The sequence below is a fragment of the Mus caroli genome, unplaced genomic scaffold (genome assembly GCF_978045245.1).
Source record: "Mus caroli unplaced genomic scaffold, Mus_caroli_1 scaffold_8, whole genome shotgun sequence".
NCBI lineage: Eukaryota > Metazoa > Chordata > Mammalia > Rodentia > Muridae > Mus > Mus caroli.
In genome coordinates, this window is record NW_028227263.1 from 141,962,365 (window position 1) to 142,250,722 (window position 288,358).

Consider the following 288,358-nt stretch of genomic DNA (forward strand, 5'->3'; position numbering starts at 1 on the left):
AACAAGTAGAAGCCCTTAAAGAGGAAACACAGAAATCCCTTAAGGAAATATAGGACAATGTAATCAAACAGGTGAAGGAATTGAAAAAAACTGCCCAGGATCTAAAAATGGAAGTAGAATCATTAAAGAAAACTCAAAGAAAAACAGCTCTGGATCTGGAAAACCTAGGAAAGAAAACAGAAGTTAGAGATGCTGTGGGAAGCCACATGTGCCCTTGCAGGGTGGCGCTGGCTTCTGCTGGCCACCATGCATACATAGGCAGTATAGTTTTTTTTGCCAAGATGAGGTTTTGAGAATTAACCAAAATTAACCAATCAGATGAGAGACAAGTTAACCAATCAGATGAGAGACAAGTTAACAAATCAGATGAGAGACAAGTTAACCAATCAGATGAGAGACAAGTTAACCAATCAGATGAGAGACAAGTTAACCAATCAGATGTAGGCATGCAAATGAGGTGGTAAGCATAACCCAAGCACAACCAATCCGGGTGTGAGACACACCTCTCCTAGGCCTATATAAGCAGCACCAGTACTGGGCTTGGGGTCTCTTCGCCTCTGCAATCAAGCTTTCCCAATAAATGTGTGCAGAAGGATCCTGTTGCAGCATTGTTCTTGCTGGCGAGCCAGGGCACACGCAAGAAGTGGTGCCGAAATCCGGGAAAAGAAACATCTTCAGGCACGAGCGAAGACCCCCTGCTACAGGGAAGATTCAGAACTGCATTGCGGGGAAGGAGCAGTTAATAAAGTGTTCCCGTAAAACAGACTGCTGAGAAGGATCCGGCGTGGATTCAGAACTCTTCAGCTGAGGAACTGTGGTACCAGTAAGTCTCCCAAATTGATCCCCGGGTTAAAGGGGGATAAAAAGGAAAAGAAAAGGGAGGAAAAATAAAAGGAATCAGTGATAAAGGAAAGGAAATAGTAAAGAAAAGGAAAGGGGAAAGGAAAGAAAAAAAAAGGAAAGGAAAGGAAACGAAAAAGGAAAGGAAGGAAAGGATTGAGATAATAAGGTTCCCGGCTTTGGGACAAGTTAAGGTTCATGAGTTATGCTTTTTTCTCCCATTGACCCTTTGTGGGTAGGTCTGATAGTTTTGGTCTTGTTTGTTCTGATATATGGACTCTGTTACTGTTTGAAACTGTGTGTAGAGGCAGTCAAGACAGGTCAGAAAATCCTTACAGAGCAACAAGAAAGTATGTCAGAAGAGGAGAAGGGCTGAAAGAGAAAAAAGCAAAAGAAAGGAGACACAGTGTTATCAGGTGGACAGAAAGGACAAAAAAAAAGAGCTGAGGCAGCAGAGGAAGGCGAATTAGCTTCTGTGCCCCCTCCCTATGCCTCCTCGGTAGCCACCTATAGGCGGACCTTCTGTCCAGAGGTTTGGAGAGAGGTTAGATTCTCCTTGCTGGGATGTTCTATTTTCACCGACCAAGCAGGGCTGGCTGCTGCAGTTTTGATGGTGCAAAGAAAAGAAATAACTTGCTATAATTGTGGACAAACAGGTCATATGCAAAAGCAGTGTACAAAGGGTAGAAAGAGTAGGTTTGAAAAGACAGTACCAGGTATTTGCCCAAAATGTGGGAAAGGAAGACACTGGGCAAATGAATGTAGATCAGAGATATAAAAGGAAGGCCAATACCTCAGTTTAAAGTACAACATCCAAAAAACGGAGTGAGGAGCCCCCGTCCCCAGGGCCCCCAAATGTATGGGGCATTTCAGACCACAGTGTCCATGAGGCCACCCAGAGAGCCATTCCAGGTTCAGCAGGATTGGACATCTGTGCCACCTCCAGAGTAATTCTTACACCTCAAATGGGGTGCCAACCTATTTCATCAGATTTTAGAGGTCCCTTACCAAAGGATACAGTGGGCCTACTGTTGGGTAGGTCCTCTTCTGCTTTGAAAGGATTGATGATACATCCCAGAGTTATAGACTCAGATTATGAGGGACAAGTTAAGATTATGTGTCCTGCACCCTGAGGTATCGTAGCCATTTCTCCTGGAGATCGCATTGCTCAATTGTTGATTCTTCCTAGTTTGCATAACATGTTCCCTAGTAGCCAGGATTCCCGAGAAGATAAGGGACTTGGTTCTACAGGAACTAATGTGGCATACATGTCTTTAGATTTGGATAATTGTCCCACTTTACAATTACAAATAGGAGGAAAAACCTTTCAAAGTATAATGGATACAGGAGCAGATAAAAGCATTATAACCAGTAATTGGTGGCCTGCTTCTTGGCCTGTTAATCAATCGTCACATAGCTTACAAGGATTAGGATATGAGGCTACCCCAACTATAAGTGCAAAATCCTTACAATGGAAAGTTAAATAAGGAAGGACAGGGCTTTTTCAACCTTATGTACTCCTTTTACATGTAAACTTATGGGGAAGAGATGTGTTTTCAGCCATGAACTTTATATTTACTAACGATTACTCTCAGAAAAGCAAGGAAATGATGAAAGGAATGGGATATATACCTGGACTAGGTCTTGGAAAAAACTTACAAGGTAGAATTTCACCAGTTAAAGCCACAGAAAAAGCAGATAAGAAAGGGCTGGGTTTTTTCTAGGGGCCGCTGAGGAGCCTTTGCCCATTCCGTGGCGTACGGAGGACGCGGTGTGGGTGCCTCAGTGGCCTTTACCCTCTGAGAAGTTAAAAGCAGCTAAAGAATTAGTACAAGAACAATTAGACCTGAGACATGTAGAACCCACACAATCGCCCTGGAATACCCCAATTTTTGTTGTAAAGAAGAAGTCAGGTAAATGGAGATTGTTACATGACCTAAGAGCCATTAATGCACAAATGCAAGTTATGGGTCCTGTACAAAGAGGACTCCCCCTACTCTCAGCTCTAGCTAAGGTTTGGAGAATTATAGTAGTAGATATTAAAGATTGTTTCCTTTCCATTCCATTGAATAAGAAAGATCAACCTAGATTTGCATTTACCCTGCCTTCTATTAATCATATGGAGCCTGATAAAAGGTATCAATGACGGGTATTGCCCGAAGGAATGGCAAATAGCCCTACCATATGTCAGTTATACATAGGAAAAGCTTTGCAACCAGTTAGAGATGGTTTCCCCTCCTTAAAAATTTGTCACTATATGGACAATATTGTGATTTGTGGACCTGAAGAAGAAAGTATACAGCAAGCTTATGGCTTGCTTAATGAAACTTTAAAAAATAATGACTTGATTATTGCACCAGAAAAAGTACAGCAATCTAATGTTAGTCATTTTTTAGGAGCCACTATTACTTTACGGTGTGTCACCCCACAAAAGATTAGTATAAGAAAAGATCATCTAAAGACATTAAATGATTTTCAAAAATTATTAGGAGATATAAATTGGATTAGACCTTATTTAAGGATCCCTACTTCAGAATTAAAACCTTTATTTCAAATTTTAGAAGGAGAATCACATATTACCTCATTGAGACAATTAAAACCTGAGGCTTCTGATGTTCTTAGGAAGGGGGAGAGCTATCCAAAAAGCACAGTTAAATCGTATAAATAAGCAAGAACTTTTGTACCTATGCATATTAAGAACCATAAATGTGCCAACTTCTCTGTTATGGCAAGATGGTCCTTTAGTATGGATACATCTACATATATCCCCTAAGAAGACTATAGATCATTATCCCACCATGGTGGCAAATATGGCTCATAAAGGTATAAAAAGTTCAATTACTCACTTTGGAAAAATGCCTGATAGCATAATTGTTCCCTATACTGCCACACAAATGCAAATGTTGTGTGCGACTATAGATGAACGGGCCATTCTTAGATGCAGTTATTCTGGTTTAATTGATAATCATTATCCTAATCATCCTTTATTACATTTTATGCTATTGCATCCAGTGATATTTCCAAAGGTATCGGCTAATACTCCTATAAAGAGAGCCGTTGATATTTATACCGATGGATCCAAAACAGGAAATGGAAGTTATGTGATAAATGAAAAGGCTGTAAGGTTGCAATTTACACCAGGAGCCCCTCAATTAGTAGATTGTTTGGTGGTTTTAGAAGTCTTTAAAAGATTTCTTATGCCCATAAATATTATCTCTGATTCTGTTTATGTGGTTAATGCTGTACTAGCATTAGAGACTGCCGGAAATTTTAAGCAGTCTAGTCCAGTATCTGAAAATTTGATGAAAATACAAAATTGTATTTTGATGTGTGAGCATCCCTTTTATATTCAACATATTAGAGCACATACATCATTACCTGGACCTATGGTTAAGGGAAATGCAATTGCTGATTCAGCCACCAGAGACACGGTTTTCCTATCATAAAGTTCTATAGAAAGTGCAAAGACCTTTAATCCCAGCACTTGGGAGGCAGAGGCAGGCGGATTTCTGAGTTCGAGGCCAGCCTGGTCTACAGAGTGAGTTCCAGGACAGCCAGGGCTACACAGAAAAACCCTGTCTCGAAAAACCAAAAAAAAAAAAAAGTGCAAAGAATTTTCATCAACTTTGTCATGTACCTGCTTCTACATTACAACAAAAGTTTAAGCTCACATGAACAGAAGCTTGACATATTGTCCTACAGTGTGGTAAATGTGTAGAATTTATTAATGCACCTTCCGTGGGCATTAATCCTCGGGTATTGCGACCCCTAGATGTTTGGCAAGTGGACGTTACACATATCCCAGCTTTTGGGAAATTACAATATGTACATGTATCCATCGATACCAGTTTTGGTGTCCTACATGCCTCTCCATTGACAGGGGAAAAAGCAGTTCATATCATATCTCACTAATTGGAGGCTTGTGCTGCATGGGGCAAGCCCCTAGTGTTAAAGACAGATAATGGTCCTGCATATACTTCTTCTAAATTTAGCCAATTTTGCAAACAAATGCAAGTGAAACATATTACTGGGTTGCCCTATAATCCACAGGGCCAAGACATCATTGAGAGAGCCCATCGTACTTTGAAACAATATTTGCAAAAACAAAAATGGGGGATAGAGGCTATGACGCCAAAGATGGTTCTATCCCTTACAATATTTACCCTTAATTTTTCAAAATTGGATGATGCTGGAAGATCACCAGCCGAAAGGCACGGACAATGGCCTCAATCACCCAATGAAATGGTCAAACGGAAAAACATCCTTGATAATAAATGGTATGGCCTGGATCCTATATTAATCAGATCCCGGGGAGCTATTTGTGTTTTTCCACAGGGAGAAGAAAATCCACTTTGGGCTCCAAGGCGACTGACAAAGACCGTGAAAGATCTAGATGAATCCCAAGATGATCCTGCTATTCTTACTCCTGATGATTGAGACTGGGATAAGTATACCTTTGTGGGCCATAGTAAGATCATGGCCAGTACCTTTACCGGTACATTCCAATTCTTCTACCTAGCCTTTGTTTTTTGCAAAGGAATGTTTTTTGGATGTGCCTTGTGCACAACAAACTCCTCAAACGCCACGGGTGTATAAGAGTACGAGTTTTCATTGAAATTATACACTATGCTTTGTACATAATGTGGATAAACCTTTTACACCCTGTATATTTCTTAAAGAAAAAGATTATCTCTAATTGGGCACATCAAATTAATACTGCTGACACTATAAGTCAGATAGCAGAAAAATCGTCTGAGGCATTGCTTACCCTGCAAAGGGCAGATTCTCATATCGCCTCAGGGTTAATGTTAGTGAATCAGAGAGTGGATATTTTACAAAATAACATGGAACAGATGATGGATGTCATACAAATGAGTTGTGTGGCATCCACTCCGCATGTGTGCATTACTCCCATTAGGTATATTAATGATTCCTTTATTAGAAGTACAGACCTATCAAATTATCTGAAGGGGAACTGGTTGCAGGAGCTGGAAAGGTTGCAGAAAAGGCTGCAGATACAGATCCTGAACCTTAATGGACTTTACCTCTTGGCTTACCTCTGCTTTTTCTTACTTTAAGGAATGGGTGGAAGTGATTTTGTTTGGTGCTGCCATATGCTGTGGACTGGTGTTCATGCTCTGGTTGGTATGCAAATTCAGAACCCAACAAAAACGTGACAAGGTGATTATAACTCAGGTACTTTTAGTTATCGAAAATGGCGCCTCCCCTGAAGTTTGGTTATCTATGCTCAAGAATTAGTCGGCATCTGAGTTCTCTGCTCCTGCACCCCATGGATTTATGAATCCATTGCACTGGCATGAGAGAGACTCAACGATCATTGATCAGCCCTTGCACATTGCTGAGGTTTCCTCATTGCACGTGATAGGGTGATCATGATTTCCCCACTAATTCATTTTTGGCTGGCCTCTTTTGTAGAGTTCGCCCTAGGTCATTTAGCAGTTACTGTCACATGGCACTGCGGTATCCAGAGACGGGCAACTTTCCTCATGCACAGACCAACCTAAGACATGGGGCCCGGTGGCGATAGGGTTACCCTATGACGGGTAAGGCTGTGACATTAGAGGAACGACCTAAAACAGGAGCCACAGCAGATGGATATAATTGCACAGGTCTAGACCAGCCTCATTTTATTAAAACAAAAAGGGGGAGATGTGGGAAGCCACATGTGCCATTGCAGGGTGGCGCTGGCTTCTGCTGGCCACCACACATACATAGGCATAAAGTTTTTTTTGCCAAGATGAGGTTTTGAGAATTAACCAAAATTAGCCAATCAGATGAGAGACAAGTTAACCAATCAGATGAGAGACAAGTTAACCAATCAGATGAGAGACAAGTTAACCAATCAGATGTAGGCATGCAAATGAGGTGGTAAGCATAACCTAAGCACAACCAATCCGGGTGTGAGACATGCCACTCCTAGGCCTATATAAGCAGCACCAGTTCTGGGCTTGGGGTCTCTTCACCTCTGCAATCAAGCTCTCCCAATAAACGTGTGCAGAAGGATCCTGTTTCAGCGTCGCTCTTGCTGGCGAGCCAGGGCATGCGCAAGAAGATGCAAGCATCACCAACAGAATACAAGAGATAAATACAAGATCAGCGGGAGAAGTTGTAATACAAGACATAAGCAAAATAGTCAAGGAAAATACAAACAGCAAAAAGCTCCTATCTCAAAACACTCAAAAAATCCAGGACACAATGATAAGACCCAACCTGAGAATAATAGATATAGAAGCAAGTGAAGATGCCCAACTCAATGGACCAGCAATAATCTTCAACAAAATTATAGAAGAAAATGTTCCCAATCTAAAGAAAGAAACTAAGGATGGAAGCCTAAGGAAGCCTACAGAACACCAAACAGATGGGACCAAAAAAGAACCTCCTCTTGTCATAAAATAATTAAAACACAAATGCACAAAACAGAGAATATTGAAAGGAGTAAGGGGAAAAGGTCAACATATAAAGGCAGACCTATCAGAAATATACCAGAATTCTTACCAGAGACTATGAAAGTCATAAGATCCTGGGCAGATGTCATACAGACGCTAAAAGACCAAAAAATTGCCAGCTCAGGCTACTATACCCAGCAAAACTTGCAATTACCAGAGATGGAGAAACCAAAGTTTTCCAAAACAAAACCAAATTTAAACTATCTTTTTACTCATCCAGACCTACAGAGAAAAATAGAAGTAAAAGTCCAACACAAGAAGGAATACTACACCCAAGAAAAAGCAAGAAATTAATCTTTTCACATCAAACCCAAGCCGGGCATGGTGGCACACGCCTTTAATCCCAGCACTCGGGAGGCAGAGGCAGGCGGACTTCTGAGTTCGAGGCCAGCCTGGTCTACAAAGTGAGTTCCAGGACAGCCAGGGCTATATAGAGAAACCCTGTCTTGAAAAACTAAAAAAAAAAAAAAAAAAAAAAAAAAATCAAACCCAAAAGAGAAACAGGCAAATGTAATTCCAACTTTAACAACAAAAATAACAGGAAGCAATAATCATTGGTCCCTAATATCTCTCCACATCAGTGGATTCAATTCCCCAATAAAAAGACATAGGCTAAAAGACTGGATACATAAACAGGATCCAGCATTTTGCTGCATACAGAGGACACACCTTAGAGTCAAAGACAGACATTCCCTCAAAGAAAAGTGATAGGAAAAAAATTCCAAGCAAATGGTCCCAAGAAACAAGCTGGTGTAGCCATTCTAATATTCAACAAAATAGACTTCCAAACAGAAGTTATCAAAAAAAAAAAAAAAAAAAAAAGATGGTGAAGGTCACTACATACTTATCAAAGCAAAAATCACCAGGATGAACTCTCAATTCTGGATATCTATTACCCAAATGCAAGGCCACCCACATATGTAAAAGAAATGCTACTAAAGCTCAAAAGACACATTGAACCTCACACAATAATAGGAGGAGATTTCAACACCCCATTCTCACCAATGGACAGATCATGGAAACATAAACTAAACAGAGACAGAGTGAAACTAAAAGAAGTTATGAACCAAATGGATTTAACAGATATATACAGAACATTTCACCCTAAAACAAAAGAATATACCTTCTTCTCAGTACCTCATGGTACCTTCTCCAAAACTGACAATATACTCAGACACAAAACAAACCTCAACAGATATAAGAAGGTTGAATTAATCCCATGTATTCTATTGGACCACCATGGAATAAGGTGGATCTTCAATACCAACCAAAACAACAGAAAGCTCACATACACGTGGAAGCTGAACAACTATCTACTCAATAACTTGGTAAGGAAAAAAATAGAGAAAGAAATTAAAGACTTCTTAGAATTCAATGAAAATGAAGGCATAACATAACCAAATTTATAAGACCCAATAAAAGCAGTGTTAAGAGGAAAATTCATAGCTCTGAGTGCCTCCCAAAAGAAACTGGGGAGAGCATACACTAGCAGCTTAACAACTCATCTGAAAGCTCTAGAAGAAAAAGAAGCAAATACACCCATATTGTGGATAAGTCTGGTACTGTTTGTATGTTTATGCTAATTTCACTCTCCTAGGAGGGGCTGCAGACAAGGAGTGAATCTTACTCAGGTGAATTCTTGTGAACCAATCCCCTAATGAATAAAAGAGCCAATTCCTGGACAAGTTGGCAGGGATTCCAGATTGGAGAGCAGAAGTCAGGAAGCAGGAGAGAGTTAGGACCTATTTTGGATGAGGATAGCATGAGGACAAGATGTAGCTACTAGTGTCTCCCAGTTTCAGTGGCAGATCCATCAGAATTCTCCACCAAAGGATTTAGATTTAATAAGGCATACTGTATTAGGATTTTAGTTGTTGAGCCCAGCAATTGAGTTAGTATTGTTTCAGAACAAAGTTTGTGTTGTGTTTTCCATCCTGCAATGGCTCATCTGGGTTCAGGAGAGAAAGAAATCGAGGAAGACCTCAGAAGATGGAAAGATCTCCTATGCTCATGGATTGGCAGGGTTAATATAATAAAATTACCATCTTACCCGCCACAGCCCCTCTGGGCCCCGTTGTCTGCGTGGAATGGGTCTCTAGTCATGGGTGGGCAAAGTGTCAGATGAATTTACAGACAGATACACACAGGAGAGGTTGTGTAGAATCTGAATGTAATTTGTCAAATCGAGCATCAAACTTTTTATACAGAAGACAATAAGGAAGTTGGGTGACATACCCACAAGGTACAAAGAGGTTACTGGATTCTTACATAAAACAGAGGAATGCAAACACAGAAGGTCTAACAGGAACCACCTGGGATAGAATTTATTGTTAACAACTGGGATCAACAAGGGCTCCACCTAAGATTTGCTTAATCTTAGAAGCCAGGGTCAATCTTAGAAGCTTCGTGCCCTTGCCATAGTTCCTATTTTAGTCTATTGTATAGTCCACCTTCCCCTTAGGCCATTGTAAATACGTGTTAATGGGTGTAACTCAGCTATAGTTCTAAGTATCTATTCTGGTTTCTCCTTCGGTCTGAAACTTCCTTCTTCCTAGGTGATGGTAAATTCCTGTGTAGGGGAGTAACTTAGCTTTTATTCAAAAATGATAGTGTAGTACCAGAGGCTATTCTGAATGTCACCGAATAACAACATTCTTAACTGAATTTCAAGCCCATGGTCTTGCTCAAGGACTTTCTAGGACTGTTGAAACACTGGTGAAGACTTTAGCTATGTCAGAATTCAATCTTAAAAGGCACTTATAATAAGATAATACTAAAAGAGAGCACGTGGATCCATACACTAGACTAACGCGGGAATGGAAAATTAATGTATGGGTTAGAGAGAATGCCAGACTCCAGGAGTGAGTTTCCGTGAAACTCTTTTGCCTCGTGAGTAGCTTCCAAGCCTCAGCCTGTCAAGCTGACTCGACCAGAGAGCGTGGCACTTACCAAAAGCTATCTACAGATTCAATGCAACTCCCATCAAAATTCCAACTCAATTCTTCGTAGAATTAGTAAGAGCAATTCTCAAACTCATTTGGAACAACAAAAAACCTAGGTTAGGAAAAACTTTTCTCAACTATTCTGGGGGAATCACCATGCATGACCTCAAGCTATACTATAGAGCAATAGTGATAAAGACTGCATGGATACAGAAACAGGAAAATATATCAATGGAATAGAATTGAAGACCCGGAAAAGAACCCATACACCTATTGTCACTTGATCTTTGACAAAGAAGCTAAAACTATTCAGTGGGGAAAAGACAGTATTTTCAACAAATTGTGCTTGTTCAACTGTCAGTCTGCATGTAGAAGAATGCAAATTCACCCGTTCTTACCTCCTTGCACAAAAATGAAGTTCAGTGAATCAAGGACCTCCACATAAAACCAGATATCAAGCAGGGTGGTGGTGGCACACTCCTTTAATCCCAGCACTTGGGAGGAAGAGGCAGACAGATTTCTGAGTTCGAGGCCAGCCTGGTCTACAAAATGAGTTCCAGGACAGCCACGGCTACACAGAGAAACCCTGTCTTGAACCCCCCCCCAAAAACAAAAAACAAAAAAACCTTACATATCTCACCCCTAGCAACTTTTCCCTTCTTATATAAGTCTCTGGAAGTGATGGAACCCCATGATCTTCATGAAATCAAAGCTGCTATATTTCTATCCAACAGTTATTCCCAACCTGTAGGAAACAGCTACATTACAAGCTGACAAAAGCATGGTATGTTAGAAATATTCTCATTGTTCCTGAAGTGTACACTCACAGACAGAGAGAAGATGTACTGTCTAGATTAATCCAAGTCCACAGCTTCCCTGTTAGCTCTTCTCACTTGGCCTGGAGCAAGGGCGATGGTGTGGGGAGAAGATACTGTTTGCACAGAGCAATATTTCATGATCTATTTGGATCTTACCCTTGTCGTTAGCTCTGTCACCTCCTGCTAAATTCTGAGTCCTTCCCTGGATAGGCCCTATGTCTTGATGCTTCTTCCCCTTGTGGATGCAGCCTCAAAAGAGTGGCTTTCCTGGTTGCTGTCCACAGTGCTGATTGCGATGTTGGCATTCTGCTCTGGGTTCAGCACCATGGTCAGAATCTACAGGCTCATGCTGCTGCTTCCAAGTTCTTTCATCTCAGTTGGAAAGTGCACATAGGCTAAACCAGGTACTTCTCACTACTTTTAGGTCTTCCTAAAGGACTTTCATAAGAAATATGCAGTTGGGTTGAAAATAAAGCTCAGTTGTCATAGTGCCTACCTACTGTGCATGGATTCTGGGGTTCTAGCCTCAGCATCACAGAAATTGGTCATGGTAGTAATCTCAGCACTCAAAAAGTAGAAGTGAGAGAATTAGAAGTTCATGATCACCTTAAACAACTACATAGTTACTTGAATGTCAGTCTGGGTTAAATAAGACCTTAAAAGGAAGGAGAGAGGGGGGGAGAAAGAGAAAGAGGAAGAAAGAGAGAGCAAGATCATGAGTGTGTGTGTGTGTCATATATATATTTATTTTTATGTATGCATATATACAAAACAAATAAATGTGATCAAAAAGTTTAAATGAATAAAGGGAGAGAAGAGACAGGAAAATAAGTCAATTCCAGAGGTACTCATGCTAAATCTGTTTGTAAGGTCTGAGATCCAAGAATCAGAAGAAACTTAGGCAAATGAATATTACCTTCCACTGTGGATGTGGTAAGCAAAAGGTTCCTGCACAAAATTCTCCAAGGTACAAAAAGTATTTGGAATGGACAAGATAAAGCTCAATAAAGGGAGAATGGGTACAAAAGAGTGAATCCAAACATATCTGGAATCACTGCTCTCATACTTTTTCTCTTTTCTTTTCTTTTCTTTTCTTTTCTTTTCTTTTCTTTTCTTTTCTTTTTTTCTTTTCCTTTCCTTTATTTCTTTTTTTCTTTTTTCCTTTTTCTCTTCCATCTCTTTCCTTTCTTTCTTTCTTTCTTTCTTTCTTTCTTTCTTTCTTTCTTCCTTCCTTCCTTTCTTTCTTTCTTTCTTTCTTCCTTCCTTCCTTTATTTTGTTTTTTTGAAGCTGACCAAAAACCTTTATTCTAGTCTTCCATGATTATTAAACCACCTATGCATAATGATCCTTTTATCTCTGCCCAAACATCATCAGCTACGTCCAGGCTTGAATTGGAAGACAGACTCAAGTAATGGAAGAGTTTGTGGAAAATGTTATCCAAGAGAGCTCTGCTTCTTCCATCTTGGGTAAAAGAACTCATTGACTTTGAGGGCAAAAAAAGACGTGGCTCAAATTTTCAACAATATTCTCAGAAGACAAATTGGTACAAGAACTCCTACTGTTGAATACATCTGCACCCAACAGAATATTTGTTCATGTTATTGAAAGGGTATGAATCTCTAGAAATTGCTCTTAATTGTGGGATAATGTTAAGAGAATGCATCAGATATGAACCGCTTGCAAAAATCATTTTGTGGTCGGAACAGTTTTATGAGTTCTTCAGATATGGTGATATTTGATATAGCTCCAGATGCATTTGCTAATTTCAAGAATTTCCTTACAAGACATAAATTGCTCAGTGCAGAATGTTTGGAACAACATTATGAAAGACTTTTCAGTGAATATGAAAAGCTATTTCATTCAGAAAATTATGTGACAAAGAGACAGTCACTGAACCTTCTGGGTGAGCTGCTGTCAGACAGACACAACTTCACTATTATGGCAAAATACATCAGTAAGCCTGAGAACCTCAAGCTAACAATGAACCTCCTCCGAGACAAGAGCCACAACATCCAGTTTGAGGCCTTTCACATGTTCAAGGTGTTTGTAAGCAACCCCAATAAGACACAACCCATCCTAGACATTCTCTGCAAGAACCAGACCAAACTCAAGTTCCTCAGCCAGGTTCAGAATGACAGGAGCGAGGATGAGCAGTTCGATGATGAGAAGACCTACTTATTCAAGCAGATCAGGGATATGAAGAGAGCCGCCCAGCAAGAAGCCTAGTGTCTAGTCAACCCCGGTCCCATCCAAGCTCAGCATTTGCGGTTAGCTCCTCTGCATCAGGCACTTCCATCGATTCATGGGGAGCACTACTGCTAATCTGCTGTTAAGTGAACGGCTTTTCATTTTACCTTTTTGTTTTTCAGTCCAGACTGGAAAACCATAGCTGCTGCTGCTTGCACATTGGAGTGCACATGGTCCTTCTTTCCCTTGATCTCTCTGTCATTTCAGAACTCACAGACACCATTTGCTACAGGAGTTCTGAACATGGCTGGGTTCACGAAAGCAAATGTACAGTGAGTGTGGTCTAGGGAAAAGACGGTGATAATATCACTGACCCCTGCCTGTCTGTTGGCACTTCTCTCTGCCAATCTGTGCAGTATAGCACGGGTATACCCACCCATCTCTGCTGAAGGAAGATGATGCATACAGGGATTGTTGGAGATCAGAAGGGAGAACTGTATCCAGTGTGAGCTTTGGGGAGTATCAATAAATTGATACTGAAGCTTAGCAACTTGTCAAGTGTGGAGCTTCATAAGGTCATAAGAAAGTGTACATATGCTTTTTCACAGCTTTCTAGAACTTTTTGACATTTGATTTTCTTGAAACTTATAAACCTGGATATGCTAAAGGGTGTTTGTTCATTTTACTTTTGAAGATGTTTTAAAACAGTAGAGCTAGGGGCTGGTGAGATGGCGCAGAGGTTAAGAGCGCCGATTGCTCTTCCAAAGGTCCTGAGTTCAAATCCCAGCAACCACATGGTGGCTCACAACCATCTGTAACGAAATCTGATGCCATCTTCTGGAGTGTCTGAAGACAGTTACAGTGTACTTACCTATAATAAATAAATAAATATTTTTTTTAAAAAGTAGAGCTAGCAGCAATACCTTATGTTTCATTTCAACACTGTTTATAGGTTTCTTTTGTATATAATTCTTAGAATGCTCATTTCTTTTAAATCGTTTAATTTGTCCAGCAAAGGGATGTTATTGTAGTAGTATGTAACTATTACCTGAGTTTTGCAAAAGAAAAAAAGAAAGAAAGAAAGAAAGAAAGAAAGAAAGAAAGAAAGAAAGAAAGAAAGCTCATATGTAATTGAAATACTTGAGATTACATAAAAATGCTGATTTTATTTTTTTAAGATTTATTTATTATTATATCTAAGTACACTGTAGCTGTCTTCAGACACACCAGAAGAGGGCATCAGATCTATTAAGGATGGTTGTGAGCCACCATTTGGTTGCTGGGATTTGAACTCCTGACCTTTGGAAAAGCAGTCAGTGCTCTCACCCGCTGAGCCATCTCTCCAGCCGAAAATGCTGATTTTAACATTTAAGGATCACAGCATTAAAAGAAAAAGAACCAATCCCTTGTATTCAGTTACCCAATGGGGCACTGGTGGCAGACAGAACTACATATGTGGAACTCGGTCTGCTACATATTCTTGCCATAGCCTTATTCATTTAAAAATGAGTCCCAGGATTACAATATCTATGAATGGTACAGATTGTGCTAAATAATGCTGGGGTTTTTTTTGAGGGAACCTCCTGGAGAGCACCCTTTCTTCTTAGAGTAAGTAATATCCAGTACAATAACCATGAAACTGAGTAATTAAAACTTTGGTTTCTCCGGGCTGGTGAGATGGCTCAGTGGGTAAGAGCACCCGACTGCTCTTCCAAAGGTCCAGAGTTCAAATCCCAGCAACCACATGGTGGCTAACAACCATCCGTAGCGAGATCTGGCGCCCTCTTCTGGAGTGTCTGAGGACAGCTACAGTGTACTTGCATATAATAAATAAATAAATCTTTAAAAAAAAAAAAAAAGAAAAAACTTTGGTTTCTCTAGGGAAAAAAGAGCTAGCCAGGCGGTGGTGGCACAAGCCTTTAATCCCAGCACTTGGGAGGCAGAGACAGGCAAATTTCTGAGTTCGAGGCCAGCCTGGTCTAAAAAGTGAGTTCCAGGACAGCCAGGGCTACACAGAGAAACCCTGTCTCGAAAAGCCAAAAAAAAAAAAAAAAAAAAAAAGAGCCCTGGTTCTGATGTCCTCAGGGAGATGGATGGATTTAATGTCCTTTTCCTTAATGCTGCAAATTATCATTAATTATAAGTAATGATTTTACAGCATTTTCTGTAACTGTGACCACAGCAGAACAATGTCTCCTAGACTGTATCTAAATAAAGTTACTGGAATGGTGTCTGTCTTGTCTTAGTGACACATGGATCACAACTAACAACTTCAAATTAGAGTTTGCCCGATCCAGTTAAACCCAGCTGTAGTTGACTAAAAAATAAATTACATAATTATTTGCTAGTCTCTCTTACTGACTGAATTATTCATTGGCCAGTAAAAGGAGTCTCCTAACTGATATTTTAGCAGATCTTAAGGTCTCCTTTGTGGAACTAGAAAATATCATCCTGAGTGAGATAACCCAGTCACAAAAGAACACACATGGTTTGTACTAATAGGTAGATATTATGCAAAAAGCTCGGGATACCCATGATACAACTCACAGACCATATGAAGCTCAAGAAGAAGGAAGACCAAAATGTGGATGCTTCAGTCCTTATAATGGGAAATAAAGTACTCATAGGAGGTAGAGGGTGGGAAGGACTTGGGAAGAAGAAAGGAGGGGGAGAAGAAAAAAAATGGGGGCAGGATCAGGTATGGGAGGGATGATATACAGAGGGTCAGAAAATTGAACGGAGGATGAAGACTGGAGGCAGCCACCAGAATGTCCCAGATGCCAGTAAAGCAAGAGGCTCCCAGGACCCAACGGGGATGAGATTAGCTGAAATGCCCAAAAAAGGGGAGGGAGAACCTGTGAGACCATATCCAAAGGTTAAGCAATGCCCTCAGTTGAGAGATTGGGCCACTCACTCATCTCCAAATTTTTAACCCAGATTTGCTCCTGTCTAAAGGAAATACCGGGGCAAAGTGTGGAGCAGAGACTGAAGGAAAGGCCATCCAGAGACTGCCCCACCTGGGAATCCATCCCATATACAGACACCAAATCCAAACACTATTGCTGATGCCAAGAAGTGCTTACTGACAGGAGCCTGATATAGCTGTCTCTGGAGACGCTCTGCCAGAGCATGACAAATGCAGATGTGGATGCTGGCAGCCAACCATTGGACTGAGCATGGGGTCCCCAATGGAGGAGTTAGGGAAAGGACTGAAGGAGCTGAAGGGGTTTGTAACCCCATAGGAAGAACAACCATATCAGCCAACCAGAGCCCCCAGAGCTCCCAGGAACTAAACCACCAACCAAAGAGTACACATGGAGGAACCCATGGCTCCAGCTGCATATGTAGCAGAGGATGGCCTTATCTGGCACCAGATAAGGAGGGGCCCTTGGCCCTGTAAAGGCTTGCTACCCCAGTGCAGGGGAATGCCAGGGTGGTGAGGTGGGAGTAGGTGGGTGGGTGGGTTGGTGGGTGTTGTATTCTGGCCCGCAGCTTACAAGGACTGGGTACTGATCAAGGGCTGCGATTTTACTCAGAAACTGTGCTTATAAAGGGGGAAGGCCTATCCCCCCCCCCAGTCCACTCTTGGTGCCTGAAGCCATTCCATCAGAACTCGGTTGCCAGGCTTCTTGATGTATTGTTGCCAAGTTGTTAGCACTAGTCTGCCAGTTCCACAGATAGTCAGCTATTTCAGGAACATCTGGGGAAGACAGGTTCAGCCTCTCAGCAGGTAGCAGAAGAGCAGGGCAGTTGTCACTTCAAAGAGGAGCCAGTCAGAAGAACCCAGCCAAGTCAGAAAGCTGCACCAAGCAGGTAGCCCCACCTCAGTGGTGGACTGGTCTATACCAGCCCTCTTCAGGCCAGGGGAGCCTACAGGTGGAGGAGCACCCTCATAGAAGCAGGGGGAGGGAGGATAGAATGGGGGGTTGTGAAGGGGAAACCGGGAAAGGGAGTAACATTTGAAATGTAAATAAATAAAAATGTCCAATATCTATAGTGGAATATTAGTTCCTAAGAAGATGCTGAGCTGGGCAGTGCTGGTGTACACCTTTAATCCAAGCACTGGAAAAGCAGAGGCAGATGGATCTCTGTGAGTTTGGGGTCAACCTGGTCTACAGAGTGAGTTCCAGTACAGCCAGGGCTACCCAGAAAGATCCTGTCTTGAAAAACAAAACAAGATGAAAAAGAAGAAAATCCTGTTATGCATTATAATGCACAAACCTCAAGGACTTTGTGCTAAGAGAAAACAAGCCATCTCTATCCCCTCCCCTTAACAGAGCAAATACCATTTACATGAGTTAAAACTGAGAGATAGCCAGATTATAATCCCCAGGTGCTCAGACCACTGAAGCCGGGGTATTACCAAGAGTTCAAGGCCAGCTTAGAGTAAATAGTGAGTTCAGAGGCAGCCTGGGCTATGTAGGGAGATGTCTCAAGAAGAAGAAGAAGAAAAAAAAAAAAAAAAACCACTGATGTAGAAAGTAGAGGTTGGGCCTAGCAAACACAGAAGTGGATGCTCACAGTCAGCTATTGGATGGATCACAGGGCCCCCAATGGAGGAGCTAGAGAAAGTACCCAAGGTGCTAAAGGGATCTGCAACCCTATAGGTGGAACAACATTATGAACTAACCAGTACCCCAGAGCTCTTGACTCTAGCTGCATATGTATCAAAAGATGGCCTAGTCAGCCATCACTGGAAAGAGAGGCCCACTGGACTTGCAAACTTTATATGCCCCAGTACAGGGGAACGCCAGGGCCAAAAAATGGGAGTGGGCGGGTAGGGGAGTGGGGGGGGGAGTGTACTGGGGACTTTTTGGATAGCATTGGAAATGCAAATGAGGAAAATACCTAATAAAAAATTAATTCAAAAAAAAAAAAGAGAGAGAAAGTAGAGGTTATTGTCAAGGATCAAGGAGATGAAAGGATTAGGGTTAGTAAAAGTGGCTTAAATTGTCAATACTGCCTTTAACCACAAATTTTTTTAAAGTTTTTTTTTTTTTTTTTCTGTTTAAGAAACACAGATACTTCTGTGGGGTGGAGCCAGGAGTCAACAACCCAGCCACTCTACACACAGGCATGCAGGGCTCTTGCCATAATTCTATCCACTTGGATTTAGAGTCAGGCAAGAAAATCCTAGGAGAATGGCAAACCTCACAAAACCCTCTGTCAAGGAATGTAGTCATCAACTCTGGATCCTTCTCTACTTCCTCAGATTTCCCACTTACTACCAACGCATCCAGTTTTCTTCTCAGGCTGTCAGTGGGCTTATGGGAAATCTTCCTGGTGTAGAAGGTGGAGAGGGAGGAACTTCAAGAATGTAGGCTGGCCACATGTTAGCACAGGGGTAGTGACAGAAACCTCAGTTGGAGTGGGAAAGCACCTCCCCTAAAATAAAACTAACTCTCTCTCTCTCTCTCTCTCTCTCTCTCTCTCTCTCTCTCTCTCTCTCTCCTTTTTTCCCCTTCTTTCCTACCTACTCTCTCCCTCCTTCCTCTCTGAACCTAGATAGTGTGCCCATAAAGTTTGTTTGTTGTTGGGCACCCCAATCCTGAGCTACTCTGGCTGTGGGCAGGTGCTGTTGGAGTTCACCAAAAGACCCTCACTCACAAATACCACAGAGACCACCATCGCTGCAAACCATAAGAGGATTTTTATTGATCTAACATGTTGGGTTGTGCTCTCAGCATGCAGGCCAGAGGAGAGACCCAGAACAAACAAAGAACAAAATTTTTATACCTTTGTAAGGGGGAAGTTTAGGCAACAGGGTAGCTGGCTTATTTTAATTGGGGTAGCAAGTAACCTTTTCAGGCATTGGTTGGTTTGTATAGTATGACTAAGTAACCCTTTGGCCTAGTGACTCACTTTGCTTGCCCCCATGGTGGGTTATTATGATTTGGTCAGCAAAGCAGTAGCACATTTTGAACTTATGGGTCAGCTATTAATGTCACAGCTATCGACAAGGTCAGGGCAGTTTCTGTTTGGTTTTTGTTGTTGTTGTTGTTGTTTTTTCTCAGAATTCAGTGTGGGGTGGGGTAGGGGACTTTCTCTGGGAACTGCTATCTTGTTATGGTTATTTTTCTGAGAACGGTTCATTTTGTTTTGACAGCTGTAGACAGTCATTTTGACTGCTATGTTTCCTAAAGTTCCCTTCAGAGGGGAAGGGGCTAAGTGGTCTTAAACTTATTTTGGATTCTACAGTACCTGTCACTGCAGACTATGGCCTCTGGTTTTATGGACTTGGGTTCAGACTCTACCTAGATGACTCAGTTTGGCTGATACGATTGAAAGAGATAACATACCATGTGTGGAACACACCTTAGGAACATATTTCCTTGTTCATTTGCTTGTTTTTTGAGTCAGAGTCTTGCTGTATAACCTGGGCTGGTCTCAGACTTGCTATCGTCCTGCTTCCTGCCCAGAGGACTTGAATCTAGGATAGGGCCTATCATTCAGCAAAAGCTCAATAGATGCTGCCCCTCTGTCCTCCTGGGCTAGGGTGGGCCAGCTTCTGTTTCTTCCCTCCAACCAAGGCAGAATTCCTGTCCTTACCCTTCTCCTTCCTCCCTCTTTACCGGCAGGGGAGGGGGGCGGAGTGGGGAGGGGGCTGCTCCCTGTACCTAGACAAACAGTCTGTAAATTTTCTGGGCCTGAGCCAGTTACTGTGGGATGAGCCCCAAGCAGCAGTGACCATTTCAATTTGAGTAAATTAAAATAATTAGATCAATCTAAAATTCCATTTTCTCAGACCCACTAGCCACTGGTGAGCATCATCTTAGACAGTGTTAAAAGACAATCTCATCATTCCAGAAAATTCTATCAGAAAAATCTATTTCTTAATTCCTGCTAGGTGACCTCTCTGTACAGACCATCAGCCTGCCTAAGTAGAAATCTTGCTCATACAAATTTACTTTGCTAAGATGTAAAACTTTGCAGGGCGGTGGTGGCACACACCTTTAATCCTTTGGAAGGCAGACACAGGCAGATTTCTGAGTTTGAGGCCAGCCTGGTTTACAGAGTGAGTTCCAGGACAGCCAGGGCTACACAGAGAAATCCTGTTTCAACCCCCCCCCCCAAAAAAAAAAAAACCCGAAAACAAACAAACAAAAAAACCAAATAAGCCTGTTTTTACATATGGTGAGTGATGCAAAAATAATTAAATATAAGAAAGAAGTATAGTGAGCAATTGTCTTATACACCCACCCCACCCACCCCACCCACCCTACACACACACACACACACACACACACATATCTCAGCTGGATTCTGAGCTGAAGCCAACTCTGAACTCCTGATTCTCTTGCCACCTGTGTGCTGGGATTCTAGGCTTGTGCTATCACACATAGAGTTTTCAAAAATCATTTCATAGGCTCTCTGAGTATTTAAAGAACACTGCAGGTTCTTTTGAACACAATCTATATAGGTGTTGAATATCCGAAAGATGATTTTCCTACTCAGGAATATTTAGCAACAGAATCTGTGTTGTGATCTGAGTGTCTCTAACCTCCCCACACTGAAATGCTCACCTCCAAGGTTATGGAGAGGGTAGGTGACAAAATGCTTGGAATGTGTGTCCTTGTGAAAGAGACCATTGCCCCTCACATTTTTTGAGGACCCAGCCCCAGATTTGTTCTGATCTTGGACTTCATGACTCCAAGATTAGATTGCAAGACCTAAAATACTCAGGTACTAGGCATACATCTAGTTCCATCTTCTCTGGGCAAATCTTCTGTGTCTGGTTCTATCCCAGAATCCTTTCTGCCTCCTGGATGTCCCACCTTCTAATCTATCCTTTCGTATAGGCCATAGGTCTTTTTAATGGTCAGGTGATGCATCCATACAATATACAAGATATTCTCTCTGCAGAAATGTAGAGTATACCTGGAAACACTTTTGCCTTTCAAATGAGAAGTGTGGGAGATATCTGGAAGAATCTCATAATCAGAGCCTCGGGACTACTGCTGAGCTTCCACAGAACACAGGGTGACCTTCAGGACAAAAATGTATCCAGCCCCATAGAAATGTGGATTTAAAGAACCAACTATATAGACTTATCCTCTGACCTCCATAGACATGCCCTCCCACTCCCCCATAAACACACAAATGAATGTTAAGGTGTACTTTTATTCTTATTTTTTTAATTTTTATTTTTTATTTTTTGGTTTTTCGAGACAGGGTTTCTCTGTATAGCCCTGGCTGTCCTGGAACTCACTTTGTAGACCAGGCTGGCCTCAAACTCAGAAATCTGCCTGCCTCTGCCTCCCATGTTAGGAACTGCATCCCGGAAACTAACTTCAAGACACGAATAAGGTTGACACCTTATGCAAGAAGCAAGAGAAATACTACAGGGAAGAATCCCCCACTCACCCCCCACCCCATGCTCCCAACCCTCCCCCACTCCCCCACCCACCCAGCCAAATTGGTTACCCAATACCAAATGGTTATCCCTACGATCATACACATACAGGTAACCTGACACAAGCTGAACAGCTTGTATTTCTGTTTTTAGGAATATATACTTATGCATATGTAAGTATGTAGCAACAACTGAAGAAAAAAAAGAGGCCATGAGTTTGAGAGAAAAGGTGGTGCATAAAAGAGGTTTAAGGAGGAAAGTAAAGGAGAGAAACAATGTAATTATATTATACTTCCAAAAATTATTATAAATAATAATAAGATAGGAACTAGATTGGCAGTCATTAAAGCCTTACTAAAGATTCCTCCGCAAGAGAATGATTTATTTGTGTATTGTCAATGTCACTGAAAATTCCTTTGAAAAAGAATAAGAAACAAAACCAGGCAGTGGTTGTACTTGGGATCTCTGAGTTCTAGGCCAGCCTGGTCTACAGAGTGAGTTCTAAGACAGCCAGGGCTACACAGAAATCCTGTCTTGAAAAATATAAAGAGAAAAGAAAATAAGAGGAAAGAAAAAGAAAAGGAATAAAACTAAAATTATTTATTTTTTACTCATTCATTTTATATCCTGCTCCCTCCCTCCCTCCCTCCCTCCCTCCCTCCCTCCCTCCCTCCCTCCCTCCCTCCCTCCCTCCCTCTCTCCCAGTCACCCTTTCCCCTCCCCCATTCCCTTCTCTGAGCAAGTGCTCCCCCATCAAGTCTCTTTGAGACTAGGTGCTTCCTCTCCTACTGAGGGCAGACAAGGCCAAAATAGTAGTGAATGTGTCAAAACCAACAAAGAAAGGAAGCCTTCTGCGACCCTAATCCTCCCTAGATATCCTATCTCACTGCCCTGGCCTGACCTGGCCTCCTCAGAGCCTCCCTTCTTTTCCTTTCCTGATTCCAGCCTGTTTTCCCTCACTGGCCCACTTCAGCCAGCAGCTACCCACACCTCCAGCCTGGGTTGTTATTAAATCCCACAACCCTGTTGGTTTTGTTTTGCTTTATTATTTTATTGTCCTTGGCTTGCTTCTGAAACTCAAGGCCTCCTCTTAATCCACTCCCCTCCCTCTTTCTCCCGGAACTGCAATGGCCTTGTCCCAGGGGTTCCCTCCCTCTTATCAGTCAAACTTTGCACTTTAGGGAGATTTTGCTCTAGGCTTGAACTTCTTTTTCCATTCCATGAGAAATCAGCCTCACAATCTATGGGTTTTAGTGTTTAATTCAAGAGTAAAGGAGCCTGTTCTCTAAAATGATGAATTGCAAGGTGTGTGTGTGGGGGGGCACTGGGCATTAAAACAAGCTCCATTTCTGAGAATGCTCTTGAAGGTGGCCCTGCTCAAGCCTACAACATCCTGTAAGAGCAGTGGTTCTCAACCTTCCTAATGCTGCCACCCTTTAATACAGTTCCTCATGTTGTGGTGACCCCAACCATAAAATCATTTTTTTGTTGTTGTTGCTACTCCATAACTGTAATTTCACTACTGTTATAAGTTGTAATGTAAATACCAGATAAGGAGGATATCTGATAACTGATGCCTATGGGAGGGTTTTTTTTTTTGACCTCCCCAAAGGGGTCTTGACCCACAAATTGAACACCACTGCTCTTGGATGATCTCTGAGGGTCATTGTAGTTGGCAGAATGAATTGAATCAATGATATCCTTACACTAGCCTCTGAGCCCCTGCGTGGGTTCCTCACCACACAGACAGGAGTTGTGTGTGCTCATTGCCCCCTTGACCTGTCACATATGTCATATTTGTCACATGTTACAAACAGAATAATTACATTATATATCTTAATTATATATTTATTGCAATGTTGGTGACGTGTAAAACATGCACACCCAGAATAGGTAACTCAATAAAAGCTAATAAAAGTCATAAACAGCGAGGCGTGATGACACATCTTTAACCCTGGCACTCTGGAGAATAGAGGCAATCAGATGTCTGTGACTTTGAGAATGATCGACATAGCAAGTTCCAGGCCAGCCAGATCTACATAGTGAGACACTGTCACCTCAGCTGTCCAGGATACTGAAGTGAAAGGAAGTGAAATTCAAGTTCAGCCTGAGTTACTTAATGAGAGACCCTGTCTGAAAAGCAGGGTACCAGGTAGAGGATAATCTTTACACTGTGCACAAAAACAGTATGCCTACAGGAGGGAGTGGTTTATAGCTCAGTTGTCCAGGGCTTAACTAGCATGCAGGTGGCCCTAGGTTCAAACCCTGCTATCACCAACAAAACAATTCATCGACAGCAACAAGTATGTGTGTGTGCGTGTGTCGTGTGTGTGTGTGGGGGGGTGTGTGTCACAAATGAGACATAGTAGTTGTCTTTATCAGTATGGGTTATTTAATTTAACCTCCAGTTCTATCCATTTTCTCAAAAATGACATAATTATGTTTTTCTTCAAGGCTGTCCAAAACCCCTTTGGGAACATACACCACAATTTCTTTATCCAATCATCTATCCGTTGATGGGTGTCTAGACTAATCCAGTAACCTGGCTCCTCTGTAAAAGCTGCAAACGCATGGGCCAGCAGGTATGTGTCATTCTGACTTAGATTTCTCCTAGGGGCTTTCAAGCTGACCTCTTAGTGTCTACCAAAGTCATTTCTTTTCTACTTGCTTCCCTGTGTGTTTGTGTTCCACGTGGTCTCTGTTCAGAGTCCCTGACTCCAGTGCTTTCTGCAGACCTCCCAGACAAAATATCTCTATTAAACACTGTGGAATTCTCCCTGTACTAAAGGTCTATGACCAGCCTCTGCTGTTCTCTGATGGTGCTCCCTCCTCCCTGGTTCTACAGGCTCCCAGTTCTCCAGTTCTCCAGTTCTCCAGGCTCCTCAGTGTGTAACCCAAAGGCGCTTGCTTATTAGATCTGTAACTGGGTCTCCCTCTGAGCCTTCCACCTTTCTGTGCATTTGCCCTAAGCCACAGGACACCTGGGAACAGCACACATACCTCACACCCCCCAAACACCCTCACTCCAGCAGTGCTCCATCAGCTTCAGAAGGATGTTTTGAACACCAGTGTGTAGTCTTCACCACAGACAGGGAATCAGAGTGAAGACCCTTCTCTGGCAGATGGCTGCAAATAGGGGCATCCTGGGGAACGCTCCAGGGCAATTGCACAGCACTTCTTTCTCCAACTGGGACTTTAATTCTCTTCTATCTTCTTTCCTCTCTCCCCATATCTCTCTAACACACACTCACACACACTTCACCCCACATTTTCTCTGTCTGTCTCTGTCTCTGTCTGTCTCTGTCTGTCTCTCTGTCTCTGTCTCTGTCTCTGTCTCTCTCTCTCTCTCTCTGTCTCTCTCTCTCTCTCTCTCTCTCACACACACACACACACACACACACACACACACACCACCCCACACTCTCCTTCTTTCCTCTCTTCCTATCTGTCTTAGTCAGGGTTTCTATTCCTGCACAAACATCATGACCAAGAAGCAAGTTGGGGAGGAAAGGGTTTATTCGGCTTACACTTCCATACTGCTGTTCATCACCAAAGGAAGTCAGGACTGGAACTCAAGCAGGTCAGAAAGCAGGAGCTGATGCAGAGATCATGGAGGGATGTTCTTTACTGGCTTGCCTTCCCTGGCTTGCTCAGCCTACTCTCTTATAGAACCCAAGACTACCAGCCCAGGGATGGTCCCACCCACAAGGCGACCTCCCCCCTTGATCACTAATTGAGAGAATGCCTTACAGTTGGATCTCATGGAGGCATTTCCTCAACTGAAGCTCCTTTCTCTGTGTTAACTCCAGCTGTGTCAAGTTGACACAAAAATAGCCAGTTTTTTCTCAACTCGCCCTCCCTTCCCGCCCCCCTAGCCCCCACCCCATGCCACTCCCCTAACATCTCTTCTAAACAGCCAGACTTCCCTGGTTTCAGGACATTCCAGGCTGGGCCAGGTAGGGGTTGGGCTGGGGGCGCGCCCGTCCATCCCCCTAGCTCTACCCCCGCTTCCACTACGCTCCGTCCTGGTTTCCTCCTGTCCCTACAATTCCTTCAAAGGGCCTTCAGCTTTTCTACCATCAAGGCTTTCTAGTCCTTTAAATCCTAGAGGCAAACTTTTAGGGACTAAGGAAGGCTGGGAGGGGCCTATGGCTTAACCCTCTCAACCCGGGACAAGAGACCAGCTTGGCTGACTGGGCGTTGACTCGGTGCTTGGTCGGTAGGCTGCCTTGGCCCCGAGAGGGGCTGAAGCTTATTCCTGGTGCAAGTAAGAAGGAACTTCCGGGGGTTGCCAGATTCTGGGGGCTAGTCTCTTGGTTCTGAGGGAGGAGGGCAAATGATAGAGAATTCCTGGACCCCTGGAATGTGAGAGAGGAAAGCAGGGGAACTCCCAGCCCGTGAAACCAGAGATCTAGGAGGTGGGGCTGCTGAGACCCAAGGGTGCAGGACCCAGCCTGAGGCGGTGGCACTCAGACCCCATGCCTAGGTCCTGGAGCCCCTACCAGGTAGGACGTGACACTTACTTTATTTGCCAGGTGAGAGCTCTCCTGCAGAAAGAAGGAAAAAGGAGCCAGAGAGGCCAGGAGGGACCCCAGCTTAAGTCGGATCTCAATTAAGTCTGGACCACGAGGTGAGAAGGTTGTAGTGGGCAGGGGTCTTCAACCGGGGGCGTGGGAGGAAGACAGACTAGTTAGCAAACAGACCAGGGACTTCGAAGTACCCGATGCTGCCCGGTGACTTTAGGAAAAGGATTGCCAATCCTGAGATCCCAGGGGTCTCCAGGTGGGGTCCCTTGCCAGGTCTGGGCTCCACCCTCCTCCAGCCTGAGAACCAGTCCAGCCAGCTCTGGAGCGGGTTATTATTTTCTTGCTGGCAGGGCTGGGGGTGAGAGAGGACAGAGGTGAGCCAGCTGTGCCCCACCCCCACCCCCATCCCTGCAGCTGGAGCCACGTGGTATTTAGGCAGGAAAAAGAGGGTGGAAGAGGCCAGAGAGGATGTGCTTATCTGAGCATGTGTCTGTCAGGGCGGGCTGGGTTGCCTGCTTTCTTCCAGTCTACTTTGCATTGATCCCTAACAACAGCCCCTCTGTAAGAGCCTAGGCTGATGAAGAACTTTTTCCAAGAATGACCACATTGCCTTGTGTTTAACAGGCCTGCAGCACGCATATTTGAGCTTAGAGCTGGGTGTGCAAAAGGACACCTAGGTTGCAGGGGGATGTGACTCGCTGAAGGTCTCAGAGCTAGCCAAGGCTACAGGGCCATTAAAATCTCCATGTTGCATGTGTGAGAGCAGGCATGTAGTGTGTTGCATTCGAGTATGTTAGGGTAACCCCCTAGATTATTCTCCACTTTATTATTGAAATGAGAGAGGTCTCTTATTCAAAGGAATAAGCCCCAGCTGTCTTCTTGCCCCTGCCCTCTTCAGTGCTGGGCTTAGAGGGTTTTTGAATGGGTGCTGGGGATTTGAACTCAGGTTCTTGTGATTGTGCAGCGAGTACCCTCGTCCCCCTCTAAACAGTTAACCATCATTCCAGTCCCAAGAGCTTTTTCCCCACAAGAGACGGAATTCACTATGTAGTCCTGGCTGGCCTGAAACTCTCTATGTAGACCAGGCTGGCCTTAGACTTATAAAGATCCACTTACCTCTGCCTTCTGTAATGAGATTAAAGGCATGTGCCATCACATCCACCTCCAAAAGCTCGTTTTTGGTTGTGAGCCTAACCTTTAGCAGCTGAGCCTTCTCTCTAGCCCCACACAAGCTCTTTTAATTCACTTCCTCCCCCCATAGACAATGGAAGAGAAAACAAAGTCAGGTAAGAGCTCTGGCTTTTATATCAAATTAAAGCTTTTTTGTTCCTCCTGTGGGTGACTGTCAACTGCAATAGCTTCTTTACATTTCAGTCTTTACCAGCCTGGTCTAAATCCTGTCTCCAGAATATATTCCCGTGTGACCCAGGGCCAGTTATTGAATCTTTCTGTTTTTCATCATTGAAAAAAAAAGTTATCACCTTCTGCTCCGAGGATTGTTTTGAGGATTAAATGAGTTACCAAGGCCAGTGCTCATCTGTGAGAATGTGCTTGGGAAATAAAGAGGGTCATGTGTGTGTTCAATATCCTTTAATATACAGGGGTCTGGCTCTTGTTTTTCAGAGGATAAATTTAGCAAAAGATTAAGGGAACCCCCATAAGAAAAAAAGGGCAAATTTCTAGCACCAGTATATGTGATGTTACAAATTGTGATCTTAGCTGAAACTATGGGTATAGGCCTATAATCCCAGTTACTAGGGAGTAGAGGCTGAGGCAGGAGGATCACAAGTTCAAAATTCAGGTTATGGAGTAAATATAAATATAAAATACAACATCAATTTGGACCCGGGCAGTGGTGGCGCACACCTTTAATCCCAGCACTTGGGAGGCAGAGGCGGGTGGATTTCTGAGTTCAAGGCCAGCCTGTTCTACAGAGTGAGTTCCAGGACAGCCAGGGCTACACAGAGAAACCCTGTCTTGAAAAACCAAAAAAAAAACAAAAACAAAAACAAAAAACAATCAATCAAACAAACAAAACCAAAACAACAACAACAAAAATCAAAAATCAAAAAAAAAAAAAAAAAAAAAACATCAATTTGGGCAACCAAATGAGATCCCATCTGAAAATGTTAAAAAAAAAAAAATTCTTTTTCTCCTCCTTCCTCCCCCTCCTCCTCCTCCTCCTTCTCTCTTTTGCTGTTTTTTTTCTTTCTTTTCTCTTTAGTTCTTTCTTCCTTCCTTTCTTTCTTTCTTTCTTTCTTTCTTTCTTTCTTTCTTTCTTTCTTTCTTTCTTTCTTTCTGTGTGTAATCCTGGCTGATCTGGAATTTACTGTGTAGACCAGGCTAGCTTTAAACTCAGTTTTCTGCCTGCCTCTGATTCCCAAATGCTGGGATTAAAAGTATGTACTACCATACCCCACTAACATTTTTTGTTTGTTTGTTTGTTTTAAAGGTTAATGGTATAGCTTAAATGGCAGGGCATTTGCTTAGAATTGCCCAAGGAAGGGGACAGGGATGTGGCTCAGTTCTAGAGTGTCTGCCTGGAATTAACCAATGAGGTACTAGGGGCATGGCTCAATGGTAGAGTGCTTGCTTAACACCACCAGTGTTAGCTAGCCCTAGGTTTTATCCTCAGCACTCCAACAAAAAGGGAGTAGAATTCTAGGTAGCATTTATTTGTTGACCATTTACTGTGTGCTTTGCTGAGATGGAGCATTCTACTGATATTCCACTCGACAGATGAGAAAACCAGGCCAGATGGTGCCCATGCTTATCCAAAGCCACACAGCAGCCACAGTGGCCAGATCTCAACCTGAGCATCTGATTTTCTGTTGTTTTTTTGTTTTTGTTTTTGATTTTTGGGTTTTTGTTTTGTTTTGGTTTGTTTTTTTTTTGGAGGGGGGGTTCCTGAGACAGGGTTTCTCTGTATAGCCCTGGCTGTCCTGGAACTCACTTTGTAGACCAGGCTGGCCTCAAACTCAGAAATCCACCTGCCTCTGCCTCCCAAGTGCTGGAATCAAAGGTGTGCGCCATTACCACCCAGCGCATCTGATTTTCTGACTTCTATCCATTTTTCCTTCTCACCGTAGTGTACTGAGGTGAAGGGCATTGCTGGCTCCTCTAGGATCCTCTCTAGAGGATCTTTATGGTTAACTGTGGCTCGGTGTTTATTTGTTTTGTTTTGTTTGTTTGTTTGTTTTTGAGACAGGGTTTCTCTGTGTAGCCCTGGCTGTCCTGGAATTCACTCTGTAGTCCAGGCTGGCCTCGAACTCAGAAATCTGCCTGCCTCTGCCTCTGCCTCCCAAGTGCTGGGATTAAAGGCATGTGTCAACACTGCCCAGCCGGCTCGGTGTTTATGAGTGACTCAAATACAGCATTTAAAAATAGGAAAAATCAGTGTACCTGCTAAGTTGTTAAGGGCCAGTCTCCCAGCCCATCAAAACTTTTGTTTACATTATGGTGGAAGAAGGGAGAGGTGATTGTGTGTCAAGTTACAATATGTCTGCTTATCTACTTTTTAAAATTTTTATTTATTTATTTTATTTTTTTAAGATTTATTTATTTATTATATCTAAGTACACTGTAGCTGCCTTCAGACATTCCAGAAGAGGGCACCAGATCTCATTATGGATGGTTGTGAGCCATGTGGTTGCTGGGATTTGAACTCAGGGCCTTCAGAAAAGCAGTCAGTGCTCTTAACTGCTGAGCCATCTCTCCAGCCCCCCTGTCTGCTTATCTAGGTTAAGGGTAGAGTAGGAGTGGTATAGCAAGAGCTGTTTGAGAGATGGACAAGAGGGTGCAGTTTTGTAAGCTCAGCACTTGGGAAGGCTGAGGCAAGAGGACTGCCATGAGCTGCCTGAAAGATGCTATCTCCAAAATAAAATTAACAATGATAAACACCAATACTGGTGGTAGGCCTGAAATCTCAGCTACTCAGGATGCTGAGGAAGGAGAATAACGAAGTTTAAGGCCTACGCTACAAAGTGAGTTCAAAGACAGCCTGGACAACTTAGTAAATCTTGTCCAGTAATGAAAATCAAAAAGGTTTGAGAGAGGGTCATGGAAGTGTTGGAGCTATGACTCAAGACATTAGAAGCACTGGCTGCTCTTCCAGACAACCTGGGTTTGATTCCCACATCTGTCATATATAATGTAGTAAAAGGTCTCCTAGTGGGCCCATGCCAATGTGTCCTCCTGTGTAATTAAGCTAGTATACAGGGGGTTTATTTGGGGGAGGGAGGGGAGGGAGGGTCTGGGAAAATGGTCAAGGCAGATGATAGACATGTAGTCAGGCAGACAGTTGGGAACAAAGCCATGAGGGCAGAGTGTAGCTGTCCAGAGGGCATATGAGTATGCACTCTGCATTTCTTCATAGGGATGAATAACTGCCATGGTGAATAAACTGAGCTTTGCTGAAGGTGATCCTGCGTGTAGGCAACTAATCTGCTTAACATGCAAAAGTTAAAAACAGCAGGATTAAGGGTCTCTGTGGGGCTGCCTCAGGTATTCAATTCAGCTGCAAATTAGCAATGACCAGACCCAAGGTCTGGCCAAGGGCTGAGCAGGAGGTGGCTTTGAGAATTAACAGAAAACTGTTGCTTCTCTGGTAAGAGTGGAAACTACATTCCAAGTTCTAAGTCAGTTTCCACAGTCTCCATGTTCTCTGTCCCACAAGGTCTAAAAGCCTAAAGCAAGGCAGCTTGTCCAATCTGGGATATAGACAAGGAAAGGTGGCTCAAGAACACATGTCCAATACAGCATTCCTATCACCATTGTCAGGGCACTCGGCAGCTCACGGGTCAGCATCATCCTTTGTCCCAGTATCAGCATGTCATACCAATCACTCTGGCAGCTAGCATGCTCCTTCAGCATTCTACGGAAAAAACCACCAACATGTCCTCTTCCCCATATTAAATACTTGATCAGGATCATGCCATGTGCCAATAAGTAGATCCTTCCATTTCACCTAGACATAAGTATGCCTGGTTGTAGAGTGCCTTAGACACTCAGCAGAGAGTTCCTTGGCATCCAAATTTTAAAAATTTAAAAATAAAAGCATGATTTAAATAATGTGTACAGGGATATAATTCCCTCCTATTATTTAAAAAAGAAGAAGATATTGTTTAAAGTCACAATAGCTTGTCCCTGAGGTTTATAAGGAATCCCAGTAATGTGGGTAACATTAAATTGTTGACAAAACGCCTCAAAGGCTTCACAGTAGTAGCCAGTTCCATTATCTGTTTTAGTCTGATTTGGAGCACCAAGCAGAGAAAGACAATGCAGGCAAGGGCCAATTACAGTTTTAGTTGCGTCTCCTGTTAACGCAGTTGCAACTAGAAAGCCTAAAAAGGTATCAATAGTCACATGTGCATATTTTATTTTTCTGAAATCAGAAATATGAGTATCCACTTGCAATAATTAAGTATAAGTCCTTGAGAATTAACACCATAATGTGGAACAGGTTGAAATTGAGGATACTGAGAACAAGTCTTTACAATTTGACATGCACATTCTCTAAAAATATCAAATTATTGTCTCAAGCCATTACTATTTTGATGATGTAAAGAATGAGATTATGCTGGGCAGTGGTGCCACATGCTTTTAATCTCAGCACTTGGGAGGCAGAGGCAAGTGGATTTCTGAGTTCAAGGCCAGCCTGTTCTACAGAGCGAGTTCCGGACAGCCAGTGCTACACAGAGAAACTCTGTCTCAAAAAAATAAAAAAAAAGAAAAGAAAAGGAAAAGGAAAAAGAAGAGAGAGGGGGGAGGGAGGGAGGGAAGGAGAGAGAGAGAGAGAGAGAGAGAGAGAGAGAGAGAGAGAGAGAGAGATTATTTGGCCAATTGTTCCTGTATAAGATCTATAATCTGTCTGGGATACAAGTCTGCTGTGGCATTGCCTTAAGGGGTCTTGTCCAGGCAGTCCAGGATGAGTTCTTAAATGTCCAAGGACAGTCCTTTAAAGGAACAGTACTTTCTCTTAACTTGAGTTGTATATGCCTAAACAATTGCAAAATTTGAGATATATATATATATATATATATATATATATATATATATGCTATCAGTATACAAATTAAAGCTTGATTTTAACACTTTAAAACCAGTGGCTATAGCACATAGTTCAATTATTTGTGCTGAAGTAGAGGGAAACTCATGAGAATAAACATGTGATCCGATATACTTCTCTTCCATAGCAGGGATGTTTATAAATACAGTAGATGTATTCTCTAGGGGATGCATGCATAAATTTTCAGGAAATACAAAAGTATGCATAGAAGCAAACTTTAACAACTTGTCTTTTGGATGATGATTATCAAAGTTTGCCATGCAATAGGCCAAATATCAGTATTCTTATTTTATTTTATTTTATTTTATTTTATTTTATTTTATTTTATTTTATTTTGAGACATGGTTTCTCTGCATAGCACTAGCTGTTCTGGAACTCATTCTGTAGACCAGGCTGGCCTTGAACTCAGAAATCCACCTGCCTCTGCCTCCCAAGTGCTGGGATTAAAGGAGTGCACCACCTCTGCCCAGCTTCAGTATTCATTAATAACCAATTCAGTTGCGTTTTGAAACAAGGAATGGATGTCTCATTAGGCTTTTAAGACATTCTTTTCAAAATACTTTCATGATTCTATCCTACAATTCTTTATTAACACCACAACAGCTTTTTAATAGGATGTTAAAACTTTATTTGGAGATGAAGAAGGATGAATCCACAGTAATGGTCCTTTTGCCAAAGAATTGCCGTGGGCACATTGAGTAACAATAACTAACATTTGATTACACTGATAACAATTGATTACTGCAGCTTTCTCTACTTTTTGCAAAGCTATTCATACCTCACCAGTTATTTTGCATCCCTCTTGAGAACATCCAACAAAGGTTTAAGTCCTCCTGTGGTGAGCTTAAGGTGAGGTCTTATCCAATTAACATCTCCTGGAAGCTTTGAAAATAATTTGAAGTAAGCAAATCATCTTTTCTTTCTTGAATTTTCTGTGCCATATTTTTTCTAGGATATAACTGAGACCCGAAATATTGAAAAGGATACTGCCTCTGAATCTTCTGGAGCAACAACTACTCCAACTTTTTTTTTTTTTAATGGTTTTAGAGCTTTATTGTAGAAAGGCAGGGGGAAGGAGAGAAGGTAGAGAGAGGCCGGCCATAGCCATGTGGCAAGAGGGGGGAAGGGAGAGAGAGAAGGAGGGCTAGAGAACAGTTGTATAAGAGCAAAGATTTGTAATAAGAGGCCATCAGAGGGATCAGCTAATAAAATACTCTCCACATAGTAAACAATAGACACTGAGAGATTCACAGTCCTAACTTCTCGTACTGAAGCAGAGACTTTTTTTTTTTAACGTAATGTAAGACTATTAGTCATTCCTAGAGGCAAAACTTTCCAATGATCACAAGCTCAGGAGAAGCAAACCCTTTACAATGATCAGGATGCAAAGGAAAAAACAACCTTCCAAATCCACAATAATTCTATCTGGAGTAGGCAGGCCAGATTGCAATGCCTCTACAGGTTCCACAGCCTCATTGACCTTTCATAAATCTTAAGTTTGAACCTTATTTTGAACAACACCTGGATAAATCTGTAATACTGTTTTGGCTTAAAAATAATTCCCCCCAGGTGAGGCAAGGTGAGGGCCCCAAAACTTCCAAAGGCAGGGTTTTTGTAAGACAAAAGCAGTGCCACGAAAGTCTCACTGAGGCAGCTCGGAGCTTTGCATGAACTCAAATGTAAAGATTTCTTAATCTGAGCATACTGCCTGAGTCCTGGCCCAATGATTACCCCACACACACACCCACAGTGAGGACAGATTCCAGGGGAGCAATTCTACTGTCTGTCTATGCCTTTAATTTTTGGACAGTTTTTCCTAAAATGATTTATACTTAAAACATTCCTTATGACCTCAGCACTGTGAAAGCATTGTTTGTACTGTAGTCCCCTTGCAAGGCAGCAGCCATAGGTAGACACGGATTGTATGAGAGCCCAATTTTTATATATGGAACCCCTGCTTGAGGGTTTCTGAAAATTCTACTACCTGTTTTTAGTAGCCTATCCACAAACTCCTTGAAGCAGTTCATCAGGAGCCTGTTTGATACCAAATAAATTTCCACTGAGATCTCCTTTCCGATCTTGGGGGTTAAATTTTGCTTCTACCACTGTATCCAATAAAGCATGTGTAAAAGGGGCAGGGGCCCATACTGGCCACAGCTTTTATTACTCTTGCAATCATCCTAATTACAAAATATGGGCAAGTTAAGAATCAAAACTGCAAACTGCAGCCAATGGAACACTGGCAATTTAACTATAATTTTAAAGTTTCTTTTGCAATCTTAGAGCATAATCATAACTTTGGGAAGCAAAATCCAACTTTAAATGATCCATTCTCCTTAAAACCAATACCATAAGCATCACCTTCACCCTATGATGCATGACAGTGCAGCTTTTAATGCTTCATTAAAGAGATATTATTTTATATCTTATCCCTTATAAGTCTAGTTTCTAGGATAAGAATTACATGAAATATTATCCCAATTTAGAAGTATCTTTAGAGGCCTGGTTTCCTGCACTTGTTCATGCCATGTGTTGTTGTTTAAAATGACTCCAACCCTGAGTTACCAGTTTTAAGCTAACTTTCTTATTACCACTGTTATACTTTTTAAATCATACCCAATAACTTATAAGCCAATACTCTATGATCAAGACATGCAGAACATATTTATGCCTTTAAGACCAGTCAGAAACAAAATGAAGTGGCTACACGAATCTTATAAATTTAGACCAAACAAAATTTTTTATTTTTCTAGCTGTAATTTCAAGAGAAAAAGCACGTTGTCATTTGCTGAACCCAATGATCACAATTGCAGAGATTTTTCTAGGAAAAAACAACTATCAGCTTATTTGCCTTAGAACTAAGAAGCTGCTGGCCCTCTTTTTGTTTTGTTTTGTTTTGTTTTGTTTTGTTTTGTTTTGTTTTTCGAGACAGGATTTCTCTGTAGCCCTGGCTGTCCTGGAACTCACTTTGTAGACCAGGCTGGCCTCAAACTCAAAAATCTGCCTGCTTCTGCCTCCCTAGTGTTGGGTGTGCACCACCACACCAGGCTGCTGCTGGCCCCTCTTAAAAGCATCCTTTCAGCAGGGCCTCTCCTGCTGTCCTTGACTCCTGGCTAAGGGTGCAGGGCAACTTTAATCAGCCTCCGCTGTGCAAACTGAGACTGAATCAAGAGATGGACCGCCAGCAGATAAAGTTTTAACAGTTTTTTCTTTTCAACATGAAACAGAACAGCAGTCATTCAGACAGCAAAACAATAAACAAACACAAATTGACACATAGACAGATTGGTGCACCAAAGACATACAACAGACAGGGAAGAGAACTTGATGTAACCAGAACTAAGGATGTCTCTTGTAGGGGTCAAAGAGGAAGCAGGACGTCTCCTGATTTCCTTCTGTCCCTGAGAAAGCTCCAAAATCTATTTTCCTTCTCTCTCTCTCTCTCTCTCTCTCTCTCTCTCTCTCTCTCTCTCTCTCTCTCTCTCTCTCTCTCTCTCTCATGTCATTTGTATATCTAGCATCTCCTTTTTGTTGTTGTTATTATTTTGTTATATACTTCCCCATCCCAATGCTCTGTCACCCTTAGCTGATATCAGCATTGGGCTGATGCTGACTCAGTCTAGCTTGTATCCTTTTTGCACCCTTTCAATCAACAGCCTTCAAAAGATAAAATTTATAGAGCTAACATTAATGCTGTATGTTGCTTACCACCATGAGGGATACATAACTTCTACCATTTTCTGGGGAGCTCTACCAAAGACATGTCCCTCACTGGGTCTCTCTGTGTCTAGGTCCCTCATTTGGGCACCACCTGTAGCTGTCCAGGAGCCATGGATAACCAGGTTTACCTGGAAGGAAAGCTGGGGTTGGAATAGAATGGGTGGACAAGAGAAATAACGAGCCAAGACAAAGTTTCTCTAATCATGGCTCAAATTTTAATTTTTCAGCTCTGCTTTTATATAGGCAAAACCCAAAATCCCATCCATTTGTTTCAGCTGGATTGAGTTGCAAAGTAAGCTCTTCAGCAGCTCAACATGTGGGCAGTTCTCAGGTCTCAGGTCTCTGGCAGGAAGATGTAAATGTAGAGAGGCCTGAGGCCTGGCTCCAGTGTCTATGTTTAGCCAACTCAAGGCTAGGGGAAGGGCACAGAAGAGAAGGAGGTGGAGGAACAGAGAAGGACAAAAAAGGAGAGAGAAAGATTATCCAAGAACACATGGGAACAGAGAGAGAACTGGGGTGTCCAGCAGTGCTTATACATGCTGCCTGCACCTGGCAGCCATAGGTAATGGCGGCTGATGATGACATAAGGCATCCAGGGAGTAGCCTAGAGGAATCACCTTTAAACAAACAACACCCACAGGGTAACCCTTGGTTGGCTGTTATTCTAAGAGATTTGACACCCTGTTTTGGCCTCTATGGGCAGCAACCATGCACGTGGCACACAGACACACATTTGGGCAAAACATCCATACACTTAAAATTAAAAAAAAAAAATTATAGACATGGGAATGTAGCTCACTCAGTGTTAGAGTGCTTTTCTGGGATGTGTGAGATCCTAAGTTCAGTCGGAGTAGAGAGGAACACATGTAAATTGTACGTGCATACATACATGCAGTTAGACTACGCCCATCTAAATTATTTCAAGCAGTTTTGGCTTGACACTTCTCCCCTGGGTGCTGAATGCTGAAAGAATAGTGTTGGCTGCTTTGCCTTTCTCCTACAGTTTTACCAAGTCTAATCTTTGTTCCGCAGTTATTGTTTGGGTGACACAGCCCTTCTTCTCCCAACACTAACTAGCACTACCAGTTGGCAATACTTAAAATTAAAAGTAAGCTTTTCTTTAAGTCGCTGTTTCTATGTGCTCTGCAAGGAATCGGAAGTATCATTTTATCTGTTGTACAGACAGGAAAATGAAAAGATTAATTTGTGGAGAGTCACTTTACTGGAAAGGGGTGGGTCTTTGATTGAAATAGAAACAAGGGATTTCATTATAATAGCAGTGAGTGTTAAAAGTACAGGGTTGTAAAAGTTCCACTCAAAATTTCCATGGAAAAAAGACCAAGCTTCAGGATATTGGCCAAGGCTTGCTGTGTTTCTATTTTCCACCCAGCCAGGTGTGGTGCAGTAATCTAGCAACTGCACATCTGGTTTACAGTTCACTAGCTGGCAGCTGCAAATATATGATATTCTTGCTGATATTTATTAGATCTGCTCTTTTTATCTGTGAGTGTATTTGGTCATCTCTCTCTGTCTCTGCCTCTGTTTGTGTGTATGTGTGTGCGCGTGGCCGTGTACACCACATGCAAGCTTGGTGCCCATGGTGGTCAGGAGGAGGCATCAGATCCTCTGGAATTGATGCTAATGGGAATTGTGAACCACCATGTGGGTAGTGGGAATGTGTATATTTGTACATGTCTCTGTGTGTGTACAGTACCTACAGATGCAAGTGGAGGGCATCAGTTTCCTTGGAGGTGTAGTTCTAGGAAATTCTAAACTGTGGGCATGGATACTGAGATCAGAGCTTCCCTGGAAATACGTTAACATATAAGGTATTTGCTTTATTATTAGTGTTTTTACAAAGCATGAGATGTTATACTGCTTGCCCCAAAGCAGACCATTTTAGTTATTAAATTCTATGCAAATATGCGTCCCTCCCTTGGAAGAGCAGCAAACAGGAAACCTCTGAGCCCTCTCTTCAGCCCCTGTTACTTTTACTATTACTATTCCTTTTAACATATAACATTTATTATTTATTAGTGTTTTACAGAATATGAGATATTATACTGCTTGGTCATCGTCTCCCCCAAAGCAGATTTTAGCTATAAAATTCTGTGTAAATATACAGCTCCCCTGAACCACTCTCAACCTCCCAAATGAGAATCTTCATGTGGCCTATTCAGTGAATTTTGCACATGCCCTGCAGAGCTTTCTTAGTCCACTTCTTCAATGTGTACAGAGCGCAGAGTGCTTGAATGTGTAGTTGGCCCTAGACCTGCACCCTGGGTATTAAGTGGACAGTCTCCCTGTCTTCAAGGATGGGCATTGGCAATCATGTATTGTTCCTCTATAACCAATGCTAACTGAAGTTATTTTTTATTAGCCTTGATGGGTAGCACTCCAAAAGTAATTTTTTTGGTACCTACCCCCTAGAAATGCTCAAATATTTTTTGTTGGGATGACCCACACAGTATAATGGTCATGTGTAGTGATAATTCTGGAATTTTTGTTAAAAAAAAAACAGAAATATTATAAGAATGTCCTTCCATTTTAATCCCAGGCATAGAGATGTGAGGATGCTTCAGATTTTCTTCAGCAGCTGACTCTGATTTACCTTGAGCTCTAGCAGAAGTGTGGTTTTTGCCAGCTGCGACTTTGTAAATTTGGAATTCTGGAAACTTTTCAGAGATTACATAAATGTGAGCCCTGAGAGAAGTGGTCGGCAGTTGTTGGTCACTTAGGAAGGTCGGTCGCAGTGTGCAAGTAGCCATGGTCAAAGAAAAAAGGAAGAGTGGGGCAGTGGTGGCCCATGCCTTTAATCCCAGCACTTGGGAGGCAGAGGCAGGCAGATTTTTGAGTTTGAGGCCAGCCTGCCCTATAGAGCAAGTTCCAGGACAGCCAGGGCTACACAGAGAAACCCTGTCTCCAAAAACCAAAAGAAGGAGGAGGAGGAGGAGGAGGAGGAGGAGGAGGAGGAGGAGGAGGAGGAGGAGGAGAAACATTTGCCTGACAAATTCAGAAGAGGATGCTCACAGCCATCCAGTGGACTGAGCACAGGGTCCCCAATGGAGGAGCTAGAGAAAGGACCCAAGGAGCTGAAGGGATTTGCAGCCCCATAGGAATAGGAAGAATAAAAAATATGAACTAACCAGTACCCCCAGAGTTCCCAGGGACTAAACCACCAACCAAATAGTACACAAGGAGGGACTCAAGGCTTCAGCTGTATATGTAGCAGAGGATGACCTTATCAGACATCAGTGAGAGAAGAGGATCTTGGCCTTGTGAAGGCTTGATGCTCCAGTGTAGGGGAATGCAGGGAAGCAGGAGTTGGATGGGTTAGTGAGCAGGAGGAGGGGGAATGGGATAGGGAATTTTTTGGTGGGGAAATGAGGAAAGGGGATAAAAATTGAATTGTAAATAAAATATTTAAAAAAAATAAAGAAATTAGTGTTAGGGGATGAAGTGGGTTGGAGAGGGTGATAAAGAGTGAAAAAAAACAACCACAGGTACAGTTATGGTTTACTAAGGAAAACCTAAGTATGTCACTGAGTTCAGCAGGAGAGATCTTGAGAACCTCCCAGTCTGCTTCCTCATTTGTTAACTGGGAATAATAGTTCTTCCATAGCCCTGTTTTATGAGAGCATTCTGTGGCTATGTAGGATAGGGATACAGAGTTGGGGCTCCCGGATGAGTCAGCTCTGATATGCCTATGTCCCCACAGATGCCGGTAATGAAGCAGATGGGCCCTGCACAACCCAAGAAGCGACTGGATCGCGGAGCACTCTCTATCTCAGCACCGCTCGGAGACTTCAGGCACACACTGCACGTGGGTTGCGGTGGCGACACCTTCGGGGACACCTCATTCCTGAGTCGCCACGGGGGCGGTCCGCCTCCCGAGCCTGGAGCTCCACCGGTTGTGGCCCCACATTCTGTCGCTCCACCTGCAGTCCCACAGCCCCCTGTGCCTGTGCCTTCACCTGAGGACCCGCTGCTGTCTTTCCACCTGGACCTGGGCCCCTCTATGCTGGACGCGGTGTTAGGCGTCATGGACGCGGAGCGCAGCGAGACAACAGCCACCAAGCCCAATGGGGATGCCCACCCTAGAATGCAGCACCCCAAGACCCACTGCTGCTCAAATGCTGACCTCCAGCTGGACGACGTCATCGGTCTGTAATGTCATAATTCCCTCAACCCCTCCCTCCCAGCACTCCACTTTTGTACACATAAATGGCTGAGGTTTGTGCCATGGACTGTCTATTCACTTTACGCGGAAAAGGGTCCAGAAGCAGTAGGGTGGTGCCACTTCTAGTTGGGGTGCCACCAACTACAAGTCAAGTTGTCAGTGATGCTCCTTTAAGAGTTTGAATACTTATTCATGTAATGCCCCTCCCAAAAGGCGGAGTCTCTACCACAGCCCTATTCATTCCTCAAACCTTGACCGGTCCTCCCTACCACCAGGATAAAGTCCAACCCCCGTGACAGCTGCTATCTGGCCTAAAGAGTCACAGTCGCCTGGCCATCCACTTCCCTCCAGGTGCACTCTGGGCAGCGCCGCTCCCTTTTCAGGGAGCGTCTGCAAAGGGAAGCGGTTGGCGACCCTTTGGAGCCAAGAGGGTGTGGTTCCCGTGGGAAGGGCTTCAGGTCCCACCAACTGTGTGTCGCCCTGCAGGAGGCTGTTGCGTTACAAATCTGGGCACAAAGTTCAGCCTGAGACGTCCATATATTTTAACATCTAGAGGTGCAGGACTGCCCGAACCTATATCGGGAGGAGGGGGGGATGAAGCAAAATTCTCAAAGGTTTTCAGAGGGGAGGAACAATTAGAATAAGTCTCTGGGTTTGGGATGGGGCTATCTTAGGTCCCTAGAGGGATAAGACCAATTTAAATTAACCAAACCAGAGGTAGAGTAAGGGTTTCCAAAAGGGTGGGTCGTATATGTCAAAAGTTAGGCTAGTGACAGGAGTAAAACCCGATCTCTACAACGAGGCACAGGAGAAACCATTTCGCCTTGGTTGAGTCCAGGATAAGACCAATGAGGGGCGGAGCATGTGTAAAACAATCAGGTGGAGTGGGCCAAGGTAAAGGGGTGAGGCTCCCAGGAAAGACATTTATTTATAAATAACTTGACAGAGGCAGGACCAGGAGTCACTTTATTCGTTATGAGGTATGGTATGTAAGATAATCAATTGTATGGGAGCTGGCTACAAACTTTAAAGACGGTTGGGGGCGGGGCCAAGACCGCTGAGTCCCACTCCTCTCCTCCCTACGAAGCCGCGGGGTTCAGGTAAATCAGTTGCTGCCCTGCCAGGCTCCCTAGAGGTCTCAAAAGGCTGAGCAGATGCAAAGTATCTGGAGGCGGCGGGAGGGGTTTTCTAAGCCCTACCCCCACCCAGGCTGCGGAGTATATGTAAATCGGATGCCGAGAAGCTTTTCTTGGGGCCCTGACGGCGGTGGGGCACTTGTCAAGTATTTGTTAAACTGTCTCGCTAAAGTCCCAAAAGGGAGAAGTTGTATGGAATAAGACGTGGCTCCCTGGATGTCCAGAGAGAAGCTTGACGCACACACCAATTGGCTGGTTGGGCGGGGCCAGGCTCTTTAAAGACTCCCAGAGGGGCTGGACATATGTAAATCATTTCAGGCGGGGCAAGAGGGGGTTCCCAGTGGCCTACAAACCCCGTACACGTTAATAAGCAGGGCTTGAGATTGGAGCTCCAGAGCCCGGGTTACATTCTGAGGCCCCGCCTGGTCCTTTGGCCTCCTTCCACCTGAGGCCGGAGGGGTTCCTGGCGTCACAGTTGGAGATCAACGCTGCAGACAGAGACCGCTTAGTGCGTGAAGGACCATGGAGGCCTCGGCCGATTCCTCCGCGGTCTGCCGCTTCTTCCTAGAGGGCCGTTGTCGCTTCGGTGCGCGCTGCCGTCAGCCACATCCCGGGGCCCGGGCGCCGTCCCCCGAGGTTACGCAACCGGAGGCTGGGTCCAAGAAGCCCGCTCTGCGTACTGCTGCTGACGTCATCCGACGCATCCGCTGGGACCCACGCCTGGACCCTGCTGACTTTTCGGTGGGCTACACCGACCGCTTCCTGGGAGTACAGGAAGAGCCATTCTGCGCCTTCTGCTGGGACGAGCCGCTGGCAGCGCTCGGACCTGGCGTGTTGGCGGTGCCGCAGCACCGCATACGCTACTTCCGCTTCCGCGGCCGCCTGGTGTGGGACCGTGCCTCCCGTACTGACCTTATTTTTGGATCGGGCTCTGTGGCTGGTCGGGGACCCACTATCCTTGATGCTCTGGACGGCGGGGACGAGCATTGGACAGAGGTCACGCCAGAAATTCCTGACACAGAGAAAACAGGGGTGGGTTTAGAGGGTCTGGATACCCAGGATGCCCCTGCAGAGGCGGGTGGAAACCCGACCGGAACAGGGCTTGATTCGGGCCTGGAGACACACGAAGAGGGTGGGGCAATCAGAGAGACCAGAACTGGGCTTGATTCCAGCCTGGAGACACCTGAAGTGGATGGGCCAGCTAAAGAGACCGGGCTGAATGGGACCACTGAGTTAGAAACGCCAGACCCAAGCATGAACTTCTCAGGAGAGAAGGAGATCAGCTCAGTAGAGGAGCCCAGAGCTACATTGCTTCCACAGTGGCAGTCGCAGGGCATGGAAACTAAAGGGCTTTCTGCTGAAGAGATGGAAAGTGTGTGGGATCCAGGTGTTTGGCCTGACGACAGAAGGGCCCCTCGCCAGCCCCGGCCCACACATTTTGTGGCACTGATGGTGACAGAGCCTGGGCTTAGGGCTGAGGTGGTCAAGGCCCAAGAGCATCTGGTCCGGATTGCCCCTTCTTGTGCTGAGTTCCTGGTACCAGCACAGGCCCTGCACCTGACAGTGGTCTTGCTAAGGCTGTCAGGCCCTGGGGAGGAGGCTGCAGCAGCTAGAGCTCTTCGGAGAGCTATCTTGAAACCAGGGCTTCAGGTACCCTCCCAGTTACAGTTCAGGGACTTGGTTCTTCTGGGCCATCATGTGCTCTGTGCCACACCCTCCCCCACACTGGCAGGTATGGCCCAAACACTGAATCAGAGGCTAGAGGCCGAAGGGCTTAGAGTGGTGCTGCTGCCAGAACTACAACCGCACCTCACCCTGGCTAAGGTACCACATGGAACCCAGGTCTGCCTCCCCAAGCCTGAGTACACCCTGAACCAGGAGCTAGGAAGGCAGCCCCTAAGTAAACTCTGGCTTTGCCGCATGGGCAGAGCAGGGCATAGCTATCTTCCCTTGGTAGAAATTTCCCTGAAATGACCGAGGTTTCATATTTCAGATAAAACAGGCCAAGCAGAAACAGGTTCTCGCTCTCTCTCTTTAATTTTGGTTTCAAGCTTCCAAAATGTACTGTACTCAATGCTCAAGGAGAATGAAGGAAAGGGAGGGGAGAGGTAGGGAGGGGAGGCAGGGAGGCATCTGGAAAAAAAGCAGCCTGACAGTCCAGCTGTTTGCAACCTCATAGCACATCCTCCGGTTACATGGCAGAAGGGGGAGGGGTAAAAAGAAAAGGGGAGAAGGAAGAAAAGTAACTTAAATAAACACACACACAGAGAAAAGAGAAGGAAACATGACGTGAGTTGGTGATCCATGAAGGCAGAGGGGAGGAAAGAAGGGAGGGTAACCATTTTACCTGTGTTGAACCAGGGAGTGGGAAGGGAAGAGGAAGGAGGGAAAGAAAAAAAAAAAATCAGAAGAAACATTGGGGCAGAGGGAGGAAGGGACACGGAGACAACTTAATACAACTTGAGTAAGACGAGGCAGCCCGGCCGGCATGGTCCCGCGAAGGCCTTGGAGTCCTCAGTGGTGTGGCGCTGGTCTGGTTGTGTCGGTGGTGCTGGCTGGAGTTTCTGGGGTGAGGAGCTGAAGGTGGGGCATAGTCTTTAAGTGGCTTCCCTCACCCCAAACACTGAGGCCCCAATGGCTGGGCAGCAAGAGTCTATGAAGAGGCAGACGAGGCAATGGGTGTGGCTGGCTGGTGCCCCACTGCAGGCGGGTGCGGGCTGGACAGCCTGTCTTCTTTCTGCTGGCCCCCCAGCATGGGATGGGCCAACACGCAGAATCAGGTGCTGGACTACGAGCTCGAGAGAGAGAGAGAAAAAACACTGAGACAGCATTAGTGGAGGTGAGAGGTGGACACAGAGCCTGTCGCCCCCACCCCACCCTGCTCCACTATATACTCCCAATTATCCCCTCTGAGACAAAAAATAAAAATGTAGAAAAATCTCTGTACAGGTCCCCGGTGGGAAACGGGGGCAGGGATGCTGGCTCTTCCTGGAGCCTACTCCCCACAAATTTTTACAACCCATGTCCATGGCTCAAAAAATTTGAAAAGGCGGCGCTGGGCCACAGCCCTGCTCCCGCCCGTGCTCGATGGGTGCTTAGAAGGCTGGCAGCTGCGCCAGGCTGAGGCGGCAGTCCACGCTGGAGTTGTCCGGGCCCGTGTAGGACAGGCCCAAGGGCTCTAGGAAGGCCCGGCAGGCGGCCTCGCCCTCGAAGGCCAACTCGGCCTGCAGGTAGGAGACGGGCAGCGCAGGGCGGAAGCTATGGAGACAAGAGGAGAAAATGATGAGGCAAACAGACAAGGGAGGGCCCAAGAGCAGGGAGCAGTGCTCCCCATCTGGGCTTGTATTTTCCTCAGCAAGGAACCTGCTGGCTTCTGCAGCCCCTCCCGACCTCCCCATTTTCAGGAGCTTGGGGGGGCAAGGGATGGGGTTGGTAGCCCCAGTGCCCAGCTGTGCCCCCCCTCGCCCACACTTACCTGTTCAGGAAGGAGGGGGCAGGAGGGAAAGGGCCCAGCTTGGCTCCTCTGCTGACTGAGGAGCTGGAGCCAGACAGAGGAAGTGGTACATGGGCTCAGAGGGTAGGACGACGGCGCCCCTCCCCCGGATGTTTACACAGAGTGTTACACTCAGCAGTGTCTCTGGTTGTTACTCAGATGCCCTGACAGTGTACATGGGCCGCTAATGCTCAGGACCCTCTCCTGAAGACCACTTTAACCACTTAGAAAGCCTCACCAAGTATCTGGAACCCACACATCCTATGGCCCTGGGACAGGACAGCCTGCCTCTGATATCTGAGGGATCTGTCTGCTGTGCTCAGTTCACAGGAAAGGTGATGTTAGAGTGAGGCCAGCACAGGCCAGAGCTTGAAAGCTGCCCGTGTGGCTTTCTGGATTACAAAAGGCTGAGTAGCCTCATGTCCATCCATTTTACCTAGTCAAATCTGGAGTCACAGCCCCACCTCCCTTGAGTTGGACTGACTTAGAAAATTCTCAAACAAGTTTCTTGACCCATAAGTTGCAAATCCCACTATAATAGAACCACTAATGACAAACCACGGCTGTGCAGCCTGACATTCAAGGCTCCTCGAGACTATTGACAGAGCTCTTGACCACCATTTTTAACCTTGGCACACACTGCTGTGGGGCCTTTTGCTGCACAGCATTCCTGGTCTCTACCACTACCACTAGATGGCAGCAGCATCCACAAGCAAAATCTGGGGCCGCGGTTGTGGTGGTGTTGGGAATCTTCCTCATATGGGCAAGCCTCAAGCAGTCTGATGCCCAATTGGTACCACAGGTTCCCAATCCAAAACTTCTGATAGTCAAAAATGGAACGGGCACAAGGTCTCATCTCAAGAGACTGCAAGCAATATGAATCAAGTCACCCTTTCTAGTATGTCAGGAAGAAGAGCAGCACGTAGCTGCAAGCAAAGGCCCTGAAAAGGGGGGAGATAAGCCAGGTTCCAAACTGATGTGAACAGAAAAGGAGTGCAGGGAGGGAAAGGACATGATACCAGGAATGGTGAGGTCAGAACCGTGGGAGGAAACCTGCAACTGCAGGTGGCCGATGAGGAAAGCAATGAGGGCTAGGGGTATGAATGGGGACTGGGAGGGGACTCCAGCAGAGGAGCTGAAGGCTGACCAGGATGTGGAGGGGACGTGGCAGAGCCACGGCACAGAAGGCAGCAGAGTGCAGTGCCACATACGTTTTGATCATGGCCTTGAGGGCGGCCTTGCGCTCCCGGTCTGCAAACTTGTCCACAAGGTAGCCAGACATGCAAGGTGCATGGCAATAGAGCCTGAAGAAGCGGTGGTAGTTGCCCAGGGCCCAGGCTGCCCTCAGTGCCAATGCGTGGGCCACGCAGGGGTCTGCCTTCATCTCCCTTGTGAGGTATGCCAGCTCCGTAGTGATGTCTGCACAGGAGATAACTGGAGGTCAGGTGGCAGGGTACCACCTTGGGCATGGCCCCTCCATCTTGGGGATGGGCCTCTCACCTCCAGAGTTCTTGGTGAAGATGTAGTAGAGGATTCGGTATGCAGTAAATTCACCCACATTGCCTGCTAAGTTTTCCGCGTATAGTGACTTAAGCTGTGTTTGGCACTGGTTGAATTCTTCATGGTCACCCTGAGGGTAAGACATGGAGGGAGGGTGTGAGGCACAGGCAAGTACAAGTGATTTCAAGGAAGCAGTGGGAGGGGACTACCAAGCTTCCTACCTTCTCCAAGGCAATGCGGGCATGGGTCTCATACACCTCCACAGTGAACTCCGTCCGGATGCCTTGCACCTGGGCAGTAGAAAAGAGCAGAGTCAGGGAGAACAGAGCAGGAAGAGGGCTGACAGCAGAACCCTCTCAGCAGTTGCCTTACTGTCAGGTCCTGCCGAATGGACTTCATCTGCTCACAGGCAAAGGCATAGTCCTGCTTCTCCTTCCAGTGGGACTTGACCATGCACAGAGACTTCTTCAAAACCTGCAGGGAATAGAATCAAAGCTGAGTGGCGCAGCAGCTGACAGGCCAAAGCCACTGTGCCCCCACTCAACCAGAGCAGCACCAAAGCCAGTATCAGTGACTCACCACTATGAACAAACAAAATCAAACCAATACACAGCAGGTGTGAGTGTTCCAAGTCCCTTGCTCTAGGGTCCCACACACAAGTCTCCCTTAACTTTGCTGGTCATAAGGGAGATTGTGGCCTGGCTATGCCCCAGATGTGAAGGGCCTGCGTGCTAGGATTTTCTCATAGCCAGAGCTACCACTTCCTTCACCCAACGTGTTCCATGTGCCCAATCTTATGTTAGCTCCCCGTCCTACTGCCAACACATTCTGGGGGCAGACACACACTGCCTGGGACTTACAGCCACAGGTCGCACAGTTGACGGGTCTGGGGCGCAGGTGAGCCGCAGATAGTGCTTTGTAATGTCAGGACAGGTGCCCACAATCTGCAGCTCCTGCCAGTCAGGGTCAGCTGCACTGCTCTCCAGGTTACTCATCTGTAGCACCAAAGGTTCAAGGCGCAGGCGACGGGAGTGCCCATGTTGGAAGCGGGCTGCCCTCTTTTGCTTCTTAAGCTCACGCTCTGGGTCCTCACACTCCAGTGCTGCCATCTTCTTGCGGCTACGTTTGGTGGGAGCTAGGTCATGTCTGGGGAGAAAGGGTACAAAAGAAAGTCAAGGTCCTCAGCCACTCTGAAGGCCATCGCCCCCACCTGTGAGAGCCAATACCACCCACCATGCCCATGCCTAGGAGGAAATCACACCCAAAGCGCCTCACCTCTTTCCCCGCTGCGCCCTGCCCCGACCACGATCCATGTGGGCCCCTCGACCACCCCGACCCTTGGGGGGTGGGTTCCTGCGGCCTACAGGGTGGCACTCATTCCCTGAGTAGGAGCTGTCAGAGTCTGAATGGGAGTCACTGCACAGGAAAGAGAAGTCAGGCCTGAAGCACAAGGGTCAGGCTCCAAGCAGTTCCCTCCCAGCTCCCTTCGAGCCCAAGCCTGCACACCTTCTCCGAAAGTGTCTCGTAGGAGACCTGGATGAGGAGCGGGAGCGTGAATCCGTGCTGGAGGAAGAGCTGTTGTCCTTCATGAAGACGTTGCGGTTGCCGAACTTGGCGAAGCTGCTACCCCGAGCTCGGCCAGCACCCCCAGCCCCAGGTGTCCCTCGCTGGGATTGGGCACCCCCGCCCCTGGTCACCGAGCCTGCCCCCCTGGAAGGGTGAAGGCTGCTAGGGGCCTCCCACCGCTTCTTCTTGGGGCTCTCAGCCACAGGCTCCCTGGTCAGCCTGAGGATATAGTAGGGCAGGGCATTACTAACCAGCCACCAACCTGCAGCTCTGCAGACCCCACCCCATGGCCCAGGGCCACAAAACCTGAGAAAGCAGAGGCACTTACCCCGGCAACTCAGCCACTGTGGTGCAGGAAAGGGACCAAGCCCAAGATTGTCTGTGTCCAGGGGATGCTCTTAGCCACCAAGCCACCCATACCTCCCTAGCAATCCCTTCCCACTTTCTAAAACCCATCCTTGGTCACTCCTGGTCTCCTGCCCACCCCATGGGGACCTGAAATATAGGTGTCAGCTTTTGGGACCACTTGTCTCTGAACCTGCTAGTTTTGATGTCCATGTCCCCAGCCCATATCTGTTTCACAGTGTCACCCAGACTGACCCAGGCAGAGGCTCTCGGCTCCAGTCAATGGTGTAGGCAGAGCCATCCTGGAGCCGGGCCTGTAGCACCTCCTTGAGCAGTTTCTCTGTCCGGTCCTTGTCCTCTTCTGACTCGCAGGCGGTGAAACACCGTTCCACATATTCCTTCATATCCTGAGGCCAATCATCTGGCTTCCCAGACAGGTTTCCCCGGCCAGAAGGTCCACTGTGGGATGGGGGATAGATGAAGGCACTCAGGGGGGAGGACCCACACCTGTCAGTAGAACTTTCTCTGTGATCTAAGAAGGCAGTCTTGTACCGTACATTTCTACACTCCCTTCACCCCATGAAGCACTCAAGAGTGGTGTCTAAAGAGGGACCCTGGAGCACAGATGGGTATGCAGGGTCAAGGATAACAGTCACCTGTGGTTCTGAGTTTTCTCAGAGTTGGGCTGGGGCCCAAAGCTGCTGTGTTGACCCTCTGAATTGGAGCTGAAGCTCTGGTTGGTGACAGCAAAGGGCCGCTTCTGGATGTTAAATTTTAGACCCCCAGTCCCAGGGGCTGCTGCAGGAGGATAGCAGAGACAGGAGTTAGGCCCTTCCCCAGACATTTAAATAGGCTAACCTCTGGAACAAGTTCCTAACATGAGCATACCTGTTCTAGAACAGTCTTCCCCTAGACTAGGGCACATCACAACACCCGGACAAAGGACTAGCAACCCTGTGTGGTTCACAGCCAAGCTCCAACCCTTTGACTTCCCCACAGATATGCTAACTTACGTTTCATGCGGGTCCATAACTGCTGACCCTTCTTAGGTTTGGCAGGTTCGCTGTAGCTGTGTGGCCCATATGCCTGCCCTGTAGGAGCCCCTGCCTGACTGTGCTGAGTGGTTGGGGCTGTTCCAGGCTGAGGGCCGTTGCTTAGACTATGTGTCCCATGTTGTGAGTTTGAGGGCTGAGGGGGCTGGGCTGCAGGTAGCTGCTGAGGGGAAGCCTGGTAGGCCATACTCTCATCCATGCCAGGGACTGGAGGCTGCAGGAAGAAGCAGAGGATGAAAGAAGCAGGCAGCATCCTGGTGCTGAGTCACATGGTATTCAGTCTTTAGAGTCATCTTCTTTAGCACTCAGTGCTACAACATCTTGTGGGTTGCCATAATGTGTGCTCAGTGACTCCCTGGGGTATGTATTTTCACTAGCAGTTCATTTCACAACTGAGAAGATTAAGCCTCAAGGGACTGAACAACTTTCCACAGCCCAGCTGTCAAGGAGCAGCTACCAGCAATGCCAACACTGGGTCGTCACACTGATGACACATCTACTAAGGTTCCCTCTCTTGAGCACATCAACACACAGGACAACACATCTGCCCAATCCCTATGAGAAGACTGCATCCTCTCGATTCTTAAGAGCCACCAAGGTGTGGTAGTCATATGACTCAAGAGGTCCACAGAAGAGGCAAAGCATGGATTCAAACCTAGGTCAATGTACTTCCCATGTTCTGGGCTCTTCCACTCCTCTAGGCTGTGCCAGATGCAAAGGCAGCACGTTGGGTAGGTACAGGTGTGTATGCACCATCTGCTGTGGATGTGTGTGTGTGTGGGGGGGGGGGGGGGACTTCCTCCTGAATGCAGGCTGAGTGCACATGCTGGAGGAAAAGGGAGAAGACAGACCCAAACTACCAACTATCCCCACTATCTTCCCAGTACTATAGCCCCCTGGCCTTGCCCAGCCACAAGCCCATCCATCCTACTTTTAAAAGCTAAGCTTTTAAATTAGGAGCTGCTTGGCAAGAAAGAACAAAGAGGAAGGGAGGGGGCAGCTTTGAAATCATGCAGACTAATGGTTCTAAGTCCTCTCCAGCTGACCAGGAGCAGCGAGGCACAGCATTACCTGGTTCAGAGTCCCTTGGTGCTGGGGAGCCGATGGCTGCTGGGCTGTAGCTGAGCCGTAGGAGCTGGCCATCCCATACTGGGAGGGGGAGCCATAGCTCTGGTACATGCTCTGCCAAGGCACAGGGGGCCAGAGTTAGTGGAGGCTGCTCACCATGCCTCTGGCCTCCCTTGGAACTGTGTACAACTCCAGAGGCTTTGGACCCCAGGCCCTTTTTTCCACCACACAATGAAGTAATCATGTATTCTCATAAATGAATGAATGAATGAAAAATAACCACAAACAAAATTCTCTTCGTTCCACTTTGATCATACCCAGAGTTCTTGTTAATAGGTAGTGAGAAATACTAAGTGCCAACACTTTTAAATGCTATGATAAAACGACAGGGGCAACAGCTCACCCCTTTAATCACAGGACTTGGGCATGGGGGAGAGGCAGGTGGATTTCTGTGGAATTTTGAGTAAGCCTGATCTATACAGTGAGTTCCAAGCCAACCAGAACTACACAGTGAAACATTGTCTTAAAAATCAACAACAAAACACCTCCCAAACAACAACAAAACAAACAAACAAAAAAAGACAAGCTAGTTGTGGTGGTGTACATTCAGGAAGCTGAGGCAGAAGAGAAGCCTAAAGTCAACTTGGGCTATATAGAGAACCCTGACTCATAATGAAAAGCAAAAACCCAGTTTTTAATAAAGTCTACACATAGCTATGGGGTAAGTGGGTAATGTCCTCCAGTGAGTACCATGAAAGAACACAAGGAAAAGGAAAAGCAGGAGGATGACTTAAAAGGCAATGGGAGGCTCTCTTGAAGGTGCTCTCTGGGCAGCAAGGAACCTTGAAGTGAGCTGCAGAGAGCAAAGCATAGGGGACTAGGACATGCTAATGTCCTGGGGTCTGGAGGCAGTGGAAATGTCACCATCAACAGTAGAAAGGACCAGAATGGATATTCCAGATCTTGTGAGACCTAAGCAGGAATCTGGAGGTTTTGTCAGGGGTTGCTGTCCGTCTTCACCCCAACTAACCATTTGCCCACCCTGACAGAAGGCTCCCACCCTGCAGTCAGGTCCTCACCATGGGGTAGTAGTAGCTATACGGATAGGCATAGTTGTACTGCTGGTACCACTGGTAGTACTGTTGCTGCTGCTGCTGCAAAGCAGAGGCTTCTGCCTGAGAGACGTACTGCAGAAATAGGAGTGTCCATCAGTACCAGCCACAGGAGCCCATGGGCACTACACTACCAAGAGGGTAGGCCTTCACTGCAGAGCAACTGCAGAAGGGTGCAGACTCTGTACAGTAAGACTGGACATCTTAAAAGATGGGGACGATCATCCTTAAGATCACTCAGGCCCAGGTTGACCCAAAGGAGTTAACTTTTCCCCTTCATTACATTTAGTTAACAGGAAAACATGCTTACAGTCCCCCTAAGGCACTCCCTCCTATGGAAGCCAGCATCCTTCCCATCCTTCTCTCGGCAACGGCCCCAGCCCAGCATAGTAGTTCCCAAATCCTCCATGCCATTCTCACTTGTGCACTGGCCACAGGCCCACTGCTGCTGGCTTTGGAACTGCTGGTAGCCCCTGCTTTGCTGATGCTGGCCAGGGCCTGGCGGGCCTTCTCCCATTCTGGGTTCTCGTGCATAGGAGTCTCCATGCCATTTTCTCTGCTGCTCCCAGTCACCATGCTGTACTGAGAAGACCTGCAACAACGAAGCACAGTTATGGTCCCCCCTATACACAGGTAGACAAAGTTGGGGAAAAGTAAACCCAAGGCTTGAATTCTAGAGCTAAACTCCCTACTCACCACAGCCCAAGCTGAAGGTGGCACATAGTATGTGCCAAGCAAACAGAAAGCTAACCAGTATGTACATAATTCCATACATGACCTACGACTTTAGGAGAACTCAGGTTTTTTTTTTTACAAGCCAGTGAATTCTGACATGGCCAACAATGAAAAAAAAATTAAAAAAAAGGGAAGGATCAGAAAGATATTAAGAGGGGGCTGGAGAGGTGGCTCAGTGCTTAAGAACATTTAGCAGTCTTGCAGATATCACTAAGTTCTGTTCCCAGCACCCATGTCAGATGGCTCAGAGCCACCTCTAACTCCAGCTCCTAGGGTTCTGATGCTTCTTCTGACCTTGATGAGCATGGGTGACACACACTCACACCCACACAAGCCCGCCTTCACATACATATAAGGACAGCTCAAAGGGGAAGCTTCCCCTCCATCCTAACCCCCAGAATGAGCATTCTTCCCCCAAGCTGTGCAAGGACCCGTTGTGTCTTGTTCCTCTTGCAATGGGCTGTGTTCCCCTAGCCCTACTAACCAGTCTGCAGCACGCTGATCACCCACATTGGCCGCCATCTGGACCTTGGGGTGTAGGGAGTAGACCTCGGGAGCCAGGCTGCTTTTTCAATGTCTATAAGAAAAGAGATCAATTAGCCCCAAGAGAAGATAGGCTAGAAAGGGAGGGTATCTCATAGAAGGGAACACTGGCAAAGAATGGAAAGGAAACCAAGTGTGGTGGCTCATGACCATAATGCCAGCAATCTTTTGGGAGTTCCAATACCCATCTGGGCTACAAGTTACAGTCCTGTCTCAAAAGCAAACAGCTTAAAGAATCAGAATCATCAGTTCCTAGTGTGGCATGAAGAGACCTGAGCATGAAAGAAAACACCTCCCTTGGAGGCCTCCGAGACTAACCTGTAGGATATGAAAATGAAAGACAAGGAAGCTGAGACTTGCATTACAGTGTGGCTGTGAGGGAGACCTGACTCAAGTGGTGGATGCGGAAACCGCAGTCCTGGACAGGAAATGTAAAGAGAATTCTACTACAGCAAGAGGAAGGCTCTCCAGTGACTACAAACAAGTTTGGCAAGAGGGAAGCCTTTGGGGACACTCTGAGGAGGAAGGAATCGAGACTGGGAGAACACTGGAGAATAGAGCAAAGTTTTCAAAGAAAAAGGTAAACTATGGATATCCCGCTGAGCAGCAGCAGGTGAAGGTGCAGGAGACTCCTCCTATGTGAAGTCACTGGCTGGCAGCACCTACCAGACTCAGATCAATTACAGTCTCCAGACTTGTATGGGATGTTCCTAGAAGTGGGAGTTGGTTTGGGAGCAAACAAGTGGCAATTACTCAAGTAAGGTGTCTGCAGATAAAGCTTTGAGGATGCTGTGGGAGGCCCACAACATTCTTAAACTATTAGGGGTGGGGTGGATAGTACCGTAAGAATTAGGATGGATTGAGCACCGTGAGAACAGGGCTGGAGCAGTCCAAAGAACAGGATTTACAACAAAGAAGCCTATTGGAGAAACCGAAAACCTTATAGGAAGCCTAAGGGCACTGACTGGTCTCAAAGGCCTTTAAAAAACCCAATCCGTTGGGTGGTGTCAAGGGGTCCTAACTAGGGATGCACAAATGAGAGCCTTGGGTTCCTAACTGGTATTAGGAGTAAGGGGTCTGATTTACAGACGAGAACAACACGGACTGTAAGCTCAGAAGCACCTGGCTGTCCCGCAGGCATGGAGTCCACGACGCTAGGTGGAGGTTGAGGCCGCCCTGAACCCAAGAGACCTCCCTTGTCCCCCGAGACCAGCCACCGGCCGGGCCGCGCCTGCGCACCGCGCTGCGAGGGTGGCCTCTCTGGGTTGCCCTAGGCAACAGGAAGGCCAGCGTAACAGCGGGTCAACGGGGCCCGCAAGGGGTGCGTCTAGGGCACTAGGGACCGCAGCGTTCCCAGGGCCAGTAGCAGAGCGGACGCGGACGCGCACGCAGGGGAGCCGCCCCCTCCCCCCCCCCCCAGCGCACACCCGGCGCGCATGCGCAACGGCGCTCCGGCGGCCCCACCCTTCAAAGACGCAGGGCACGGCGTCGGTTGGCCTTACCAAACAGGCCAGGGCTCGCGGAGCGCGGGGCCCGAAGGCATCCCTGTGCTCGCCCGCCAGGCCTCCCACTACTACCCACACTCACTAGGACCGCTCGCTCCCGGGACTCGTTACCGGCGGCCCAAGGCAGCTTCAAGACAACCAAGACAGCGCTCAGTCACCGGCTGGCTCTAGTCTGGGGCTCGAACGTCCTGACCGCGGCGTGATGACGTTACCCGGACGTCTGTCCCCGCCCTGTGTCGCGCACAGCCAATAGACGTCACCGCTCGGCTTGGACAGCCCACCATACGTCTCGCGTACGCAGTCGCGTGTGGGCGTTTGTCAGCAAGCCGGAAGCTGGCCCTAGACGGTGGCCCCGTGGGGACAAGTACCTCTCAGCCTCTCGTGCGCGCTCACAACAGCCTAGTTTTGACACAGCAGTCAATAGTCCCTCAGATGTCACGCATAGGGACAGGAGTTGTGAGGCTGCGCACTGCGCTAGGACGATTTAAAATAAACAAATAGACAGGTGGAGGGAAATGGGATAAAGATGAATCCTCCCTTGGAAGGTTTGTTTAGTGAGTAAAATGGGAAAGGCGCACCTGGCGTAGGGAACAGCGAGTGCGAACCAAAGGAAGCGGGAAACGTGTCCCTGAGGAATGGAAGTAGCCACTGGACTGTGACTCTGGAAAGGTACCTTGTAGGGTGTTGGGATGGTGAGATCTGCGCGGAGTGGCAGCTAGCAGGACTGTTATCCTTTAGGATCAGGATGGCCCTGGAACTCAGAAACCCGCCTCCCTCTTAATGGGATTAAGGTGTGGGCCGCCACTTAAAGCTCACTGTTTACAGTAGGAGTGATTGAATTATGCAGACCAGTTTGGGATCTCCCGTTAAAATAATTGATAAGACTACCTTCTAGACCAGTTTCCAGTCTCACATTGTACAAGCAACTTTTGGTAATTAAACAACACTTGAGCCGGGCGTGGTGGCGCACGCCTTTAATCCCAGCACTCGGGAGGCAGAGGCAGGCGGATTTCTGAGTTCGAGGCCAGCCTGGTCTACAAAGTGAGTTCCAGAACAGCCAGGGCTATACAGAGAAACCCTGTCTCGAAAAACCAAACCAAACCAAAACAACAACAAAAAAAAACCACTTGGATAACTCTGTATCATTTGCTAGTGTTAGCTTGGTAGGTTTCTTCCCATCTCTTTTTTATAATGAACTTTTATTTTAGAATAAATTTTAAGTTTACAGAAATTGCAAAAGTAATACAGGAATTGGGCACACTATGCCCAGTTTCCCCTATTGCTAGATTCCACACCTCGAATTCATTTGTTAAAAGTAAGAAATTGACATTGCTTTAATATTCTGAACTAAGCCGCAGACTTTAGATGTGATCGCTTTTTCTCACTAATGTTTCCGGTGCGCCATAGCGTAACCCAGAGCATCATGTTGCATTTGTCTTGCTTTTTTTACCCATCCTGTCAAGAGCTGTTTTCTGGGTTTATGATGCCCATTTGCTTCACCACACAACTGAGGTTCAAAAAAAAAAAAAAAAAAAACAAAACCAAAACCAAAACCAAAAAACTGGGCAGTGGTGGCGCACGCCTTTAATCCCAGCACTTGGGAAGCAGAGGCAGGCGGGTTTCTGAGTTCGAGGCTAGCCTGGTCTATAGAGTGAGTTCCAGGACAGCCAGGGCTACACAGAAAAACCCTGTCTCGAAAAAACCAAAAAAAAAAAAAAAAAAAAAAAAGTTCAGTGAGTCAAATAACTTGCCTACGTTAACACTGAATCCAACCCAGCACTGGTGCTCCTGTGAGTCACTGGAGGAGCCTGCTCGGCCATCTCCCCCTACAGAGCTGCTGGTCTTGGGCAGAGGCCGATTACTGTTTTGTCTGCAGGGTCTACCTGAGCCAGGGGTTGCTTGTTCTTTTGGAAGCTGCTCCCTCAAAGGGTTTCCAGGATAAGAGATGCAGTTTTTATCCTCTCACATGTGAGCAGGGTTTTTTGTTTATTTGTTTTGTTTATTATTATTATTATTTTCACATAGCTGGTGACTCACAGTCTCTGGGCAGCATATTCAGAGAACCTGTTCCCTGGGCGTCCAGACCGGCACCAGCCCACACTCCACTCTAAATCCCACAACAAATAGATACTTGAAAGGGGAAAGTAGCACATTGTGTTTGCTAATCATTAGAATTTGAACACTTTAGTTGGGTGTGGTGATACACGTCCGCACTAGGGAGGCAGAGGCAGAGGCAGAGGCAGGCCCTTCCCTGTGAGTTCAAGGCCAGCCTGGTCTACAAAGAGAGTTCCAGGACAGCCAGGGCTGTTTCACAGAGAAACCCTGTCTCCAAAACAAAACAACAACAAAAGAGACAAAATAAAAAAGACAATTTTATCCATTTGTCTTGGGGTTTTTGTTTTTTCCTATGTTCATCTCAGTTACTTATTAAATTGAGGTCTTTTTTGTTAGCTAATAGAAGCTTTTTGAATTATGTTTATGTATTAACCACGTTTTTCTTTGCCATGTGTGCTATTTTTTTAAAAAACAAACGAGAACTACATACGTATTGTTCCCCAGACAATAAATTTCCCTTTTGACTCTGCCATGTTTGTTTTTACTTGATAACTTATTGAGTGCCTCATCTTTTCCTGCCTGGATTTATAATATCTTCCTTAAACCTTCCCCCTTCATATCACCCTGGTGGAACTACAAGCAAATATTCTACTTTCTCTTGGAAGACTTCTGTCTCTATTCTGATACAAGCGTTGGTTTTCTGGAGTCTTGTGCTGGGTGTGAGCTGCTAGGAAGCAAGTTGATTCCACGCCTTTCCTAAACCCAGCAGGCTTTGTACATTCCACGGGACTGGAAGCTTGGCTCTGTTCCTGTGGCTGCACGCCTGTTTAGATTTAGTGCTAGGCGGATTCTCTTCCGGGATCTGCTTCTTCCCCCTTGTCAGGATTCACATGTTACTTATAGGAGCAAGGCAGTGCTGAGCCTGGACAAGAGGAGAGTTGCCTTTCAACCACCAGAGGAGGAGTGTCCCTAGCCCAGTCAGGACTTCCTTCTCTCAGTAGTTGGGGTGGATAAGAAGGACCTAGCTGCTTGTAAAATAAAGCCTTCCCTTTTATTTCAAATCAGCCCTCTTCCAAGTTAGTGCCATAGGTTGAGATCGCTGGGGTATGGCAGGAAACAGGGACATGCCTGTACCTGCCTCCAGCTTTATCCCTCCAAGGACAGGACTGGCAGCCAGAGGTGAGGAACACCAGGCTGTATAGGTCAGCCCCCTTCCCAGCCACCCCTGGTCCCTGTTGTGCCACCTCAGCAATCCCCTGTGCTAAGGAGAAATGGGGACGGGGGGGTGTTAGGGCCAGAGCAGGATGCCATCCTAAGTGAGATGTCCATAGCCAGCAGTGTTAGTGGTCAGAGCCCAGTCAAGGTCAGGTTAGTGGGGCCTTCTCCAGCAGCCGGGAAAGGAGCTAGAGAGAGGGAGAGATGAAGAGCTGATATTCACTGGAGACCCTCCCATGGACATCCACCCAACATAAGAGAGCTACAACTACTGTAGGGGAGAGCCAAGACCCAACTGTACACATTGAAGGTTACCATAGAGGAGAGGCAGGCTCCAGACTGGAGGGGAGGCTCAGATGGAAGACTGCCACTGCACAAAGCGTTTGGATTCCTGGCAGGATAACAGGGACAGAAAAGACACTCAGAATCTGTTGTGTACGGTGGGGGCCCTTCTCTCCTCCCTCAGGCCCAGGATTCCAGACCAGCAACCTCCCTCATGGCCAAGACTCATCCCTCTTCCCTTAGGATCTCAGGCTTCATCCCTCCCTCAGACCCAGAGGTCCAGTCTCATTTCTCCTCTTCTCAGACCCGAGAATACAATACTCATATCCCCTTCCAATAGACCCAGGATCTCAGGCCCCAGTCCTCCTCCTTCAGACCAGGATACCTGAGGGTTGAAAGGGTCGTCGTCATCTGTGTCATCGTAGTCATCACTGAAGTGTGATGGGGATGTGGGGGGTGGCAGAGAAGCAGGATGGAAACGAGTCAGGAGGCTGCCCCATCCCCACCAGTGGCCCTGGGTACTGCCTCCTGTCCCCTCCCTGGGGAGCCTGCCCTCTCTCCCCTGCTGACCTGGGTGGGAAGAGGGCCCAGGCACGGGGTAGGCTGCACAGAGTGGTGGCTAGGGCCCCCGCAGACAGGAGGGAAAAGAGCATCAGGAACAGTAGGCCCTCCAGGGCATCTTCACACAGGCCTCGGAGTGCTGAGCCATAGTCCTGAGGCAGAGGGTGAGGAGGCTCAGGGTGTGCACATGTGCACTTCATACACAGCTCCAACCATCCATTTACCTGGCTGTCACCCAGACTCTCTGTGCGTAAGTGTAGTCTCTTGTCAGAGAGCTGTTCTGAACATGGAAAGTCATCTATGTGTTCAGCTTGTGCCTTTGCTGAGCTGCAGCCTTCCAACCCACTCCTATTTTATCTCAGTTCCCCACTCCCATATGCAAAGTGGCCTAGCATCTCCACTCAGCATCTAGAGAGCTGCTCTCCCAGCATCTTCAGTGGGCAAGCCTCTACGCTGTCATTCCCACCGGCAACAACCCTGCCTATCCTTGTTCTACCCACGTGCTATTGACTGGTGGGGATGCCAGCAGCATCTGTTTCTGCACTTGTGACAGTCACATCCCCACACATTGTCAGATGGCCCCCTGGTCCCACAAATTGCTGGCTTACATAACACTTAGGTTTGGGCATCCATAGGATAGACATGCAGAAAGGACCGGCTATTGTGACCACCATCCTGGAAGCCAGCAGAACCTCTGTAACCTCAATACCGAGTACCACAGCCAATATTCTACCAGGATGGGCTAATCTGCCTGTGCTCCAGGCATGCCACCAGCACCGGCAACCTTCAATGCATGGGACTCAGGCAGCCACCAGCACTGGCAACCTTCAATGCATGGGACTCAGGCAGCCACCAGCACTGGCAACCTTCAATGCATGGGACTCAGGCAGCCACCAGCACTGGCAACCTTCAATGCATGGGACTCAGGCAGCCACTTTGGAGAGGTGAGAGCTTGTAGGACAGGAAATGTTAGGCTAGTGCCCAGCAGAGACCTTGCGAAAAGAACACTAGGAGACGGTCAGCTCTAGTCAGAGGCACGTAGTCGGCCTGATGTGGAGTAGAAACACCAAGGCTGAGGCTGTCTACACAGGCTCCTACTAGGTCAGTGCCACGAGCCCGGCTTTAATCCATGTGGAGAGGGACTCATGGGAGGGTTCTTAGATGAAGACTCTGATCCGATTGTGTACAGAAAGGATCACCAGCTGTTATTGGACAGATGGAATGAGCAAGATGGGCATGCATGTGAGAGGTGAAGAGGGCTAGGGCCTGATGCAGTGTTGACTGTATGAGCAGTCGATGCAGTGGGAAGTGAGGATAGGGAGATAGAAAGACAGTCCAGCAGGACTGGAGAGGTGGTGGGTTCATTTTTTTTTAATATTTCCCACAACATAGGGCACCCAACATGGGGCACGAACCCACGACCCTGAGATTAAGAGTCTCATGCTCTACTGAGTGATCTTGTTATGGAGGGGTCAGTGTCCAGTGAATCCTGTAGAGCCAGGATCATAGCAAAGCCTGTGTGCATGGAAAGTATCACGGTGGGAGACTGTATGTAACCAGGGAAAGTGGTTAGGTGGAGTCCCGGTGTTGTAAGGGTGAGTCTTTACAACAGTCAGAGATGCTGGCTTGCTCCCGAGGCCATACAGACCACAGCTGAGCCCACGGTAGGCTCACAGGCTGCCCTGCCACTACCCTCGCCTTTTCCTGCCCCGTTCATATCAAGAGATATCTGGACTAGTTTTCAATCTAGGGAACTGGGGGCCTGCCTGGGTTCTCATTCCAGGGCTCGAGAGGCTGAGCAGCTTTCAACGAGAGGAGAAGGTGGAAGATGAAGAACACGGGGGGGGGGGGGGGGGGACAAAGGCGGGAGGGGGAGAGAGAGTATGAGAAAGACAGAGGAGGGGGAAAAAGAGACAGGGTTAGCAAACACCCAGAGCTTACCTTGTGCAGACTGCGGCAGTGCAGCAGCGCCACCAACTGGTGGAAGCTTCTTTCTGTCACATTCAGTGTCTCCTCCAAAGATAACAAGGGCTTCTGTAGTGGGAGAGGACACAGTTAACCAGTCTTTATGCTACCCAGTAAAATAGGCCCCGCCCTCAACCCAAGGACCCCACTTCCCAAAGGGACCAGCCCTTAGTCACACCCTAGAGCCTCTCACCTCCACTATTGGCCCAGCACCAAGAGAAATGTGGATTTTTCTTGCCGCAACCCCTTCCTGTAGGCTCTCTCCCAGAGACCAGCTCAGCTCTTTGCCTCACCCCTTTCCATAGATTTGCACACAACATGAAATCCCGCCTACTTGGAGAAGGACCAGCTCCCCAAGTCTATCTGACTCAGTCAATCTGCCCCTTTACATGAGTGGAGGCGGCATCCCACAGGTTCATCAGGTTCGACCCTTTTTCCTCTCAGGCTGGTGCAGTTCATTGACCTAACCTGTGCAGCAGAAAATTGAGGGATAGCTTCCCGCTCCAGGCCCTGCAGCTGAGAGTGGATGCTGGCTAGAGCACGCTGGGACAGAGTCAGCCTCTGCAGGAAGATAAGAGAAAGGAGGACTCAGGTCAAGGTGTCCACTAGACTGCACAGCTCTGGGCCTTTGCACCCTCCACCTCCCATGGAACCCTGGAGCCCCTAGTAGCCCAGCGTATGCCCTTGAGAGTCCACATTAGCCATCTCCTCAACACCCATGTCTTTTGCCCACAGTCCTAACCTGTTGGAAGGGGTTGGAGACCGCCTGGTTGCACAGGAAATAATAGCTGAGGATGTCTGAAGTGGAGGGAGAGAAAGGAGCAGGCTATAACCCTGGACCCAGGCTCTCCCTGGACAAATCTGGAGGGCCAAAGCCCGGGGGACATTCCACACCCAGTTTGAAACTTTCTTGGTGTCTCAGAGACCTACTAGTCACTCTCCCATCCATTTCTTTTCCTCCCCCTCTTCCCCCTCCTTCCTTTCTCTCTCCCTCCTTCTATTCCCATCCCTCCCTTTATCCCCTCCTCTCTCCCTTCCCCCTCTTCCCTCTCGCTTTTCCTTTCCATCCCTCCTCCTCTCCTTGTGCGGTTTATTGAGTGTTTTGAGACAGTCTCATGTATCCCAGATTTGCCTTGAATTCTCTATGTAGCTATGGATGACCTTGAACGCTTCTGATCTTACTTCCTGAGTGCTGGGCACAAGGCAAGCTTTATGTGTTGCTAGGGATCAAACTTACAGCTTTGACAAGCACTTTACCAATGGAGGGACACCCTTAAGTCCATTCATTTTGTTTTTTGTTTGGTTTTGCTTCAGAACAAGGTGTGACCAGGTCTAGATAACCCAGACTGCCCATGAACTCACACTTCAACCTCCTAATTGCTGGGATTATAGGTGGGCAATATCACACGTTCATCCCTTCTGCTTCAGCCATATCTGGAAGCAGGCTCAGCTGACCTAATTATGCTCCCTTGTTGTCCTACAGTCCAACCCTCTGGTCACGGAGACCCAGCGCCCACTTCCCTGATCACGGAGGCCCAGGGCCCACTTCCCTGCGTCTAGTCATACCCACAGACATGTTGATCCTGCCCCTTTCCCATCCTGCCAGGATTGGGAGACGCTGCTGCTCTCTACCCTACAACGGACTGGGCCTTGGGGGACAGGAGGGAGTGCTGAAGACATCAGGGATTTATGGGAATCACCTGAGCTGAGCCCTGTTTCCTCCTGGGTCAGGTTCAGCACATAGGTGTCTGGGTTGGAGCAGAAGTCACTGAGGCCCTGATGAAGGGAGCAGGAAGAGATCAGATCAGAATGTCCAATTTCATATTTCCACAGAACTCAGAAGTCCAGGCCCTAACCCTCCTCCCTCAGACCCAGGGGTCCAGACTTCAGCTTTCCTCAGACTGACGAGTCTAGGCATCAGCCTCTGCTCTCAGGATCCAGCAATTAAGGCTAAGACCTCAGAACTGTGGTCATGATTCCCTCCACCTTAGTATGTATGGCATTAATCGGATCACACTCACCCCAGAATCAGAACTCCTGAATCCAGAGCCCCATACTCACCACAGCTGTGGCAGCCTCTAGGCCCACAGAACCCCAGCTCAGGACAAGCACCAGGAGACTCATGGCAGTCATCCTAGAAGGGGGGAGGTGGCTGAACTCAGAACTTGATCAGCTTTGCCTTTTTCTACACCCTATATCCAATCACAGCCCTCCCCAATACCCACCAACTTCTGTAGTCTAAAGGATTAGAGTCAGAGGCACAGGAGTAAAGGGTGGGGTAAGGCCCATGACTGACTGACGTCAAAGACAACATCTGTTCAGTTGGAAAAGGAAAAGGTCGTGGCTGCCAGGTCAGTAGCCTCTATCCTAACTGTTCCTGGAGACTAGGAAGCAGCTGTCCACGCCTGGGCTGAATTTCCTGGAAATTAAGTGCACAGGGTCTAGTAGGTTCTGAGGCAGCTGCCAGGCCCATCCACAGCCCATTTTATTTAGCTAGTCTCTCTCCACTCTCTCCACCTCTAAGCTGTAAAGTGTGGGGATTGTTTCGGAGTTGATATCTGAAATTCAGAGCTTGGCTTGGTTTATGTCCAGGGCTGTGACAGGTGGAATAATTCTGGGTCATGGAGTGATCGGAGAGGTTGACAGCTCTTATAAAGTGGAAGACCAATTCATAGACTTGATCAACACAGTGTGTTTTTATCAGTGTACAGGCCTTGATGCAGTAGATGGACATCTTTCTCAGGGGGATTCCAAAGACAGTGGGCACCAAGGCAGAAGGGGCATGGGTTCTTCCAATGATGGGCAGCTCTATCACAGTGCTCCCTGAACAAGTAACCTGGTCACACTGGGTCCAAGTCCTAAGGGCCGTGTCTGGCACACAGAACTGTGCACTAAGAGCATAGGTCCTATGTGCCTGTACATTATTTCAGATCCCCCACCTGCCATACAGGGGACCTGGTGGCACTTCCTCCATGGGTTTGTTGTGGCGACCAAAGAAGAACACACGTGTGGCATGTCAGAGACAAAGGCAGAAGCACGCCCTCCCGCGCCCTTTGTGGCAAATGCAATCTCTATCTTTCTCCTGACTTTAGCATGCTGCTTGCTGGAAACCCGCCTGTTCCCTCCCCTGACCAACTCGCTCCACTCACACAACCACCAGCCATTTGCTCTGCTTTGCCAGGCCCAGGAGGGTGAAGAGACAAACCAGAAGCACCAAGAGCAGCAGGAGGACATAGGCCAGCCACCTGCAGGAAGAAGGACCAAGAAGACAGTGAGCCTCAGGAGGCCATCAGCACCCCCAGTCACCCCAACCCAGTCTGCTCCTGTGACCTCCCTGCTGCCCGGTGACATGGTACATGCTTTCACCAGACGCTGGAGCGCTCTGCCGCATAGGTGTGGAACTGAAGCTCCTGGTAACTACCCTGGCCGCTTCACACACAAGTTCTGTGCTTATGGCACAGTTGTTGGCCTCTGAATGGGATTCCCCAACTGTTAGGGTGTCAGTCACTGTGACCTAATAGAATATTTCAGAGGTATGGTGCATAGGTCTTAACTACTCAATTAGCCATGTAACCTGTTTGCCTCAGTTTCCCTACCAGTAACAGGAAGGCATAATAGAATCAACCTCAAAATCTGTTGCGAGGTAAATGAATGGGCTTGTGGATATAGTTAATGTTATAAATCACTATCCAGGGGGCTTTGAATGCTACATAATATTTACTTAAGTAAGTAACACACCAGGACTGCAGGGAAGGATGCTTGGAAGGTCCCAAATTTAGTGCTTGGCACACTGCAAATGCTCAGCAGTAGTGTCATTCTCAGCAGTTCCCATGGAGCTGTGGTTTGCACCCTGAGTCCCTGTCCCTGACCACACTGCCAGGCTCAACTCCATGGCCTCTCTAATGTCAGACACTTTTCCAGAGCATCTTCTTAGGATCACGTTCACTGCCGCCACTGCCTCCCTGTCCAAGCTCCCGGGATCCCGGGATCCTAGGAACCATGACAGAGAACCTTCCTGCCTCCCACTGACTTGGTGCGCCACCATGGATCCACAGCAGGGATTGTTTCAGCCCCAGGGTGCTCGTACCAAGGAGCATGACCTCCTGCTTGGGAATAGGAGATTCAGGAGTATCCCCTCAAAGCAAGCAGGGATGAAATAACTATAGGTAGGGAAGACTGGCTGCTGAGATGGATGGCTGCCCCGAGGGCTGCACAGCTTGTCCGGTCCCCTCAAGTACCACCCTTTAGTATGGCCCTTCTAACACCCCGACACAAGCTGCCTGCCTGTCCCCGACAAGCCCCTTCCTATTGCATTTGCTCCAAAGCACTCATCACCCACCTTATAGGAAATGTGTTTGCTGTTTAAAAATATTTTTATTTTCATATGTACAAGTGTTTTGCTTACATGTATGTATGTCTGCCAAATGCATGCCTGGTGTCTGCAGAGGGGAGAAGAAAGTCTTGGATCCCATGGAACTGGACTTAGAGATAGTTGTGAGCCACCATATGAGTGCTGAGAACTGAACCTAGGTCCTCTACATGCAAAGCACAGCAAGTGCTCTTAACCACGGAACCGTCTCTCCAGGCCTCCCCTCTCCCTTTTGATGCTACTATGAACATAGAGCCTCACACAGGCTAGGTAGGCAGCTCTATCCTCGAATCATATTCCCAGCTCTTCAGTAGTGCATTCTAGGTAAGTGAGCCACACCCCGACCCTTCAGTGGGGGGATTCTAGGCAGATGATTTACCACTAAATCACATTCTCAATCCTTTATCAGCAGATTCTAGGCAAGTATTCTTCCATTATCACATCTCAGCCTTTTTACTTTTTATTTGGAGACAATGTCTCACTAAGTTATTATTCATCCTGGCCTTGAGATCTGTAGCCCAAACAGGGCTTGAGTTTTCAATCCTTTTACTGAGTCTCTGGAGCAGTTGAGATTACAGGCCTATATTCCCAGGCCTGGCTTTGTGGGCCTATTTTATATTGCTCTCCCAGCTGAGAAGACCCCCTCCTATGTGGGATTTCCTGTGTTATCCCCAGTGGTTGATATATCTGTATTTTCCTGGCATTGTCTCATCTGTCATTGTTATTAACTAACTCTCCACAATCCATTTTGAGCTATGCATGACAGGACTCTAAAGTGGGAAAATTGAAACGCAGGGATGGAAAGAAACTTGTTTAAGGACCTACAAATACAGAGTGGCCTCCTGAAGCTGAGGTCCCCAATCCCGTGCACACTGTCTCTCACCAGACAAGTTGCACGATGAACACAGTTGCCTCCAGAATCACCTAGTAGGTAGGATTACTACTAGGGTTAGTTCAGAAGCAACTGTGTGGAATGGTGATGTACCTGCTGAATGAATCATTCAAGGAATGGCTGAGTGAGTAAATGAATGAAAGAGGTGGTCATTGACACAGTATGTAACTATGAGGGTGGCCCTCAACCACTTGGTCACTGCTGAGTATATCAGCCTTGTTTTATATTCACAGAGGGGCTGGCCTATAGGATGATGGACAGCATCCTGTCTCCACCCACCAGGAGCCAGCCAGTAGCTTCTCATTCAACCAGTGGGACAAATTAAACTGTCAGATACTATCCCACATCCCTCAGGATCTAGAGACCGCAGTGCTTAAAAAATAAATAGGGAAATCCTTTCCCACCTGTACTCCTCCACGAAAGTCACATCTTCAGCCACCTGTACTGGGCTCAGGGACACTCCTTGCCAGAAGGCCAGTCCTTGCAGGTACTGAGCAGCAGCCTCAGCCTGCCTTCGGGCTCCCCTGGTGGCAGCCACCAGCTCCATGCGGACTGACAGCACTTCCTCCAGGGTGGTCAGCTCGGTCTTCACTGCCTCCCCCAGCCTCTCTACCGTTTCCAGCACCTGGGGAGATGATATTGTCTCACCTCTGGGATGGTGGTTACCGGAAGCCTAGGGTTGTGGATGAGGGAAAAGGTCTGGGGTGGGGCAGGGGGTGGTGAAGCAGGATTGAGGAGTGCCTGGTGCCTGAGATCTGGAGTCTGGGGCTTCTGGAGACTGAGGAGACCATGAGTGAAGGTGGGAGGTTCCCAGGTCTTGTCAGGAGCTCTTGTTGGTCAGGGGGCTTGAGTCGAAGGTAAAGATTCTAATTCCAGCGTTGAAATTAGGTCAAAATGGAAGGGGTTGGGGGACCTAAGGGCTGATGTCTGGTTAGTAGGTACTGAAGCTCAAGGTTGGAAGTGGGCTCTGGAATCCTGGGTACATAAAAGCTCACAGTGGGGTCTGGGGGAGGGGGTGAGTTCCTGAACTTGCATCTGAGCCAAGGACAGGGTCTGTAGCTTTGGATCTGGCCTGAGGGCAGGAGCTGGTTTCCTTAATGCTTGGAATATAAACCGAAGTGTAGGCCTGGGGCTGGAAGTGAGTCTTAAGGCTCGATCTGAATCTAGATCCAGCTCCAGTTTGCAGGGTTGGGGTTGAACATATGGTCCAATGTCTGCAGGTCTGAGTTTGCAGTTCTGAATTTGGGGATTAAGTTTTTGGTCTGAAATCTGCTTTGATTTGGCTGCTTTTGTTCTCCATTGGGGGACCGCATTCTCATATGAAGACCAACTGGGGCATGAGTCTGCAGTCTGGTCAGTGGCTGGCTCTCTCACCACGTCATCAATGGTGCTGAGCGTGTGGTTGGCGTGCAGCAGTGCTGAGCTGAGCTGGGACACCCCATCGCTGGTCTCGCTGTTACCATAGAAACCAATGCCAATGCCGGCACTGAAGGGAAAAGGAAGAAGAAATACCAACCAGTCTCAGACCCTGGAGGGTGTCACCATGCCTCTACACACATACCCGTCCTCCCAGCTTCTTCATTTGCCTATCTGATCTCTGCATCCACCCTATTGGTTCATCCTCCATGGGAAAAAGAACAGCTCAAGGTTGGCCTCCACCAGTTGCCAAGGTAACCTGAAGACCTCCATCCCCCTGCTGGAGAGACGTCATTGTGATGCTAATGGTGGGTGGAGTGGTGGAAAAGACAGAGCCCCCAGATTTAACTCACACCTCCCCAGAGTGGAACCCTGGTTTTTGCCTAGCTTGCCCTGGATTAAAGGTTATCAATCAGTTCCTAATAGTGATCAGCTCACAAACAACTCCCACATCCTTTGCAAAGACACACAGCATTTACAGCCCTGTCTTAGGAGTCATTAGGCTAAGTGCTGTCTCTTCTAACCCAGGTGCTCCTTACCCCTTCCTCCTAAATGCCCTAGACCCTATTTTGTAAAAGACATTGTGCCCAGAGCTCTAAGCCTTCCCCTATGATGCCCAGGGATCCAGGCATCCAGCCAGCTGGAAGAGACTGAGAGAATGTGGGAGGGAGGGTTGGAGAGGCCAGGCCAAGAGCTGGGCCCTGTCTCTGCCCAGCCAACACACAGACTCCATTGTGGAGCTTGAATATGGGGACCCACTTTCCTCCATTAGTCTGTACTTCACACTGGAGGGGGCGAGAGCCTGATGCCCTCCCAGTTCCCAGCCTTGGGCTACACAGGCCCCACCTCACCCCTTGGATGGGAGCCTGCTGCCCTTGCCCCATTGTTCAGAACCCTACAAAGCTCCGCTTGTTCCTGGGCTCTGAGGGGGCTGGGGCTGTGCCTCACCCCCACTGGGCCTTTTTCAACATCCCACCCCCATCCACCCCCATTCTGGAGAGCCTGATGAGAAAAAAAATCTTGGATATAGGGCGCCCAACCCCCATATACTCCCAGACACACACCCTCTTCTTCCTACAATGAGGAAGAGTGGCCCACAGCCCACACTGGGGTGAGAGTACTCCAGGACATAACCCCCAGCTGGCTGGAGGGGACACCAGATTTCTAAAGTACTCCTGCTGGCCATGTATGAGGTCCCCGGTAGGTCTCAGCCCCTTAACTAACTATGACCTGGTAGGGGCTGGACTCAGAGCCAGAAATCTTGGTGTCAAGTTCGGTGAAACTCCTAGGGAGCACTTATTGGGAGCCCTGGATGATTCTTATACCACGAGTCTGACTCTCCACTTGCCTCTTAAACCATATAGGCTTGCAAAATCATGTTTCTCCCTTCCTGAGGCTCCTCATTCAGGACCAGGTGTGGCAATCTTGAGCACCCCCTCTCACCACGAGAAGGACTCAGACCCAGCTTTAGTGTGGGCTGAGTGGGTGCTACTGGTGGTGACCCTCCGCGGTCTGTTTCCCTGATTGGCTGAAATCACAGAGTGCCTTCCCCTGATTGGCTGAAATCACAGAGTGCCTTCTCTGCATGCTCAGTGCCTGGCACAGAGTAGTCATGTTCACTTGTTGAATGAATGAATGAATGAATGAATGAATGAATGAATTAATTAATGAATCTGATCAGTGTTAACACGCATAGGGGACATCCAGGCACTGTGCTCTCGAGTCTATTCTCAGTATAACTAGGGTATGGGTGGTGCCGCAAACCACACGTTATAGATAGAGAAACTGAAGTCTAGAGAGTATCTCACTCCTCTAGATAGAACCACAGGCGAAGGAGAGAACCACGGAGATCTCCAAGCCTGTAGTAGGCTCTCTTTTCTACGCCCAGGCAGGCTGCTTCATACTCCTCAAGCCTTTCTATCCCCCCACTCACAGGGCAGGCAGGCAGGCACTGTCAGTGCCTAGGGATTCTCCCTCCTAACTCTGGGCTCATACCCCCAAGGTCTCTAGAAGAAGACATACAGCAAGTATAGGAATCTCTGTCCCCACCCCCTACCCACCCTGGGGCCCCATTACCAGCCCACGAGAAGGGCAGCAATGCAGCTCCAGGTGACGCAGCCTCCTCCGGGTGGGGGACTCTTGGCCCCATGGGGTTCTGGAGGCCTGCAGCAGCAGAAGCGGATGAGGTAGACAGCGATGAAGATGAGGCTCAGGCCTAAACCAAGCCCAGCCAAGGCTGCCACCAGCAGCAGGGCCTGAGGAAGAGGTGTTGAGAAGCCTCAGAGGGCACTTCCATGCCCCAGACAAGAAGTTCCTTCTCAGCTGCATGGCAATTGAAATGAAACATGTCCCCAAGGACTTGCTGATGCTCTCTGAACTGTATGGGAATAAGGGGCAGGAAGGCCCCTGTTTCTGTATTTTGGGAGAACAGGAGAGAGCCTCCTTTACCCCTCTCTCTCTCCTGCTACTGAGCTCACACACTCACTGCAACTGAGTTTGTCACCCCAGGGCTGGGGATGGAAACAGGGATGCTGTGACAGCGTGTGTGTGTGTGTGTGTGTGTGTGTGTGAGAGAGAGAGAGAGAGAGAGAGAGAGAGAGAGAGAGAGAGAGAGAGTGAGAGAGAGAGTCAAGGCTCAGGGATGGAGATAGGGAAGGAAGACTGATGACCAAAAGAGATGACGATGCAGACAGAAAGAGGCAGCCAAGGAAACAAGAGAGAGATGTGGAGATAAGACACACAAAACATCAGAAGGATTAAATCAGAGATAGAGGAGAGAGACAGACAGAGATGAAGAGACAAAGAGGGGCATATACAGAACTATAGAGACAGGGCAGAATGTGTAGTGAGACCCACAGGATAGAGGAAAGGAAAGGTAGGCAGAAGGGATGTTTACAGCTCGAAACACCTTGCGGAACAGGGCGGCTCTGATCTAGGTGTGGTAGTGCATGCCTGTAACCCCAGCGTTCTGGCAGCTGAGGTGAGAAAACGGCCACAGTTTCAGGCTAGACCAATACACAAATTCCAGCCAGCCCCGACTAGAGAGTGAGGCCATGTTTCAGATAAACTATACTATCGTGGACTCTGCATAGGGTAGGGTCTTTCAGAAGACCTGTGTCTCATGTCTTCTCAAAGGCCCAGGGCTGGACACAGTTTTCCTAGAGTTACATAGCAGAGTAATGGAAGTGTGAGGACTAGAATCACAACCCTGCAGTCCCAGGGGCCACTGTCCTTAAACGGTGGCACCGCTGCCTGCCCTCCACATCATCTGTGTGCCTGACACGTGTGTGCAGTGCACCGTTGATGTGGCTGTGCGTTTGCCTTCCGCCAGATGAGGGCATATGGAGAGAGTATGAGGTGTTTGTGTAGATCATGCTGCGTGCCTGTATGTAGCAGACTACTTTCGGGCATTAATGTTTTCTGAACACAGCTGCTTCAGTCAGCGAGTTGTGGTAAGTAGACTGTGTGTGTGTGTGTGTGTGTGTGTGTGAGCTTGTGCTCATGTGAGATGGGGTAGCTGTGCATAATGTATGAGTGTGCCCGTGTGTGATGGTGCACACAGGACTGTGTTGTGTATATGTGACTGGTCATATGGTTGTTCGGGTCCTATCTCAGAGGCTCTCTTAGTTTGTCTTTCTGTGCTCACAATGGCCATTTCTATGAAGAATAATGTCCCAGGAATGCAACTGTGTGTGCCTCAGCTGTGATTGACTGACGAGTATCGGGTTGAGGGTTGAGTGAACTGCTCTGAGCAGCTGTGGTGGTACTGGGGACCCAGGAGGGGATCCCTCGTGGCTGAGGGACTCTTCAGAGCCATAAGCCCCATGAGTCGGGCTGGGAGTGGGTGGGCCGACCGGCTGGAGGCTGCGATTGTGTAAGTGGCTGGTGGGCGAGGGTATGGCGGTCCTCGTTTGGAGGGGAGAGGGGGCGGGTGGAGTAGGCAGGGAGGAGCCGCTCAGGCTGTGCCAGCCATGACCCAAATAGCAAGCACACCAGCACACGATCCCCCTTGCTGCTTTTCTGGGAACATCCCCCTCCCTCGAAGCTCTCCCAACCCTGTGCCCCTTTCCCAGAGGGCTGCCACAGAGGTTCAGACTTGAGGGGAGGGCAAGGCCAACTCCCAGCCCCCCACCAGGCCCCCAGCTCAGCCAAGCTTTTCTCCTCATTAATCTCAAAGTCAAGGACTTGAATTAAACTGGGTCAGGGGACAGCACCTCCGCGCCCCCCCCCTCCCACGAGCCGCAGCTGGGCCTCTTTCCCTAGGGACCCCAGAGTCTGTGAGGGTCCACCACCAGCCTCACCCCTCCTGGGACCCAGGCCTGTTGTCTTCCTTAGCCTGGAACCTAACCACATTTCTATCCCAACCCTCTCTGGCACCCTAACAACCCCTTCCCTCCTGGGACAGGCTGAAGGCACCTTGAATCCTCATCTTACCTCAGCTGATTTCCCCAGCCCTGGTCTCTGTTCCCTACTTGAGGATATCAATCCGTCCCAGACCTCGGCTGCCTCCCCTGCCGTCCCTCTCTCAGTCCTTTCTCTACCCCCAACCCCCGCCAAAAAATTTTTTTTAATTTAATCTGGGACATATTTACCAGTCGGGATTCTGTGGGGGCGGGGTCCTTCTCGCCTGGGACCTCAAGAGCGGACCTTTCCTTAGATGACCCTAGAGACTGGCTTTCCAGGCAGGTCTCAGAAACCCAAATGCTGGGCCCCCATCTCCTCCCATTCAGGATTCTTGGAAGTCTAGGGTCCCAGCTCTCCTTATCTGGGAAGAGAGGGGTCTGCACCCCCAGCGCACGTCCTAGGGGAACCTCAAGGTATGAGCGCTATACCTCCGATCTTGGACTTGTACTCACAAATGCAGGCCGGGTCCCCAGCCCCTAAGACGCCGGAACTCCGACCCAGCCTCCTGTTCCCAGGGGACCTGGCCCAGGTTTGCCATCCCACCTGCTGGTACTCTTGGTCGCGGGGAGCAAAGCCGCTGGGCACCGGGCGGAGCTGGAAGTCGGCGCGGGGCAGCTGGTGGAGGAGATGCACCCAGGCAGAGGGTCGGTAGCCCGGGGGTGCCCCCATGGCCCCGGGGAGGGGCAGCGGGGCGGACCGGGCCGGGAGCCTCGGTGCTGTGCGGGGCGCGGGCGGAGCGGGGTTTGCGGGGCTCCCGGGAGCAGGAGCCCGGAGGGCGGGGGGTGGAGATTGGGGAGGGGGGAGGCGAGGCAGCGCCTCAGTGCTGCCTCTGGCGGTCACCGGAGGCAATGCGGCGTGAGCAGTGGGCCCCGTTGCTCCGCCCTCTCCTGGGCGCCCACCTGCTGCCTGGGCAGGTGAATGGTCTTTGCTCATGTCAGTGCTATGCAGGGGCTGTGCTTGCTGAGAACGAAATGGATTCGCCCGCCTTGTCCCTGTCTGTATAAGAGCCAGGATACTGGGATTTCTCTTTCAAGCACACAAGCTCTTTATCCTTATGTAAAACCTTCACCTTGGTGTAAAGGTCATTAGTATTTGAGCAGCATTTAGCCAGGCGCGCCAATGAAAAATCCCTCACTTTTCTGTTTGTAAAGACAGCTTCTGCTTAGGTAAGTGTCTCCTCCTCCGCGACACGTTTTGTCGTTACCTGTATATAGACACAGTTTCTAGACAGAAATCTTCCTGTGTGAGCAGACCCTTCCAGAAAGACCTACACATGCCGTGAGAACTGTTTGTCTAAGAACTCCAATTTTGAATAGGATCCCAATTATCTATCTATATAGGGGCCCATCCCATTTGTGAATGGTGGCTTCCCACATGTTTGAGACCTCCTCCAAACTGCTTCAGTTTCTATAATGACCCCCATCACTTGCCACTCACGGTAAAGTTTACAAGTGATCTTCTAGTCAAAATAATTGTGTTGGGTCTCATGGGAAGCTGCTAAAGTCTCACAGATAGATGATGGAAGGCAGGTATCCCTGGAGGGAAGCTGGCCACCATGAAATCATACTCAGACCTTTACTGTGTGACCTAACATTCCCAGGGTGCTGCTCAACTGTCCCTTTTGGTGTGTAGGAGGCCTAATTTTTGCCCCTGGAATGCCCAGTAGTGTTTCTGTCTGGCTAGGGGAGGGTATTGGATGGGAAGGAGTAAGAGTTGACCCCCCCCATCCCATCCATGAATTTTAGTTGAGAATGGTAGGAAGGGCTAGCAAGAGAAGTAATGATTGTGTTTGTGATGACTGTGATGGTCCTGGTGATACTGATGGTAGTCATGGGGATGGCAGAGTTGTGATGGTGGTGTTGATAATGGTGATGGTCATAATGGTGGTGATGGTGATACAGCTCCTGATGATGATGGTGGTGGTGAGAATGGTGATGGTGATCATGCAGATGATAAGGTTTTCATGGTGTTGATGATGGTGGCTGAAGAGACAGTGATGATGAAGATGGTGGTGATGATGGTGATGCTAGTGATGGTGGTGATGGTGATGGTGGTGATGTGATGATGGATGGTGATGTAATGATGATGAAAGTGGTAGTGATCATCGTGGTGATGATGGTGATCATGACCAGAATGTTGGTGATGACAGTAATGACGCTGGCATGATAATGGCAATGATGATGTCGATGGTAATGACAATAACAAGTAGAAGTAAGAAGTTGGATGGACGCATGTTCCCCACCACCCCAGCCAGTGGTCTGTATGGAAAAGACAAAGACTCTGAGATGAGCCGCTGGAGGCGCTAACTGACTTTAAGTGAGTTCTGCATCTAAAGTCTTTATTTCCCCATCTATAAAACTGAGAGGATAAATATTTTATGTGTCAGTTTAAAAAACAAGTGAGAGCCAAAGAAGGTAAGCAGTAGCATCCCAACTCAGAATCAAAAGCTTTGATGAGAAATCGTAATCGAGTACAGATTCACAGACAGACACAGACACACGGACACACGGACACAGAGATGGGGGAGAGGGAGAGAGATGGAGGGGCGAGAATTTGAACTGATTGCCTCTCTGTCCTCCACTCCATTTGTCTCCATCTGTCCGCATCCTGAATGTGTGGTTTGGTTCCAGAAGGCAGCCCCCTTGGGGAATTGCTTCAGTCTGCATTGATTAAACTCAAGACACCTGTCCTATTACATTAGAGATGTGTGGTATGTCTGATACAGGTCTGTTAGTTTGACCTGCATCAGACATTATACCCTATTTATTTCTTTTAGTTATGGAGATATGGAGAAATGGAGATATGGTCCTTGCTGGTTTCTAGAGTCCCCAGCTGGGGACACTATTCCCAAATAACCTCAGGGCCCATGGGCATTAATTCAGGCTGTGTGTGGAGAAGCTGGTTCTGGACACGTGGTTGATGCCATTTAGTCTCAGCCAGTGTTGCCATATGGGAAGAGGAACCCAGCCTTACCAGATGTTCCAAATTTCCAAACGAAGACTGAAATCTGAATATTTTTAAAGCAAAATCCCTCAGCTTTTAAATGTTAAAATGAATTCAAATAAAAAAAATGACTATGTGGGCCAAATAAAACCTGTCCGTGGGTTGGAGCTGGCTGGTCTGCAAGCTCTGGTCTATCCAGACACTGTGCCTCACTGGCATGCAAGGGGCAAGCAGAGGAAGAGGCGGGACATGGTGATGCTGAGCCAGAGAAATGTGAGAGAAGCTCTGGAGGACCCCTTTTCTAAGGGACCCTCTTTCGCAGCCCTTCCTGACAGAAGGTGAGAGCAGGTCAGAAGCTGAGAGACTCTACTTAGACTAGAGGAGCCTTACTGGTTAGCCAGGTAGGTGGAGGTTCCTGGAAATATTACCACATTCTGCTTCCTATTCCTAGCACATAGTAGGTCCTCACTAAATGGAATCAACTATGATTCATTGTCCTACATGCCTCATACACAATGCAGGTCTCTGCTCTGTTCCAGGCACTGCTTTGTGTCCTAAAAGCAAGCAACACAGCCTCCTATGGATAATAGCTCCCCATGTTTATATAGTAAGTAAGGTAAAGAAGAAATATAGTGTATGACTTTTGGAAAAAGAAAATATTTAAGTGAAGATACCCCTGAGATGCCCACACATCTGCAGCACTATGAACAATTGTCAAGTTACAGAATCAGCCAGGGTATCCATCAACAGATGAATGGATTAAAAGAAAGTGTTATGTATACACACAACAGAATTTTGTGCAGCAGTAAAGAATGAATCATTATTTGCAAGAAATTAGATGGAACTGGAGATCCTCGTGTTAAGTGACATAAGCCAGATTTATAAGGGCAAATATTGCATGTTTTCTGTCATATGTAGAACTAGGTCATATTCACATATGTATATATGAATATGATCTATATACATGATCTTTCTATATATAGAAATATCTAGATCTATGATCTCTCTATATACATATATATATAGAGAGAGAATATTATGAAACAAATTGCAATGTACAATAAATAAATACTAATAACAATTAAAATAAGTAAATATTCTATCTGAATACGTAATGGGAAGAAATGATTGATTCTGGATACAGAAGACACGTAGGATATGGCTCTCTTCATGTGTGAGGGTTACATTCAAGCATATACTCAAATAACTGACAGCTTGCACCTCACAGCTGAACTACCTAATGAGAGTCCAGATGGTAGAGTTGCTAATTTTATGTGCTAACATGACTGGGTTGGGGGATACATGGATTATTGGTACAGTAGCCAATATTATTTCTTTATTCACATTGGGAGTGTCTGAGAGCAGTTGTTAGAGATTAGATTTCAACTCATCACTCAGATGCAAGATTCTTTTTTTTGGTTTTTCAAGACAGGGTTTCTTTGTAGCCCTGGCTGTCCTGGAACTCACTCTGTAGACCAGGGTGGCCTTGAACTCAGAAATCTAATCTGCCTGCCTCTGCCTCCTGAGTGCTGGGATCAAAGGTATGCATCACCACGCCCGGCCAGATGCAAGATTCTTGCCTCTCCCCCATCTATTGAGGCTTAGAAAAGGGTAAGTTCACACTCTATTCCATACCTGTAACATCCTCTTCTCCTGGTGCAGGACACTTGAACACCCGATTCTCTGGCCTTCAGACTCAAAGGGAAGCCGACTTCTTGCTTCTCTGGGTCTTTTTAGCTTTCATAGTTGTTTGCGCCAATTCTCATCATAAATTTAATTCAATCTATATTTATATCTGTGTGTCTGTCCATGTGCATGTATATATGTATGTATGTATACATGTATGCATGTATATGTCTGTCTGTCTGTCTGTCTGTGGTGCATTGAATAAGAAATGCCTGCTCCCTCCCCACCAGACTCAGGGACTTAAACACTTGGTCCCCAGTTAGTAAGAACTGTATGGAGCTGTTAGGAGGAGGTACCTTGCTTGAGGAAGTCATCACTAGGGATGGGCTTTGAGAATTTTAGCCTCATGACACTTTCAGGTTGTTTCCTCTGTTTCATGCTTGCAGTTGAAATGTAATCTCTCAGCTTTCAGCTCCAGTCTTCTGCTATCATGACCCCACCCCCACCCCAAACATTACAGCTTCTCCCTTTAGAATCCTAAACTTAAATAAAAAGTTAACCAATACAGAACTTGGTACCAGTAGTGGGGTCAGTCTATCTATCTATCCATCCATACCTGTGTTTACTTACCCATCCATCCATCCATCCATCACTTACTCATCTATCCATTTGCGCTATTTCTCTGCAGAACTCCTACCTTCATTTGGCAAGTCTACTCTCAGGTATTTATTTATTCAAGAAAAATGAAGACATTCATCCATAAAAAATTTTTTGAAAAAAACATACATAGCAGCTATGTTCCTAACAATATAGGGCTAGAAACATTCTGAATATCTATCTACAGAGGATGGCAGAGAATCTATATCTAGAACTATTAAAGGGCCAAGAATTGGTGGCTACATAGGTTATAGGCCCCAGGGGAGAGCCAATAATGTTCTGCCAAGTGAACATAATATTAAAACACTGACTTATTACTATATTCATAGATCAAATAATCTCTCATCTCTCATCAGAGAAGCTTCTCTTTCCAGAAGGTACAATTAACATAGAAACCCTCAGCTGGTCACTGTATAGAGAACAAAATACTCTGGGATTCTCAGTCCTAAACAGGATGTTATTACACCCATCCCCGCCAAGGCTCAGGAATCTGTTTAGAAGAGGCAGACAGATTGTAAGAGCCAGAAGTGGTGGATAACTTCAAGTAAATGTATTTTCCAGACATAACAGGTAAGATCCACTTATTAATTTATGGAGATGTGACATTATGAACAAAACTCACTCAAGCTCCAGCTAAAGGTCCACCTAGAGGAGGAAAGGTTAGCACATAAGGCCACCACTAATTGAGGACCCATTGGCATTTTATAGCTGCTAGGAGAGAGAGAGAGAGAGACAGAGACAGGGAGAGAGACAGAGAGAGAGAAAGAGAGAGAGAGACCCTTTTGAAAATGATGTGACCCCTGGCAAGCTGACCAGACACTGTAACAAGCCTCAATCCCAAGACTAGCTGGGCAACAAAGAATGGTAGGGACTTGAACCTAAAGAATGGTCTGAACACGTTAAGACTCCCTTCTCAAATAAACATTTCTGGAGAGGAGAAATAAAAAGAAATAACTTTAAAGTTGAGAAACTTGACAAATGCTTCCTCAGCCAGTGACCAAGGCCAGTGTCACCAGCCATTGAGATGATGATGACTGCTAAATGTCCTCTATTGTCATGGACTTTGGAATGCTCCCCGTTTGGAGGAAACAACCTGTGCATAAGCTATGGAAGCATGGTGGTCTATCTTTAATCCCAGGTCTTGGGAGGCAGGGACGGGGAATCCGTGCTTCGAGGTGGTAAGCAAACTCTTCCAAGCCCGGCATTCAGCTAGAGACTCTGTGTCAGTGAATAAATGGAAGAGAGATACAGGAAGACGATTGTCATCAACCTCTGACCTCCACATGTGTGTGCACATTGATGCACAGGAATCTTCGAAGATGTGAACATGCATACATACATACATACATACATTCATGCGTACGCGTGTACATACACACTCATGCACCCCTGGAGCACACACATACACACATTGGAGCACACCCCAAATGAGGAACATTTTACAAAATCCTTCCCTGGTGCTCTCAAAGTTGTCAAGGTTACTAAAACAATGAAAGCCTGTGAAACTGCCAAGGCCAAGAGGAGACTAAGGAGATAGGAGGGACAAATGTCACAGGATCTTGAGACAGAAATAACATTAAGTCAAAGCGGAGGGAATCTGAGTACACTGTGACCATATGACTCATTAGCTATGAACAAGGTATCTTAGGAATGGGAGATGATAATAGGAGAGAATCTGGGAAAGATGTTTAGGAGCTCTCTGCCCTTGGCAACTTGCCTAGGCAAGTGAATAATGCTAATACTAATATCAATAGTTTGATATTATTCTAAAATTAAAATATTCTTTAAAATGCAGTCTGAACTAAAGTAAACACAAAAGAATTTTAAAAATGGGGTCTTGCACCAGTGTAAGGGCTCAGCTAATAAGGTGATTGCTAACGTAGAGGGATGCTGGGGTGGGGCGGGAGAGGGTGGATGGGTGGGGGAGCACCCTCATAGAGGCAAAGGGGAGTGGGGAGAGGCAGATGTGGGATGGAGGGTTTTGTGGAGGGGTAATAGGGATATCATTTGAGATGTAAATGACTGGAATGATTAATAAAAAAGAAAAGAGAGCAGAAAAAAACCAAAGAGAACTATACAAAGAATCAAAAAAAAAAAGAAAAAGAAAAAAAGCGATACACACATATGTGTAAAATAAATAAATGAATGTTGCAAATATCTTCAAAAATGAAGTTGGAGCTCCCTGTGTAAGCAAAAAACAGCGTTATCTTTCTCATCCTTCTTCATGCCCTCTGCGTGTCTGAGCCTTCCTTTTTGTTTTTTTATTTTAAATATGTATGATTGTTTTGGCCTTCTGTATGTCTGTGCAACATGTATGTGCCTCATGCTCTCAGAAGACGGATAAGAACCCGAGGAACTGGAATTACAGATAGTTGTGAAACACTATGTGTGTGCTGGGAGCTGAACCTAGGGCCTCTGGCAAAACAGCCAGTGCTTTGAAACATTGAGCTATTTCTCCATCCCCACTATACCCATGCTTTTTGAGATAGGGTCTCCTTGTGTAGTCGTGGCTAGCTTGAAACTTGCTTTTTAGACCAAGCTGTTCTCGAACTTACAGAGATCTGTTTGCTTCTGGCTCCCAAGTGCTGTAGTTAAACATATGTGGCATTCTGCCCAGTTGAGGCCCAGTTTTATCCTTCCTTCCTTTATTCCTTTCTTCCTTCCTTCCTTTCTCCTCCTCCTCTTCTCCCTCCTCACCCCTGAGCCAAATTCTGGAGAATGCCTTCTGTATTTTAGTGTTGTTTTGGGGTTGCCCAATAGTTGGAATTTCAGGGGCTTTAACATTCAGCCTAACTTATGAAAATGGCTAACTATGGATCAGATCAAAGTTGCATCTCTTAACCCAGTGCAAGCCTGAATCAGATCCTCACGGGACAAAGGAGGGGAGCAGAGCACAGGCTGTTCTGTTCTGACCCCTTATTCTCCCCCTTTCTCCACTGCTCCAGTTTCTGACGTCAAGATGAGGGAGATGGGGTGCTCTGGCTGGTGCTGTTTCACTTTGGCTGTTCTCACCTACATCTTGCCAGAAAAGCAGCTGGAATCTTTGTCTGGTGGAACACTTGGGAAGCCCTCTTCCCTTTTGATCAGTCTTTCAAGAATGGGTGCTTTCCTTTGTGCCAGCTACTGTTGATGGCAAGGCACAACCAAAACACACTCCTTTCCCCAAAGGGAATAAGTGATAGGTTATTATGGAACCCAAAATGAATAGTGTTGGCATTCCTTCTATGCTCTGCCCAACAGTTACCTAGCAACAGCCATGTCTGTCTCCTCTCCATCCAGAGGCAATCCTTTGTCCCTCTGGGACAAATACCACACACACACACACACACACACACACACACACACACACACACACACACACACACCTGCCCCTGATTCCTTGTTCCCTTTCCCTTCTCCCTTACACTCTATCTCCTGTCATTGTCTCTTATCCCCTCACCTACCCAGTCCCTCTGAGGCAAATATGACTCCTTTGTGCTGAGAACTTAGTCTTGGGGGTCCTGAGTCAGTACTTTCCCTTGCAGGAAATCCCTGCTACGGGTTTCTGTTGCTATCTGATGCCACTCTTAGCTTTTAGGTTGCTGGAAGTTGGTGGTGTACTAAGAATACATTCTAAGGGTGTTTCTTTTCCTAGGATCTTTTAATAAGCAGCTCTCACTTCCCATATTGCTTTATGAAACCATTAGTAATGTATTTCCTCCACCTGGGAGCCTAGTTCTGACACCAGCTGGATGTCGAATAATTCAATTCATTTCTGATGATAACATTTGAAGGTTTTGATAGTCACAGGATGTTAGGTCAGACACAGGGGTGGCCAGTGGAATGCTTTCAGAGGAAATAAAAATAGCCTGAGATAATTGGGCTCTGGGGCTCTGGTTTAAAACATTTTAATCTACACTCTCCAAGTTCAGTCCTTTGGTCTTATAGAATCTTTAACAGAGCTGCAGCTCCTGTCTCTTATCTTCTTTCTCTGTCTTCCTCCCCCTCTCCTCCAGCTCACACTGTTTTGATGTCCTCCATCCAAAGATCACCAGGAAAGCCGCTCTGTTGTGTTACTTCACACAGGAGTCCTTCTGGTCATCCAGGATAGAGAGTGCAGACAGCGGGGAGGAAAGGGTCCATCCAAATACAGCCTGGTGAGCTAATACCTGCTGGAGCTACTTACAGGAGCACTCACAGGAACATGGGCAACTTGGGCAGCTGTGTCACTGCAAAGCCAACTCCAACATGGGTAATGTTGCATAAATCCTGCACTCCCGGAGATCCCTGATATCTTACAGTTCCACTGACCAGCTTCCTCTCCCCCATCAATTGTTTGTTTCTACTGTAGCCTCTGATGGTGGCGGGAGCAGGGGTGTGTGAGTATTTCTTGTAAGTTGCTTGTGGATTTCATGAGCTTCCCACCTCCCTACAGAAAGACTATTTCAGTTTGGAGGTTAACAGCTAAGAGACTCTGGGGCCAATCAGATTGAATAAATTGCTCCAAGCACTGGGAGAACCTACATTATGGTGTCAGAGATCAGAGATCATTCACACCAAGTAAAAGTGTGTTTTAGCTGATGTGTGTTTACCACCTGAAATTCCTATCGAAACGGTAGACCCCAGTATCCCATATGTGGTTGTATTGTTACAGGAGATGACTGGAGAAAAGTGAGGTCACAAAGGTGGGCTCTAACACGACTGGAGTCCTTGTCAAAAGAGATTAAGGACCAGTGAGATGGCTCATCAAGTAAAGGTACTTTCTGCCAAGCCTAAGGACCTCAGTTCTGTCTTTGGGATCCACAAGGTTTAAGGAGAAAACAGGCTCCCACATGGTTTCTGCCTTACATGTGCATGCTATAGCGCACGCGTGTGCGCGCGCGCACGCACGCATACACACACACACACACACATACACACACACACACACAAAGAGGTCTTTCTGTTGGGGAGAGTGGCCTTGGATGGAGCAAGGAAAGCAAGGGGAAAGTGCTGTAATTACATTTTAATAAAATTATACAGAGTAGGAGAGTTAGCCCAGGGATGAAAAGCATTTCTTTTCCCTCTTGCACAGGATTTGGGTTCAATTTCCAGCACCCACATCATGACTTGCAACCATTTGTAACTCTAGCCTCAAGGAATCAAAGCCCTCTTCTGACAGTTTAGGGCAAGGTAGTGTACATACCTACATATAGGCAAAATGCTCATATAAAACTCCCACATTTACATGGCTGGAATGAAGCCCAGTGGGAAGAATGCTAGCCTAGCATGCACAAGGCCTTGGGTTCAACACCTAGTACCTTATAAATCTGGCACGTTGCTTTATACCAGTAATGGCAGCACATGGGAGGTAGAGGCAGGGGAAGTAGAAATTCAAGGTTATTTTTAGCTATATAGTCAGTTCAAGGCCAATCTGGACTACATGAGACTATGTCAGAAAGAAAGAAAGAAAGAAAGAAAGAAAGAAAGAAAGAAAGAAAGAAAGAAAGAAAGAGAGAGAGAAAGAAAGAGAGAAAGAAAGAAAGAAAGAGAGAAAGAAAGAAAGAGAGAAAGAAAGAAAGAAAGAGAGAAAGAGAGAAAGAAAGAAAGAGAGAGAGAAAGAAAGAAAGAGAGAAAGAGAGAGAGAAAGAAAGAAAGAAAGAAAGAAAGAAAGGAAGGAAGAAAGAAAGGAAAAGAAAATAAGGAAGGAAGAAAGAAAGAAAGCATCATGGGACATGAATTTACTTGGTATATTGGCTGGTTGTACATTCACTTGCCATGAGTTAGTCATTTGAGAGGAAGGAACTTTGACTAAGAAAATGCCTCTGATTCCTAACAGAGGGAGATATAGACACTAAAGTAGCCACTTTCTGAAGCCAGGCGGACTTCCAGAGGAGGGAGGGGCCATCAACTCACCCCTAAAATCTTCAACCCCAAATTTGTCTTAATTACAAGATTGGCAGGGATAAAGATGGACTAGAAACTGAAAGAACAGCCAACCAATGACCATTCCAACTTGAGACCCATCCTATGTGAAAGAACCAATCTCTGACACTATTAATGATACTCAGCTATACTTACAGACAGGATTGGAGTATAACTGACTCCTGAGAGGCTGTATCCAGCCATAGATGGAGGCAGATGCCGAGACCCACAGCCAAACATCAGGCAGAACTTGAGAAATCTTGTGGAACAGTGGGGGATAGAAGTGAGCAAGCCAGAGGTGTCAAGGATACCACAAGAAGACTCAAAGAGCCAGCCTGGGACCATGGCAGCTCACAGAGCCTGGGCCACCAACCAGGAAGCATACAGGAGTTGGACCTAGACCCTTACATATTTGTAACAAATATGCAGTTTGGTCTTCATATGGATCCCCTAACAAATGGGGTTGGGGCTCTCTTGGTCTTTGTTTATGCCATTGGATCCCCTTCCCCCTACCTAGACTGCTTGGTTGGACCTCAGAGGGTTCATGCTGGGATTAGATGCCCCAGGGTAAGGTGGTGCCCATGGGGGTCCCCTTAAGAGAAGGAGAAGTGCCAATGGGAGAAAGGATTTGTAAGGTGGGACTGGGAGGAGAGGTGGAAGGAGGGCTGTGATCACGATGTAAAGTGAATAAAAAAATAAAAATAACAAAAAAAGGAGAGAGAGAGAGAGGTCCACAAGATGGGGAAGTAGAAGCAGGTATTGTCTTAATTTGTGGTTGATGGTGGAAGATGCTGGTGGTTCCATCCCTGGGCGGTGGTTCTGTAAGAAAGCATACGACTGGGCAGACCATGTGGATCAAGCCAGGAGGCAGCATCCTCCCCTCCCCCCCCCCCCGCCCCCGTGGTCTCTCCCTGTCAGCTCCTGCCTTCAGGTTCCTGCCCTATTTGGGTTCCTGTCCTGACTTTCCCAATTGCCTTGCCCTGGTGTTTCATCACAGCAGTAGTAACTCAGACTAAGACATTTGGGTTATTATTTTTTTTAATTTTATTAACTTTATTATTAAAAAACCTGACAAATAAAAATATATCATGCAAAGTTCACCCAGCTCAGTGAACTTCTACACAATTAGAAGCTGCGGAGCTTCATGCTGGATTTTACACTTTCACTATTGAATATATTTTTATGCCCTTATCTACCACCCTAAACTACAAATCTTTAACAGAGTTAGGAGTTGAAAATAAGAAAGTGGGCTAGCTCTAGCTGGACATTGGGTGTGTATGATTTGGTGTGTTAATACATTACTTTATAAGAGGGCAGGCACGCCAAGCAAAGAAGTTGTCACTTGAATGGAAAAGAAACGGTATGGGATTTTGAGTACATCCTAAGTGACAGGATTAGTTATTTTTGCATTCATGTTACCAAAATACCTGGCAGAAACAACATAAATTGGAGAAACAATTTATTCCAGCTTGGTGTTAGAGGGTTTCAGTCCGTCACGGCAGGGAAGAGAAGGTGAGGAACAGCTTATGGTAGCTGGAGCATTTGGCAGAAGCTGTGCCACAGTAGACCAGGAAGCAGAGAGAAAATAGGAATCAGGAACAACCTTGAAGGGTCTGCACCTAGTGACCTACTTCTGTCAGATCTCATCCAAAGATTGCACAGCTTCCCTAAGCAATGCCACCACCAGGAGACAAGCGTTTACAAGAGCCTGAGATCCAGCAGGGATTTTAAATTCAACTCACAAAAGCATCCTTTGGGGTTGTTGGACTCCTGAGGAGGCTGTTTTGGGTAATGAGACTCCCTCTCTCCCTCCCTCCTTTCTCCCTCCCTCCTTTCTCCCTCCCTCCTTTCTCTCTCCCTCCTTTCTCTCCCCCTCCTTTCTCCCTCCCTCGTTTCTCCCTCCCTCCTTTCTCCCTCCCTCCTTTCTCCCTCCCTTCTTTCTCCCTCCCTCCCTCCCTCCCTCCTTTCTCCCTCCCTCCTTTCTCCCTCCCTCCTTTCTCTCTCCCTCCTTTCTCTCCCCCTCCTTTCTCCCTCCCTCGTTTCTCCCTCCCTCCTTTCTCCCTCCCTCCTTTCTCCCTCCCTTCTTTCTCCCTCCCTCCCTCCCTCCCTCCCTCCCTCCCTCCCTCCCTCCCTCCCTCCCTCCCTCCCTCCCTCCTTTTTCTTCTGTTTCAAACACTTTTAACTAGTCCACTCTGGCCTCCTTCAAGCTTGTATATGGTAAAGGGTGGCCTTACATTTCTAATCCTCTTGCCTATCCTGAGTTCTGGGATTACAGGTATACACCACCACATGCAGTTTTATGTTGTGCTGGGGCTCAAACCCAAGGAGGCAGCAACCCCCAAAGGTGCCACCTTTGTCCTAAGTCCTGCTTTCCCTCTTCCTTAGATGTGATCTTGTGGCTATTCTAGGCTTGGAAGATTGCAAAGATTGTCATCTCCAGGCTTGGGCAAGAGTATTTGTCTCTGTGGTTCTATCTGTCTCTGTCTTATCATCTGCAGGAACATTGCAGGCAACAAAAGAGAAGCTTACCTGTGCAGAAAGCATCTGCAAGTGAGAAAGAAAGCTTGGATCCTGTCAGGACTCTGGCTAGGAGGAGTTCTAATGTTCCCAGAACCTCTCTCCTCCATGGTGCTTTCTATTCATGTGTGTGATGCGTTACCCCTTGCTGTCCTGCCTGACCCTCTCTGCTCTTGTTTGCCTACCTTTCCTTGGACCAATCTCTCCCTCAGGCAGCCTTCTGGCTGTTCTCATTTCTAGGCAGAAATCTCACTGCCAGACTCACATAGATCCTGCTCTGAGCAATCTATGGTCCCTGCAAAGGTGGCTTGGTCCAGTGTTCACAATGGCACCCTTCCTACCCCAAACCTCTGGGATGCACATCCTTATTTCTCATTTCATGCAGGCATCAGAATGTTTTAGAATATAGATAGGATGAAACCAACAGATAAGAAAGAACAGACATTGATTGGGTAGTTTTAGTAGACACGGTGACATATAGTGTCACACAAAACTTCATGGAGAAGCACAAGTCTTGTCAGGAGGTACTAGGGATAGGGGACTTGGTGAGCAAGAGGCATTATTGTATTATCCTAAAATCAACTTTAGGATTAGTTAATGTTGAATAATTTCTGTGGCTCTGAGGACATTAATGCCTGCTACTTTTTTTTTTTTTTTTTGAGTGTTGATTGATAGGTTATTTCTCTGACACCAGTGAAATGAGCCAATCCAAATCAGAGTAGATTATATTAAAGGCAGGTTTATTAGGAAGCTGCACTCAGGCAAGTTCAGTGGCCCTAAGGATTGAGGTCAGGGAAGTCTCCGTAGGGAGAAAGTGAGGCTCACAACCCACAGCTGAGGACAGATGCCTTAGAGAAATAGAATTGACAGAATGTTTTTGTTGTTGCTGTTATTTGTCTTGAGACAGGGCCTCAAGAGTAGATATTATATAGGGTTTATTAGATTGGTCTGTGCAATATGGACTGGGTAGCTGTAATGGCTGTCTGGACACTAGAGAGGATGAGAGCCCAGTAGTCCAGTCCACCTAGCTGGATGCCTCAGCTGTCTTAATCTAGCACTGAAGGCCTAGAGGATTCATGGCGAGCCACTGACTTTCAGTCCACAGGTCACAGGAAATGACCTGCCTCAGATAGGCGTGTCTTTTAGCTGAGCCCAGGTCCAATCAAGTTGACAACCAGATTAAACCTCACAATAGATGAGTTGCTTGGCACGTCTAGAAAGTTAGTCCTCTACAGAGTTTTGGAGACCACAAGAAGTCAAAGCACAAGCAAACAAAAATAAACAGGCTGAAAGTAGATGATTCACATGCAAAACCAGTTAGTCGGGAATCCATTGGTTTTGGAGGGAGATGTTTACCTTGCTACCTTAACTCAACCTGACTTTTTGTAAGGTATTAGGTTTGCAGTAATTTGTTGCATAGATTATCTCTAAAGAATTCACAAGCAACTTTTCATAGGATTTTAGCCTCCAAGATGATACTTGCTCATTATTGTCCATTCCCTACCTCTCCACCCCACCCGCACCCCTGTCTTTTTTCGGTCATAACACTGACACGCTGAATACTGATATCTAGTGGTACTACCTAGAACTGCAGCCAATGTCCCTTGAACTGGGGCAGCCTGCTTCCTCTTGGAATGTTTCAGCCTCAGATAGGGACATTTCCTACAGTAGTTCCCTGGGATCCCTCCTCTTTGAGCTGTAGAAGAAACAGCTAAACGGCACTGTTTCCATATGGCTATATAAATCTACTCCCCCCTTTTGATTTACTTTTAGTTAATAAGTTTGTTTTTGACAATTTCATACATGTGTATACTATATCAAGATTGCTCTCACCTACTCTCTCTTATGTCCCTCCAATCCTTGCTATGTTCCCTCCTCCCTTCAACTCTTGTACTCCTATTCATGTCTTTTGGTTTTGTCTGGAGACTCAAATTTAACCAGTGCTTTCAACACCTGTTTGGAAGTATCCACAGGAACCCGGTGGAATCACCAGTAAGTAGGTTCAGAACTCAAGACAATAACTCCCTCTCTGCAGGAATTTATCAATATCCAGGGTGAGAAATCTATAAACAGCAGTGCCAACCTGCCAGGCAAGATTAATCCTCTTGTGTCATAGAAGCGTGACTGCTATTGGGATAACCAATCATTCTCTGATTAGATTTGAGGTCTTCTACATAGGAGGAGATCCATGCTTGACACTGCAAACCTGGTCAGAAACACTCAGCTGGGGAACTCATAGATTCTCAGAGGACAGTACATACTGTGGCTCAGCTAGGTTGACATAGCATCACACTACCTTCTGAATATATTTATACCCACAGAGAGCTGTGACTCAGCCTTAATCAAAGAAACTTGTCTTTGTAGTGAATGGTGGTAAAAGCAGAAACCCACACTGTATAAAGTGCTGAGAATGATTGACAGTTGATTGCTCACCTCTCAACAAGGCTTTTGTATCTTGCCGTGTCGGACTTAGGGAACATTACAGGTGAGGAGGAAGAAAGAATGTAAGGGCCAGAAGACAGGGAGAGAAGGGCCCTGAAATGCCATCTTCTGGTTATGATGTAGCCATGGGTATGATGCAGCCATGGGTATGATGTAGCCATGGGTATGATGCAGCCATGGGTATGATGCAGCCATGGGTATGATGCAGCCATAGGTATGATGCAGCCATGGGTATGATGCAGCCATGGGTATGATGCAGCCATGGGTATGATGCAGCCATGGGTATGATGCAGCCATGGGTATGATGTAGCCATGGGTATGATGCAGCCATGGGTATGATGCAGCCATGGGTATGATGCAGCCATGGGTATGATGCAGCCATGGGTATGATGCAGCCATGGGTATGATGCAGCCATGGGTATGATGCAGCCAGTGTAATCCTGAGCTTACTGTAGATCACATTACCTGCACTGGGTCTGCACAAGACTGGCCTCGTCAAAAGACAGTTCCAGACAGGGAAAAGTCTCTCGGGACCTTCATGTTTAACATTCCTGTCACACTGTGGGTTGCTGCAAAAGACTAGCTTACATCTGGCTTCCCTGGAAGTGGACAAAATGGATGAGTGGGTGGGGAAATTCTAGAATGTTCTGAAAATTGTCTTTCAGGCTGCAGATATGTAATCATCTTAATCCCGACATAGTGAGGAGAACAAAAAAGGGAGAGATAGATAGATAGATAGATAGATAGATAGATAGATAGATAGATAGATAGATAGATAGATAGATCAATCTAGTTCTAGGGTATTTCCCACCATATAGGATGCTAATGCCATTGTGGAAGCTTCAACTTTACAACTTTAAAACCAATCACCCAAAAAGGCTTATAAATGCCATTTAATTCAAGGTTGGGATTCATAATATAAATGTTTTTATTTTTCCCACAGGGGAGCATGAATACAGTTCCTCACTACCACCAAGTATGCAGTTGAGTTTCCTGAATTTGGGGAAACCGTAGGGGTTAGAATATCAAGATGTTCTGGATGTGATGGATAAGCCTCACCCCAGGAAAACGACCTTTGTGATCATGGTATCTCTTCTTCTAGGTAAGTATCCTGATACAAACTGTGGACACGACTCAGGCGGTGGTGGCTGTGGATTGTGAGTAGCACACAACCTTCTCCATTTGACCACACACGTAGGAGGAGAGACAGAGTATGGATATGAAGGTCTGATGGGGCACAAAGAGGGACCTGCTTTATTTGGAATATCCAGGAGAAGTATTTAAAACATTTTAAATTATTTATTTAAGTGTATGAGTGTTTTGCCAGTATGTATAAATGTGTGTGTGTGTGTGTGTGTGTGTGTGTGTGTGTGTGTGTGTGTGTGCACCATGCGTGTGCAGGACCCACAGGCCAGGTGTCAGATCTGATCCAGGCAGATGTCACAGCAAATGCAAAAGCCCTGTACAGGGCTGAAGACTCTGAGGACATTTTGGGGAGAGCTGGTTGAAGTGAGCTGGAGAATTTCTAAAGCCTGGGTCTGGGAGCTGGCGGGGTGAGCTCTGCAGTAGTCACAAGTATGGTGGTAGGACCTTCAGAGGTTATTTCCCGGCAGAAGAAGGTGCTGCAGGATTCTGAGCACAGCAGTAAGGTTCTGAATGGAACTTGGCAAGAAATGTGTGTGGGCCTCGGTGCTGCAGATGCATTTGCTCCAGCAGGTGAGATACAATTAAATTATTTTATTTATAGCATGACAGGCACGGAGTGATGCGCCACCAACTAAGAAAAAGACAGCAAAACTTAGCAGCTCCTGTATTTTAAAATGCATATTTTGTCTTTCCTCTCCTTTCTCTCTGTTGCTTTTCCTTGTAGGCTCATTGAAGAATACGATGAAATCATTTTTAAAGAAATGTGCTAGTCCTGATGACACATGTCTTTAATCTCAGTCCTTGGGAGGCAGAGGCAAATGGATGTCTGTAAGTTCAAGACCAATCTAGTATCATATCAAGGTCAAGGACAGCCAGGGCAACATGGAGAGACCTTGCCTCAAACACACACAAAACCCTCCCCAAAACCACCACAACAACAACAAACCCAAAGAAACAAAAACAAAACAATACAAACCAAACCAAACCAACCAACCAAAAACAAAAAAAGGAGGGGGGGTGGAGATGGGGGAGGGAGGGAGAGAGAGAGAGAGAGGAGAAAAAAGGAAAGGGGAAAGGGAAATGGAAGGAGAAAGGGAAAAGGAACGTTGGTTGGAAGCTTATGGAGTGAGAGAAAGTCACATGAGATGATCTGAGCAAGAAAGGGATGGGAAAACCCAAGTCCCTTTGTCCATGGACATTTGCAAGTAGGGTCCTCAGTGCCAACCAGCTGTCTGAGGTTAGGGCTTTTTAGCTAGCATTATCACCTCCTAAACATTCATGACCAGAGAGATGGCTCCATGAGTAAAAGCACCTGCCTTGCAAACCCAAAGGCTGGAATTGGATGCCCAGAACCCATGTGAAAAAGCCAGATGCTGTGGTGGGATGCATGTGAAATCCTACTACTCCTATAGCAAGATGAGAGGCAGAGTTAGGCGTTTGAGGCCAGCCTAGTCTCCAGGACAGCTAAGACTATGTAGAGAGACTACTGTCTCAAAACACAAAAAGAGAAAACATTTTAAGGGGGAAAAGGCAGCTTGAGAAATGGTTCAATAGCTAGAAGTGCTAGGTGCTCCTCTAGAGGACCCAGGCTCAATTCTATCACTTAGATGCTTATGAACCAGCTGGGCTGGGTACACGGCATGGTGGAAACAAGAGTGTGCCTCAACAAGGTGGAAACAGAACCAGCTTCTGAAAGCTTCTGATATCCTCTTGATATCCTCTCAAGCACATGTATACATTGTTGTAATTGTGTATGTGTGTTTGATATGAGTGCCAGAAGACAACCTTGGGTGTTGGTCCTTGCCTTTGTCCTCTTTTGAGATGGGGTCTTTTTGTTTGCTGCTGTGTACTACAGGCTAGCTGTCCCACAGGCTTCCAGGGATTCTTGTTTCCATCTCCTATCCTATTGAAGGAGTGCTCAGATCACAGACCCATGCTACCTTCCCCAGCTTGTGTGGGTTCCAGAGATTTGAACTTATGTTCTCAAACTTGTGAGGTAGGCACATCTTCTCAAGCCCACAGAAAGATCCGTGCCCTAAAGAACGAATTCCCTTTTTCTTCTCTCCCATGTTAATCTGCTTTCTGACCCTGGATTTGCCTTCTGGGTGTCTCAAATGGACTGGAGTCATGCTAACCATGCCCTGTGAGGTCTGCTTTCTAATCACAGAGTAAACATATTTTCAGATATCCTCTAATAATAGGGGACTGTGCAGGTTAGTTTTTGTTGACACAAACTATAGTCACCTGGGAAGAGGGAACTGCAACAAAGGAATTGCCTCTATTGGACTGGTCTGTGGGCATGCCTTTTGGGTATTTTCTTGATTGGTGATTGATGTGTGAAGGGAGGGTCATCCCTGTCCTGGTGGCTTTTGGGTTTATACAAAGGCAAACTGAGCCAGCCAGTAAGTGTTCCTCCATGGTCTCTGCTTCAGCTCCTGTCCCCTGCTCCCTCACCTTGGGCTCTCACTTGAGTGTCTTGTCTTCCATGGCTTTCCTCCATGATGGACTTCAGTTTGTAAACCAAACACATCCTTTCCTTCCCACGTTGTTTTTGGTCAGCATTTTATCACACCACCAGCGAAGCAGACTAGATCAGGAACATAGAAACATAGACTGGGTAATAATCTATTGTGTGTGTTTTATCACTCTTATTTTTTCCTGCCATGATGGTTGTCTTAGGTAGGGTTTCATTGCTGTGAGGAGCACCATGACTATGGCAATCTTATAAAGGAAAACATTTCAGAGGTTTAGTTAATTATCATCACAGCAGGAAACCAGGCAGACATGGTGCTGGAGAAGGAGCTGAGAGTTCTACAGTTTGCTCCGAAGGCAGCAGGAGGAGACTGTGACTCATACTGGGTGTATCTTGAGTGTGTATGACCTCAAAGCATGCTCCTATAGTGACACACTTCCTCCAACAAGGCCACACCTACTCCAACAAGACTACCCCTCCTAATAGTGCCTTTCCCTATGGTCAAGCATTCAAATACATGAGTCTGAGGGGGTTATTCTTATCTTATCAAACCTCCACAGTGGTCACATTTCTTCAGCTGATGTTACCATTATTATGATTTCTGGGGTGTTTCCTAGGGGTATGGGACTTCCAAATGAAGAGAAGGAGGAAGGAAGAGGAAGGAGAAAAAGAAGGAAAAGGAAAAGCAGAGGACCAGGAGGAGGAGGAAGAGAAGGGTGGGGTGGGGTGGAAGACTAGGTCTATCTGTGGGACCTGAGTGTGAGTTTAAACTTAACTCCCTCCTAGTGCGTTTGTGGCTTGGCTGCACAAACACATCAGTTTCCATTCCAGTGAAAAGAGTTAATGGCTCTTCCACAGACACTCATCATAGACTAACTCTCTTGACCTTCACACCCATCCTGTGAGTCAGACACAGTCATTAATGCCATTCTGTATTCAAGAAAACAGATGTTCAGAGAAGGTGAGCCATCTGGCCACCATCAGGAAAATAAGGGATAGTAGAACTGGGATTTGAGGACCGGTTGTGTGGGCCCACAGCTAAATCCTGTAACTCCAGGGCTCCACAAGGAAGTGGGAAAATTGTTAGAAGTAACCCATCAGTGGTTGAAAGTGTAAGCAAAACATGATATGACCATGCAGTAGAATATTATTCAGTCCAGCTTGGTGGTATAGACCTGTTAGCACAACTTTTCAGAAGACTAACACAGGAGAGGATACAAGTTCAAAACCAGCTTGAGCTCCAAAGTGACCTAAAGATTTTCCTAGGAAACTTAGTGAAACCCTGTTTCAAAACAAAACAAACAAACAAACAAAAAAGGTGGTGGTGGGGGATCAGGGATGTATCTCAGTGGTAGACCACTTGCCTAGCATATTTCAGTTCTTAGGTTCCAACCAGCATTCCACAAAAATAAATGTTACTCAGCCAGAAATGGGATGAATATCGATACCTGGAACATGGATGCATATGATGAGAGAGAGAATCCATGTATATCAAAGTCCATGCCAATAGAAGCAGATCACTGATTTTCAGAGCTGGGCCCAGGACTTGGAATGATTGCTTAATGGGATGGAATCTCCTTTCAGGGTGATGAATTTGTCTTGGAGTTAGGTGAAGTATGGATATACCCATCAATTTACACATTTAAGTGGTGGGCCAGTGAGATGGCCCAGTGAGTAAAGGCACTTTATGATAAACTTGAAAACTTTAGGTCAGTTATTGAAACCCACTGTCTCACTCAAGTTGTCTTCTGACACTCACATGTCATGCCCCCCTGCCCCTGCCTCACTATACAATAAGTTGATGTTAAAGAAAATTTTAAAATAGTTAGCGGTTAGTTCCACGTTTTGTGAATTTGGTCTCAAAAATGAACAAAACCAATAATCAACAGCACTAAAACAACAACCCTGTGTGACGAAACTTGAGAGGCATATCTAGAGAAATGACATTCCAAGTTCTTCAGAGGACCTAGGAGTTCCAGAGCTCAGCACTCACCTAACAGAAATCCAAGCGAGCATTCGCACGTGTGACTGAGCCACAATATTGATAGAAGGAAGCTCACACCTGGTGCTATGAATCTGGCCAGGAAACTATCGAGGAGCTCACAGGCCATGTGCCTACTATTCTGCTAACTGGATTGTACTGGGTTTTGTCAACTTGTCACACACCTAAACATAGCTGGGAAAGAGGAAATCTTTTTTTTAAAATGTATTTTAATTGAATATTTTATTTACTTACATTTCAAATGTTATCCCCCTAACTCACCCCCTGCCTCTGCTTCTATGAAGGTGCTCCCCCCCATGCACTTCTACCTTCACTGCCCTAGCATCCCCCTACACTGGAGCATCAAGCCTTCATAGGACCAAGGGCCTTCCCTCTCACTGATGCTAGACAAGGACATCCTCTGCAACATATGTAGCTGGAGCCATGGGTCCCTTCATGTGTACTCTTTGGTTGGTTTAGTCCCTGGGAGCTTTGAGGGGGAGCAGGTCTGGTTGGTTGATATTGCTGTTCTTCTTTTGGGGCTGCAATCCCCTTCAGCTCCTACAGTCCTTCCCATAACTCCTCTATTGGGGTCTCTGTGCTCAGTCTGATGGTTGGCTGCAAGTATCCGCATCTGTATTGGTTAGGTTCTGTCAGGGCCTCTCAGGAGACAACCCTGAGCAGGTGATCCTGACTTGTATAAGAAAGCAGGCTGAGTGAGCCCTAAGGAGCAAGTCAGTGAGTGGTATCCTCTATGCTTTGGTTCCTGCATTGACTTCTCTTATTGTTGGACTGATACTTAAATGTAAGATTAAATTAAGTCCTTTCTTCCCCAAGTTGATTTTGGCCATGGTATTTTATCACAGCAATAGAAACACTAACTAAGACATGGGCATAGTATCTATCAAATGCCCTCTTCATTTCCATCTCTACACCCAATGATTAGTGTGTTGCTCATACTTCAGCAGAGAATAAGTGAGTGTGAACTGCTCGGCCATACGTGGAGAGCCTTTTGGGGGGCTGCTTGGCAGGAATCTGACATTAGGCCATGATGAGGAGGTAAGCTCAGGCAGGCATCTGACATCAGGGCATGATAAGGAAGGAAGTTCCAGCAAGAATCTAACTTTAGGTTATAATAGGAAAGTAGGTTAAGGCAGGAATTTTAATCTTAGGGTGGAACAAAAGAAGTAGGCTTAAGGCAAGATTTTGGGCTTGGACAAGGAAGTGGGCTCAGATATTTTGGTCATTCTGTCAAACCCTTGGAAACAACTGTCACAGGAGTAATCACTGGACTTTGGTTATTGCTTTGCTAGTTCCTTATTATACGGCTTGACCTTAATACTTGCATGTAATTAAAATGGTATAAAAGCAAATTGGGAAATTAAACCTGCCTTCAGTCTCGGAATTGACTGTGGTAATTCTACAATGTTGTCTAATTGTCTTTTTTTTTTTTTTCTTTTTAATCCTCACTCCTGCACTGAAGAACCTGTTGACTGGCTGAATGGGCTTGGTCAGCCATAAACAGGACATCTCTATCACACTCATTCTCCAAGGCCAAAGGGATCATCATCATGCAGAAGGAGAGAGGCTGATTCTGAGAGCCAGAGGCCAGGCAGGATGCAAGCAAAACTGTCTTCCAGATACAATAGGACTGATGTATTTTTTAAATTTAACTTTTTTGCTTATTCTCTTTACATCTCGATCACTACTCCCTCCTAGTCCTCCCTCCCACAATTCTTCCCCATCCCCTTTCCCTTTCTCTTCTGAGTGGGTGGGGCACCTCCTTTTTATCCCCCCACCATGGCACTTCAAGTCACTCTGAGGCTAGGTGCTTCCTCTCTTACTGAGGCCAGACAAGTCAGCCCAGCTAGAAGAACATATTCCACATGCAGACAACAGCTTTTGGGATAGCCCCAGTTCTAGTTGTTTGGGACCTACATGTAGACCAAACCACACATCTGCTACATATGTGTGGGGAGGCCTAGGTCCAGCCCACGTATGTTCTTTAGTTGGTGGTTCAGACTCTGAGAGCCTCAAGGAGGGCATAAAATATAGAACTGCAGTATTTTATGAACTAAACAGGAGCTGTTGATGCCTGTACAAAATCAAGCATTTGACAATCCAGCATGGTGGTGGGAAGGGCTCACTAGTCCCCCTAATTAGCTGAGGAACTGTTGACAACTGATGGCTTCTGGGAGAAGCAGAGTCGGTTTTCTTTAGAGGCATGGCCCCTAGTAAGTCCACTAAGCTCCAGTGTATGACCCTATACAGATGAGTGTATGAGTAGCAGAAATTGTGCTTTGAGGATTATTAAAAAATAAACAAACAAAAACCCAAGAGTAAGAAAGGGTGAAGGATGGATCTGAGAGGAGTTAGGGGAGATGGGTATGATCAAAGTACATTGTATGAAAGGATGAGATTCTCAAATAATAATAAAAAATGCTATATTATAAAACCACTCGGGGTAAGCTGCTATTGGAAGAGCTCAAGCAGGATATGAGTAGATAGTCATTGTCAAATTCTTTCAACCATTATGTTTGAAAATTTTGCATATTGAATTGTTGAAGAGCTCAACCTTCTCCCCCACAGGACTGTCAGTCACTTATTTACAGAAAAGAAATCCTCCTTGGGCACCTGGCAGCAAGTGTGTGGGAAGGCAGGAGGTACAGGAGGGTTTATTTAAGGCATCACCTTGGATGGTGTGCACAGGGACAGATCATGATTGCCATCTTTGGCTCTGAGCATGGAAGTTCTTTTCCTTTTCTTTTTTTGGAAAAAGTTTCCATCCATCTGGGGCTTGTTGGGGACTCTTGCTTTACCTTCTTTTATGGAAGCCAAAGTACTTGTTTGCCCACTGTTACCCTATTGAGTCAGTTCCGTACTCCACCTATCTACGGTTCTATGTGCGGCTTCTCTGGGGAAAGGTAAGACAGAGATACAAAGAATGATGGTGTACCTAGTTGCCCATTCTCCTTTCTTTCCTTCCCTCCTCCTTCTTTCCCTCCCTTTCTCTTCCCTCTCTCTCCCCTTTTCCTTCCATCCTTTCTCCTTTCCTCTCTTCTTCAATTTATTCATTCCCTTGTCATTGAAGCGGAGTCTCGTGATCTCATGGAGTTCAGGCTGACCTTGAACTCTGACCTCCTGCTTTCACCTCTGTAGTGCTGGGATTGCCTGCACTCTGGTTTACCTGACACTGGGGATGAAAACCAGTGCTTTGTGCATATTTGGCAAAGACTCTAACATTTGAGTTATACCTCCAGCTCTAAACAGGAGCATCTTTCACACTAGGATATCCCACTGGTCCAAATTTGGAGCAATAGTCTCTGTCTTGCTTCCTCTGAGTCATTTTGAGTAGGGATGATAGGGGATGGGATATGGTAGCAGGGTCTCATTCTTTAGCACAGGCTGTCTCTGAAATCCTGGCAATTCATCTACCAACCCTCCTGAGTGTTGGAATTATCTACAGGCATAAACTGCCAAGCCTGGCCTCAGAGCTTGATTCTCTACCCTTTACTTAGATTTCAAGAACTGCCTAACATCATGCAATCATGTTTTATTCCCATCCAGACAGGGTCTCATGGAGCTCAGGCTGGCTTCAAACTAACTAAGATGTTTTTGAAGTCTGAGTTCTCCTGCATCTACCTACCAAATGCTAAGATTCCATACAAAAAAATGGACTACCACATCAGCCTTTAGACAATTCTTTTCTTCAGATAATTTTATTACATTTATTTTGTGTGTGTGTGTGTGTGTGTGTGTGCAAGAGGAGAAGGCATACATATCTCAGAGCATACATGTAAAGGTCAAAGGTCAAATTCTCTACTTCCACCATATAAGTCCCAGGAACTGAACTCAGGTTGTCAGGCTTGGAGGCAAGCACCCTACTCAATGAGCCATCTTGCCAACCTGAAACTGGCCTTGCTATACTGCCTAACTTATTTGCAATTACTATGTGTATATGTGTATCTGAATGTATATATGTGTACCGTGTGTGTGCAGGAGTCTGTAGAGACCAGAAAAAGGGTGTTAGATCTCCTGGAACTGGAGTTACAGATGGTTTTGTATAATGAGTACACACTCTGGGTCCTCTTCAAGAGTAGTAAGTGCTCTTGACTGCTGAGCCATCTTTCTGGCTTCCAGTTATCTAATCTAAAGGACATAAGCCAACTGCTCTTACTATGTTCACAGAATTGGGCTGCTTTTGCCACAATCAACATCTGGATATTTTAAACACTCAAGAAGGAAAACTTAAAACTGTTAGCACTAATTTCTTATTTCTCTCTTCCCTTAACCTTCTTCACCCATCCTGGCCCCAGGCAATCTCTTATTTACTTTCTCTCTCTCTCTATGTTTCCATAACCTGGACCCCTCATATCACAGTAATTATGTATCTTTTGACTAGCATCTCACCATACCCCACTCTTCCATTTGCCTCATCTTCTGACACTTTCTATTCTGCCCATGGGCTCAGCCTTTGTAGATCCCAATTATTATGTGGCAGAATATTTTTCACACATCATCTGGGTTTATCCATGTTGACACAAGTGATAAAATTCCCCTCTTCTTAATTTTTATGTGAAAGTTTTATGTTATCTTTTCATGTATGTGTATATATCTGTATGCGGGTATAGGCATGTGTATATACTGTTTCTGTGTTTGTGTGCAGGCGCCAGAAGGGGGTGTCAGAACACTCAGAGCTGGAGTTAACAAGATTATGCAGGACACCCAGCTTATTAGGTGGATGCTGAGATCCAAACTCCAGTCCCCATGATTCGAGTAGCCAGTGCTCTTAATTGTTAAGCCCTCTACAATCTTGTTCTTTTTTATAATGGCTGAATAGTTCTTCATTATGTATGCATACCACGTTTTCCTTATCAATCCATCTCCAGAGTGCATTGCCCTAGTTAAGTTCTTTTGTTGTAATAATAAAACAGTGAGCAAAGAAACTTGAAGAGGAAAGGATCCACCTTGGCCTAAATGTCCTGATGACAGTTCACCACTAAAGGAAGCCAAGACAGAAAATCAAGCATGGTGGGAGCCTAGAGACAGGAAGTGAAGCAGGAACTGTGGAGGAATTCTGCTTACTGGCTTGCCCCCATAACTTGTTCATCCTACTTTCTTATACAACCCAGGACCACCTATCCACGGGTACCACTTTCCACAGTGGATTGAGACCACTCACATCAATCATTAATCAAGAAAATGCCCACAGACTTTGTTACAGGCCAATCTGATGGAGTCATTTCCTCAACTGAACTTCCCTCTTCCCAGATGACCCTAACTTGTGTCAAGGTAACATAAAACCAACCAGGACAGGCACTTAGACTGAGTCTACCTCTTGGTTATTGTGAACAATGCTGTAGTGCATAGGGCACTGCAGGTGTCTCTTTGACACACTGACTTCATTTTCTCTAGGTACTTACCTAAGCATGGAGTTGGTGGACTATGCAGGGGGTGCCTTAACTATGGTATTGCTAAGTTGTGGGAAACAACTGGGTTGCATTAAACCTGCTTGCCTGACTGACCTAGAAGGGATGAAGCAGTAGCCATATTAAACCTGGTTATGATGAGGTCCTCATGACAGCTGACTGCAAGTCTCTAAACATAGTGAACTGTTCCATACCTCTCAGGTGCCCCCAGGCTGGGTCCCAGTGTTGTGTCTAGCATGATCCCCAAAGTCTACCTCAGCAAGGGGAAACAGTACTGTCTATAATGTCAGCTAGGGGTGTGCCTGACCTGTTAAAGTGCTCAGCAAAAGTTTATGTTTGTGGTTTCACTATCCACTCTAGAGTCTCTTTCCCACTGTTGGGGCCTGAGCTATGCTTAACCAGTTTGCCACAGGTTGGTCAGATGGCTTAGCAGGTGTCTCGGCTTCTGTTCTATAGCTGTGAAGACACACCATGGCCAAGGTAACTTGTAGAAGAAAAAATTTCACTGAAGTCTTGCTTACGCTTCAGAGGGTTAGTCCATTATTGTCATAGTGGGGAACATGACAGCATGCAGGCAGGCTGTCTTAAGAGTATTACTGCTGTGAAGGAACACCATGACCATGGCAACGCTTGTAAAGGAAAACATTTAATTGAGGTTGGCTTACAGGTTCAGAGGATTAGTCCATTATCTTCATGGTGAGAAACATGGCAGAGTGCAGGCAGGCATGGTGCTGGAGAAAGAGCTGAGAGTTCTGCATCTTGAGCTGAAGACAGCAGAAGAGATTGTGTGCCACACTGGGCATAGCTTGAGCACGAGACATAAAAGGCCACCCCCACAGGGACACTCTTCCTCCAACCAGATCATGCCTACTCCAACAAGGCCACAACTCCAAATAGTGCCTCTCTCTATGCTTGGCCAAGAATTCAAACACGTGAGCTTAAGGGGTCCATGCCTATTCCAACCACTACACAGACCTACTCTGGAACAGTAGCTGAGAACATCCTGATCCATGGGCAGCAGACAAAGAGAGAATCGCTGGGCAGGTGTGGGCCTTTAAAGCTCCAAAGCCCCTCCCACATCACACCTCACTAACAAGACAACACATCCTAATCCTTTCCAAACAGTTCTAACTGGGCACCAAGCAGTCAAACCTATAAGCCTGTGGGGGCTATTCTCACTTCTCACTCAAATTACCACAGTGGGAAAATATGTTTGACATTTAGATCCACATGGCTAGTAGAGAACTCTCACCAGTTGTATTTTTACCTCCACAAGTGTGGCACACACACACACACACACACACACACACACAAACTAAATACACCTAAATCTTAAAAAAATAGAGCCAGTTAAAATAGTGTAGTGTTGGGAGGACAGAAGCTGGAAGATATCTGTGTATGAGGATAGTTTGGTCTACATAGTGAATTTTTAGACCATCAGAGCTATATAATGAGACCCTACATAAAAATATTAAAATGAAAAAAAAGAAAGAAAGAAAAATGCTTTTTCTTTGCACAGGAGCTGAATTAGGAAGCTTTATGTTTGCATCCATCATTTCTGAGCACAGGCCACAGCTGACTGAGGAGCAAGGGAAAAAAGAAATGCCAGGAATTAAGCCCGATATGAAGAATTTAGCCCTCCCTAGGATCCTGGATGGGGGTTAAATGTTCTTAGATAAAGTTCGCTGAAGATGACTAATTACTTCCATATCAGATCTTTCAGCCGGCCTACCACAATGTTTTCCCCCAGGTACCAGCAATTTAGTTGCTTGACTGAAAGCTATCTAGACATTTCCCCCTTGCCTAAATTCTATCAGCAGCTTCCTGGGAGCAGAATGGGCGACTACCCCAGGGAGGACAGTGACAAATCTGGATTAGAATCATGAGCTTAGTTACCAAGTTAAGCATCTAGCAGGTGTGTGGGTGACACCACTGCTGTGCCTGAGGGCTCACTGGAGTAGATAGCCACTCCCTGGGGGCATCATGTGAGCTGCTAATCAAGCGTCTGCTTCCTCAGCCATTATTGTAACTGTTGTGAGTGCTTTAAATACCCTGCGGCTGCTAAGAGAGTCCCCGATCTAGCCACTGACACCTGGGACAAACGTCAAATCTGACAGCCTCCCCAAGGTACTTTGTTTCTGCTGTTGGGACCACAATTATCATTGTGACTGCCATGCCAACAACATCTCTGATTTGAGTAACTTTCCTTAAGCCTTGAAAGCTTTAGAGAGCCCTTAGTTGATCTTGCCAGTAACTGCTCCAGATAACTCTATCAGTGACCACTCCTGTCCCTTCACAGCTGTGTTACTCTGGTCGGGGAGGAACATCACCAACCGGTGACAGCTAGTGTGTAGTCTTGACTGGCTATAAGCAGGGTTTCTCTCACTATTCACAGAGAAGTCTGGGAGACAAGACTTCCCTGGCTGTGGTTTGAATGAAAAAAAAAAAAAAAAAACGCTCCCTGCCACATAGCCTCATGTAGTTGAACATTTGACCCCCAATTGGTGCTACTGTTTGAAGAGGTTATGGAACCTTCAGGAAGTGGAGCATTGCGGGAGGAAGTACATCACCAGGGATGGGCTTTGAGGGTTTATAGCCTCATCCCACTTCCTGATCTCTCTCTGTCTCTGTCTCTCTAGCTCTCTGTCTCTGTCTGTCTCCCTCTGTCACTCTCTCTCTCACTTTCTCTCTGTCTCTTCCTCTCTCTCAGTGACTGCCTGTTTCTGTCTCAGTGTGTATGTCTGTCTGCCTCCTGTGTGCAGATGAAAATGTGACTAGCTCACTTTCTACTCCTGCTACCCTATCCAGCCTTACATGTTTGCATTGTTTTCCTGATATGAGGGACTTGATTCCCCAGGAATCATAAGTCAAAAGAAACCCCTTTCTTCCTTAACTTGCTTTTGTCAGGGCATTTTATAACAACAACTAACTAACTAACACACCCCTTTTCTGCATTCTGTCATTCATGGTCATGTCGTGTGGGCCACAGTAAAGCCTGTTAATGATTGCATTGCTTAGCTATAGTCTCTATAGTGCATAAAGTGAGTTGGGTTAGTAACACAAAGAGCACAAGACATCTATGGATGCCAGACCCAGGCACACTCAGCAGGCTTGCAGAAGTCAGAGAAGGCATAGCTATAAGCCCCTACTACTGAGCATTCAGAGAGCCTCAGAGAGTTCCTTCCTCCAGCCGCTGAGTGCTGCTGAGAGGTGTCCTGATGAAGGACATCAGAGGGACCCGATGCTAAAAGAGCTGCTTCATGACTTCCATCTCAGTTAAACAAAATGACCCTTAGCCAAGTGAAATAAGGAGAGTTCACTGGGAAGGCCAGATGCACCCTCCTCTACTGTCACCCATCTTGGTGTCCTCCTTTCTGTTTTAAAAACCCACTGAGTCCCATTGGTGCTATCCCTATACTCTTGGCTACGTGGCTATCTACTGATGTGAAATCAGCCTACTGGGGGCCACACCCTTGAAGAACATTGACTCTCCTTCTCTCAGCAGCTATCAATTGTCAATAGATCCTTGGCTGGGGCTGGGATTTTTTGTGCTCACCTTCCTGCCCCATGCTTGGATCTTATCCGACTTGAGTTTGTTCTGGTCTTGTGCATGCTGTAACAAGCACTGAGTTCATACGTGCAACTGTCCTGTTGTTTTGGAAAACATTGGTTCCTTGTGGTCATCCACCTCGTCTGGCTCTTAAGATCTTTCTGCCCCATCTTAGGGCTGAGCACGCCATCGTCTCTTATTCTCTGAACTTTGACAAGTTGTGGGTCTCCATGACCCCATCTACTAGAGAAAGAAGCTCCTCTGAGGGTTGAGAGATACACTAATCTATGGATACAATGATAAGTCATAATATAATATAATATGTCTGTTTAATACTATATCCACTTAGCAGACTAATAGTAGTAGGTTCTCCACTATGGCCTATGACCTTTCTAACTCTAGGTTCTTGATGAGAGTTTTTTGAAACAGCCATGCTGTTTTTCAGTGGGCAAATGGCTAAACTGTGGCACATAATAGAATACTATTCGGCAATAAAAATGAAAGAGCTCCATTTTTTTTAAGCTAAATTGTCATGGCACCAAGCTATCTCCTGGCACCAAAACTCCTGCTCTAAGCGTGAGTCAGAGAAGCTTCTTTTTGCAGTGAATGGCAGTGAATGCAGAGACTCATGGCTGTTCGACATGACTGTTGAGTGCGCAGCCCTAAAATAGGATATTCACATTATTCCCCTTGTAGGCTGGGGAACATTGAAGAAAAGGGGGTAGAAAGAATATAAGAGCTAGAAGATAGGGAGAAGATAGCTGTGAAATGCTTTCTCCCTAGCAGGACCCAGCCGTTGTAATCATGATCTCCCAACAGTTGTGGTCACCTGCAGTGGGCCTTGCACAAGATTGGGCCAGTTATCAGTCAGTTATGGATAGAGCAGTTGCTTGTGATGTTCTACCTTTCTGTGCTGAACTACTGGATACTGACAGATTGGCGGGTTAGGTGTGTCATTGCCTTTAGTTTTGCACCCACTGGTGAGTCTGTCAGGCTCCAATGAATAGTTTTAAACTCATGGTCCCACAGATGGCCCTAATTAAACTGAGTGGGCCACAAAACAAAGCAAAAGAACATGAGTATGAGGAAAAGACTTGTGCTGGATGGGGAAGGGGAATAAAAGGTGTGGCTCAGTGGTAGAGCTCCTGCCTAGAATCCATCAGTGAGAATTTAGGGGAATGGCTCAGTGGTAGAGTCTTTGATATCATATGTAAGCTAGGTTTAATTCTAAGAACCAAATAAAAAGGGGGGGAGTCATTCAACTTTTGGGGACTTCTGAGGGTGGCGGAGCTCTCCTCGGCCTCTTGAGGCTTGATGTTTCGGGAACATCCCTCTGCCTATGAGTTGTGATCATGTCTCTAGTTGTTGCCTACTGCCTGGGTTTGGAACCATGCTATTATTGCTTTGGACTCCACGACTGCCTGGTAATCACCCAGCAGATCTAGTGTCTATAATTACTCCGCTGGCTGTGGGAGTTCCTGGTACAATGAGCCAGCTGGGCTGCAATTCCTCATCTGATCTCAGTGACTGTACATAGTTACAATCTGGTGTCTAAAACCCTGTCATCATTACCCGCCCTGTATAGCAATTTATTTCACTTATTAATAATGGCATTGAAGCTCCTATGTTTTTGTTCCTCTTTTGGATGCTTCTAATGCTATCTTTTTTTCTTACACATGAGAGAAGTTAAGATATCTTATCACCTGGCAAAATAATGTTACCGGCACAAACCTCTGCAGATACACAATGGGAGTATTATAGACTCACCATGCACAGATCTGTGAGGTGTGTACTGTACAACTCAGAGGTTACTATGCCACGTATGTGAGGAGCTCCTTGAGACCCCCATCCCCAACATAGGCATTCAGAAGTCAACTCAATGCAGAGCCATGAGAAGGAAGGGGTGGGAGGCTGCTGAGGAAGGTGGATGAGACTGTTTCAGGGTTGCTGCAATGACAGATCTCTGTGTGAGTAGTTCAGCTATATAAAGGAAGTCTAGGAAAAAGAGACTCACCACTGGAGGTGTCTTCAACTTGGGACAGTTTGTGATGCTTGCTCTTTTACTCAGAGTAACTTCAAAGAGTGACAGGGCCCCATGTGATCTGGGGCCAACCACCTGGCACCTTCTCTCTTCCTACCCCCTTTACTCTAGACCCAGCACTCTGTACTTCCTGAGGGTCTGTGGCCCTCTAGCTCTCCGATGCAAGCTTCTCAACTATCTTTTCCAATCACTTTAAGCAGACTGTGAACAAGCTCACAGCAGCCTGCCATCTGTGGGGAATTCATTTCAAGACACCCAGCAGATGCCTGAAACCACACGAGTATTGAATCTATATATATACTATGTGCCTGCATCCCCCGCAACCCCCTGCCAAAGCTCAGTGTATAAACTAGGCACAAGGCCTAGCAGCCATCACTAAAAATAAAACAGGACAACCATAAAACGCTGTAATAGAAGTTATTACCATATCTTTTGGGCGGAGTATTGTTTTGAGAAAAACTTCATCAAACTACTCAGAGAGGCACATAATTGAAAAGGTATACGCAGTTTACTCCTGGAATTTCCCATTCAGTATTTTGTGGCTATGGGTGACAGTGGTTGATGAGCTGCAGTGAGGTGCAACCATGGTAAGGGACTCCTGGATTGTACCCGTGGTTTCCAATCTTGTCTCTCCTGTTGGTCTGCAGGAATACAAACGTAACCAAGGAGGTTTGTCTGTCTGCTCTCTATCTTGGTGGATACCAGGAGACTGGAAAAGTGTTTGTCAGATTACCCCATTTTATAAAATCCACTGAAAGCTACACGCACAAGCACACACACACACACACACACACAGATAGACACAGACATAGACACTCACAGACACCCCCTCCCACAGACACCCACAGACATCCACATATACACTCACAGACACACACACACTGACACAGAGACAGAGACACACATAGACACATATACACACACACACACACTCACAGACACACAGACACACAAGATTTTAGTAGTTTTCAAGACCCATCTGTCATCACTACTTTCTAACCCCCTCTCTCCTTTGCTGAAAGCGTTTATCTTCCTGACAAGTCTCCCGTGCAGTTTCCATCCGTGTATACGTGTCTTTGTGTGTGTTCCTGACCCACTGCAGGGTTCCTTGTATGAGTGTATTGTTTGAATGTAAAAAACTGCCAAGTGGGGGAGGGTAAAAACCTACTTGAAAGGGATTTTTTTAAAATTAAAACACCATATTCTATTTATCCTAAACATACAAAATTTATTTTAAAAGCTCTTCATGTTGTACACTTAAACTATATACAGTGTAAATAGTTTAAAAAGTATTACTTGTCTAAACTTATCAACTTTTATAAACAATTTTTATAAACATACACACACACACTACAGTTGCTGTATTCCCTGTAATTTGTAACAGGCTCCCAGACATTAGCTCAACTGCTTCCATGATGGAAGTAACTTTCAGACCATAAAACTCAGCATGTAGCCAGTACTGCGTACCAAAATGAAGAACTAACCCATCAAAATTCACAGTTCTAGGATAATCTCTAAATGTACTAACCTTGCTTACCTTTTCACCTCTGTAGTCTGTTTCTGGATAAATGTTCTTGCTGACTGAAGTACGTTAATTCAGGGCATGGTTTTCTTATTTAAAAGCTCACCCAAGAACTGCTTAGTCCATGCTACACTGGGATCCCAAACACCCAGTATAGTTGCAGGCTGGCTGATTAAAATTTTTCTTTTGGCTTAAACCCATGTCTTAGAGGTCTTCTCTGGTAGATACCCCACAACGGTATTCACCCCAATTATAGCACTGATCTTTTTGTACCTCTTGGCTGGGCCACGAGGGGAAGTGCTCCTTGACTGGTCTGGGTAGGAATATTTGGAGACGCACTTCCCTGTAGACTTTCCAACCAGTCATGGCTGAGGCTGAAACTTCGGGAGCCAGGGTTGTGTGTTGACAGCAGGCAGCTGCAACTGTTGTGTAGCTTCTGCAAGGTATCTCTAGAACACTCAAAGTTGACTGTTGGCAAAAGGACAGCTAGGTTGTCCGACTTAACAGTTATCACTTAGACAGATTGTTCCACATCTCCCAACACGCTTATTTATATTCAGGAGGGTAAGTATCAGAGGGATGCTTGCAGTAATAACATAATTTAACATCAGTATTTACTGATGTATGCCACCACATACAGTTTCATACAATTATATTTTTGTTTTTCTGAGACATGTTCTCTCTAGGTAGTCTAGACTGTCCTGAAACTCACTATGTAGACCAGACCCAATCATGAACTCACAGAGGTCCACCTGCCCTGCCTTAGATTAAAGAAGTGCCTCTGTGCCTAGCCCTATACATAGTTTTAATATCAATTATTTACTCTGAAAATTTCATATATGTATACAATGTATCTTGATCATATCCATTCCCCACTACCTCAATCTAATTCTTCTCATGATTTCTCCCAACACATTTCTATTCCAATTTTATGTCTTCTTTTTAAAAGTTTCTGTTATTTAATCATTTGTTCATTTGTTCTAAACCCTAAGTCCAGGTACTTGCTGCCTATGTATGTATGTATGAATGTATGTATGTGAAGTTATGCACTGGGGCATAGGTGAGTAACATACAAGTCATCACTCTTCCACAGAAAAATAATTCTACTTCTCCAAGAAACCATCAATGTCCAACAATTCCTCAGCTACTTGTGAGTTTTAAGCAATTTAGAGTATGTGTTTGTGTGTGTGTATGTGTGTTTGTGTGTGTGTATATATATATATGTGTATGTGTGTGTGCAAACGTATGTTTGTATGTATGTGTATGTATGTGTGTGTGCATGCATGTTAGAGTGTGTGTGTGTGTGTGTGTATAAGTGCTCTATGTGTATGCCATGGCACATGCATGAAGGTCAGGAGAAAATTTTCACGAGTTGGTCTTCTCCTTCCATCTCATTGAGACGGAGTCTCTCTTGCTGTTGCTTCCGAGTGATTTTCCTGCCTCTGCATCTCATCTCAATGCAGAAGTGCTGAGATTACAGACATGAGCTCCCACATCTGGCTTGTCGTTGGTTTTGGGAACTGAACTCAGGCTGTCATGTTTGCTCAGAAACCTTTATCTAAGGAAGCATCTCCCCAGCATCTCTCTCCTGCTCCTGACAAACTTGTGCTCTCAAGGGAATGATTTCCAAGAATGACAGACATGAAGTTGGCACATTACCCCCTCTCATATGGAAGAGCACAAATTCTGAGACGAACTAGACTGGTACAGTGTGTGGGTGTCCTTCTTGGCACCTCGTGCTATTATGTCATCTGTCACTCTTGCCAGAATGCCCCTAATCTCGGGTGATTTGACAGGCTTTTAACAGATTAATTACACCATCATATCCAGGGCAGATTAGAGGTAACATCTTAGGAGAAACCAAGGGGAGTCCATGTAACTGTATAAATGATAGGTAAGGGTGGAGGTTGTGAGATGTGTGCTGGCCTTGGAGAATTGTGAGGAGCAGACTTACATAATTTGCTGAGGTGTGAGGAAAAGGAAGTGTGGAGGACAATGCTGTATTTTATTTTAGACAAAATAAACTAGAAGATTGGAATTCTTATTATTTGACACAGGAATCACCATAGGGAGAGGAGCTTAGGAGAACACCTGTCTCATTTCCATATATTCTCTCTCTCTCTCTCTCTCTCTCTCTCTCTCTCTCTCTCTTCTGTTCTCTTCTCACTCTCTCCATCTCTCTCTCTCTCCCTTCTTCCCTCCCTCCAACCCTCACTGTTTGTATACATGTAAGACACCACCATATCTGCATATCTGATACAGTCTTTGCAAATTAAAATAGATTTTTCTGTGTATATGTGCATGAGTGTGTGCATGTTCAGGTGTTCATGGAGTTCAGATTCCCTGGAATTGTAGTTATAGGAGGTTCTATGTCACCTGATATGGGTGCTGAGAACCAAACCTCAGGTGCCCTGTACATGATAGTAACTGCTGGGCCATCTCTTGAGCTCTATTAAAAAAATTTGTGCATGGGTGTTTTGCCTATGTGTAAGTCTTGTTCTATATGCATGTCTAGTGCCCACAGACGGCAGGAGAGGACACTGGGTTACCTGTGGATAACTGAGATATGTGGATGTTGGGAATTTAATCTGAGTTCTCTGGAAGGGTAGCAACTGCTCTTAACAATTAACCACAGAGCCATCTCTCTAGTCCCCAGGTTTGTTTGTTTGTTTGTTTGTTTTTAAATAAGATTGTTACTATGTAACCCAGGCTGCTCAACTGTCCATTCTCCTACCTCTGCCTGCCTCCTAAGTGGTGGAAGAACAAGTGAGCCCCACCTGTTTTTTTTTTTTTTGTTTGTTTGTTTTGTTTTTTACTTTATTTTTATGCTTTAGTTTTAGTGGTGTCTTTTGTTTTCCTTTCACTAAAACCAAAGTCCTTGTCACCTCTGTTTCAGTGAGTCTTTTCTACCTCTCTGAGTCCACCTAGCTGAGGACCTCATCTCCTGCTGCATCTCCATATTTCCAGTAACCTCACTGTTCAACTCTCAGGTCTCCACCTATCCCATTCTGTGGCTTTGCTGAAGTCCTAGTTCCTGTTCTTTGCCCTCTGTCTTTGTCCCATACCAGCTACTTTCACTTTCAGATTGGGCAAACCCCAGACAGTTGTATTCTCACCCAAAGTATAATCGCCTTTCTCAACTTCCTTCCTTGTTCTATTTTCATTTATTTACTTAGAGACAGGGTTTCTCTGCAGAACCCCAGCTGTTCTCGAACTTGTTCTATAGACCTGGCTGGTCTCCAGCTCGCAGAGGTCTGCTTGCCTTTGCCTCCTGAGTTAAAGGTATTCATCACCGCTGCCCAGTTTCTGGCTTATTTTAAAATTGCAAACTCTTGCTCTTTCTTTCTGTTTTTGAGAGACTCCAGTGTATAATGTTGTGTCTTATTTGCTCTTTTTCCCTGTCGGGGTCCAGCCTCTACACAGGATCAGAGTTCTCAACTGGAATCAGGGATATCTGGAAGGCACATAATAGACACAGACTACTTTTCACTGACAGGCAATTTTTCAAGGCTCTCTCTCTCTCTCTCTCTCTTTCTCTCTTGCAGCTTGAGGCTGCACCACACTCTGCATTCTCCTGTGCGCTTTGCTTTTCTTCAACTTCCACACTTGTATACACCCGTGTGCATTCCCCTTTCACTCACACATACACTCTTCACATTCACCTCACACACACCACATGCACTCTCCTTTCACTCACACACACTCGCCATACACATTCTTCCTTCACTCACTCTTCACGTTATCTCTCACGTTCTCTCTCCTCACCTCATGCACACCTCAATCTCACCTCACTCGCTCTCTACTTGCTCTTCCACCTTTTTCTTGGCCCAGCCTTTTATTGATACTCCAAAAGCAGGTTAAAAAAAAAAGGACATTGTATAGTCATTTCTAAATCAAATTCAAAAGAATAACCACATCCCACAAAGAATCAAGAATTACAGTTGTCCCACAAGGTTTCAAGCTTCCCTGATTCCCAGGCCTATGGCCAAAATAATAATAATTGCAAAATTATCATTATTTAAACTTTAACTTTTGACTTATTATACTTCAGAGCTCAGAGCTCCAAGGTCAGACACTTGCATTTTCCTGTGAAGCTCTGAGGATAAATGATGTGGGCACAGCTGCCAAGCAGTGGCCAGCAAGAATCAAATTAACCCTTAACTCAGTAGTTCTGCTAGCCTTCTGCTTCTGTACATTGCACATAATGACTCTCCTAAGAGTCCCAATGTTTTGACTTAGTTTTACTAATATTTAATTTTATGCATTCTATACTTTCTTATCCAGGAACCACTCTCAAATGTTTTGCAAAACTTATTTCATAACTTCAATATTTTTTCCTTTCTTGAAGTCTCAGTGTTGGCTCTGTCTCATTTTCTAATAATTTCTTCAAACTTTATTTGCAAGTCAAACATGAATCTCAACTACCATTGTGCAGTTATTGCGTTGTTTCCACGATGAGAACAAGCAGCATGCACCTGGGCCTTTAGGATTGTGCTGTGCTGTGCCCCATGCCTCAATGTTTAATTGTTTAAGAATCATTACATCAAGGAACATCTAGTTTCACAGAATTCACCAGAGAAGAAGGAGAAAGAAATAGAAAAGTCAGACATAATAATAGAATAATATACACACCAAGGCCAACTGAAAAGCAGTCATGCACAAATAAAATCTATACGGCCATGGTTCAGGCCTAACTAAGATCAGGAGAAATAGGAACACCTGTTTTCTTTTTTACAAAAAGAGCTGCCATGGGTTACTGAGATGTCTCTATCCTGGCCTACTGTGGGCAGTTCCTTATTTCAGATGGCAGGTCCCCTGGAGGGATGTGTCTCACGCTTCTCAGGCTCTCAAATGCCATCCTTTTTACAAGGAGCTGCTGCGAGCTTCTGAGATTTTTCCATCCCAGCCTGCTGCTGGCATTCCCTGTCGTTGTATACTGTCCTCAGCATTTCCCCAACCTTTTCAGTGTTGGAGATAAAGCCCAGGGGCTGAAACATGCCAAGGCAACTTGCTTTATCACCAAGCTGCATCTCCATCCATTAAAAAATTAATTGTTTTATATGTATGAGTATTTTGCCTTTAATTATATCTATGCACTACGTTTACATCTGGCACCCTTGGAAAGCAAAAGAGGGTATTGGATCCCCTAGAGTTACAGATGGTTGTGAGCTGCTATGTGTGTTGGGAATCTGGATTCTCTCTGGCCCTCCATCCATTTTTTTCTACAGTGAAAAGCTTGGTCCATAGTAAGCTCGGCTGTGGTTTAGGACAGTTAAGAGCAAACCACAGGATGGCTTGTCAGCAACTTTGTCATAGAAAAAGGGGGAAGTAGTCAGAATCAAAATGAATCGATGACATAATGGTGCACAAAACCAGAAGGTCATCTGTGTGAAGCCAGCCTGAGCTGCAGAGCGAAATTCTTTCTCAGATATCCCCTCCCAGAAAATGGAGTTTCGGGCAGGGGATGTAGTTCAGTTATAAGAGGGGCTTACACTTAGCATGTATGCAGAAAGCCTTTGGTTGGAGCTGTATACTACAGCCTGAAGTGGAAGTGGTGGTGAACTCCTACAAAAACTCAAGATGTGGAGGAGGCAGGAGGATCAGAAGTTTCTTGGCTTCATAGAGAGTTCTAGGCCAGCCTGTGCTACACAGGCTTTGAGAAACCAGCCCAACTCCATTTTGTAGTCAGGTACTGTGGGGCATTGGGCTATGCACAGAAGGGCTGGTCTCCAGTCAAGCTGAGATGCTGAATCCCGGGACCTGGTAGTGATAATTTACCTACATGGGACAGAAGGAGTTCACTCATGTCTCCTGGAACTCTGGCTCCTGTCTAAGTTACCATCCCCCACAAGAGAAGCATGGCTAGCAGTCAAGTAGGCAATGTCCCAAACTTCTGACCTTCAGGCTAGACTCCTCCCTAGTTACCTAGCAACAGAAAAGATAGCAGCTCACTTTAAAAGGGGCTGTTTGGCCCCTCCTTTCTCTTTCACTTCTCTCACTTTGTTCTCTTACTCTCCTCTCCCCCTCTCCCTCTTACTCTCTCTTTCTCTCTAGCCTTTCATCTCTCTCTCTTTTCCCCCTTCGTCTCTTCTTGGCCATGGCCAGTCTCTCTCTCTTTCTACCTTCTCTCTTTCCCACTGCCTTTCTACAATAAAGCTCTAAAACCATAGACAGTCTCTGCTCATCAAGGCTGCGCTCACTCTCGAATGCATGGAAACCTCTCTTCCCTCTCTCCCATAATCCTGGGGCTACAGTGCAGGCTGCCCCTTGTCCACCCCCTACCCCCCATCGAGTGGGTCAGAGGCTTGGATGCCCACCCAGGGCTGAGTGGAAAGCGTCTGGCAGCCTTCTGCGTCCACCTGTCCAGAGCATAGGTGGAACTCTGGCCAGATGTGGGTCCTCCCTCCCCCCTCTTCCCCAGGCCCCTTATTAGTTCCCACAAGGTACCACTTTGATACAGCAGCTCAGTGAGGTTTCTGTTTACTGTAAAACTTATGTTTCTTGGGGTTGGGCTGTATCCACCCCTGTAATCATAAAATATCCTGTAACAAATGTTCTGGGAAATTTTTCTTAAAGGCCTGGTCTTTGCTGAGAGAATAAAACAGTAGGCCACTCTTCATTATAGAAAGAAAACCCATTTGAAGACCATTTTTCTGTATAATCACTTCAAAAACATGAATATCAATTTGGAGGTAAGAGACATCTGGCATTTCTTAAATTAGTATTGCAGAGAACGCCATCATTTTTAATATCAGCCAAGATGTCAGTTTTTGTTTGTATTAATGACATGACTGCATATTTATTGAGTAATGTGTGCTATTTTTATACAAGGATACCTGTGCAATAATCAAATGCAGGTATATACTGCCAGTAAAGTTTCGCATAAATCAAAAGCTAAGAAACTTTCAAAGCTTTCACAGCTTTGTCTTCAAGACAGCAGTGGAGCTCCAATCAGAGAGAGCAGTGGGACATAAGGACTGGAAGGGTGGAATTGGTAACAGTGATGGTAGTTGTTTGCACATAGAGTCACAGGGGAGATGGTACCCAAGGCCCTCAGGTATGAGAGTACAGAAGGAAATAAAAAATGGAGATCCAAAGTGAGAGACTGGAAGTGGGGCTTCTAATGTGGCTATTTATTTAGAAATGTTTGAGTGCCGTTTCTTAAAGACTCTTGACTTGGGGTTTTCTGTGGTTGTACTTTCACAAACCCCAAAAAGAGTGACGCTGAAGGCATTAATTCTGCTTGGCAAGGCTTACTCCCATATGGACAAACAAGACTCTGGTGTTCCTGGTTACAAACATCTCAGGGAATATGAATAAAGAGAACCATATCTTCTCGTGCAGTCCACATTGAGAATCTGGTCAGAGGAACATAGTCATTACTGTCGTCAGCTTTTCCCATCAACATAAATCCAAGTGAAAATAACTAATCTGTAGGATTCATATCAGAGAAAACAAAAAATTGGGGGGTTTTTGGAGAAAAGAAAGAGGAACTTCAACCCAAAAGACGCACACATTCCAACAGATGCAAAAAGATGCAACACACAGGAGTAAAAACTCCACTCTGATAAGTCATTACTTCACAACATCAGAAGACAAACAGGATGATGTAACTAGACTGCCAGATCAAGGTTTTGCTGTGCTACTATTAGGCAGTTTTAAACACTGTGATGGTTAGAAGCCCCATTTCCAGTCTCTCACTTTGGATCTCCACTTTTGATTTCCTTCAGTACTCTCATTAGTACAATCATCAAGTGATGATTGGTCCAGGAAGTGGCACTATTAGGAGGTGTGGTCTTGTTGGAGTAGGTGTGTCATTGTTGTAGTGTGATGGTTTGTATATTCTTGGACCAGGGAGTGGCACCATTTGGAGGTGTAGCCTTGTTGGAATAGGTGTGTCATGGTTGGAGTAGGTGTGTCACTGTGGCTGTGGGCTTAAGACCCTCATCCTAGTTGCCTGGAAGTCAGTCTTCCACTAGCAGCCTTTGGATGAAGACATAGAACTCTCAGCTCTGTCTGTGCCATACCTGCCTGCATACTGCCATGCTCCCACCTTGATGATAATGGACTGAACCTCTGAACCTGTAAACCAGCCCCAGTTAAATGCTGTTTTTAATAAGACTTGCTTTGGTCATGGTGTCTGTTCATAGCAGTAGAACCCTAAGACAAACACTAAGTTGAGGAATCAAATAGAATTTAGTCCAAAGAAAGAAAGAGAGAGTTCTTAAACCATTTAACACAGAAAAAAAGGAAGTTTCCAGAGGGTACAAATTAAATAGTATGTCACGAGCTCTGGTTGAGTCAGCTTAAGCCGAGAGGCTTAAAAGTCACTCATGAGACAAAGAGCTTCAAGGAAGCTCTCTTCTTGGAGTCTGGCGTTCCCTTTAACCCATACATTAATTTTCCATTCCCGCGTTAGTCTAGTGTATAGATCCACGTGCTCTCTTTCAGTATTTTCCTATTATAAGTGCCTTTTAAGATTGAATTCTGACATAGCTAAAGCCTTTCGCCAGTGTTCCAACAGTCCTAGAACGTCCTTGAACAAGACCATGGGCTTAAAATTCAGTAAGAATGTAGAAGCTAAGTCACTCCCTTACACAAGAATTTACCATCACTAAGGAAGAAGGAAGAAGTTTCAGACCGAAGGAGAAACCAAAATAGATACTTAGAACTATAGCAAAGTTACACCCATACACACGTATTTACAATGGCCTAAGGGGAAGGTGGACTATACAAGAGACTAAAATAGAAACTATGGCAAGGGCACTAAGCCCTTGACCCTGGCTTCCAAGATTAAGTGAGTCTTGGGTGGAGCCCTTGTTGAGCCCAGTTGTTAACTATGAATTCTATCCCAGGTGGTTCCTGTTAGACCTTCTGTGTTTACATTCGTTTTATGTAAGAATCCAGTAACCTCTTTGTACCTTGCTGGTGTGTCACCCAACTTCCTTATTGTCTTCTACATAAAAAGTCTGATGCTCGATTTGACATTACATTCAGATCCAATACGACCTCTCCTGTGTGTGTCTGTCTGTCAAATTCATCCGACGCTTTGCCCACCCGAGACTAGAGACCTGTTCCACGCAGACAAAGGGGCTCAAAGCGTCTGCGGCAATAGTATCTTGGTGTAAAAATCTAAAATGTGAGTGCTTGCTGACAGGAGCTTGATATAGCTGTTCTCTTGAGAGGCTCTGCCAGAGACTTATCAATACAGATGTGAATGCTTGCAGCCAACCATAGGACTGAGCACAGAGACCCCAATGGGGGAGTTAGGGAAAGAACAGAGGGATTGGAGGGGTTTGTGACTTCATAGGAAGAACAATATCAACCAACCAGACCCCCAAGAGCTTCTAAGGACTAAACCACCAACCAAAGAGTACACATGGAGGGACCCATGGCTCCAGTTGCATATAAGGATGACCTTATCTGGCATCAGTGGGAGGGGAAACTCTTGGTCCTATGAAGGCTTGCTGCCTCAGCATAGGATAATGCTAGGGCAGTGAGGCAAGAGTGGGTGGGTGGGGGAGCACCCTCATAGAAGCAGGGGGTGGGTGTGATAGGGGCTTTGCAGAGAGGAAACCTGGAAGGCAGATAACATTTGAAGTGTAAATAAATAAAACAACCAATAAAACACTAAGACAATTAAAATGTGGAGAAAAACAGCAAAAAGAAAAGAGAAACACTGCAAAGAACTATATGGAAATTCTGGAAATAAAAACATTGATCAAAAAATGTAATATATGAAGCATTGCTGACAGATAAAATTGTACAGAAAAATACCAAAATATCACAGATGAAGGGCAAGATCAATACAGTAATACATATATAAGTATATAAAGAAAATTTAAGTAAGAACGTGACCAAAAATTTTAGGACACATTCAAAAGACAGAATCTACTAATATCTTGGATAGAAGAATAAAATCAAATTGTTGAAACAAGCTTTCCTATGAGATTATTGTCAATAGTTTCCCACACCTAGAAAATTAATAGACATCTAAACAGAGAAAGAATTCTTAACTTCAAATGTGTGGTATCAGAAAAAAAAAATCCCTCTATGACATACCATAATTAAAATTCAAATAAAATAACACTGAAAACGATAAGTGAAAATACAAAGTCACATATGAAGACAGAGACACTGAATAACAGTGGGTCTGTTGTCCGCAATGCTATAAGCTAGGAGAGTGTGAAACAATGAACTTCAAAGTTTAAAAGAAAATAATCACCAACCAACATTTCTAAAAGAAGAATTAAGGCAACTCTAAAATACTCATTGTTACTGTGCATTTGTGTGCATGATGTAGGTGTAAGTATCCGTGGGCATGTGCCATGGTGTGCACATGGAGGTCAGAAGATAACTCTTAGGAGTCAGTTCTCTCCGGAAGAGCCAGCATTCCCCCATTTTAGGCTTATAAGCCATCTTACAGTAAGGACAAATTAAGCTCATTCCTGTTTATGATTAAACCTCTATTTCTGCAGGATTGGGCTATGCCCCACCTGTAGCTTTAACTACAAATGGTTCTACATTGCCTGTTCCAGGAATGGAAATCATGTCTGTTTCACAGAGTTGTTTATAACCGTCTTGCAAGCCTACCTCTGTTTCAATAAGGTTGGTATAGCTATCTTGTTATGACTACCTATTGTTACGACCTCCTTGTAACCATGTCCGTGTCTCAGGAGGTTGTTAGGATTAGCTTACTATGATGGGTTGGTCTGATAACTGTACCTATTCGACCACCAAATCCCATATTTGGAAACCCCCTACCTCTGCACTAAAAAGCCTTGTCTTCCTCACATCCAAAGCTGATCTCTCATAGGTCACCCATAGGGGGTGGCAGCCTATGTATATGAACAGAAAAGGCTGTCTCCATTAATTTCTTGCTTTAATTAATTTGGCTATGATGATTTGGGTTGTGGTATTTCTCCCCCCATCTTGAAGATGCAACTCAGTTTACAGAGCTACACCAGGGCAGGGGGCCTCCCCCACTAACTTTTTGTTTAATCTTTTCTATAAACTGTTGGGGTAAGGTGAGGAGAAACAGGTGCTTTTTTTCCTCCTCCCAATTTTGACTAAAACTCCAAATAAATCCATTTTTTTAGCTCACTAAAATTAAAGGAAAAAAAAACCCCACCTAGTCAGATATTTCTGGGAGCCAAACTTCTACCAGCCTGCTTCCCCAGATAATAGCTGTACTTTTGTTGAAATATCCACAGTTGTCATCTTGATTCAGCTACCTGAATTTGGTTCTGGCAGGCAAGGACCTCCTCCCTGATTAAACTACTATTTTTCCTCATTTCATAAAGGTAATGGCAGAATTGACTCAACTCTCAGAGCAGTGACTTTCCTAACTCCTGGCCATGGCCGAGCTGCTTCAGTGTCGCCAGCCTTCGTGTTGCTTTCTCCTGGGCCAGCTCACCACTTCTCTAACTACACACTTCTGCAGCAGCAGCAGCAAGGTCTTCCTGACATCTTCCTCAAGCCCAAGTTTTAGTTGTAGTTGATCTTATTTTACTTTAGTTTTGCATTGGACCACGGGATGGATATCTTTTCCATCAGTGAACTGGCTGCATCTTCCACTGTGGCTCACTGCATGCTTGAAGGACAGCCATTAGTCTGTAACACTGTGCAGTGTTGTCCTTCAGGTAGCTGCCACAAAGATAACTCTACTCTCTTCTCAGGCTAAGCTGTGGACTCTCCCCCTCTGAGCAGGCAGGGGCACCCTGGGTACCCCCCTTCTGACATTTCAAGTCTTTGTGAGGCTAGGCACTTCCTCTTCCACTGAGGCCAAACAAGACAGCCCAAGCTGTGCCTTCTTAACCAATTCCCACCAGTGGACTGTGAGCAGGAGTGACTCGAACCATTTCAGTGTTCTAAAAGAGAAATGCTGGATGGGGGCAGGGGGAGAGGAATCCGTATCCACTGCAGTGAGAAGAGCAATTTGTGAAATCACCATGGAAATCAATAGGTACCACAATAGTCCCCCCCAAAAAAACCCTAAACATAAAATGGCTATTTGATCCAGCTATACCACTCCTGGCTATATGGCCAAAGGAATCAAAGTCACCATGCTACAGAAATTCCTGCACATTTATGTTTACTATAGCACTATTTACAACAGCCAAGTTGTGGAAAAAAGCTAGACATCCACCAGTGGATGAATGGATAAAGAAAATATGGCACATAAACAAAGTGGAATTTTTACCCAGCCATAAAGAGGAATAAATTTGTGGCATTGTCAGGAAAATGAATGGAGCTGGGGATTATATACAGGGAAATAAGATAAACCCAGAAAAACAAATACAAAATAAAATATATGTAAATACACACACACACACATATATATGTATGTATATATATGTGTGTGTGTGTGTGTGTAGGTAATGGGGAAGTGTATATGCAAAAAGTACAAGGATGTACATGTGTGAAAACACCATGATTAAACCCATTTACTATAGAAATTTAATAAAAATAAAGACAAAGATAATAAGTGGATATACCATGTTTCTCTCAGGTTCAAGGCCTAGTGAAGTGAAGCCAGAGGAGACCTGGGTACCTCAGTTATCCCAGGAAGAACTCCACATGCCAGCCTGGATCTTCCACATGGCAGTCTCTCACCATGGAAAAAAAAAAAAACTATCCTTTTTTTATCTTGTTTAAGATTTTATTTTGAACTATGTGTGTAAGTGTGCATTTGTGCATATACATATAGGTGCCTGTGGAGGCATCAGATCCATCAGTGGCTTCAGATCTCTTGCAGCTGGAGTTAAAGGCTGATGTAGTTTCCTGATGTCGCTTTTCAGAGCCAAACTTGAGTACTTTGCAAGAACAGCATAAATTCTTTATTACTTAGCTATCCTTCTTAGGTCCAGCTTGGTTCACTTTTTTTTTTTAAAGATTTATTTATTTATTATATGTAAGTACACTGTAGCTGTCTTCAGACACTCCAGAAGAGGGCGCCAGATCTCGTTGCGGATGGTTGTGAGCCACCATGTGGTTGCTGGGATTTGAACTCTGGACCTTCGGAAGAGCAGTCGGGTGCTCTTACCCACTGAGCCATCTCACCAGCCCCTTGGTTCACTTTTTAAAGCATATAAATGACTTCAAGTTTTATAATCTTAGAGGAAGTTTGATATATGTCTTTCTCAGACAATGAGTTTCATTGACATGTGTATTTCAAGTGTCATATACATATAGACCCAATCAACTCCATAGTCACCACTGTGAAAATGGACCACTTGATCAGAAAAATGGTCCAATATATATAAGGTTACATGAAAGGGTGGCTGAATTAAGGCTCTCCATTTTATTTTAGGCATGTCAAGCACGGTGATGTCAAGTTCAAATTTAACTGTGCTTCAAATTCAGCAACTGAAATCTCTCTTAGCAGGTCAAGATCAACATAGCTGACATAAACCTGATACATGGATCAGAGATGGTTTTCGTGGAGGACATGGTCATATTCAAGACTATTTTAAGAGAACAGTTCTCCTTTATGTCCCAGTCAAGAGAAAGAGGAACCAAGCCATGTGTGAAAAACTTGGTAAGAAAACCACAGTAGTTACAATGTAGCGCCTGATAGCCATAGCCTGTACAGCTGTGGCCAGGCTGAGGCTAAGGGAGACAGCATAATGCCTACTGTGTTTGATTCCTGAGTTTCTCTTGTCATATTTTAGAACCACAAAAGCCTAAAAGCTGTGAGTTTCAGAGGCTGCAAAGTCAGGTGCCTAAACCCAAGTCCTGCTTTCATCCATGATGTAGAACTGTCCTGGTTCAAGGGGAAAACTAAGTGACAGAAGGGTCGTTTTTATCCAGGTTTCCTGCTTCACTGACCCTAGCTAGAACCAAAAGCTGAGAGGCCAAATTAAGCCTAGATTTTGAGTAAAGTAGTGAACATTTAAAATTGGAGTTTCTTTTCAGGTCCTGAGTCCCTGTGGTCTGAGAAGAGAATGCAAGTTTTTTACAATAAGTTTTGAGGATGGTCTATCTTCAGTTGGCCCCTATCAAGAGAGCTGCTGTTAGAGGAGAAAAGGCTGACAGGGTACCACTCAAAATGATTTGAAGTCCAACTCACATTTGGAACTCACCAGACTTCAGATTTTAACTCTTCTCCAGATTAATTCTCTTGGCCACCTTTTGGGTTCCATGGATTTTGTTTAGATAGGTAAGACCTTTAGTTTTATGTATGCATCTTGTTCACTCCCTCTTGCTCTCTTCTTCCCTCCCTCTTTGTGTCTCTCTGTGTGTGTCCTGTTACTTTAGCTCTTGGTTGAGGGGCTCTCGAAACCAAAGGCATCTGATCCCCAGGAGCTAGAGTTAAAGATGGTTGTGAGCCACCTGCAATGAGCACTAGAATTTGAATTTTGGTCCTCTCTCTGCAAGAGCCTTACACACTCTTAGCTACTAAGGCATCTCTCTAGCTTTGAGAAGAACATTTTAAACTAGGGATAAAGACATTGTTAGAGTCTAGTACAATGCCGAAGTCACCTATCATTTCCACAACAGCAGATAATTCAGGATTTTGTCATGGTCACAGCTGATGACTCTGAGTTAGATACACACCCAGCAGTTACCCAGCCTCAGGTTCTACCATTATGTCATAGAGGGTGTGATGTTAGTTTTAATTGTCAACTAGACACAACTTAGAATCACCTGGGAAAAGATTATCATTGAGGGAATTTCTACATCAGGCTAGCCTGTGGGCAGATTTTTTGGGGGTGGGGGAGGGGAGTTGTCTTAAGTGAATGATGTATGAAGATTTATCCCACTGTGGGTGGCATCATTCCTTAGTCAGAGGCTCTTGAAGTGAGTGAGAGCGAAAAAAGCAAACAACATAAGCAAGCAAGAAAAAACACATTTATTTCTCTCCGACCTCAAAATTAGATATGATGTGACTGGGTGCTTTAAACTCATGCAACTGTCACTTCTGAGCGTGATAGACGGTAACCCGGAACTATGGACTAAATTAAACACCTTCTCCCCACAGTTGCTTTCTGTTTCCAGGGTATTTTATCAAAGCAGCAAGAAGTGGAGCTAGAAAAGATAAGAAAATAAGTTGTCCAATGTAGAAAATTTGCTGTATCAAAGTCCAAAGCAAGGGCATCAAGGCAGAAGGCAATGCCCTTACACACAGCTCTCAGCCTCTGTTGCAGAAATGTGTGGCAGCTACTGTTAGCTTTGCAGGGATTTGTACTGGCTTCTTGGAGGAGCTTGGGAATCTTTCCCTTTGGTGTTACATAGAGCTTCAGGCTTCTAAGTTCCCACTAAATGAAAGGTCAAGGTTAGGGTTGTCTATGGAGTGTTACAGCATGTTCTTGCTGTGGTGTGAATGTGAAATGGCTCATATGAGCTCATGGTTTGAGCACTTGCTCAGTGAGAAGTTTGTGGAACCTTTGGGACATGCTGTCTAGCTGGTGGACATAGGTCACCAGAGGTGGGTCTTTGAAGATTATAGCCTGATCTTGTTTTCAGCCATGATCCCAGTTTCCTGATCCATTAAGATGTGAACAAGATACACCGAGAGCTTCTTATATCACATACTTTCATGTGAGTCTTCAACTTCAGGCACTGAACTTATGATAAGCAACTGGTAACTCTTGGATGGTTGGTTTCTGAGAAAGGAGATTCTCATATCTAAGCAAGTCTACAAGGGGAAGTGACTTGCTCAGGTCACTGAGGCCATGGGAGGCTGAACCAGAGGAGGAACTTACCCTCACGTCTGACCTTGCACACAGTCTTTTGAAGCCCTTCAAAGCCCTCAAAACCAAGTTTTCACTGAACACTTGCTGGAATGGTCAGATCCAGAGCAGTGGTGACTGCGGACCCGGGTAAAGCTGCGGAGTGGTAGGACTGCAGTTGTTGGCAGTGGGGCGTCAGTGTGGTACAGGAGCTGATGATACAGTCAGTCTAGTTCGAATTTTAAAAAAGCATATTTTATAAGGTCCAGCAATCTTGATCCTTGCTATCTGCTCAAGATATTGAAAAGCTGTGTCTTCACAAATAAACTTGCTAATGGACTTGGAAAAAACGTGCATCACTAAGTGAAAGAAGCCCATCCCAAAGGACCAAGTATGATCTGATTTCAATTGCAAGATGTTCTGAAGAAGACAAAACTTACAGAGGCAGGAAGTAGTTGTGCATGCAGCTGAGAAACAGAGTGCTAGCCTAGCACGTGTAAAACCTTGGGTTCCACGATAGTTTTCATTGTCAGCTTGGTGATATTTCATAATACTTTGGAAACACAACCATGGGTGTGTCTACGAGACAATGATCCTCAACTGTGGGTCAAGACATCTTGGGGTGTTGAGAGTCCCTTTCATGAGGTTGCATTTCAAATATCATACACATCAGATATTTATAATTCATAGCGGTAGCAAAATTACAGTTATGAAGTAGCAACAAAAATAATTTTGTGGTTGGGTCACCACTGCATGAGGTACTGTCTCAAAGGGTCTCAGTCTGAGAAGGGTTGAGAATCACTGCTATAAGGTATCTCCAGAAGAGTTTAACAGAGCTGAGAAGACCTGCGCTGAGTGGTGATGGCACCATCCCACGGGTGTGGTCCCCTAGACTGAATTAAAAGGAGAAAGCAGCCAGGCGTGGTGGCGCATGCCTTTAATCCCAGCACTCCGGAGGCAGAGGCAGGCAGATTTCTGAGTTCGAGGCCAGCCTGATCTACAAAGTGAGTTCTAGGACAGCCAGGGCTACACAGAGAAACCCTGTCTCAAAAACAAAACAAAACAAAACAAAACAAAACAAAACAAAAAAAACAAAACCCAAAAACAAATAAAAGGAGAAAGCAAGCTGACACCAACCTTTGCCTCTATCTGCCCCTTGACTGGTAGATATGTGGCCAGCTGCCTCACACTCCTGATGCTATGACTTTTCTGCCATGATGGATGGTACCCTGGAGCTATGGCCTAAAGGAAACCCATCCTTCCTTAAGTTGCTTTCGTCAGACACTGTCAAAGCAATGAAAAAATAACTAACACACATACATACACACACACACACATACACACACACACGAACGAGAGAGAGAAAGAGAGAGATGGAGAGAGAGAGAAAGAGAGGGAGAGAGAGAGAGACAGTGACAGAGATACAGATAGAAAAATAAATGGGTCACAGATAGAGAAATAGATTTTTTTAATATATTGGCCTTTAAATCTTACTTTATTTTTTATTAGATATTTTCTTTATTTACATTTCAAATGTTATCCCCTTTCCTGGTTTCCCCTCTGAAACCCTCCTAACCCCTCCTTCTCCCCCTCCCCCTGCTCACCAACCCACCCACTTCCACTTCCTGGCCCTGGCATTCCCCTATACTGGGGCATAGAACCATCACAGGACCAAGGACCTCTCCTCCCATTGATGACCAACTAGGCCATCCTCTGCTACATATGCAGCTAGAGTCATGAGTCCCACCATGTGTTTTCTTTGATTGGTGGTTTAGTCCCAGGTAACTCTAGTGGTACTAGTTAGTTCATATTGTTGTTCCTCCTGTGGGGCTGCAAATCCCTTCAGTTCCTTCTGTACATTCTCTAGATTCTTCATTGGGGACCCTGTGCTTCATACAATGGATAGCTGTGAGCATCCACTTCTGTATTTGTCAGGCACTGGCAGAGCCTCTCAGGAGACAGCTATATCAGGGTCCTGTCAGCAAGCTCTTGTTTGCATCTGCAATAGTGTTTGGGTTTGATGACTGTATATGGAATGGATCCCCAGGTGGGGCAGTCTCTGGATAGTCATTCCTTCAGTCTCTGCCCCACACTTTGTCTCTGTAACTCCTTCCATGGGTATTTTGTTCTCCCTTCTAAGAAGGATCAAAGTATCCACACTTTGGTCTTCCTTCTTCTTGAGTTTCATGTGTTTTGTGAATTGTATCTTGGGTATTAGAAATAGATGTTTTAAAGGGAAATAAAACTATTCCTTATGGTTCTATAATGGGTACTAGACATTTACCCTACCCACAGGATACCCAGCAGAGTATGAACTACAGATCCTGGATGACAGCAATATGTTTGTGTACGTTTATCAGTTGGAGAATGTCTATCACTCTGGTTGGGTAGAGCAGGGAAGGAAGTACACGGAAAACTCTTCACCTTCTGGTCAGTTTTCCTGTGAACCTCAAGTTTCTACTAAATATATTTTATAAAATGAATTCAAACAACTGCTCTTCCAAAGGTCTGGTGTTTAATTCCCAGCAACCACATGGTAGTTCACAGCCATCTGTAATGGGGTTCTTGCCCTCTTCTGGGGTGTCTGAAGAGAGCAACACTGTGCTCATATACAATAAATAAGTAAATAAATAAATCTATCTTTAAAAAAAATAAAGTCAAATGAGCCATCTGAGTCTGGTGTCTGCTGGTGGACATTAGTTGGGTAGGTGGGGCTTTGGGCCAGTCACTGGACCTCCTTTCCCTCAGTCTCTTCTGCATTTTTGCTCCTGCAGTTCATTTAGACAGGGACAATTCTGGGTCCGAGTTTTTGATTGTAGGATGGCAACCCCATCCCTCCACGTGATGCCCTATTTTTCTACTGGAGGTGGGCTCTACAAGTTCCCTCTCCCCACTGTAGGGCACTTCATCTAAAGTCCCTCCCATGAAGTCCTGGGTGTCTCTCACTTCCCAGGTCTCAGGTACTTTCTAGAGGGTCCTAGCTGGTGGGGTGGGAGTGGTGGGGACATACTCTTGGAGATGGAGGAGGATGAATGGGTGAGCAACTGTAGGAGGATAGATCAGGAGGGGGATAATGACCAGACTGTAAAAAAAAAAAAGATTAAAGAATAATAATAAAATGAAAAAAAGGAGGAAACTCAAACTCAAGCTAAATCTGGAGGTGGGATTTTGAAACAGTTATCTTTACTCACAAAACAGTATATAGAATTACATATTATATTCTGCTTATTATAGTTGTAACAAACCTGTGGCACTAAAACGAACCAACTGGTTTACTGATACCCACTGATTGTAAGTGTAACGCTGTCTCTACTACTAAAAAAATAATAAATTATTGATACAAAAAACAAAACAAAACAAAAGTACCTTCTAAATGTAGTGAGATCAGAGGCAAGAGGAGTCAAGTTTAAGCCTGTACTTCTTTTGTTCCTGTGAGATATCAGATGATGAAAACAGTGTACTGCTCTGTCTATAGTAGCTTAGAGCATCATTTCCTATACCTTTACCTGCTACAGTGTCCAGAGCCAATTCTAGTAAAGAGAGTGCCAGTTGGAGCCTTCATGTGGTATGAGCCAGCCCTTGCCCATGCAGACCACCTGCTTCTCCACTTAGGGAGGACTGGGGGAGAAGAGGGATAACACATCCCAGGTGCATGCCCTCAAATCACAAGGCTATGTGCTACAGGCCAGCAGGCTGGATCCACAGCTGAGAAGTGTAAGCAAGAGTGGATTCTGGCTGAGGTGGGGGAGCATTGCACTCTATTGCTCTTTGAGCCTGGCAGAGGAAAATCCTTCCCCTAACACACAGAATCTCTTCTCCTGTCTTAACATGGAGATTCTACTGTGGTTGGTTAAAAGGAAGAACTGGAAAGACTGGGTTTATCTGCATCACCACTGAAACTAAAATTCCAGAAGTCATGTGATCATTTCCTGGGACTTCTCCTAAATCTATGGTTTGAACTGAGTGTGCATAGCCAGAGAAAGCATATGTTCACTCAGTGCAGGAAGTTCACAGGTCTTTGAGCTCCCTAGATTAGGAGAAGATGGGTCTCACAGTGCGCATCTAAGTCCTCAGTCATGTTCAATACAGAGGCACATATGACCACGTGACTCAATATTACCTCCTGTAGAAGATGCCTTATTGGTGTTGGCAGTTCTGGAACATAGGTGTGCACACCCCTCCAACTCCGCAGTTGCAAGTTCTTCTGTTAACAGAGAAGGGAACAGTAGCTCTTTAATAAGCCAACGCTTGCCTCAGAGTCCAAACTTCAGGAACAGTCATAAAGGGAAATTAGATTTTTTTCTGGTGATTCTTCTGTCATTCTGAATCATACATAAGCATCCTCAGTACAGCCACAAATCAGATTGTCTTTGCAGGTGAAACTCCAATGCTCTTACAAGTGTAACTTGACAAGATAAAGGAGCCAGTACAGACAGACAGAGTACAAAACTGTCTATTCCCATTAATATAAATGCATCTTTAAGGGTGTGACCCATGTTGACTTTATATCCATGGATATTTGGGAAGCATTAATTGGATTCAGTGGATAAATAAATAAATAAACCCAACACAGTGTGGTGGAACACACCTGCTGTTCCAGAACTTAGGAGGTAAAGGCAAGAGGACCTGGAATTCAAGGAAATCGACTATAGTGAATCCAAGACTTCCCTGGGGTACGTGACACCACGTTTAAAAAAAAAACAAAAAAACAAAGGAGAATAAGAAGGAGAAATTAAAACGTAATATGTATATGTATGAAATTTTAATATAATGTAATATAAAAATATTTAATTCCACTCTGTAGACTATAAAAAGTTTCTCTGTTGAGGTTTGAGAAACATAGTGATCTATGAATGTAATGGTAAGTCATTAGGAATTGGTTTATAATATATTTCTTTATTTTCATATATGCAGGCAAAATACCCATATACATAAAATAAAATGAAACTGTGTTTAAAAACAGTTTAAAGGGTTGGAGCTATAATACAACAGCAGACTGCTTGACTGACATGTGCGAGACCCTAAATTCATTCCTTTCTAATGAAAGAAAAAAGAGATGGGAGTGTGAAGGTGGAAGGGAAAGTATAAGGGAGGGAGGGAGGAATTTCAAGAATGCACCATCTTGAGTTTGGTTTAGCAGCTCAGCAATTTTCTAGGGACCCAGGTTAGTATTTTTGTTGGTGTTAGTTCATTCTGCTATACAATGTCTGTATGTGTGACCTATAGATGTCATAGCCTGTTGATTTAGTTGTCAGTGATAGACAGACATACAGGAGGCTAAAGGTCTTGTGAAACCCTCTGTAAGGAAGAGAGGGTTCATTCCCACCAACCCTTAACACATAAAGTTTAATCTATTTCATCACTTGGTCACATTTGGTCATCTGAGCTGCTTTGGACAAGCTGGGCCCGGTGGCACAGACCTTGCAATTCTAGCTACTCAGGAGTCTGAGGCAGGACAATTACAAGGGCAAGTGTGGGTGACATGTGGAACTGTTGAAATTGTCTTAGCTCACACCTTAGTTTCCTCTCTGCTTACTCTCACAGACTCAGAACAGAACAACTTACACAGAGCTATGACTTTATGAGTAGGACGACTGAGCACATGCTGTTGTGTCAGCCACCAACAGTGTCAGCTAGAGGGAAAGTGAAGAGCCACTGTGCCTGCCTTCAGACACAGATGACCTACAGACGCTGTAAGAGGGGCCTTTGCTCATGGCACACAAAGCGCTGCCTTTTCTCGTCTTGACAGATGGTCATCTATCTGTCCTCAAACCCTAGGTCTGTCTTTTATCTATTCAGTCCCTTTAGGATTTTGTTTATGCTACTTCATACCATTCTAGTTCCAATGGTACTGAAGAATAGAGAGAGGAAGGGAGAATTAAGGAAGAAGAGAGATTGGAGAGAGGAGAGGACAGGACAGGAGAAGGGGGAGGAGGGGGAAGAAGGAGGGGAGGGAGGGGGAAGGAGTTGATTAGTGTTTTGTCAACTTGACACAAGGCAGAATTATTTGAGCAGAGGGAACCTCAATTGAGAGAATACATCTATCAAATTGGCCTGTGGGCAAGGCTGTGAGACATTTTCTTGATTAATGATGGATATGGGTCAGCCTACCACACTGTGAGTAGTGCATCCCTAGATAGTGCTCCTGGGTTGTATAGGAAAGAAGACTAAGCAAGCTATGGGGAGCAAGCCAGTAAGCAGCCTCCATAGCCTCTGCTTCACCTTGAGTTAAGTTAAAGTCTTATTAGAAGTCTAAGATGAAGTAAACCACTTTCTCTCCAAGTTGCTTTTGCTCATGGTGTTTTATCACAGCCATAGAAATCCTAGCTAAGACAGAGAAAACCATAAAATTTGTTCTCTTAACATTTTAACTGCACACTTTACTAATATTGACTACAGATGCTGTGTTGTCTTAGAGTTATTCATATTAATTGACTAAAAGTTTTTGTCTATTGATAAATAACTTCTACATGTTTTCTCTTCTGGTAGACAAAATTCCATTTTGCTTTTATGAATTTGACTTTATCTATTTTAGTTTTTTGAGACAAAAAAAAAATCTTGCTATATATCTCAGGTTGGCTCAGAACTCATTATGTAGTACAGACTGGCCTTGCACTCATGGCAATCCTCCTGCCTAACCCTCCCAAGTGCAGGGCTTACAGGAATGGATCAGCATGCTTAGCTTGAATGTGACTACTTTACATACCTCCATGAGGCGAACAACTCATCACCTGTCCTTTGGGTCTTGTTCAGTTCACTTATAGCCATTTCTTGAAGGTTCAGCCATGGCTTTTCACATGGCCTCATCATTATCTTCAAAATGTGGTCTATGTACACCACATTTTCTCCAACCACTTCCAGAATGATTTCTCTATCACAGCTCCTGTGAATAGAGCTGCAATGATTTCTGTGAGTGCTGACATCTCACCTCCATACTTACTTCCCCTCTTACTGGGGTTCTATTTTTAATTTCTGTGTGTGTGTGAGAGTGTGTGTATGTCTGAAATCATAATGCTATTTCTAAAGAGGAAGAGTGTTCCTCCCTGTAATTTCCATTTTTCTTCTAATCTCATGGAGGGAGGGCATCAGCTTACCCAAAATGAATCTGACTCATTAACTCAGAGGAAGTTTCCTCAGAACAGTTGAGGCCCTGAGTTCTTGCTAACAGTAAAAAAAGAAAAAAAAATCCAATTTATACACATTTCTGACAATATTTATTAGCTTTTAAAAATATTATCTTTGTCACTGAGATGGCTCAGTGGGAAAGAAATGCTTGCTTCTGAGTCTGACAACCTGAAGTTGATTCCTAGGACCTCATTGTAGAAGGAGAGAAATGACTTTGGCGAGTTGTTTTGTGACACACACACACGCACACACACGCACGCACACACATGCACACCAATATTATTTAATAGTAAAAGCATTATCTATAGAAGGACACATTTAATGTGTAAAATATCTGGCTGAGATTTTTTACAAAAATCATAACATCAAATGGTTCTCATTTTAAACACAAGGAAATGTGAGCTTTGGGTTGAAGTTGAAATGTCTTGCATAAATTGGTGGCCTTTGCTTTCTACAGTGGGGACTGATATGTACAATCTTATTCTTGCATATTTACAGAGAGGCAAACAAGTTAAGGAATGAGCTCAGCTGCGTCTAAACATAGGGGCCTGAAACACTGTTTTAGAACCTGACACCTTCTCCTGAAGCCAGTGACTAAGGGAAATAATCCAACGCCCAGAAGAGAAACCTCTTCCTCTTCATGTGGGGAACCTTAGCTAGAAACCTTGTGATAAACTCCAGTGCACACATCCTGCCTCTTGTGCCTGCTGCAGGGCTTCTGCTCCAACCAGACCTGGTAAGGTTGCTGGAGCCTGAGTCATGTCACTTCATCCAGTTATCCTGCTGGTGCTTGGTGAGTCCTGGGAAAAACTGAGGGGTGGGGAAGGGAGTCTATTCTTCACTCAGCCTTGAGACCAGCCAAGGAGATTCTGGAGCCCCTGAGAGGAGTGCCTCTCCGCCCCCACTTCCTACTTGGAAGATACCTCTGCAGGCTTAGTGTTAGGAACAGTGATGGGGCATGAAGTCAGATTCAGCCTTAACGGACTGAGGAAGAGCCTGTTTGGAAGGGAAGATGACTTGGGGACATTTATTTTTCCTGGTGTTGGAGGTTGAACTCAAGGCCTCCTGCATGCTAGGTAAGTACACTATACCTAATTGCATCTCCTACATCCCAACCCTCTTTATCTTTTACAATCAAAACTGTTACGTAGTATTGATTATCCTGCTTAGAATTAAAAAAAAAACTCAACTTTTCTTAGTTCTTTGAGTATTTCTTATATTACTCACCCTCAACTTTTCTAAGTTCCACTTTCCCTCCCTATCCTTTTAACTTTGTTCCATTTTTTTTTTTAAAGCACTGTAAGACCAATTTGTGCTGCCCGAATACTCCTAAGTATGTGGTCTAGCACTGGAGCATGGTTGACTTACCAGGGACTACACTATTATTTTATTATTATTATTTTTTTTTTTTGAGGCATGGTCTCACTATGTAGCCCTGGTTGTCCTGGAACTCACTCTGTAGACCAGGCTGGACTCAAATACATAGATCCACCTGCTCCTGCCTCCCAAGTGCTGGGATTAGAGTTGTGAGCCGTTAAGATTTGGCTCTCCCTTTCTCAGCAGTCAACAATTCCTAATAGCTTTAAGGCTAAAACAGGGAGTGTGTGCCTAACTTCCCTTCTAATTCTGGTATTTGGTCTAACTGTCTTCAGAATACACTGTATACCCTGAAGTCATCTACTGCGTCTGGCTCTAGCATTCTTTCCATCCACTCTTCCTAAATGATCCCCGAGTCTTGTGAGGAGGAGGTATAGAGTCTGCAGTCTCTTTTTATCTACACCTTGGCCAGCTATGGGTTTCTGTGTTAATTTCCATAGAAGCTGCTATGGTGAGGATTGGGATATACCAATCTATGTGCATTGTGACAAATAAATTATTGTTACTAGGTATATTTAAAATACTTGCTTTGAGAATTTCATAGGTGCATTTTGATCACATTCATCTCCATTCTTACCTGTAACTCCATACCCACCCTCTCTCTATCCCAATATTGTGTCATCTTTTAAATAATTATCCGATGAATATAATTTGTGCTGTCCATCTACACAAGGGTGTGTGGCCATCTGCTGGAGCATGGTCAACCTAACAAGGGCCATATCCTCCAAGAAAACTGGCCCTCCTTCCCCAGAAGTTATCAACTATCAGTGGCTCTTCAACTAGGGATGGGGACTTGTGAACCTCTATCCCCCCCAGCCCATATTTTACTTTAGGTTTTGAGACAAAGTCGCACTAACAAGTTAAGACTGACTTTGAACTCATGTTGTAGCCACAATTAATACTTGAATATCTCCACCTGTGGCTTTGGGGATAATTTAGAGGTTTTTTTTTTTTCTTCAATTTTTTACTAGATATTTTCTTCATTTACATTTCAAATGCTATCCCAAAAGTCCCCTTTACCCTCCTCACCGCTCTGCTCCCCACTCCCACTTCTTGGCCCTGGCATTCCCCTGTACTGGGGCATATAAAGTTTGCAAGACCAAGGGGCCTCTCTTCCCAGTGATGGCTGACTAGGCCATCCTCTGCTACATATGTAGCTAGAGACACGAGCTCTGGGGGTAGTGGTTAGTTCATATTGTTGTTCCACCTATAGGGTTGCAGACCCCTTTAGCTTCTTGGGTACTTTCTCTAGCCCCTTCATTAGGGGCCCTGTGTTCCATCCAATAGATGACTGTGAGCATCTACTTCTGTATTTGCCAGGCACTGGCAAAACCTCACAGGAGACAGCTATATCAGTGTCCTGTCAGCAAAATCTTCCTGGCATGTGCAATAGTATCTGTGTTTGGTGGCTGATTATGAGATGGATCCCCAGGTGGGGTAGTCTTTGGACGGTCCATCCTTTCGTCTCAGCTCCAAACTAATTTAGAGTTCTTACAAAACAAGACAGAAGATTCTACTCTGACATTAATGTGGAGGAGCGGAGGAGAAATGGCTGTGTAATCATGGGAGGTTGGATTATCCCTACCTACATTTAGTCCTTCCTAGATTCTCATCTCTAAGCAAACTGTGGGTAATGTATTTCTCACTGGAATTTTTCTTTCAGTGCTGTGCCTGGGATGGAAAGTTAACACACAGGAGGGTGAGTTATGTCTTTGGTTCCTTCTGTACCCCTGGGCAACTTTGGAGTTGATCATGTGCACCCGGGATGCCTGGAAGGAGACCCTTGAATCTTCCCTGTAATCATAAACACTCTCAACTATGTACGCTTCGTCTATTTTCCTTTTTCTGCCCGTCTTCCTTTGATTTCTTATAATGTTTTAACTGACAAATAGCAATGATATGAAATGGAGCATGCTGTTTTGATGTGCACTTTACACTATGCTATGTTTTTTAAAAAATCTATTTAATCTTTAATTTATGGTTCAAATTTTATCCCCCTCCCTGTCCACCCTCTGACTGTTTCACATCCCATACCTCCTCCCCCCACCCCTGTCTCCATGAGGACTCCCCCACTTCCCCACCCCACCCCCAGACCTCCCCACTCCCTGGGCCTCCAATCTCTTGAGAGTTAGATGCATCTTCTCTGACTGAGTCAAGATGGGGCAGTCCTCTGCTGTAAATGTGTTGGGGGCCTCATATCAGCTGGTGTATGCCGCATGGTTGATGGCCCAATGTCTGAGAGATCTTGGGGCTCCAGGTTAGTTGAGACTGCTAGTTGTCCTGCAGGGTCACCCTCCTCCTCAGCTTCTTCCAGCTTTTCCATAATTCAACCATAGGGGTCAGCAGCTTCTGTCCATTGGTTGGGTGTAAATGTCTGCATGGGACTTTTTCAGCTACTTATTGAGTTTTTGGAGGGCAGTCATGGTAGGGCCCTTTTTGTGAGCATGCCATAGCCTCAGTAAAAGTATCAGGCTTTGGGGCATCCCCTTGAGTTGCATCCCAAATTGGGCCTGTTGCTGGACCCCCTTTCCATTTTTTGTCCCTTCAATTTTTTCAGACAGGAACAATTATGGGTTAGAGGTTTGTTGTTTTTCTTTTTAAACTTAATTTAATTTGATTTTTATTGGTTATTTTCTTTATTTACATTTAAAATGTGATCCCCTTCCAGTTTCCCCTTCACAAACACCCTCTCCTCTCCCCCTGCCTCTATGAGGATACTCCCCTACCCACCTACCCACTCCTGCCTCAGTGCCCTAGCATTCCCCTGTGATGGGAGCCTCCATAGGACCAAGGAGCTCCCCTCCCAGGGATGCCCAATAAGGCAATTCTCTGCTACATATCCAGCTGGAGCCATGTGTCCCCTCATGTGTACTCTTTGGTCAGTGGTTTAGTCCCTGGGAGCACTCGGGGTCTGGTTGATTGATATTGTTTTTCCTATGGGGTTGCAAACCCCTTTAGCTCCTTCAGTCCTTCCCCTAACCTCTCCATTGGGATCCCCATGCTCAGTCCGATGCATGTATCCCCATCTGTGTTGGTCAGGCTCTGGTAGAGCCTCTTAGGGGGCAGCTTTACCAGGTCCTGTCAGCAAATGCTTCTTGACATCAAAAATAGTGTCTGGGTTTGATGTCTGCAGAGATGGGATGGATCTCTAGGTGGAGCTGTCTCTGGATGGCCTTTCTTTCTGCTCCATTCTTTGTCCATGCATTTCCTTGTGACAGGAGGAATTCTGGATAATTATTTTTGAGGTGGGTGGGTGGCCCCATTCCTCAACCAGGGGCTATGCCTATCCACTGGATATGTCTCTACAGGTTCTCTCTCTCCTTTGTTGGGTATTTTGGTTAATGTCCTACCTGTTGAGTCCTGAATATCGTTTGGGTCCCTGGCATCTAGGACATTCTAGTGGCTACTCCCAGTTGCCCCTCCCCCACTGATATACACCTCCTTTCAAATTCCTGACCCTCTGTACTTCTTCCCAATCTCCTTTATCTGAATCAGGCCCCCCTTTCCTCTCCCTTTCCTCTCTTCCTCCCAGATCCTTCTCTCCCTTTAATTCCCAAGATTATTTTCTTCCCTGTGCTGAGTAGGACTGTAACATCCACACTTTGATGTGGTCTTCTTTCTTATGGGTTTCATAGAATTGGGTCATGAGTATTACAAGTTTTTTTGTTTTGTTTTGCTTTCGGCTTTTGGGTATTTATTTATTGCTATTATCCACTTATCAGTGAATACATACCATATGCATTCTTTTGTGACGGGGTCACTTAGGATATTTTCAAGTTCCATTCATTTGCCTGCAAATTTCATGAAGTCATTGTTTTTAATAGTTGACTAGTACCCATTGTGTAAATGTACCACATTTTCCGTATCCATTCCTCTGTTGAGGGACATCTGGATTGTTTCCATTTTCTGGCTATTATAAATAAGGCTGCTTTGAACATAGTGGAGCATGTGTCCTTGTTATACATTGGAACATCTTTTGGGTATATGTCCAGGACTGGTTATATCTAGGTCCTCAGGTAAAATGATTTCCAGTTTTCTGAGGAAACACCAGACTGATTTCCAGAGTGGTTGTACCAGCTTGAAATCCCACCAGCAGTGGAAGAGTGTTCATCTTTCTCCACATCCTTACCAACATCTGCTGTCACTGAGTTTTTGATCTTAGCCATTCTGACTGGTGTGAGGTGGAATCTCAGGGTCCTTTTGATGTGCATTTCCCTGATGACTAAGGATGTTGAACATTTCTTTAAGTGCTTCTTGGCCATTTGAGATTCCTTAGTTGAGAATTTTCTTTTTAGCTCTGTACCCCACTTTTAATAGGATTATTTGGTTCTTTAGAGTCTAACTTCTTGAGTTCTTTGTATATTTTGGATGTTAGCCCTCTATTGGATGTAGGGTTGGTAAAGATATTTTCCCAATCTGTTGGTTGCCATTTTGTCCTATTGATAGTGTTCTTTGCCTTACAGAAACTTTTCAATTTTTGAGGTCCTATTTGTCAATTGTTGATCTTAGAGCATAAGCCATTTGAGTTCTGTTCAGGAAATTTGCCCTTGTGCCAAAGTGTTTGAGATTCTTCTCCACTTTCCCTTCTACTAGATTCATTGTATCTGTTTTTTATATGGAGGTCCTTGATCCACTTGGACTTGAACTTTATACAAGGAGATAAAAATGGGTCAATTTGCATTTTTCTACATGCAGACCTCCAGTTGAACCAGAGCCATTTGTTGAAAATATTGTCTTTTTTTCCACTGGATGGTTTTGGCTACTTTATCAAAGATCAAGTGAGTAAAGAGGTGTGGGTTCATGAATGTTCGACTATGGGATGGCATAGTCAAGCATTCTGCTGGAAGTGGGCTCTGCAAGTTCCCTCTCCCCACTCACTGCAGGGCATTTTATCTAAAGTTCCTCCCTTTGAGTTCTGAGAGTCTCTTACCTCTGGTCTCTGGTACATTCTGGAAGGTTATCCTACCTCCTGAAGTTGCCTGTTTCCATTCTTTCTGCTAGCCTTCAGGGGTTCAATCCTCTTACCCTCATCCAGTGCCTGATCATGTTCCCGTTTTCCCCTTCCTGTCCCCTTTCCCATCCAGGTCTCTCTCCCTCCCTCACCCCTCCTATTATTCCACCCTTCTCCCTCCCAAGTGGGATTAAGTCATCCTCACTTGGGCTCTTAGGCTTGTTAACCTCTTTGAGTTCTATAGATTATATTCTGGGTATTCTGTACTTATTTGACTAATATCCACTTTTTTTGCAGTTTCACATTTTTAATTTTTAAAATCTGGTTTCTTCCATGTGCTAATGCTCTTAAGACATTTTTAAAAATTTCAACAGAAAATACTTACACTTCACTTGCAAAATAAAGACTTGAAATAGGCAACCTCAGGAGGTAGGTGGTTGGGGGTGGACCTTCCAGAATGCACCAGAGACCAGGAAGATGAGAGACTCTCAGGACTCAAAGCGAATGACGGCTGGGGCTGCCATCCCACAGTCAAATCTTTGACCCATAATTGTTTCTGTCTGAGAGAACTGCAGGGATGGAAATGGAAAGGAACATGAGGAAAAGAAGGGGGGGTTGCATTGAGTCTGTAGATTGCCTTTAGTAGAATGGACACTTTTACTTTGTTAATTCTGCCAATCCGTGAGTATGGGACATCTCTCCATTTTCTGAGATTTTCAATTTCTTTCTTGAGAGACTTGAAGTTATTGTCATACATGTCTTTCTCTTGTTTGGTTAGAGTTACCACAAGATACTGTCCTGAGCTAACATTCTCGCCAGCAAGAACACACTTGGACAACCGGATTCTTCTGCAGCAAAAACTTTATTGCTTCTTCAGGAGGGAAGACCCAGACCCTGGAAAATGGTGCTGCTTATATAGCCCTCAGCGTGGCATTTCAGCACCTGATGTGGCATGTCAGCTCCTGATTAGTTGCTCGCCCATCACCTCATTACTAGCCCCGAGATGGGCAGTGACTAGGCATGAGTTCACTCTCGCACCTGTGTACAAGGCTTGTTTACTAGTTAGGCACAATGGAAGCCAGCGCCATCTTATAATGGCGATTGCTCACGGCACAGCTCTCCACATCTCCCCCTTTTTGTTTTATTAAAATGAGGCTGGACTAGGTTTGTATAACTATGTCCATCCTCTGTGACTTTTGTCTTAGGTCGTTCCTCTAATGTCACAGCCTTTCCCATCATAGGGTAATCCTATTGCCACTGGGCCCCGTGTTTTAGGTTGATCTGTGCATGAGGAAAGTTGCCCGACCCTGGATACCGCAGTGCTATGTGACAGTAACTACTAAATGACCTAGGGCAAACTCTACAAAAGAGGCCAGCCAAAAAATGACAAATGTTGACTAATTCTTGAGCATAGATAGCCAGATTTCGGGGGAGGCCCCTTGTTCTATGGCAGCAAGTGCTTGAGCTATCATGACCTTGTCATTTGTTTGTTGGGCTCTGAGCTTGCAAACCAACCAGAGCATGAACACAAGTCCACAGCAGATGGCAGTACCAAATAAACCTACCCCCACCCATTCCTTAAAATAAGAAAATGCAGATGAAATCCAGGAGGAGAGGCCCTCTGTCAATGACAGGTCCACTCCAGTTGAGTTGATCCTTAAAACTGCCGCCCTCAGGCCCTGAAGAGTCTCATCAAACCCCTCGGACCAATTTCCTGCAAGATACAAGGAGAGCTGTCTAGACACATTAGCTGCACGAGTAAAATTTTCATATTGGACACTGGTAATACACAGAGCGCACAATTTTCTTTCACAACCCAAATGAGCTGTCTTGTATAGGACGCCTATCTGTTCCTCAACCAGGTCAAGGCGCTGATTCAAAATCATCAGCCCTCCCTTCAACTGGGTACTAGCAGAAATTTGGACATTGATGGCATCAGTCAGATCGACTGAAAGCTGATTTAATTTTGTGCCTGCTTGGACCGTCCTAGCCATAGCATACCCCACAGCTGTAGCAGCAGCTGCACTGGCTGAAATTGCTATGATTACGGCAGCAGTAATGCCAAAATCTCTTTTTTTGTCGAAACAGGGATAAGGTGGAGGGTGTTTCCACCGGAACAGGGATCCAACGTGGGATCCGGGCCACCATGGCATGGGTGTCCTTTGTTACATCCCAACATTGAGAAATCCAACAAGAATCATTGGAACAGACTTCAAATGAATCATTTGAAAGGATAAACAAGAAAGGGGGGTAAAAACAGACTGGGGTAGGTGAATAATTAATCTGGTTTACCAAAGTTTTATTGAACCCAGTGATCTCTACACTGGAATTAGTATATCCGGTATATCCATCAGAGTCCAGGGAGGCAGCATTTATTCCCCAATACTGAACAAATCTTGAGATGCCAGTAAAAGAGGCCTTTCCAGCCGCTCCTCCCTGGATAAAGATCAAAGGATTGAGTTCTGTACAACTGCCATTGACTCCACAAAGCACCCACTTGTGAAAGGGATGCATTCTAAAGTCCTGTAGGAAAAGTCCCTGTCTCATAGCAAATTCCTTCTCTGGGTCAGCCATCATGTTGGGAGAAAAGGAAAAGGTTTTACTCTGATCTGCCCAAAGAGTGATCGAGGATTGACAATCAGACCAAGGCAGGATCAGCCCTTCATCTTCCAAGCTACAATGAGGGGCTATTCTTGGTTGGTGGGGACGTTCTTTGTTTGAAAAGTTAGGTGGTAGAAATGTACCATTAACCCAAATTAATTTGGGTCCTGTCAGAAGGTCCTGCCAGAAGGTCCGATTTGTAATGGTTAGTTATATCTGCGTTGGAAGTATCTTGGGTTGTGCTCACCCAGCCTCCTCGCTGCCCATCAAACATCCCCAAGGCTCAGGCTGTGAGGTTGATACCTGGTCATTTTCCTGGTCCATTAATTTGAAAACATAAAGAACCCTGTTCTAATAAAGAGCGATTTTCTCCTAATGGTTCTCGGGTAGAATCATAGGGTAGATATGGCAAATCCAATGTTTTATTAGTAGTAAAGAATTTTGGAAAAACTATAATATCATGGCAAACTGGCATTGGTTTAGAAAAAGTCGAGAGAATGGCCCATCTCTGTTCGCCCATCATACTAGGAACCTGAGACAAGTTCAGCATTGTAAGAATCAGGAGCAGTCCTCGGGAGGTCAGCATCTTCCATACCATCCTTGATTACTATCTTGCTGGTGAGTCATTCTGGCAGCCAAAATGGGTTGTCTTCCCTCTGTGGAAAAACACAAACAGCTCCCCTGGATCTTATTAAAATAGGATCTGGGCCTTTCCACAGACCAGATAAGACATCCTTCCATTTCACCATTTCTTTTGGTCTATCAGGGTCTGAGCTATGTCGATCAGCTGCAGAGCGACCTTGCTCGTCAAGATTCAAAAAATTAAGTGTGAAGAGTGCCATGGATACAGCCCTCTTGGCACTGAGGGCAGAGTCTCATCAACAACTCCCCCTTTTGTTTTATAAAATAAGACTTGAGTGTATGGTGGGCACGTTCCACAATACCTTGTTCTTGAGGATTATAAGGAAGGCCAGTCAGGTGAGTGACATCCATTTGATGACAAAATTGCTGAAATTTAGTAGAGGTATATGCTGGCCCATTATCAGTTTTAAGGATTGTGGGCTTGCCCCAAGCACTCCAAGCTTCTAAACAATGCTGTATAACATTAGAGGCTTTCTCACCTGTTAAAGGTGTAGCAAAGATAACACCAGAGCAGGTGTCAATGGAAACATGTAAATACTAATTTCTTCCAAAGGAGGAAATATGAGTGACATCCATTTGCCAGACCTGTAATGGCCTGATGCCTCGGGGGTTTACCCCTACATGAGGAGTAGGCAGAAATTGACAACAGTTTTGACATTGGGTGACAATGTCACAAGCTTCTTTCCTGGTTAAAGTGAAACGGCGGCGCAAAGTTTCAGCCGTCACGAGGAAGCATTTATGAAACTCCCTTGCAGCCTCTGCCTGCGAGGACAGAGCGTCAGCCACGGTTCTAGTGGATTTGTCTGACAAGTCATTTCTATGAGACATGGGGCCAGGAAGGCCAGAATGAGCCCTGACATGAATAATATACACAAGATGCCTTCTATGTAACAGGGCTGACTGAATTTGCTGAAAAATGTGAACAAGCTTGCTAGAGGGTCTAATTAAACCAGCAACTTCAAGCGTATTAACTGCATTAACCACATATAAGGAATCAGAAACAATATTGAGTGGTCCCGGGAAAGTTTCAAGGACCTCCAGAACCACCAAACACTCTACAACCTGGGGTGATGTTTCATTATATTGTTTAGATGTTACTTGGCCATTTACTACATATGCACCTATGCCAGATTTGGATGATTCTGTATACACTACTACCCCATCCGGAAGTGGGTGTTTGGCTGTTATTACTGGAAACACTATGGCTTGGCTTAAGGCAAACTGTAAAATTGGATGTTTTGGATAATGATTATCAATTTGTCCTGAATAGGAGGCAACCAAGACTGCCCAATCGTTAGTTGTTGCTGCCAGGGTTTGAACTTGAGCAGAGGTATAAGGCACAATTAGCTTATGAGGTTCTTTCCCAAAATGAGTAATGACTGTTTTTATCCCCCGAAGTGCAAGTTGAGCAACTGCATTAGGATACCACTCAATGATATTTGCAGGGGAAGCATTAGGGTGGACCCACAATAAGGGTCCATTTTGCCACAAGACTGCTGTTGGTAACTGTGCAGTTTTTAATATGCACAATTCAAATGCCTTCAACTCATCAATGTGTTGTAATTGAGCATCTTGTAAGGCCTTTTCTATTGTTTGTAAAGCTTGACATGCAGCTGGGGTAAGTGCTCTGTGGGAGGAGATGTGGGTATCTCCCTCTAATATAACAAATAAGGGCTTTAATTCTGCTGATGGAATTTTCAAAAATGGCCTTAGCCAATTAATATCTCCTAGCAATTTTTGGAAATCATTCAAAGTATGTAGTTGATCTTTGAGAATCTCTAATTTTTGAGGAACAATCTTGTCAGGATAAATGAGTGACCCTAGGAAGGCTCCCATTAGAGCAACTTGCACCTTTTCGGTGGCCACCTGCAATCCCCATTGCCCTAATGTTTTTATTAATATAGGGTATGCATCTTGCAATAACTGTGAATTTTTATGACAAATCAAAATGTCATCCATATAAATTATCAAAAGTAATGATGGAAAATGCTCTCTAACTGACTTAAGTGCCAATTGCACATACAGTTGACACATGGTGGGGCTATTCACCATCCCCTGAGGTAGGACCTTTCATTGCTATCTTTGATCAGGCTCTAAATGATTAATGGCTCGGATGGTAAATGCAAATCTTTGCCTATCTTGAGGGCATAAAGGTATAGAGAAAAAACAATCTTTAATATCTATAATTATAATTTCCCAATTTTTGGGTAAGGCAGAAAGCAATGGTAGCCCTCACTGAACTGGTCCAAACAGGTGCATTTGTGCATTAATTGCTCTAAGATCATGTAATAAGCGCCATTTGCCAGATTTTTTTCTTAATTACGAAAATAGGTGTATTCCAGGGTGAGGTAGAGGGCTCTAAATGACCCAAGCATAGCTGTTCAGAAATCAGTTTTGTGGCTGCTTCTAATTTTTCAGAGGAGAGAGGCCATTGAGGAACCCACACAGCTTCCTCTGTACGCCATGGTATGGGCATGGAGCCCTCAACGGCCCCTAGGAAAAACCCAAACCTTGTCTCCCATTATTACCTTCTTGAGGGATAGGTTCAAGTCTACCCTGCTCTCCTTTCCCTAATCCCCTTCCTTCTTTATAGCCCATTTTCTTCATCATTTGAACAGCTTGTGGTGAGTATTCATTAGTCAAGGTCATTCCTAGTGCCTGTAAAATGCCTCTCTCCCAGAGATTTACTGGGAGTGGTAAAACATAGGGAGTGAATTGTCCCATTTGACCTTCAGGCGCTTGCCAGCTCAAAGAACGGGAGCTAATAGTGGGGCAGGACTGATAACCTAACCCTTGCAACGAATGTGATGACTGAGTGACGGGCCAGGCTTTTGGCCACCAGTGGGAAGAGATGATACTTTTATCTGCTCCTGTGTCTAAAATCCCTTTAAATTGTTTCCCTTCTATAACTAATTCTAAGGCTGGCCTGGAGTCAAGAGGCATTATTAAGTAAGCAGAATAATTTCCAGTAGAACCAATTCCTCTGACAGCTCGAGGGACACCAGAGGAAGGAAAACAGCCATGTAGGCTTGGCAAAATTATTAACTGAGCTATTCTATCCCCTTGTGAAATAGAAAAGACACCCTGAGGACAGGAACAGAGAACTTGAAGTTCCCCTTCATAATCTTTTTTTTTTTTTTTTTTTTGGTTTTTCGAGACAGGGTTTCTCTGTATAGTTCTGGCTGTCCTGGAACTCACTCTGTAGACCAGGCGGGCCTCGAACTCAGAAATCCACCTGCCTCTGCCTCCCGAGTGCTGGGATTAAAGGCGTGCGCCACCACGTCCGGCTTCCCCTTCATAATCTTGATCTACGACTCCAGGGTGAACAATAAGGCCTTGTAAGGTAAGGGAGGCCCGACCCAGTATTAGGCTGACACTCCCGGATGGCAGAGGCCCTTTGTAGTCAGTAGGAACAGGCTGCACCCCCATTTGGGGCATCATCATGAATCGGGTGGTGGCACGGAGGTCCAACCCAGCTGATCCTTCTGTTGCCCTGCAGACTGTGGGGTCCACCTTTTGCCTGTCAGGGTCCCATATGTTTTCGGGCCCTGAGACCTGGGGGCCCTGTACTGGTTTTTTGGAATGGCCTCATTATCTACTGCTTGAGGAAATTCTGGCTGCAGGGGCCTGCCTCGAATGTCCTTGACTGAGCGACAATCTCTGGCCCAATTATATCCTTTCCCACACTTAGTACATAGTCCTGGTGCTCTCCTTTTGACAAGGGCTCTACAGTCCTTTTTTAAGTGTCCTGGTTTGCCACAATTATAGCAGAGTTTGAGCTCAGCCGTGTCGGGGCGTTTTTGCCCTTGTAAAATGGCAGCTGCTAACCCGGCATTAGTGAGTGGCCCTCCAAGCTCACGGCAAACCTTCAACCAGTCCTGCAATCCCTTGCTCTTTCTAGGTGTAATAGCTGCCCTGCATTCCTGCATAGCCTGTTCATAGATCAACTGTTCAATTAAAGGCATAGCTGCCTCTGGATCCCCAAAAATTCTCCTTGCCGCTTCTGTCATTCTAGCCACAAAGTCTGAGAACGACTCCTGAGCGCCCTGAGTAATCTTTGTCAAATGTCCACTTGCCTCTCCCTTCCTAGAGAGTGCCTTCCATGCCTTAACAGCGGCAGCTGAGATCTGGGCGTACGCTCCACAATGGTAATTTGTCTGGTTAGTAGCATGTTGTCCCTGACCTGAAAGCAACTCAAAAGTCCATGTTCTTTGGTCCCCTTCAACAGATGCATGGACCCTTGCCTGTGCTTGGCAGGAATCTTGCCACAAAGCTTAGAATTCTAGATACATTCCCATGTTAGGAGCTGCAGCTTTCACTACAGTCATCCAATCGCCGGGGGTCATTGCCAGAGTAGCAAGCCTTTCGACTTGTGCTACAGTAAAATTTGCATTGACTCCATAGTTACAGACTGACTCCGCAAGTTCTTTAATCTGTATATACTCCACCAGGGTATGAATGTGTCCGCCATCGGCATCTTCAAAGACCGGAAATGCTTGCTGCACTTTTCTCTGTTCCTCTGTTGGAATGAATGAATCTGAATGATACCTCTGCACATAGGGTGGAGGTACACTAGGACTTAGAGGTCGAGGGCCTGGAGACCACACAGCGATTTGACATTTGTCTCTAGCTGCTTTCTTGTTATTCTGTGACTGATTAGCTTGTCTTTCATCTGGCTGGTATCTTTCTCCTTCATAGTGAGCCACTTCTTCCTCTAAGTCTGTTTCCTCAGAGGAGCTAAGTTCCTTATCTGATTCTGAGCTACTAACAGCTAGTGCCTTGAACTCGTCTAATGGCAGATAGAGGATCCTTCCCTTATGTGCCTCTCCTGTTCGATCTTTCTTCTTCTGTCCCTTTCCATCCCCTTTTCTAACCTCTCCCAGGGCGTTTTTTCCCTTATTTCTCTTTTCCTCGGGCTCAAGGCCCATGGAAAGGTCTTTATTCTTCAGTGAACCTTGTTTCCTCTCAACTCTTAATCTCTCTCCCTGATCTGTCTCTGATAGACTGTCTTGAATCTCCTCCAGGACCTTCTGCCCTGCCTCAACCATTTGCTGACAATCCTCATCTGTTAAGCACGATCTTACCAGTTTCCACAACAGCATTGTCCCTGCTTTAAGTTTGCCATTCTGCTGTTCCCTAACTAGATCTCTTTTCAGTTTCTCCCAAGAGGCGATAGTTAATGACCCTGAGCATGCATACCACGGCACTACACCATCTATCTCTTTAACAAAGCCTTCTATAGTCTTAGTGGCGATTTTTAGGCCACATTGCCTCAAGACTGACCGTATGGCAGTCACTACGGAGTAGGAAGTTCCCATACTGCTCACTGCCCTGTTATCTAACCGTGCCTGACCGCGACTGAGAATCAGTCAGCAGTTCCAGTGGTGGAAGCAAAACGAAACCAAAAGAAAAAGAACAAGCGCTGTGAAAACAATCAAAAAGGCCTCTAACACTGGAGAAATTTCAAGACCGAACATACCTTACAGAGCCTTTACGTGTCCCGCAGTTCTGAACCGGCCCCGCGAACGGGGGATCTCCCTTGTGCCAGTGATGGTATGAAGTTCCCGGGTTTCGGCACCACTTGTCCCGAGCTAATGTTCTTGCCACTTGTCCTGAGCTAACGTTCTCACCGGCAAGAACACACTCGGACAACCGGATTCTTCTGCAGCAAGCTTTATTGCTTCTTCAGGAGGGAAGACCCAGACCCTGGAAAATGGTGCTGCTTATATAGCCCTCAGCGTGGCGTTTCAGCACCTGATGTGGCATGTTAGCTCCTGATTAGTTGCTCGCCCATCACCTCATTACTACGCCCCGAGATGGGCAGTGACTAGGCGTGAGTTCACTCTCGCACCTGTGTACAAGGCTTGTTTACTAGTTAGGCACAGTGGAAGCCCGCATCATCTTATAATGGCGATTGCTCACGGCACGGCTCTCCACAAATTGCCTTATATTATTTGTGGCTATTGTGAAGAAAGTTGTTTCCCTAATTTCTTTCTCAGCCAGTTTATCATTTTTTTTATTAGATATTTTCTTCACTTACATTTCAAATGCTTTCCCAAAAGTCCCATATATCCTCCTCTGAGCCTGCTCCTCAACCCACCACTCCCACTTCTTGGCCCTGGTGTTCCCCTGTACTGGAGCATATGATCTTAGCAAGATCGAATACCTCTCCTCCCATTGATGGCCAACTAGGCCATCCTCTGCTACATGTGCAACTAGAAACAAAGCTCTGGGGGTGGGGGAGCAGTACTTGTTAGTTCATATTGTTGCTCCTCCTATAGGGTTGCAGACCCCTTTGGCTCCTTGGGTACTTTCTCTAGCTCCTTCATTAGGGGCCCTGTGCTCCATCCAATAGATGACTGTGAGGATCTACTTTTGTATTTGTCTGGCACAGGCATAGCCTCAGAAGAGATAGCTATATCAGGGTCCTGTCAGAAAAATCTTTCTGGCATATGCAATAGTGTCTGGGTTTGGTGGTTGTATATGGGATGGATCCCTGGGGGGGCAGGGGGGATGGTTCTTCCTTCCGTCTCAGCTGTGAACTTTGTCACTGTAACTCCTTCCATGGGTATTTTGTTCCCCATTCTAAGAAGGAATGAAATATTCATATTTTGGTCTTCCTTCTTCTTGAGTTTCATGTGTTTTACAAATTGTATCTTGGGTATTCTAAGATTCTGGGCTAATATCCACTTATCAGTGAGTGCATATCATGTGTGTTCTTTTGAGATTGGGTTACCTCACTCAGGATGATATCCTCCAGATCCATCCATTTGCCTAAGAATTTCATAAATTCATTGTTTTTAATTGCTGAGTAGTACTCCATTGTGTAAATGTATCACATGTTCTCTATCCATTCCTCTGTTGAGGGACATCTGGGATCTTTTCAACTTCTGGCTATTATAAATAAGGCTGCTATGAACATAGTGGAGCATGTGTCCTTATTACAAGTTGGAACATATTCTGGGTATATGCCAGGAGAGGAATTGCTGGATCTTCTAGTACTACTATGTCCAATTTTCTGAGGAACCGCCAGACTGATTTCCAGAGTGGTTGTACCAGCTTGCAATCCCACCAGCAACAGAGGAGTGTTTCTCTTTCTCCATATCCTCACCAGCATCTGCTGTCACCTATATTTTTGATTTTAGCCATTCTGACTGGTGTGAGATGGAATCTCAGGGTTGTTTTGATTTGCATTTCCCTGATGATTAAGGATGCTGAACATTTTTTCAGTTGCTTCTTAGCCATTCCGTATTGCTCAGTTGAGAATTCTTTGTTTAGCTCTGTGCCCCATTTTTAATAGGATTATTTAATTTTCAGGAGTCCATCTACTTAAGTTCTTTATATATATTGGATATTAGTCCCCTATCTGATTTAGGATTGGTAAAGATCCTTTCCCAATCTGTTGGTGGCCTTTTTGTCTTATTGACAGTGTCTTTTGCCTTACAGAAGCTTTGCAATTTTATGAGGTCCCATTTGTCGATTCTCGATCTTACAGCACAAGCCATTGCTGTTCTGTTCAGGAATTTCCCCCCTGTTCCCATATCTTCAAGGCTTTTCCCCACTTTGTCCTCTATGAGTTTCAGTGTCTCTCGTTTTATGTGGAGTTCCTTGATCCAGTTAGACTTGAGCTTTGTACAAGGAGATAAGAATGGATCAATTCACATTCTTTTACATGATAACTGCCAATTGTGCCAGCATCATTTGTTGAAAATGCTATCCTTTTTCCACTGTATGGTTTTAGCTCCCTTCTCAAAGATCAAGTGACCATAGGTGTATGGGTTCATTTCTGGGTCTTCAATTCTATTCCATTGATCTACCTGTCTGTTGCTCTACTAGTACCATGCAGTTTTTATCACAATTGCTCTGTAGTACAGTTTAAGGTCAGGGATGGTGATACCCCCAGAGGTTCTTTTATTGTTGAGAACAGTTTTTGCTATCCTAGGTTTTTTGTTACTCCAGATGAATTTGCAAATTGCTTTTTCTAACTCTGTGTAGAATTGAGTTGGAATTTTGATGGAGATTAAATTGAATCTGTAGATTGCTTTCAGCACGAGAGCCATTTTTCCTATATTAATCCTGCCAATGCATGAGCATGGGAGATCTTTCCATCTTCTGAGATCATCTTCAATTTCTTTCTTCAGAGACCTGAAGTTTTATCATATAGATCTTTCACTGCCCTAGTTAGAGTCACGGCAATGTATTTATTTTATTTTATTTGTGACTATTGTGAAGGGTGTTGTTTCCCTAATTTTCCTTCTTATCCTGTTTATCCTTTGTGTAGAGAAAGGCCATTGACTTGTTTGAGGTAATTTTATATCCGGCTACTACACTGAAGCTGTTTATCAGGTTTAGTTCTCTGGCGGAATTTTTTGGGTCACTTATATATACTATCATATCATTTGCAAAAAGTGATATTTTGACTTCTTACTTTCCAATTTGTATCCCCTTGATCTCCTTTTTTTCTTTCTTTATTTTATTTTATTTTATTTTATTTTATTTTATTTTTTTTGTCTAATTGCTCTGGCTAGGACTTCAAGTACAATGTTGAATAGGTAGGGAGCGAGTGGGCAGCCTTGTCTAGTCCCTGATTTTAGTGGGATTGCTTCAAGTTTCTCTCCATTTAGTTTGATGTTGGCTATTGGTTTCTGTATATTGCTTTTATTATGTTTAGGTATGGGCCTTGACTTTCTGATCTTTCCAAGACTTTTATCATGAATGGCTTTTGGATTTTGTCAAATGCTTTCTCAGCATCTAACAAGATGATCATGTGAATTTTGTCTTTGAGTTTTTTTATATAGTGGATTACGTTGATGGATTTCCATATATTAAACAATCCTGCATCCCTGGAATGAAGCCTACTTGATCATGATCTATGGCCGTTTTATTGTGTTCTTGGATTAGTGAGGATTTTATGGAGTATTTTTGCATCAATATTCATAAGGGAAATTGATCTGAAGTTCTCTTTCTTTGTTGGGTCTTTATGTGGTTTAGGTATCAGAGTAATTGTGGCTTCATACAATGAATTGGGTAGAGTACCTTCTTTTTCTATTTTGTGGAATAGTTTGAGGAGAGTTGGAATTAGGTCTTCTTTGAAGGTAGAATTCTGCACTAAACCTATCTGGTCCTGTAATTTTATTGGCTGGAAGATTATTAATGATGGCTTCTATTTCTTTACAGAATATGGGGCTGTTTAGATCATTAATCCGCTCTGAATTTAACCTTGGTACCTGATATCTGTATAGAAAATTGTCAAGCCGGGCATGGTGGCGCACGCCTTTAAATCCCAGCACTTGGGAGGCAGAGGCAGGCGGATTTCTGAGTTCGAGGCCATCCTGATCTACAAAGTGAGTTCCAGGACAGCCAGGGCCACACAGAGAAACCCTGTCTCAAAAAACCAAAAAAAAAAAAAAAAAAAAAGGGCTGGTGAGATGGCTCAGTGGGTAAGAGCACCCGACTGCTCTTCCGAAGGTCCAGAGTTCAAATCCCAGCAACCACATGGTGGCTCACAACCATCCGCAACGAGATCTGGCGCCCTCTTCTGGAATGTCTGAAGACAGCTACAGTGTACTTACATATAATAAATAAATAAATCTTAAAAAAAAAAAAAAAGGAAAATTGTCCATTTCGTCCAGTTTTTCCAGTTTTGTTGAGTATAGGCTTTTATAATAGGATCTGATGATTTTTTGGATTTCATCAGATTCTTTTGTTATATCTCCCTTTTCATTTCTGAATTTCTTAATTAAGGATACTGTCCCTATGCCCTATAGTTAGTCTGGCTAGGGGTTTATCTAGCTTGTTGATTTTCTCAAGTAACCAGCTCTTGGTTTAGTTGATTCTTTGAATAGTTTTTTGTTGTTGTTGTTTCTACTTGGTTGCTTTCGTCCCTGAGTTTGATTATTTCTGCTCTCTACTCCTCTTGGGTGAATTTGCTTCCTTTTGTTCTAGAGCTTTTAGGTGTGCTGTCAAGCTGCTAGTGTATGCTCTTTCTAGTTTCTTTTTGGTGGCACTCAGAGCTATGAGTTTTCCTCTTAGGACTGCCTTCATTATGTCCCATAAGTTTGGGTATGTTGTGGCTTCATTTTCATTAAACTCTAAAAAGTCTTTAATTTCTTTCTTTACTTCATCCTTGTCGAAGGTATCATAGAGTAGAGTGTTGTCCAGCTTCCATGTGAATGTTTGCTTTCTATCATTTATGTTGTTATTGAAGATCAGACTCAGGCCCTGGTGATCTGATAGGATGCATGGGATAATTTCAATATTTTTGTATATGTTGAGGCCTATTTTGTGACCAATTATATGGTCAGTTTTGAAGAAGGTACCATGAGGTGCTGAGAAGAAGGGAAATCCTTTTGTTTTAGGATAAAATGTTCTGTAGATATCTGTTAAATCCATTTGTTTCATAACTTATGTTAGTTTCAATGTGTCTCTGTTTAGTTTCTATTTCTATGATCTGTCCATTGATGATAGTGGGGTGTTGAATTCTCCCACTATTTTTGTGTGAGGTGCAATGTGTGCTTTGAGCTTTACTAAAGTATCTTTAATGAATGTGGCTGCCCTTGCATTTGGAGTATAAATATTCAGAATTGAGAGTTCCTCTTGGAGGATTTTACCTTTGATGAGTATGAAGTGCCCATCCTTGTCTTTTTTGATAACTTTGGGTTGGAAGTCAATTTTATTCGATGTTAGAATGGGTACTCCAGCTTGTTTCTTCAGACCATTTGCTTGGAAAATTGTTTTCCAGCCTTTTACTCTGAGGTAGTGTCTGTCTTTTTCCCTGAGATTGGTTTTCTGTATGTAACGAAATGTTGGGTCCTGTTTTTGTAGCCATTCTGTTAGTCTATCTTATTATTGGGAAATTGAGTCCATTGATATTAAGGAAAAGTAATTTTTGCTTCCTGTTATTTTTGTTGTTAGAGTTGGAATTCTGTTCTTGTGGCTGTCGTCTTTTAGGTTTTGTTGAAAGTTTATTTTCTTGTTTTTTTCTATGGTGTAATTTCCATCCTTGTGTTGGAGTTTTCCCTTCATTATTCTTTGAAGGGCTGGATTCATGGAAAGATATTGTGTGAATATGGCTTTGTCATTGGAATACTTTGGTTTCTCCATCTATGGTAATTGAGAGTTTTGCTGGGTATAGTAGCCTGGGCTGGCATTTATGTTCTCTTAGGGTCTCTATAACATGTGTCTAGAATCTTCTGGCTTTCATAGTGTTTGGTGAGATGTCTGGTGTAATTCTAATAGGCCTGCCTTTATATGTTACTTGACCTTTTTCCCTTAGTGATTTTAATATTCTATCTTTATTTAGTGCATTTGTTTTTCTGATTATTATGTGTCAGGAGGAATTACTTTTCTGGTCCAGTCTATTTGGAGTTCTGTAGGATTCTTGTATGTTCATGGTCATCTCTTTCTTTAGTTTTGGGAAGCTTTCTTCTATAATTTTTTTGAAGATATTTACTGGCCCTTTAAGTTGAAAATCTTTATTCTCATCTACTCCTATTATCTGTAGGTTTGGTCTTCTCATTGTGTCCTGGATTTCCTGGATGTTTTGAGTTAGGATCTTTTTGCAATTTGCATTTTCTTTGATTGTTGTGTCCATGTTCTCTATGGAATCTTCTGCACCTGAGATTCTCTCTTCCATCTCTTGTTTTCTGTTGCTCATGGTTCCTGATTTCTTTCCTAGGATTTCTATCTCCAGAGTTGTCTCCCTTTGGGTTTTCTTTATTGTTTCTACTTCCATTTTTAGATCTTGGATGGTTTTGTTCAATTTCATCACCTGGTTTGTTGTATTTTCCTGTAATTCTTTAAGGGACTTTTTGTTTTCTCTTTAAGGTCTTCTACTTGTTTAGCAGTATTTTCCTGTAATTCTTTAAGGGATTTTGTGCTTCCTCTTTGAGGACTTTCACTTGTTCATCTGTGTTCTCTTGTATTTCTTTAAGTGAGTTATTAATTTGCTTCTTAAAATCCACCATCATAAGATATGATATTTAATCTGAATCTTGCTTTCAGATGTTTTGGGGTATCCAGGACTTGCTTTGGTTGGAGTGCTGTGTTCTGATGATGTGGAGTGGTCTTGGTTTCTGTTAGTAAGATTCTTACGTTTGCCTTTTGCAACCTGGTAATCTCTGGTGTTCGTTGTTATAGCTGTCTCTGCCTGGAGCTTGTTCCTCCTGTGATTCTGTTAACCTCTGTCAGCACTTCTGGGAGTCCAACTCTCTTCTGAGTTTCAGAGGTCAGAGCACTCTCTGCAGGCAAGCTCTCCTGTGGCGGGGAAATTGCGCAGAGGTCTGGGTCTCAGCTCTGCCTCCTGGCTGAAGATTAAAGCCCAAAATGACCCTATCCAAGAAGCTATGTTGCTTCTGCAGCCTGCATGCTCTCCTGCACAGACTGGTCTCTGAGGGACCTGGGATACAATATGGCATTCTCATCTGGTCCTGGGGTCAGAGCCTGCTTATCATTTTTATAAAGGAAGACTACTGATTTATTTGAATTAATTTTATATCTGACCACATTACTGAAGTTGTGTATCAGCTGGAGAATTCTCTGGTAGAATTTTTTGGGTCTCTTATGTATACTATCATATCATCTGCAAATAGTGATACCTCTATTTCTTCTTTGCTAATTTGTATCTCCTCATCTCTTTTTGTTGTCTCATTGTTCTAGCTAGCATTTCGCATACTATATTGAATAGATATGGAGAGAGGGCACCCTTGTCTTGTTTCTGATTTCAGTGGTACTGCTTCAAGTATGTCTCCACTTAATTTGATATTGGCTGTTGGTTTGCAGTAAATTGCTTTTATTATATTTAGGTATGGTCCTTGAATTCCTGATCTCTCCAATACTTTTAACATGAAGTAGTATTGTATTTTGTCAAATGCTTTTTTTTCTGCATCTAAGGAGATGATCATGTGATTTTTTCTTTGCGTTTGTTTATATAGTGGATTATGTTAATGGATTTTCATATATTAAACCAAGCTTGCTTCCCTGGGATGAAGCCTACTTGATTGGGGTGAATGATAATTTTGATGTGTTCTTGAGTTCAGTTTGCAAGAATTTTATTGAGTATTTTTGCATTGATAAGCGAGATTTGTCTGAAGTTCTCTTTTTTGGTTGGATCCTTGTGTGGTTTAGGTATCAGAGTAATTGTGGCTTCATAGAAAGAGTTAGGTAGTGTTCCTTCTCTTTCTATTTTACAGAATAGTGTAAAAAAAATTGGTATCAGGTCTTCTTTGGAGGTCTGGTTGAATTCTGCATTAAACCCATCTGGTCATAGACTTTTTTTTGGTTGGGAGGTTTTTATTGACTTCTATTTTCTTGTGCGATATGGTCCTACTTAGATAGTTTAACTGCTTCTGATTTAACTTTGGTATTTTTTTAATATTAAAATATATATATTTTATTTATTAGGTATTTTCTTCATTTACATTTCCAATGCTATCCCAAAAGTCCCCCATATCCCCCCACTCCCCTACCCACCCACTTTTGTTAAGTTTAGGCTTTTACCAGTAGGATCTGATTATTTTTTGAATTTCCTCTGTTTCTGTTGTTATATCTCCCTTTTCATTTCTGATTTTGTTTATTTGGATACTGCCTCTCCACCCTTTAATTAATTTGGCTAAGGTTTTAATCTATCTTGTTGATTCTCTTAAAGAACCAGGTTCTAGTTTCGTTGATTCTTTGTATTGTTTTCTTTGTTTTTATTTGGTTTATTTCTGCCCTGATTTTGACTGTTTCCTGCCTAGTACTCCTCTTGGGTGATTTTGCTTCTTTTTGTTCCAGAGCTCTCAGGTGTGCTGTTAAGTTATTAGTGTAATAACTCTCCAGTTTCTTTACCGGGCACTTAATGCTATGAACTTTCCTCTTAGCATTGTTTTCGTTGTGTCCCATAAGTTTGGGTATGATGTGTCAACATTTTCATTAAATTCCAGGAAGTCTTTAATTTCATTATTTCTTCCCTGAACACATTACCATTGAGTAAAGAGTTGTTCAGTTTCCACATGTATGTGGGATTTCTGTAGTTTTTGCTGTTATTGAAGACCAGCCTCAGGCCATGTTCATCTGATAGAATGCATGGGATAATTTCAATATTTTGGTATCTGTTGAGGCCTGTTTTGTGACCAATTATATGGTCAGTTTTGGAGAAGGTTCCATGAGGTGCTGAAAAGAAGGTGTATTCTTTTGTTTTAGGGTAAAATGTTCTGTAGATTTCTGTTAAATCTATTTGGTTCATAACCTCTTTTAGTTTTACTATGTCTCTGTTTCATTTCTGTTTCAATGACCTGTTCGTTGTTAAAAAAGTTTCTCAGTTCTGAACATCTATGCCCCAAATGCAAGGGTACCCACATTCTTAAAAGAAACTTTTTTAAAGCTCAAAACACACAATGAGCCTCACACAATAAGAGTGGGAGACCTCAACATACCACTCTTATGGTGAAAAATCTGGTGTAATTCTTATAGGCTTGCCTTTATATGTTACTTGAACTTTTTCCCTTACTGATTTTAATATTCTATCTTTATTTAGTGCATTTGTTTTTCGGATTATTATGTGTCAGGAAGAATTTCTTTTCTGGTCCAGTCTATTTGGAGTTCTGTAGGCTTCTTGTATATTCATGGGCATCTCCTTCTTTAGGTTTGGGAAGTTTTCTTCTATAATTTTGTTGAATATATTTGCCAGTCCTTTGAGTTGAAAATCTTCATTCTCATCTACTCCTACTATCTGTAGGTTTGGTCTTCTCATTGTGTCTTGGATTTCCTGGATGTTTTGAGTTAGGATCTTTTTGCATTTTCCATTTTCTTTGATTGTTGTGCTTGTGTTCTCTATGGAATCTTCTGCACCTGAGCTTTTCTCTTCCATCTCTTGTATTCTGTTGCTGATGCTCGCATCTATGTTTCCAGATTTCTTTCCTAGAGTTTCTATCTCCAGCGTTGCCTCACTTTGGGTTTTCTTCATTGTGTCTACTTCCCTTTTTATGTCTTGGATGGTTTTATTCAATTCCATCACCTGTTTGGTTGTGTTTTCCTGCAATTCCTTAAGGGATTTTTGTGCTTCCTCTTTAATGTCTTCTATCTGTTTAGCAGTTTCTCCTGTATTTCTTTAATTAAGTTATTAAAGTCCTTCTTGATGTCCTCTACCATCATCATGAGATATGCTTTTAAATCCGGGTCTAGCTTTTCGGGTGTGTTGGGGTGCCCTGCACTGGGTGAAGTGGAAGTGCTGGGTTCTGATGATGATGAGTGGTCTTGGTTTCTGTTAGTAAGATTCTTACATTTGCCTTTCGCCATCTGGTAATCTCTGGAGTTAGTTGTTATAGTTGTCTCTAGATTGTTCCTGAGGTGATTATGTTAGCCTCTATCAGCAGACCTGGGAGACTAGCTCTCTCCTTCGTTTCAGTGGTCAGAGTACTCTTTGCAGGCAAGCTCTCCTCTTGCAGGGAAGGTGCCCAGATATCTGTTGTTCGAACCTGCCTCTTGGCAGAAGTTGTGTTCAACTCACCAGAGGTCTTAAGATTCCATGGAGGTTCTTGTGTGGTCCTTGCGGGTGTCTGGAGACTCTGCGCCCAAGGAACCCCAGTGCTCGCATGGACTGGAGGGACTTGTGACCCTGATCAGGCCAGGTTTTCTGCTTCCCTAATTAATGCAGTCTCAGGTCCCGCACGGTTGGATTGTAGCAGAAGCTGTGTTCCAATCACCAGAGGTCTTAAGATCCCATGGAGGATCCTGTGGGGTCCTTGCGGGTGTCCGGAGACTCCATGCCCAAGGAACCCTGGTGCTGGCATGGACCGGAAGAGCCCCAGAGTCTTTTTTGGACCTGTGAACTAGGCATCATGCAGCTTAATTTTTCAAAATTATTTTTAATTAAAATATAATTGCATAATATTCCCCATCTCTATAACCCTAACCCCTTCTATGTTCCTCCTTTTTATTACCCCTCTCAAATCCATGGCCTTCTTCTTTATTATTCACACACACACACACACACACACACACACACATACACACACACACAACTTGCTCTTTAATGCTTAGTGTTGTTTATTTGTATATGCTTTTAGAGATTACTAAATCATATTGGATAGCCAATTAAGGGCCTCATCTCTGGGGGAAAACTAATTTTACTCTCTCAGCAGTCATTAAATACTTTATATACATTAAATACTCTTTATCTAGAATTGGTACCCTGTGAGATCCCTCAGCTAAGCTCAGATATCAACTGATGTTGTTTTTGTTCAGGGCATGTTTAAGTAGCCATACTTTTGATGTATCATGTGTGTAGTTTCCATGTTATATCAATGTTTGCTTCTCCTTGTCCCTGTTTGCTATGTGCAAGGAATTTACTCTTGTCTCTTGGATCTCAGTGGAAGTATCCCTTTTTTGTCATCCAAGGGAGAGGATCTCTGATCTCACCTGTCTCTTGAGAGTTATATGCTCATCTCCTTACATTAGTTGCAGTCTTGCTGCCATTATATTGGACAATTCTTTTCTCAACATCAATTTTCCCTCCCATACTTTCCCTTCAAATGGAAGAAATTGTGTTTTTATATAAGTCAAACCATGGAATCATAGAAGGCATCTCTAGAAGATATTAAACATGGTAAAAGAATGAGTCAAGGGAGGAGAGCAGACTAGAGAATGTTGGTCTAAAGGCACATAATCTCATTTTCTCATAAATAATGACAGGAGGCATATTGTGCAGTAGCAACTATACATTTGTAAGCTTGGAAACTGATAAGGGCAGGGAGGGTAAACATTCACAAAAAGGTAAATTCACATGCTTTATATTTGTCTCTTGAGATATGTATGTATGTATATACACACACACACACATATATACACACACACACACACACATATATATATATATATATATATATATATATATATATATATATATATATATGATTTTATGGGGGTGCTCCTACATCTAGGTAGTTTGAAGCAGGTAGGATTTTTAGCTCCAATAACAGAATGGAAAGAAGGTAGAGATAAAGGTAGAGAACACAAAGGTCCCTGAAGTAAGCAGGGGGGGGGCAGTCGGCTCTGCAGCAGACATGTCTAGACTGTTGTTCTGAGATTGCCTTGGATCAATCTTTACCAGACTCAACATGTGGTCAATAAGGTCCTTATTGCCATATGATGGGTATTAATGTGCACAGCAAGTGGAGATATTATAATGCTAGAGTTTGATCGTGTCTAGAGAACTCTAAATTTTGTAAGAAAATGGATTGGTGCACCTAAATTGGTTTTCTGTTATGGCACTGTCCTCACTGTGTATACTGATATTCCTGCTCTGCTCTCTTCTAGGTTCTCTGCATGATGTTACCATCTTCCCTAAGTCAAGTCTTATGATCACCCAAGGGAGTTTTCTAACTATTGTGTGTTCATACACTGGTGAATACCACTTGTATAACATGGTCCGCCTGGAGAAGGATGGCAGCACCTTTATGGAAAAGAGCACTGAGCCTTATACAATAGGGGATAAATTTGAGATTGGGCCAGTGGATGAAAGCATTACTGGACATTATTGGTGTATCTATTCGAATGCGACTACCTGGTCCGAACGTAGTAATAAGCTGGAGCTAAAGGTGATCAAAGAAAATGTCATCCAGGTTCCTGCCCCAGGTCCAACAACCACCTCAGGTTTGTTCTTACAACCCTGGATTCTACCCATAGCTGTGATTCCTTGCCTCCATCGCCTTTGTCCTTTCTTAACCCCAAGGCTCCTTTCCCCAACCCCACTCATCACATGTCCCCCTTAATCTAACACTTCAGATTCTCTGGAGCTTTACTCTTACCAGACACCATGAATGGCTTGGATACAGCTACAGTCTGAGGGGTAGAGTACAGAGCTGTCGCTTCTTACTGGGTAGCAACTGAGCCTCAGCAGTGGTAGGGGCAGTCTGTTCTCAAGGTGATTTACGTCTTTTTACTGGTTACAGTAAATTCTCCTGTCCTTCTACCAAGTCAGAGCCTGTCATGGCTGCAGGAAATAATCTCCTCTAGGGAGGTCCCATCTTACTAGACAGGTAATGTGGTTCAAGGATGGCTTGTGGGCAGGCCTGGATCATTGTTCTGGGGATGCTTTGGTATGAAATGGTCAGGCTCCAGAATGTCCTGGAGTCAGGTCCAGAAAGAAGCTTTACTCTACTTCCCATTTTCTTCCAGGTCTTCCTAGGAGTTGCTTAGTACTGATTCTGTGAGGCCATGCAGAGCAAATGAGGAAAGAACAGAGGAAGGGTCACCTCACCCCCACTCCCCACAGCAGGAGGTATTGAGGAGGGACTCTGTCAGGTTTCTTGTTTTCCATGTCCTGCCCTTTCAGGTGTTTCTCATAATTTGTGACTGAGTGATTGGCAGTTCACTCATTTTGGATGAATACTTAGGATGGAGAAGAGGTCTACATAGCTGCTCTCATAAGCTCTCAATCCTTCACCCTGCCTCTTTGATGGTGTAGTAGTTTGTTAGAGCTTATATGCTGGGTTGATGTCACAACCAGCCTTTTGCTTAACTTTGGAACGAGGCATCAGGATGTTATTAATACTATTTTTTGTTGTTATTTTGTTCCATTATTTTGTTTTAAAGACTGGGTCTCTCTATGTAATGCTGGCTGACCTGTAACTTGCCACATAGACCAGGCTAACCTTGAACTCACAGAGATCTTCCTGCTCATGCCTTCTGAGTTCTGGGATTAAAGCAGTATGCCAACATGCCCATGGCCAGAGATCCTACTTTTTTTTTTTTTTTTTTGGAGGAACATCAATATAAACTAACCAGTACCCCTAGAACTCCTTGGAACTATACCATCAATCAAAGAAAGTACATGGTGGAACTTGTGGCTCTAGCTATATATGTAGCAGAGGATGGCCTATTTGGTCATCAATGAGAGGAGAGGCCCTTGGTCCTGTGAAATCTGTATGCTCCAGTATAGGGGAATGCCAGGACTAGGAATGGGAATGGGTATGTTGGGGATCAGAGGGAGGGGAGAGGGGATAGGGAATTTTCAGAGGGGAAACTAGGAAATGGGATAACATTTGAAATGTAAATAAAGAAAATATCTAATTTAAAAAAAAGATTTATTATGTTTACACTGTCTGTCTGCATGCCAGAAGAGGGCACCAGATCTAATTATATATGGTTGTGAGCCTCCATGTGGTTGCTGGGCTTCTGGAAAAGCAGTCAGTGCTCTCAACCTCTGAGACATCTCTCTAGCCTCCTTCTATTTTAAATATGAAGAAAATTAACTTTTGGTCAAAGACACCAAGTTCTGAAGACTCTGGGAAGAAGCAGAAGCAGTCTCCACAGCTACAGCCAGACCACTGCACAGCTGTATGCTACCCCCTTGTGGTATGTGTCTCATTGTACACATTGTGTGAGCAAGATCATTAGGGCCCAACCTGAGCCAGTTTGGTCTCTGTGACAAAGAAGAGAACTTTCTCAGTGTCTGTGCACACACAATGGGAAGAATCTCTGAGAGGAAAGGGGCACGAGAAGGGTGTGGCCTGCGAACAGTCAATCTGGGGTGCTGTGTGATGTGAATAAGCTTTTCTCACTCCTCCTGTCCCAGGCTGTTGGGCTGTACTACTAGGTGTTGCTGCACTTTGGCCACAACTCTCTCAGGAGGAGATGTGGTCCTGAGTCTTCTATGCTCATCCTGATCTAGGCCATGATAGTGTAAAGCTAAGATCCTAGCTCAGGCAGGTTGATGGTGGTCAGAACACAGGGTGTGGGGAAAGTAGAGGGGACCAAGATAATGCTGTTTCGTTCAGAGCCTATTGTGTGCCATTTTGGTGGGACATGCCATGATGTGCTTCTCAGCTGAACAGATCTGGGTCACCATCCTATCTTTGAATTTATGAATAAATGTCCTCTCATTTGAAATACATTGGTCTGAAAGTGAGTTAAAGCAGACACTTTTGGAGAGGGAAGAGAAATGTTCCCACCCTTCTGAGCATTAATGGAGAGATGGGGCAAATCAAAGAAACACATTAAAATTTCAGGTCTAAAACTAAATTTATATTAATTATATACATTTATATGACTTATATAAACACATAAGCAATATTATTGGTGTAAGAGTATAATGTATCTTTTAAAATTACATGTTATAATTTATTTTTAATTGGTTATTTTATTTATTTATATTTCAAATGTCCCCTTTCCCAGTTTCCTCTCCACAAATCCCCCCATCCCATTCCCCCTCCCTTTTGACTCTAAGAGGGTGCTCACCCACCCACCCACTCTTGCCTCACCCCTCTATAATCCCCTTACATTATGGCAATAAGCCTCCACAGGACCAAGGGCCTACCTCCCACTGAGGCAGATAAAGCAATACTCTGCTACATATGTAGCTGGAGTCATGAACCCATCCATGTATACTCTTTGGTTGGTAGTTTAGTCACTGGATACTCTTGGGGGTCTGGTTAGTTGATATTGTTCTTCCTATGGGGTTGCAATCCCCTTCAGCTCCTTTAGTCCTTCTCCTCACTCTTCCATTGGGGTGCCCAGGCTCTGTCTGATGATTGGCTATGAGTATCTGCATGTGTCTTAGCCAGATGCTGGCAAAAACTCTCAGAGTCATCCTAGGGTCTTGTCTGGGAGCACTTCTTGGCATCAGCAATAGTGTCTGGGCTTGGTGTCTGTAGGTGGGATGGATTCAAAGGTGGAGCAGTCTCTGAATGGACTTTCCTTCATATTTTGTCCCTGCATTTCCTTTACCCAAAACAATTCTGGGTTAAAATTTTTGAAATGAGTACATGGTCCTATTCCTCAAATGGGGGCCATGCCTATCTACTGTAGTTAGGTTCTTCAGATTCTATTTCCTCCTTGTTGGGTATTTCAGCTAATGCCATTCCTGTTGGGTCCTGGGAACCTTTTGCTTCCCTGGCATCTGGGATTTTTTTTAGTGTTCCCCCCCCCTTCTTCTTCCCTACCCTGCACTGCAATGTATTTCTATTCATTCACTTGAGCCTCTGGACTTCTCTCTTGTCTCTTCCTATACCTGATCCTGCCCCCTTTTCCCTCCCCATCTTCTCTCCCTCTCAGGTCTCTTCCTCCCTCTTCTTCCTGTGGTTATTTTGTTCCCCCTTCTAAGTAGGATTGAAGCATCCACACTTTGGTCTTTATTCTTGTAAAACTTGATATGATTTGTGAGTTGTATTGTGAGTATTCTGACATTTAGGGCTAATATCCACTTATCAGTGAGTGTCCATGTGTGTCCTTTTGAGTCTGGGTTAGCTCACTCAAGATGATATTTTCTACTTCTATCCATTTGCCTGAAAAATTCATGAAGTCATCATTTTTTTAATAGCTGTGTAGTACTCCATTGTATAAACGTACTGCATTCTCTGTATTCATTCTTCTGTTGAGAGACATCTGGGTTCTTTCCAGCTTCTGACTAGTATAAAAAAGGCTGCTATGAACATAGTGGAGCATGTGTCCTTGTTATATGTTGGAGCATCTTTTGGGTATATGCCCAGTAGTAGTATACCTGGGTCTTCAGATCAAATTATTTCCAATTTTCTGAGAAACTGCCAGATTGATTTCCAAAGTGCTTGTACCAGTTTGCAATCTCACCAGCAATGGATTAGTGTTCCTCTTTCTCCACATCCTCGCCAGTATCTGCTGTCACCTGAATTTTTGATCTTAGCCATTCTGACTGATGTGAGGTGGAATCTCAGAGTCTTTTTGATTTGCATTTCCCTGATGACTAAGGATGTTGAACATTTCTTTATGTGCTTCTCAGCCATTCGAGTTTTCTCAGCTGAGAAGTCTCTGTTTAGCTCTGTTCCCCAGTTTTTAATAGGGTTATTTAGTTCTTTGGATCTTCCTTCTTGAGTTCTTTGTATATATTGGATATTAGCCCTCTATCTGATGTAGGATTGGTAGAGATCTTTTCCCAATCTGTGGGTTGCTGTTTTGTCCTATTGACAGTGTCCTTTGCCTTACACAAGCTTTGCAGTTTTATGAAGCCCCATTTGTCGATTCTTGATCTTAGAGCATAAACCCTAAGTTCTGTTCAGGAACTTTTCCTCCGTGCCCATGTATTTGAAGCTTTCCCCCACTTTATCTTTTATCTTTGTATCTGGTTTTATGTGGAGGTTTTTGATCCACTTATACTTAAGCTTTTTACAAGGAGATGAGAATGGATCAATTTGTATTCTACATGCAGACCTCCAGTTGAACTAGCACCATTTGTTGAAAGTGCTTTCTTTTTTCTACTAGATGGTTTTGGCATCTTTGTCAAAAATGGTGTGACCATTAGATGTGGGGGCTTATTTCTGGGTCTTCAATTCTGTTTTATTGATCTACGTGTCTATCTCTGTACAAATACCATGCAGGGCTTTTGGTTTGGTTTGGTTTGGTTTTGCTCTGTAGTACAGCTTGAGGTCAGGGATGATGATTCCCCCAGAAATTCTTTTATTGTTGAGAATGATTTTTATCCTGGATTTTTTTGTTGTTGTTATTCCAGATGAAATTGAGAATTGCCCTTTCTATTTCTGCATAGAATTGAGTTGTAATTTTGATGGGGACTGTATTGAATCTGTAGATAGCTTTTGGTAAGATAGCCATTTTTACTATGGTAATCTTATAGATCCATGAGAATGAGAGATCTTTCTTCTGAGATCTTCTTCAGTTTCTTTCTTCAGAGGCTTGAAGTTCTTATCATACAGATCTTTCACTTGTTTGGTTAGAGTTAAGCAAGATATTTTATATTATTTGTCACAATTGTAAAGTATGTTTCCCTAATTTCTTTCTCAGACTGTTTACCCTTTGAGTAGAGGAAGGTTACTGATTTGTTTGAGGTTGTTTATCAGCTGTAGGATTTCTCTGGTGGAATTTTTGGGATTGCTTATGTATACTATCATATTATCTTCAAATAGTGATATCTTGGGTTTTTTTTTTTTTGAATTTTTAAAATGTGTTGTTTTTTTCATTTTTTTATTAGGTATTTTCCTCGTTTACATTTCCAATGCTATCCCAAAAGTCCCCCATACCCACCCCCCCACTCCCCTACCCACCCAGAAAGCACCCAAGGAACTAAAGGGAACTGCAACCCTATAGGTGGAACAACAATATGAACTAACCGGTAATCAGGAGCTCTTGTCTCTAACTGCATATGTATCAAAAGATATCTTGGTTTCTTCCTTTTGAATTTGTATCACTTTGACCTCCTATTGTTTCCTAATTGCTCTAGTTAGAACTTCAAGTACTATATTGAATAAATGGGAAGAGAGAGGACAGCTTTGTCTTGTTTCTGATTTTAGTGGGATTGCTTCAAGTTTCTCTGCATTTAATTTGATGTTGGCTATTGGTTTTCTGAATATTGCTTTATTATGTTTAGGTATGTGCCTTGTATTACTGATCTTTCCAATACTTTTAAGTGAAGGGGTGTTGAATTTTGTCAAAGGCTTTTTCAGCATCTAATGAAATGATCATGTGGTTTTCTTCCTCTTAGTTTGTTTATATGATGGATTACATTATATAATCATTATATATACATTGACGGATTTCTGTATATTGAACTAACCTTGGATCCCTGGGATGAAGCCTACTTGATCATGGTGAATGATTATTTTGATGTAGTCTTAGATTCAGTTTTCAAGAATTTTATCGAGTATTTTGCATTGATTTTTATAAGGGAAATTGGTCAGAAGTTCTCTTTCTTTGTTGGGTCTTTGTGTGGTTTGGGTATCAGAGTAACTGTGCTCCTTCTGTTTCTTTTTTTTTTTTTAACTTTTTTTTTAAAGATTTATTTTCTTATTTTATATATGTGAGTACACTGTAGCTGTTTTCAGACACACCAGAAGAGGGTGTCAGATCCCATTACAGATGATTATGAGCCACCATGTGGCTGCTGGGAATTGAACTCAGGACCTCTGGAAGAGCAGTCAGTGCTCTTAACCATTGAGCCATCTCTCCAGCCCCCTTCCTTCTGTTTCTATTTTGTGGAATAATTTGAGAAGTATTGGTATTAGGTCTTTTTTGAAGGTCTGATAGAATTCTGCACTAAATCGTACTCCTCTTGGATGTATTTCATTTCTGAAGGTGCTCATCACGATGTGTTTTCTTAGTACTGCTTTCATTGTGCTCCATTATGTTTGGGTATGCTGAGCCTTCATTTTCATTAAATTCTAAAAGACCTTAGTTTCTTTCTTTTTTCCCCCTGACCAAGTTATCATTCAGTAGAACATTGTTCATGTGTATGTGGACGTTCTGTTGTTTTCGTTGTTGTTGAAGACCATGGTGGTCTAATAGGATGCATGGGATTATTTCACTCTTCTTGTCTTGGTTGATGCTTGTTTTGTGACTGATTATGTGGTCAATTTTGGAGAAGGTACCATGAGGTGCTGAGAAGAAGGTATACTCTTTTGTTTTATGGTGAAATGTTCTGTAGATATGCGTTAAGTGCATTTGGTTCATAACCTCTCTTAAATTCACCTGTTTAGTTTCTGTTTCAATGACCTGTCCATTAAGGAGAGTGGGGTGTTGAAGTCTCCCACTCTTATTGTGTGGGGTTCAATGTGTGTTTTAGCTTTAGTAAGGTTTCTTTTATGAATGTGGGTGCTCTTGCATTTGGGGCATAGACATTAAGAATTGAGACATTCTCTTGGTAGATTTTTCCTTGCATAAATATGAACTGTCTTTCCTTATTTTTTTGGTAACTTTTAGTTGAAAATTGATTTTATTTGATATTAGAATGGCTACTCCAGCTTGGTTTTTTGGGACCATTTCCTTGGAAATTTTTTTCCAGCCTTTTACTCTGAGATAGTGTCTTTGTCACTAGTGTATGTGTGATTCCTGTATGCAGCAAAATGCTGGGTCCTGTTTACATATCCAGTCTGTTATATCTTTTTATTAGGGAATTGAGTTCATTGATACTGAGTGATATTAAGGACCAATGATTGTTGCTTTCTGTTATTTTGTTGTTAGAGGTAGAATTATGTTTGTGTGTTTCTCTTCTTTTGGGTTTGTTGTGAGTAGGTTAATTTCTTGTTTTTTCTTGGGTATAGTTTCCCTCATATTTTCCTTCTATTATAAGAGTATAATAGACGAGTTGGTTTAGTGGAAAGTTATTGTTTAAATTTGTTTTTGTTGTTGAATATCTTGTTTTCTCCATCTATGATAATTGAATATTTTGTTGGGTATAGTAGCCTGGGCTGGCATTTTGTCCCCTTACATTCTGTATGACAACTTCCCAAGAGCTTCTGGCCTTTAGAGTCTCTGTTGAGAAGTCTGTTGTAATTCTGATTGGTCTGCCTTTATATGTTTCTTGACCCTTTCCCCTTATTGCTTTTTAATATTCTTTCTTAGTTCTGTCCATTTGGTATTTTGATTATTATATGTCAGAATGAATTTCTTTTCTGGACCATTCTATTTGGTGTTCTGTAGGCTTCTTGCAAGTTTATGGGCATCTCTTTCTTTATGCTAGGAATTTGTTTCTTCTAGAATTTTGTTGAAGATATTTACTGGCCCTTTGAGTTGGGAATCTTCACTCTCTTCTATACCTATTATTCTTAGGTTGGGTCTTTTCATTGCGTTCTGAATTTCCTGGATGTTTTGGGTTAGGAGCTTTTTGCACTTTTGTATTTTCTTTGACTGCTTTTTCAAAAATTTTTTATGGCATCTTCTACAACGAGATTCTCTCTTCTACCTCTGGTATACTGTTGGTGATGCTTGTGTCTGTAACACTTATCACTTTCATAGGTTTTCCATCTCCAGGCTCATCTCTGTTTATGATTTTTTTTATTGTTTTTATTTCCATTTTTATATCCTGGATAATTTTATTCAGTTCCTTCGTCCTTTTTATTGTGTTTTCCTGTATTTCTTTAAGGAATTTATGTGATTCCTCTTTAAGGGCTTCTATCTATTTAACTGTGTCCTCCTATATTTATTTAACAGATTTATTTATGTCCTCCTTAAGGTATTCTATCATCCTCATGAGAAGGGATTTTAGAGCTGAATCTTGGTTTTCTGGTGTGTTAGGGTATCCAGGGCTTATTGTAATGGGAACGCTGGCTTCTGATGGTGCCAAATGGCATGGTTTTTGTTGCTTATGTTCTTGCACTTGCCTTTCACCATCTGATTATCTCAGGTGTTAACTGGCCTTGCTGTCTCTGACTGGAGCCTGTCCCTCCTATGAGCCTAGTTATGTTGGGCCTCCTTGGGTCAGGCTATCTATGAGTGTGAGAGAGTGTCTGGAGTACCTCATCTGTGAGCCTGGCTGTGATATTTCCCTTGGGAGTCAAGCTGACTCTGGGTGTGGGCAGGGTTGGGGATGCTGGAGCACAAGATCTGCTCCCAGGCACAGTTGAGGTCCAGAAGAAAGATGTGTCTCCAGAAGGGTGAGAGGTCTTGGGTCCCAGTTAGGCCAAATATTGGGGTAGAGGGGGAACTCACCTGTGAGCCTGGTGGTATCAGAACTCCTGGGGGTCAAGCTGTCTCTGGGTGTGGGTAGTTTGTGTGTTGGGGGGGTGGCTGGAGTGCATGATGGGCTCCCAGGAACAGTTGCAGACTGGAAAGAAGCATAATGTATCTTATACATAAGTATAATGCGTGTAGCCGGGCGTGGTGGTGCACGCCTTTAATCCCAGCACTCGGGAGGCAGAGGCAGGCAGATTTCTGAGTTCGAGACCAGCCTGGTCTACAAAGTGAGTTCCAGGACAACCAGGGATATACAGAGAAACCTATCTCAAAAAAAAAAAAAAACTAAAAAAGAAAGTATAATGCGTGTTATTCCATTTTGAATATGCGATTTAATATTTGCACTATGTAACTTAACATACTATTTATTACTATTACCCACATGTAGGTAAACACCATTTATTATGATAGCTTTGTATATTATATCCTTGAAAGATAACATTCAGTAGTAAATGACATGTTATTTATATATTAATTTATGTGATAGAAGTTAGCTGTAATGTGCTATTTTCTTTCTGGTCCCAAGTTCCCAGAATAACAACTCAGACTCAAATATACATTTACAAATACTGAGGCCATATAGCTAGGCTCATCCCCTCACTAGCTAATGATTTAGAATAACCTATTTCTACTAATCTAAATTCTGCCACATGGCTGGTTACCATGTATCTGTCCTCCTCACATCTTCCCTGGTGACTCTGAGCCTGTCTCTATCTCAGAACTCTTTCTGCCTCCTTGGTTCCCCACCTTCTATTCTACCTTTTCTTATATGCCATCGTTTTTTGAAAAAGATTTATTTAAAAGATTTATTTATTGTATGTATATGAGTACATTGTAGCTGTCTTTGAAACACTAGAAGAAGATATTGAATCTGTTACAGAGGGTTGTGAGCCACCATGTGGTTGCTTGGAAGTGAACTCAGGACCTCTGGAAAAGCAGTCAGTGCTCTTACCTGCTGAGACATCTCTCTAACTTGGCCATAGGTTTTTAATTGATAGGTGATGCATTCATACAATACCCAAGATATTCTCACTACCGTTGGAATATAATTTTATTTTATATTTCCTTATTATGTTTTTTATTTACCTAGATATGTGTGTTATGTACATAGGTATGTTTGTGTGTTCACTGTGTTAGCATGCATGTGGGTGCAGGTGAATATATATGCATATATGTCTGTGTAAGTCCATGACTGATGCTAAGCTTATTATTTAAGTGTTTGCCACCACATTGAGGTATAATCTCTGATTGACCTCAAAATTTACTCTTTCACCTAGTCTGTCTAGCCAGTTTGCTCAGGGGACTTTCAGTCTTTCTCTCCTTGCACTGAGATTATAGGTAGGCAGTTATAGCGAGTTAACTTTTTCTGTGAACTCTGGGAATCCAACTCTGGTTCTCACTCTTGCATACCAAATGTTCTACTCATTGAGCCATATCAATAGCACATTAGATGTGTTTATTTATATTACATGGGAATGTACAGCCAGGAGGTAATTAATGCTGCTTTGTTCTGGAGCTTGAGTCCATAGGCAATGTGGTCATGTGACATCTGTGTTCTGAGAAATGCATCATTTGTAGCCATTGTATCATTGTGTGAACAAGATGGTATTTATAGCAGCTTAGAAGACACAGTCTTTTGCACACTTGGCCATATAGTATATAGAGTAAGAAACTTTTAGACTATAGTCCTGCAGAAATGTTGCACCAAATGCTGCAGGCAACCAAGATTCCATGGCAGGTACAATGCCACTAGGACATAGAAAGTTCTTACCTCACTTATAATCTTACCACAGATCCATGGTTAATTGTAATATCATTGCACTTCATGGGTGACTCCATTTGCATATGTAATATATAATTATAAATATATCATAAGCATGCATATGCCATGTCTAATTTAAGTTGTGATATGATATGTGGAAAGGACAGAATAGCATGTATGGTCTTGAGTTGGACATGGGCAAGGGGTTGAGGGAACAGCCTCTACAGAGACATTGTCTGATTTTCATTAAAGAACTTTGAAGATTCTGCCTCAGGAACAAGTGAGGGGAGTGGGTACCATCCATGAAGAGGGAGCAGGTGGACTCTATCTTGTATGGTCACCTCTATAGTGTAACAGTGAGTAGAGAAGGGTATATTTAAGGAAGAGGATGAGATGAGCACTAGATGCTGTCTTCAGGGCATCAGGCAACAGGACAACATTGGAAGTGAGTTCATTTCTATCAGGGCATACCCCGAGGAACATACAAGATGGAAATTCTTAACCTTCATGGGAGTCCTGATTCTTTCTTATTGGTTGTCAGTCTCTGCAAAGCTCTACAGTGTGTAGTGGGCAATGCTGTTCTACTTGATGTCAATCATGAAGTTAGTTCTTAGCTCTGGGAACTCTAATGAATGTCATTAGCCACATCTGACTTCTCAGTCCTTAAAACAGTTCTGCCAGTGGCGTGTGCTCCAGAGCACAAATCAGGTCAACACTTATGACCAGTGACACAAGGAAACTAATTACATGTTTTAAGACCACTGACCACTTAAATTTTCACATAGTCACGTGCTCATGAATACCACCCAGCATATGTGTGCTATTCAGTGGGTACTCAATAAATGTATGCTGATGATAACCTGGTTCCCATCTTTCCTAGATACATCTTGGCTAAAGACATACAGCATTTACATTTTTCCTGTGGTCTCTGTGATTTTCCTCCTTTGTCTTTCCGTCCTTCTGTTCTGCTTCTTCAGGCACCGTCAGAAAAAGCAGGGTAGGTATCTGTGGTGAGATCTGGCTTTCAGGGGCTGTTGGGTGTTCTGGGAACAAGAAATCCCTCCTAAATGTGAATTGATTCTGACTATTCTCAGGACTCCCAAACAACAAAAGACAGCAGCAGAGGCCAGAAGGGAGGTGAGACACTTGGAATAGCTCCCATAGCATTGTCCAGTCCTTTGTCTCCAACCAGCCTCTAATGTTCATCTATTCTTTCTGCTCAGGCTAAATCTAGCTACTAATGGCCTGGAGATGACTCCAGGTAAGGAATCTGAGAAACAGTGAAGGGGTCACCCAGTATATTGGGAACCAATTTGGATGAAAATCATCTAGAAACATTCTAGAGGGTGGTGATGTGATATAAAGTGGTAATAATTGTCTTCTAGTATCCACCAAATAGCATTATCCTTTCGTATCTTTTCTATAGACGTAGTTGCAGATGACAGGCTTCCTGAGGACAGATGGACAGAAACCTGGGTAGGTATTTGTATTCAGCATCTACAAAACTACTCCCCAATTTAGCAGCTTAGTAACATGTCTTCAGTCTCTTGGGTAAGGAATCCAGGGGCAGAAGAATTTAAAAAGTATTGACTGCAGCTGCTGTCATCTCAGGCTTAGTGGATAGAGGATACTTGTCCTGAGTGGCACATTCTGATGACTACAGGCAGCAGGGCTCTCCATAGCATCTGACTTTCCCCAGAGAGAGCATCCAAAACCAGAGAGGGCAGAAGCTACTTCTGCCATGTCTCTGGGGCATGTAGTCCAATCCCAACACCGTTGGGAGAGAACCACAGTATAACACGACTATGATTCATAGAGCAGGTTAGCTTCTCGTTCTACAGCTCCTCCCCTCTCCTCAGCAATCTTAACTCTCCTGGGCCTCTCTTTCCCAGACCCCAGTTGCAGGAGACCTTCAAGAGGTGACATATGCCCAGCTGGACCATCACTCCCTCACACAGAGAGCAGTTGGAGCTGTGACCTCACAGAGCACAGATATGGCTGAGTCCAGCACATATGCAGCCATCATCAGATGCTGAGCCTGGGCACACCTGGAGACACACATGGAAAAGCCTGAAGAATCCACTAAGGCCTTCTCTTGTGATCAGCCTGGTGTGGAAAGCAAGGTCCCTGTTCCCCATCCAGATGATGAATTGTATATGTGTTAGTATCATCACTTAGGAAGACTATATTGCAATAAGTTTCAGAGCCCTAGTTACACTTACCTAGCTATTTCCAGAGACACGGTTATAGCTCTTTTAGCTGTTTCTTCAGACCCATCCATATCCCATATTATTTAATGAATAGCACTGTAATTGTCCAGCTGCCTTTACATCCCCAGTTGTGTAATGAGCCCAGTGAACCCTAAAGGCTTCCTTGGATCTCCCTGATGACTCTGACTGGGATGTACTCATGCAGCTGAAGGCTGAATCCCTTCTCAGCCAGGCCTTATGGAGTGCATCATGGGTATTTTTGAAGATGGAGCATCTACAGTCCATGTGGGTCTTGGACATACAGACTGTAAGGACTCAAACTCTGTTTTCATTGTTATCCAAAGATGAGTGGAGAAATTAAGGCTACAAAAGGGTGCATATAATTCCCTTTTCTTTAAAATATATGTTTAATTGACCAAGATTGTGCATACTCAAGTGTGAACTATCAGAACTCGGTTTGACATTGTGTATGTAGCCATCATCACAAATACTCAACACAACTGCCACTGGATGACTTGAACATATTCACTGATGATTGAACTTTGGGTTGGTGTTTCTTGATGGTATGTGTTGATCAGGAATGGAAGAAAAAGGAGCACTGAAAGGGAAAGGCAGGCTGAGGGTGGGTAGAGGGAGGTGTTCTATCTGCACACACCTATACTCAGTGATACACTGGGAGATTCACAGATACGAATATGCACATAAACATATGTACACAAGTATATTAGTGCACATGGAGTGGAAGAACACTGAATCACTGTGAGATTATATTTGTCAGTATCTCTGCTCCACACCCCTTACCCGGGGTCAGATTCAGTGATCCCATACCCATGCACATATGGACAGCACTAATTAGACTCGGAGACCAATCAACAACAACAACAACAGTGGTAACAGTAATAACTTAAAACAGGACATACCAGGACATGGTGGCACACACCTTTAATCCTGCTACTTAGGAGACAGGGGCAGATGGTTTTTGTGAGTTCTAGGCCAACCTTGTGTATGTACCATGTTCCAGGCCAGCCAGGGCTGCATAGTGAGACCCTGTTTCAAAAAAATAGCTGAAACTACCCCAAAAGACATGAAGTCCAGCATGAGACAAATCCTACAACGGTAGGACCCGAAGTGAGTTTGGTTGAGGTATTGGAGAGGTGGATCATTTCCAAACATTGATTTTTCACTTTTGTGAAAATTTCAGAAATAAATTTAAAATATTAGTTAAAAAAGAAAAATACTCAAATGAACTTACAAAAATTGAAGCAGCAAGCACAGGCCCTGCACAGGTTTGCACCAGGTTCCGTATATATATTGTCACTTCCAGTTTAGTTACTTATGGAACTCTTGAGTGTGTGAACAAATGGATCTCTGATTCTCTGTCTTCTTGTGGGCTCCTTTTCCTTCTGCTGGTTTGCCTTATCCGACTTTAATGTGGTGTTTTTTGTTGTAACTTATTATAAGAAGAGAAAAGAAAAGAAAAATACCCAGAGGACCACTAGGGGGAATGAGAGTGTCTCATTTTGATGGTCAAAATACACATGGCTGCAGAAAAAAACAAAAACAAAAACAAAACAAAAACAAAAACCAACCAACCAACCAAACAAACAAACAAAAAAAACCCCAACCAACCATCACCAAAAACAAAGATCCCCCAACTCCCACACCTGATTGTTAAAACAATGCTTTCCTGAAAAATGCCCAATAAGAAATCTTCTCACAAGGAGAAAATTGGATGGTGTCACTCTGGTAGGATACAGAGAGGCAGACTTATTGACATATACACATGAAGACATAACCAGCATGGGAGAGATAGCTTGATGGTTAAGAGCACTGGTTACTCTTGTAGAAGCCCTAGGATCAATTATCAGCACCCACGTTGTGGTGCACAACCACTTCTAACTCCAGCTCTAGAGGATTTGACACATTTTTTTTAAGAAATCATTTTATTTCTATGTCCTTTAGTAGTATTTAGGTTTCCAATATATCTCTTGCATATCTAGTCTCAGGTTCATGGTCCTGTGTACAGTGTCAGGCATGGGTACCAGTTCTTCGAGTGCCAATTACATATTGGTTGGTTAGTTCTAGAAGTTTTGTATCACTATTGTACTAGTCCTTCTTGTAGGCAGGTACATTGTAGATCCAAAGGTTTGTAATCAGGTTGGTGTTTACCTTTCTTCTTTTGTAGTGTGCACTGTACCTCATAGTATTTGAACACTTGTCAGTATGGGTGAAGGCTACAGGTCATCACTTGCTCAACTTCTCCACGTTCAATGAATTTTGAAGGTGTGGTGTTCTGAACTAATACACTGTAGTCAATTTGTAAAGAGCAACCAATAGCTTTGGAAAGAGACTTGGTGGTTTGGGGGTTCCCATGGCCAACACACCAAATAGATGTAACCCATTTCCAGAATGGGAGGCAGAAAACTATATATGTAATAAATAAATAAATCTTTAAAGAAGGAGGAGGAGGAAGAGAAGAAGAAGGAAAGGTGATCCTCAGCTGCGGCATCTTCTGGTCTGCCATCACCTTCTCTAGTTCTTTCATTCCTCTTTTGGATCACCTTTCTATTGAAAGGCCCAGGTAGCTAAAGATGGGGACATCAGTGTGCAGCAATAGCTGAAGACAGAGGTCAGTGAAAATATCCATGAGTTAGCTTCTACTTGGCAGCTTTGAATAGCTTAGTCTTGTCACTTTCTCTCCCCTTAGTGAGGAGATGAAGCAGCTGAGAGGTTGTGTATGGCCTTTACCCCCAAACAGGAGGTTCAGGAAACTGGGAGGACCTATCACTGGAATCCATATGGAGACAGTTGGCTCTGTTTGAATGAGGCTGTTCCAGGTTTATACTGATCATCTTCCTGGATGATCCAGCCTCAGGCCCAATACCTCTGAGCTATTAGCTTGTAACACAGGTGAGGAGGTACACATCTCCTAAGTCAGCCAGACTCAGCTACAGTCTCATTGGCCCTTTCTCAATAAAGTTATGAGTCTTTTTAGTTGTCTTTTGTTTAGATTTTAGTTAGAATGGATATTTCTGGTGACCAGCCTTGGTATGTAAAAGCCTCCATTGGGGGGAAAATGTATTTTGCTTTTATCTCATTGAAAATCAGCAGTCTTATTGTCGGAATTTGAGTAGAACACTTGGATGACCATTCTAACTGTGTCTTCCAAGACTTTGAGGCTCAATGACTTGTAGGTGATACTTTGGCCCCAGGCTAGATCCAGCCCACGGACCGCCACTCCATTTTCAGCTCTTCTGCTGCATCCAGAGGCGCCTGGGATACCCAAGAGTCTGAGAACCTGACGTCCTTGACCTCTGTGCAGGTCCAGGAACCCCTGAGCCAACTCCAGCTGTTTCCAGGGACCCTAGATTGTGCTCCCCACCCCTGGAGCAGGGTACAATGGCTTCCAATACCCTGATTCCTGCCTGGAGCTGGCATGGGGAGAGCACAGTCAAAACTCCTGAGTCCTGCCTCCACCAGCAGCCTGAGCCCTGGTGCAATGCGGGCCATCACTTAACCCACAAACCATAAATATATCAAGACAGTTATAGATGATTTAGGTAGCAACACATCACTTATCTACTTTGATTGCACGTATTCAGCTATGACAAGTGAACAATATATATATAGGTTTAATCTAGACCTTGCTTCAGCCAATTGCAAAAGACATCAGTACATGAAACTAAGAATTTCTGTAACTTACTTGTGGAGGTCCAAATGTTGTTTGGATTTCAGTACCTCCATTCCTGTGATATAGCCCTGTGAGCTCCCTCTTCCTGGTTGAAGAGTCTATCCTTCTACCACAGGGCAGACAGAGCAAGCTGAGCCACTGGACCATGTCCCCATCATATTCCATATACATCAAGGTCTTGCAGAGAGTATGTGAATGAAGAGAGATCAGAGAAACAGAGAGGAAGGGAAACACAAGCCTAAGATCCCATTCACTGTATAGCCCAGGAGTGCCAAATTTCTATGGGGAGGGGCCATTCATACCCACAAGCATCTACCAGCCTACCAGCCTAATGTCCTGAGCCAACCCTGAGGACATCTGAGTGTGTGTAGCTCTCTAGTGTGTCATTAAAATTTGGAGAAAAGTGGATTTAAATGGGGTCATCTGGAGGTTGTTTGATTCTTTTCAGCTTTCTATTACAGAGGAGAATACTCTCATTGGGAAAGGATCCTGATTAGAAAGTTTGCAAGTTTCATGTCATGCTTGTTCTCTGACTTTTGACCCCCAGCTGAAGGAACCTGGGCAGTGTATATTTTTCTCACTAGCATTTCTCTTTCAGTATTCTGACTGGGCTGGATCACTCACATGAAGGATGGAGAGTCACATCTACGTGATTCTAACCCCTCCCCATCAATGGCCATAGTAGATAGAGGTTGCATGTATTTGAAGCCTTCTTTAAAAACCCACTTTAAGCCACATGACTATCACACAATAGTCTCCTCCTCCAACATACTCTAAATTTTGCAGGTTTCTCATCTACACATACTCGATCTTTCACCCTTGTCTTTGGTGCTGTATCGGATAACAGAGTCTTCTTTGATTCCCTTTTATGTTCACCATCATTTATTAAAAACCAGAATCCAGCTAACTTAGCCATAAATTTCTTGACCTCGCCCATCTCTCTTGCTGGTCTCCTTCCTACAAAGTCTGAAGCCTCAACAGTGATTCTGTGATAGCAACAGTAGTTTCCCAGAGATGGAGGCTTCCTCTTTTCTTTCAGTCTTTGTTCTTACACACTCATATTAAACTCATATTTTAATTCACAATGCCACTGCAGCTCCAACCATCACATATATCTGCATAGTAGACAGAGAGCAAAAATTTTTATGAGTTCTTGAAGGTATCCCTAGCAAGGCTCCATCTCTTTAGCACAGTGTAACTGTAAGCCACCCATGGCTTACATGAACTGGGTACTCCTGAAAGGCAGGCTGGGGCTGAAAGAGACTAGATAGTGAGAAAAGAATGAGGCCAAGACAAATTTTTCTCTGATCAAGGCCCCAAAGTTTACTAAGAGTCCGTGCTTATAAAGAGGGGAGGCCCATCCCCCGCCAATCCATTCTTGGTGTCTGGAGCCAGCGTGTAGGCGACATGCAGGATAGGATGTGTCTCTGGAATGTCTCAAGGTCTCTCAGCAGGTAGCAGAGTCTCAGAGAAGAGCAGCGGTAGTTGACATGATATAGCCATCATAATATAGCTACACCCCAGGTGATCTTATATTCAGTGGCAGGCTGCTTCAAAGCTGAGGGAGGCTACAATTCCTCCCTAAATATATATTAAAAATTAGCTTGACTGGGGCATAAAATTATTTTTTTGCTCCATAGTCCTGCCTGGGAGTTATGGTGGCTGGCGGCCGTGCCTGGCTTGGGATATCTCAGATTTCCCCAAACTATTCTTATCTGTCAACTATTCTTATCTTATTCTTATGCAGCCTGTTTGAGTTTATTTTACACCAACATGGCTCTGTGGTGTATTATTAATAAACCACGACCTCTTGGCATATACTCTGTCTTAGATTGATATAGTTCCGAAATCTGGTTGCCCATCATTGACTGAATGGCCCTCATACCACACCTTATTCCCAAATCAGACCAAAGCCACAATATATACTCTATGCTTCTTCATATTAATGAATTTCTGCCAACTGTGCTTGCTAGAGGCAGAGCTGAATGCTTGCTGAAAACAGGCTGTAAGTCATTGACTGGCCTGCTTGAAAAAACAAAGTCGAGACAGTTGAAAAACAACAGGATAAAAGCTTCTTTGGGGAAGTCCAGGTACTCTATTCAGTTGCAAATTAACAACGATCAAGCTCAAATGTGGGGTAGGTGACTTTGAGAATTAACCGAAAGGCTGTAAATTCTCTGGAAATGGAGGCTGAGCTCCAAATAACTTTTTCGACAAAAAGGATTTTTAGCCATCATTGAGGTTAGAATCATACTTACTAGAAGATTCAGGATCTGTGTCCACTTGACGAACCAGTCTTTCAGGCAGCCATCGCGCACTGTCTTCTTTTTGTGAAAAAACACAGACCCTCTTCCCCAGATTAAAACAGGGTCTTGACCATTCCATGTATTAGTTAATGGGTCCCACCATTTAACCATGGCATAAGAACTGGAAGTAACTGAATGCCAGTGGTGATCCACTGCAGACTGACTTTTAACATCAGTTTGCAAAAAATTTAAAACGAACAAGACAAAAGCAAGATGTGCTTTTGGTGACCTGGGCAGGGGGGGGCGCCTATAACTGCCCTTGGGTTTTTTTGTGGGGGGGGTGGGGTGGGGTGGGGGGTGGGGGTTGAGACAGGGTTTCTCTGTATAGCCCTGGCTGTCCTGAAACTCACTTTGTAGACCAGGCTGGCCTCAAACTCAGAAATCTGCCTGCCTCTGCCTCCTGAGTGCTGGGATTAAAGGTGTGTGCCACCACTACCGGCCTGTTTTTAAAAACCAGTTTTTCAGAGTGTGATGAGCACGTTCAACAATTTCTTGTCCCATGGGGTTATAAGGAATTCCAGGTTTACCAAATTCCTTATAAAATGAAGTAAAATTGTTGCCAGTATAGGATGGCCCATTATCTGTCTTAATGAGTTTAGGCAATCCCATAGCATTAAAGGCTTGTAAACAATAATCAATTACATTTCTAGAGGCCTCTCCTGTATGTAAAGAAGCAAAAAGAAATCCTGAACAAGTGTCAATACAAACATGTATATATCTTAATTTTCCAAATTCCGCATAATGAGTTACATCCATTTGCCAAATATGATTAGGCATAAGACCTCATGGATTAACTCCAAAATGCAGCACTGGAGATAATGTAATACATTTAGAACATTGTTTTACAATCATTCTTGCCTGATCTTTAGTGATCTTGTGTCGGAACCTTAAGGTATGGCTAGAGAGATGAAATTTAACATGATCACGTCTAGCCAAAGCAACAGGATCTGAAATTAAGGCCTCTCCTATTAGAGCTCTGTCGATGCAATCATTGCCTGCAGCTAAAGGTACAGGAAGACCAGAAAGCGCTCGTATATGACCAATATAAAACAGATGTTTTGGGGCAAGAATGATATTTTGCAATTGTGAAAACAGAGATCCTTCTTGAGTATTAAAGTTAAATGTACCACAAGTCTCCAATAAGGGAATCAATAGTGCAACATATAAACTATCAGTAAAAATATAAAGAGCATCATTTACAGGCTGAAAAACATTCAGTACTGCTGTCAACTATGCTAACTGAGATGAGAGGCCAGGAGTCTCTATGACTACTTGTTGATTATTCATAAGATATCCAGCTCGCCCTTTAGAGGAGCCATCAGAAAAAATCAAAAGAACATTATACAAAGGCTGTAAAGAAGTCACATTAAGTTTCCGGGTCCCTCAGAGACTAGTCCCACCAGGTCTGCTGGCAGAGGTTAACAGAATCATAGGAGGAAAAAGCTCCAACCAGAGACAACTATAACAACTAACTTCAGAGATTACTAGTCTGTGCAGGTGAGAGTGTGGACTACAGAAGCTGCATAGATTCTGCGACAGGCAGAAGTGACACAGCATCTGGGGCAGACCACATTTCGGGCTACAGACATCCGGGCATGTTCCCCAACAGAGGAGAGGTGTCTGCCCTGCCCAGGAGGGTTTTGCCAGAGCACCTGGGGGAGCCATATTGGTTCCCAGATCACTCAGAGACTAGTCTGTACAGGTGAGAGTGTGGACTACAGAAGCTACACAGCTTCTGGGACAGACCCCATTTCGGGCTCCAGACATCCAGGCACCTTCCCCACCAGAGGAGGGGTATCCACCCCGCCCAGGAGGGTTTTGCCAGAGCACTTGGGGGAGCCATGTCTGGTCTTGGATCTCTCAAGGACTAGTCTGTGCAGGTGAGAGTGTGGACTACAGAAGCTACACAGCTTCTGGGACAGGTCCTTTTTGGCCCTTCATCTTCAGCCAAGAGGCAGGTCCGAACACCAGATAATCTGTGCACCTTCCCTGCAAGAGGAGAGCTTGCCTGCGGAGAGTACTCTGAACACTGAAACTCAGGAGAGAGCTAGTCTCCTAGGTCTGCTGGCAGAGGTTAACAGAATCATAGGAGGAAAAAGCTCCAACCAGAGACAACTATAACAACTAACTCCAGAGATTACCAGATGGCAAAAGGCAAATGTAAGAATCTTATTAACAGAAACCAAGACCACTCACCATCATCAGAACCCAGCACTCCCACCTGAGCCAGTCCTGGATACCCCAACACACCCGAAAAGCTAGACCCGGATTTAAAAGCATATCTCATGATGATGGTAGAGGACATCAAGATGGACTTTAATAACTCACTTAAAGAAATACAGGAGAAGCCTCGAAGATATCCTGAATAGAACAGCAATGGCTTGTGCTGTAAGATCGAGAATAGACAAATGGGACCTCATAAAATTGTAAAGCCTCTGTAAGGCAAAAGACACTGTCAATAAGACAAAAAGACCACCAACAGATTGGGAAAGGATCTTTACCTATCTTAAATCAGATAGGGGACTAATATCCAATATATATAAAGAACTCAAGAAGGTGGACTCCAGAAAAATCAAATAATCCCATTAAAAAATGGGGCTCAGAGGTAAACAAAGAATTCTCACCTGAGGAATACCGAATGGCTGAGAAGCACCTGAAAAAATGTTCTACATCCTTAATCATCAGGGAAATGCAAATCAAAACAACCCTGAGATTCCACCTCACACCAGTCAGAATGGCTAAGATCAAAAATTCAGGTGACAGCAGATGCTGGCGAGAATGTGGAGGAAGAGGAACACTCCTCCATTGTTGGTGGAATTGCAAGCTTATACAACCACTCTGGAAATCAGTCTGGCGGTTCCTCAGAAAATTGGACATAGCATTACCGGAGGATCCTGCAATCCCTCTCGTGAGCATATATCCAGAAGATGTTATTATGTTCCAGTAATAAGGACACATGCTCCACTATGTTCATAGCAGCCTTATTTATAATAGCCAGAAGCTGGAAAGAACCCAGATGCCCCTCAACAGAGGAATGGATACAGAAAATGTGGTACATTTACACAATGGAGTACTACTCAGCTATTAAAAAGAATGAATTTATGAAATTCCTAGGCAAATGGATGGACCTGGAGGGCATCATCCTGAGTGAGGTAACTCAATCACAAAAGAACTCAAATGATATGTACTCACTGATAAGTGGATATTAGCCCAGAAACTTAAAATACCCAAGATATAGGATACAATTTGCAAAACACATGAAACTGAAGAAGAATGAAGACCAAAGTGTGGACACTTTGCCCCTTCTTAGAACTGGGAACAAAACACCGATGGAAGGAGTTACAGAGACAAAGTTTAGAGCAGAGACGAAAGGATGGACCATCTAAAGACTGCCATATCCAGGGATCCATCCCATAATCAGCCTCCAAACGCAGACACTATTGCATACACTAGCAAGAGTTTGCTGAAAGGAGCCTGATATAGCTGTCTCTTGTGAGACTATGCCGGGGCCTAGCAAACACATAAGTGGATGCTCACAGTCCGCTATTGGATGGATCACAGGGCCCATAATGGAGGAGCTAGAGAAAGTACCCAAGGAGCTAAAGGGATCTGCAACCCTATAGGTGGAACAACATTATGAATTAACCAGTACCCCGGAGCTCTTGTCTCTAGCTGCTTATGTATCAAAAGATGGCCTAGTTGGCCATCACTGGAAAGAGAGGCCCATTGGACATGCAAATTTTATATGCCCCATTACAGGGGAACACCAGGGCCAAAAAGTGGGAGTGGGTGGGTAGGGAAGTGGGGGGGAGGACATGGGGGACTTGGGATAGCATTGGAAATGTAAATGAGGAAAATACTTAATTTTAAAAAATTAGGGAAACAACGCCTATCACAATAGTCACAAATAATATAAAATACCTTGGAGTGACTCTAACCAAGGAAGTGGAAGATCTATATGATAAGAACTTAAAGTCTCTGAAGAAAGAAATCAAAGAAGATCTCAGAAGATGGAAAGATCTCCCATGCTCACAGATTTTCAGGATCAATATAGTAAAAATGGCTATCTTGCCAAAAGCAATCTACAGATTCAACATAATCCCCATCAAAATTCCAACTCAATTCTTCAAGGAATTAGAAAGAGCAATTTGCAAATTCATCTGGAATAACAAAAAACCTAGGATAGCAAAAACTCTTCTCAATGATAAAAGAACCCCTGGTGGATTCACCATGCCTGACCTAAAGCTCTACTACAGAGCAATTGTGATAAAAACTGCATGGTACTGGTATAACGACAGACAAGTAGACCAATGGAATAGAATTGAAGACCCAGAAATGGACCCACACACCTATGGTCACTTGGTCTTCGACAAGGGAGTTAAAACCATCCAGTTGAAAACAGACAGCATTTTCAACAAATGGTGCTGGCACAACTGGTGGTTATCATGTAGAAGATTGCGAATTGATCCATTCCTATCTCCTTGTACTAAGGTCAAATCTAAGTGGATCAAGGAGCTCCACATAAAACCAGAGACACTGAAACTTATAGAGGAGAAAGGGGGGAAAAGCCTCAAAGATATGGGCACAGGGGAAAAATTCCTGAATAGAACAGCAATGGCTTGTGCTCCAAGAGCAAGAATCGACAAATGGGACCTCATGAAACTGCAAAGCTTCTGTAAGGCAAAAGACACCGTCAATAAGACATAAAGGCCACCAACAGATTAGGAAAGGATCTTTACCTATCCTAAATCAGATAGGGGACTAATATCCAACATATATAAAGAACTCAAGAAGGTGGACTCCAGAAAATCAAATAACCCCATTAAAAAATGGGGCTCAGAACTAAACAAAGAATTCTCACCTGAGGAATACCGAATGGCTGAGAAGCACCTGAAAAAATGTTCAACATCCTTAATCATCAGGGAAATGCAAATCAAAACAACCCTGAGATTCCATCTCACACCAGTCAGAATGGCTAAGATCAAATATTCAGGTGACAGCAGATGCTGGCGAGGATGTGGAGAAAGAGGAACACTGTTCCATTGCTGAAGGGATTGTTCTGGGCAGGTGGTTGTGGTAGGGCTGCAGGAAGCTTTCCACTTGGGCCCAGGTAGGCATCTAAGCCACTGACCCCACTTCATGGGAGGTGGACAAGGGGCAGCCCTGAAACCAAGGGACCCTGGGGCGACACTCTGTACCCTGGGGTTATGGGAGAGAGGGCTGTGGGAGAGAGGTTCCCATACAGGTGAGAGTCTGTGCAGCAGGCCTTGATGAGCAGAGATTGTCTATGGTTTTAGAGCTTTTTTGTAGAAAGGAAGGGAGAAAGGAAAGAGAAGGTGGAAAGAGAGAAAATGGCCACAGCCAAGAGGAGAGAAGGGGGAAAGGAGAGAGAGAGAGAGAGAGAGAGAGAGAGAGAGAGAGAGAGAGAGAGAGAGAGAGAGAGAGAGAGAGAGGAAAGGCTAGAGAAAGGAGTGAGAGTGAAAGGGTGAGGAGGGGCCAAAAAGCCCCTCTTATGGTGTGCCTTATCTTTACTGTTGCTAGGTAACATGGGAGGAATTTAGCCTGAAGATCAGAAGCTTGGGACATTGCCTACATGACTACTGACCATGCTTCTCCTGTGGGGAATGTGGGTGGGGTAACTTAGACAGGTGCCGGAGTTCCAGGAGACAACAGAGAACTCCTTCCATCCCATGTAGGTGAATTATCACCACTGGGTTCCAGGGTTCAGACCTCAGCTTGACTGGAGACCAGACTGTCTGTGTATAGCCCAATGTCCCACAAAAGGATGGTTTCTTTTGTGATTCCTGGTCTCTCACTCAGAGATTCTAGCAATTGGTGAGTGAGTGTTACCCATTTGCTCTCAAGGTCAAATGATTGAAAAGACTGCTCTAAATCAAGGAATTTACCTCCCCTGGCCAAATTCCACAGCTGTAGAGCATTCATCCTAGGCCAGGACTTCTGGTTCCAAAACTCAAACACCTTTAACAGATTTCATTGCTCTAGAGCAATACAATAATTTTATGATCAAGGGTCACCACAACATATGGAACTATAATTAAATAGTTGCAGCATTAGAAAAGTTGATAAGTGATATTAGCCCAAAATATTGGAATACCAAAAATACAATTCATGGAACACATGAAGCTCAACAAGGAAGACCAAACTGTGGATGCTTTGGTCCTTCTCAGAAGGGGGAACAAGATACTCACAGGAGAAAATATGAAGACAAAATGAGGAGCAGAGACTGAAGGAAAGGCCATCCAGAGACTGCCCCACCTGGGTATCCATCCCATATACAGACACCAAACCGAGACACTATTGTGGATGCCAGCAAATGCTTGCTGACAGGAGCCTGATACAGCTGTCTTCTGAGGGGTTCTGCCAGTGCCTGACAAATACAGAAGTTGATGCTCACAGCCAACCATTGGACTGAGCACAGGGTCACCAAAGGAGGAGTTAGAGAAAGGACTGAAAGAGCTGAAGGGGTTTGTGGCTTCATAGGAAGAACAACAATATCAACCAACCAGTCCCCCAAGAGCTTCTAGGGACTAAATCACAAACCAAAGAGTACACATGGAGGGGCCCATTGCTCCAGCCACATATATAGCAGAGGATGACTTTGTCAGCCATCAATGGGAGGACAGGCCCTTGGTCCTGTGAAGGCTCTATGCCCCAGTGTAGCTGAATGCCAGAACAGGGAAGTGGGAGTGTGTGTTGGGGGAGCACCCTCATAGAAGCAGGGGGAGGGAGGATGGGATGGGATAGGGGGGTTCAGGAGGGGGAACCAGGAAAGGGGATAACATTTGAAATGTAAATAAATAAAATATCCAGTAATAAATAAATAAATAAATATCAAAACAGTAACAACAACAAAGAAGTCCCATAAAAACCCCAAGCTTAACAAGCATGGTATGTATGCAGAGGTCCTACCACAGACCCTAGCAGGCACTACGATTGCTGTTTCAGTCTCTGGGAGCCCCCATGAGCCCTGATTAGTTGATTCTTTGGGCCATGTCCTTCTAATGTCCTCAACCTCTCTAGCTCCTACAATCTTTCTTACCCCTCTTCTGTGAGGTTCCCCAAGCTCAGTCTAGTGTTTGGGTGTGGGGTGTATGCATCTCCTTTCATCAGCTGTCAGAGGAAGCCTTACTGATAATGATTGTATATCTATAACCTTTTTTATACAAACAGATCACCCGGTTAAGGGTTGGTACCACCCACAGTAAGTAAGATTCCCCCATGTCATTTAAGGAGCTGAAGGGGTTTGCAGCTTCATAGGAGGAACAACAATATGAACCAACAAGAACCTCCAGATCTCCCAGGGACTAAACCACCAACCAAAGAGTACACATGGTGGGATCCATGGCTCCAGGCCCATATGTAGCAAGGATGGCCTTGTGGGACATCAATGGGAGGAGAAGCCCTTGGTCCTGTGAAGGCTCTATGCCCTAGTGTAGGGAAATGCCAGAACAAGGAAGCAGGACTGGGTGAGTTGGTGAGCAGGGGGAATGGGATAAGGAACTTTCGAAGGGGAAACGAGAAAAGGGGGTAATATTCAAAATGTAAATAAAGAAAATATCTAATAAAAATAAAATCAAATTAAAAAGAGTTTTTTTTTAAAAAAAAAAGGTGGAACCGAGCAATGAGGTCCCAAAGGCCAGCTGAAAACGGTGCAGATAATGGGAACAGCATTGACAAGGGCAGAGCTCCGAACTTGGCGGGGACTGGAGGCCATGCCTAGAGCTGGACACAGGGTGGCCAAGGCCAGCAGCCTCTGCTAGCCCTGGGCCACGCCCTGGGGCTGGACATGAGCTGCAGAGTCTGAGGATGATGGTAGATTGCCAGAGCTCTACACTGGAGATTAGGCAAGAGCTGATCAACGGGGTCTTCTACTCTATCTTCCTGCACAAGGTTAAGTTACATATACCAAGGAGCCACCAAGGGCCAGCACTGGCTAGAGTGTGAGAACAAGTCTGCTCTGAACCTCCATGAGACCTGCAAGGTGCGCACGGTGAAGGCTGGTACTCTGGAGAAGTTGGTGGAGCACCAAGTGCCTGTCTTTCAGGGCAGTGGCCTTTTCTATGTAACCTTCTTCCTGGGCTCTCTCCAGAATGTGTGTAGAGAGACTGAATGTGTGGGGCAGTCCATGTTGATTCCAGAATGGGACCTTATTTGAGTGTGATGCTTGGCAAAGATTACACTGCAAATAAACTCTTTATGTGAGGACAATTTCATAGTACACATTGCATTGGACAGGAAATTCCCTTGGTCTGTCTCACTCATGCAGTAAGTTCCAGAAATTGCCACCAGAGCGCAGTCTTAACTCCAGAGGTTCCACAGGAGAACCCAAGTGTGGGGGATACTAAAGAAACAGTAAAAAGATACAACTTCTAACAAACTGTAAAAAACAAAACAAAACAAAACAAAACAACCAAACAAACAAACAAAAATAAACCCAGACACACTAAATCTAATAGTAGAGAAAGTGGGAAATACCCTTGAACTCACTGGTGCAGGAGACATCTTTCTGAAAAGAAGACCAAAGCTCAGGTGGTAAGATCAACAATTACTAAATGGGACCTCATGAAACTGAGAAGGTGCTTCTGATTTCCATCTGCACACCCCAGAGCTGACCTGTGCCACTGTTCTCCATACCCAAATCCCACTGTGTTTTATGAAGCTAAAATCATGCTTATATCTAAACCACACAAAGACTCAACAAAGAAAGAGAATTTCAGGCCAATTTTGCATATGAATATTGAGACAAAAATACTAAATAAAGTTCTTACAAACTGAATCAAACACATTAAAGTCATCATCCAGGATGATCAAGTAGGCTTCATCGAAGGGATACAGGGATGGTTCAATATAAGGAAATCCATCAACATAATCCACTATATAAACAAACTCAAAGGAAAAAATATATATGATCATCTCATTAGATATTGAAAAGGCATTTGAAAAAATTCAACACCCATTCATGATAAAAGTCTTGAAAAGATCAGGAATCCAAGGCCCATACCTAAACATAGTAAAAGCAATATACAAATCAGTAGCCAACATCAAACTAAATGGAGTGAAACTTAAAGCAATCCCACTAAAATCAGGGACTAGACAAGGCTTCCCACTCTCTTCCTACCTATTCAATATAGTATTTGAAGTCCTAGCCAGAGCAATTAGACAACAAAAGGAGGTCAAAGGGACACAAATTGGAATGGAAGAAGTCAAAATATCACTATTTGCAGATGATATGATAGCATACTTACGTGATCCCAATAATTTCACTAGAGAACTCCTTAGCTTGATAAACTTCTTCAGCAAAGTGGCTGAATATAACATTAACTCAAGCAAATCATGGCCTTTCACTACTCAAAGGATAAACAGGCTGAGAAAGAAATTAGTGAAACTACACCTTTCACAACAGGCAAAAATAATATAAAATAACTTGGTGTGACTATAACCAAGCAAGTGAAAGATCTTTATGGCAAGAACTTCTAGTCTCTGAAGGAAGAAATGGAAGATCTCAGAAGATAAAAAGATCTCTCATACTCATGGATTGGCAGGATTAATATAGTCAAATGGCTATCTTGCTGAAAGCAATCTACAGATTCAATGCAATCCCCATACAAATTCCAACTCAATTCTTCATAGAGTTAGGAAGAGCAATTTGCAAATACATTTGTAATAACCAAAAATTCAGATTATTGAAAACTATTCTCAACAGTAAAAGAACTTCTGGGGGAATCTCCATCCCCGACCTCAAGATGTACTACAGAGCAATAGTGATAAAAACTGCATGGTATTGGTACAGAGATAGGCAGGTGGATCAATGGAATAGAATTGAAGACCCAGAATTGAACCCACACACCTATGGTCACTTGATCTTTGACAAAGGAGCTAAAACCATCCAGTGGAAAAAAGACAGCATTTTCAACAAATGGTACTTGTTCAACTGTTGGTTAGCATGTAGAAGAATGCAAATCAATCCATTCTTATCTCCTTGAACAAAGTTCAAGTCCAAGTGGATCAAGGACCTTCACATAAAATCAGATACACTGAAACTAATAGAAGAGAATGTAGACAAAACCCTTGAACACAGGGCACAGGAGAAAATTTCCTGAACAGAACACCAATGGCTTATGCTCTAAGATCAACAATCAACAAATGGGACCTTATAAAATTGCAAAGCTTCTGTAAGAAAAGGACAAAATGACAACCCACAGATTGTGAAAAGATCTTTATCAGTTCTGTATATGATAGAAGGCTAATATCCAATATATACAAAGAGCTCAAGAAGGTAGACTCCAGAGAACCAAATAACCCTATTAAAAATGAAGTATAGAGCTAAACAAAGAATTCTCAACCAAGGAATATCAAATGGCCTAGAGGCACATAAAGACATATTCAACACACTTAGTCATCAGGGAAATGCAAATCAAAACGACCCTGAGATTCCATCTCACACCAGTCAGAATGGCTAAGATCAAGAACTCAGGTGACAGCAGATGCTGGTGAGGATGTGGAGAAAGAGGAACACTTCTCCATTGTTGGTGGGATTGCAAGCTGGTACAACCATTCTGGAAATCAGTTTGGCGGTTCTTCAGAAAATTCGACAGAGTGTTACCTGAGGACCCAGCTACACCACTCCTGGGCATATACTCAGAAGATGCTCCAACATGTAATAAGGACACATGCTCCACTATGTTTATAGCAGTCTTATTTATAATAGCCAGAAGCTGAAAAGAACTCAGTTGTCCTTCAACAGAGAAATGGATACAGAAAATGTGACACATTTACACAATGGAGTACTATTCAGCAATGAAAAATAATGAGTTTATGAAATTTTAGGCAAATGGATGGATCTGGAGGGTATCATCCTGAGTGAGGTAACCCAATCACAAAAGAACTCACATAGTATGTACTCACTGTTAAGTGGATATTAGGCAAAAAGCTCAAAATACCCACGATATAACTCGCAGACCATATTATGTTCAAGAAGAAGGAAGACCAAAGTGTGGATGCTCTAGTAGAAGGTGGGAGGTACTTGGGAGGAAGAGAAGAGGGGCGAGGGTAAAAAAGGGACAGAATCAGGTATGGGAGGAGATGGAAGGGGAGATGTAAAGAGGGTCAGGAAATTGAACAGAGGGTATTTCAATGTGGGATGGGGTACTGTGGATAGCCACCAAAAAGTCAGGGAAGCAAGAGTCTCCCAGGACACAATGGAGATCACCCCAACAAAGGGTAGGGAGAACCTGTAGATATCATATCCAGAGGTTAAGCATGGCCCCTAGTGAGGGATGCCCCCCCCCACTCATCTTCAAAATTTTAACCCAAAATTTCACCTGTCTAAAGGAAATACAGGGACAAAGTGTGGAGCAGAGAGTGAAGTAAAGGCCATCCAGAGACTGCCTCACCTGCGGATCCATCCCATCTGCAGCCACTAAACCCAGACACTATTGCTGATGCCAAGATATGCTTGCTGACAGGAGCCTGATACAGCTGTCTCCTGAGAGTCTCTGCCAGAATTTTACCAATACAGGTGAGGATGCTTGCAGCCAACCGTGGGACTGAGCATGGGGACTCCAAAGGAGGAGTTAGGGCAAGGACCGAAGGAGCTGAAGAGGTTTGCAACCCCATAGGAAGAACAATCATACCAACCGAACAGATCCCCCAAAACTTTCAGGGACTAAATCACCAAGTAAAGAGTACACATGGAGGGGTCCATGGCTCCAGCTGAGTGTGTATGATGTTCTTTGCTGGCATCATTGCGAGGGCAGGCCTTTGGTCTTGTGGAGGGTCGATGCCCTAGTGTAGGCCAATGAGATGTGAGTGGGTGTTGGGTGGGGGATCACCCTCACAGAATCTGGGAGAGGAGGGATGTGACAGAGGGTTTGCTGAGGGGAAACAAGGAAAGGTGATAACATTTGAAATGTACATAAATAAATATCCAACAAAAATTTAAGAAAAGAAATAAACAAAAAGAAACTGAGAAGGTTCTGTAAGGCAAAGGAAACTACCAATAGGATAAATGATGGTCTACAAAGTAGAAAAATATTTTCACCAAAATCTACATCTGACAGAAGGCTATCCAAACTATATAAAGCACTCTAGAAGTTAGATACAAGATAATAAATAATCCTATTAAATGAGGGTACAGAGCTAAGCAGAGAATTCTCTTTTTTTTCCTTTTTTAATATTTTTATTAGGTATTTTCCTCATTTACATTTCCAATGCTATCCCAAAATTCCCCCATGCCCCCCCACTTCCCTACCCACCCAGTCCCACTTTTTGGCCCTGGTGTACCCCAGTACTGAGGCATATAAAGTTTGCATGACCATTGGGTCTCTCTTTCCACTGATGGCTGACTAGGCCATCTTTTGATACATATGCAGCTAGAGACAAGAGCTCCGGGGTACTGGTTAGTTCATATTCTTGTTCCACCTATAGGGTTGCAGATCCCTTTAGCTCCTTGGGTACTTTCTCTAGTTCCTCCATTGGGGGCCCTGGGATCCATCCAATAGCTGATTGTGAGCATCCACTTCTGTGTTTGCTAGGCCTTGGCATAGTCTCACAAGAGAATTCTCAATAGAGGAATCTGGAATGGCTGAGAAGCACTTAAAGAAATGTTCAATCTCCTTATTCATCAAGGAAATGTAAATCAAAATAACTCTGAGATTCCTCCTTATACCCATCAGAATGGCTAAGGTCAAGCCCTCCAGCAACAGTGTGGATGTGGAGCAAGAGAAGCTTCTGTCATTGGTGGTGGCAGTGCAAACTTCAACAACCACTTTGAAACTCAACCTGGCATTTTCTCAGAAAATTGTAAATAGTTCTTCCTCAAGACCCAGTCATACCACTCCTAGGTATATACTCTAAAGATGATCTCCCATACTACAAGGACTCGGGCTTCACTACATTAATAGCGGCTTTATTCTTAATATCCAGAAACTTAAAACAACTCACATTCCCCTCAACCAAAAATGGATACAGAATAGTGGTTCACTTACACAATGGAATACTAATCAGCTATTAAAAACAAGGACATCATGAATTTTCAGGCAAATGAATGCAACTAGAAAATATTCTGAACAGGCGGGAGCCACAGAGCCCCTGAGGCAGCACACTTTTGGGGCCACAGACATCCGGCACCCTCCCAGCCAGAGGACAGTGGTCCCGCCCTGCACGGGAGCCCTCTGCCTCAGGAGAAGGGAGCGCCATCTTGGTTCCGGGACTCCACCGAACTTAGGAACTTAGTCTGCACAGGTGAGAGTGTGCACCACAGAGGCAGACAGCTTCTGTGACCTGCAAAAGCAACACAGCATCTGAGAAAGGTCCTGTTTGGGGCCTTCTTCTTCGGCCAGGATGAGGTCCAAACACCAGATATCTGTGCACCTTCCCTGTAAGAGGAGAGCTTGTCAGCAGAGAGTGCTCTAACCACTGAAACTCAGAGGAGAGAGCCTGTCTCCCAGGTCTACTGATAGATGGTAATCAGAATCACCAGTAGAACAATCTCTAAACAGAGACAACTATAACGACCCCAGAGATTACTAGATGGCGAAAGGTAAACGTAAGAATCTTACTAACAAAAACCAAGACCACTCACCATCATCAGAACCCAGCACTCCCACTTTGCCCAGTCCAGGGCACCCCAACACACCTGAAAAGCTAGACCTGGATTTAAAAGCATATCTCATGATGATGGTAGAGGACATCAAGAAGGACTTTAATAACTCACTTAAAGAATTACAGGAGAACATTGCTAAAGAGTTACAAGTCCTTAAAGAAAAACAGGATAACACAATCAAACAGGTAGAAGTCCTTAAAGAAAAACAGGAAAAGACAACCAAACAGGTAGAAGTCCTTAAAGAAAAACAGGAAAACACTCCAAACAGATGATGGAAATGAACAAAACCATACTAGACCTAAAAAGGGAAGTAGACACAATAAAGAAAACCCAAAATGAGGCAACACTGGAGATAGAAACCCTAGGAAAGAAATCTGGAACCATAGATGCGAGCATCAGCAACAGAATACAAGAGATGGAAGAGAGGATCTCAGGTGCAGAAGATTCCATAGAGAACATCAGCACAACAATCAAAGAAAATGGAAAATGCAAAAAGATCCTAACTCAAAACATCCAGGAAATCCAGGACACAATGAGAAGACCAAACCTACGGATAATAGGAGTGGATGAGAATGAAGATTTTCAACTCAAAGGACCAGCAAACATCTTCAACAAAATTATAGAGGAAAACTTCCCAAATCTAAAGAAAGAGATGCCCATGAACATACAAGAAGCTTACAGAACTCCAAATAGACTGGACTAGAAAAGAAATACCTCCAGACACATAATAATCAAAACAACAAATGCACTAAATAAAGATAGAATACTAAAAGCAGTAAGAGAAAAAGGCCAAGTAACATATAAAAGCAAGCCTATCAGAATTACACCACATTTTTCACCAGAGACTATGAAAGCCAGAAGATCCTGGACAGATGTTATACAGACACTAAAAGAACACAAATTCCAGCCCAGGCTACTATACCCAGCCAAACTCTCAATTAACATAGATGGAGAAACCAAATTCACACATTATCTCTCCACGAATCCAGCCCTTCAAAGGATAATAACAGAAAAAAACCAATACAAGGACAGGAACCACACCCTAGAAAAAAAAAGAAGGTAATCCCTCAACAAACCTAAAAGAAGACAGCCACAAGAACAGAATGCCAACTTTAACAACAAAAATAACAGGAAGCAACAATTACTTTTCCTTAATATCTCTTAATATCAATGGACTCAACTCCCCAATAAAAAGACATAGACTAACAGGCTGGCTACAGAAATAGGACCCAACATTTTGCTGCTTACAGGAAACTCGTCTCAGAGAAAAAGATAGACACTACCTCAGAATGAAAGGCTGGAAAACAATTTTCCAAGCAAATGGTAGGAAGAAACAAGTTGGAGTAGCCATTCTAATATCTGATAAGATTGACTTCCAACCCAAAGTCATCAAAAAAGACAGGGAGGGGCACTTCATACTCATCAAAGGTAAAATCCTCCAAGAGGAACTATCAATTCTGAATATCTATGCTCCAAATACAAGGGCAGCCACATTCATTAAAGAAACTTTAGTAAAGCTCAAAGCACACATTGCACCTCAAACAATAATAGTGGGAGACTTCAACACATCACTTTCACCAATGGACAGATCATGGAAACAGAAACTAAACAGGGACACAGTGAAACTAACAGAAGTTATGAATCAAATGGATCTGGCAGATATCTACAGAACATTCTATCCTAAAACAAAAGGATATACCTTCTACTCAGCACCTCATGGTACCTTCTCCAAAATTGACCACATAATTGGTCACAAAACAGGCCTCAACAGATACAAAAATATTGAAATTGTCCCATGCATCCTATCAGATCACCATGGACTAAGGCTGATCTTCAATAACAAAATAAATAATAGAAAGCCAACACACACGTGGAAACTAAACAACACTCTGCTCAATTATACCTTGGTCAAGGAAGGAATAAAGAAAGAAATTAAGGACTTTCTGGAGTTTAATGAAAATGAAGCCACAACATACCCAAACTTATGGGACACACTGAAAGCATTTCTAAGAGGAAAACTCATAGCTCTGAGTGCCTCCAAAAACAAACTAGAGAGAGCACACATTAGCAGCTTGACAACACACCTAAAAGCTCTAGAACGAAAGGAAGCAAATTCACCCAAGAGGAGTAGACGGCAAGAAATAATCAAACTCAGGGGTGAAATCAACCAAGTGGAAACAAGAACAATTCAAAGAATCAACCAATCGAGGAGCTGGTTCTTTGAGAAAATCAACAAGATAGATAAACCCTTAGCCAGACTCACTAAAGGGCATAGGGAAAGTACTCTAATTAACAAAATCAGAAATGAAAAGGGAGACATAACAACAGACCCTGAAGAAATACAAAACACCATCAGATCATTCTACAAAAGGCTATACTCAACAAAATTGGAGATCCTGGATGAAATGGACAAGTTTCTAGACAGATACCAGGTACCAAAGTTAAATCAAGATCAGGTTAATGATCTAAACATCCCATATCCCCTAAAGAAATAGAAGCAGTCATTAATAGTCTCCCAACCAAGAAAAGCCCAGGACCAGATGGGTTTAGTGCAGAGTTCTGTCAAACCTTCAAAGAAGATCTAATCTCAGTTCTTCACAAACTATTCCACAAAATAGAATCAGAAGGTACTCTACCCAACTCATTCTATGGAGCCACAATTACTCTGATACCTAAACCACATAAAGACCCAACAAAAATAGAGAACTTCAGACCAATTTCCCTTATGAATATTGATGCAAAAATCCTCAATAAAGTTCTCGCTAACCGAATTCAAGAACACATCAAAACAATCATCCATCCTGACCAAGTAGGATTCATCCCAGGGATGCAAGGATGGTTCAATATAGGAAAATCCATCAATGTAATCCATTATATAAACAAACTTAAAGACAAAAACCACATGATCATCTAGTTAGATGCTGAAAAAGCATTTGACAAAATCCAACACCCATTCATGATAAAAGTCTTGGAAAGATCAGGAATTCAAGGCCCATACCTAACCATGATAAAAGCAATCTACAGCAAACCAGTAGCCAACATCAAAGTAAATGGTAAGAAGCTGGAAGCAATCCCACTAAAATCAGGGACTAGACAAGGCTGCCCACTCTCTCCCTACCTATTCAACATTGTACTTGAAGTCCTAGCCAGAGCAATTAGACAACAAAAGGAGATCAAGGGGATACAAATCAGAAAAGAAGAAGTCAAAATATCGCTTTTTGCAGACGATATGATAGTATACATAAGTGACCCTAAAAATTCCACCAGAGAACTCCTAAGCCTGATAAATAGCTTCGGTGAAGTAGCTGGATATAAAATTAACTCAAGCAAGTCAATGGCCTTTCTATACACAAAGGATAAACAAGCAGAGAAGGAAATTAGGGAAACAACACCCTTCTCAATAGTCACAAACAATATAAAATACCTTGGCGTGACTCTAACTAAGGAAGTGAAAGATCTGTATGACAAGAACTTCAAGTCCCTGAAGAAAGAAATTAAAGAAGATCTCAGAAGATGGAAAAACCTCCCATGCTCATGGATTGGCAGGATCAACTGTAAAAATGGCTATCTTGCCAAAAGCAATCTACAGATTCAATGCAATCCCCATCAAAATTCCAACTCAATTCTTCAACGAATTGGAAAGGGCAATCTGCAAATTAATCTGGAACAACAAAAAACCTAGGATAGCAAAAACTCTTCTCAAGGATAAAAGAACCTCTGGAGGAATCACCATGCCTGACCTAAAGCTGTACTACAGAGCAATTGTGATAAAAACTGCATGGTACTGGTATAACGACAGACAAGTAGACCAATGGAACAGAATTGAAGACCCTGAGATCAACCCACATACCTATGGTCACTTGATCTTTGACAAGGGAGCAAAAACCATCCAGTGGAAAAAAGACAGCATTTTCAACAAATGGTGCTGGCACAACTGGCAGTTATCACGTAGAAGAATGTGAATTGATCCATTCCTATCTCCTTGTACCAAGGTCAAATCTAAGTGGATTAAGGAACTCCACATAAAACCAGAGACACTGAAACTTATAGAGGAGAAAGTAGGGAAAAGCCTCGAAGATATGGGTACAGGGGGAAAATTCCTGAATAGAACAGCAAAGGCATATGCTGTAAGATCGAGAATCGATAAATGGGACCTCATAAAGTTGCAAAGCTTCTGCAAGGCAAAAGACACCGTCAATAAGACAAAAAGACCACCAACAGATTGGGAAAGGATCTTTACCTATCCTAAATCAGATAGGGGACTAATATCCAATATATATAAGGAACTAAAGAAGGTAGACTCCAGAAAATCAAATAACCCCGTTAAAAAATGGGGCTCAGAACTGAACAAAGAATTCTCACCTGAGGAATACCGAATGGCAGAGAAGCACCTGAAAAAATGTTCAACATCCTTAATCATCAGGGAAATGCAAATCAAAACAACCCTGAGATTCCACCTCACACCAGTCAGAATGGCTAAGATCAAAAATTCAGGTGACAGCAGATGCTGGCGAGGATGTGGAGAAAGAGGAACACTCCTTCATTGTTGGTGGGATTGCAAGCTGGTACAACCACTCTGGAAATCAGTTTGGCGGTTCCTCAGAAAATTGGACATAATACTACCAGAGGATCCAGCAATACCTCTCCTGGGCATATATCCAGAAGATGTCCCAACCGGTAAAAAGGACACATGCTCCACTATGTTCATAGCAGCCTTATTTATAATAGCCAGAAGCTGGAAAGAACCCAGATGCCCCTCAACAGAGGAATGGATACAGAAAATGTGGTACATTTACACAATGGAGTACTACTCAGCTATTAAAAGGAATGAATTTATGAAATTCCTAGGCAAATGGATGGATCTGGAGGGCATCATCCTGAGTGAGGTAACATATTCACAAAGGAACTCACACAATATGTACTCACTGATAAGTGGATATTAGCCCAAAAACTTAGGATACCCAAGATATAAGATACAATTTGTTAAACGCATGAAACTCAAGAAGAATGAAGACCAAAGTGTGGACACTGTGCCCCTTCTTGGAATTGGGAACAAAACACCCATGGAAAGAGTTACAGAGATAAAGTTTGGAGCTGTGAAGAAAGGATGGACCATCTAAAGACTGCCATATCCAGGGATCCATCCCATAATCAGCTTCCAAACGCTGACACCATTGCATACACTAGCAAGATTTTGCTGAAAGGACCCAGATATAGCTGTCTCTTGTGAGACTATGCCGGGGCCTAGCAAACACAGAAGTGGATACTCACAGTCAGCTAGTGGATGGATCACAGGGCCCCCAGTGGAGGAGCTAGAGAAAGTACCCAAGGAGCTAAAGGGAACTGCAACCCCATAGGTGGATCATTATTATGAACTAACCAGTAACCCAGAGCTCTTGTCTCTAGCTGCATTTGTATCAAAAGATGGCCTAGTCAGCCATCAGTAAAGAGAGGCCCAATGGTCATGCAAACTTTATATGCCTCAGTACAGGGGTACACCAGGGCCAAAAAGTGGGAGTGGGTGGGTAGGGAAGTGGGGGGGGGCATGGGGGAATTTTGGGATAGCATTGGAAATGTAATTGAGGAAATTACCTAATTTAAAAAAAAAAGTAAAAAAAAAAAAAAAGAATTATCTAGGGAAAAAAAAGTGCTTTTAATCACTGTGGCATCTCCTTAGCCTCCCAGAACTCCCCCAAAATAAAAATTTAAAAGGAAAAAGGAAAAACTGATGATAAAACATTGTTGATCTGAATTCTTGGATATTGACATGACCTTTGTGTGTGTGTGTGTGGGGGGGTTTCTTTGAATATTCTGGCATTTTTCCCCTGTGCTATTAAAAATTGACTACTTGCAATTTGATGTGGCAGAATTGTTCTAGTGGGTAATGGGAAAGTGTCTTAGTCAGGGTTTTACTGCTGTGAATAGATACCATGACCAAGGCAAGTCTTATAAAAACAACATTTAATTGGGGCTGGCTTACAGGTTCAGAGGTTCAGTCCATTATCATCAAGGTAGGAGCATGGCAGTGTCCAGGCAGGCATGGTGCAGGCAGAGCTGAGAATTCTACGTCTTCATCCAAAGGCTGCTAGTGGAAGGCTGACTTCCAGGCAACTAGGGTGAGAGTCTTAAGCCCACACCCACAGTGACACAACTATTCCAACCAGGCCACACCTCCAGATGGTGCCACTCCCTGGTCCAAGAATATACAAACCATCACAGAAAGTATGTAACAAAAAGTGATATAAATAGAGAAAAGAGAAGGTAGAGACAGAAAGAGGAGAGGAAGAAAAAGGATAAGGAGTAGATCCGTGGGTCATAAAACAAATTTCAGATGCTGCTGTAATGCAAGCATACATGCTTTGAACATCAGAAGTGTACCCATTTTAATCACTGAAAGTAACTACAGAATCAGTTTAGTTGGAAATGAAATTATCATAACATTAACCACTCTAGAAATATCAGCATAAGTCTTATGTTGATGTACATGTTATGATTATTACTCATTTCATGTACTCATTTCATGTACACATACTACATAGGAAGAAGATTTGAATCTTCGATAAAACACCTATAGATACTGTTTTGATATAACTACATTTGATTGTTCTGGATAAGAATAATTGGGGTTAATACATATTTCAGTACAGCAATTGTAGGAATATGCAAAGCATGACTTGTTGTCTTGAGAATATTCTGAAAGCCATCATAATTTGTGAGCCACATACAACAAGTAAGAAGGGCACAAACATCTGCTTTGTCACTAGCTGTGGTCAACTGGTAGAACAGGTAAGTTGAGCTCCTCAGGAAATCCTGGATTGTTGCAGTGCTGCTTCCTGTCAACAGAAGCAGAACAATGTTGTCCATGCTCCTTAGCCTGGTGTGTCCTGGTGAACTCTGCTGGGAATGAAGGGTATAGAATACCATGGTGAAAATATCAGCCTGGGTGGCTGTATCCTTCCACAGCAGTGAGTGTGACTTCCATACAATGGTGGATATTGGCACATGAGTTCATCCTTACTGAGTGAGCTCTGACATCTCATTTACAGAGCCCAGTAGAGTCAGGGGGACAGACAGCCAGGTTATAGGAAGGAGATATATCATCTATCCTGGGTCTTTCTTTCCAGGATTCTCCTTGTTCCAGAGGACATGGGCACAAGTGGGTAAGTCTGACACCAAATCATGCAGTGCTTCTAATGTTACATAGAAAGATTATTTCTCTTACAGGAAGGAAAACTGCAGAGTGATTGAGCTGCTGTATAGACTAATAGGAAGTCCTATGGGTGACATTTCTTATAAACAGGAAAGTGGAAGGCCTGGAAATATGCTCTCTGGTACTATCCCAGAGAACCTCTTTTCTTGGTTGACTCAATCAATACTGGGGACTGTCAGAGACTGTAATAGTCCTGAGTATTTAAGAAAAGTGATGCCATCTATATAATGGGTGAAGGACACTTTCCTTGAAACAGTAGTCTCTTTCAAGACCGGATGTAAATGCAAGGTCCTGAAAACATCCATGATGATGAAGCATATGAAACTCAGCTATTTTTGTATCAGAAGATGTGGAGGAACTTTGTGCTATGTCCTGGGGCTTCCAGATTACTCTAAATGTAGATTCAGCAGCTTAATACTTTTTTTTTTTTTTTTGGTTTTTTGAGACAGGGTTTCTCTGTGTAGCCTTGGCTGTCCTGGAACTCACTCTGTAGACCAGGCTGACCTCGAACTCAGAAATCCGCCTGCCTCTGCCTCCTGAGTGCTGGGATTAAAGGCGTGCGCCACATTTTGAGGCAATCTGATGCCATCTCATTCTTTGTTAATGGTTACATTTCTAAATGTAACTTATTTTCATAATGCATTGGATCCCTTATTCAGTATTTGCTCAAAAGTTTCAGTAGGTAAGGTGTCATCAGGTGGTTCTGGGTAATTGGCTTGGAAGGAACTTTAGAAATATATACAAGGTCCTCCTCTACAGCTCTGGCACCATAGCCATCATGAATGACACAGTAACCATCCGGACCAGGAAGTTCATGACCAACCATCTGCTTCAGAGGAAACAGATGGTCATTGATGTCCTTCATCCTGGGAAGGCAACAGCACCAAAGACAGATTTCAGGAAAAGCTGGCCAACATGTATAAAACCACACCAGATGTCATTTTTGTATTTGGATTCAGAACCCACTTCGGTGGTGGCAAGACAACTGGCTTTGGCATGATCTATGATTCCTTAGATTATGCAAAGAAGAATGAGCCTAAACACAGACTTGCAAGACATGGCCTTTATGAGAAGAAAAAGACCTCCTGAAAACAGTAAAAGGAATGCAAGAACAGAATGAAGAAGGTCAGGGGCACTGTGAAGGCCAATGTTGGTGCTGGCAAAAAGCCAAAGGAGTAGATCTGCGGTGACTTGATGTTTTGCTGTGATGTGCAGATTTCTGAGAGGACAAATAAACTAAAAAGCTTCAACAAAAAAAAAAAAAAGGAAATATATACAAGGAGAGATACCAAGCACAAAGAGAAGGAGGTGCTGCTGCCTCCTTATTTCTAAGACCAGGCCACCCCATCTTCACAGAGGTTTCTAACAAGACCATCTTGTCTGCCTGGCCAAGTCCCCTGGTTCCATTGGAGAGAATGTGACTCTGCAGTGTGAATCTCAGCTTGAGTTTGAAATGTTCCGTTTGGTCAAGGAAGTTGCAGTCCACATCCTGGAGTTCCAAGAAATCATATTTCAACACAGCTTTGATATGTACCCTGAGACCATGGCACTTGTGGGGACTTATAGATGTCAGGGCTTGGATCCTAACCTCCCAAACATATTGTCAGAAGTCAGTGACCCCCGGTTGATCATAGTTACAGGTGAGAAAGTTTTCCAATCAGATGTGTTCTTCAGTACCCCCGCATTTCTATTAAGATTTTGAGTTTGATTATTAGATAGGAGTCTCCAAGAATAGGAGGAATGATTTAAAGTGTCTCAGGCTTCAGAGAAACCAGAACAGGGGAGTGGATGCTGATACAGTCAGGACAGTGTTCCCCTAATGAAATTCATATTCTCTTCCTTAGATCCTATGAATATTTTCCATGTGCTTTGATGCTTTTCTTGTTTAACCTCTACCTAAAGTTCATGTGCAAAAATCTTGATTCCACGTATGGATATGTTTGTGATGGAGAAATCTGTAAGAGATGGGGCTTAAAATGAGATGGTTAGGATATGAGGGATACTGCACTCAGAAGATACTAATGTTCTCCTGAGATTCTGGCGAGTTTTACTAGAGTTTTACTAGAGTCTTACAACTCCTGTATGGAAGGGGGAAAGAGGTTGAAGATGCAATTCATGTTTTAATCAGTTGACATTAAGATGAAGGGAATGTCCAGGATGGTCCACACAGCCAGAGTAGTTACAATATCTCATAAAGGAAAAGTAGGAGGATGCTGAAGGTCAGAGCAAGGCAGCATGAGACATACTCCATTTTTCTAGTCCTGAAAATAAAGTGTCCACAAGCCACAGAGTGCTGGGGGTTTCTACAATCTGGAAAAGAAAAAGAAATATATTCTCTTCCTGGCCCTTTGAATGAAATGCAGACCTTAAACCATGAGACTCATACCAGTGGGCTTATTTCAGACTTCTTACCTCCAGAACTGTAAGATATTACACATATATTCTTTTCCTGTGCCTTATTTGTCGTCATTTCTAGCATCAGCAATTAACATCTAGAAATATACCTGACTCAAAGTCAAACAGGAAGAGAATTGATGCTAAAAGACCAGTATGGCCAGGGTACTGATGCTGTCATTATGTTGAGAGGAGGTGATGGTTCACTGATCTAGAATCATGGCTGCCCTGTTTGAGCTGGGATCACAGACAAGCTCCAGACAGACCAGGAGAAACAGTCCAGGATCAGGAAGGAGACAGAAAAGCTCCTGTCAGCTGCCTTACTTCTAAGACATAGCCTGATAGGGATTCTACTTTTTTTTTTCCAAAAGAACATGACAGGGCATGACTAAAGGACAGACAGAAGCCCAGCATTTCATATTTTCTACCCTCATCCATCATAGAAAATGGAAATCTGTGGTAAATGAACAACACAGTTACTTGTGTGGGATAACTCTAGTAGAGTGGAACCTGAAAGTATTAGAGAATTGAGTAAAAACCAGAAAGGAGTGGACAGGTGTGTGGATAGGGAGACATAGCTACAGGAGAGAACATGGAGATATGAGTGGGAGGAAAATCATGATGTGGTAGAGCCTCTGTTATTCCAGTTTCCCTGAGGTGGCATGACGAAGGGTGACTCCCAAACTGCCCTCTCTATTGGCCCTACCACCTCTTCCCATAAAATCAGGAGAGAAGTGATGTGGTAATGCTGTTCAAAAACTATGTTTGAAACCTTCATTCTGGTTGTGTAGAGAGAAGGGGTAGAAGAAATCTTTATGTATCTTGTTGGGAAGCCTTATGCTGGTGACTCCAAGGCCAACATCTCCATAGCTCCCATGACTGCTGCACATGCTGGGACCTACAGATGTTACAGTTCTCCCAGTGGGGATGCCCATGTGTGGTCAGAGTCAAGTGTCCCCCTGGACATGATAGTCACAGGTAAGTGTCTCCAGACATATTCTTTAAATGAGTTTATATATGTATTGGATATTCTAAAATTGGAAATCTCAAGAGGTCAGGAGGATAATGAGTGTTGGGTACTTATGGAGTATAGACTTGAGAGTTTTAATGACAAAAACAATGATAAAAGGAACTCAAGTTCATGCTATTATGTAAAAAACAGAAAAGAGAGCTTAGAGGGGGTAAAGGAGGAGGAGTAGAATATACTGTAATCTCAAAAGTAAAAGAAATAATATTTTACAAACAGGAGGATCCGAAGAGTTATGAACAGAGACTAAAAACTTAGAAACCAGGGTGATGCGGCACTTGGGTCAGAATACAATCCTTTCATTCTTACCTTTTCAAGTGACCTGGGCAGCTCAGAAATTGAGTTTCCACTTTATCACATTTCCCTTCTCAACTAGCAAAAGCAGGTATGTCCTATATCTAACATGTACCTGACCTGCTGTTTCACCATGGTTCCTCACAATGCCTTTAGTTTGACACTCCCTCTTCCCTGTGGTTGAGTCACAATAGTCTTATGTTTAGTCCTGGGTGAAGAGGCTGAACACCAGTGTCACTGTGATTTTCTTTCCTATATCTCCTAACTGGCTATTCAAGACCATATACTAAAATAATCATTGTTGTTATTTGAAGACTCCAGAGAAAGTGACAATTTGAGTTGCAAAGAGATAAGTACAGTCAGGCTATGAGCACTTGATTCTCTTACAGAGTTTCAGGATTCAATTCCCAGCACTGACAGAGACTCACAACCAATTCCAGTCCCAGAGAATCTGATGCCCTCTTCAGACCTCACTGGGCACAGCACATATGTGGTGAACATACATACATACATACATACATACATACATACATACATACATACATTCAGACAAAACATTCAAATACAAGAAAATAAAATTTAAAAATTAAAGAAAACTCCATAGAGGTAGCTAAGTGTTCCTCTCCCCTAGGAACCAAGTTCAATTCCCACCTATAATTCTATTAATCTACAAAGAAATGTACAGTAGTTTAAAAAAAAAACAGCATGCTTTGTTTCCTGAAAAGTGATAGAAAAATGTTTCCATTCTCATTCTGGTCTGGCATACTGTATTGCTGCCAAACCCACTGATAGCTAAAATTTATAAACTAAATTAATATTCAAGAGAATGACAGCACAAATTAAATTCAAACGAAGGTGCTAGAAAGTTTTGTGACCATCCTTGTCAGTAACCCCAGAGGTGACTTTATTTTTAATGTTTTATTAATTGGTTGTTTTATGTATTTTATTTCAAATGTCCCACTTCCTGGTCTTCCATCTGCAAACTCCCAACCCCATCCCACCTCCCCTTTGCCTCTAAGAGGTGTTCACGCACCCACTCCAGCCACACCTCTCTAGCATCCCCCTAAGCTAGGGCAATAAGCCTCCACAGGACCAAGGGCCTCCCCTCATATTGATGCCAGATAAGGCAATCCTCTTCAACATATGTAGCTGGAGTCAAGGACCCATTCATGTACACTCTTTGATTGGCGGTTTACTCTCTGAGAGCTCAGGAGAGGGGTCGAGTTAGTTGATATTGTTCTTCCTGAGGGGTTGCAATCCTCTTCCTCTCTTTCAGTCTTTCCCCTAATTCTTCCATTGGGGTCTCTGGGCTCAGTCTGATGTTTGGCTGTGAGTATCAGCATCTGTTTTAGTCAGATGTTGGTGAAACCTCTCAGGGGACAGCCCATATTGTCAGCAAGCATTTGGCATCAGCAATAGTGCTGGGAGTTAGTCTGTGCAGATGGGATAGATCCCAAAGTGCAGTACTCTCTGGATGGCCTTTCCTTCAGTTTCTGCTCAATTTTTTGTCCCTGTGTTTCCTTTAGACGGGAACAATTCTGGGTTAAAAAATTTGAGGTGGGTGAGTGGCCCATCCCTTAACTGGGAGCTGTGCCTATCTACTGGAGGTCGGCTCTTCAGGTTCTCTCTCCCCTCTGTTGGGTATTTTGGCTGATGTCGTCATCCCTTTTGGGTCTTGGGAACTTCTAACTTACCTGGCACCTGGAACTTTCTAATGACTATTCCCAGCCCCCCACCTCCCTCCGCTACACATTTCTATTCATTCTCCTGACCCTCTGTACATCTGTCCTGTCCCTTCCCATAACTTATCCTGACCCCAATCCCTTTTCCCTCACCCACATCTCTCCCTCCCAGCTCCCTTCCTTCCTCTCCCTCCCATGATTATTTTGTTCCTCCTTCTAAGTAGAACCGAAGCCTCCACACTTTGGCCTTCCTTCCTGTGTAGCTTCATATGGTCTATGAGTTGTGTGTTGGGTATTCTGAGCTTTTTCGAAAATATATGCTTATCAGCAAGTACATACCATGTGTGCACTTTTTGGTCTGGGTTACCTCACTCAGGATGATATTTTCTAGTTTCATCCATTTGCCGAAGAATTTCAAGAATTCGTAATTTTTAATAGCTGGATAGTACTCCATTGTGTACACATACCACATTTTCTGTATCCATTCTTCCATTCTAATTAAAGTTAGAAGTTCCCAAGACCCAAAAGGGATGACGACATCAGCCAAAATACCCAACAGAGGGGAGATAGAACCTGAAGAGCCGACCTCCAGTAGATAGGCACAGCTCCCAGTTAAGGGATGGGCCACTCACCCACCTCAAATTTTTTAACCCAGAATTGTTCCTGTCTAAAGGAAACACAGGGACAAAACTGGGTTGTTTCCAGCTTCTGAATATTATAAATAAGGCAGCTATGAACATAGTGGAGCATGTGTACTTGTTATATGTTGGAACATCTTCTGGGTATATGCCCAGTAGTGGTATAGCTAGATCTTCAGGTAGAACTATGTCCAATTTTCTGATGAACTGCCAGACATATTTCAAAAGTAGTTGCACCAGCGTGCAATCCACCAACAATGAAGGAGTGTTCCTGTTTCTTCATATCCTTGCCAGACCCTCTGTCACCTGAGTTTTTGATCTTAGCCATTCTGATTGGTGTAAGGTAGAATCTTAAGGTCATTTTGATTTGCATTTTACTAATGACTAAGAATGTTGAAAATTTCTTTAGGTGCTTCTCAGTCATTCTATATTCCTCAGTTGAGAATTCCTTTTTTAGCTCCGTGACCCATTTTTTAAAAAAAATTTTATTACATATTTTCTTTATTTACATTTCAAATGTTATCCTCTTTCCTAGTTTTCCCTCCAAAAATTCCCTCTCCCTCCCCCCTGCTCCCCAACCCACTCACTCCCATTCCTGGCCCTGGCATTCCCCTATACTGGGGCATAGAACCTTCACAGGACCAAGGGCCCCTGCTCCTATTGATGACTGACTAGGCTATCCTGTGCTACATATATAGCTAGAGCCACAAGTTCCACCATGTGTTTTCTTTGATTGGTGGTATAGTACCAAGGAGCTCTGGGGGTACTGGTTAGTTCATATTGATGTTCCTCCTATGGGACTTCAGTCCTCTTCAGCTCCCTGGCTCTCTGGCTCCTTTTTGGGGGACCTTGTGCTCTGTCAAATGGATGATTGTGAGCATCCACTTCTGTATTTGCTAGGCACTGGCAGAGTCTCACAGGAAACATCTATATCAGGCTCCTGTCAGCAGTCTCTTGTTGGCAACTGCCTAGTGTCTGGGTTTGGTAGTTGTTTGTGTGGTAGATCCCCAAGTGGGGCAGTCTCTTGGTGGTCGTTCCTTCAGACTCTGCTCTAAACTTTGTCTCTGTAACTCGAATTTCCTTGGGTATTTTGTTCCCCATTCTAAGAAGGAACTAAGTATCCATACTTTGGTCTTCCTTCTTCTTGAGATTCATGTGTTTTGCAAATTGTATCTTGGATATTCAAAGTTTCTGGGCTAATATCCACTTATCAGTGAGTGCATATCATGTGTGTTCTTTTGTGAATGGGTTACCTAACTCAAGATGATATCCTTCAGATGCATCCATTTGCCTAAGAATTTCATAAATTCATTGTTTTTAATAGCTGAGTAGTACTCCATTGGGTAAATGTACCACATTTTCAGTATCCATTCTTCTGTTGAGAACATCTGGGTTCTTTCCAGCTTCTGGATATTATAAATAAGGCTGCTATGAACATAGTGGAGCATTTGTCCTTATTACAAGTTGGAACATCTTGTAGGTATAGGCCCAGGAGAGGAATTGCTGGATTTTCTGGTAGTACTAGATCCAATTTTCTGAGGAACCACCACATTGATTTCCAGAGTGGTTGTACAAGCTTGCAATCAAACCAAAAATGGAGGAGCGTTCCTCTTTCTCCACATCCTTGGCAGCATCTGCTGTCACCTGAATTTTTTATCTTAGCCATTCTGACTGATATGAGGTAGAATCTCAGGGTTGTTCTGATTTGTATTTCCCTGATGATTAAGGATATTGAACATTTTTCTCAGGTGCTTCACAGCCATTTGATATTCCTCAGTTGAGAATTCTTTGTTTAGCTCTGTAACCCATTATTAACGGGGTTATGTGATTTTCTGGAGTCCATCTTCTTGAGTTCTTTGTATATATTGTATATTAGTCCCCTATCATATTTAGGATTGGTAAAGATACTTTCCCAATCTGTTGGTGGCCTTTTTGTCTTATCAAAAGTGTCCTTTGCCTTACAGATGCTTTGCAATTTTATGAGGTCCCATTTGTCAATTCTCGATCTTACAGCACAAGCCATTGCTGTTCTGTTCAGGAGTTTTTCCCCTGTGCCCATATCTTCGAGGCTTTTCCCCACTTTCTCCTCTATAAGTTTCAGTGTCTCTGATTTTATGTGGAGTTCCTTGATCCACTTAGACTTGAGCTTTGTAAAAGGAGATAAGAATGGATCAATTTGCATTCTTTTACATGATAACCACCAGTTGTGCCAGCACCATTTGTTGAAAATGCTGTCATTTTTCCACTGGATGGTTTTAGCTCCCTTGTCAAAGATCAAGTGACCATAGGTGTTTAGGTTCATTTCTGAGTCTTCAATTCTATGTCATTGATCTACCTGTCTGTCACTGTACCTGTACCATGCAGGTTGTTTTGTTTTGTTGTTGTTGTTGTTGTTGTTGTTTGGTTGGTTGGGTTTTTTTTCTGTTTTTTCTGGGTTTTTGTTTGTTTGTTTGTTTTTTACCACAATTGCTCTGTAGTACAGCTTGAGTTCAGGCATGGTGATTTCCTCAGAGTTTCATTCATTGTTGACAATAGTTTTTGCTATCCTAGATTTTTTGTTATTCCAGATGAATTTGCAAATTGCCCTTTATAACTCTGTGAAGAATTGAGTTGGAATTTTGATGGAGATTGCATTGAATCTGTAGATTGTTTTCAGCAAAATAGCTATTTTGACTATATTGATCCTGCCAATCCATGAGCATGGGAGATGTTTCTATCTTCTGAGATCTTCAATTTCTTACTTCAGAGATTTGAAGTTCTTATCATATAGATCTTTCACTTCCTTAGTTAGAGTCACACCAAGGTATTTTATATTATTTGTGACTATTGAGAAGGGTGTTGTTTCCGTAATTTCTCTCTCAGTCTGTTTATTCTTTGTGTAAAGAAAGGCCATTACTTCTTTGAGTTAATTTTATATCCAGATACTTCACTGAAGCTGTTTATCACGTTTAAGAGTTCTCTGGTGGAATTTTTAGGGTCACTTATATATACTATCATATCATCTGCAAAAAGTGATATTTTGACTTCTTCCTTTCCAATTTGCATCCTCTTGATCTCCTTTTGTTGTCGAATTGCTCTGGCTAGGACTTCAAGTACAATGTTGAATAGGTAGGGAGAGAGTGGACAGCCTTGTCTAGTCTATGATTTTAGTGGGATTGCTTCCAGCTTCTCACCATTTACTTTGATGTTGGCTACTGGTTTGCTTTTATCATGTTTAGGTACGGGCCTTAAATTCCCGATCTTTCCAAGACTTTTATCATGAATGGGTGTTGGATTTTGTCAAATGCTTTCTCAGTATCTAACGAGATGATCATGTGGTTTTTGTCTTTGAGTTTGTTTATATAGTGGATTACGTTGATGGCCAAGATAAAAAATTCAGGTGACAGCACATGCTGGCGAGGATGTGGAGGATACTCCTCCAGTATTGGTGGGATTGCAAACTTGTACAACCACTCTGGAAATCAGTCTGGTGGTTCCTCAGAAAATTGGACATAGTACTACCGGAGGATCCTGCAATACCTCTCCTGGGCATATATCCAGAAGATGTCCCAACCGGTAAGAAGGACACATGCTCCACCATGTTCATAGCAGCCTTATTTATAATAGCCAGAAGCTGGAAAGAACCCAGATGCCCCTCAACAGAGGAATGGATACAGAAAATGTGGTACATTTACACAATGCAGTACTACTCAGCTATTAAAAAGAATGAATTTATGAAATTCCTAGCCAAATGGATGGACCTGGAGGGCATCATCCTGAATGAGGTAACACAATCACAAAGGAACTCACACAATATGTACTCACTGATAAGTGGATATTAGCCCAAAACTTAGGATACCCAATATATAAGATACAATTTGCTAAACGCATGAAACTCAAGAAGAACGAAGACCAAAGTGTGGATACTGTGCCCCTTCTTAGAATTGGGAACAAAAGACCCATGGAAGGAGTTACAGAAACAAAGTTTAGAGCTGTGATGAAAGGATGGACCATCTAGAGACTGCCATATCCAGGGATCCACCCCATAATCAGCTTCCAAACACTGACACCATTGCATACACTAGCAAGATTTTCCTGAAAGGAACCAGATATAGCTGTCTCTTGTGAGACTATGCCGGGGCCTAGCAAACACAGGAGTGGATGCTCACAGTCAGCTATTGGATGGATCACAGGGCTCCCAATGGAGGAGCTAGGGAAAGTACCCAAGGAGCTAAAGGGATCTGCAGACCTATAGGTGGAATAACATTATGAACTAACCAGTACCCCGGAGCTTTTGACTCTAGCTGCATATGTATCAAAAGATGGCCTAGTCAGTCATCACTGGAAAGAGAGGCCCATTGGACACACAAACTTTATATGCCCCAGTACAGGGGAACGCCAGGGCCAAAAAAACTGGGAATGGGTGGGTAGGGAAGTGGGGGGGAGGGTATGGGGGACTTTTGGGATAGCATTGGAAATGTAATTGAGGAAAATACATAATAAAAAAATATTAAAAATTTTTAAAAAATCTTACTAACAGAAACCAAGACCACTCGGCATCATCAGAACCCAGTACTCCCACCACAGCAAGTCCTGGATACCCCAGCACACCCGAAAAGCAAGATTCAGATTTAAAATCATATCTCATGATGCTGGTAGAGGATTTTAAGAAGGGCATTAATAACTCACTTAAAGAAATACAGGATCCTGTCTCTGTGTCCTCTAGTTAGTCTGGCTAAGGGTTTATATATTTTGTTAATTTTCTCAAAGAACCAGCTCGTGGTTTGGTTGATTCTTTGGATAGTTCTTTTTGTTTCCACATGGTTGATTTCAGCCCTGAGTTTGATTATTTCCTGCCATCTACTCCTCTTGGGTGCATTTGCTTTTTTTTGTTCTAGTACTTTCAGGTATGCTGTCAAGCTGCTAATGTAAGCTCTCTCCATTCTCCTTTTGGAGGCACTCAGAGCTATGAGTTTTCCTCTCAGGAATGTTTTCATTGTGTCCCATAATTTTGAGTATGCTGTGACTTCATTTTCATTAAACTCTAAAAAGTCTTTAGTTTCTTTCTTTATTTCTTCTTTGACCAAGTTATCATTGAGTAGAGTGTTGTTCAGCTTCTACGTGTATGCGGGCTTTCTATCATTTATGTTGTTATTGAAGATCAGCCTTACTCCGTGGTGATCTGATAGGATGCATGGGATAATTTCAATATTTTTGTATCTGGTGAGGCCTGTTTTGCGACTGATTATATGGTCAATTTTGGAGAAGGTACCATTAGGTGCTGAGAAAAAAGTATATTCTTTTGTTTTAAGATAAAATGTTCTATAGATATCTGTTAAATCCTTTTGTTTCATAACTTATGTTAGTTCCACAGTGTCTTTGTTTAGTTTCTATTTCCATGATCTGTCTATTGCTGAGAGTAGGGTGTTGAAGTTTCCCACTATTACTGTGTGTGGTGCAATGTGTGCTTTGAGCTTTAGTAAAGTTTCTTTTATGAATGTGGGTGCCCTTGCATTAGAAGCATAGATGTTCAGAATTGAGAGTTCATCTTGGTTGATTTTTCCTTTGATGAGTATGAAGTTTTCTTCCTTAACTTTTTTTGACAACTTTGGGTTGGAAGTCTATTTTATTCAATATTAGAATGGCTACTCCAGCTGTTTCCTTGGAGAATTGTTTTCCAGCCTTTTACTCTGAGGTAGTGTCTGTTTCTGTCACTGAGGTAGGTTTTCTGTAAGCAGCAAAATGTTGGGTCCTGTTTACATAGCCAGCCTGTCAGTCTATGTCTTTTTATTGGTGAATTGAGTCCGTTGATATTAAGAGATATTAAGAAAAAAAGATTGTTGCTTCCTCTTATTTTTTGTTGTTAGAGGTGGAATTATGGTTTTTGTGGTTATTTTCTTTTTGGTTTGTTAAAAGAAGATTATTTTCTTGCTTTTTCTAGGGTTTAGTTTCCCTTCTTGTGTTGGAGTTTTCCATTTATTGTCCTTTGAAGGGATATATTTGAGGAGAGATATTGTGTAAATTTGTTTTTGTCATGGAATGTTGCGGCCTGCCCGCAGTCTACAACACGAACAGTTTAACTGAGAATGGCAGTTCGCTGAAAAGAGAGGAATCTAGACGGGGCGGAAGAAAGAATGGAGCTAAGACAAATCCTGATCAAAGCTCAATTTTACTATTTCCAGACACTCAGTTATAAAGGAAGGGGGAGGGAACCCAATATCCCGCCAAGTAACTCAGGGTCCAGTAGCAGGACGAACACGTGTGTGCCTCCAGGCAGCAAAGGCAGGTTCCAGCAGTGGGCGTGGCAGGACGAATGAGCACGTAGCTCCACCCTTGAGCAAGCAAGTTCCAGGCTGGGGGAAGGGAGGCCACATTTCCTCCCATTAGTTAACAAAACAAAAATAAAAAAAGGGGGTGGCCTGAGGCAGAAAAATTATCTATGTTTAATAGTTCTGCCTGAGTTCTTAGGGCTAAAGAAAAAACCTGTTTCCGTGGGATTCCCTAACTTTTTTAATGGTAAACTGTATCTGGCTAAGACTGTCTTAAAAGCACTGACAGAATAGCAGCGCTGGGCTGTAGGCTCTGACTTTATAATGCTAATTAGTACTGAATAGGTAGCTACCTGTTTGCATTTTAAGTAGGGCGTTGGAACCCTGGCTGAGTTTAACTAAACAAATTTAGAATAACACTGAGCTGATAATCCTCCGCAATTTTGGGTGACAGGCAGGGGAAACAGTGAGAAGGGGGTAAGACCAGCTCTTTAGTACAAGGCCAGTTGGCTTTTTTTTTTTTTTTTTGGGTGGGAGGCAGTGAAGGGCCTGCCCTTATGACAGCAAGGTCTCCAACCTCTCTCCCCCCTATTAATTAAGGTTAAATAGGCAATGCTTAACAGAGGTGATTAAATGATTCTTTTTATCCATAGATGAGTGGGCCTTTAACCTTGACTTGGGTGGACATTGACCTGATTCTTCCCGTGAGCATTATAACAACTCACATCTGTGGCTCTTGGTATCTTTTGGGGAGGGGAGGCAGAGCCTTAAGTATTTTTGGTTTTTAGCTGGAGTCAGATACCAACCTCTTTTAAATTAGGTGTGTCGCACAGGGAACTCAGAAACGGTCAAGCTGGACCTTTCTTCCGCAGTAATCTCCTGCGCCAAGCGGTACCCATACTGTATTTATGTGATTATGAATCAGTAGCGCAGTTTTGAGTTTATGCGCGGTCTCTATATGAGACTTGTCAACCTCAGATTTAGCAAGGCCTAGACAAGAATTATGTCAATATTAACACCATTAATTTTGGTTAAAATAGGAGCTGAAAGTCTTTTTTCTTCATCTCTGTTATTCTCAATAGCCTGAGGAACTAAGGACACCTTGCAGTAACAGCAAGGGTGAAAAGCCAGAGGCCAGCTAAGGGACTAAGCCCATCTCTATCAAAATAAGAACTAATCTCTGTAAATATATATGAAATTTCTACTTCCCTAGCTCTCCTGGTAAATCTAAATCTTATCTTAGACTGAAAAGCCACATGCTGGGATGTCCTTGGAAGGGAGATTAGCAGTACCACCTGTTTGCTCTTAGGGGTGGAGAACCGGAGAATGTAGATTGACCTGCTTGAGAAAAGGAAGAATTCTAAACAATGAGAGTGTAGCAATGTAAATTTTTTGTTTGGAGAAGTCAAGGTACTTTATTTAGATGCAAATTGTAAAGCTAAAGTTAATCCGGCCTCTTGTAGGGGAATTGGCTCAGAGGAAAACAGTTTTTTTTTTTTTTTTGAGAGCTTCCACTCCCAGCTGAAATCTAAGCACAAGAGGAATTTTAGTCTTTAGAATGATACCAGAAGAGACAGAATCTGTGTTTACCTGACGAATTAATCTCTCTGGTAGCCACCGTGCTTTATCTTCATTTTGTGAAAAAACACAAACCGAGCCTCTTCCCCAGATTAGAACTGGATCTGGACCCTTCTATTTATTAGTCAGGGTGTCCTTCCATTTTACCAATGCATAAGAATTAGAAGTAACTGGGTGCCAGAGGCGTTTCGCTGCAGACTGACCTTTAATGTCAGTTTGCAAAAAGTTTAGGACAAATAAGGTGAAGGCAAGATGAGCCTTTGGTGACCTTGGGGGAAATGCTCTGAATTAACTTTGCTAGGTAATTTAGAATATAGGAATCTCTAATAATTGAACTGAATATTAGACCAGTCTAAGATTGAGTTAGAATGGCTGGTCACACTGAAGAAGAGTGAAAAATCATTATGACTCTATTAAATGACTAATTTTACTAAGTCTGAATATACAGTCTCTGATGTACTATTGCCATAAAGTTAAAAGGCTAGAAGCTAGTCTAAACTGGAAAAATGACAAGCAAGGATTTAAGGTAAACTTCCCTTGAGAAGCATTAGTTAATAAAATACTTTCCACTTAGGAAACAATATATACTGAAAGATTAAAACTTGTGGCTTCTTGTAAAGAAGCAGAAACAATAAACATTTTTCTTACATAATGTAAAGCTATATTAGCCATACATAGAGGCAAATTTTTCTAGTGATTACCAGTTTACTAGAAGCAAAAATCTTTGAATTTAAGCATTATTTTAAACATCTGAATAGATCTGTAACACTGTTAAAAAGAAATTTTCTTGAACACAGGGAAAAACTTTTTTAGGCATTGTTTGCAAAACAAAAGAAAGGGCCACAAGCCGCTCTGGGACTGCCCAGAGCCCTGTATTGACTCAAAGGTAAAATACTTTTTAGTCTGAGCATTAATCTTAAATTTGCAATCAAACTGCAAGCTGCAGTCAATGGAACAATGGCAGTTTTAACCATAAATTTTAAGTTTTTGTGCAAGGTTAGGATAATACCTACAACTTTGGGAAAGCAAAACCTATGTTTAAAACAATTTATCACTGTTAAAATCAATATTAGAAGCATTACTATCATATTACGAAGTTTGGATATCAATTAATACCTATGAATACCTATTTTTTTTTAATTTTTAATATTTTCATTACATATTTTCCTCAATTACATTTCCAATGCTATCCCAAAGTCCCCCATAGGGCCCCCCACTTCCCTACCCACCCATTCTCATTCTTTTGGCCCTGGCATTCCCCTATATTGGGGCATATAAAGTTTGCAAGTCCAATGGGCCTCTCTTTCCATTGATGGCCGACTAGGCCATCTTTCGATACATATGCCGCTAGAGACAAGAGCTCCGGGGTTCTGGTTAGTACTCCAACAATAGGGTTGCAGATCCCTTTAGCTCCTTGGTTACTTTCTCTAGCTTCTCCATTGGGAGCCCTGTGATACATCCAATAGCTGACTGTGAACTTCCACTCCTGTGTTTGCTAGGCCCCGGCATCGTCTCACAAGAGACAGCTATATTTGGGTCCTTTCAGCAAAATCTTGCTAGTGTATGCAATGGTGTCAGCGTTTAGAAGCTGATTATGGGATGGATCCCTGGATACAGCAGTCTCTAAATGGTCCATCCTTTCATCACAGCTACGAACTTTGTCTCTGTAACTCCTTCCCTGGGTGTTTTGTTCCCAATTCTAAGAAGGTGCACAGTGTCCACACTTTGGTCTTAATTCTTCTTGAGTTTCATGCGTTTAGCAAATTGTATCTTATATCTTGGGTATCCTAAGTTTTGGGCTAATATCCACTTATCAGTGAATACATATTGTGTGAGTTCTTTTGTGATTGTGTTACTTCACTCAAGATGATGCCCTCCAGGTCCATCCATTTGGCTAGGAATTTCATAAATTCATTCTTTTTAATAGCTGAGTAGTACTCCATTGTGTAAATGTACCATAATTTCTGTATCCATTCCTCTGTTGAGGGACATCTGGGTTCTTTCCAGCTTCTGGCTATTATAAATAGGGCTGCTATGAACATAGTGGAGCATGTGTCCTTTTTACCGGTTGGGACATCTTCTGGATATATGCCCAGGAGAGGTATTGCTGGATCCTCCGGTAGTACTATGTCCAATTTTCTGAGGAACCGCCAGACTGATTTCCAGAGTGGTTGTACAAGCTTGCAATCCCACCAACAATGGAGGAGCGTTCCTCTTTCTCCACATCCTCACCAGCATCTGCTGTCACCTGAATTTTTGATCTTAGCCATTCTGACTGGTGTGAGGTGGAATCTCAGGGTTGTTTTGATTTGCATTTCCCTGATGATTAAGGATGTTGAACATTTTTTCAGGTGCTTCTCTGCCATTCGGTATTCCTCAGGTGAGAATTCTTTGTTCAGTTCTGAGCCCCATTTTTTAATGGGGTTATTTGACTTTCTGGAGTCCACCTTCTTGAGTTCTTTATATATATTGGATATTAGTCCCTTATCTGATTTAGGATAGGTGAAGATCCTTTCCCAATCTGTTGGTGGTTTTTTTGTCTTATTGATGGTGTCTTTAGCCTTGCAGAAGCTTTGTAGTTTCATGAGGTCCCACTTGTCAATTCTCGATCTTACAGCACAAGCCATTACTGTTCTATTCAGGAATTTTTCCCCTGTGCCCATATCTTCAAGGCTTTTCCCCACTTTCTCCTCTATAAGTTTCAGTGTCTCTGGTTTTATGTGAAGTTCCTTGATCCACTTAGACTTGACCTTAGTACAAGGAGATACGAATGGATCGATTCGCATTCTTCTACATGTTAACAACCAGTTGTGCCAGCACCATTTGTTGAAAATGCTGTCTTTCTTCCACTGGATGTTTTTAGCTCCCTTGTCGAAGATCAAGTGACCATAGGTGTGTGGGTTCATTTCTGGGTCTTCAATTCTATTCCATTGGTCTATTTGTCTGTCACTATACCAGTACCATGCAGTTTTTATCACAATTGCTCTGTAGTAGAGCTTTAGGTCCAGCATGGTGATTCCACCAGAGGTTCTTTTATCCTTGAGAAGAGTTTTTGCTATCCTAGGCTTTTTGTTATTCCAGATGAATTTGCAATTTGCACTTTCTAATTCATTGAAGAATTGATTTGGAATTTTGATGGGGATTGCATTGAATCTGTAGATTGCTTTTGGCAAGATAGCCATTTTTACAATGTTGATCCTGCCAATCCATGAGCATGGGAGATCTTTCCATCTTCTGAGATCTTCTAGGATTTCTTTCTTCAGAGACTTGAAGTTTTTATTATACAGATCTTTGACTTCCTTAGTTAGAGTCACGCCAAGATATTTTATATTATTTGTGACTATTGAGAAGGGTGTTGTTTCCCTAATTTCTTTCTCAGCCTGTTTATTCTTTGTGTAGAGAAAGGCCATTGATTTGTTTGAGTTAATTTTATATCCAGCTACTTCACCGAAGCTGTTTATCAGGCTTAGGAGTTCTCTGGTGGAATTTTTAGGGTCACTTATATATACTATCATATCATCTGCAAAGAGTGATATTTTGACTTCATCTTTTCCAATTTGTATCCCTTTGATCTCCTTTTGTTGTCGAATTGCTCTGGCTAGGACTTCAAGTACAATGTTGAATAGGTATGGAGAAAGTGGACAGCCTTGTCTAGTCCCTGATTTTAGAGGGATTGCTTCAAGCTTCTCACCATTTACTTTGATGTTGGCTACTGGTTTGCTGTAGATTGCTTTTATCATGTTTAGGTATGGGCCTTGAATTCCTGATCTTTCCAAGACTTTTATCATGAATGGGTGTTGGATCTTGTCAAATGCTTTTTCCGCATCTAAGGAGATGACCATGTGGTTTTTGTCTTTGAGTTTGTTTATATACTGGATTACGTTGATGGATTTCCGTATATTGAACCATCCCTGCATCCCTGGGATGAAACCTACTTGGTCAGGATGGATGATTGTTTTGATGTGTTCTTGGATTCGGTTAGCAAGAACTTTATTGAGGATTTTTGCATCAATATTCATAAGGGATATTGGTCTGAAGTTTTCTATCTTTGTTGGGTCTTTTTGTGGTTTAGGTATCAGAGTAATTGTGGCTTCATAGAATGAGTTGGGTAGAGTACCTTCTGTTTCTATTTTGTGGAATAGTTTGTGAAGAACTGGGATTAGATCTTCTTTGAAGGTCTGATAGAACTCTGCACTAAACCCATCTGGTCCTGGGCTTTTTTTAGTTGGGAGACTATTAATGACTGCTTCTATTTCTTTGGGGGATATAGGGCTGTTTAGATCATTAACCTGATCTTGATTCAACTTTGGTACCTGGTATCTGTCTAGGAACTTCTCCATTTCATCCAGGTTCTCCAGTTTTGTTGAGTATAGCCTTTGGTAGAAGGATCTGATGGTGTTTTGGATGTCTTCAGGATCTGTTGTTATGTCTCCTTTTTCATTTCTGATTTTGTTAATTAGGATGCTTTCCCTGTGCCCTCTAGTGAGTCTGGCTAAGGGTTTATCTATCTTGTTGATTTTCTCAAAGAACCAGCTCCTTGATTGGTTGATTCTTTGAATAGATTTTCTTGTTTCCACTTGGTTGATTTCACCCCTGAGTTTGATTATTTCCTGCCGTCTACTCCTCTTGGGTGAATTTGCTTCCTTTTGTTCTAGTGCTTTTAGGTATGTTGTCAAGCTGCTAATGTGTGCTCTCTCTAGTTTCCTTTTGAAGGCACTCAGCGCTATGAGTTTTCCTCTTAGAAATGCTTTCATTGCGTCCCATAAGTTTGGGTATGTTGTGGCTTCATTTTCATTGAACTCTAAAAAGTCCTTAATTTCTTTCTTTATTCCTTCCTTGACCAAGGTATCATTGAGAAGAGTGTTGTTCAGTTTCCACGTGTGTGTTGGCTTTCTATTATTTATTTTGTTATTGAAGATCAGCCTTAGTCCATGGTGATCTGATAGGATGCATGGGAAAATTTCAATATTTTTGTATCTGTTGAGGACTGTTTTGTGACCAATTATGTGGTCAATTTTGGAGAAGGTACCATGAGGTGCTGAGAAGAAGGTATATCCTTTTGTTTTAGGATAGAATGTTCTGTAGATATCTGCCAGATCCATTTGATTCATAATTTCTGTTAGTTTCAATGTGTCCCTGTTTAGTTTCTGTTTCCATGATCTGTCCCTTGGTGAAAGTGGTGTGTTGAAGTCTCCCACTATTATTGTATGAGGTGCAATGTGTGCTTTGAGATTTACTAAAGTTTCTTTAATGAATGTGGCTGCCTTTGTATTTGGAGCATAGATATTCAGGATTGATAGTTCCTCTTGGAGGATTTTACCTTTGATGAGTATGAAGTGTCCCTCCCTGTCTTTTTTGATGACTTTGGGTTGGAAGTCAATCTTATCAGATATTAGAATGGCTACTCCAGCTTGTTTCTTCCTACCATTTGCTTGGAAAATTGTTTTCCAGCCTTTCATTCTGAGGTAGTGTCTATCTTTTTCTCTGAGACGAGTTTCCTGTAAGCAGCAAAATGTTGGGTCCTATTTCTGTAGCCAGCCTGTTAGTCTATGTCTTTTTATTGGGGAGTTGAGTCCATTGATATTAAGAGATATTAAGGAAAAGTAATTGTTGCTTCCTGTTATTTTTGTTGTTAAAGTTGGCATTCTGTTCTTGTGGCTGTCTTCTTTTAGGTTTGTTGAGGGATTACCTTCTTTTTTTTTCTAGGGTGTGGTTCCTGTCCTTGTATTGGTTTTTTTCTGTTATTATCCTTTGAAGGGCTGGATTCGTGGAGAGATAATGTGTGAATTTGGTTTTGTCGTGGAATACTTGGTCTCTCCATCTATGTTAATTGAGAGTTTGGCTGGGTATAGTAGCCTGGGCTGGAATTTGTGTTCTTTTAGTGTCTGTATAACATCCGTCCAGGATCTTCTGGCTCTCATAGTCTCTGGTGAAAAATCTGGTGTAATTCTGATAGGCTTGCCTTTATATGTTACTTGGCCTTTTTCTCTTACTGCTTTTAGTATTCTATCTTTATTTAGAGCATTTGTTGTTCTGATTATTATGTGTCGGGAGGTATTTCTTTTCTGGTCCAGTCTATTTGGAGTTCTGTAGGCTTCTTGTATGTTCATGGGCATCTCTTTCTTTAGATTTGGGAAGTTTTCTTCTATAATTTTGTTGAAGATGTTTGCTGGTCCTTTGAGTTGAAAATCTTCATTCTCATCCACTCCTATTATCCGTAGGTTTGGTCTTCTCATTGTGTCCTGTATTTCTTGGATGTTTTGAGTTAGGATCTTTTTGCATTTTACATTTTCCTTGATTGTTGTGCCGATGTTCTCTATGGAATCTTCTGCACCTGAGATTCTCTCTTCCATCTCTTGTATTCTGTTGCTGATGCTCGTATCTATGGTTCCAGATTTCTTTCCTAGGGTTTCTATCTCCAGTGTTGCCTCATTTTGGGTTTTCTTTATTGTGTCTACTTCCCTTTTTAGGTCTAGTATGGTTTTGTTCATTTCCATCATCTGTTTGGATGTGTTTTCCTGTTTTTCATTAAGGACTTCTACCTGTTTGATTATGTTATCCTGTTTTTCTTTAAGGATTTGTAACTCTTTAGCAGTGTTCTCCTGCAATTCTTTAAGGGATTTTTGTGCTTCCTCTTTACTGTCTTCTACCTGTTTACCAGCGTTCCTTTGTATTTCTTTAAGTGTGTTATTAAAGTCCTTCTTGAAGTCCTCTACCATCATCCGGAGATATGCTTTTAGATCCATGTCTAGCTTTTCCGGTGTGTTGGGGTGCCCTGGACTGGGCGAAGTGGGAGTACTGGGTTCTGATGATGGTGAGTGGTCTTGGTTTCTGTTAGTAAGATTATTACGTTTACCTTTCGCCATCTGGTAATCTCTGGGGTTAGTTGTTGTCGTTGTCACTGTTTAAAGATTGGAGCAGAAGCTGTGTTCCACTCACCAGCAGTCTCAAAATCCTGTGGCTGGGGTCGTGGGTAGCTGGCGGTACCCCGGTGCTGGTCCAGCCGGAAGAGGCCTGTGGTCCTACTCAGGCCGGTTTTCTGCTTCCCTAACTAATGCAGTCTCAGGTCCCGCATGCAATTGGGTTGGAGCAGAAGCTATGTTCCACTCTCCAGAAGTCTTAAGATCCTGTGGCGGGTGTTGTGGGTAGCTGGCGTGTGTCAGCCGACCCTGCGCCCTAGCTACCCAGGTGCTTTTCTGACCGGAAGAGGCTTGTGGCCCTATGTAGGCCGGATTTCTCTCTCCCCAACCAGAGCAGTCTCAGGTCCCGCGTGATTGGACTGGAGCAGAAGCTGTGTTCCACTCACCAGCAGTCTCAAAATCCTGTGGTGGGGGTCGTGGGTAGCTGGCGGGTGTCAGCCGACCCTGCGCTCTAGCTCCCCTGGTGCTGATCCGGCCGGATGAGGCCTGTGGCCCTATCAGGCCGGTTTCTGCTTCCCTAACTAATGCAGTCTCAGGTCCAGCGCGCAATTGGATTGGAGCAGAAGCTGTGTTCCACTCACCAGAAGTCTTAAGATCCTGTGGCGGGTGTTGTGGGTAGCTGGCGAGTGTCAGCCGACCTTGCGCCCTAGCTACCCAGGTGCTTTTCTGACCGGAAGAGGGTTGTGGCCCTATGTAGGCCGGATTTCCGCCTCCCCAACCAGAGCAGTCTCGGGTCCCACATGATTGGACTGGAGCAGAAGCTGTGTTCCACTCACCAGCAGTCTCAAAATCCTGTGGCGGGGGTCGTGGGTAGCTGGCGGGTGTCAGCCGACCCTGCGCTCTAGCTCCCCTGGTGCTGATCCGGCCGGATGAGGCCTGTGGCCCTACTCAGGCCGGTTTCTGCTTCCCTAACTAATGCAGTCTCAGGTCCCGCGCGCAATTGGATTGGAGCAGAAGCTGTGTTCCACTCACCAGAAGTCTTAAGATCCTGTGGCGGGTGTTGTGGGTAGCTGGTGAGTGTCAGCTGACCCTGCGCCCTAGCTTCCCAGGTACTTTTCTGACCGGAAGAGCTATGAATACCTATTAAAGCAAGCTTTAACGCTTTAATAAAGAGGCATTGCTTTATATCTTATCTTAAATTTTACTATTTAGGATAGGAACCACATTTATCAATTTTTGAGTTAAGAAGATCTTTTTCTGAGGAGGCCTTCTCTGATAGGCACTCCTCTTGAGATACCACAAGTTCCGCCTGAGGGCGATTTAGCCCTGGAAAAGTTGCATCTTTTATAGCATCATTTACAAGTGCCCAAAGACCTAGGGTAAAATTATCTGTCTGAGCGATATTCAGGGCCTCACCAACTTTCTCCCAGGTTCCACAATCTATCGTTTCTTCTTCTTTGAACCATGGACAACAGCTATCTATCTTATCTAAAAAATTTCTTACTAATTGTACTTCAAGCCTTACTCCTTTGGCCCGAAGCAACTCCTGAAAGCTAAAAACAACCGCCTGATCCATGACTTTGAACCCTTCCTTCTTCCACCTAAGCAGCTTTCTAAAAAGCTGCGGCACACCGCCTGTCTCCATATCTAGTTCCGATTAACGAACTACTGACCCCAAGCAGAAACAGTGTTGGGTCAGCACTGCTTCAAACTTGATTCGTATCCTACCGCATCCTCAGCAACACTTTACAAAACTGAAATTTTAGGCTAGCGCTAGCATGTGTACCTGTCCGTTGCTCCGATGCTCCTCTGATACGAAGATCCTTTCCTTTCTTGTGGAGCTCCACACAGCAGTCGTTTCTCTTAGCATCCCTCTGCCATTCTTCAGGTCCCTGTTCAGGCGCCAACTGTTGTGGCCTGCCCGCAGTCTACAACACGAACGGTTTAACTGAGAATGGCAGTTCGCTGAAGAGAGGAATCTAGATGGGGCGGAAGAAAGAATGGAGCTAAGACAAATCCTGATCAAAGCTCAATTTTACTATTTCCAGACACTCAGTTATAAAGGAAGGGGGAGGGAACCCAATATCCCGCCAAGTAACTCAGGGTCCAGTAGCAGGACGAACACGTGTGTGCCTCCAGGCAGCAAAGGCAGGTTCCAGCAGTGGGCGTGGCAGGACGAATGAGCACGTAGCTCCACCCTTGAGCAAGCAAGTTCCAGGCTGGGGGAAGGGAGGCCACAATGGAATATCTTGGTTTCTCCATCTATGGTAATTGAGAGTTTTGCTGGGTATAGTAGCCTGTTCTGGCATTTGTGTTCTCTTAGGGTCTGTATGATATCAGCCTAGGATCTTCTGGCTTTCACAGTTTCTGGCAAGAAGTCTGGTGTAATTCTAATAGGTCTGCCTTTTTATATGTTACTTGACCTTTTTTCCCTTACTGCTTTTAATATTATTTCTTTGTTTCATGCATTTGGTGTTTTGATTATTATGTGATGGTAGGATTTCTTTTCTGATCCAATCTATTTGGTGTTCTCTAGGCTTCTTGTATGTGCATGAGCATCTCTTTCTTTGGGTAAGATTCTTGTGTTTGTCTTTCACCATCTAGTTATCTCTGGTATTAAATGTTCTTTCTGTCTCTGGCTGGAGCTTGTTCCTCCTGTGTGTCTGTAAGCCTGTGTCAGCAATCCTGGGAGACCAGCTCTCTCCTGGCCGAACTTGTGTACAGAGGGCTCTGGAACAACCCAATATCTGGGTGCATATGGGGGACTGGAAGAATCCTGTCCCAGCTGCTCCACTGATCTTGGGCCCCGTGTGCTCCTGGCCAGCCCCACTCCACAGTGTTATTGGAGAGAAAGTGGCTGTCTCACCTGAGCTCAGAGTGAAAACACTTCTGGTAGAACAGGTCTTTCCTGGGAGGACCCATGCATGGTGGCTGTAGAACAGCCTCAGATTATGGGTGCAGATGGCAGACCGGCTTTTTCAATTTTTGAACATTAAATTTTCTTTACTGATCTTGCTACATTAGTTAGGACTTCAAGAACTTGCATGCAGATTGTCAGAAAGAGGTGACACTACCGAGTTGTTTCTTTTTTATTGGAAAAATTCTGGTTCCTCCACATTAAATGTGAAGTTAGCTCCAGTTTCATTTGCAAATAATCTTATCCTGACTAAGGTTCTTCTCTGTTACTAATTTACTGAGGGTGCTTGCAATGAATGTGTATGAGATACTGACGAATACTGTTCTTTCATCTATATGCATGCCTTTATCATGTATGTCTTAAAATTTTACATTTTTGCTGTGGTGAATGAGTAAAATTCTAGTTTTTCATAGTATCTATGCATTTTGATGTAACATTAGATTAAATTTGTATCACTAACACCTTTCACAATTCAGAGAAATGAACATTTAGGCAATATTTTTCTTGTGCAGACATCCCACAATATTCTTACTCAAAACAATGGATAATATGGTCTTGTGGCACCCTTGCCATATGTGTGGTCTGTTGATGGCTTGGATTTCATTGTATGGCAAAGAAATTAAATGTGTTGAGGATTTTACATCTATGTATAGAAGATGTTTGTTCTTACTTGTTCTCTTATGACTTTGTCAGATGAGGTGTTTGGATGACGCTGGTCTTGTAGCTTGGATAAAGTTACATGACTCAATTTTATGACCTGACTACTCGGCTATCAAGATAAGCTCCACTTTCCCTAGAACATTTAACAAGGTCTGTCCAAGAGGAAGAGAAGCTTCTGTCACCCTCCCATAATCTTCTATCCCTTGCACATGGAAAGATATCTTTTCCAGTTCCTTCATGACTTCATCAGTGTGTGGATGGTGAAGCAGCATTTTATAGTCCTATGAACTGGAATCTAGCAAACACAGAATTTCCATGAGTTCTGACAGTTATTGTCCTGGGAAATTGATTCCAAGTGGGCCTTGGGATTCCACATGCAACTGTCCAAACCCAGCAAAATGCCTCCCTGAGATCTCATTTATATCATTTCTGGAAACACAATCAATCAGTGCTGGAATCCAAGACCTAACAATTCAGGGAGGAGAAACTCAATATAAAAGATCCAAGATATTCCTGACTTTCTATTGGTGGATCCACTTAATCCCATTGACATATATGAAAAGAATACCTGAAATATGTAATTGGTTTCTAAGAGGCATCTGTTATGTCTAAAAAGAGAAATGTGCAATTTATTGTGATCACAGCAGAAGCAGAGTTGGGAAATTTTGTTTTACTTCCTGAAAAAAGTTCTGCATTAAAAACAGGAAAGAATGAGAGACATTCATGTGTAGTATCGTCTCAGTATATGTAACCTCTGACTCTTTTTCTCTCATCCCCCAACACAGTGGTACAGTCGGAAAAAAGGATTATGAGAATTACCACCTAGTCTGACTACTCCATGAAGAAATCTGTCATGATTTTATTCTTGCTTTGAACTTTTAGAATACTTCCCAAGATTTTACTGTACTATCTCTTCTTAATTGCTAACATAATACTAAGCTATCTTTTAATAATAATTTTAAACTAACAATTAGCAATAGGAAAACCCAGCCTTGAAATATAGCAACTAGCTTCGTCTCCATAAACAAGAGAAAAATATTAGTATCAGCCTGAGTTGCAAAGTGTGTGAGTTTTCTTTTCTACAGTTGTAAAGTCTGAGGTTACAGGCTTGCACAAGCAAGGCAGATGCTCAACCACTGAGCTTTATCCCCGTCTTTGACTTCAGAACTTGTTGATAGATATATAGCCATGAGTGACCTAGTACCTGAAGATTTCCATTATTTTGTTTTGTTTTATTTTGTATTGTTTTCTTTTTTAATGTTTTGGGGGTTTTTGTTGTTGTCATTTTTCAGGTGAAGGGGTTTTCACAGAGGTCTAGACACAAGTAATTTCATCAAAGCTAAATGCACCTGATTTATCTCAAGATAACATCAAAGGTGTCAGTCAAATTTCTGGCCCTAACTGATATGTGTTCTAGCTGTAAAACTACACATATTGTTCCCATGATTTCCTTTATGAAAATCGTGTGTAATGAAAAGAGGTAATGATCATATAAGAAGTAAGTGTTGTCATAACTACTCAGAATAGCAGCAATCAAGGAGAGGGCCAACGGCAGTTTCTGACCTAACAGCGATTACTAATTTTAACACTAAAGCAATACCTTTCAAATTAGTCTTATCTTTGATGTTTGGCAAGTGTTTTGCTCATAAACATGTTTTTCTTCTAAGGTGCTATTGATGGACTGATCAGTTTTATTCATTTGGCATTAGTAACTAATTTATTATGTTTCCCATGTGTCTTATCTTCTGTTTTGGAACAATGTGCTAAGAATTGGTGATTTGGGATCAGGAATGAGAAAACATAACTTATGGTTAACATGAAATTTTATTTCTTAATTTCTTCTTCTTGTCTCTGAAGGCTAATAATATACTCTGAGGTGGCCTTCCTTCCCTTTGAAGCAAAATGACTTATTTAGAAAAAAGAAGCACATGGTTTTCTGTGAACACATTGATAAGATTGTTTTTGAAATGGAAGATTAATCACTTTCTTCAAATATTGGCTGCCATAATCTTTGTCATTTTAAAGGCAATGAATCTCCTTTGTACTTTTTATTTTAAATACTTTTATTATAGGATTTGGTCAAATACCTTATATTTTCTGTCCTAAAGATCTCAGAACCATTTGGCTCCAAATGTCCAGATAATATGGAGAGGTGAGAAATTTTTAAAATTTTTTTGTGTGATTTAAAGTTTCTTTATACAACTAGATGGAAAATATACTGATATTGATATCAGTTTTGAAACTAAACAAATATTTTATCCTGCAAAAGCATTTTTTAGGTATTTATTTCATTTTACATTTCCAATGCTATCCCAAAAGTCCCCCACATGCTCCCCCACCCACCCACTCCCCCACCCACCCACTCCCCCACCCACCCACTCCCCCACCCACCCACTCCCCCACCCACCCACTCCCCCACCCACCCACTCCCCCACCCACCCACTCCCCCACCCACCCACTCCCCCACCCACCCACTCCCCCACCCACCCACTCCCCCACCCACCCACTCCCCCACCCACCCACTCCCCCACCCACCCACTCCCCCACCCACCCACTCCCCCACCCACCCACTCCCCCACCCACCCACTCCCCCACCCACCCACTCCCCCACCCACCCACTCCCCCACCCACCCACTCCCCCACCCACCCACTCCCCCACCCACCCACTCCCATTTCTTGGCCCTGGCGTTCCCCTATACTGAGGCAGATAAAGTTTGCATGACCAATGGGCCTCTCTTTCTAGTGATGGCCGACTAGGCCATCTTCTGATACATATGCAGCTAGAGACACGAGCTGTGGGGAGTACTGGGTAGTTCATATCGTTGTTCCACCTATAGGGTTGCAGATCCCTTTAGCTCCTTGGTTACTTTCTCTAGTTCCTCCATTGGGGGCCCTGTGATCCATCCAATAGCTGACTGTGAGCATCCACTTCTGTGTTTGCTAGGCCCGGCATAGTCTCACAAGAGATAGCTATATCTGGGTCCTTTCAGCAATGTATTAAATTTTATTTAAAAATTTTATTGTATTAAATTGTATTTAAAATTTTTATTGTATTAAATTTTATTTAAAAATTTTATTGTATTAAATGTAGCCAGCTCACCAAGAACCTCTATTCCCCACTTTGTAATGCTTTTATGCAAATAAATAAGTATTTAAATCTCCTTATCTGATAAAACATTTGTTTATGCAAAGACCTAACTGCATTTCTAGACCTCAGGTCCCTTCCCCTTTCCTTTATTTCTGGACAATGATTGTGACAGCATGCATAAGTCTAGTGCAAGCTCAAGCATTACTAAATCTCAGCATAAGGAGAGTGGAAAGGAATGAAGTCCACTTTTATTTGGGGAGTTACTGGCAATTTACCTACAGGGAGAAGGAAGACCACTTTTTCTTAGGCATGTAACCCCTGAGTGGTTATCCAATACCAAACATCCATTCATGAACTCACATATATGCTAGCAATATTACATGGACTATGAAGGTTTTACACATATAGGTACATTATACATGTATAAATGACTATCATATATATATATGTGATATATATATATGATGTGTATGTATGCATATACAACAACAACTAAAGAAGAAATAGAGGGTACAAATTTGAGAGAAAGCAAGGAAGGGTGCATGGGAAGGGTTGAATGAAGAAAAGGGCAAAATACTATAACTAAATTTTAATTTCAAAAACTTAAGAAGAGAATCTAGCCACACTTCTATGAATTTATGAGCAGCAGGAATTGGACTTGATGACTGAAAACCAGAAGTTGGTTGAAGAGTAAAGAGCCCAGTGTATTTGCATGGATCATGGAGAGGGATGAATATGATCAAAACACACAATTAAAAATCCTCAAAAATAAAAAGAATTTAAAAATGATTCATATATTTTCAACAACTTTGCATCAGGGAAGAAACAAAAGTGACAATCAATTTGGAGGCCAGTAAGATGGGAGCCAAAGGAGATGGAGAAGTGGGTCACAAAGATTAATTAAATGTATGCAGAAAAGAGTAACAATGAAACTTGAAAACATAGAAAATGTAAAGAAAAGTATAGAAAATATAAAACAAAGTGTCTGAAGTTTGTTGAGACAAACTTGAGAATACAGCAAATTGAATCATGGGATAAATCACAGGTGAAGTGAGACTCAATGATAGAACACCTGCTTAGAATGATAGAATATTCCAGGGCGTGATGGCACAGACCTATACTTTCTGCAGGCCAGAGTTTGAGTAGTGTACATTTTTGTAATTTTGAGGCTACTCTGCTCTATATAGCAAGCCCTTGGGCAGATTGTCTCAAAAACTAAAGCAAGGCAATGTGATGGTAGTGCATTTCTTTAATGGCAGTATGCAGGGAGCAGAGGCAGGTGGGTCTCTCAGTTCAAGGTCTATCAGCCTGGTCTACAGAGCAAGGGCTATAGAGAGAAACTGTCTAAAAAGGTAAACAAGCAACAAATGAAAACAAAACAAACAAACAACAATACAAAACCCTTAAGAATACTAAAAACCGAGTTTCATCTCTAGAATAAAACAAAGTGATAGCAAATATTTCTTGAACTAGTTCTTTGATAATTTTAAACATATTCATCAGTCTCCTAAATCGTCTGTGAAATGGATCTTTTTCCATTCATAGGAGTCTCTTTTCCTGCCTAGGACACTTACGGCCTGCAGATTTCACAAATATTGCAGGCCATCTATAAATTCTCCGAGCAGAGATGAGTGCTCAGGGGGCACTTGCATTGTACAACACCTTGAAGCCCTCATGCCATTCCAAGTTATAGCTTGGCCAGGAATCCAATGGTAGTCCATGATACTATGACTCTATAAACAATTTGCTAAATGAAGTGTTCACAGAGGGCTCCAAATGAGGAACCTCAGAGATGAGATGTCACTGCTCAAGATGATATGAGCAAAGAGGTAAAGAGAAACTAGCCCTGATTCTAGCAGAGAGGATTCTGGCCCAAGGATCAGAAACATGGAAGAGGTAAGAATAATTATGAAGATTGATCATAGGGAGTTGGTGATGTGTGAAGTTGTTAAGAAAAAGAGTTCCTACAGTGCTGTACTGCTGTATTTGCTAGAGCCATAAAGGAGACTTCAAAAGGAGCCTCTAAGAGGGAAGGATGCATAACTTAGCCACCCAAATATGGAAATACACTGGTAATGAACTCACCAGGTCTATTGTCATTTTCTCTGGGACACTAGTCTGACAAGGACTGGTTGGGTGGAGCTGAATAGGGTTAAGAGAGAAGACCATCTTTGTAGAAATGACTACAGATTCTAGAGGCTGCCCAAGCTACAGAATTAGGGAAATGAGAGTCAGGCCACTGAGAAGGGCAGTTCCTCTTCCTGTTGAAAACCCTGGAGTGCAATCATTTGATGGGAGAGCATCCAGTCTCCAAAGACCATAATTTGTGTTCCAGTTCATCTTGACGGGCATAGTGGCCTTCTCCATATACACAGTTGTAACCACTAAGAAGAGATGTCATGGCTTCCATCTTCACAATCCTGCTCTGCTTGGGTAAGAAATGAGGAATGGGAGGAAATACTACGATCCAGGATGGATCCTATCACCCAGCTCAAGACATTTCCAACAGAAAATTCCACTGGCACAGGTTTTCTGGAGGAAAGATTGCTCAAAACTTGAGAGAAATTCTGAAGAGACCTTTCTTCCAGGACTGAGTATGAGATCCAGGATCCCCGTGCTGGCTGGTAAGTGTGTACTCAACTGCCTCAGGACATTCCTCTTCACTATTAGAGTAAGAATGGAGAGCCCACGGGTATGAGCTAATCTCTGCCATATTGGGAGTATGCAGGATCTAAGGGCCAGGATCAGGTGGACAAAGCCCCAGCACACCCATTTGCTGATTCTTTGTAGGAGCCTTACCAAAGCCCACCATCAAAGCTGATCCAGACACCCCAGTCTCTAGGGGAACACAAGTGTCCATCTCATGTAAGGGGATTTCAGATGCATGGAAGTACCTTCTTTATATTCAGAAATTTGAACATACCCAGCCAAAGCACACACAAACCTCAACAAACCGTGGGAGAAAAGCTGTGTTCCACATAGGCTCGGTTGGAAAGCATGATGGAGGCCAATATTTCTGTCTCTATGAGACCACTGCTGGCTGGTCAGTGCGCAGTGACAAACTGGAGCTGATAGTGACAGGTAAGAGGATACCGAGAGGTATAACCCCAATTTCTAACTTCAGGTGGCGGTGTCTGCTCACTGGATGTTCCTCTCTTGTGGTTCAGCCTTGTTTGACAAGTTGATCTTGGGTGAGCATGTTTAAAACTCTGTCCACTTCTCTCTCTCCAAGGATTCTTTGACAATAAACCCAGCCTAACAGCCTTGCCCAGACCTATGGTGACCTCGGGAGAAAGTGTGACCCTCAAGTGTTTCTCACAAGAGGAATATGACAGATTCATTGTGATCAAGGAAGGAGAACAGAAGTACTCCATGATCATGCAGTCACAGAAGACATATTTTGGGCAGTTTCAGACCCTGTTTTCTGAGGGTACTGTGACTCCAAACAGTAGTGGAACATTCAAATGCTATGGATACTACAAGGCAAACCCACAAGTTTGGTCAGAACCCAGTGACCACCTGGAAATATATGTCTCAGGTGAGGCAGCTCCACCACTGACCCAGTCATATTTGAAATCCTAAGCTACTTTCCTTGAACCCTACTGAGAGGTAGTTGAGTTGTTTCAAGACCCAGAGTCAGACAGAGTCCCAGAGTATGAGAGGCAGTATTACAGGCAAGACAAATTGGGAGGGAGAAAATGCTTGGCAGGACTTGGCTCTGTAATCACATGCCTATGTTTCTTCCTGGGCTGTCTAGTAAGCCCACCCTGATGACTTAGCAAACCATACCTTGGCCCCTTTAAAGACACTCATCACTCGCTGTACTGATTCTAACTATGATAGATTTGTCCTGTCCAAGGAAGGGAGAACTTACCTTTCCAGCACCATGGGATACACAGCCAGAATGGGCTTTCCTAGGCTAACTACTCTGAGCCCTGTGATAAGTTCCCATGGGTATCAGTTACAGAAGCAAGGGTATACACAATTTCCTCTCAAAAATAGTCAGCCCCTAGTGACCCCATAAATATCTGTTCACAGATAAGAAGGAATGAAAGTAGATGGTCTTGTAAAGGAACCAACTGAGACAGGAAAAGGAAAGAACAATAGGGTCAGGGTTAAAAAACATAAAATATGTTCTCACAGACAGCCCCCAAACATGGTGCACAGTTTCTCATCTACATTTTTGTCTAGAAAAATTCCCCCATAACACCATCTCTTTCAGTGCAGCCTGGCTCCACAGTGCCAATAGGAAAGAACATTACCTGATGTTTAGGGCAAGGAACCCAGTGGAGACCTTTATTCTGTAAAAGGAACAGTCCATCTACCCCTGTACCCAAGTTGAAAGTTCAAGTTCAGCATTTCCAGTCAGAATCCTCCATGGGTGATATGACCTCAGCACTCAAGAGTACCTAGAGATTCTACTTCATAAATGTTGTTCACAATTCTAGTTCACAAGAATTGTTGCCCTACCCATTGTCACTGCAGACTACCCTTGTGGAACTGCTGGATTCATGTGAGGTAACTCAGAATTCTATGAGCTGAAAAGGTCATTTACTATCCTGCATTGAAAGGACTCTTTGTTGGGACCAGAACAAGACTTCAGGGGATTTCAGTCAGTGAGGGTGGAGGTCAACAGAAGAGTTCATTAAGGAATACCCACAGCCTTTCCCCACTCTACAGTGAAATCCAAAAAATCTAAGGTACCCAAAAGGAATTACTGACAGCCATGGCGAGTGAGTAAAAATAGTGCCAGTCTCTGTTCAGATCTTTTGTTGAAAGATACCACTACACAACATTACACATAACACACTCCCACACCTTGATCATACAGTATCCATATTAAGTGTGGTAAGAAAAATAAGGAACAATCCTTCCTATATGGCATGGACAGAGAAGTTTCTAGGTCTGCTAGGAGAAAGAACACATGAACAACTTTGATAATAAGAGAAATGAGCTCACCCATAACAGAGATCATTTCTCACTTCTAAAAGTCTAGGAGATAAATCTCCCTTCCTTATATAAAGCTGGTTCCTGGAAACTCAGAACAAGCAAGGGAGCTACTCACATCATGTTGGGTCTGTGTAAGGGGAACACTGGGGGAGAAATACACATTTGGGAGAGCATAAAAGAATATGGGTTTGAGTCTGCACAGATCATGCTGAGCACACAAGAGACGCTATACTTAGGGCACTCATAAGGATAAAAGGATATGAGTCATGTATTTTCTTATGCAGTGACTTGGGATTGCTCCCTGCAATACCTCCATCAACCTGTTCAGTCTGAATGTTCTCCTTTCACTGTGTGTCATTACTGTTTGTTTGAAATTCTCCAGAAAAGACTTCTTGTAAATGTTTTAAGATTCATGGATTTTTGTTTTGGTTTGGTTTGGTTTTTGGTTTTTTGGTTTTTTTTTTTTTTCAACACAGGGTTTCTCTGTATAGCCCTGGCTGTCCTGGAACTCACTTTGTAGACCAGGCTGGCCTCAAACTCAGAAATCTGCCTGCCTCTGCCTCCCAAGTGCTGGGATAAAAGGCATGCACCACCACCGCCCGGCAGATTTTTATCTTAAGACCTTAAAAGTGTCTAAATCTTATATAGATTTATATATATATGTAAAACACTATCTCATAACAGATCATCTGATGCCCTGGCTCTTGCAATGTTTCCACCATTTAACTAATATTTTTTTCTTTCTTTCTTTTTTTAAGATATTTTCTTTATTTACATTTCAAATGCTACCCTAAAGTTCCCTATACCCTCCACCCTCCCCAGCCCTGCTCCCCTACCCACCCACTCCCACTTCTTGGCCCTGGCATTCCCCTGTACTGGGGCATATAGAGTTTGCAAGACCTAGGGGCCTCTCTTCCCAATGATGGCCGACTAGGCCATCTTCTGCTACCTATGCAGCTCTGGGGGTACTGGTTAGTTCATATTGTTTTTCCACCTATAGGGTTGCAGACCCCTTCAGCTCCTTGGGTACTTTCTCTAGCTCCTCCATTGGGGGCCCTGTGTTCCATCCTATAGATGACTGTGAGCATCAACTTCTGTATTTGCCAGGCTCTGGCATAGCCTCACACGAGACAGCTATATCAGGGTCCTTTCAGCAAAATCTTGCTGGCATATGCAATAGTGTCTGGATTTGGTGGCTGATTATGGGATGGATCCCCAGGTGGGGTAGTCTTAACCAATATTTTTTAAGCCTTAGATTAAAGCATTGGGCTGTATATATGTCAACTGGAGTTGGACAAACCATGTTCTCTGCATTTTTGGCCAATTGTTGCTTTCTGTAATAGTCTTCGTGTTCTGCAAATTTTTGGGGTCACTTAAGTATACTATCATATAGTCTGCAAATAGTGATATCTTTATTTTTTTCTTTACCAATTTATATCCCCTTGATCTCTTTTTGTTGTCTTATTGTTCTAGCTAACACTTTGAGTACTATATTGAATAGATATGGGGAGAGTGGCATCCTTGTCTTGTCCCCGATTTCAGTGGGATTGCTTCAAGTATGTCTCCATTTAATTTGATATTGGCTGATGGTTTGCAGTAAATTGCTTTTACTGTGTTTAGGTAAGAGCCTTGAGTTTCTGATGTCTCCAATACTCTTAACATGAAGGGGTGTTGCATTTTTTTAAATCCTTTTTCTGCATCTAAGGAGATGATCATGTGAGGTTTTTTCCTTTGAGTTTGTTTATATGGTGGATTACATTAATGGATTTTTGTACATTAAACCAACCTTGCATCCCTGGGATGAAGCCTACTTGATCGTGGTTTTGATATGTTTTCAGATTCGATTTGCAAGAATTTTATTGAGTATTTTTGCATTGATATTCATGAGCAAGATTGATCTGAAGCACTCTTTTTTGGTTGGATCCTTGTGTGGTTTCAGTATCAGAGTAATTGTGGCTTCATAGAAAGAGTTATGTAGTGTTCCTTCATTTTCTATTTTATGGAATAGTTTGAGGAAAATTGGTATCAGGTCTTCTTTGAAGGTCTGGTAGAATTCTGCACTAAATCCATCTGGCCCTGGGCTTTTTTTGGTTGGGAGGTTTTTGATGACTTCTTATATTTCCTTATTTGATATGGGCCTGTTTAGATAATTTACTTGCTCTTGATTTAACTTTGGTATGTGGCATTTGTCTAGAAAACCATCCATTTCATCTAGATTTTCCAGTTTTGTTAAGTATAGACTTTTATAGTACGATCTGATGGGTTTTTTTTTTAATTTCCTCAGTTTCTGTTGTTATGTCTCCATTTTCATTTCTGATTTCATTAATTTGGACACTGCTTCTTGGCCCTTTAGTTAGTTTTGGCTAGGAGTTTTTCTATCTTGTTGATTCTCTCAAAGAACCAGTTTTTGGTTAAAAGTCATGTCAATAACAACTTGATTGAAATTGTACTCAAAGTGTTTTCATTAGCATATATCCGTTTATTAGTTTATGAAGACATTTCCAAATGACAACATCATTCAAAAATGTTAGCATTGTAAATCTTCAGCCCTCCTCCTCTTTTGCCTACCTTTTTCTTTGACCATGAATTTCCCAGTCTCACTTCTATGTTTTATCACAGACACACAGTCTGGTGTGTGTGTGAGAGAGAGAGAGACAGACAGACAGAGAGACAGAGAGACAGAGAGACAGAGAGACAGAGAGACAGAGATTCAGAGAGACAGAGCCTGAAAATAAGAAATAACATGTAATATCTGATAATTATGAATCTGATTGGTTTGACTTACTACAATAATTTCCAAGTATATCAATTTCTACACAGATATTTGTTTTTCTTGAACACCAATTATTCTTACTAGAAATATATATGTCAGATATTATATTTAACATTATACAAATATATGTGTGTTTCTATACCATATATAATGTGTCAAGCCATTACTATTGCCCTACTAGTATTTTTGGAGGTTGATTTTTTTCTCTCTATTGATTCATACCTTACAGCATGAATGCATAGATAGTGCATGGGCAATTGTGAATCTCAGTGAGTCTCATTGAATGCATTTCTAACTGTATGATGATTAGTTAGTGGGCTATTAAATAGAGCTATGCCACCTAGAGGACTAGCTGAGGTATGCTCAGAGGAAAAGGCTCCAAAATGTCGGCCCTCTGTATTCCAGACTTTTAACAGCTAAAAACCTGGGATCTTGAATACTTAACAGAAAATACATTTCATGGGATTTTGTTGTGATGTGATTCTTTGTGGTAGATTAAGCAGAGTGCTCAGGAGGTTTCCTTTATTCTGAACTGTGAATGGTGTTTTTTATCACTAATCCTGATCCCTTTGTATTCAGATAAATTGTTGCTATAAAGTATTTAGTCATATGTTTTTAGCATAAAGAATACAGTAACACTGAGAATTTTAATAAGACTATTAGAAGGATACTTATTCACCTGTTATAGCAGGAGAACGATTAATCACAGACTTCATGAGTTTATATAATGAGAATCTTGGCCATTTAAGTACTTCACACATATTATTTCTCTTCTTCTGTTCTCAGGATCACCTGGAACCATCAGTCCATCACAGAACATGTCTAAAACCAAGACAGGTAAATTAGGAGACTTCAAAGTCATAGTTCTGGATGCAGAAAGTCCACATCTTGTCCAGGGAAGGCAGACTCCCTGGATGGATGTAATGAAAAAATTTTGATCTCCTTTAATATTTGTAACTTCTTTGTCCTGAACTTTAGCCTCAGAGACCCAGGATCACACAGTAGAAAATCTCATCAGGATGGGGATGGCTGGTTTTGTCTTCATACTCCTTGGAATTTTGCTGTTTGAAGCTTGGTGCAACCAGAGACAGACCCACCATGCACCTGGGAGGTAGTCGGAAGAGAAAAAGTACGTTTTCTAGGTTCCAGAGTCTGAGAAATAAACACAATAATCTCAAACTTTCATGTAAAAGAAAACCACAGTCCTTACATTAAGAAACTGTTCTGAGAAGGTCTGGGGAACAAATGTGTTTGGGGTTGCAGAGAAAGACGTGGGTGTTGTGAAGAGATCCTTCTTCACTATATGAGTTTCTGTTCTTCCATCTATGGGCATTTGCTGACTGATCCAGCTGTGTTCTGTATAAACAATATGAGGAAAGTCCTCACATCTGTGCATCCTCTGCTTCCCATCCTTCTCATGTGACATTCTCCATTATTATAAATTTTCATATTCACCATGACAGTAGCCTCTTTATTTTGGACTACAAATAAAGAATCTGCCTCAATAAAAATAAATGACTAAAGTCAGAATCCAGAATGAAATGAATTCATGCTTATGATAATACAAATCTCACTGCATGCACTGCCATTCCTTCAGTCTCAAGAGTTAAAGATGTCTATTTTCACCCTCAGTTAACCTCCTTCTCTATCATCATGGGAACTGTTCCTAGGCTTGTCATAATTTTGTCAGAGTCTAGCAGGCCTACAGAGGTAGGAGGCATTTTCCCATCCTGATCTGTCGTATTTCAAGTTAAGTATTCAGCCTGAAGCTCTAACAGTCACATGAGAGGTCAATGAAAGACAGTTTAGTGAGCATGGTTCTTACATGCTACCATCCACCAAAGGGGCTCCAGAGTCCTCAACAATTTCTGACTAACATTAGGTCCCAGAATGTCATGCTACATGTAAATGGTGGTAGATGGTGAGGAAAATTAGCAGAATTCATTGTTCTTGCATCAGAAAATAAACAGTGTCACCCTGACTTTACCCATTGCCAATATTTTCCTATACTTCAGACACAACTGCCTGAAGCTGTAAGAGAAATGATGAGTAACGCCAGTGTAAAACAAGAAAGGAAGAGCAGGCTCTTCCGGTCAGAAAAGCACCGGGGCAGCTGGGGCGCAGGGTCTGCTGACACTCGCCAGCTACCCACAACACCCGCCACAGGATCTTAAGACTTCTGGTGAGTGGAGCACAGCTTCTGCTCCAATCCAATTGCGCGGGACCTGAGACTGCATTAGTTAGGGAAGCAGAAACCGGCCTGAGTAGGACCACAGGCCTCATCCGGCTGGATCAGCGCCGGGGTAGCGGGAGCGCAGGGTTGCCTGACACCCGCCAGCTACCCACGACCCCCGCCGCAGGATTTTGGGACTGCTGGTGAGTGGAACACAGCTTCAGCTCCAATCCAATTGCGCGGGACCTGAGACTGCATTAGTTAGGGAAGCAGAAACCGGCCTGAGTAGGGCCACAGGCCACAAATCCGGGGTAGCGGGAGCGCAGGGTTGCCTGACACCCGCCAGCTACCCACGACCCCCGCCGCAGGATTTTGGGACTGCTGGTGAGTGGAACACAGCTTCAGCTCCAATCCAATTGCGCGGGACCTGAGACTGCATTAGTTAGGGAAGCAGAAACCGGCCTGAGTAGGGCCACAGGCCACATCCGGCCGGATCAGCGCCGGGGTAGCGGGAGCGCAGGGTTGCCTGACACCCGCCAGCTACCCACGACCCCCGCCGCAGGATTTTGGGACTGCTGGTGAGTGGAACACAGCTTCAGCTCCAATCCAATTGTGCGGGACCTGAGACTGCATTAGTTAGGGAAGCAGAAACCGGCCTGAGTAGGGCCACAGGCCACATCCGGCCGGATCAGCGCCGGGGTAGCGGGAGCGCAGGGTTGCCTGACACCCGCCAGCTACCCACGACCCCCGCCGCAGGATTTTGGGACTGCTGGTGAGTGGAACACAGCTTCTGCTCCAGTCCAATCACGCGGGACCTGAGACTGCTCTGGTTGGGAAGAGAGAAATCCGGTCTACATAGGGCCACAACCCTCTTCCGGTCAGAAAAGCACCGGGGCAGCTGGGGCACAGGGTCTGCTGACACTCGCCAGCTACCCACAACACCCGCCACAGGATCTTAAGACTTCTGGTGAGTGGAGCACAGCTTCTGCTCCAATCCAATTGCGCGGGACCTGAGACTGCATTAGTTAGGGAAGCAGAAACCGGCCTGAGTAGGACCACAGGCCTCATCCGGCTGGATCAGCGCCGGGGTAGCGGGAGCGCAGGGTTGCCTGACACCCGCCAGCTACCGACGACCCCCGCCGCAGGATTTTGGGACTGCTGGTGAGTGGAACACAGCTTCAGCTCCAATCCAATTGCGCGGGACCTGAGACTGCATTAGTTAGGGAAGCAGAAACCGGCCTGAGTAGGGCCACAGGCCACAAATCCGGGGTAGCGGGAGCGCAGGGTTGCCTGACACCCGCCAGCTACCCACGACCCCCACCGCAGGATTTTGGGACTGCTGGTGAGTGGAACACAGCTTCTGCTCCAATCCAATTGCGCAGGACCTGAGACTGCATTAGTTAGGGAAGCAGAAACCGGCCTGAGTAGGGCCACAGGCCTCATCCGGCCAGATCAGCACCGGGGTAGCGGGAGCGCAGGGTTGCCTGACACCCGCCAGCTACCCACGACCCCCGCCGCAGGATTTTGGGACTGCTGGTGAGTGGAACACAGCTTCTGTTCCAGTCCAATCACGCGGGACCTGAGACTGCTCTGGTTGGGGAGAAAGAAATCCGGCCTACATAGGGCCACAACCCTCTTCCGGTCAGAAAAGCACCGGGGCAGCTGGGGCGCAGGGTCGGCTGACACTCACCAGCTACCCACAACACCCGCCACAGGATCTTAAGACTTCTGGAGAGTGGAACACAGCTTCTGCTCCAATCCAATTGCACGCGGGACCAGAGACTGCATTAGTTAGGGAAGCAGAAAAACGGCCTGTGTAGGACCACAGGCCTCTTTCAGCTGGACCAGCACCGGGGTACCGTCAGCTACCCACGACCCCCGCCGCAGGATTTAGAGACTCCTGGTGAGTGGAACACAGCTTCTGCTCCAATCTTTAAACAGTGACAACGATAACAACTAACCCCAGAGATTACCAGATGGCGAAAGGTAAACGTAATAATCTTACTAACAGAAACCAAGACCACTCACCATCATCAGAACCCAGCACCCCCACTTCGCCCAGTCCAGGGCACCCCAACACACCGGAAAAGCTAGACACGGATTTAAAAGCATATCTCCTGATGATGATAGAGAACTTCAAGAAGGACTTTAATAACACACTTAAAGAAATGCAGGAGAACACTGCTAAACAGGCAGAAGACAATAAAGAGAAAGCACAAAAATCCATTAAAGAATTGCAGGAGAACACTGCTAAAGAGTTACAAATCCTTAAAGAAAAACACAATAACATAATCAAACAGGTAAAAGTCCTTAATGAAAAACAGGAAAACACATCCAAACAGATGATGGAAATGAACAAAACCATACTAGACCTAAAAAGGGAAGTAGACACAATAAAGAAAACCCAAAATGAGGCAACACTGGAGATAGAAACCCTAGGAAAGAAATCTGGAACCATAGATACGAGCATCAGCAACAGAATACAAGAGATGGAAGAGAGAATCTCAGGTGCAGAAGATTCCATAGAGAACATCGGCACAACATTCAAGGAAAATGTAAAATGCAAAAAGATCCTAACTCAAAACATCCAAGAAATACAGGACGCAATGAGAAGACCAAACCTACGGATAATAGGAGTGGATGAGAATGAAGATTTTCAACTCAAAGGACCAGCAAACATCTTCAACAAAATTATAGAAGAAAACTTCCCAAATCTAAAGAAAGAGATGCCCATGAACATACAAGAAGCCTACAGAACTCCAAATAGACTGGACCAGAAAAGAAATACCTCCCGACACATAATAATCAGAGCAACAAATGCTCTAAATAAAGATAGAATACTAAAAGCAGTAAGAGAAAAAGGCCAAGTAACATATAAAGGCAAGCCTATCAGAATTACACCAGATTTTTCACCAGAGACTATGAAAGCCAGAAGATCCTGGACGGATGTTATACAGACACTAAAAGAACACAAATTCCAGCCCAGGCTACTATACCCAGCCAAACTCTCAATTAACATAGATGGAGAAACCAAAGTATTCCACGACAAAACCAAATTCACACATTATCTCTCCACGAATCCAGCCCTTCAAAGGATAATAACAGAAAAAAACCAATACAAGGACAGGAACCACGCCCTAGAAACAACAAGAAGGTAATCCCTCAACAAACCTAAAAGAAGACAGCCACAAGAACAAAATGCCAACTTTAACAACAAAAATAACAGGAAACAACAATTACTTTTCCTTAATATCTCTTAATATCAAAGGACTCAACTCCCCGATAAAAAGACATAGACTAACAAACTGGCTACACAAACAAGACCCAACATTTTGCTGCTTACAGGAAACTCATCTCAGAGAAAAGGATAGACACTACCTCAGAATGAAAGGCTGGAAAACAATTTTCCAAGCAAATGGCATGAAGAAACAAGCTGGAGTAGCCATTCTAATATCTGATAAGATTGACTTCCAACCCAAAATCATTAAAAAAGACAGGGAGGGACACTTCATACTCATCAAAGGTAAAATCCTCCAAGAGGAACTATCAATCCTGAATATCTATGCTCCAAATACAAAGGCAGCCACATTCATTAAAGAAACTTTAGTAAAGCTCAAAGCACACATTGCACCTCATACAATAATAGTGGGAGACTTCAACACACCACTTTCACCAATGGACAGATCATGGAAACAGAAACTAAACAGGGACACAGTGAAACTAAGAGAAATTATGAATCAAATGGATCTGGCAGATATCTACAGAACATTCTATCCTAAAACAAAAGGATATACCTTCTTCTCAGCACCTCATGGTACCTTCTCCAAAATTGACCACATAATTGGTCACAAAGCAGGCCTCAACAGATATAAAAATATTGAAATTGTCCCATGCATCCTATCAGATCACCATGGCCTAAGGCTGATCTTCAATAACAACATAAATAATAGAAAGCCAACCTTCACGTGGAAACTGAACAACACTCTTCTCAATGATACCTTGGTCAAGGAAGGAATAAAGAAAGAAATTAAGGACTTTTTAGAGTTCAATGAAAATGAAGCCACAACATACCCAAACTTATGGGACGCAATGAAAGCATTTCTAAGAGGAAAACTCATAGCTCTGAGTGCCTCCAAAAGGAAACTAGAGAGAGCACACATTAGCAGATTGACAACACACCTAAAAGCACTAGAACAAAAGGAAGCAAATTCACCCAAGAGGAGTAGACGGCAGGAAATAATCAAACTCAGGGGTGAAATCAACCAAGTGGAAACAAGAAAAACTATTCAAAGAATCAACCAATCAAGGAGCTGGTTCTTTGAGAAAATCAACAAGATAGATAAACCCTTAGCCAGACTCACTAGAGGGCACAGGGAAAGCATCCTAATTAACAAAATCAGAAATGAAAAAGGAGACATAACAACAGATCCTGAAGACATCCAAAACACCATCAGATCCTTCTACCAAAGGCTATACTCAACAAAACTGGAGAACCTGGATGAAATGGAGAAGTTCCTAGACAGATACCAGGTACCAAAGTTGAATCAAGATCAGGTTAATGATCTAAACAGCCCTATATCCCCCAAAGAAATAGAAGCAGTCATTAATAGTCTCCCAACTAAAAAAAGCCCAGGACCAGATGGGTTTAGTGCAGAGTTCTATCAGACCTTCAAAGAAGATCTAATCCCAGTTCTTCACAAACTATTCCACAAAATAGAAACAGAAGGTACTCTACCCAACTCATTCTATGAAGCCACAATTACTCTGATACCTAAACCACAAAAAGACCCAACAAAGATAGAAAACTTCAGACCAATATCCCTTATGAATATTGATGCAAAAATCCTCAATAAAGTTCTTGCTAACCGAATCCAAGAACACATCAAAACAATCATCCATCCTGACCAAGTAGGTTTCATCCCAGGGATGCAGGGATGGTTCAATATACGGAAATCCATCAACGTAATCCAGTATATAAACAAACTCAAAGACAAAAACCACATGGTCATCTCGTTAGATGCGGAAAAAGCATTTGACAAGATCCAACACCCATTCATGATAAAAGTCTTGGAAAGATCAGGAATTCAAGGCCCATACCTAAACATGATAAAAGCAATCTACAGCAAACCAGTAGCCAACATCAAAGTAAATGGTGAGAAGCTTGAAGCAATCCCTCTAAAATCAGGGACTAGACAAGGCTGTCCACTTTCTCCATACCTATTCAACATTGTACTTGAAGTCCTAGCCAGAGCAATTCGACAACAAAAGGAGATCAAAGGGATACAAATTGGAAAAGATGAAGTCAAAATATCACTTTTTGCAGATGATATGATAGTATATATAAGTGACCCTAAAAATTCCACCAGAGAACTCCTAAGCCTGATAAGCAGCTTCGGTGAAGTAGCTGGATATAAAATTAACTCAAACAAATCAATGGCCTTTCTCTACACAAAGAATAAACAGGCTGAGAAAGAAATTAGGGAAACAACACCCTTCTCAATAGTCACAAATAATATAAAATATCTTGGCGTGACTCTAACTAAGGAAGTCAAAGATCTGTATAATAAAAACTTCAAGTCTCTGAAGAAAGAAATCCTAGAAGATCTCAGAAGATGGAAAGATCTCCCATGCTCATGGATTGGCAGGATCAACATTGTAAAAATGGCTATCTTGCCAAAAGCAATCTACAGATTCAATGCAATCCCCATCAAAATTCCAAATCAATTCTTCAACGAATTAGAAAGTGCAATCTGCAAATTCATCTGGAATAACAAAAAACCTAGGATAGCAAAAACTCTTCTCAAGGATAAAAGAACCTCTGGTGGAATCACCATGCCGGACCTAAAGCTCTACTACAGAGCAATTGTGATAAAAACTGCATGGTACTGGTATAGTGACAGACAAATAGACCAATGGAATAGAATTGAAGACCCAGAAATGAACCCACACACCTATGGTCACTTGATCTTCGACAAGGGAGCTAAAAACATCCAGTGGAAGAAAGACAGCATTTTCAACAAATGGTGCTGGCACAACTGGTTGTTAACATGTAGAAGAATGCGAATCGATCCATTCCTATCTCCTTGTACTAAGGTCAAGTCTAAGTGGATCAAGGAACTTTACATAAAACCAGAGACACTGAAACTTATAGAGGAGAAAGTGGGGAAAAGCCTTGAAGATATGGGCACAGGGGAAAAATTCCTGAATAGAACAGTAATGGCTTGTGCTGTAAGATCGAGAATTGACAAGTGGGACCTCATGAAACTACAAAGCTTCTGCAAGGCTAAAGACACCATCAATAAGACAAAAAAACCACCAACAGATTGGGAAAGGATCTTCACCTATCCTAAATCAGATAAGGGACTAATATCCAATATATATAAAGAACTCAAGAAGGTGGACTCCAGAAAGTCAAATAACCCCATTAAAAAATGGGGCTCAGAACTGAACAAAGAATTCTCACCTGAGGAATACCGAATGGCAGAGAAGCACCTGAAAAAATGTTCAACATCCTTAATCATCAGGGAAATGCAAATCAAAACAACCCTGAGATTCCACCTCACACCAGTCAGAATGGCTAAGATCAAAAATTCAGGTGACAGCAGATGCTGGCGAGGATGTGGAGAAAGAGGAACACTCCTCCATTGTTGGTGGGATTGCAAGCTTGTACAACCACTCTGGAAATCAGTCTGGCGGTTCCTCAGAAAATTGGACATAGTACTACCGGAGGATCCAGCAATACCTCTCCTGGGCATATATCCAGAAGATGTCCCAACCGGTAAAAAGGACACATGCTCCACTATGTTCATAGCAGCCCTATTTATAATAGCCAGAAGCTGGAAAGAACCCAGATGTCCCTCAACAGAGGAATGGATACAGAAATTATGGTACATTTACACAATGGAGTACTACTCAGCTATTAAAAAGAATGAATTTATGAAATTCCTAGCCAAATGGATGGACCTGGAGGGCATCATCTTGAGTGAAGTAACACAATCACAAAAGAACTCACACAATATGTATTCATTGATAAGTGGATATTAGCCCAAAACTTAGGATACCCAAGATATAAGATACAATTTGATAAACGCATGAAACTCAAGAAGAATGAAGACCAAAGTGTGGACACTGTGCACCTTCTTAGAATTGGGAACAAAACACCCAGGGAAGGAGTTACAGAGACAAAGTTCGTAGCTGTGATGAAAGGATGGACCATTTAGAGACTGCTGTATCCAGGGATCTGTCCCATAATCAGCTTCTAAACGCTGACACCATTGCATACACTAGCAAGATTTTGCTGAAAGGACCCAAATATAGCTGTCTCTTGTGAGACGATGCCGGGGCCTAGCAAACACAGGAGTGGATGTTCACAGTCAGCTATTGGATGTATCACAGGGCTCCCAATGGAGAAGCTAGAGAAAGTACCCAAGGAGCTAAAGGGATCTGCAACCCTATTGTTGGAACAACATGATGTACTAACCAGAACCCTGGAGCTCTTGTCTCTAGCTGCATATGTATCGAAAGATGGCCTAGTCGGCCATCAATGGAAAGAGAGGCCCATTGGACTTGCAAACTTTATATGCCCCAATATAGGGGAATGCCAGGGCCAAAAGAATGGGAATGGGTGGGTAGGGAAGTGGGGGGCGCTATGGGGGACTTTTGGGATAGTATTGGAAATGTAATTGAGGAAAATATGTAATAAAAATATAAAAAAAAAAAGAAAAAAAAAGAAAAAGAAAAAGTATCTAAGCGACACACTCTTCTTAACCTTGGAAATTATAAACTAGATTGCATGCTCCTGGGCTGAGTACCACACTATTCCAGAAAGAAATGTTGTTACCATTTTTTTTCATTTTTTTTCATTTTTTCTTGTAGCTTATATGAAATAAAATGAATTTCTCCCTCTAAGCATTGGTATCTGAGACATTAGATAGAACATAAAAATTCAGATTGACAGGAGAGAACAGAGGCTGAGAAAATAGAATTCCTAATGAAATTTAGCTGCTGAGATGGGCGGGAGAGGGGCCGCCCCGTACAGAAATGAAGAATTCAGAAGAAAAGAGGGAATTACTCATTGAGTAAGTACAATCTTAGGACAGAGAGAAGATCAACTTCTCCCAGTGGGTCGCCTACAGCTTTCAAGTCTCCTTAACTTTCTCTGGTACTGGCTGTGGAGCCAATTATGATGTTAAAATTAACTGAGGCAGGCAATGAGGAGTCATCCTCAGCTTCTTCTCCTTCTTTTCCCATTCTGACATTAAATCCAAATGGTCCTAACCTGATCTGTTCCTATTGCTGTTTTCTGGGCTTCAGTCCAATCCAGGCTCAGTGAAGAATCAAGACATCTATACTGTTATATCATCTACCTCCTGTACTTCTTTAGGCCTTAGTAGTTCATGCTACTATTTGCAACACACAAGATGCCACTTAAATAGTATACTATATTCCATACCCTCCTTTATTAAGAATCATCTGTAGGGCTCTGCTTCCTGCATTATCACATGTAATACCACCCTGATGTTCGCAGTCAACAGATAATCTCTCCCTGAAGCAAACTCACATTTTGTTACAAAACAAAGTCATTCCAGAACACAAGCTACCTCTATAAGGCCCACACATATACACAAGACACACACACACACACACGCACATACACATACTCACAGGCACATGCACATGCACAGGCACACACAGGAAGAGAGATTCAGTTTGTAAGACATCTGTGCCTTTCACAATTGCTTCTCAGAGATAAGAGAGAACAGAAAACATCACTGCACTGAAGGTTCCCTTGTCCCTCTAATAAGGCCAGATGGACATCTTTAACTTAATCCACTGAATGTAAATACATTCATGAACTTAGTTCCGCACTAGGGGTAAACTTGAAATCCACATCCACAACCTTCTACACTGGTGGGCGCATTAGTTGTGTTCAGCCTACTACTGGAAATGTATTAGTTTCTATCAATAAGATCTTCCATCATCACTATATCACAGTCCGTTAAAGTAGTCATAGTCCTTTGTCTAAAGATTTTCCATTGTTTAGAGGTCAAAGCTCACAACACACATTGTATAAAGGTGAGATGGGGCCACAATACTCTGGAAGACTTTCCCTTCTTAGAAAAGCTGCTGCAATATGAACTAGTCAGTACCCCCAGAGCTCGTGTCTCTAGCTGCATATGTAGCAGAAGATGGCCTAGTCGGCCATCATTGGGAAGAGAGGCCCCTTGGTCTTGCAAACTTTATATGCCTCAGTAAGGGGGAACGCCAGGGCCAAGAAATGGGAGTGGGTGGGTAGGGGAGCAGGGCAGGGGGAGGGTACAGGGAACTTTCGGGATAGCCTTTGAAATGTAAATAAAGAAAATATCTAATAAAAAGAAAAAGAAAGAAGAAAGAAAAGCTGCTGTTACTCATCAGTGAGTAAGTCCTCCTAAGTCCTACGCCTGCTTTTCTCAGGTCATCACCTGACCTTTTCTCAATGCAGTTTCAATTTAGGATTCACTAGATTTCCAATTTTGGAGTGACTTAACTTCCCCATGTCGTTCTTTCTAATTTTGTAAGTGTTTGCTTTCCTTAGTCTATAGAGTGAACCACTTTGTAGAACCAGTAACTAACTCTTTAGCCTGGCATCAAATGTGACTTGGGTTTAAGAGACAACCATAACTACCTGGTTAATGGAAGGAATAATTCTTTCCCTAAAAATGGTCTGGAAGAAAGGACTTGGCACCATATGAACTACATATGTCTGAACATACATCAGTCTGTCTGTGCTGTTTTGCAAGCTCCCTATATTACTGGCCTTTATTTTCCCCAGACAAAAATTTTAAGGCTAGAAAGATAACCAATTATGCAATAAACTGAGTATTGTGCAAATATTCAGCCTGAAGGAAGGACACCCAGGAGGAAGTTTGAGAGACTAGAAACAACTCTCACTCATACTCATAGAGAAGTGACCGGCTTATGAAGAGAGTTCTATCTCCAGCTATTTCTGATCATAGAGAAATGAGACAGATGAAGCACGAGTTGCAGTGAGACTTTGTTGCTATCTGTGGTGTCAGTAAAGAGCTGGTGTTTATTCCACTAGCCAGAGTAAATAACAGCCTGTGTCTTATTAACATCCCAAACTCTGCCCCTTTTGGATTCACCCTTATTGAGTCCCTCCCTTCATCTTCTTTCCCTAGTCTCTGAGAGAGTAGAGTTCCATGGGTATCCTCTCGACTCTGGCACATCAAGACTCTGCAGCATTATGTACATCCTCTCCCACTGAGGCCAGACAAAGCAGCCCAAGGCTACAAATGTGCCAGGGTGAGGATGTTGGTCTACTCTGTGTAAGCTCTTTGGTTGGTGGCTCAGTTTCTCAGAGATTCCAAGGTCCAGGTTAGTTGGCACTGTTGGTCTCCTTGTTTGGTTCTTATCTCCTTTAGGGTCTTTAATCCTTTCCCCATCCCTTCCATCCCCAACCTTTCCGTAAGGGTTCACAACCTCTGTCCAATGTTTGGTGTGGGTATTTGCATCTGTTTCAGTCAGATGCTGGGTAGAGTAGAGGACAATTATGCTAGTCACCTATCTGTAAACATTACAGAATATCATCAATAGTGTCAGAGATAGATGCTTGTCCTTGGGATGGGTCTCAAGTTGAGCTGGTTATTGGTTGGCCATTCCTTCAGTCTCTGCTGCATCTTTGTCCCTGCATTTCTTTTAAACAAGATAAATTTTGGGTTGAAAGTTTTGTGGGTGTGTTGGTATTCACATCCCTCCACGTTGGGGCCTGTCTGGCTATAGTAAGTGGCCTCTACAGGTTCCATGTTTTCATTGTTAGGCATCTCAGCTAAGGCCACCCTCATTGACTCCTGGGATACTTACCCATTTCAGGTCTTTGGGACTTTCTAGAGATTTGTAACCAACCCCCAATCCATGTAGCTGCAGATTTTCATTAATTCGTCTGGCCCTATGGGGCTCTCTCCTGCCTTTCCACACACCATATCCTCCCCTCTATATACCTCCTTCTCCATTGTCCCACTCAGGTCCCTTCATCCCTCTGCCTCCCATGACCATTTTGTTCCCTTTAAGTATATTCATGCATCCTCTATTGGACCTTCCTTCTTGTTTAACTTCTTTGGGTCTATGGGGTATACCATGGGTATCCTGTACTTCTTGGCTAACATGCACCTATCCATGAAGACATACCATACATGATATTTTGGGTCTGGGTTACCTCACTTAGAATGACTTCTTCTAGTTCTATCCATTTGACAAAAAAAAATCATGATGTATTTGTTTTTAATAGCTGAATAGTATTACATTGTGTAAATTACCACATTTTCTGTATCCATCCATTTGTTGAGGGATATCTGGATTGTTTACAATTTCTAGCTATTACAAACAAAGCTGCTATGAATATATGGAGCACATGTCCCTGTGGTATGGTGGAGCATTGTTTGGGTATATGCTCAGGAGCAATATATCTGGGTCTTCAGATACAACTATTTCCAATTTTCTAAGAAATCACCATACTGATTTCCAGTGTGGTTGTACAAGTTTGCAATCCCACCAGCAGTGGAGGAGTGTCTGCCTTTCTCCATGCCCTCACCAGCATGTGCTGTCACTTGAGTTTTTTATCTGAGCCATTCTGATTGGTGTAAGGTGGAATCTTAGGTTCATTTGATTTTCATTTCCCTGATTACTAGAAACTTTAAATTTTTTTAAGTGCTTCTTGGCCATTGGAAACTCCTCTGTTAAGACTTTGCTGTTTAGCATTTAACATTTTTAATTGGGTTATTTGATTTGGAGAAGTCTAACATCTCAAGTTCATAATGTATTTTAGATATCAACCCTCTGTCAGATATAGGGTTAGAAGAGGTCTTTTCTTAATCGACAGGCAGCTGATTTGTCCTACTGACAGTGTCCTTTGCCTTACAGAAGCTTTTCAGTTTCAAGAGGTCCACTTTATTAGTTGTTGACATTAGAGCCTCATCCATGGGTATTCTGTCCGGGAAATTTTCTCCTGTACAAACACCTTAAAGGCTATTTCCCATTTTATTTTCTATTGCATTTAGTGTATCTGGTTTTATGTTGAAATCCTTGCTCCATATGGACATGAGTTTTTTTCAAGGTGATGAATATGGATTTTTTTTATTCCTATCCATGCAGACATCCAGTTAGAACAGCATCACTTGTAGAAGACACTTTCCACTTTCCATTGTATGGTTTTTGGATTCTTTGTCAAAAGTGAACTGTCCATATGTGTGTGTATTTGTTTCTGGGTTTTTTATTAGATATTTTCTTTATTTACATTTCAAATGTTACCTGCTTTTCTCATTTCCCTTCCAAAAATGCCCTATCCTCTCCTGCTCCACAACCAACCCCACTCCCACTCCTAGTCTTTGAATTCCACTATACTGGGGCATAAAGCCTGCACAGGACCAAGGGCCTCTCCTCCCATTGATAACCAACTAGGCCATCCTCTGCTACATATATAGCTAGAGACACAAGTTCAACCACGTGATTTCTTTGATTGGAGGTATAGTTCCAAGGAGCCCAGGGGATACTGGTTAGTTTATATTGATGTTCCCTCTATGAGGATTCAGTTCCCTTCAGCTCCCTGGGTATTTCTCTGGCTCCTTCATTGGGGACTTTGTGTTCTGTCCAATCAATGACTGTGAGCATCCAATTCTGTATTTGACAAGCACTGGCAGAGCCTCACAGGAGGCAACTATATCAGGCTCCTGTCAACAGGCTCTTGTTGGCATCTCCCTAGTGACTGGGTTTGGTGGTTGTTTATGAGGTGGATCCCCAAGTGGGGCAATCTCTGGATGGTTCATCCTTTCAAGATCTGCTCTGAACTTTGTCTCTGTAACTCCTTCCATGGGTATTTTGTTCCCCATTCTAAGAAGGAACAAAGTATCCACACTATGGTCTTCCTTCTTCTTGAGTTTCATGTGTTTTGCAAATTGTATCTTGGATATTCTAACTTTCTGGGCTAATATCCACTTATCAGTGAGTGCATATCAAGTGTGTTCTTTTGTGATTGGGTTACTTCACTCAGGATGATATCCTCCAGATACATCCATTTACCTAAGAATTTCATAAATTCATTGTTTTTAGTAGCTGAGTAGTACTCCATTGTGTAAATGTATCACATTTTCTGTATCCATTCTTCTGTTGAGAACATCTGGGTTCTTTCCAGCTTCTGGCTATTATAAATAAGGCTGCTATGAACATAGTGGAGCATGTGTCCTTATTACAAGTTGGAACATCATCTGGGTATATGCCCAGGAGAGGTATTGCAGGATATTCGGGTAGCACTATGTCCAATTTTCTGAGGAACATCAAAAATGAATTCCAGAGTGGTTGTACCAGCTTGCAATCCCACTAACAATGGAGGAGTGTCCCTCTTTCTCCACATCCTCACCAGCATGAACAGTCACATGAATTTTTGATCTTAGCCATTCTGACTGGTATGAGGTGGAATCTCAGGGTTTTTTGATTTGCATTTCCCTGATGATTAAGGATGTTGAATATTTTTTTCAGGTGTTTCTCAACCATTCGGTATTCCTCAGTTGAGAATTCTTTGTTTAGCTCTGTACCCCATTTTTTCATGGGGCTATTTGATTTTTCTGGAGTCCATCTTCTTGAGTTCTTTGTATATATTGGTATTAGTCCCCTACCTGATTTAGGATTGGTAAAGATCCTTTCATAATCTGTTGGTGGCCTTTTTGTCTTATCAAAAGTGTCTCTTGCCTTACAGAAGCTTTGCAATTTTATGAGGTCCCATTTGTCGATTCTCGCTCTTAGAGCACAAAACATTGCTATTTTATTCAGGAATTTTCCCCCTGTGCCCATATCTTTGAGGCTTCCCCACCTTTCCCCTCTATAAGATTCAGTGTCTCTGGTTTTATGTGGAGTTCTTTGATCCACTTAGACTTGAGTTTGTACAAGGAGATAAGAATGGATCAATTCTCATTCTTCTATATGATAACTGCCAGTTGTGCCAGCACCATTTGTTGAAAATGCCCTTTTTTCCACTGGATGGTTTTAGCTCCCTTGTGAAAGATCAACTGACCATAGGTGTGAAAGTTCATTTCTGGGTCTTCAATTCTATTCCATTGGGTCTTCAATTCTATTCCATTGATCTACCTGTCTGTCACTGTACCAGTACCATGCAGTTTTTATCACAATTGCTCTGTAGTACAGCTTTAGGTCAGGCATGGTGATTCCACCAGAGGTTCTTTTATTGTTGGCAATAATTTTTGCTATCCTAGGTTTTTTGTTATCCCAGATGAATTTGAAAATTGCCCTTTCTAACACTGTAAAGAATTGAGTTGGAATTTTGATGGGCATTGCATTGAATCTGTAGATTGCTTTTGGCAAGATAGCCACTTTTACTATAATGATCCTGCCAATCCATGAGCATGGGAGATCTTTCCATCTTCTGAGATCCTCTTTGATTTCTTTCTTCAGAGGCTTGAAGTTCTTATCATACAGATCTTTCACGTCCTTAGTTATAGTCACACCAAGGTATTTTATATTATTTGTGACTATTGTGAAGGGTGTTGTATCCCTAATTTCTTTCTCATCTTGTTTATCCTTTGTGTAGAGAAGGGCCAGTGATTTGTTTGAGTTAATTTTATATCCAGCTACTTCACTGAAGCTGTTTATCACGTTTAGGAGTTCTCTGGTGGAATTTTTAGGGTCACTTATATATACTATCATATCATCTGCAAAAAGTGATATTTTGACTTCATCTTTTCCAATTTGTATCCCCTTGATCTCCTTTTGTTGTCCAATTGCTCTGACTAGGACTTCAAGTACTATACTGAATAGGTAGGGAGAAAGTGGGCAGCCTTATCTAGTCCCTGATTTTAGTGGGATTACTTCAAGTTTCTCTCAGTTTGGTTTGATGTTGGCTACTGGTTTTCTGTAGATTGGTTTTATTATGTTTAGGTATGGATCTTGAATTCCTGATCTTTGCAAGACTTTTATCATGAATGGCTTTTGGATTTTGTCAAATGCTTTCTCAGCATCTAAAGAGTTGATCATGTGATTTTTGTCTTTGAGTTTGTTTATATAGTGGATTATGTTGATGAATTTCCATATATTAAACCATGCCTGCATCCCTGGGATGAAGCCTACTTGATCATGATGGATGATAGTTTTGATGTGTTTTTGGATTGGGTTACGAGAATTTTTTTTGAGTATTTTTTCATTGATATTCATAAGGGAAATTGGTCTGAAGTACTTTTTCTTTGTTGGGTCTTTGTGTGGTTTAGGGTTTAGGTATCAGAGTAATTGTGGCTTCACAGAATGAATTGGTAGAGTACCTTCTGTTTCTATTTTGTGGAATAGTTTGAGGAGATTTGGAATTAGGTCTTCTTTGAAGGTCTGATTGATAGAACTCTGCACTAAACCCTTCTGCTTCTGGGCTTTTTTTTTGGGGGGGGGGAGACTGTTAATGACTGCTTCTATTCCTTTAAGGGATATGGGGCTGTTTAGATCCTTAATCGGATCCTGATTTAAATTTGATAGCTGGTATCTGTATAGAAAATTGTCCATTTCATCCAGGTTTTCCAGTTTTGTTGAGTATAGCCTTTTTTAGTAGAATGTGATGATGCTTTGGATATCCTCTGGTTCTGTTGTTCTGTCTCCCTTTTCATTTCTGATTTTGTTAATTAGGACACTGCCATTGTCCCTCTATTGAATCTGGCTAAGGGTTTATCAATCTTCTCAATTTTCTAAAAAAAAAAAAAAAAAAAAAAAAAAAAAAAAAAAAAAAAAAAAACAGCTCCTGGTATGGTTGATTCTTTGTATAGTTCTTTTTGTTTCTACTTGGTTGATTTCAGCCCTGAGTTTGATTATTTCCTGCTGTATACTACCCTTGGGTGAATTTGCTTTCTTTTGTTCTACAGCTTCTAGGTGTGCTGTCAGGCTGCTAGTGTGTGCTCTCTCTAGTTTCTTTTTGGAGGCACTCAGATCTATGAGATTTCCTCTTAGGACTGCCTTCATTGTGTCCCATAAGTTTGGGTATGTTGTGGCTTCATTTGCATGAAACTATAAAAAGTCTTTAATTTCCTTCTTTATTTCTTTCTTGGCCAAGTTATCATTGAGTATAGTGTTGTTCAGCTTCCACATGAATGTTGGCTTTCTATTATTTATGTTGTTATTGAAGATCAGCCTTAGTCCATGGTGATCTGTCAGGACACATGAGATAATTTCAATATTTTTGTATTTGTTGAGGCCTGTTTTGTGACCAATTATATGGTCAATTTTGTAGAAGGTACCATGAGGTGTTTAGAAGAAGGTGTATCCTTTTATTTTAGGGAAAAAATGTTCTGTAGATATCTGTTAAATCCATTTGTTTCATAACTTCTGTTAGTTTCACTGTGTCTCTGTTTAGTTTCTGTGTCAAGAATCTGTCTATTGCTGTGAGTGTGGTAATGAAGTCTCTCACTATTATTGTGTGTGGTGCGATGTGTGCTTTGAGCTTTACTAAAGTTTCTTTGATGAATGTGGCTGCCATTGCAATTGGAGCATAAGTATTCAGAATTGAGAGTTCATCTTGCAAGATTTTACCTTTGATGAGTATGAAGTGGCCCTCCTTTTCATTTTTTTTTTATTTTTGAGGATGAGTGTGATAGATTTATTAACACAAAGTGCAAGAAAACAAACTCATGTTGGAGAACTATCGTGGTTAGCTAGGCTTGATGGTGACAGGAAGGGATATTAAATCAGGAGTCTAATTTTAGTCCTTTAGGCTTCTCTGGGTCTCAAGCCTACTGAACTTAATGTGAGTCCAACTCCACATGTGTTTCTCTGTTGTACTCCATCACTTTACCTGTAGGTGCTTCCACTGAAATCCAAGTACTTTATTGGGACACAACAATTGCTTTCATACAAGAACTACAGTTTAGAGCAGTGGTTCTCAGCCTTCCAAATGCTGCAACCTTTTAATAGAGTTCTTCATGTTGTGTTTAGAAAATTTTCCATTTCATCCAGATTTTCTAATTTTGTTGAGTATAAGCTTTTGTAATAAGAATGGATGATTTTTTGCATTTCCATGTTTCCATTGTTATGTCTCCCTTTTCATTTCTATTTTTAAATTTTCTTATTAGATATTGTCTTCATTTACAAATCAAATGCTATCCCAAATGTCCCCTATACCCTCCTCCAACCCTGCTCCCCTACCAACCCACTCCCACTTCTTGGCCCTGGAGTTCCCCTGTACTGGGACATATAAAGTTAGCAAGACCAAGGGGCCTCTCTTCCCAATGATGACTGACTAGGCCATCTTCTGCTACATATGCAGCTAGAGGCACGAGCTCTGGGGGTACTGGTTAGTTCATATTGTTGTTCCTCCTATAGGGTTGCAGACCCCTTCAGATCCTTGGGTACTTTCTCTAGCTCCTCCATTGGGGGCCATTTGTTCCATCCCATAGATGACTATGAGCATCCACTTCTGTATTTGCCAGGCATAGCATAGTCTCATACAAGAGAGCTATATCACGGTCCTTTCAGCAAACTCTTGCTAGCATATGCAATAGTGTCTGCATTTGGTGGCTGATTATGGGATGGATCTCTGAGTGGGGCAGTCTCTAGATGGTCCATCCTTTTGTCTCAGCTCCAAACTTTTTCTCTGTAACTCCTTCCATGAGTATTTTGTTCCCTATTCTAAGGAGGAATGAAGTATCCACGTTTTGGTATTCCTTCTTCTTGATTTTGTTATGTTTTGCAAATTGTATCTTGGATATTCTAAGTTTCTGGGCTAATATCCACTTATTAGTGAATGCATATCAAGTGAGTTCTTTTATGATTGGGTTACCTCACTCAAGATGATATCCTCCAGATACATCCATTTACCTAAGAATTTCATAAATTCATTGTTTTTAATCGCTGAGTAGTACTCCATTGGGTAAATGTACCACATTTTCTGTATCCATTCTTCTGTTGAGGAACATCTGGGTTCTTTACAGCTTCTGGCTATTATAAATAAGGCTGCTATGAACATAGTGGAGCATGTGTCCTTATTACAAGTTGGAACATTTTCTGGGAATATGCCCAGGAGAGGAATTGCTGGATCTTCCGTTAGTACTATGTCCAATTTTCTGAGGAACCACCAGACTGATTTCCAGAGTTGTTGTACAAGCTTGCAATCTCACCAACAATGGAGGAGTGTTCCTCTTTCTCCACATCCTTGCCAGCATCTTCTGTCACATCAATTTTTGATCTTAGCCATTCTGACTGGTATGAGGTGGAATCTCAGGGTTGTTTTGATTTGCATTTCCCTGATGATTAAGGATGTTGAACATTTTTTCAGGTGCTTCTCAGCCATTCAGTATTCCTCAGTTGAGAATTCTTTGTTTAGCTCTGTACCCTATTTTTTAATAGGGTTATTTGATTTTCTGGAGTCCATCTTCTTGGGTTCTTTGTATATATTGGATATTAGTCCCCTATCTGATTTAGGATTGGTAAAGATCCTTTACCAATCTGTTGGTGGCCTTTTTGTCTTATTGACAGTGTCTTTTGCCTTACAGAAGCTTTGAAATTTTATGAGGTCCCATTTGTCGATTCTCGATCTTACAGCACAAGCCATTGCTGTTCTATTCAGAAATTTTTCCCCTGTGCCCATATTTTCAAGGCTTTTCCCCACTTTCTCCTCTATATGTTTCAGTGTCTCTGGTTTTATGTGGAGTTCCCTGATCCACATAGATTTGACCTTAGTACAAGGAGATAAGAATGGATCAATTCTCATTCTTCTACATGATAACCGCCAGTTGTGCCAGCACCATTTGTTGAAAATGCTGTCATGCTGGGCATGGTAGAGCATGCCTTTAATTCTAACACTTGGGAGGCAGAGGCAGGTGGATTTCTGTGTTTGAGGCCAGCCTGGGAAAAAAAAAAAAGCTGTCCTTTCATGGATTATTTTAGCTCTTTGGTCAAAGATCAAGTGACCATAGGTATGTGGGTTCATTTCTGGGTCTTCAATTCTATTCCATTGATCTACCTGTCTGTCGCTGTACCAGTACCATGCAGTTTTTATCACAATTGCTCTGCAGTACAGCTTTAGGTCAGGCATGGTGATTCTACCAGAGGTTCTTTTATCCTTGAGAAGAGTTTTTGCTATTCTAGGTTTTTTGTTATTCCAGATGAATTTGCAAATTGCCCTTTCTAATTCGTTGAAGAATTGAATTGGAATTTTGATGGGGATTGCATTGAATCTGTAGATTACTTTCGGCAAGATAGCCATTTTTACTATATTGATCCTGCCAATCCATGAGCATTGGAGATCTTTCCATCTTCTGAGATACATGTTGCAATAATATGAATGGTAGTGTGTGGCCTCCCTTCCCCCAGCCTGGAACCTGCCTGCTCAAGGGTGGAGCTACCGGCTCATTCATCCTTCCACGCCTACCTACTGCTGGAACCTGCCTTTGCCGTCTGGAGGCACACACGTGTTCGTCCTGCTACTGGACCCTGAGTTACTTGGTGGGAAATTGGGTTCCCTCCCCCTTCCTTTATAAACTGAGTGTCTGGAAATATTAAATTGAGCCTCGATCAGAACTGGTTGTCCTGGCTTCATTCTTTTCTTCCGCCCCGTCTAGTTTCCTCTCTTTTCAGCCTGAACTGCCTTTCTCATCGAACCGTTCGTGTTGTGGACCGCGGGCGGGCCGCAACAGTTGGCGCCAGAACTGGGACCTGAAGAATGGCAGAGGGATGTTAAGAGAAACGACTGCTGTGTGGAGCTCCACAAGGAAAGGAAAGAATCTTCGTATCGGAGGAGCATCGGAGCAACGGACAGGTACACATGCTAGCGCTAGCCTAAAAAATTTCAGTTTTGTAAAGTGTTGCTGAGGATGCGGTAGGATACGAACAAGTTTGAATCAGTGCTGACCCAACACTGTTTCTGCTTGGGGTCAGTAGTTCGTTAATCGGAACTAGATACGGAGACAGGCGGTGTGCCGCAGTTTTTTAGAAAACTGCTTAGGTGGAAGAAAAGAATGAAGCCAGGACAACCAGTTCTGATCGAGGCTCAATTTAATATTTCCAGACACTCAGTTTATAAAGGAAGGGGGAGGGAACCCAATTTCCTGCCAAGTAACTCGGGGTCCAGTAGCAGGACGAACACGTGTGTGCCTCCAGACGGCAAAGGCAGGTTCCAGCAGTAGGTAGGCGTGGCAGGACGAATGAGCCGGTAGCTCCACCCTTGAGCAGGCAGGTTCCAGGCTGGGGGAAGGGAGGCCACATTTCCCCCCATTAGATAACAAAACAAAAATAAAAAAGGGGCTGGTGAGATGGCTCAGTGGGTAAGAGCACCCGACTGCTCTTCCGAAGGTCCAAAGTTCAAATCCCAGCAACCACATGGTGGCTCACAACCATCCGTAACGAGATCTGGCACCCTCTTCTGGAGTGCCTTAAAGACAGTCTTAGCCAGATACAGTTTACCATTAGAAAAGTTAGGGAACCCCACGGAAACAAGTTTTTTCTTTAGCCCTAGGAACTCAGGCAGAATTATTGAACATAGATAATTTTTCTGCCACAGGCCACCCCCTTTTTTATTTTTGTTTTGTTATCTAATGGGGGGAAATGTGGCCTCCCTTCCCCCAGCCTGGAACCTGCCTGCTCAAGGGTGGAGCTACCGGCTCATTCGTCCTGCCACGCCTACCTACTGCTGGAACCTGCCTTTGCCGTCTGGAGGCACACACGTGTTCGTCCTGCTACTGGACCCTGAGTTACTTGGCGGGAAATTGGGTTCCCTCCCCCTTCCTTTATAAACTGAGTGTCTGGAAATATTAAATTGAGCCTCGATCAGAACTGGTTGTCCTGGCTTCATTCTTTTCTTCCGCCCCGTCTAGTTTCCTCTCTTTTCAGCCTGAACTGCCTTTCTCAGCGAACCTTTTGTGTTGTGGACCGCGGGCGGGCCGCAACAGTAGTGGCTATGTCAAGAATTCCACCCTTGGTTCCCTTCACTAATCTCTGTGAAGTGGGTGAAGAGAGATAGATTTTGATGCTATGCCTATAGATCAATATACTCTTCCACTTTATATCTTATAATCTTATAATATATATTTAAAAGTTTCCATGTCACTTAGTGTATGATCCTGACACTAACCCAGAAAGAATCGTCATTAGCATCATTGTGGCCTGAAGACAGTACGAAGATAATTACCTCTTGAGGTTAAGCATTGGTCAATGTTGTTCATGTATCTTATATAGAAAACCATAACTTTCCCTTCCTGAACATTAATACCCATGACATGGAGAAAAGATCTGCAGTGTCTCAAGAGGAACTGTCACCCAGAGACAAGAGGAACTGAGGAAGGATATGCTTTGTGGGGGTTTAGCCACAGAGACAGAAGTGGGAGTTTCTTCTCTTCACAGAAATGAGGAACTCAGAAGAATAAGGAAATTACAGTAACAAAAGTCCAGTTATAGGCCAGAAGATACTTCATCTCCCCCATTTGAATCACCTATGGCTTGTATAGCTCTCTTTGATCATTTTCTGGGACTGTCTGCCAGTGGTAGCAATGTTTGATCATCATTCATCTCCAGCCTTAAAGAAGCATCCTAAGATTCTCCATTCTTCCATCTTCATCTGAAGATTAACTTCAAATAGTCCCAAACTGACCAGTGTCTGTCACTGTCCCCTGGCATCAACACAGTTCAGGCTCCATGAACCATCTGTCTATACTATCAAATTACCGAACTTATGCAGCACAACATGTTCCTGACTATCGTTATTCCATTCCACTTAACTCTCTCAATATTCTAATACTCTACTCTGCTCCCTACCATCTTCCATGCTGAATCCTTCATTCATGACTTTCTTCCTGTAGAATCACATAGAATCCATTCCATGTGTTAATAGTCAATAAAGTCTATCTCCCCCCAAGCTAACAGCATGCAAGTTGCTTCTACTAAACATGCATGCACGCGCACGCGCACACACACACAGAGAGAGGGGGGGAGCAGAGAAAACAGACAGTGACAAAGAAAGTGAGAGGTAGTGCTTCAGTTGCTAAAATACCCGTGACTCTCTTACATTTGCTTTACAGGTACAATGAGGAACTAGAGAGCACCATTGTAGACTGCATATTTAGTTGGGCAGAGAAGTATTCTTGTCTAGACCCACTAAATTAGGATATATTCATTAGATCAGTTCCACACTAAGGGACAGCTGAAACCCACATACACAACTAACTACATAGATGGGCACATTGGTTGGGTTCATATTACTACTAGAGATTTACTGATTACTATCAATTTGTTCCTTATACCATCATCCCTACATAACATTTGATTCCCTGGAACAGTAACAAGGTCAAATATTCCTTTGCCTAAAGATTATCCTTTATTTTGAGATGAAACCACAGATCTTACTTATTGTGTAAGACTAAGATGGTACCAAAATTCTCTGTAAAAGTTTCAATTCTCAGAATTACTCATGCTCCTCGAAGAGTAAGCAATCCTAACTGTGTACTGCTCTCTGTTCTGATCTTCACCATACCCGTCTTCAATACAACCTCAACCCAAAATTTACTTGTTTACCATTATGAGAGAGGCTTAACTTTCCTTTCCATATAGCTCCCTGAAGTGCAGAAACCTGAAGTTATTTTAACCATCCTTGGCACCTGTGTAAATATGTGTTTTTCAGTCCCAGGAAGGAACTACTTGGTGACATCAGTCAGTCTCCAGAAAGGAATAAATAGATGTGACAATAGGTCCTTGGTTAGTGATGTTTGCATGAGTAATGGAAGGAACAAACAATTCTTGCATTGGCAAGAGCTTTGGAAGAAAGGATTTGGCTCATCATGAAGTGCATTCAGGGCTCAGTGTGTGTCAGCTGCTCTGCAAACTCTGTACAGCATCACCTTCATCTTTGCCAAAGTATCTTTAAGACAAGAAAGATGACTACTGGTCGACACCTCTGTCTCTTGCGGGAGATATGTGTCGGCCCGGGGCTCCGTCATTAAACTAACTCATGCTTTTACATCAAGATGGTCGTCTGTTCGTGATTCTTGGGTGCACGCCCAACAGGAATTGAGTGGGGGTTTCCCCACTAGGTTCTTTCATTTGGAGGCCCCAGCAAGATCTGCGTGACACCCAGGAACCCGGAAAGACCCCTTGGAGGGCAGCCCTGCCCTAAGCTGCTAACCATCGAGGGAGACATCTGCTCATTTAAAATTTCTGTCCCAGGTAAGGAGCACCTACGAGTCTAATCACCAGGCTCTGACATGGGTATAGATGTCTAGAAAAAGGTGAGCTTAGACTGTAAAGAAGAGCAAAGTTCCAGCAGACTCAGAAGAGACAGTAAAAATAGAGATGAAAGAGATTAGAGAAAATGAAGCCCAGAAGGCCTCAGTGGCCCTGGCCTTCATAAGGCAGTCAGCTCCAGATATCAGAAAGGAACTTCAGAGATTGGAAGGTGTATTACAAGGAGACAGTTACGAGATCTAGTGAAAGAGGCAGAGAAAGTGTGTGTGTGTGTGTGTGTGTGAGAGAGAGGGGGGGGTGAGGCAGAAGAAAGAGAAAACAGGAGGGATCGTAGACAAGAAAGAAATTTGACTAGAAACTTGACCACAGTGGTAGGAGAGAAAGAAAAGACAAGATCTAGACAGGAAATCTGGGCAACAGAAGGCTGAGCCTCAGCTAAAGAGGCTCAGCTGTGTCAGATTGAAGTTACTTATTTGAGATACACCCTTCGAGATGGGAAGCAGTGGCTAAAGAAAGCCAGAAAAAAGACTGTAACTACACCAAGGCAAGTAAGAGAATTCTTGGGTATCGCTGACTTCTACAGACTCTAGATACCTGGGTTGGAGACCTTAGCTGCCCGTTGTACCCCCTAAGCAAGGAAGGGGAAGTGTTTGTGTGGACCCCAGATCACCTAAAAGCCTTTAGAGAAATGAAAAAGGTCCTACTGATGGCCAGCCTTTGTCTGACCTAACCAAGACTTTCACTCTTTATGTGGAAGAGAGATCAGGGGTCACCAGAGGAGTCCTTACTCAAACTTTGGGACTTTAAAAAAGGCCAGTGGCTTACCTATCCAAGAAGTTAGACCCTGTTGCCAGCGGGTGGTTTCTTGCCGGAAAGCTATTGCTGCCATAGCTCTGCTTGTCAAGGATGCTGATAAACTCACTCTGGGACAGCAAATAACTGTAGTGGCACCCCACACTCTTGAGAGCATTATCCAAAAGCCCCCTGATTGATGGAGGACAACCAACGCTCCTGCGACACATTATCAGAGCTTTTTTTGTTGACTGAACAAGTGACCTTCGCTCCCCCGCTGTCCTCAAGCTATGCTACTGCCCGAGACTTCACCTGCTCATCACTGCGCTGACATTCTGGCAGAAGAAACTGGTACTCGTCAAGCTGGTACATGGATGGCAGTAGCCTCGAGGTTGAAGGTAAGTAGAAGGCGGGGACAGCAGTATGGTGGTGGACAAAAAGCAAGTGATCCAGGCCAGCACCCTCCCTAAAGGGACGTCGGCCCAGAAAGCTGAACTTGTGACTTTGATACAAAGAGGGCTGTTGACATCTGCAGAGAAGGACCTAAGATGCTGTGGCTAAAGGAAATCAGATGGCAAATCTAACCGCCAAACAGGCGGCCCAAAGAGCAATGATCCTGGCAGTCAAGGAGCCTAAAGATTATTATGATGTCAGAGAGACCAGCTTTAGATATACCCCTGAGCACTATCAAGTTATGGACATTATTTGACCCACCTGGGGGCCAGAAATTAAAAGGTGTGGTTAGGTCCTTTGACTACTATGTTACAGGACTCTCTGACTTGGCAGAAGAAATAGTCAAAAGCTGCAAGGCCTGTGCTATGACAAGGTAGAATTTACAGAAATTAAGCCTGCTAGATATGGCAACAAGTACTTATTAGTGTTTATAGACACTTTTCAAGGTGGATAGAAGCTTTTCCTATCAGGACTGAGATGGCCAATGTGATAGCCAAGAAGATCCTAAAAGAAATCTTCCCGAGGTAATGGACCTGCCTTTGTTGCCCAAGTAAATCAGGGACTGGCCAAGATATTAGAGATTGATTAGAAGTCACATTGTGCATACAAGCTCCGAAGCTCGGGACAGGTAGAAAAGATGAATAGAATTCTAAAAGAAACTGGTGAAGACTTTGTGCTCCTTCCACATGCCCATCACTGTCTTAAATGATGTGTCTAAACCTACATGCTGTTGTAATAATAATCTGTAAGCTAAGTTAAAAGGCTTGCAGGTGGTGCAGAAAGAAGGCTGGTCACAATTGGCTACAGCGAACGAGCCAGGTACCCCAAAAGACATCTCACCAGTTCCAGCCAGAGATCTGATCCACGTACACCTCGTACAATCATGCCCAGACCCTCAAACCTCACTAGAAGGGTCCCTGGCTAGTTCTGTTTACTATCCCTTCTTATTCTGTTGATTTCTATTCTCCATATAGAGATATAGACTTCTAAAATTCTAAGATTAGAATTACTTAGTAGAAGAAGAGGGGAATGAAAGGAAATAAAACTTGAGACCTGTGATTCATGTAATGTGTGTCAAATAGCCCAGAGTCATTTGTGAGCTTTGAAACCTGGGGCTGAGAACATAGCAGAACAGGCTAGGACATGCCCAGGCAGGCCCGTCGTTAAGACATTCCTGAGGCTGCTTGGCCTAAAGATAAAGAGAGATAAAGAGAATGACATGCCTGACATGCTGGACATGCCCGACTGACCCGGCACCTCCCTATCTCCCACCCTTCTGACCTAAGTTAAATGTTAACAGGCTGCTAATGTTTAAATGGACCAATCATGTGAAACCACACCAATTCCTCCCCCAGCCCCACCCCTTTTCTATAAAAAAACCCTAGCTTCCAAGCCTCGTGGTCAACACCTCTGTCTCCTGCGGGAGATATGTGTCAGCCCGGAGCTCAGTCATTAAACTACCTCATGCTTTTACATCAAAAGAAAGAAAGAAAGAAAGAAAGAAAGAAAGAAAGAAAGAAAGAAAGAAAGAAAGAAAGAAAGAAAGAAAGAAAGAAAGAAAGAAAGAAAGAAAGAAAGGAAGGAAGGAAGGAAGGAAGGAAGGAAGGAAGGAAGGAAGGAAGATGACTACTTAAGGTAAGGACTCAAAAGCTTTATAAATGGACAGGCTGAAGAAATAATGGATATGCAGGAGGAAGGTCTGAGAAAGTAGAACAAACTCTTAACTCATAATCACTTAGAAGTGACTGCTTGAGAAACAGGTTCTTTCTGCAGATATTTCTGGCCTTCAGACAATATAAAGAAATGAGACACTATTCATGGATTATAATGATACCTTGTTACCCTCTATGATGTCGGTGCATGTCTGATAATTGGTCCAGGCCCAAGGCAGTAACGACTGTCACCAGGAGAAAAGGTTTTCCATGCCTCAAAGAACAACCCAAGATCAGAAGAAATGTGAAGCTATTACCAATGCAACACGAGGTGGGGTTAGGACATGAGTACGAAAGTTTGTTTATGGTTAGTCTTATTGCAGAAGGAGACAAGGTGGTTAATTTAACATTATCTGCAGGTACATTATCAGCACATTTCTTGTATTTTGCTGAGAGATCCTGAAAATGTACCTTACATCAGGGGTCTTTGAGTCATATCAGATTAGAATAGTTTCTGATTGTGGGACTATACGGAGCTTTCTTGGCCTTCACATGCTTCAGAATAAGCCAGGGTGACTTAACAATGAATTTCTTTTCTATGAACACATTATATGCACTCTGTCCAACAACAGGTCAATTTAGAGTTTTTAGAAAAAGACACTTCACTGACAACTGCTGAGCATGTGTCATAATAAAGACATAAACCTTAACTCTTGATGCAGCTTTCCTTTGCAGTGTCCAACCTGCATAGATTAATGCCAAGCTATGCACAGGGAATCTAAGAGAGACAGGATCTTTTCCATATTTTCTGTCAATCATTATATATACAGGAGTCCAGAGATTGGCACTGTCCACTCATTGGCCCCATTTTTCCTGTGAGCCATGGTGACTAGATGGCCATCCTGCATGCACCAAGAACAGCTCAGACATCCTGTAACATGATGAAGAAGATATGTGGAATAACATGAAGAAGACTCTGTCCCAACATCATGGCACTTCTGAGAACAGTTGACAACAGAGATCCTGATCAAGAATCTAATATCAGTGTGCACATAAACACCATGCTTTTACCATGTGTTCTGCATTCTGAACATTCAAGAAGATTGATCTGCTTAAGTACCTTAGAGATGGTAGATTTGTGTAGCTTACATTTATTTTATAATGATTAATTAATTAGTTGTATGAATTATCTCCGTGAAAACTCTTGGAAGTGTCCGGTGGTTTGAATAAAAATGGCTCCACAGGTTAATATATTTGAATGCTTGATTATCAGGAAGTGGTACTACTTAAGAGGAGTTAGGAGGTGTGGCTTTGTTGGAGCAAGTGTGTCTCTGAGAAGAGATGATATTTGAGGGTTCAAAAACCCAATCCAGACCACATGCTTCTCCTCCTGCTACCTGTGAATATGGATATAGAAGTCTCAGCTATCATGTCTGCCTAAGTGCCACCATACTTCTAGTCATAAGGATAAAATACTAAAACTCTGAACCTGTAAGTTAACAACAATTTAATACTTCCCTTTGTAAGTACTGATGTGGTCATGGTGTCTCATCACAGTAACTGAACACTGATTAAGACAAAAGTTGGTAACAGAAATGTGACTGGTCTGATCACATGGAATTTGGAGTGTGGGATTTTGAATTAAGATAGCAGTTGAATATTTTAAGTGAGGTTTAATGAGCTATCCTCAGAAGAAAAGAGACGACAGTGGTACCTGGGAATATTAAGGATTGTAGGATCCTATATATATTCTAATAAGTAGCATGGACAGTGTTCCTGTGATAGTTTGGTCAAGAATGTGCCCTTGTCCTAAGAAATCTATTTGACAATAAATTGAAGACTTCTGGATGATTGGCATTGCAGATGATATTTTAAGAGAGCCTAATATTGACTGTATGACGCGGTTATTAGTGTCCTCTACTATGCATATTTATAGTGAAAGGGGAATGTGGAGCAAGGAAAAATATAAAATTTACAGTTTGAGGACAAAAGGAGTACCAGGAGGTGTAATGGAGTTAAGTGTGATGCTAAAGGAGATAAAAAGTTTTAAATAAAAGGTGTATACTTAATGAAATAAAGGGTGTGGTGATTTCTAGGCAAGACCCAACTCAGCTAAGATTTCAACTTGTAGACAAGTTTAAGCAGTGAAGGAAATAACCCAAAACAGAAAACTGTAAGAATGTATTTGAACAACATAGCCAAGTCAGGGTAGTTTAGGGTTAGAGTTAGGGTTACCATTCCAAAAGAGGTCAAAGGGAGTTTAATGAGGAAATAGTGGAAGAAAACAAGATCAAAAAACCAGCAGTGAATACTCCAAACTCTGCATCACAATGTCTGAATCAAAGAGCTCTTCAGATCTCCAACTCCTGTTAGCTTTGTTGCATGCAACACATTTCTCTCTCCTGAGATTGATCTACACCCAGACATCAACTTTCCTTGGCCAGTATCCCATGACTCTGGTATCTCCAATATTTAGGGGTTATCAAGGAAGTCCATGCTTCACCTTTACAACTTCATGCAGTGGCCTTTCTGGGACTCGATGTAGGGACGTCACTGACTTATACCTTGCCTCAACAACTTTCATAACCACAAAGCGAGTTTCCACAAACATTTTCTTTATCCCCGACTCTAAAGCCAGAACATGGCTGAAGATGCCACATTTTCTGCTTTCTCTTCATAGCAATAGAACACTGACTAAGAAAGCAAAACTAGTGTCTGCAGCTATGTGAAGTTAGTTACATCATTAAACAAGGAAAAATGGCCAATTTCACACCTACTTGAGAATCTGAGAGGTTCACAGGGTTGACACCTTACTCCATTGATATGTAGTTCCTCCTCTGGTGTCAGAGCCATGAGAATGTTTGATATCTGCAGCCACATTATCTTCTGTATTTTACAAGTCTATTTACTCCGACTTTGATCATTCACTATCCTTGTCAATTGTTCATGAACTTTCCTCTTCTGTATTACTCTCTGGAGCGTCTCTTTAAATAGAACAACCCTGTAACTTAACTATAACAACATAGTAGTAAATTCTGATGTAAAACCTTTCTTTCTGAGATTCCACTTGACATGAAAAATCAACACAACAATGATAACCTGTATATTTCCTGGTGGATCCAAGAGTCAGGACAGCTCACCTTTTTCAGGAAAGAGGCTTAGCCTTATCTCTCCCATTATGAAGACATGCATGTGAATGTAGAGATTTGCCTTTAGCTCCAATAAACAGAACCACCCTGTCTATTGCCACCCACAATAGATGGACAGCCCCAAAATATGAGTTAGGAATTAGTTCAAGGGATGGCGGGCACTCTGTCTGTACCCAGGTTGCTTTGATGCATGTTCTTTAACTGTTAAAAATGTATGTAAAAGATTTACTGACATGATCAAGGGTCTTATATAATTGCAAGAAAAAACGGTGTTCTTATTAAGTGTTTATTATTAATGTACTAAGGGCATATGCAAATTTTACCTGGCAGTGGATAGTTAGGGAAGATACCAGGTTTATTTACCATTACCACTGTCCCTGAGTGGGATGAACACAGATGAGGCAGACATTAACAGTGTTGCAGAGTCATGGCTGCTTCTAATAACACCTGCCTTGGCCCCATTTTCCCCTCTGAGTCTTGTGGTGCTGAGGACAGAGTTATCCCAGGGCTGCCTCTCTCTAGCCCACTTTTTCCAGAGGAGCTTCTCTCTTCATACAGGCCAGGCATTTTTCTCTCTGGATTCAAACAGGCAACAGTGACCTTTTCTTTTATCTTTGTCCCCTCCACTTCCTCCTACCCCTGCCTTTTTAACTAAAGATGCCTCCTCCCTTGTGAGGCCACAGTGACTGGGGAGGATCCTTGCCTGTCTGCCCCTCCCTACTCTGCTTTTTAGCCCCTTGGCTTCCCAGACTCTTCATGCAGTTGGTTGTAAATTCTTCCAGGAGCTGTTTTTCTGTCTACTTTTCAGGATTTAAAAGAAAAAAAATTCAAAAACTTACAAAAAAAAGTTTAAGAAGCAAATTGCAGAGGGAGGAAGCAGTGACATTTTTTGGTAATTATGCTTTTTTTTAATTTTTAGAATTTATTTGTTTTTACTGAGGGTCAGCCATTGATACTTCATCAAATAACCATTTCTTTACTGAGTTCAGGTAACCAAGGAAGAGCCACACCCTTGAAACAAACAACAAAATCGCCTTTAACCTAACTTTTTATATGATGTCTCAGATGTCTCAGTTCCCTGTAACTTTGCACACAAGCGTCTGTTCAGTTGGTTTGTAACTGTTTTTTGTACTTGGAGAGAGTGTGACTATTGAACTTGAAACCTTTTACTCCAGGAGTCTTGGTAGTTTCTGGTGGGCTTAAGCGGGTGAGAGGGTGAAGGGAAGGTAGGGGTAGGGCCAGCTTCCCTTTAGACCCTAAAGTTCCTCCACCACCACCACCACCACCACCACCACCACCTCCATTGCTCTTCTAGGTGCCAGACCTCCAACGTTTTACAGTGGTCTTTTTAATTACTCTCACTTCCCCTTTACCCGAATGTTCTAACAGGACTTTAGCAAACTGCACTTAGTACAAGATGTTTTACCCTGTTTTGTTTTGTTTTGTTTTGTTTTGTTTTGTTTTGTTTTGTTTTGTTTTGTTTTGTTTTGTTTTGTTTTGTTTTGTTTCAATAAATGACTTGGCACCTCTTATCAAAAAAAAAAAAAAGCAGTGTTGCAGAATCATCATTTACGTATTCACTGTTTGCAGAGAGTCTACTATGAGACCTAGCTAGAGCACTGGGGGGCACAAGAGCCTGGTGCCTGAGAAAGACAGTTCTCCTTCCTGTGGGACTACTGAAGTACTCAGGACTCCCTGCCTCCAAAGACGACACCATGTTTTCTGTTCCTCCAGACAGGCTTTGTCGTTCTGCCTATGAGGACTGCTACAGCCTCTGGGAGGGGATGTCATGGCATTCACCTTCACAGCACTGCTCTGTTTGGGTGAGATGTGAAGAACGGGGATCCTGTGGTTTAGAAATGATCCTAACCCACAGCTGAGAACTCACTAATCAGGAAACACCAGGGTCTTGGGAGGTTCATCTAAGGGAAATATGAGCTCTATCTTCAGGAACAAATTTTTCATGGGTAACTCTTTTCCAGGTCTAACTATACCTCAGGAATGTAGTACTAGCAGGTGAGTGTCTGCAGATATCTTGTCCCATTCTCTTCATTATACCCTGGATCCATGCCTGTGAAATGAGGATGGAAAACAATGCCTATATGGTGATACTTGGGATGGCTAGAGGGTCATGGGATTGAGACCTGCATTATCAGAAAGGTCCTAGCTGCTTATTTTCTTGAAGGGATCCTCCCTAAGCCTATCACCAGAACATAGCCAGACACCATAGACACCTAGCAGAGTAAAACAATGATCTTGAGTGAGGGGACCACAGAAGCCAAAGAGCACTGAATCTATAAACAGAGAGGCCTATATCAAAGGTGCAAACAGAGTCCACTGTAGCTTTGAACAAGGCTGGATTCTCCATCTGAAAAATTGTGCAGCATCATGCAGTGTGATATTACTGTTACAATCAGATTTCTGCTATAGGACCAGAGCACAGTAACCCCCTATAGAACTACTGGTGACAAGTGAAAGGAAACACAGTGTCCTCAGAGTCACATTTGACTGTTAAGAAGTTGGATTGCTCTCAGGTTTGCCTTTAACCTCAATACCCTTGAGTATAAGGATATCTGAGTACACGGACCTGATTCCTCCTTCTCTCCTAGAAGCCTATAATGAGTTCAGACTGTTGGCCTAGCCCAGGGAGGAATATTATTGTCCAGTGTGTCTCAAGCAATAATTTAACAGGTTTATTCCAATTAAGGCAGGACCACAAAAGCTCTCATGGACCATGGACTCACAGTATAACCACTCTTCTGGGAAGTTTGAAATCCTGTTCGCTCTGAGCTCTTTGACTCCCAACCAGAGGCGGACAGTCAGATGCTGCAGCAATTATAGGAGCAAACCATGGGTATGGTCAAAACCTAGTAAGCCACTGGAGCTGCTGCTCTCAGGAGAGGCATCTTAGCCATTCTCTACAATAATGTTAAATGGGATACAAGTGCACCTAGAAGACTAGGTGTGTGGCATGGTCAAGAAGCCAAATATCTTTAGCTCATTGATGCAGAGCACAGGAGACAATGGGACACAAGATACAGAATCCTAGGCAGACAGTGACAGTAAAATAGCAGGGCATTCGATACAGAAACGTAGACTCAGAAATGAGCATGTTGCACTCTGTTACTTTGGATCACCTTAAGTGACATCTCGTTTTTAGTTAGACCCACCCCCTTGTCCTACTTATTGCAGGAGTACTCCACAAGTCAGGCTCTGGGATCACCTCAGGATTCCCCATGACTTACTGTTGTTAGTGGATCATAGATTCAGAACTGTATGTTTTGCATAAAGAGGAAAGCCCTCAAACCTGGGACACCCAGACCCCAGAGGAGCCTGAGAACAAGGGTGAGTTTTCCAACTCTTCTGTGACATATTACAATGCCAGCTGATGTCATGGCTAATGTCATAGCTCAGCTTTCTGTTCAGACCACAATGTTATCCTGGAAATAGAGGGGACAGTCGGGGTCTTAGGCCAATGCTCTGTGCTCGATGAGTATTTCCCTCCAAAAAGCCTAGCCATGGAAAGTATTGTGGGTTTGTGACCTCATGTAAATGACCATTTCTTTCTCTCCTAGGAATGTACTACAATAACCTCAGCCTGTCAGCCCTTCTCAGCCCTGTGGTGATTTTTAGGAGGTATTATTACACTCCAGTGTCTCTCAATTGAGGGATATGAAAAGTTTATTCTCACCAAGGAAGATAAAAAGTTTCTCACCACCCTGGACTCATGGTCCATACACTTTATTGGGCAGTACCAAGCCTTGTTATCTATATCCATAGATATATGACCCCAGACCACAAAGGAACATGCAGATGTTATGGTTACTACAAGAATTGCCCACATTTGTTGTCACTACCCAGTGACCCTCTGGAAGTATACATCTCAGTTGAGTCAGATGCAACACTGAGAAATCCATTTTAGAGGGTCTAAGCTCTTTGCCATAGCTTTGGCCTTTGGGAGGAGTTCCCTGTAAAGAGTGACTATTGGAAAGCATAATTTCTTAGCAAGAACCACACAGCTTATTAAAGGCCTTACATATGTAAAGGAAGATGGGAGGGGAATACATGTTTGTAAAATCTAGTTTCACAATCCCTAAGCCATCATCTTCCCTCAAGCTATCCTTAAACTCTGTCCCATCAAGACACATACTGAGACTTGGAAGCATATTGACCCTGCAATGTTTCTCTGGCATCAACTATGGCATGTGTGATCTGTACAAAGTGGGTGAGCTAGTGTCAGCCAACATTATAACTAACAAAGATGGCTTCTTTTTGGCAAATTTCATGCTTGGCATTTTTAACTACTTCTCTGGGGTCCAATTCAGAGATTATGGTACATACAGCCTCTCTTCTGAGTGGTTATATTATATTGAAATTCTGAATACCCTGGTCATGGATAAGAGTCTGAATAGATTCAATTATGTACTTAGATTCCACATAGGTCCTGACAGAGGATAGAGGAGCTGATGGTTGGGAAGGGGAATGGGTGTCATAGACAGGAATTGATGCAAAGAAAGAGCTAATTCACAGAAGGGGTATAAGTTGGAGGAAAAAAACATATCCCAGGTTGTGAGAGTCAGGTTTTGCAATGTCACAGCACAGAATAATGAAGATAGAGACTCACTTATTCTCTTCTATTTAGGACAGCTCTCTGTTACATCATCCTTCTTAGTACAGCCACATTGTTGACACAGGAGATAGTCCTACTGTATTAACCAAGAAGCATTCTAGACCCTCCTATAATAACCAGGGATGCCGCAGACCCTCTGGGTCCCTGTGTCTGCATGGAACGGGTCTCTAGTCGCAGGTGGGCAAAGCGTGGATGAGATGACAGACAGATGCACACAGGAGAGGTTGTGTAGAATCTGAATGTATTTGTCAGGTCGAGCATCAAACTTTTTATAGTACAGAGAATACAAGGGGTTGGAAGTCACATAGAAGTTACCAGGTACAAAACAAAGGAATAACTTCAACAGGAATTACAGGAACCAGGTAAAGGTTTACAATAAAGATAAAGCAGTCCTGTCTAGGATCAGCTTAATGACAGGCAAAAATTTCACACTTTAGTGTTAATACCTTTGAACCTTGTGAAGGCTAAATTCTTAACTTATCTGGAGAATCTCCATTTGTCAGGAGAGTATACCAACTTGCTTTTGGTATGCAATGTAGCCTGTGCTAAAGATTTCTATCTCAGTGAGATTCCTTGGCTCTTTCTGCAGACTAGTTGAGCCACTGGCTCTGTCTATTGTAATGCTTAATTGGTTACTGAATAGGTTAACTTCCTTGCTGCCTTCTCACAGGATTCTAAGCTCTGCGGCTTCTGGGATCTTGGAACACTGGGGAAACTAACTATAACAGAATTAATCTTAAGAGGCATTTATAATAAAATATTAAAAGAGAGCTCGTAGATCCATACACCAGACTAACTCGGGAATAGAGTATGAGAATGAGAACGCCAAAACTCCAGGAGAAGAGCTTCCTTGAAACTCTTTGCCTCGTGAGTGGCTTTTAGGCTTCACAGCCTGTCAAGCTGACTCGACCAGAGTGCTGTGGCACAGGGACACATGACCATTCACATTTATATAAGATCCAAAACCATAACTCAATTTTACCTGACAGAATAAACACACTGCTCCTAGGCCATCTTCCCAATAGACATATTAAGGAATCAATCAGTAGTGACCCAGAAAGAATCTGTACTAGCCACTTGTCCATCCACTATTTTTCTTGTCAACTATGATAGATTACCTTTATCCAAAGATGGAGAAACTGATATCCCTGTGTTCCGTGGCTTAAAGCCCTAGGCTAGGCTTCCTTTGAAGCCTTGTTCTTGGACCCCATGAACAGCTCCCAGTTGGTGAAAGTAAAATACTATTGTATATGTTGCTCTCTATACCACCTGCCCCCCAGTAAGATGCTGAACAGAAAGGAGAATTCCATCAAGTCTAGAAAAAGGCCTATGCACAGTTAACATAGTTGCTACTGGGGAATTGCAGAAGGTGATGACCATGCTAAAGGTTGGCATTTTATAAGAGAAGAGTTTAAAACAGCAGGCTGATAGTGATAGAAAGTAACAGTAACCACAGAGACTAAGGTCTTCAGAAATGAGCAATAATAAGATTTCACCTGAGAACATGTTAAGAAGTTCTTAAGTTATCCTTCTCTCTCATACAACTTTAAAAATCCTTCTGTCATTGCAACCAGGAATAGTGGTGTCCTTATAAAAAAAAATATGATCTTGCACAGTAAGTCATGGATCTGGAAGGATACTGTATTCCTATCCTGTGGTAGACACAAAATCCTTAACTAAATAAGTGCAAGTAACACATTCTGGCATATGAGATGAACGGAAAAAAAAAAAATCAACAGTAGTATTCTCCATATTCTCCAGAAGTCAAGGTTGGTTTAAAAGTATAAAACATAAACTCACCTCTCTCTTTCTATCTCTCCCTCCCTCTTTTTCTTTCCCTCTCTCTCCCTCCCTTTCTCTCTCTCCATTCCTCTTTCCCTCCTCCCTCTGTGTATGTGTGTGTGTGTTTCATTCACAGAAATAAAGAGAAAAATGTTTCCCCAAGTAAAGGAAGAAACAATATTTAAATGTAGGTGAATAATCAATATCAAAACCCACTTACTCACTTGGAGAAAAACAAAAATTCACTCAATGTCCAAACCAAAAATCTCTGGATACAGTGAGTGTACTCCATAAGTCAAGGTATGTTTAAGAATGTAAAACATAAAACTCATCTCTGTATATGTTTTTCATCTACAGAAATGAAGTGTTCCCTCAAATAAATAAAGAAGAAAAATATGATTAAAAGTCAATAATCAAGATCTGAACCAGTTATCCACTTGGAGGACAGAATTTCATTTGGTGCTCAAAACTGTGGGAAGCTACATACGCCATTACAAGATGGCGCTGGCTACCGCTGGCCACTGCCCGTAAGTTCGGGTAAACAACCAATGTGTGCATGTGAATAAGGGCTTTGTGTCAAGTCACAGCCCATCCCAGGGAATGTAAATGAGGTACTGAAAGCACAACCAATCAGGTATAGGCACGCCACTCCTAGGCCTATATAAGCAGCGCCAGTTCTGGGGCTCAGGTCTTTTGCCTTCGCTATCAAGCTCTCCCAATAAACATGTGCAGAAGAATCCTGTTGTGGCATCTTCCTTGCTGGTGAGTCGGGCGTCCACACAAACCAACAAAACCCTTAATACAGGGTACCTATACAAGAGTCACACAAATGTAGGGTTGGCACTCAAAATTTAGACATGTTATCCTACTCAAGACTGACTAATTCAGGTCAGAAACTCCCCTACTTCTCACCATAACCTTTCCTGAGTAACAACAGGTGCCATTTTCAGCTAACAAAATTCTAATGAACACATTTCACTTCATGACATACTCTGCAGTGTCCATCTCACCATATGCACAGTTATTGGAGAGAAAATGTCTATCTCACCTCTGAGCCCAGGACTGTGATTTTGGTGTGTGAAGGATGACATGAATAAATGAGGTTATGTGGCAAGTTTGGAGAATAAGCATGACCCAAGGTCCTGGAGAGTTCCATTTCACCATCAAATATGATGCCTCTACTATCTCTGTATATCTAATACATCTTCATTAGAGAGGACTGAGGATGAGCTATGTGTGGCTTTCAGTCATCTGAAATGAATTCATCACATGGAGCTCATAAACCAGAAGGGGACAGCATGTATTCATATTAAAAATATTTCCTGTTGCTTCTAGTCACCATCTGCATCTGAAGCTTGGGCTATTCCACAGCCCTCTGTGCACAGGACCCATCAAGAGAAAGCTGGTCTCCCAGGAGTGCTCTCACTCCTGGGCTCAGAGGTGAGAAAGCCACTTTCTCTCCAATAACTGCCCAGGGCTAGACAAGCAAGGAGCATACAGGACACAGAAATAGTGGAGTGGCTGGGACAGGATCCTTCTGGTCGCCATCTCCACCCAGAGCTTGAGCTGTTCCAGAGACCTCTGTATACAAGTTTGACCAGGAAATAGCTGGTCTCCCAAAAGTGCTTACAGGCTTACAGGCATACAGGCCGACAGGAGGGACAAGATCTAGCCAGAGACAGCAAGACCAACTAACACCAGAGATAAACAGATGAACAAAGGCAAGTACAAGAACGATACCAACAGAAAATAAGGCTATTTGGCATCATCAGAACCCAGTTCTGCCACCACAACAAGTCCTGGATAACCCAACACTCTAGAAAAGAAAAATCTGGATTTAAAATCACATCACATGATGTTGATAGAAGAGTTTAAGAAGGACATAAATAACTCCCTTAAAGAAATGTGGGGTTTGGATGTGGAGTCGGCAGACTCTCCACTCAATCTTAGGACCTCTGGTGAGTGGAACACAACTTCTGCCAAAGGCAGGTCTGAACGCCAGATATCTGGGCACCTTCCCTGCAAGAGGAGAGCTTGCCTGCAGAGAGTTCTCTGACCATTAAAACTCAGGAGAGAGCTAGTCTCCCAGGTCTGCTGACAGAGGCTAAGAGAATCAGGAGAGGAACAAGCTCTAACCAGAGACAACTATAACAACTAACTCCAGAGAATACCAGATGGCGAAAGGCAAACATAAGAATCTTACTAACAGAAACCAAGACCATTCACCATCATGAGAACACAGCACTCCCACCTCACCCAGTCCTGGGCACCACAACACACCCAAAAGGCTAGACCCGAATTTAAAAGCATATCTCATGATGATAGTAGAGGACATCAAGAAGGACTTTTATAACTTACTTAAAGAAATACAGGAGAACACTGCTAAAGAGTTACAAGCCCTTAAAGAAAAACAGGAAAACATATCCAAACAGGTGATGGAAATGAACAAAACCACACTAAACCTAAAAAGGGAAGTAGACACAATAAAGAAAACCCAAAGTGAGGCAACGCTGGAGATAGAAACCCTAGGAAAGAAATCTAGAACCATAGAAGTGAGCATCAGCAACAGAATACAAGAGATGGTAGACAGAATCTCATGTGCAGAAGATTCCATAGAGAACATCTGCACAACAATCAAAGAAAATGGAAAATGCAAAAAGATCCTAACTCAAAACATCCAGGAAATACAGGACACAATGAGAAGACCAAACCAACGGATAATAGGAATAGATAAGAATGAAGATTTTCAACTTAAAGGGCCAGCAAATATCTTCAACAAAATTATAGAAGAAAACTTCCCAAACCTAAAGAAAGAGATGCCCATGAACATACAAGAAGCCTACAGAACTCCAAATAGACTGAACTAGAAAAGAAATTCCTCCTGACACATAATAATCAGAACAACAAATGCACTAAAAAAGATAGAATATTAAAAGCAGTAAGGGAAAAAGGTCAAGTAACATATAAAGGCAAGCCTATCAGAATTACTCCAGACTTTTCAAGAGACTATGAAAGCCAGAAGAGCCTGGACAGATGTTATACAGACACTAAGAGAACACAAATGCTACCCCAGGCTACTATACCCAGCCAAACTCAATTACCATAGATGGAGAAACAAAAGTATTCTATGACAAAAACATATTCACACATTATCTTTCCACGAATCCAGCCCTTCAAAGGATAATAAACGAAAAAAACCAATACAGTGATGGAAATCACACCCTAGAAAAAGCAAGAAAGTAATCCTTCAACAAACCTAAAAGAAGACAGCTACAAGAACAGAATGCCAACTCTAACAACAAAAATAATAGGAAGCAACAATTACTTTTCCTTAATATCTCTTAATATCAATGGATTCAATTCCCCAATAAAAAGACATAGACTAACAGACTGGCTACACAAACAAGACCCAACATTCTGCTGCTTACAGGAAACCCATCTCAGGGAAAAAGACAGACACTACCTCAGAAAGAAAGGCTGGAAAACAATTTTCCAAGTAAATGGTCTGAAGAAACAAGCTGGAGTAGCCATTCTAATATTGAATAAAATCAACTTCCAACACAAAGTTATCAAAAAAGACAAGGAGGGACACTTCATACTCATCAAAGGTAAAATCTTCCAAGAGGAACTCTCAATTCAGAATATCTATGCTCCAAATGCAAGGGCAGCCGCATTCATTAAAGAAACTTTAGTAAAGCACAAATCACATACTGTACCTCACACAATAATAGTGGGAGACTTCAACACACCACTTTAATCAATGGACAGATTGTGGAAACAGAAATTAATGGGGACACAGTAAAAGTAACAGAACTTATGAAACAAATGGATTTAACAGATATCTACAGAACATTTTATCCTAAAACAAAAGGATACACCTTCTTCTCAGCACCTCATGGAACCTTCTCCAAAATTGACCATATAATTGGTCACAAAACAGGCCTCAACAGATACAAAAATATTGAAATTGTCCCATGCATCCTATCAGACCACCATGGACTTAGGCTAATCTTCAATAAAAACATAAATAATAGAAAGCCAACATTCACGAGGAAACTGAACAACACTCTTCTCAATGATACCTTGGTCAAGGAAGGAATAAAGAAAGAAATTAAAGACTTTTAGAGTTTAATGAAAATGAAGCCACAACATACCCAAACATATGGGACACAATGAAAGCATTTCTAAGTGGGAAACTCATAGCTCTGAGTACCTCCAAAAATAAACTAAAGAGAGCACACACTAGCAGCTTGACAACACACCTAAAGGTTCTAGAACAAAAGGAAGCGCATTCACCCAAGAGGAGTAGACCCCAAGAAATAATCAAACTCAGGGGTGAAATCAAGTGAAACAAGAAGAACTATTCAAAGAATCAACCAAACCAGGAGCTGGGTCTTTGAGAAAATCAACAAGATAGATAAACCCTTAGCTAGACTCACTAGAGGGCACAGGGACAGCATCCTAATTAACAAAATCAGAAATGAAAAGGGAGACATAATAACAGATCCTGAAGAAATCCAAAACACCATCAGATACTTCTACAAAAGGCTATACTCAACAAATCTGGAAAACATAGATGAAATGGACAAATTTCTAGACAGATACCACGTACCAAAGTTAAATCAGGATCGGGATAATGATCTAAACAGTTGTATATCCCCTAAAGAAATAGAAGCAGTCATTCATAGTCTCCCAACCAAAAAAAGCCCAGGACCAGATGGGCTTAGTGCAGAGTTCTATCAGACCTTCAAAGAAGATCTAATTCCAGTTCTTCACAAACTATTCCACAAAATAGAAGCAGAAGGTACTCTACACAATTCATTCTATGAAGCCACAATTACTCTGATACCTAAACAACAGAAAGACCCAAAAAAGATAGAGAACTTCGGACCAATTTCCCTTATGAATATCGATGCAAAAATACTCAATAAAATTCTCACTAAGCGAATCCAAGAACACATCAAAACAATCATCCAGCTGGGCGTGGTGGTGCACGCCTTTAATCCCAGCACTCGGGAGGCAGAGGCAGGCGGATTTCTGAGTTCGAGGCCAGCCTGGTCTACAGAATGAGTTCCAGGACAGCCAGGGCTATACAGAGAAACCCTGTCTCGAAAAACAAAAAACAAAACAAAACAAAAAAAAAAAAAACAATCATCCAACCTGACCAAGTAGGTTTTATTCCAGAGATGCAGGGATGGTTTAATATATGGAAATCCATCAACGTAATCCATTATATAAACAAACTCAAAGACAAAAACCACATGATCATCTCGTTAGACGTGGAGAGAGCATTTGACAAAATCCAACACCCATTCATGATAAAAGTCTTGGAAAGATCAGGAATTCAAGGCCCATACCTAAACATGATAAAAGCAATCTACAGCAAACCAGTAGCCAACATCAAAGTAAATGGTGAGAAGCTGGAAGCAATCCCACTAAAATCAGGGACTAGACAAGCCTGTCCACTTTCTCCCTACCTATTCAACATTGTACTTGAAGTCCTAGCCAAAGCAATTTGACAACAAAAGGAGATCAAGGGGATACAAATTGGAAAGGAAGAAGTCAAAATATCACTTTTTACAGATGATATGATAGTATATATGAGTGACCCTAAAAATTCCACCAGAGAACTCCTAAACCTGATAAACAGCTTCAGTGAAGTAGCCGGATATAAAATTAACTCAAACAAGTCAATGGCCTTTCTGTACACAAAGGATAAACAGGCTGAGAAAGAAATTAGGGAAACAACACCCTTCACAATAGTCACAAATAATATAAAATACTTTGGCGTGACTCTAACTAAGGAAGTGAAAGATCTGTATGATAAGCACTTCAAGTCTCTGAAGAAAGAAATTGAAGAAGATCTCAGAAGATGGAAAGATCTCCCATGCTCATGGATTGGCAGGATCAATAAAGTAAAAATGGCTATCTTGCCAAAAGCAGTCTACAGATTCAATGCAATCCCCATCAAAATTCCAAATCAATAAAGGGCAATCTACAAATTCATAATAAAAAACTTAGGATAGAAAAAATTCTTCTCAATGATAAAAGAACCTGGTGGGGGGGATCACCATGCCTGACCTAAAGCTGTACTACAAAGCAATTGTGATAAAAACTACATGGTACTGGGATAGCAACAGACAAGTAGAACAATGGAATAGAATTGAAGACCCAGATATGAACCCACACACCTACGGTCACTTGATCTTCGACAAGGGAGCTAAAACCATCCAGTGGAAGAAAGACAGCATTTTCAACAAATGGTGCTGGCACAACTGGGGGTTATCATGTAGAAAAATGCGAATTGATCCATTCCTATCTCCTTGTACTAAGGTCAAACCTATGTGGATCAAAGTAATCCACATAAAACCAGAGACACTGAAACTCATAGAGGACAAAGTGGGGAAAAGCCTCAAAGATATGGGCATAGGGGGAAAATTCCTGAATAGAACAGCAATGGCTTGTGCTGTAGATCAAGAATAGACAAATGGGACCTCATAAAATTGCAAAGCTTCTGTAAGGCAAAAGACACTGTCAATAAGACAAAAAGGCCACCAACAGATTGAGAAAGGATCTTTACCTATCCTAAATCAGATAGGGGACTAATATCCAATATATACAAAGAGCTCAAGAAGCTGAACCCCAGAAAATCAAATAACCCCATTAAAAAATGGGGCTCAGAACTAAACAAAGAATTCTCACCTGAGGAATACCAAATGGCTGAGAAGCACCTGAAAAAATGTTCAGCATCCTTAATCATCAGGGAAATGCAAATCAAAGCAACCCTGAGATTCCACCTCACACCAGTCAGAATGGCTAAGATCAAAAACTCAGGTGACAGCAGATGCTGGCGAGGATGTGGAGAAAGAGGAACACTCCTCCATTGTTGGTAGGATTGCAAGCTTGTACAACCACTCTGGAAATCAGTCTGGAGCTTCCTCAGAAAATTTGACATAGTACTACCGGAGGATTCCGCAATACCTCTCCTGGGCATATATTCAGATGTTCCAACTGGTAAGAAGGACACATGTTCCACTATGTTCATAGCAGCCTTATTTATAATAGCCAGAAGCTGAAACGAACCCAGATGTCCCTCAACAGAGGAATGGATACAGAAAATGTGACATTTACACAATGGAGTACTACTCAGCTATTAAAAAGAATGAATTTATGAAGTTCCTAGGCAAATGGATGGACCTGGAGGCCATCATCCTGAATGAGGTAACCCAATAACAAAAAGAACTCACATGATATGTACTCACTGATAAGTGGATATTAGCCCAGAAACTTAGAATACCCAAGATATAAGATACAATTTGTGAAACACATGAAACTCAAGAAGAACGAAGACCAAAGTGTGAACACTTTGCCCCTTCTTAGAACTGGGAACAAAATACCCATGGAAGGAGTTACAGAGACAAAGTTTGGAGCTGTGACAAAAGGATGGACCATCTAGAGACTGCCATATCCAAGGATCCATCCCATAATCAGCCTCCAAACACTGACACCATTGCATACACTAGCAAGATTTTGCTGAAAAGCCCCTGATATAGCTGTCTCTTGTGAGACTATGCCGGGGCCTAGCAAACACAGAAGTGGATACTCACAGTCAGCTATTGGATGGATCACAGGGACCCCAATGGAGGAGCTAGAGAAACTACCCAAGGAACTAAAGGGATCTGCAATCCTATAGGTGGAACAACAATATAAACTAACCAGTACCCCCGGAGCTCGTGTCTGTAGCTGCATTATGTATCAGAAGATGGCCTAGTCGGCCATCATTGGAAAGAGAGGCCCATCGGTCTTGCAAAATTATATGCCTCAGTACAGAGGAAAGCCAGGGCCAAGAAGTAGGAGGGGGGAATGTGGGGGAGGGTATGGGGGGACTTTTGGGATAGCATTGGAAATGTAAATGAAGAAACTACCTAATTCAAAAAAAGATATCACTACTCATCAAATATGAGATACTAATGAAGAATGACTACAAAAAAAATTGTAAACCCAAAGTTGGCAGGCATTTTGTTGTTTGTAAGATAACTGGCTATGGAATTCTGAATCGATTTACACATGGTAAGTTTTGTTCTGTGTACTTTACTGTAATAACCAGAAAAAGAGAAGGAGGAAGAGAAAGAAAGAAGAGGAAGAGGAGGAGGAAGATCAGGAGGAGGCTGAAGAAAGTATCAATACTTTCCAAAGCTATAGACATGAAGGAAAACATTGAACTTGAACAGACACTTGATTGAAATCAGGACATGGTTTCAGGCTTCTCTGGGGCTGCACTGACCAGCTGTGAGCCCATCTCACTTGCTGGGCTCTTGGCCTATATCACACTGAGCTGTCTGACATCCATCCTGAGGTGGGCATTTCTTGGAGAGAATTGCCTGCAGACCCAAGTGATCAGGCCTATTGACAGTGAGGAGCTCACACTAAATGGACACACTGCACAATAGTGCATGTGGCAGCCTCATCCAAGTGAGCTCAAATGTTTCCCAAATGCCCTGAAGGAAAGGGTCCAAGGCTTAGAAGTGAGCTGCCATGTTTTCCCATGCACAACAGATGACGCTAGCTCCTGTGCAGGAAGCAGCAGGCTCTGTGCTAAGATTTTGGCTTCCACTGAGATGGTCACTTAGAACACTGGTTCTCAGGGATGGGGCAGCTTCCATCCTTTATCACAAAAACAAGAATCTGTTTTGAGAAGACAACTCACCATCCACAGCATGCTTGATCTCGGTAGGTATGTGAACTCTTTTGCACGGTTATAGCTTCTCTCTTTTCAGATGCCTAGCAGAACACTCTTTGTCTCAACTATACATACAGACGTGCATCTGCTATACATACCAATAACTATACATATATGCATGCATCTGCTACACATACCAATAACTTTTTTATCTCTTTCATTTCCTGTCTCTAAAGACATCCTAACATGTAGGCTCTGAACCCATTCAGAAGTGGACAATTAAGACTCTTATCTTGAAAGTCTGATCTTTCCAGATGTTATGAAACACTAGATCCCAACCTAGTACCTCCCTCCTTAACACCCACTGTTCAGTGACACAGCAGCCAGTGAAGGTGGGTTTCCCCCTGGCATGCGCATTCCAACTTTTCTTGCTTTTCTAGAATGTGAAGCATTTTATCACACGCTAAGCAGACTCCCAACCTGGGGATGGATCCACAGACTGCCACCGCCATCATAAATTGTTTAGCACCATCCTGGACTATTCCTTAGTGAGCAATGAAATAATAGAAGCTGACAACATTGGTTTACAGAGGATTTATAGGGAATCCAAGTTCAAGGCCAGTAAGCAAAGGCTGGCCAGGCCCCAGGGAACTTGCCCACAAGTGCACAGGTCCCCAGGGAATACCTCTACCAGGAAAGCAGTGCGGCCAGACCAGATGGCCCTCAGAACGCACCTTTTCCTCCCAGAGTTTGATGGACATATAAACATTGTCCCCCTCTGGAGAAAAAAAATAGTAACTTAGGCCCCATCAAGCCAGTTGCCCAACCACAAAGGTTGGATGAGATTTTTCAAGTATTTCACAAAACATCTGAATTTCCAGATAATTAACAGGTCAATAATCAAATCTCTGAACATAATTTCAGTTGCTTAGTAGTGAGTTAAGAAAGAAAGGCTTTCAGGGCCAAAAAAAAAAAAAAATGGGAATGGGTCGGTAGGGAAATGGGGGAGAGGGGGGAGGGTATGGGGGACTTTTGGGATAGCATTGGAAATGTAATTGAGGAAAATTCGTAATAAAATATATTTTAAAAAAAGAAAGAAAGAAAGGGTTTGATATAGCATATCTTGAATTTTGTATTAGGTTTTGACTAATTAAAAGGGGGGAAGTATTAGCACTGTATCTAATGCTTCCATTGATCTCCATCAACATTTATTCTGGTATCTGTTATTTTGTAATCATTAAATGTAAAACTGGACATTTGACTTTTAAAAAAAGACATAGACTAACAGACTGGTTATATAAACAGGAATCAACATTTTGCTGCATACAGGAAACCCACTTCAGGGACAAAGACAGATACTTCCTCAGAGTGAAAGGGGGGAAAACAATTTTTCAAGCAAATGGTCCCAAGAAACAAGCTGGAGTAGTCATTCTAATATCGAATAAAATCGACTTCCAACCTAAATTTATCAAAAAAGACAAGGAGGGGCACTTCATACTCATAAAAGTTAAAATCTTACAAGATGAACTTTCAATTCTGAATATCTATGCTCCAAATGTAAGGGCAGCCACATTCATTAAAGAAACTTTAGTAAAGCTCAAAGCACACATTACACCCCAGACAATAATAGTGGGAAACTTTACCACCCCATTCTCAAAAATGGACAGATCCTGGAAACAGAAACTAAACAGAGACACATTGAAACTAACAGAAGTTATGAAACAAGTGGATTTAACAGATATCTACAGAACAATTTATCCTAAAACAAAAGGATATACCTTCTTCTCAGCACCTCATGGTACCTTCCCCAAAATTAACCATATGATTGGTCACAAAACAGGCCTCAACAGATACAAAAGTATTGAAATTATCCCATGCATCCTATCAGATCACCATGGACTAAGGCTAATTTTCAATAACAGCATAAATAATAGAAAGCCAACATTCACGTGGAAGCTGAACAACACTCTACTCAATCATAACTTAGTCAAGGAAGAAATAAAGAAAGAAATTAAAGACTTTTTAGAGTTTCATGAAAATGAAGCCGCAACATACCCAAACTTATGAGACACAATGAAAGCATTTCTAAGTGGGAAACTCATAGCTCTGAATGCCTTCAAAAATAAACTAGAGAGAGCATACACTAGCAGCTTGACAACACACCTAAAAGCTCTAGAACAAAAGGAAGCAAATTCACCCAAGAGAAGTAGACCCCAGGAAATAATCAAACTCAGGGCTGAAATCAACCAAGTGGAAACAATAAGAACTATTCAAAGAATCAACCAAACCAGGAGCTGGTTCTTTGAGAAAATCTACAAGATAGATAAACCCTTAGCCAGACTAACTAGAGGGCCCAATGACAGTATCCTAATTAACAAAATCAGAAATGAAAAGGGAGACATAACAACAGAACCTGTGGAAATCCAAAACATCATCAGATCCTACTACAAAGGCTATACTCAACAAAACTGGAAACCCTGGATGAAATGGACAGTTTTCTAGACAGATAACAGGTACCAAAGTTTAATCTGGATCTGGTTAGTGGTCTAAACAGTCCTATATCCCCTAAAGAAATAGAAGCAGTCATTAATAGTCTCCCAACCAAAAAAAGCCCAGGACCAGATGGGCTTAGTGCAGAGTTCTATCAGACCTTCAAAGAAGACCAAATTCCAACTCTCCTCAAACTATTCCACAAAATAGAAAGAGAAGGTACTCTACCCAATTCATTCTATGAAGCCACAATTACTCTGATACCTAAGCCACATAAAGACCCAACAAAGAGAACTTCAGAGCAATTTCCCTTATGAATATCAATGTTGCTGACAGGACCCTGATATAGCTTTCTCTTGTGAGGCTATGCCAATGTCTGGCAAATACAGAAGTGGATGCTCACACTCAGCTATTGGATGGAACACTTGGTTCCCAATGAAGGAGCTAGAGAAAGTACCCAGTGAGCTAAAGGGGTCTGCAACCCTATAGGAGGAACAACAATATGAACTAACCAGTACCCTCCCAGAGCTCATGTCTCTAGCTGCATATGTAGCAGAGGATGGCCTAGTTGGCCATCAATGGAATGAGAGGCCCTTTGTCTTGCAAAGATTATATGCCCCAGTACAGGGGAATGCCAGGGTCAGGAAGCAGGAGTGGGTGGGTTGGGGATCAGGGCGTGGGGAAAGGATATTGGTGACTTCCAGGATAGCATTTGAAATGTAAATGAAGAAAATATATAATAAAAAAGGAATAAAAAATCACTTTGTCATTTGCTGAACCAAATAATCAAGATTACAGAGAAATTTCTAGGAAAACACAACTATCAGCTTATTTGTCTTAGAATTGAGAAGCTGCAGACTCCTTTTTAAGGAGGGAGACTACAATGAAGGGCAGAAACCACATTACAATCCACAGACCCAAAGAAACAGGGTAATAAGATGGTCCCAAGAAAGGATGGTAGAATCTCATTCAGAAGGGGAAACTAAATATTCATTAGAGATGGATGGAAAAGGGAAATGGGTGGGAGAAAAGGTGAGGAGGGGAATGGGAATGACAATAAGGTGTGGAGAGAGGAAGGTGGGAAAGAGCAGAGTATAAGAACTGAGATCAACAAAGGGCATCATGGGGACTAGCTGGAAGCCTGTGAAAGTGGAGTATATGGTGAATCTATACAGGTCTAACCCAGCAAAGTCCATCTCACTATGTCTCAGAGACTATGCTATATGTAGAATTTAATGATGGGAGTCCATGGGGCAACGTTAGAGAAAAAGCATGACACAATATCCTGAGGAGTTCCTATCTACCAAAAAATGTGATGTCTCTGCCAGCTCTCTGCATCTGACCCATCAGCGATATAGAAGAGTGATGAGAGACCCTTTGTGTCTATAAGTCATCTGAGTCAAGTTCCTCACGTGGAGATAATCTAGCCAGCAGAGGGAAGCACATTTTCCTTTTGAGATTCATTCCTGTGGGGAAGATGGTGAGACTGAGCTCGTAGCACTGAATTCGAGTCTTACCAGTTCACATGACATGACCCTTCACTTATTATTGGGTCAAAGACAGCTGGCCAGAAAAGAGACACCATGTGACAAACAGGGCACGACAGTTCACAGAGTTCATGAGATGGGGGGGCTGGGAAAGAAACTGCCTCTTAAAAAGGTATATAATAAAAAAATACTTGGCATATACTTCCAGTCTGGGATCTTTATAGTAAATATATTGATCATTAATTTTTTCCAGACAAAACATAGGCATAAACTATAGTTAACACTGTCCATCACATACTCCAGGGAACTTTTTAGGGTTTTATGGGAAATGACCTGATAAATCCTGGGTTAACTTAAACTTGCTGCATAACAACCTAAAACTCTAATCCTCCTAAGTCCAACAGGTAGGGAATGAAATCACAGATGTGGGCCACCACATCAGCTTTATGCAGAGTTGGAGATCAAACCCAGGCTTATGAAGAAACCAAACAAGTACTTTATCAATTGCTCATTTTTCTCATTTAATAGATGACATATATAGTCAGCCACATAATAACTAGCATGGATGATTTTTAGGTTCAGAAAAAGTGGGAAAATACTAAGTGGCTTGTTACTCCTGGGCCCATCCTTCAAAGTGATGCTGAGTTAGAAGATTTCCCTCAAAGAACACATCCTTAGCACAGGATCATTACAAACGTGGAGGCTGAAAAATCCTAAGACCTAGAGATGACGGATGACTACAGGAAGACTCTTCTCTGAGCATGCTGAAAGCTTGCAGAGATGAGCTCACAGGGTGTGATAGTATCTAAAGCCCCATAAACGCCCAATACAGACTAACCCAGCATGGGGATGGAAAATGAGCGATCCCACCCTTAGGCAGTGAGCTATTGGAACCTGAGAGCTCCTGGAAAGAGAGAGTCAGTTTTCACTAAGGGTGTGGCCAGTTATATAAGGACAGCACAAACTGGACTGAATGGAAGAAGGGAAGAGCAGATAGTTAGGTGTTTAGGAAAGGCACTGGATAGGGAAAGATTTTGAGAAAGAGTTAAATCAAACCACATGGTTTAATACCTTAAACAAGTGATTGCTAAAATGAGGAGGAAAGAGAGAGTTGGTATTCTACTAAAGATTGAAGGCAGATATAAGTGTAAACTTCAACAAGATTTGGAGTAATACACCTGTTACACCAAAAGAAAAAGATGACCACCTGAGGACAAAAAAAATCAGGCAATTGGCAAAAGACAATGTCATGAAGATTTGCTTTGAGATAGAGAGAAGGCCCAATGGTAAAAGGCACTGATTGCTCTTGCAGAGGAAATGAGTTCAAGCCCAAGCACCTGTATTATGATTCATACCCACTGGTAACTTCAGTTCCAGGGAATACAGTGATCTCTTCTGGACAAAATGTATACAAGTCACACACATGGCTCACACACACACACACACACACACACACACACACACATACACACATGAAGGCAACATAGAAATACCTGTATATTAAATAGATCTAAAATGAAAATTTTAAGACATAGACAACTACACAAAATATGTCCAGTCAAATATTCAGGAAGAGACAGATAACAAGATAATTCAGACCACGCTAACCACTTTGACACTGGACAGAATATCTACACAGAATACCAATCAGGCATCAGCAAACACCACAAGCAGGACTTCAGACCAAGTGCTCCATTATGCAAAAACCTTCCACACCACAAAGCACCAACAACACTCTCAAGACAGGCCACTGCAGGTCACTGGACAGGTCTCTGGATTAAGAAGGTGAAATCACATCAAGTACCTCAGCCAGAAAAAAAATACACAAATTTATTAAATAAAGGGAAAATTAGAACTCTCATGGGATTGAACAGCACATTCCAATAACCATAAGTTCAGGGAGAAAAAAACAAAAAGAAATTAAAGTTAGTAATGAGAGTAAGCAGGTGGACAGGGTAAGGAAAAGAGCAGATGTGGGGATAAAGTCTCAAACAACACATAGTATACACAGGAATGAAAGTTTTAAAGACGTAAAATTGTAAGGCAAGACTCAATGTGGTGGCCCATACCTCTCATCCCTGCACTTGGGAAGCATAGAAGGAGATCTCTATGAAGTCCATTTTAGACTGGACTATATAACCAGATCCAAGACTACATAGCCAGGAACTTAGAGAAAAATTAAAACACCAAACATAGAAACCTACAGAGTAAATTTGGCTTCTAGCTCACAGGTAGAGTATGTGCTTAGAACGCTGGAGGCTGTTCCATCAATCCCTAATGAAAAATAAACAGGAAAAATGTAATTTTCCTGAGCTCTTTCTTTTGAACTGTGCCACCGTGCAGATACAAACATGTCAATATTTGGCGAGGCACTGCAGGGCAAGTCAGTCATATTTGAGGTTGAATTCAGAGACACCACTGAAGAAGTCAAGACTGAGACCCAGGACCAAGAAGTCATGTCATCAAAACTCTAGCAGCTGCCGATACTTCCCACCAGCAGATGGAGAAATGTGGGAAGCAGTTACAGAGTGGCAGTTGGCTACTGCTGGCCACCACACATACATAGGCAGTAAAGGTTCTTTTGCCAAGATGAGGTTTTGAGAATTAACCAAAGTTAACCAATCAGATGAGAAACAAATTAACCAATCAGATGGGAGACAAGTTAACCAATCAGATGAGAGAGAACGCCTCTCCTCGGCCTATATAAGCAGCACCAGTTCTGCGCTTGGTCTCTCTCTTCACCTCTACAATCAAGCTCTCCCGATAAACGTGTGCAGAAGGATCCTGTTGCAGCATCGTTCTTCCTGGCCAGTTGGGCGAGCGCAAGAGAGAAAGATAAAACCCTGGATGACTACAACATCCAAAAAAGATCAACCCTGCAGTTGGTGCTGGGCCTGTGTGGTGGCATCCTCCACCAACCCCAAAGCTAGCTTCTCAAGTTTACAACTGTAACACAATGATACAGTGGTGCTCACAAATACTGCCCATGCCTGCACCACTGTGTGTTGAACTGCAACAAGAACCATGGCAACCATCTTACCAAAAGCAATCTACAGATTCAATGCAGTCCCATCAAAATTCCAACTCGATTCTTCATAGAGTTAGAAAGGGCAATTCTCAAATTCATTTGGAATAACAAAAAAAAAATCCCAGGATAGCGAAAACGACTCTTAACAATAAAAGAATTTCTTTGGAAATCACCATCCCTGACCTCAATATATACTATAGAGCAATAGTGATAAAAAAAAAAACTGCATGGAATTGGTACAGATACAGACAGGTACATCAATGAGGTAAAATTGAAGACCCAGAAATGAACCCACACACCTATGGTCACTTGATCTTTGACAAAGGAACTAAAACCATCCAGGGGAAAAAAGACAGCATTTTCAACAAAGGGTTCTGGTTCAACTCGCAGTCTGCATGTAGAAGAATGCAAATCGATCCATTTTTATCTCCTTGTACAAAACTCAAGTCCAAGTGGATCAAGGACCTCCACCTAAAACCAGATATACTGAATCTAATATAAGAAAACGTGTGGAAGAGCCTCAAATTCAGAGGCTGGCATGACCACCCAGTTCTCCCAGAGTCTACACCACCAACTAAGGAGTGGACCTGGAGGAATCCATGGCTCAAGATACATATGTAGCAGAGAATGGACTCTATGACAGCAATGGGAGGGAACACTACTTTGATGCCCCAGAGTAGGGAAATATTTGAGCAATGGCTGAGAGAGTGTGGAGGGGTGAGGGGGCACTCTCATACAGGCAAAAAGAATGGGGAGGCCATATGTAGGATGGGGGGTTGGTGGAGGGAGTACCAGAAAGTGGGATATCATTTGAGATATAAACAAATGGAATGATTAATAAAAAAAAGAATTATGGTCATATTCGTACACCTACAACCTGTATCCCAAGAAACTCAAATAAACCTGCACCTATGGGGACCAGTAACCCCATGACAATATAATTTGTTGAAAGAGCAAAAGGACGTAGGAAAACGATGATGGTAAGTGATGAGACACTGATATGGCTGAGTACATAAGTGTCTGCTGCCAAAATAAGACCTGACTCTGTTGACAGGATCCACACTGGACAAGGAAAACTGATTGCTGAAGTTGTATTCTGACCCCCATACATGTGCTTTGACACACATGCATGTGTATATACAAACAAACATCGAGGCACAAAAACAAACACTAAAAAATGAATAGAAATATGTACCCTTAAATTGTAAGGAAAAACACAAACATAAAAAAAAAACCCAAATTGTAATGCCCAGTGGTAATGCATCACTTGAGACTAAGAAGAAAAAGCTGTCAATCACACTCCAGGCAGATATACAGGAAGATCCTTCTCAGAAACATCAAAAATGTTGAAAAGAAAGAAATAGTTCACATAAAACAAAGAGGAACTAAGAAAACCACACTTAAATTTGTACTGTAGTGTGAGATGTTCACACATGTTTGCTACAATATGGCCATGAGAGTAATGTACACAGGTGAGGCAGACACTGGTGGGATGAGGAAATCCCATCTGTGTAAGACCTAACTGCAGAGGGTCTACTGCCTGGCCATGTCACACCATTGAGGAAGTCAGAGCGTGGTGATGAGGAGGGCGGTTCCTCTTTCTGTGGGGCTGCTGATATATGACCATGTCATGGGGACTGCCCTGCCTCCAGTGCCACACCCTGTACCCAATCCCTTCAGAAAGGCTCTGTAGCTCGGCCCTCAAGCACAGTTGCAGCCACTGAGGGGAGATGCCATGTCCTGCACCTTCACAGCCCTGCTCCTTCTTGGTGAGATGTGAAGAGGGGGAGGGGATACTGAGGTCTGGAAATGATCTTTGCCTGTAGACCAGCACTCACCCAGAAGGAAACCCCAGGGTCTCAGATGTTTCTGCAGACTTGCTCAGCCTTAGGGACAAATCTCTTACAAAGAACTCTCTTCCAGGACTGACTCTGAGCCTCTGGATCCCAGTGCTGACAGGTGAGTGTGTCTGCAGCTGACCTGAAATGCTCTTTTCTTCAGATCCAGGAGCCATGTGTGGGCTGTGATGGTGGAAAACACCGCCTGTGTGTGAGTCCGGTGGGTGACGGGAAGGTCATGGGGTTAAGGACTGCAATCTGAGTGTGTTTGTCCTCAGTCCTAGTTGCTGTTACTTGCAGGGTCCCTCCCTAAGCCTATCCTCAGAGTACAGCCAGACTCTGTGGTCTCCAGGTGGACTAAGGTGACCTTCTTGTGTGAAGAGACAATTGGAGCCAATGAGTACTACCTCTATAAGGATGGAAAGCTATATAAAACAGTAACAAAGAACAAACAGAAGCCAGCAAACAAGGCTGAATTCTCATTCTCAAATGTAGAGCTGAGTAATGCAGGGCAATATCGATGTTCCTACAGCACCCAGGATGAATCATCAGGCTACAGTGACCCCCTGGAGCTAGTGGTGACAGGTGAGAGACACACAGGATCCTAGGCCTCAGGTTATAACTGTCCACACTTGGCTCTGTTAACAGGAATGCCCACCCTCACTGTGGGAACCTCAGAGCCAAGGAGAATAATGAGGCCTGTGGACATTTAACTGACTCCTCCGTCTCTCCATGTGCCTACAGGAAACCCAGCCTTTCTGCCCAGGCCAGCCCTGTGGTAACTTCAGGAGGGTATGTCACCCTCGAGTGTGAGTCCGGGGAGAACTATCACAGGTTCATTCTGACTGTAGAAGGACCACAGAAGTTCTCATGGAAGAAAGACTCACAGTATTACCACTCTACAGGGAAGTACCACGCCCTGTTCTCTGTGGGCCCTGTGACCCCCAACCAGAGATGGATATTCAGATGCTACAGTTATGACAGGTGTACACCATATGTGTGGTCACCTCCAAGTGAATCAGTGGAGCTCCTGGTCTCAGGTGAGGAACCTCAGCCTTTCCATAGAATGATATTGAAATAATACAGGTTTCAGGGACCACTTGATGTGTGGTGTATGTGAGGATCCAGGGCTCTTTTGAACCTTGACACAGAGCACAGGAATCAGTGAGTCCAAGGCTCACAGTGACAGCCAAGCCCAGGGTTCCCATTAGAGAGAGGATTCTTTATAAGGGCTTCTGTGACTCTGGATCAGCTTTAGCACAGTCTACCCGAGCTCAGAGATTCTGGAATAACAGAGAGAGGAAGGATGATGGTAGCTAGAGAGGTTGAGGATACCAGAGGACACGCCCTGAAGAACACAGAATCAACTAAGCAGGAATCCTAAGGGCTCGCAGAGCCTGCATGGGAGTGCCCTAGGACCTCTGCATACATGCTGTGACTGCTCCAAATGATAACATTTTTTATAGCCGGTCGTGGTGGAGCGCGCCTTTAATCCCACACTTGGGAGGCAGAGGCAGGCACATTTCTGAGTTTGAGGCCAGCCTGGTCTACAGCGTGAGTTCTAGGGCAGACAGGGCTATACAGAGAAACCCTGTCCCGAACAACCAAAACCAAAAAACAAAACAAAAACAAAAAAAATTTTTTTTGGTGGTAGTGGGATTATATTTCACTGTGTGGTCCTGTTTTATTTAAATGGAACTCGTTCTATAGACCAGGCTGGCCTCCAACTCAGACATCCACCTGCCTCTGCCTCCTTTGAACGCAGATTAAATGTGTGTTCCAGAAGCACGTGGCTTGCTTCAGTTTCTTATTTTCTCCTAACAGTGTAAGTGGGGATGTCTCTGACAGTTTTACCTACACATGGGATCTTTGTGCTCCTAGTGGCTTGCCTTGTCCAGTCTTAATATGAGGGTGTGGGCCTCGTGTTCTTGCATCTTTTTATGCCATGTTCAGCTGATATCACTAAAAAGCCTTCTCTTCTCTGACACAGAGGAGCAGTGAACCTGGGAGAGAGGGGAGGTGGGGAGGACTGTGTCGTATCAGGAAGGAGGGAAGAATGGGAAGTTGTCTTCTGGTGTATTGTGTGGGAGAAGAACGAAAAAGACAAAGGAAACATCTTCTGGTGGGACATTCTCCGTGCCACTTTTCAACACACCCATGTGCTTCACTCTGACTTCTATGTAGGTAATCTCCAAAAACCAACCATCAAGGCTGAACCAGTGATTGCCTCCAAAAGAGCAATGACCATCTGGTGTCAGGGGAACCTGGATGCAGAAGTATATTTTCTGCATAATGAGGGAAGCCAAAAACCACAGAGCACAGAGACCCTACAGGAGCCTGGGAACAAGGGCAAGTTCTTCATCCCTTCTGTGACACGACAACATGCAGGGCGATATCGCTGTTATTGTTACAGCTCAGCTGGTTGGTCACAGCCCAGTGACACCCTGGAGCTGGTGGTGACAGGTGAGGGGACAGTCAGATTCTCAACCCCAGGCTCTGCTCTCAGGAGTCTTCCCTTCCCACACAGTTTTCCAAGAGAACACTGGGACGGTGTGAGACATGTAAGAGACAGCCTCATTCTCTCCTAGGAATCTATGAATACTATAAACCTTGGCTCTCAGCACTGCCCAGCCCTGTGGTGGCAGCAGGAGGGAACATGACCCTCCACTGTGTCTCACACAGTCAGTATGATAAATTCATTCTCACCAAAGCAGATAAGAAATTCGGCAACTCACTGGACACAGTTTATATATCTTCTAGTAGACAGTACCAAGCCCTGTTTA

General features: G+C 43.3%; 7 protein-coding genes, 1 non-coding gene and 3 pseudogenes across 20 annotated transcripts in view; 8 read left to right on the forward strand and 3 right to left on the reverse strand.

Annotated features, from left to right (window-relative positions):
• The first annotated feature begins 12,549 nt into the window (after positions 1–12,549).
• LOC110299302 (calcium-binding protein 39 pseudogene) lies at positions 12,550–13,294 on the forward strand (annotated as a pseudogene).
• A 12,493-nt stretch (positions 13,295–25,787) lies between these two features.
• Cdc42ep5 (CDC42 effector protein 5) lies at positions 25,788–40,148 on the forward strand. The gene is made up of 3 exons (XM_021168765.2): positions 25,788–25,875; positions 26,144–26,238; positions 39,640–40,148. Exon 3 carries the CDS (start codon positions 39,640–39,642, stop codon positions 40,090–40,092), a length of 453 nt encoding a protein of 150 aa, XP_021024424.1. The 5' UTR covers positions 25,788–25,875; positions 26,144–26,238; the 3' UTR covers positions 40,093–40,148.
• A 1,377-nt stretch (positions 40,149–41,525) lies between these two features.
• Positions 41,526–43,251, forward strand: Leng9 (leukocyte receptor cluster member 9). Its single transcript, XM_021168594.2, has one exon. It carries the CDS (start codon positions 41,760–41,762, stop codon positions 43,209–43,211), a length of 1,452 nt encoding a protein of 483 aa, XP_021024253.1. The 5' UTR covers positions 41,526–41,759; the 3' UTR covers positions 43,212–43,251.
• A 377-nt stretch (positions 43,252–43,628) lies between these two features.
• Positions 43,629–54,591, reverse strand: Leng8 (leukocyte receptor cluster member 8). 3 transcript variants are annotated; one of them, XM_021168591.3, is made up of 17 exons: positions 54,239–54,591; positions 52,593–52,685; positions 51,794–51,965; positions 51,341–51,448; positions 50,265–50,375; positions 49,155–49,407; positions 48,798–48,939; positions 48,397–48,600; positions 48,125–48,175; positions 47,737–48,015; positions 47,506–47,646; positions 47,091–47,376; positions 46,603–46,704; positions 46,452–46,520; positions 46,231–46,360; positions 45,942–46,149; positions 43,629–44,495 (listed from the first exon to the last, which is right to left on the reverse strand). In XM_021168591.3, the coding sequence occupies exons 2-17, from the start codon at positions 52,628–52,630 to the stop codon at positions 44,333–44,335; spliced, it is 2,457 nt and encodes an 818-aa protein (XP_021024250.1). In that variant the 5' UTR covers positions 52,631–52,685; positions 54,239–54,591; the 3' UTR covers positions 43,629–44,332. The 3 variants fall into 3 exon arrangements, with proteins under 3 accessions (XP_021024250.1, XP_021024248.1, XP_021024252.1); XM_021168589.3 differs by having other exon boundaries at positions 43,629–46,149; XM_021168593.3 differs by lacking the exon at positions 48,125–48,175 and having other exon boundaries at positions 54,239–54,590.
• Positions 54,592–55,154: 563 nt separating this feature from the next.
• Ttyh1 (tweety family member 1) lies at positions 55,155–72,080 on the reverse strand. Of its 4 annotated transcripts, none has more exons than XM_029479270.2 (14): positions 71,859–72,080; positions 68,988–69,166; positions 66,870–66,981; positions 65,900–66,120; positions 63,384–63,479; positions 62,296–62,368; positions 61,935–62,010; positions 60,977–61,032; positions 60,703–60,795; positions 60,211–60,303; positions 58,279–58,421; positions 58,094–58,139; positions 57,742–57,817; positions 55,156–57,614 (listed from the first exon to the last, which is right to left on the reverse strand). In XM_029479270.2, the coding sequence occupies exons 1-13, from the start codon at positions 71,982–71,984 to the stop codon at positions 57,779–57,781; spliced, it is 1,353 nt and encodes a 450-aa protein (XP_029335130.1). In that variant the 5' UTR covers positions 71,985–72,080; the 3' UTR covers positions 55,156–57,614; positions 57,742–57,778. The 4 variants fall into 4 exon arrangements, with proteins under 4 accessions (XP_021024254.1, XP_029335130.1, XP_085698542.1 ...); XM_085842416.1 differs by having other exon boundaries at positions 68,972–69,166; positions 71,859–72,058; XM_021168597.3 differs by having other exon boundaries at positions 55,158–57,133.
• Lair1 (leukocyte associated immunoglobulin like receptor 1) lies at positions 70,235–168,951 on the forward strand. 8 transcript variants are annotated; one of them, XM_085842419.1, is made up of 16 exons: positions 70,236–70,363; positions 80,537–80,677; positions 88,327–88,359; positions 88,486–88,540; positions 89,254–89,357; positions 116,004–116,133; positions 118,910–119,065; positions 119,443–119,686; positions 128,823–129,117; positions 131,365–131,400; positions 155,191–155,526; positions 166,950–167,066; positions 167,164–167,206; positions 167,293–167,330; positions 167,496–167,545; positions 167,962–168,951. In XM_085842419.1, exons 9-16 carry the CDS (start codon positions 129,084–129,086, stop codon positions 168,103–168,105), a joined length of 798 nt encoding a protein of 265 aa, XP_085698545.1. In that variant the 5' UTR covers positions 70,236–70,363; positions 80,537–80,677; positions 88,327–88,359; positions 88,486–88,540; positions 89,254–89,357; positions 116,004–116,133; positions 118,910–119,065; positions 119,443–119,686; positions 128,823–129,083; the 3' UTR covers positions 168,106–168,951. The 8 variants fall into 8 exon arrangements, with proteins under 8 accessions (XP_085698548.1, XP_085698545.1, XP_085698543.1 ...); XM_085842417.1 differs by lacking the exon at positions 88,486–88,540 and having other exon boundaries at positions 88,327–88,485; XM_085842422.1 differs by lacking the exons at positions 88,486–88,540; positions 131,365–131,400 and having other exon boundaries at positions 70,235–70,363; positions 88,327–88,485.
• LOC115031608 (U1 spliceosomal RNA) lies at positions 88,322–88,493 on the reverse strand. Its single transcript, XR_003837283.1, has one exon. It is a non-coding gene; the product is annotated as a U1 spliceosomal RNA (small nuclear RNA).
• A 26,937-nt stretch (positions 168,952–195,888) lies between the features above and the next one.
• On the forward strand, positions 195,889–196,362 carry LOC110298962 (small ribosomal subunit protein eS24 pseudogene; annotated as a pseudogene).
• A 28,533-nt stretch (positions 196,363–224,895) lies between these two features.
• Positions 224,896–231,334, forward strand: LOC110297350 (leukocyte immunoglobulin-like receptor subfamily A member 5). Its single transcript, XM_085842491.1, has 6 exons — positions 224,896–224,929; positions 225,085–225,120; positions 225,287–225,577; positions 225,729–226,034; positions 231,006–231,056; positions 231,198–231,334. The coding sequence occupies exons 1-6, from the start codon at positions 224,896–224,898 to the stop codon at positions 231,332–231,334; spliced, it is 855 nt and encodes a 284-aa protein (XP_085698617.1).
• Positions 231,335–256,676: 25,342 nt separating this feature from the next.
• Positions 256,677–265,562, forward strand: LOC147003753 (paired immunoglobulin-like receptor B; annotated as a pseudogene).
• A 19,863-nt stretch (positions 265,563–285,425) lies between these two features.
• LOC147003754 (paired immunoglobulin-like receptor B) overlaps positions 285,426–288,358 on the forward strand; it is a 7,799-nt gene continuing 4,866 nt past the window's right edge. The window contains exons 1-6 of the mRNA XM_085842426.1: positions 285,426–285,506; positions 285,661–285,696; positions 285,876–286,160; positions 286,310–286,615; positions 287,760–288,038; positions 288,164–288,358. The exon at positions 288,164–288,358 is cut by the window's right edge and continues 114 nt beyond it. Of these exons, the coding sequence (XP_085698552.1) occupies positions 285,473–285,506; positions 285,661–285,696; positions 285,876–286,160; positions 286,310–286,615; positions 287,760–288,038; positions 288,164–288,358 (1,135 nt within the window). The 5' untranslated portion in view covers positions 285,426–285,472. The remainder of the gene's footprint in view (positions 285,507–285,660; positions 285,697–285,875; positions 286,161–286,309; positions 286,616–287,759; positions 288,039–288,163) is intronic.

Coding starts and splice junctions, on each gene's coding strand:
- Cdc42ep5 (XM_021168765.2), top strand. CDS start 39,640: ATGCCGGTAATGAAGCAGATGGGCCCTGCACAACCCAAGAAGCGACTG.
- Leng9 (XM_021168594.2), top strand. CDS start 41,760: ATGGAGGCCTCGGCCGATTCCTCCGCGGTCTGCCGCTTCTTCCTAGAG.
- Leng8 (XM_021168589.3), bottom strand. CDS start 52,630: ATGGCGGCCAATGTGGGTGATCAGCGTGCTGCAGACTG. Junction 46,521..46,602: donor CCATTCGGCAGGACCTGACA/GTAAGGCAACTG, acceptor TCTACTGCCCAG/GTGCAAGGCATCCGGACGGA. Junction 46,361..46,451: donor CCCGCATTGCCTTGGAGAAG/GTAGGAAGCTTG, acceptor TCTTACCCTCAG/GGTGACCATGAAGAATTCAA.
- Ttyh1 (XM_021168595.3), bottom strand. CDS start 71,984: ATGGGGGCACCCCCGGGCTACCGACCCTCTGCCTGGGTGCATCTCCTC. Junction 60,796..60,976: donor TCTCCAACCCCTTCCAACAG/GTTAGGACTGTG, acceptor ATCTTCCTGCAG/AGGCTGACTCTGTCCCAGCG. Junction 58,422..60,210: donor ACTGCCGCAGTCTGCACAAG/GTAAGCTCTGGG, acceptor CCTCTGCCTCAG/GACTATGGCTCAGCACTCCG.
- Lair1 (XM_029479274.2), top strand. CDS start 129,337: ATGACTTGGGGACATTTATTTTTCCTGGTGTTGGAGGTTGAACTCAAG. Junction 167,207..167,292: donor CAGCAGAGGCCAGAAGGGAG/GTGAGACACTTG, acceptor CTTTCTGCTCAG/GCTAAATCTAGCTACTAATG. Junction 167,331..167,495: donor TGGCCTGGAGATGACTCCAG/GTAAGGAATCTG, acceptor TCTTTTCTATAG/ACGTAGTTGCAGATGACAGG.
- LOC110297350 (XM_085842491.1), top strand. CDS start 224,896: ATGGCTTCCATCTTCACAATCCTGCTCTGCTTGG. Junction 225,121..225,286: donor CAGGATCCCCGTGCTGGCTG/GTAAGTGTGTAC, acceptor GATTCTTTGTAG/GAGCCTTACCAAAGCCCACC. Junction 225,578..225,728: donor ACTGGAGCTGATAGTGACAG/GTAAGAGGATAC, acceptor TCTCTCTCCAAG/GATTCTTTGACAATAAACCC.